Source organism: Urocitellus parryii, chromosome 1 (genome assembly GCF_045843805.1).
Source record: "Urocitellus parryii isolate mUroPar1 chromosome 1, mUroPar1.hap1, whole genome shotgun sequence".
Classification (NCBI taxonomy): Eukaryota; Metazoa; Chordata; class Mammalia; order Rodentia; family Sciuridae; genus Urocitellus; species Urocitellus parryii.
In genome coordinates this window covers 248,379,732-248,668,089 of record NC_135531.1, presented here as the reverse complement: position 1 = coordinate 248,668,089, position 288,358 = coordinate 248,379,732, and the positions used below count along the sequence as shown (strand labels likewise).

The window sequence follows — 288,358 nt, the reverse complement described above, 5'->3', positions numbered from 1 at the left end:
AGAGATTTTGCAGCAATGAAGCAGAGATCTAAGAAGAGGATGGTACATGCAGAAGTTAGTATGGATGTCATGAATGTAAACTCTAGTGACATTTCTGCTATTTTCAGGGTCAGCAAACTTTTTCTGTAAAGGATCAGATAGATAGTAAATGATTTTTGGTTTTATAGCTGACATGTGGTCTCTATCCCAGGGTCATTGTTTTATAATTATTTTTTTGTTTGTTTGCCTCCTTGTTTTGTTTTTAAACCCTTTAAAAATGTATTTAAAAAGAAAAAAAAAACTTTCTTAGCTCACAGAATATTGAAACACAGACCATTGAAACACAGACCCTGAGCTGAATTGGGCCCACTGGCTTGGTTTGCCAACCCCTTTGTAGAATCATTAATAGAGAAAATCAGGTGTAAATCATCAGTGGCTATGTGAAACTGCTGCTGATAGTGACCATACTAGCTTACGTTTGGATTCTGCTTGATACTTTAACCAGCATGTCTTTGAACATTGTTCCATTTGATTCTCAAAATAACTCTATGGCAGACATCATTATTCCTATATTGGAGGAGAGAAAACAAGCTCAGAGAGGTAGCAACTTGCCCAAAACTACGCAGATGATCAGGGGGAAAGCCAGGAATGAATGCATCTTGTGATTCAAGTTTGTTGCTCTTTCTGTGAAACTCTGATTGAGTCAGAGAGTGTTGGTGGAAAGAAAATCAGATTGAGAAAGCTGCTAGCTCATGATTAGCATGTCTGTCCTCTGGGACTCTCAAGCTTTAACTCGAATAAAAACCCAAGAACATGCATTCCTTGCTTCTTTCACAGTATAGTGGCCCTAAGGGTTTAGATAAATTACCACATCAACTTGGAGCAAACTGAGGATTTTGGCAAATCTCTAGTTAGCTCAAAATTCCCACTTCCACTGATAAAAATGACATGATTTGTGCTTTATTAATGCTTTTAAAGACTTGGGGAGGAAGTGATCATTTAGCTCCCAAGAACATACTCCAGGATACTGTAGTTGGATTGAAGAAGTAAGGAGAGCAACAACTTGTTCACTTTAGCAGTCTGCCAATGGGAGTCTGAGCAATGAAATATAACAGAATTGTTTGGAATGAAGCGTTAACTCAACTTGTGTGGCCCAGAGGCTAATCAGAGTCTCCATCATAAAGAATAGGCAAAGGTACATATGGGACTCATTCCTGCATTTTTATGGGTTAGAGACATGAACTGTGTATCCCATTACACAGCAGACTAACACTAGTATGGGAGAGATAAGGTCCAAGAAATATAGTAACTTTATGGATTATATTGTGATATCTTTTTCACTAAACATTACAGATCATAACAATTTAGTGACATGTATTTTGTATTTGGATTTTTATTCATTGTTTCCTATATTTGGAAATACATATCTTTAAGAAAGCTGTCACCCTGTTACACTTATTAAATGATTGCTACCAGAATGCTGTGACCACTGTGGCTCCTGCAGCTTGAAAATGTGGAAACATTGGAGAAGGTTCAGAAAAGACTAGGAAAATAAAAGTGCTGGAAAAATAAAGGCTGGGAGAAAGATTAAAGGGACTCATGCTTGCTAAGGTTTAAAAACACTTGAGATTGATTGATGCAGTGATGGGCCATCACATTAAAGATTTTCATATAGGGGATACAGAGCAATCGTTTCCTTCTCCTGTTTAAAACAAGAATACAAGAAGAAACCCTAGAACTTCTATTTCTAGTTTGTGAGCTTCCAATCCTGTGAGAAGAGCAGTAAGGTTGTATGCCAATAAATTATTTTAAGGGATTCTCAAATTATTGTACTTTTCCTAACACTAAATACAAAAAGTATGATAATTTCTCCTCCTCCTTCTTCGATGTGCATTGTTTGCTAGAAAAAGATGACCTTTGTTTTTAATAAAGTTGAGAAACACTGATCTTGAATACAGCATTGGGATGTGAGTGTGGTATAAAACTTAGCTTCCTACCAGTAAGAATCATTAATTGGCAAGCATTGAAATGTATTTTGAAAGACTGATTAAAATAATTGAGACCATTATAATTTCAAAGTGGTATAGGAGTTTGCTTATTCATTTATTTATTCCACAGTCATTCACTGGACACCATCTGTATGTCAATGCACTAAGCGTGATGCTGAGCCTGGGGCTACAAACCTATGGAAGCTCAGTCTCTAGATCATATCACTCACAGTCTCTCAGTGAACCATAGAATATAGTAATCCATGCCTGGTACATATGATCTCTTCCATTCTATAATTTAATTATCTTCAAGTTAACTACAAAATACCAAATTTGGGGCTGGCGTTGTGGCTCACTGGTAGAGCATTTGCTTAGCATGTCTGAGGCACTGGGTTTGATTCTTAGCACCACATATAAATAAATAAAATAAAGGTCCATCAACAACAAATATATATATATATATATATATATATATATATATATATGAAATACCACTTGTGAGACTTGTTATAGGATTTCACTTTTATCCTTAATTTTTGTGTATAACTACAATTTACTAATAAAAACACATTTTTTTAAATCCTTAATTTTATTTTCCATTTGTGGGATGGTTAAAGAATGTTCATTTTACTTGTACAAATGTTACATGAAGGTTTTCTATAGTCAAAAGGTATGTTCCACATAGGATTTGGGTTCTTAAAGTACTTTAGAGATATTATCTCCTCCCTCTTCCTCCTGTTTGTTTTTTTTTTCCCCTAGGGTAGAGGCAGAGGTGGTTGTTATCTTTTAATAATAAATTGGCTTCATTCCCTTAAAAAAATGATGATTTAATCTCCAATTATTCATTGAGTTCTCAATTCACTTGGAGGTCTTCATGATGATAAATTTACTTTAGAGAACATCATAAATTTATATCCTAATGGAGTTGCCATGTGGAGTCTATAGCTAAAAGATATTCATCTCTCTTGTTTAAGGGTTGGACCTCTGAGATATAACCTTTCTTAAAGCTAATCCTTTTTTTCTCTCTTTTGTGGAACATTTAGGATTATCTTTAATGTCACAGGCAGTACAAACAAGAGTTAAGAATTGTCACCTTTTCTCTGGAAGTATTAGGAACAATGCTTTTCTCCTGAGTAGCTGAAAATTCTTACCATATATGATTAACTCTGCAGAAACAACTAGACTTTGTTTTATCCTGTACCTTATGGTGAATGATGTTTAATGAACACTCAAAAATAAGCAAGGAACAGATTCAAATACTTCACACGTTTGATCTCATTCAATCACTGTAGCAACCTATGAGATAGGTGCAATTGTTATCTCATAACACAGGTGAGAAAACTGGGACTCAGGGAAGTTAAGTCACCTGTACCAAGTCTCACCAGTGAAGCCAAGACTGGGCTCTAAGCCACTTATCCTATATTATTTATCAAAAAATAAATGATTTGGTTTCTTTTAAGGCACTTCAACTTGGACGAATTTTAAAGATATTAATAAAAAAATTTAAAACGTGTTTGTTTCTAAAGTGCCTAATATGGTCTATTCAATAATGAAGAACTGAACAGCAATAAAACCTGAATGAACTCCTGCTAAATAATCAGAATAGGTGAATGTCACACACTTAACACAGAGGGAAAAAAGCACATACATAATTAACTCACAGAATTCAAAAGCATGCAATATATGTTTAGGAACATAAATATGTGATCTAACTTGATCTAGGAAGCAAACTGAACAACATAGAACAGGAATTAATTGAGGGGAATGTTATACACAAAATTCATCATTGGGTTGACTCTAGATAAGAGAAAAGAGAATATAATTTTCAGAGGCTGCACAGGGAACTTCAAAGTATTGGTAGTGTGTACACTGGTGTCTGTTTATTATTCAAATCTGTTATGTATTTTATACTTACTATGATAAATAATTACATATTTTAAGGAAATAGTATGATACAAATTCAAGGATATATTTTTACTACAAAGTGGATTGCAGTAAGGTTTCCATGTAGCATTTTATTAACTAACACTTCCTTAATCAGAATTTCTATATACTATAGTGAATTTTTAGTAATTATAAGAATTGTAAAAGAATATTAAATCATGTATAATATCCTATAGATGAAAGTATGCTTTCTAGTATTTACATTCTTTAAAAATTGTTCATCAATATAAAAAATATCGCTCTGTAAATGGCATTTGGTAAATTTTAATACCGTACTCAAAATTACCATTTTACCCAATGTATGGATGTGGCAAATTTTTTTATTCCCTGGAGACTTCTAGAAGAAACTGAATAATATAGGATAGGAATTAATTGGCTATAGTATGTGGGCTAACCAAGGACTCAATTATTAATCATGATGATCAATAGTGTTTAATAGGAATTAAAAAACACTTTTGTTTATAAAAATTAGAAATAATTATTATGGAAAATTAAAATCACAGAAAAAATGAAAAAAACTAAATCACTCATGATTCTATCAATTGTGTTAATATTTGAATTAAATACTTCCAGTCTTCTGTTTTTCCATTTTTATGAGTAGATGGATATAAAATGTATTCCCATCTACTTACAAGGACAAAAGAACAGAAGTAGCACAACCCTAAATAACCAGGAGTTCACTGTACATTAAATACCCACCACTTTTGGGCTTCTAGATGCCTATCAGTAACCAGGAAAAGAAAAGTTCTAAAAGCAATCAATTTTGACTGTTATTTCTTAATGAGTATGAATTCAGTAAACTAGCAACAGTAATCTAATCTGAAAATGTCACCATAAGTTCATATGAGAGACTTGGGTTCTCTACATGCAATTGAACTATATGACAGGTGACCTGAACCTAAGTTATAGGAACACAGAGTCACACAACCAGTAAGTAATTACTGTAAGTAATTGTACACTGTAAAGGCAAGTAAATAACAGAAAAGTAAAGGCAAGAAAAATAACAGAAGCCCATATTAAAGAAAGAAATAAAACTGTCTTTATTCATAGAGAAAAGTAAAAAATATATATATATATATATTATATATATAAATATATATATATATATAATGTGATCATATATACATATATTAAAAATATATAAAAATCTGATGGAATGTATGAGGAGCTGGAATAAGTGAGTTCATGAAGGTTTCTGGTATAATACAGATATAATGTTATAAAAATTCAACACCAGTCTTTATTTTAAAGATTTTTTTTTAATTCTAAAGATTCTAAGATATGTGCTCTGAACCATTCAAAAATTAATCAGGGTCCAAATTTTGTTTAAGATATTTACTATATTTTAACAAATTAACATCATTTAAAGTAACATGATTTAAAGTAACACTGTATTTTATTTTATTTTATTTTATTTTTCTTTATGTCTGACCATTTCACTTTCCAATATAAAGTACCAGATGGGCAAATGAGCCTCCACCCCAGAAGCACCCTGCCCCTACCTCCAGATGCGAACGCGGCCTCCTCCTGGTATCATGAAGGTATAAATGGTAACACTGTATTTTAAACAAAATTTTATCAAATCAGATCCAACAATACATAAAATAGATAATGTATCCTGATGGAGATAATAAAGCTTTTTGAAAAAAAAAGGATATGAGAAAAATTGAATACTCATGTCAAATAATGAACTTTTGCCTATACATGATATTCTATTTAAAAAAATAACTAAAAAATGACTTCTTTCCTAAATGTATAACAACTTCTTGAAACAAAATCTTTAGAGAAGATCTTTGGGATCTTGAACCAGTCAAAATTTTCTGAGGTTCAATATCCAAAATGTGACCCATAAAAGAAATTTTAAAACAAATAATACTTTATCTAAATTAAGGACTTCTCTTCGAATGACACTGTCAAAGAATGAAAAGACACCAAACTGGGAGAAAATATTTACAAAGTATACACCTGATAAAGGGCTTGAATCCAGAATATGTAATGAAGAACTATCTCAAAGCTTAATTTTAGGGGCTGGGGTTGGGGACAGTGGTAAAGCACTCACCTAACATGTGTGAGGGACTGGGTTTGAACCTCAGCTCCACACAAAGATAAATGAATAAAGGTATTGTGTCCATCTACAAATAAAAAACATTTTTTTTAAATCTCAATTATAAAAAGATGAATAACCCTACTGGAAAAATGGGCAAAGTAATAAATAATTACTTCACCAGGGAAAATATATGGATGGCAAATAAGCATCTGAAAAAATGTTCAAAATATTTAGCTACTAGGGAAAGGTAAATTAAAACCAGAATGAGATATCACTACATACTGATAAAGAATGTCTAAAGTGAAAAAGACTAAAAATATCAAGTGTTGGTAAGGATGAGGAGCAGTTTGAACTCTCATAGACCCCTGGAAGAAATACAAGTATAAACACCTTGGAAAGAAGATTACTGAATTCTTCAAAATGTGAACACCCATCAACCATGTTAATCAGCTCTTCCATTCCTAAGTGTTTACCCCAAAGAAAAGAAAGTCCATGTCCATGTCTACAGCAAATTTATTTGTAATAGTCAATACTTTAAAACAATCCAAAGGCCCACTTAAGTGAAATATATCTCTTAAAAGAAAAACTAGACAAATTATATTTAACAGAATTTGTTTGAGCAAGAATGATTCATGAGTCAGAGAGCATCCTGAACCAGTAGAGGCTGAAAGAGTTCTACCCAGCTTCGTGGGCAGGTAGTATTTACAGACAGAAAAAAGAAGCGATTGGTTAAGGCTCAGCGTTTGCCTTATGTGGACATGGTGTGATGAGGCATTTGCCTCTACTAGACATTGATCAGTTGGCAGCTTGTGACTGGCTCAAGGATGGCTACTGTGATTGGCTGAGACTCAGCTATTTGTTATACTCTTAGGTTAGGTTGCAGTTTATTTATATAGTAAGTTAGGTTGAAGTTCTCCACATACCAAGGCAAGTTTTAGTCAAATTTAATTTAACATTCACACAATGGAACAACACTTATAAACAAAAAGGGATAAGCTATTGATACATGTAGCAACCTGGATATACCTCAAAATAACTACATTGAATAAATTAAGCCAGAAAAAATAAGAGTATACTATGTGATTCCATTAAATAAAACTGTAGAAACTGGAAATGAATCTATAGCAATAGCTGATGAGCTGCTGCCTGAGACAAGGTTTGGAGGGGTCTTAAAAGCATTACAAAGGGAATATTAGAAAACTTTGGGGGTTATAAATGTATTCACTCTCTTGATTGTGGTGACAATTTCACTAGTTTGTGTCTGTATATCAAAACATATATATCAAAGCTTATAAAGTATACAATTTAAATATACATAATTTATTGTATATCAAATATACATAAATAAAACTATTAAAAAATTTTATAGGTCCCATGACTTTATGCCCTTTATCATTCAAGAGCTAACAAAAGTCTTTAATTATTTTTAAAATTCACATTGTTTCATTCCAAATAATACAAACCATAATTGGAAAATTAAAAATTCATCAACTGCCTTATGAATTATTTTTAAGTACAGAGTATAAAATGAACACTTATTTATTAAAATAATAAAATAATGCCCTAAAAACAACTTTGAAATGATATCCAGGCAGACTATAAAAATCTAACAGTAATAATATTCTGTGAAACTCAAATTGGAATATAAACTTTAAATTATGTACATGTCCAAGACTGTATAAAATTCTGAATGGGCTTTTCTCTTGGTGTGGTTCTAACCCTATGATGAAAAATATCTTTTCCTAAAGTGTATAATTACCCTCTGTCACTCTTAAATGTCCTCTGGTATCTCAGCTCGCTTAATAATGGTGAACAGATGAGCAGAAATTAAAAATAAAGGCCTTCTATCAATTTAGCACCCTGCACATAATGTACCTATAATGATAGTTTGATTGCCAGTGCCCATTATTTTGTTGCTGTCTTTTTTTTTCTATTACTGCACCAGAGCCCTAGGTTTCAGAAAGAATACAGCATCCTGTTCTATAAAACCAGAGCAATTTACATGAACACCAGCTTCAGCCTGTATTAGAAAGATGCATAGAATAAAATAGAAAACAAGATGTAACGCCCCGTGGATCATTTAATGTCAATGGCACTCTTCACTTAAATATCATATTACATTTTGGTTAATTCATTTTCCAAAAGAGCAAAGTGAAAAACATGAAAGAATTTTTTTTCCCCCAGCAGAATAAGGAATAAATTTGAAGTGTTTATGGTTACTAAATGAATTTTTAAAATGTACTGAAAAGAGTCTAGCAAGTCCCCTACCAGAGTTTTCACAGAAGATATGAAGCAAGTTAAAAATGATGAAAGTAAGAACAAATGATATATTATTCAGGTTTGGTATAGAGTAGAAGAGTCTAGAAAATACCATTATTATTTGAAGATTAAAAAACTCTTGCTTTAAAATTGTTACCTTTTATTACATTTACCCAGACATCTATGGCATCTTATCCATATCAAGTTTTTCCCAGGGACAGCTCACTACACAGTCATAATAACCACTAATATGTCTTTTGAGAGAAAAGTGGCCACCTACACAGATCAAAAAATGGAGTTAGATATTTTTTAATGGCTGAGATAACTTCCCACACTTGTTAAAACTAAATCCATCAGTTATTTTAATAAAAGACTGACACAGCCTTGAGCCCTCGTGCCTCAGCACCCCGTTGGGGCATTCCTCTCTGACATGCTACGCTCCATTCTGAAGTATGAGAAGAGCTTGGTGGCCATTGGGTGGGGCCATGTCTGTCAGCTAATGTGGACAAGAGAATGGGGACACTAGTAACAACTCCTGGATAAAATTCAGCTTCTCCCAAGTTGTGTGAGAAGATCTGTTAGGTAAAACCCCCTCATCACTAAACACAGAGACTTGGTGCAGGGTTGGCAGCTCAATTATCACTGCCTCTGCCTGGCAGACCTGGAGGATGTAAACAGCTTGAGGTAATGTTAGGGCCCTATCTAGCACCAGTAAAAGACCTCCCTCTTCACAGACCTGTGAAATTACCCAGGAGAATTGTGGACGGTTTTCAGTTACCTTAAAAACATCCCGTATAGGCCCTGCTTGTACGCGGACAAGCAGACTGTATGGATCATTTGTCTTTCTTTGTATGCTTATTCCCACCCTGCACCACCTGTACAAGCAACCCCAGCACTCCATGTGACTATCTTCAATCATTATAACCTTTTCCTCAGTCACTTCCTTAATTTTATGGCAACTTTTGCACCATTTTCCCCTCAGATGCTCTGGAGTTTGGATAGAAATTCGAATCAATTCTTTGGGCTATTTTCTGAGACCAGTTCTGTGTGGGGTCCTAAAGGTACTTGTGTGTGTGAGGCAATTCTGAGGACATGCAAGCCCCCTTTGCCCTTACCCTGCCTGATCTCGTGGGGAGGCGGGTATGGCAGAGAGCACTATTTTACACATAGTAAGTGCCTTTGAGCAATGAGTCCTGTGGAGAAGCAGTCTTAGACTTCCGCACAAAACAAGGGCACACAGATTGGAGCTGGTGGGGGGTTGAGGAGAGCCATTTATGCAGGGAGCCTAGGACAGGAGGGCAGCTCTGTCTCTATGGCTCTGAAGAGACCACCTTTGGACTGCTAAGTGCTACCCTGATCTCTTTAGCAAGGATTCAGTGTAGAAAGCTGGAAGCCAAGCAGAAGAAAAATAGCAAAGAGAAAGATGGTTGGGGGTGGGGGTAGGGGTGGGGGTGTGACTGGCTTAGGCAAGCCCAAGAAGCCAGACTCTCACCCAAGGCTGAGTAGCACTCAGGTGGTGAGGGGGTAGGGAAGGGGCTGCAGACACCTCAGCAAGTACTTGTAGAGCATCTGCTCTGAGGTGTGAGCAAGGCCTTACTCAAGGAAAGAAGATGAGCATGACATGCACCCCATCAAAAGGAGACTTCCCCAACCCTAAGTGTGGCCTCTGTCTCTCCAGAGCAATCAGTAATGGAGTTCCAAGGGAGGGCTGGATCTCAATCTTCTAAAACCACAACCAACAAGACCCATTTTAATAGTTGACAGTGGGCTGGGAACCAGGAGCTGCTGTTGCTGGATTACATCTTGCTCTCCTCTTCTTTCTCCTCCCTGGCAATCACAGACCCCGAAGAGATCAAGCAGGGATGAATAACCTTCTTTTCAGGTGCTGGGAGACAGGACATGCCAGGTTGTTGACGTAGCTCTGTCTCCCAGGCCCAGCCGGGAGCCAGTCTCCATAATGGACAGGATGGTCGAGCTGACCTAATAAATATTTTCCATCTCTAACCTCAGTAATTATTTTCATGTGTCACAGCTCAGCGAGGAATGATGAGAAATAAAGTTTCCCTGATTAGACGAGACCCGCAGATCCCTGGGAGTAGAATCTGAAACTGTTCTCTGTGTTTCTAAAGAAATCACTTTCTACAGCCATCAGAGAGCCAAGGTCACTTCACCTCTACTCAGATACATAAAGTAAGTGAACTCATCCTCCATTTCCTTCCTAATTACATATCTATCCTTTGTCATCTCCTGGTCCTTCTCCCATCTCACTGAGAAATCTGCTTCACTGGGGCATGTCTCTGTTCTTTCTCCCTCCAAGACTTGAAAACTTACCTATTTCAAACTGAAGATCTCAGATACAGTTCTGCTTGCAGTCACATTACTTCTCTGTGCAGTGGGGAATGTGGTCAGATGAGTGGTAGGAAAAAGCCTTTTGGAAAATTGTTTGATTTGCTACACTCTATTGAGTCCTAGTGGGGAGTCAGCATCCCTTTAGTATTTTGGAAAATTCTTGGAAATGATATGCACAAAAATTTCAGCAAACATTTTCCATCCTAATAGACTATCCCAAGGTGAGAAACCAGGGGTCAAGGGAAGGGGACCTGCTGAAATAGGGCAGGGGCAATAACATCTCTGAATGAGAACCCCAGCTTAGGGAATCTTTTGGGACAGCAAAGGACATAGCTAACATAATAAAGATATACCTCCTTTAAATTATCTGCATTTAATTTTGATTCAGACCTCCTCATCAGAATTGAGTTGGCAAGGGGCTATTGATGACTCCAGTTTATTAGGTCAGATGTAGTAGGCAATCAAAAGTCCAAATGCTGCTTTTGGCAGCTTCCAGAACATGAAAACCCTCTCATCAGCGTATTTAAAGCCATCCATGTTTTTAGGTTGATCACCTTAACTCAGATTCTTGGTTTAATCTTTTTCACTTTTATGAGGATTACAGATAAATTCCCTCTCTTAACTCTTTTTATAGAAATCTCTCCTAATGTTGTCTTCCAGCAGACTGCCCAAGAATCTTCCAAGGAAGAAATGGGCTTCAGCTTTCAATAACATCAGAAAATACAATCTGCCCCTCTTGTCCAACCTGGGAGGCCACAAGTTTGGTGGTTAAATGTGCTGGCTCTAAGGTCAGCATGCCCGAGTGAGAGCTAAGAGAAATCCAAGGGACCCTCTAGTGACATTCCCTCTTTCAGAAGAAGAAAATGAGGCCATGAGAGGAAAGATGACGCGCTCAAATGCAGGAGTGGAACCCAGTTCTCCTGTCCTCACTTCTGAAGTTCTTTCTCAGTGTCTCTCCATATTGTGGACTATTTTTTCTAGCCTTTGTATAAGAAATTGTTTTGTAAATTTTATTGAAGTATAATATAATATATAGAAGCACACACATGCACAAGCTATAATTGTACACTTAGTTGCATTTTATTAAAGGAATCATAACTATATTAGTTATGAAAAAAATGTCACCAAGCTCCGACCACCATTGTTCCCCTTCCCTAATCACTATCTACCAAGAGTAGCCACTGTTCTGACTTCCAACACCATTAATTTTGCCTGGATTTGAATTTTCGGGAGGGTGGATCATATAGTATGTGCTCTGTGATATCTGACTTTTTCTATTTAGTGTTGGGCTCATGAAATTAGTCTGTTGGGTTGTATGTAGCAATGATTTACTTTTTATTGTCATAATAGTGTTTCATTGTAGGACTGCCACAATTTATTTATCCAGTCTACCGTTAATATATGTTTCAGTTGCTTTCAGCTTTTATCAATTATGCATAATGGGAACATATTTTGCTGGGCATATGTGTCATTGCTAGTGGAGCAGAATTGCTGAGTCATAGAATATGTGTAGTTTAGCTTTAATAGAAACAGTTGAACAATTTTTCAAAGTGACTGTACCAACTTACACCTCTACCACCAGATCAGAGTATTCCAATTGCTCTATATTCTTGCCCAAACTTACCACTCGTAATGTTTTTCTTTTTTTTAGTACTTCAATAACATTTTCTTTATTTTTTATTTATATATGATAGCAGAATGCATTACAATTCTTATTACATATATAGAGCACGATTTTTCTTATCTCTGGTTGTATACAAAGTATATTCACACCAATTTGTGTCTTCATACATGTACTTTGGATAATAATGATCATCACATTTCACCATCATTTCTAACCCCATGCCCCCTCCCTTCTCCTCCAACCCCTCTGCACTATCTAGAGTTTGTCTATTCCTCCTATGCACCCTCTCCTTATCCCACTATGAATCAGCCTTCTTATATCAAAGAAAACATTTGGCATTCGGTTTTTTGGGACTGACTAACTTCACTTAGCATTATTCTCTCTAACTCCATGCATTTACCTGCAAATGGCATAATTTTATTCTCTTTTATTGCTGAGTAATATTCCATTGTGTATATATACCACACTTTTTTTATTCATTCATCTATTGAAGGGCATCTAGGTTGGTTCCACAGTTTAGCTATTGTGAATTGTGCCGCTATAAACATGGATGTGTCTCTGTCCCTGTAGTATGCTGTTTTTAAGTCCTTTGGGTATAGATTGAGGGGTGGGATAGCTGGGTTAGTGGTGGTCCATTCCCAGTTTTCCAAGGAATCTCCATACTGTTTTCCATTTTGGCTGAACCATTTTGCAGTTCCACCAGTAGTGTATGAGTGTGCCTTTTCCCCCACATCCTCGCCAACACTTAATGTTGTTTGTCTTCATAACAGCTGCCATTCTGACTGGAGTGCAATGAATTCTTAGAGTGGTTTTGATTTGCATTTCTCTAATTGCTAGTGATGATGAACATTTCTTTATGTATTTGTTGACTGATTGTATATCCTCTTCTGAGAAGTGTCTGTTCATGTCCTTGGCCCATTTATTGATTGGATTATTTGGGGTTTTTTTGGTGTTTAGTTTGTTGAGTTCTTTATATACCCTAGAGATTAGTGCTCTATCTGATGTGTGAGGGGTAAAGATTTGCTCCCAAGATGTAGGCTCTCTATTCACCTCACAGATTGTTTCTTTTGCTGAGAAGAACCTTTTTGATTCCATCCCATTTATTGCTTCTTGAACTTAATTCTTGCAGCAAAGGAGTTTTATTATGGAAGTTGGGGTCTAATCCCACATGCTATAGATTAGGGCCTACTTTTTCTTCTATTAGACACAGGGTTTCTGGTTTTATTCCTAAGTTCTTGGTCTATTTTGAGTTGAGTTTTGTGCATGGTGAGAGATAAGGATATAATTTCATTTTGTTGTATATGGATTTCCAGTTTTCCCAGCATCATTTGTTGAAGAGGCTATCTTTTCTCCAATGTGTGTTTTTGGCACCTTTGTCTAATATAAGATAATTGCAATTTTGTGGGTTAGTCTCTATGTTCTCTATTCTGTACCATTGGTCTACCAGTCTGTTTTGGAGCCAATACCATGCCGTTTCTATACTATTGCTCTGAAGCCTAGTTTAAGTTCTGGTATAGTGATGCCACCTGCTTCACTCTTCCTACTAAGGATTATTTTAGCTATTCTGGGTCTCTTATTTTTCCAGATGAATTTCATGATTATTTTTTCTTTTTCTATGAGGAATGTCATTGGAATTTTGATCGGAATTGCATTAAATCTGTATAGTGCTTTTGGAAGTATGGTCATTTTGATGATATTAATTCTGCCTATTACAAGAGAAAGATTCCATCTTCTAAGGTCTTCTTTGACTTCTTTCTTTAGAACTCTGTAATTTTCATTATATAGATCTTTCACCTCTTTTATAAGTTGATTTCCAAATATTTTATTTTATTTTATTGAGGCTATTGTAAATGGAGTAGTTTTCCTTGTTTTCCTTTCTGAGGATTTGTCACTGATATACAGAAATGCCTTTGATTTACTTTGCTGAATTCATTTAGTAGTTCTAGAAGTTTTCTGTTGGAAATTTTAGGGTAGTCTAGGTATAGAATCATCATCAGCAAATAGTCCCAATTTGAGTTCTTCTTTTCCTATGTATAACCCTTTAATTTCTTTCATCTGTCTAATTGCTCTGGTCAGTGTTTCAAGAACTATGTTAAACAGAAGTGGTGAAAGAGGGCATCCCTGTCTTGTTCTAGTTTTTAGAGGGAATGCCTTCAATTTTTCTCCATTTAGAATAATGTTGGCCAGGGGCTTAGCATACATAAGTAGCCTTTATTATGTTGAGATATTTTCCTATTATCCCTAATTTTTCTAATGTTTTGAACATAAAGGGGGACTGTATTTTATCAAATGCTTTTTCTGCATCATAATGTATTTCTTAAGAAATGGATTTGGTTACTTTCATTTGTAGATGAGTTAGAGGAAGAGGAAAGAAGGGGGTTTTGCCCTAGATTTCTTTTATGTCTTTAATCACTTTTGAAATGACTCAGACCCCAACCCATGAAGATCTTCTATTTGCCCCAGTCTTGCCAGACTTTGGTAAATGAGTGCAGTGGTATAATTTAGAGTTTTAAGAAGGCTACTTCTAGAAGTCTCCTGGCCACATGCTTAAGCTAAAGCATTGCAATTAAAGATGGCTCCTAAAATGTTTTGCTTTTTATGTGTACTTTATTGAGAAAGATTTTTCTATCAGCTACCATAAGTGCTGACTCTTCTGGAACTGTGTAATGATTGAGAGCCTGACCTCAATTCCAAAGAGGGATGGCAGAAAGGGAACAAGGAAGAACATCATCACCCACCCTTGGGTAAAGGGCCAGCCTGCAGCCTCAGCATTTTATAGCTTAGTTTTTCAGAGTGTTTCCCAGACTCACAGAGATAGAGTGAAATTACAAAGCAGGTAGAGGTTAGACTTTAATCTTGATATTGATGTTTAAAGCTCAGAATAGTTTTTTTTAAAAAACAAAATCATTAGCTTTCACTAAGTCCAAAACTAAGCTCCAATCCCAATTAATTACCAATCTTTCTAGTATTTTTTGTGCAGCATTAATAGCACAATCTGGTAGTTGCAATTCTGAGGACATCAAAATCAGTAACACTTGAGCACATACTCTATAAAAATAATTTAATTTGTACTTCCAATACCTAGAATAAAAACTCAATTAACTTATGTTTCATCATATGATATCATTTGTGGAAACTTTATACTGTGTCAGTGTCAGATATATAGTAATCTCTTTAAATACACAGCTATGTGGTACTGACAATTACCCTCGGGGAAAGTTCTGTTATCTCCATCTTATATACTGGGAAACTGAAATGCAGAAAATGTAAAGACCTTGTCCTTCTATAAATAGTAGAGCCGAGACTCAAGATCAGATCTGCTGGAGTTTAGGTCTGTGATAGGAACTGCTACCCTTTATTGGCTCCTGTGGAAAACTTACAGCGGGGCTTCAACTGGAAAGACATCCAAGTTGTGATGTTAACCCTATGCTCATTCCCACCTCCCTCCCTGTCTCTGTCACTTTTTCTCTCCCCACCTCTTTCAGCCTGTCACTCACCCACTTCTTGTCATGGAAGGTGTGCCTAGTGCGTTTGCATCTTGTGGTGGATCTCTGACAGGGAAGGCCTCAAAACACGTTTCAGTCTGAAGCAGACTTTGCTGCAGCACCATCTGCTAGCTCGATAAAGACAATCCTCCTTTAATTAGGAACGTTGAAATGTTGGAAATCGGGCCAGATTCTAGCATGATGGAGAAAACTTAGCGTATGGAATCCTCAGAGGAGGAAACAAAGAGTTGGGCCCTGTTTTTTCAGGGAAAACACATGGCTTGCCTGAGTTCAGGAGAAACGGGGCCTTGTGCACTGTCCTTGGGAGGTATCCCTGCTCCCTCCCGAGTGTCCTTTGTGGTCATGCTGCCAGGACAGATGCACTGGGAAAGGTTCCAGTTGTGTCCACGTGTTTCTAAGCTTGTGTCTTTCCTTACATATGTGTGGGACTTTTTCTTATTGAGGATTTGGCCAAAACTAAGATCCATTTTTTAAATGTGCAGTTATTAAGCAGATACTGGACATTTCTCCAGTTGTTTGAATGAACTTGAATCAAAATTGGCCATACCTGAGAATTATTACGTATGAAGTATTTATAATATTTTAATTTGTCATCCATTATGGAATTAACACAGTATCATTTTGGTTAATTAAAAGGGAATGTTTACTTGACTATATATAGAAACTATGGCCAATGAGAGGTGTTTTTTGGGGGGTGTCACTCAGAATCTTGCTAAATTCTAGAAATTTATTACTTTTGTCATATAATCTCATGTAATTTTTTAAGGTTCACATAGTTTTTAAAATTTATTTATTTTTAATAAGGTATATATGACATCAAAATGCATTTTGATTCATTGTACACATTTGCAGCACAACTTTTCATTTCTCTGGTTGTACACGATGTAGCATCGCACCATATATGCAGTCATACGTGTACCTAGGGTAATGATGTCCATCTCATTCCACCATCTTTCCTGCCCCCATACCCCTCCCCACCCCTTCCTCCCCTTTGCCCACTCAAAGTTCCTCCATTTTTCTCATGCCCCCGTCATGGATCAGCATCCACTTTGTATCAGAGAGAATATTCAGCCTTTAGTTTTGGGGGGATTGGCTTACTTCGCTTAGCATGATATTCTCCAACTCCAGCCAATGAGAATTTTTTCCATTGTGTTAAATAGATTTTAATATAATCAGTCCTTCTTAAAAAACAATTTGGTACATTAAAATGATAGATTCACCCTATGTGCATATATGATTACACAACCAGTGTGATTCTACATCATGTACAACTACAAGAGTGAGAAGTTGTACTCCATTTATGTATGAGGTGTCAAAATGGGTTCTGTTGCCATATGTAACTAATTAGAACAAATTTAAAAATGATAGATTCACTTTACTTTAACTTTAATATTCCTCAATAGTAAAGGGATTATTTTATTCCTAAATTTTAGCTATATTTTATTAATTTAGAAAGTAATATTATCATTATAACAATCCTTTGAATTTTCTTCTTTTTTTTTAGTTTTTATAACTTTTTCTGCTTCTGAGGACCCAACTCAGGACCTTGTGCATGCTAGGCCAGTGCTCTATCATTTAATTACATCCCAGGCCTATGACATGTTTTATTAATAAATGTTACTCAATTCTAAAAGCATGTGTATTTTGGAACTTAAAGTTGTAAGCAGTATTATAATAATCAGAAGAATAACTACATGGCAATTTCTGCCTTTGGGAAATTGTGTAATATTTCAACCCCTAGACAAAATCCTATAAAATAAAAGCTTACAAGAAACACAATATTTCACCATTACCAGATTCCCTTCTTGCCTCATATAAGATATAGTCATTCTTGTCTCTTTAGCTAAAGTCACTAGAAATAAGTTGAACAAACATAATTAACTTCATTTTGACTATAATATACAATGTCACAAGCATACTGTCACATACTCCCTTCTACTTGGGCTTAAATATTGGAGGGATGAAGATGTAGTTCTCAGTAAATGAAATGTAGGCAGTGTTAAGTTTAATTTGTCAGAATGCTGAGATAAAATTTTACCAATTTTTTTTTATCCCCCATGTCACAACTATAAGTACAAATACCAGGTCCTAATCCTAAAGGATTCAATATCATGCTAGAAATAAACCACAGTGAAAGAAAATCCCCATTATAGCCTATCTCCTTAAATTTAAGTCAGGCTGATATTTTTGTGTTTAGAAGAGTGCAACAGTCTACACCATGACCAACTAAGACCTTTGACCTTAAGTAATTCTTGCTAATAGCTATATTCCATTGTACCTGGTGGAATCTATAGATCACTGGTTTGGCAAAGGCAAGCTTTCATAGAAAAACATAAGGACAGTCATCAACTTGCATTGTATCTCCACATGCCAGTTCAATATCCTTATTATCAAAATCAATCTGGCTTTTTAAAAAATCATTTCACAAATAGCCAAGCTATAGAACCAATCTAGGTACCCTTCAACAGATGAATGGAGAAAGAATGTGGTATATATACACAACAGAATGTTATTTGGCCATTAAAAAGACTGAATTAATGGCATATGCTGATAAATGGATGAAATTACAGACTACCATACTAAGTAAAATAAGGCAGACCCAGAAAATCAAAGGTCAAATATTTTCTCTGATATTTAGAAGCTACCCCAAAATAAGGAAAATAAAAGGCAGGTGATTCCATCAAAATAGAAGAAAGATCAGTGGAGTTAACAAAGGGATGAGGGGAGAGAGGAGGAACAGGATAAGGCAAGAAGAGTGTAGTGAATCTGACCTAATATTCCTATATGAACATACCACAACAAATCTTACCATCATGTACATCCACAAGATACTAATAAAAAAAAACAATAAATAAATAGAAGAAATAGCAGTAGAGTAGAGGGAAAGAAATAGGAGGAGGGAGGGAGGGAGGGAAAGAGAAAGTACTGAATTAGAGCAAATTATATCCTATGATTTTATAATTAGTTTGAAATGAATCCTAATAGTATGTATAACTAAAAAGAACCAATAAAAAATCATTCCACAGCTTCAAGTGATAACAACATAAAAATCTGACATAGAAATAAATCATAAATTATAATTCACATGTCCTTCACAATAGAGAGACTGGGGGGAAACAGTTTTGTACATCTATATCACAAACGTCAAGTTTTTCATATGTGCCTCTAGCTCAAGTTATAAATTGTTTTCAAGAAGGATATTAAATTTTGCATACCCTGTCAAAACCACTCTGATGGTCATTCCTACATCTCCCCGCTTCCTCCTCCTTATCTCAGGGATCACTAAATCCTGTCAGTTCTACCACTGACATTATCTCTCTGAAATCCTCTTTTCCATCTCCATTCTGATTTATTGGGAGCCCTGAGACAGTTTTCAGACACATCTTCTCAATTCCTCCCTTGTGTATCTCCCCTGAGCATCGATTCACTGTTCCAAACCACTCATCTGATCATTCTCACCTCCTTGAAACACCCTTAATCCAGCAAGAAGTTTCACACTCTCACCTTCAATTCTCTAAAAATCAACTCTGAAGAGTTGAAAGATGGAAGAGTCAAGAGTGACAGAAAATGCAATTTAAATAGGGAAATTCTGCAGTCAAAACCTTCATTCCATTTTGCAAAATGAGGGCCTGTCCCAAAGTGAGTGGGAGATGAGAGAATGTAACTAGCAGTTTCATTGGATCTTTCAAGAGGTGGACATCTCCCCACACTGAACGGGACACAAGCGTTTAGATACGTGCATTTCTTATACAACATGACTTCAAAATGGAAGCCAGTTTTTGGTGGTGGTCGTTGTTTTTAATATGGTTCTCAGCTGGAGAAGCTGCCTTCTCCAAGGTGGACAGATGGCACATGGTACCAACATGGCGTCTGCATAAAGAGGCAAAAGCATTTTCAAAGATGATGAAACTGAGATTTTTGCTCTCTGACATTCAGCCTCAGCCACTTGGCAAGCAGAGGTTCCATCGCGATGCTTCTGAGTTCCCCCCTCCATTTTGCCACTCTTCCCTAGCGCTGCCACCATTACCATTCGTGACTACATTTAAAGCACTCCACTTGCATGCTCCTTTCACATTTCTGTTTGAGTCAGTACAAGGTCTGGCATGCAGTCGATGTTTAATCAAGATAAAGCTCTATTGCTATGTCAATAATTTTTACTGAGCATTATGATCATTATATTCATGTGCAATTGGAACTTTAAAAAAATCACTCACTTGGCACCAAAGCATGACAAATATAATTTTTGGGGAAACACCCCTCTTTGCTCCAAATACCATGTGGAGTCCTCATGGTCTTAGACACAGCTGTATGCCCAAAGAAAGAAGAATCTGTTAGGCTTACAGGAGCCCCTTTACCAGGTACAGAGATTTCTCTGGCATTATACTTTTCAGTAGAGCTTTGTGTTGCAACACAAAGGAGCATCTCTGTTTCAGAAATTCAAGTGCAAACAAACAATCTGTCTGTCTGCATAACATTCCTTTAAAATCAGATGAGTTTATTTAAAGCGTGCTAGCCCCTGGAGGGGGATGAAGACTGGCCAACCCTACCATAGAGCCTGTGGAACACAGTGGCCTGGCTAACTTTCCACCAAGGGCTGTGTCAAGGTTTGTGGGGGATGGGGTAGTGTTTCATACCAAATAACTCAGACAGAGGATTAAACACATTTCTATGCAACTGTGGCAGATTTGGGTTTTATTTTTACTCCACAGTCCTTAAATTACAATACCTCTTTTGATGTGGCAAATGCACATTGTGTATTCTTAACTGCTTATTTGGATATATTTGGGGATCTCAAGACATTTTTTTTTTTGTCCTTCACTTCAGATACCAATAAATATGTCTTTAGGGAGAAGGGAAACTACATTTTTATATTCCTGGTTTGGGGATCCTAATAAGGTTTTTAAAATTTATAACCTAATAACAAACCACATCTACCACTGCATCATACTGAAAGAATATTTATTCCTTAAAAGGAAAGATGCAAAAAAAAAAAATTTTTTTTTTTTTGGTTTAAAAATGACCTGCTATAGTTTCATCTGGAAATTCTAAGTACCTTTATCGTCTGGTTGTTTCCCTATTATAGTCTCCAAAAACTAAAACTGTGGACAAGTTCCACTGAATGAGAATAAAAGATTCCCAAAGTCCTTTCTTTTCTTTACTAACAGCTAACTGTATCCTGAGGCCACTCCATTCTTGCTCCTGACATCCTTTGACTTGCAGGTATAATATGTGTATGTGTGTGTGTGTGTGTGTGTGTGTGTGTGTGTGTGTGTGTATTTGCTTTTGTTTTTCCCTGTTTGAAATGTGCTATGGTCTGAATGTTTGTGTTCCTCTCACCCCCAAATCCACATGTTAAAACCTAACTCCTGTGGTGATGGTGTGAGGAAGTGAGCCCTTTGGGAGATGATTTGATCTTGAGAGTACAGTCCTTATGACTGGAATTAGTATCCCTAGATAAGGAGCCCCAGCTGACCTTGACCCATTTCATCTTGTGAGAAACAGTGACAAGTCCTTCTGTATGAATCAGGAACTGGGCCCTCCCCAGAACCAAATCTGCTTGAGCTTTGATCTTGGACTTGCTAACCTCCAAAAGAGGGAGAAATTAAGTTTTGGCTGTTTATAAGACCCCTCCAGTTTGTGGTCTCTATGCTGTAGCAGCCAGAATAGACTAAAGACAACATTTTAAGCATTAGTGATAAATTGTGATGTCACAATTAATTCCTGAAAATGCTTTGTAATGAGTGAACAGGAATCAAGAAGGGCTCCAAAGGAAAAGGGAGCTGCCAAGAGGCAACAAGATGTATACAGTTCCTTAGGACTGGATAGAAGATTCAGGAAGGGCAGAGCTCAGGACAGCCCAGAATCCATTAAACCTAAGCAATGGGGTCTGACCTCCTGCCTTCAGATTGGGAGTCCTATGCTCTGAAAGACTAAATTTTAATCACGTTGGCCCACATACAGGACTGTGAGAGAAAAATCAACAAAACTGTAGGTGGTAGATGCTATAGAGGAGGGGAGATGTCTTTTCCTCACCCATTAGGAGGTCCATGACTAAGTCCCCTGTAACAAAAAACAGATTAACAAGAGAAAAGCATGCAAATGTATTTAGTAAGTTTCACATGACAGAGGAGCCTTCATAATAAGAGGAAGACTCAAAAGAACCAGTAAACCCGTGTGTGTTTTTTTAATGCTGGCTTTGATGAAAAAGAGGAAAGTCATAAGGAAGTATCTAATCTCATGCTAACAAACTGGAAGAAAATTTAGCAAAGCCTGTTTGTTCAGATTCTTCTCTGTTTGTGTCTTCAGAGATAAGGACATTTCTTTCTTCCAGGTAGGGAGGGCATCTTTTCATTGAGGGTCTTATGACCTGCTTCAGTGAAGGATCAAAAAAATCCTCATTAGCTTTTATGACCTGCTTCAGGAAGAAGGGCAGGAGAAGGTCAGAGAGTGACTTTCCTTTTTCTGGGGTTTTCTCAAATGTCCAGGTGCCATGTTTTGGGGTAACATGTCCTGAAATGCCTCAATGCCTTATAATGACCAGTGACCAAGGGACTCTTTGGGACTCAAAATTCTGACCTTCAAATTTATTGCTTAGTGCTTCTTTCAGTTCTTCATTCATTTTCCTGCTGCTGAGGAAGCTGTTTAAGTTAATTTGTAATACTTTGGTGACTTGGCATATTTGGCCTCTGGAGCCTTGTGTGTGAAGACAGAGGCAAGAGATGGGGGTTGTGGTTCCATTTCACTGCCAAGCATAGCACTCTGTGTCACTCTGACCCTTTTTTGGAGTTCTCAAGGCCTTGACTGAGAAATCCTATTAGTGGTATAATTTAGGAGAAAGCACTGTAGGGGAAAAAACAAATACTGTTCCATAATCATGCAGAATAAACTTCATATTATAATAATCTACTGTCAATCATCATGCAAAAGTGATATATCTTATTGAGTTGGAAGACAAATCATTTGAAAGCTTTATTCTTTCCATTTTTGCCAATTGGAGTTTTCCGTTTCATAAAATTTAATCATCCTTTAGATTGTGTCAAATTTGAACTGCCTTCTTAAAAATTATTTTTTCTGTAATTTTATAAGAATGATAGTAGTAATGGGTAGAAGGGATCTTCTTTCAGATATCACCTGATTCAGATAATTAGTTAACTCCTAAATATGAGAGACAATTTCTGTTGATAATGGTAGGAAAACATTTTTTCTTTCTGTCCAAACCCTTTCACATTTTAAACAAGTTTTGTCTGAATCCTAAAATTTTTCAAAGAAATAAAATAGAAGAGTGTATGGATTTATGGAGGCAGGAAAAATACAATTTCTTGATTAAAATATGAATGCATCACATTCCAGGGGGGAAGTCTTCTTTGAATAATATTGTGTAGATGGAATGATTATGCAAATTGCTTAGTAGATTTCTCTGTTTATATGCATGTATGTGTATGGAATCTGTGGGTTTTTTTGTGTGGGAGGATATGTGGTCACATTATGTGGATGGGCTTGTTTGTTGGGAAATATGGGGTGTATACAGGAAATTAGGAATTAGAAGCCCTTATGGTTTTACTTTAACAGAGGTAAGGATGGATTGGAGTGGCTTTCATTTTTCATATGAAATCATTTAAACTGGCATTATTCTCATAATATACATCAAACATGAAACCAAAACAGCTTTAAGACGTGTATTCTGCAAAATTAGTGGGCATATTTTTTAAAAATGGAAAATACTTGACCCAGTTTCTAATAATTTCCTATCTATAAAACTGACTCCCAGGTCATTGAGGAAACCACTCTCCTACACCCCAAGTTCTTGAAAAACAACCTGAATAACTTAACCCATTTAAGACGAATAGTTATGGAGCCATCTGCCTAGATACGCCTAACCCTAAGCCAATGAGTGTGGTGACAGTGGAGAGCTCCAAAAAGAGTACAGCCTGCACGCAGTGTAGGACTGGAAAAGGACACCAGCATCCACAGATGGATGTGCCTACCACATTGAAATCAACATGGCAAAGATGGAAGGAAATGAAAAGTGTTTATTTCCTCAGGAAATCTCATAAATTCATTCTGATGGGAATACATCCATTCAACAAACATTTAGTGAGAGCCTACTATGTGCCAGACCCTGTGTTGGGTGCCAGAAAAGATCCGTGAGAGAGCCTCCAGGTCCTTTGGGACTGCCATGTACATGATACATGTTAGAGCAGAGTCTGGGCAGAATCCTGATTTCATCTCCTCAGGAAAGTGGACTTAGCTGGGGAAGGTGACATTTGGGCTGGGCCCTGAAGGATGAGTAGGAGTTTCCAAGTGGAAAATGAGGATGACAGCAAAACCAGTAGTGAAGAGGTGCACTAAGTACGTGGCATGTTTGGGAAACAGCAGGAAGTTGAGTGTGGGTGGAGCACAAGTCCAGGTAGATAGCAAACAGTTTCTGGCTCTTACCAAAGGGGTCACAGTCTGGTGTCCCATTCAATTCAGTTGGCAGACTTTTTTTTTTTTTTTTTTGGCTCATACAGTGTTTTAAAAATATTTTGAATTAGTTGCCAAGATTTAAAAATTGGAAGATTTCTCATAAAATTCCAGATTTCTGGCTTCTCTTGAAAAAAAAAATCAGAAGATCTGGCAACACTAGGCCCACATTCCCACATGGCAACCAATGACTGGAGCTGAATAGTAGTTCCCAGCCCCCTCCCTCTTTGAAAGGAGCATGTGCTTGCCAGTTCACCCCAGAATCCAACCTGCTCTCTTCTCTCCTTCGTGTAACATGCATAGGCACCTCCAAACCTGTTGGTCTTTGGAGTGGAATGTTGAACAACCTGCCATGTTTCTTGTTCTGAGGGAGCACAGAACGTAGAAGACTTTGGGGGTGGGGGGAGTGGGAGGAGCTCAGATTAAAGGGAAGTTGGAACCAACAAGGAAGAAGAGCCTTGTATACCTTCCTAAGGAATCTGGCCTTCATCCTGTGAACCTGTAGAGAAACAATACGTGTTCTTAAGACAAGGATGTGATGAAATCTGTCTTTAGAACTCCATCAACAGAATGGAAGATGACAAGGCAGGAGAGAGTTGAGGGCAAGGAGACAAGTGAGAATCCATCATGGTAGCCAAGCAAAACCCTGACTGGATGGCGATGTCCTGCTTATGGTCCTAGGAGAGCTAAAGATCAACTTGGAGTTCTCAAAGCATTTTCCAAAGAAAACTCATGAGACTTCAAACATAGTACTACATTAATTTTTGTATTTTAAATGTTGATCTGTAGTAAGAAAGAAAGAAACGAAGGAAGGAAGGAAAGAAACCTTTACCAAGATGCACAGTAAAGCAATGAGGACCCTTAACATTTCATACTGAGTAGCAAACACAAAACCACAGACCTTCAGCTTGGTGTCACTAGCCCATCTCTAGGTAGGTCCCACAAGTGTGCTCCTATCAATTTGCAATTCACAATAAACCATGATCTAGCCCTCCGTGAAGGAATTTATGTATTAGACCAAGTTGTGCCTACTACAAAAGAAAATGAGAGGCATATTCCTTGTCTTTGTTCCCCCAATTAGGGAATAGATAATTTTTCAATTAGCTCTTTATTTAAAGGACAGAATTCTGTTCATCTCAGAAACTCTTCAGGACATATGTAATTAAATTTAAGTCCCAGCAAAATGTCTAAAAGTCCATTCATGTTCTGTGGGTGTAAGTTTTTCTTTCTTCAGGGTTCTATGTATTTATCTTTACAGCATTGTCATGTTATAATTAGTTTATATCCCTTTTCTCAGACTTCTCTAGAGCTGGTTAGAAAAGGAGCAAAATTCACAAAGCTGGGAAAGATTATGATCTTCTACTTTGAAAATTTTACGCAAATGTACAATTGTGTGATTAAAAAGAAAAAAGACTTTACTGTGTCCTTTAATAAATAAAAATTCTTCAAATTCTTACTGTGTGTAAGGGGTTCATTATCAAATGAAGCTGCTTATAAATGCCTAAATCTTCCCTTCTGCCAACAGTGTTTGTCTTTTTCATAGCCTGTATCTTGCTTCTTGAATCCCCTGGCAAGGACTAATACTGTGATATACAGATAGATGTGTCAAGTTCTGTGGACAGGTGTCTCAGTCCACCTTGGATGTGTGAGGTGCTACACAGCTTTCCTGTGCAGAGAAGCAAAAATACCCTCCACAGTGCCTTCTGACAGTGTCAACACTGTGTGTTCTTTAAATAAGGTGGCAAAGACTTAGAGCCTTTGATGACCAACTTGGCATTAGATCAACAATCCTTGACTAACATGATGACCATCAGAATATATTGTAAATTAGTGATCAAATTCTTTTTATGTCTTGTGTGCAGAACAGTTATTTGAGATTCTTCAAAGAAGAAGCCAAAAGCATACCATTAGCAAATGCTTACTTTGTACCATGCACTGACCTAAGTAATATATGTATGTTAATTACTCAAACCTTACAACAACCTTATCAAATGATTGCTGTAATTATCAGCATCATCCCCATTGGCAGATGAGAAAACTGAGACATAAAGATATTTAAGAAATTTCCCCCAAGGTTTCATAGCTGGGAAAACTGGGATCTGATTCCATATAGTTGGGCAACAGAGTCTGAACCCATAAAACTCTATTTTATTTTGTGCTATATAATCGTATCTGTTTAAGTCAAGGATGGCGATTAGGGACAAATGTAAAATCTCATCAGGTCTCAAAATCTCTCCATTATGGTTAACCTGGAGGCCCACTGCATCTGCCATGAAAGGCAGACAAAATAACCAATTGACTTGCAATGAATATCTGCAATAATTAGCACTCATTAATGAAAAATAGTGTACTCCATGAAAGCATATTAAATTTAATTTTATAGTTTGATAAATGATAATACCCTCCAATATATATAAAATGGATATATTTTCTTCAAAGAGAAGTCTTGAATGAGGTATCATGTGTTCAGAATATCGATTCTTAATGGCAGTAAGACTATCAATGATTCAGTTGACTTTGTAGAAGCAGTAAAGCATATTCAAAAAGCAAGAGGTTAGAAGTTCAGATTTCTAATCAATTACTCATTTCTTTTCTATGACAAATGAGAATAAAAATGTCAACCTCATAAAAATGCTGTAGAACTGAAAACATTGTGATGTGCCAGGAAGTCAATAAGTAGAACTTCTTATTATCATTATTTTCCTTTTGAATAATCTGGGAAGTATTTCATCCTATTTTTAGTATGAAATCATTAGTTGTATTAAACCTTCTTTTAAAAAATGAGTTTTCTGTCTTTGGAAGTCAACTAGAATTGTCTAGGGAACTTTAAAACATATTAATGCCAGGGTCCTACCCTCAGAAATCCTGAATTATATGGTCTGGCATTTGGGACTTTAAAAATCTCCTCAAGTGATTCTAATGTGCATTCAAGAGGATTAATTCCCTAAAACAATTCAGCATTGGGTATTCTTGCTGCACCATCAAGTATTGCCAACACACCTAGTGACATTGGGACTTGGGTTTAAGGTAGCACCAATCTAAGCAGCCTCTGGTTCACTGTCTACTCATCTAAAATAGCCATGAGGGCATCTAAAATTATGCAAAATCACATTATAAAGGGAAATAATGGCAAAAGTTCATCATACGCCAGATTCTTCATGAAATTTCCACAAACAAGAGTGCTATAGGATTGAATTCACAAGAAATGGCATTCCTACCCTGCCCTACCTGATTCAGATTGACACCTATGACTGATGAATAGACAGAAGAGGGCTGTTAATCTGTGTTCAGTGATGCAGAAGCTCTGCAAATCAAAAAATGAGTCAGACACTACTTCCATATCACCAAAACCATTTCCATAAAAAGCAGAGCTAAGATTTACCTTCCTTCTTGCTTCAGTGACTATCATTCTTTATCCATTACATTGCTTTGTAAAGAAAGGAAACACACTACACCCTAAGAAGTATGTCCCCTGTGACCCTCTACCAAGGGTGGAATGGTACATGCTCGAAGACTGAACAAACCAATATGGTAGCCTCTAATCATATGTGACTATTTAGACTCATATCAATTAAAATTAAACAAAATGAAAGCTTCCATTCCTCAGTCATACTGGCAGTATTTATAGTATCCAATAGCAAGTAGCCACTGTGACAGACACTGCAGAGTATAGACCATTTCCATTATCAGAGGAAGATCCATTGGATAGTACTGCTCTAAGATCAAATATTTAGTAAATCTAAAATATGGAAATAGTGCTAATTTAATTTTTTTTCTTTTTTTATTGATTTTTTAAAAAATAAATGACAGAGGAATGCATCACAATTCTTATTACACATATACAGCACAATTTTTCATATCTCTATTTGTATATAAAGTATGTTGACACCAATTCATGTCTTTATACATGTACTTTGGATAATGACGTCTATCACATTCCACCATCCTTGCTAACCCCTTGCCCCCTCTCTTTCCCTTCCACCCCTCTGCCCTATCTAGAGTTTGTCTATTCCTCCCATGCTCCCCCTCCCTACCCAACTATGAATCAGCCTCCTTATATCAGAGAAAACATTCGTCATTTGTTTTTTGGGGATTGGCTACCTTCATTTAGCATTATCTTCTCCAACACCATCCATTTACCTGCAAATGCCATGATTTTATTCTCTTTTATTGCTGAGTAAAATTCCATTGTGTATATATGCAACATTTTTAATCCATTCATCCACTGAGGGGCATCTAGGTTGGCTCCACAGTTTAGCTATTGTGAATTGTGCCGCTATAAACACTGATGTGGCTGTGTCCCTGCAGTATGCTGGTTTTAAGTCTAATTTCATAATATTTTTAAAGCCTACAAGCAAAGGCCACCAGCAACACAATTGAAATCAATATCTGTGTAGCTTGGAAAAAGTGTTTCAGCACTGGGGCATTTGAAGAGTGGGAAATTAGTGAAGGGGCCTGATGGCATTTGGAGGGTTGGATCAGTCAGAGGATGATATGGACTCAGCAAGTAGCTGGAACTGTACATGATCTTCAACCACATTAGTTGGTGCAGTTTCCATTATATGTGTTTGTCTTGTGACCTTATTTCAGAACAAAAGGGTTGAAATGTGTTATGTTTAAAAAGTTTGAATTTAAATATTCTATGATGGTTTGGTGTGGTTCATTTGATGTGTCGTGCAGTTTTGAAAGTTAAGACTTCTGTTTCAATTCTTAGTATCTCTACCTCTTCCATGGTAGCCTATCTGCTAGAATGGTCATTTATTTACCCTCTTAAGAATAGATCTTTTCTTTTTGGAAGTATGATCAATTTAATTCCATACCTCTGTTGTAAGCATAATGCCTTAATCTACTTGGAAAGTTTGAATCTTTGTAATGGGAGTTGTTTTGATGAGTTATTTTTGTTGAATGACTGCTTGTTGCATCAGCTAGTATGACAGTGGCCATGGAGCAGCATTGAGACTCTGGAGCTTATGCCTTTGGCAACTTTAACAGAGACAAACACTGACACAGGGATTATTGTTATGGCTGAAATGTGTCTCAAATGTCTGACAAACTATTTGGATATTCATTAAATAAGCAAGTGGATTTTTTTTCTTCAATTCAGAGATAGGTTGTTTAATGTGCTAATGTCTAAAGAAGTGGTCCAGTATCTGGAATTATCCAGGATAAGAGTCTTGGTATGAATGAAGGGTAGTTCAGAAGCAAGAATGAGCAAAGAAAATAAGATGATTCCGAGATAAAGAACAAAATGTATTAAGAAGCTTAAGACTAGTGGCTTCTGGCCTCTAGTGGGGAAGGATGGGTGGGGAAGGATGGTCTTAAACCACATGTGTAATATGCAGTCATCTGCTTGTTCTAATAATATTGATGTAGTTAGCTATTCCCGTGGACCATTTGCTTCTGGAGATTCTATGGATAAGCTCAAACTAATGTTTCCATGAAGCGTAGTTTTAAAATTTTTTAAAGTGGGAGAATAGATGAGAGTATCTTGTTTGGTAAACAGGAGTCATTGAAGTATCACTGCCCCACTAGTTGTTCCAGCTCATGAAAAGTTCTTCTCAGATGAGGTGTATATAAAGTCTTCATCTGATGATCTTTCCAAATATCTCAATATATGGTCTAATGTCATATGGAAGCCGAGTTGGTGGTAGGAAAGGAAGTCTATTTGTATGTTTTGATAAGAAGAATGAACTTCTCTTGCTAGTTTATTGTATTAAACTACAATGGTAGATTGGAGGAGAGTAGAATTCTCTATTGAGGTTTCACACAGAATTAAGTTGTAATCAATGATTATCCTAGGACAAACATGTTATGGATAGTGAGGATAGCAAAAAATTTCCAAGCTTTTAATCTATCCAAAATATGTACTACCAAAGTTGCCAATTGACATTTCATATTTAAAACTGGAGACAGAAATCTTTGTGTAGACTATTAGCACATTAACATGAGTATGTTTTCTTTAACATGAAGAATGTACAATAATTGATATATATAAAATAACATGTTATTCATACATAAAATTAACATAGAAATGCTAGTTTTCTTTGAATTTGTCAGGTTTTTTTCTTAATCTTGTCCGCTACACAGGTACACAGCTGTAGTACCAGCTATACCAGAGGTAGGCCGGGGCAGGAGAATCACTTGAGTCTAGGTCTTTGAGGCCAGCAAGGGCAACACAGAAAGGTCTTGGTTCAAAAGAAAAAAAAATATATATATATCTTAACTTTGGGAAAGAAAAGAGCTCTCACAAAAGTCCTGAGTTAATCAAAATTTAGAGAATGGCAAGCACATCTATTTATTTCTATTATCCTGTCCCTGTAGAAAGTACCAGAGCAAGATCTTTATGTTAACCTGTATTCATTAATGAAATCTAAAGGTAATTTCTGTAGTTAAAAAATATTAAACAGTTTTGCTTTTTTAAATCTGATGTCTAAATTTGAGAAACAAAAATTAAGAAGATTTGTTATATGAGACAAGATGTGCTTAAGGCAAGAAACAGTTACAGGCAATACTTTTAAAGGAGCAATTAGGTTACCATTAAGAACTTAAACTTTTTCAAAAGAAAAAACCATCCTTTTAAATTTATTTAAATATATGTCAGTAACAGTCAAGAGACTAATAGTATTCCAGACACAAAATAACTTAGACATTTTTAACAGAGAAAAAAATGATTCTTTTTTTTTAAAAATTGGCAGATAAGGATCTATAAACCCTTTTCTGTCTTAAATAGGCCCATCATGTTTAAACAACTTGGTTACATTTTTGAAAAACGTTTTTTTCAATTTCTTTTTTGTAGATACTATATACTCAAGCAAATAAAGTTCACTTTGCAAGAGGGATTTTCTACATTTATAAAATATATGATATTTTGGCTTTTTATTCTAACATAGCCACTATTTTCTTTAAGACAAAATTAATCTTGTTTTTTTCATACTAAACCAAAATATATTCATTGTTCTGTAGATACATTCCCAACCATTGTGCATCAAAATAATTTTTTAAAAATGAACACATATATTCATGTAAATCAAAGATATTTACAAATCTTTTTAACCTGTTAATTGAAGGCCACTCTATAATATATCAAATAATAGCACAGATATATTAAAATGGTGTGCTCACATATTCAAAGATTATTTAACAATTAACTCAACATAATATTAAGATTTTAAACTCTGGTTCTTGAGAAATACCATGATTTTTAGCATTCAATAAATGTATCTCTTTTCATGAGGACATTACCTATTATGATACAATTTACTTGACCATATGGATTTCAATTGTATCATATTAATGCTGACTAGCAAAACTAATATGGGAAACTTATGAAATTCAAATTAGACTTTTTCATGAAAATAAAGACTAGCCTAAATTTTAAAAGTTTGTTAACATTTTTTTAACATGGTAGAAAAATTAGGGGGAAAACAGAGTTTTGAAACCAAAAATAATTAAATCCATCTAAATTATTCAAGGAATCATTTTGATATTAATATTATATGAAATTTTTAAGAATGTAATTAATAAATTTGTATATTCATAAACCGAAGTTTTAAATACTATAAATCATGTTTAAAAGCACTTGGTATTTCACTTTTTTCCGTCTTATAGCTAACAATGAAGGCCACACCATTTTTTTCCCCACAAGATTTAAATATGTGAGTGTTGTTTCTTTTTTTTCTTTTTGTGGTGCTTAAGATTGAACCCAGAGCCTTGTGCATGTGAGGCAAGCACTGTACTAACTGAGCTATATCCCCAGGCCACTGTGAGTGTTGTTTCTAAACACCAATTGGAACAAGAGCTTAATCTATTAAAACTAAATCTAAATTTTTGTATCTTTCCCTCTTAATCATAGCTGTCTATCTGAACTAGACATTGCTAGAGTGACACATAATAATTGCTTTTTATCATTAATTAATTTCTAAAGTTTGCAAAGAGATGGGGAAAAATGAAATTAGAGAATGTCAACTATAGGCAAATATGGAAGATGTCATAGACTGGATGAGTCACACCCCCACACACACCTAAGTAACTTAAAACTCTAAGGTACAAATATAGATATGTGTAAGATTCCAAGTGGTAAGGGTAGGGCCTAGATCTATTAAAATAGTTTGTTTCTGTCCTATCTTTAGAGACAATTCTGATTTGTTTAAAGGAGTCATTGGAAACTGGATACTGTGGTCTGTCCAATGCCTCCTCTCAGTTCTTTTGGTAAAGTTCAGGGAAGCCCATGATGAGTCTAAATTAAGTTTTCCAAGTGGCCACTATAATTTCAAATGGATTTTGATTAAATTATGTTGTTTTTAAATAGGCACATGACTTAAAAATATATTTTTAAAAAACCTGAAAAATCAAGTATTTGGCCCAGAAAAAGGCCAGGAACTTAGATTGAGACGGCTACCAGGGCACTTGCAAGAGTCAGTAAGAATGGGCATTCCACAAAGAAAATTTCTGGAAAATTCCAAAAGTCCTAAATGTGGGACTGATAGACCTATGGGGCTGGGGCAGATAAAACTGCACAAAACAGCCCTCAGGAGCAGAAGACACAACTGAATAAATTCATATAACCTTTTAAAGAAAGACTCGGTAATTTAAAAAAAAAAAAAAAAAGCTAATTTGATGAGAATTTCTGAACTCCTCAGTATGGATTTGGGCCTATATCTGTAGTAGCTGCTGGGCTTTTTTGATTATCCCAATTCTAATAAATCAAAGATCGCTTTTTCCTGGATAGCTATACACGATCCATTTAGGAAAAAGCAAAAACCTAGATCACATTTTGGCTCAGGCATATTGATGTTGGAGATTTGCCACATGGACTTACACTCTAAATGTCCAATATTTGACTTGCAATATGACACAGAGGAGAAATCCAGTTGACCAAGGATTGAATTATATCCATAAATAGAGATTAAAATCAGGGCTTGTTTCAAGTTTTACATTTCAAGTTATCTGAATAGTAGTTACTGTGTCCTCTTGTCTTCAATTGTAATTAAACCCTGGGTGATTCATGTGCTTGACCCTAGGAGGGGAAAAAGAAAAAAGAATTGGGGCAAATCTTAGTATTTCAACTCAAAGAATTGTAATCATTTTTGGAATCTGTATGCTGTTTGAAATGGACTCTTGAAAGAGATGTTTTCCCGTGTCTGTGATCTACTTGGACTCTGGGCCTCATAGGCTTGCCTTCAAAGCATAGTCTAAGGCCAGACACCACTGGCTTCCAAGAGCAGGAATGGAAGGTCAGCTTAACTCCCTTTCTAACAGCACACTTAGAGCACCACCCTAGGCCATTTGCATGCTGTAAGCCTGAGTTGGCAGTCTTGGAGAAAAGAGTCTTTGGCATGCTCAGCCAATCAGCTCCAGGTGGCTCAGTGGCCAGCACTACCTGTACACTACTTCATTGTGGGTCAGGATGGGGGTTTCCGCTTGTCTGTCATTTGTTCTTGATGGCCTGTGATCTTGAAGGGAATCATCATCATCAAGCCCCACTGAGTGACTACTAGTTTTTCAGGTTCTCAGCTTGGATAAGACAAATTCTTCACTTAACATTTTTAGATGTTTATTTGGTAAGAATTAAACCAGCTTGCCAAGTGGCTAGTACATTTCTGCAAAGGAAGAGATAGAGGCAATTAATTAGGAGGATTCAATTATTAGGCTATTTTCAAAAAACAAAACAAAACAAAAACTCTTAGGGACAAAGGGAGAAATAGAGATGTCAAAAATCAAAGAGCATAGCTTGTTCTGTGTCCAGTGGCTCCCCCATGTCTTATGTGCATAAAGTATGGAGATCTAGACTGGAAACTGACCATACTGCTTTCCCCTACACTGTGGAGGAAAGAACACAGTCTTGTCATGGTGGATGGATGATGGGCTTCAGACTTAGAAAGCTTTAACATGGACCCATCTTCATTCCCTTGGAATTTGGACTAGGTATGGAGTCTGAAAACCTCAATTTCTTCATCTATAAAATTGTGATAAAAATATTACCAGGGAGGGGGCAGGGAGTTAGAAATGATGGTGGAATATGATGGACATCATTATCCAAAGTACATGTATGAAGACGCTAATTGGTGTGAATATACTTTGTATACAACAACAACAAAAAAAATTTATCAAACTCATAGATTTGGTCAAAGAACTTGATGAAGCAATTTCTCTATCCATCCTTACAAAGTGTTTATCAGTTCCCAGAGTTATTATTTACCAAGTTTGGGAGTACCCAAGACCATTATCCTCACTTCTGACATTAGCTGCAAGTTTGAACATTCCCCAAACCATTTGCAGTTTCAACCATTCATTAGGCCTCACAGAGTTCAGAAAAGCTCTTATACTTAGAGATCAAGTTAATTACAACAAAAGAATACAGATCCCAGAGAAGGAGGCTTATGGACAGAATCTAGGAGAGTTCTGGGTGAATCTTCCTGTTGTCCTCTTTCAGTAGACCCACACAACAGTGCCTCTTCCTTCAGCAATTATGTATTATAATAGGGAGTATTGTCAACCAGGAATCTTTGGTGTTCCGTGTTTTTATTAGGGGTCAGTCACATATACATTGTTGACTGGCTACATCACTGACCTAGCCTCTAACCCCTCTGGAGGTCAAGCTGATAATGCATGCCTGAAGGGCTCCCACTGTGAATCACATTCTTAGCATAGACTATCTGGCATAGTTCAAAGCCCCAGGTAAAGAAAAACACTCTTATCAGGCTGGCCACTCCAAGTGCTTAGAGGTTGCCTCCCAGGACCCAAGGAAAAGGCCAAACCTCTTTTAGGATAAGGTTAGCACTTTACTGCACCATCATTGTTAATCAACATCTTTTTTCCTGTCTCCAAAAACCATTAAAATAAGATTTTAAACCCCCAATTAATTAATATTTAATTAATTGTTTTGTTAAAAATCATGTTTTGAGCACTTACCGTGCTTCATTTACCCTGCTGGGCAATGGAGATAAAAAAGAGCAATTAAACTAGCACTTCCCACAATGAATTAGTGGAAGAAGCAAAATATTTACACAAATAATTACAGTAACAACCACCAAAATATTCTGGGAGCCCAACAGAAGAAATATTTAATTTTGTTCATAATTGTGCTCACAACAGTCAATTCTTTGACATAAGGAGAATTTTTTTGATGTTATTCTAAAACTTAGAAATTTTTATCTGGAAAAATGGCACAACTGTGGGCTACATTCTTAATCTGTAAATGAGGACTGATAATAATACCCTAGTGACACATTTTTCCGAAGCTTCTCACTCTATTGTGTCACCCATTCAAAACTACCCAACTAATTAATCTCCATGCTTCATTTCTCATTACTTCATTGATTCCTTCTAAGTATTCTATACCAGTGTCCTTGGCTTCAGATGATGGACAGTGGCTCATGAACAAAAAAAAAAAAAAAAAAAAAAAAAAAAAAAGAGGAAGTATTTGTTACTTGTTTAGGAGGAAGTGATACAGAATATAAATATTTGTTCATTTTAATATATCGCTTATCTAGATCAAGGGTCAGCAAATTCTTTCTGTAAATGGATATATAGTACATATTTTAGGTCTTGCAGGCTAGATAATTTCTGTCACAATTACCCAACTCTGTCCTTGAAGTGTAAAAGCAGCCAATTGAGGCTGGGGATGTGGCTCAGGGGTAGAGCATCTGACTAGCATATGTGAGGCCCTGGGTTTGATAGCCAGCAATGGGGAAAAGAAAGTAAGCAAGCAGTCACTGCAGCATGTAAAGGAATGGGTATAGCTTTGTTCTGAGCAATTTTTAGTTACAAAATGCAGCTGGCCAGATTTTACTGTGCGCTCTAGTTTGAAGACCCCTAATCTAGGTCATTCATTCTCACATCAGTATTGTGGACTTACCTGATATAGAAACTTTGGACAATGAGGGAAAGTCTCTGATTTAATGCAGAAACATATTTAGGTCTGTGCTGTAATTTAGATCTAGAATATCCTCTAAAGTCTTGGTTCCCAACTTGTCACTATTGGGAGATGGTAGAACCTTTAAGAGGTAAGGCCTAATGAGAGGTGTTTAGATCATTGGGGTTATGCCCTTGATGGTGATAGTGAGACCCCAACCACTTCCCGTATCCCTCTTTTGCTTTCCAACTAGGAAGCAAGCAGTTTTGTTCTCTTGCCTGCTGTTTCCATGATGTACTGCCACAAGCTCAAAGCAACAGAGCCAACTAGTAGTCATGGACTGAAACTTTTAAAACTGGGAGCCAAAATAAACTTTCTCCCTTTATAAGTTGATTATCTCAGGTGTTTATTTTAGTAATAGGAAACTGACGAACAAAGACAGAAATTGGGTGCACATAGTCATCAGTTTTTCAATTTTTGTGTTAAAATGAGATGGAACTCAGGTCATATAAGTGAAAATAATAACTAAAATAAACAATTTTCTTGCACTCCATCTTTTTGGAAAACCCTTGGGAAGTCTCTGAGGCTCTGGATAGGCCTGTGGGAAAGAATGGGAATATGACAGCCAAAGTTTGTTGCTGTGATATAAAATATATTTAGATTTTCTCACCGTGAGAGCATAATTGAGTCTCCATCTACATAGCATATAGTAAAATTTAAGGCACAACAATTTATTTTTTCACCAAAATAAATCTGTTGTTAGCCAGATATGATAACTACTCCTACTAATCTACCCAATATCCCTTTTCCTTCTTTTTTCTTAACCAGTGGTGAATGGATTTTATTGGTGGGGAAACAAAATGTCCATGCAAAAAAGAATTCAGTTTCTCAGGATACCCTTTCAACTAGAGGTAGCCCGTGTTGAGAAAATTCTGGCCAATGAGATATAAACAGAAGTCTACTAGCAAGAAAGCTGTTTTTATTTTCCTTGTTAAAAAGGAATAGATCAACTTCCATACACTTTGGTCCTATGCACGTCCTCTTTCTTCTGACTAAAAGCAGAGATATGAAGCCTAGAGTTGGAGCAGCCATCTTGTGATCATGAAAATCATGGACCATGGAAGATGGCACAGAAAACTGGGAGGAACCTCAATCCCTGACAATTTTTTAAATGATTAGAATACTTCCTTCTGGACTTCTTATTTATTTGAGAAACATAAAACTTTATTGCTTAAGCTGCTGTTGGTGGGTTTTTATTAAATGAAGGCAAACACAACTCTAATTAAATTAAGTGACTTCAAAAATTTCAAAGCCATAAAAATTGAACCATTGTCAGTGTTGAAATACTATCAAGGACAAAGTATAAAATCATGACTTTGCTTTGTGCAGTGTAGACAGGGGAATTAAAAGCAAGGCAGTAGCAGATTGACCAATGTTGTGGTTTGGTCCTATTACTCTCCATCATCTCATTAGCTCAAGTTCCAGGATGCCTGAGTGACTACTGAGAAAGGGATTTATGATGGTGGAGTATGGGCCCATTAAGGAGTCTGGGTGACTGTACACAAACCCCCTTCAGGCCCTACACATTTAATATAAGCAATTTCACAAAAACTCAGCAAAATAAAGTAGAAAATACCAGCTTTTGCTAATTAGTTCATAGTCCCCAAGAGTGTTCCCACATTTTTGCTGTTATCTACGAAGTTCTTCAAGTAAACCATTTTATAGAAAAGGAAAAAGTTTTTAGAAAGTTTTAATTATCCATTCCTGGTGCCCTACTCAGTTTTATAAATAAATTCTATTGAAACCATGTTTATGATGAGTAATTCTTTAAAAATTTTCTCTTAAAAGCTTTTTTGCCATTAATATTTCAGTTAATTAAAAATGCATTATGCCTTAATCCTTTGTTAAAGGCACAACAGAATAAAACACCATATAATATTAAAGTTGGAAGTTTCTTTGGAATTGGATGGTTAGGTTTACAATTGATGGTTTATTAATGTAAACCTGGTAGGGGGTAAGCCAAAGAACATTTTATGTTCTTATGTTTGCAAAAGAGATCAAATTTACAAGGGCATTATTTTTTTCCTACTGAATTCCTAAATGTTACTATTAAAAGACATAGAATATGTGTAATACAAACATGTGTATCCCAAGGGACAGTTCAAAAAGATTTCTAAACATGGAAAGTTTATGGAAGAATCCAAAGTCAAATTAATATCCCAGAGCTTGGATACAAACTTGGATTTTGGAAATGTTTTCCCAGATTAAAAAGGGGTTTTGGTGTGGGGCCTCATATGGAAAACATGCATAATTTATTTAAAAGACCAAAGTAAAAGTGAATTCACAGTTTGAAATCTGGATAATTATGCTATAATTAAAGGACTTGTTTGTTTTGTTTTAAAAATATTGTCTTTGGAGTTTCCACCCACCCCATTACTATTCAGGGATTCAAAAATTCAGTTTACTTTTTTAAGTTTAAATTTTTCATAGTCCTGAAGGTTTTTATCATCCTTTTATAGGCAACCTAACTCAGTGAAATATTTTGTAACATCTTTTCTCTACAATACAACAATGAGAAATTTTCAATCCCTTCCCTTACTAAGACTTTCCACTTTAAAGATTATACCTAAATAAGATCACAAAACCAATGAAAATGATTGAGTAAACTGCTTCAACTGGCTACATAAATAAATGAGTCAGATCTATGACACTAAATAAATTCATTCATTCATTCAATATTTACTGAACCACATTGGTTCAATGACTATGCATTAAAGATCTAATCCCAAACCCTGGAATATTTATAGCCATAGTATTATAGAGATTCCAAAATATTTCATCAACACTGCTACACATCATAAACAGCATAGTAGGTCTTCAACAGAAACTAAATCTTCAACTCATCTTCTCCTCACATTTTAATAAATGATAAGCAAACAAAAATTGAGGCTGTTATAAAGGAAAAATAGGAATTTTTCTCAATATCTAAAAATTCTGTGTAATAGATTCCAATGAATAAATATATGTTTTAACTTCTTCCAAGACCATAAAGAAATGGAACTAATTATGTATTCAAATACAAAAGCTAGTTTTGAGGATAAAATACCCAAGATGCAAGAAAGTTTAGAATATATAAAGTTGTGGTAGCAACTAAAGTTTGGTTTCCACATTCCTTCCTCTCCTCTATGTATATGTCCATTGTATAATTATATATACTCAAATCATACACTGATTATCTCTGAGACCAGCCATTCTATTAGATTCCCACTCAAGTAAATAGTACCTTGAAGGGATAGTATACACATTCATAATTTCGACATAAATCCTGCTAAATTTCTTTTCAGAGAAATAAACCAAGAATATAAAATACACTATTCTGTGGTTACCATTAATGAAATCTATAGGGCCAAATGTACTATATAGACTAATGCCCCCCTCCAATTGTTCAGTCTGGAATATATAAGTACACTACAAAAGCAAAAACTTAGACAATTAAACATAGAATATAGTTGAGAGATGTAATCAAATACAAGTTGCAAATAATTTAGTGGAATGTACAATCATTATTGTACCACATCCTAGTTAGATTCAAATGCATAAGAAAATCATGTGAGGGATGGTAATTAGTATTGCTTTAAAAACCCAAATCTAACATTTTTTGGGGGGAGGGTGGCAGGTCAGCTGATCATAGGAGGAAGGAGACTTAAGTGGTGCTAAAAACTGTTAAGAAGTTCTGCAGACCTCCAGATTCAATCGTTAGGTGAAGTCAATATTCTCCTTCTCATGGCAGAAGGCATTCAGGGAGATGGTATTTCTGCCATTGCTAGTTAAAAGGCTTCATTGTGTCCAACAAGCTAATTGCACTGAATTTGGGCAAAGGCAATCCCATTCTCTTTATTAAATGAAAAAAAAAAAAAACACCTGAGAACTGCTCAAAGGGCTGCACTGTCATCCTGTAGCACCTCTAATGGTTTGTGTTTAGTTCATAGTGAGTACCCAATGCATGCTTGCCAAAGGCTTGAATGAATGCAATTACAGTTGCCTCTTTTCATGGAGAAGGAGATCACAACATGCACGTCTTTGTCTCAAGATCCAGACATGAGCATAAAGAGAAAAAGTGAAAGTCCCTTTTCAGCCACAAGAGAGAGGAATGGGTGCTACACCTTGGTTTCCTTCTTCATTTTCATTCTCAGCACCCATGTGAATAATGAAAAGCCCATATGCTAATTGCTTTGTCCCATAGTGCCAAAAAAGATTCTCTAATTGAGGGAACAAACCACTTTTCTTTAAATCCTAACAAGGGAAGTGTTAGGATGATGGAACTCAGTACAGTGAGATAGGAGTCCCCAGGGCTACCCTACCCGGGGGGGTTGCATTAGGGATCAGAGTTGCCAAGGTGAGAGGAAGCCAGGAGTTGGGTTAGGACTCAGCAAGTGAAAATAAGAATGACTAGAGAGGAAAGAAAGGAAAGGGAAAAGAGGGAAATGAAGAAAAGAAGAAGGAAAGCAAGAAAGTAAAGAGCAAAGTTAGACAAAGCAAGCATTGAAGAAATGTGGGAAAGCATTGAGACAAAGGTCACCCACTTTTGATGGAAGCAAGAAAAGGAAGGAGAATAGAGAGATTAGGCTGATACGATGACACACACCTGTAATCCCAGCAGCTCAGGAAGCTGATACAAGAGGATCAGAGTTCAAAGCCAGCCTAAGAAAAAGTGATGCACTAAGCAACTCAGGGAGATCCTGTCTCTAAATAAAATACAAAATAGGGCTGGGGATGTGGCTCAGGGGTCAAGTGCTCCTGAGTTCAATCCCTGATATCCCCACCTCACACAAACACTCACACACACACACACACACACACACACACAAAAAAAAAAGAATACAGAGACTAAAATATTCAAGTTCTTGATTATAAGTAGCAAGAGATATGTTCAAAATCTACATTGTATATATCTGCTTGAAATAATTATTATATATCTGTAATTATTACAGCACAACTTTATTTCTTTTATATGACTACTATTTGCTCCCATTATATAACTTTAATAATATAAATGAATAAAAAATTAAAGTATTTCTAAAGTTGATTTTTAACTTCCCTACAATGCTTTCTGAATGATGTTTCTTTTCTATCAGTTGCAGATTGGATTTTTAAAAACCATGAAAAGTAGTCTTGTAAGTACTGCCAAAATTTTTTTTAAATTAAACTAAAAAATCCAATGCAAATATTTCACACTTTATGCTGATGGATATAATTACATTTCTGGGATCAGAAATAGAAGTGTTTAATAAACACGTGTTGATTGAATGGTACAACCTTTGGCATTCATCAAGCTCTGTCTGTTTAAAAGCAACACTGGTGATATTATACAATATTGGAAAGGAATTTTACTATATCCTGAAGACATCAGGAGTCATTGGAGAGTAATTTCAAAAATAATGTGATCAGCTTTGTGTTTGGGAAGATCCTCCTGGAGAAAGACTTAAACAAGAGTCAGGAGACTGCTCAGGTGACCATTGCAGTCATGCACTGGAGATGACTCTCATCTGGACTAGGAGAGTAGCAATGGGAATGAAGGGAGGGGGCCCCCTTAGGGTTGGCCCTCAATATATGGAGATAGCAATCTGTACTGTTGTGTAATTCCCTCCAGAAAAATGCAGGGAGTGATGTGTGAGACAGAGAAGACAGAATGATTGATTCACATTAGGGAGGATGACCAGTAAACGTGCAGAATGACATTGAGACTTGGGACCCTTAAGAAAGTGATGAAAGTGTTAAACCGTGAAATCCAATCTAGACTTAAAAGGGAGAAATTCAGAAAATGATTTAAACAAAATAGAGTGAGAACAAGACACCCACCCAAGTGGCTAAAATTAAAAAGACTGGCAATTCTCAAGTGTTGGAGAGGATTTTGCAACTGAAGTCCTCATATACTGTCAGTGCAAGTAAAACCTGGTACAATCACTTTGGAAACTTGTCAGACTCTATTAAAGCTAATCAGCTACAAATCTTAGAACCTAACTATGCCTCTCCTAGATACTCTTCCAAAAAGAAAAGAATGCATTTGTCCCCAAAGACATGGACAATGTGTCTCCATAAGCAGCCCTATCAAAGTTAACAAAAACTGAGGTCAATTGCATTGTCCATCAAGAATAAATTGTGATACATTTAGACACTGACATATTATAGTGTCTCTTGCAAGAACATGGGTTAATCTCAAAAACAAACAGAATGAAAGGAGACACAGAAGAATACATACTGCATGAGTCTTTTCATTGAAATGTCAAAGACAAAGTCAATTTACAATGTGGGAAAAGAGAATAGTGGTTACCTTTAATGAGATGCAATAATGGCTTGGTAAGGGCTCAAAGGATTCTAGGAGTTGAAAATGCACCATTTCTCCATCAACGAGGTGGATAACCACCTGAGTGGATAACCACATGAGTGTTCATTGTATGAAAAATTATCAGGCCTTTCACTTATGATTGTGAAATATATTATACTTCAGTTCTTAAAAGCTTCAAATTTTAAAAAATCAATGAGAAAGGTCAGTGAAGTTTCTTTGATTGTCTTAGGGTAAATTCAAGCAGAAGCACAATTGCTTGTGCCATGGACAGGCATCTCAACTTCCCCAAACAAAGTTTCTCATACACTTGAGTGCCTCACAAGTTGTCTTATATGTTCCTTTTATTCCCTTCATTTCTCATCCTTCTTTCTCCCAGGTACCCAACTTAGTGTATTTAATGTATATCCTTTCGATTCACTATCTATTCATCTATGTAGAAATAGGTATAACTTTGAAAAAATCATGGCATTGTTTTGTGTATATGTATTCAGCACATATATATATAAATGACACTGTGCTAAAATTCTCATTATGTTTTGCCTCAGTCTGGCTGGGCACAATTCAGGAGCCACTTGTCAAAAGAAACTAACTTTATTTTTAGAACCACACATGCCAAACAAAACAGCTCCTCAGGAAAAACCCTCAGAGCCCAATTGCCACCACCGGCTTCCACCAGCCTCTCACCCACACAAACCTCCCCACCTCCCACAATCCTCCTGCTCTTGAGGCCGATTGGCTGGGTCACGTGGGCGGAGCCAAAGAAGTCCCCCAATGAGCAGCTCCGTGGTCTGAAAGGGCAGGGAAACAGCCCAATGAGCAGCTCCGTGGAGGAGCCAATCAGCTAGATGTTGCTGGGGCCGCTGTGAGCCAATCATCAGCTGGCAGTCTGAAGGGCAGGGAAACAGCCCAATGAACATCACCGCAGAGGAGCCAATCAGCTAGATGTTGCTGGGGCCACTGTGAGCCAATCATCAGCCGGCAGCTGGAAGTTTGCTGGCAGCTGGAAGTTTGCTGGGGCCCCTTTGGCTGTGGCTCTCAACAATGTTTCTTACATAACATACTTAAACACTAATTTTGAGATCATGTTATATGAAATATAACTTATTACAATCAGTACATGGCATTCCTCTATGCACACACATTTTATGCATTTTACTTATCCATTATCCTAATAACAGATATACATATTGCCTCCTACTGTTCCCTATGACATAGTATACAGATTTCCTTATGGGTTTCTGTAAGAGGTGTTTTGTTTTGGTTTGGTTTTTTTGTGGCTCTGTGGACTGAACCCAAGACCTTGGGCAGGATAATCAAGTGCTCTACCATTAAGCTACATCCCTAGCCCCAGTTAAGTACATTTTAATGTTTTTTTTTTTTTTCATCTTTTCATCAGTTTTCTTTCCAGGAAGATCAACTACATTACTATTGGGTTTTATAATTCCTTCTCATTTTTTTTCCTGTTCCAATATGTTTTAAAAAATCTCAATATAGTCTTAATTTGAATGTTTAAATAACTACTAAGATTAAACATTTTTCATAGTTTTTGGCCATTTGTATTTCTTTTTAGTCAACTCTTTGTTCATAGCTTTAGTTCATTTTTATTCTGTAATTTTTTTCCTTATTTACTTTTTAAGAGAGTCATCTGTTAACAAACCTGGTCATAGGTTGTAAATATTTTTCTCATTTCGTCATTTTTTCACTTTGTTTATTATGCTGCTGTTGGTGGTGATGGGTAGATTGTTGGGTTTGGGTTTGTTTTTGTTTGTTGTTTGGTTTGGGCCTTGTAGCTGGCCTCTTTTTGGTTTTGGAATTGGAAGTAATGCTTAAGAGGCGCAAAGAATCTTCTAATTTAATTATATGTTAATAGGTAAGGGAAGTTTAGGAGAAGGAAAGCGGGGTTCAGAGGAACATTAATCCTATCAAGATATGTCAAGAAGGAAAGTGATGAACCAATCAAAGGTAACTGTAATAGAAAAACAAATTTTTGATGTTTGAGTTTTTCCCAGAACAACTCTGAGTGCAAATGGCTTATTTAACTGACCAACCTCTAATTTATAATTTTTTTTTAAAAGAGAGAGTGAGAGAGAGAGAGAATTTTTATTTATTTTTTAGTTCTCGGCGGACACAACATCTTTGTTGGTATGTGGTGCTGAGGATCGAACCCGGGTCGCATGCATGCCAGGCATCTGCGCGCTACCGCTTGAGCCACATCCCCAGCCCTAATTTATAATTTTTATACTTAGTTTAAAATGGTATGTACTATAATCTCCCTCTCCTGCTTTCTAATCTATCTATAATAATTATTATTGATATCTCATTAAATGTATTTTTTATTACCCAAGGCATTAACATGTATAGTTTTAAATATATGTCATATTTTGCTTTTAATGGATATTTTGCTAATGTTTTATCTTAGATTTTCTCTCTTGAAATTTAGGATTTTTGCTTGTTGTTTTGTGTTGCTTTGGCAATATTTTATTTTGCAAAATATGAAAGGTAATTTCAACCACTAATGGAAATGAGTTCTCTTGTCATGTGTGTTTTCTTTCTTTGGTGCATTAATAATAAAAAAAAAAAAAGGAAAAAAAAAAAGAACAAGAAATACTCACCATACCTTATCATGGCCAACAGGGCTTTATCTCAGGATTGCAAGGCTGGCTTAGCATTCAAAAAATTCGATCAATTGATTTCACTATGTTAATAGAATAAAAGAAAAGGCCACATGATTATTTTAACAGAAAAAACTCATTTAACAAGTTCAATGCTATTTCACTTCTTAAAGTCTCAGAAAACTACAATAGGAGAGAACATCCAGCCCAACCAGTGTCCTGCTTAACCCTGAGCTCAATCCCTACTGCAATAAAAATAAAATTTTAAAAACCCCACAAATCTAGAATCTTGAGAATTATTATAAAACATACATCTATCTCTTTTAAAATGGTGATAAATAGTTACTGGATATCCCAACACCATTCTAAATAAGTCATTTTTCCCCACCCTTTATATATATTGAAGGCCAATTTTAACAATCACTTAATCCTTACATAATCTAATACTGAACCTTCCATTTCATATAGGGTCAGATTTACACAGCGTCATCAACAACCCACAAATAAATTAAAAAAAAAAAAGCAACAGCAAATATTCTCTTCCAAAGGCATTGACAAGCACTTTGGGTTTTAAGGAATACCAACAAAGACATTGCCCACTTTCTGTGCAGTGAATCTTGCTTAAAATTCTTTCTTGCCATCTTTTCCTCTTCTCAAAGTTTCACCTGAGTATCAAATTCTCTGCCCCCAAACTACAGGTCTAAATGAGTTCTCTCTCTCCTCCATCTCATTGTAGCTGCCATTGTACAGTCACTTCCTGGTCCTCTTCCTAAAAGCAGGTGTCCCTGATCAGACACTGCCAACTATTGGCAGATTGCTTAAATGTGTAGCCTGGTTCTCTTCTGTATGATGCAGCCCTCGGAAATTCAGGCTTTTGTCTGGACTTCATATTCTTCCACCCTTTGCACTATCAGTGCACCACTTGATTTATCAATAGCTTCGTGCTGCTTTAATATCTCACAAGGCATGATCTTCTTATTATTCTTCTATTTAAATATTTTCTGCTCATTTATGCTCCAGATAAAATTCTGGATCATTTTTTTCAGCCTCTATGTTGTTTGTAATTTTTAAAATTTTTTAAATTTATTTGTTCTAATCAGTTATACATGACAGCAGAATGCTCTTCGATTCATTGTACACAAATAGAGCACATTTTTTCACTTCTCTGATTGTACACAAAGTAGGGAGGGTCACATCATTTGTGCAATCATACACGTACCTAGGGCAATGATGTCCTATCCCCATTTCACCAACTTCCTATCCCTCCCACTCCCTTCCACTTGCCCAGTCCAAGTTTCTTCACTCATTCCATGCCCCACTCCTTTATAGATTAGCATTCACTTATCAGAGAAAACATTCAGCCTTCAGTTTTTTTGGGACTGGCTTACTTTGCTTAGCATGATATTCTCCAACTCCATCTATTTACCTGCTACTGTTATAGTTTTATTCTCTTTTATTGCTGAATAATATTCCATTGTGTATATATACCACAGTTTCTTTACCCATTCATCTATTGAAGGGTATCTGGGTTACTTCCACAATTTGGCTATTGTGAATTGTGCTGCTATAAACATTGATGTGGTTGCGTCACTATAGTATGCTGTTTATAAGTCCTTTGGGTATAGTGGGATAACTGGGTCAAACGGTGGTTCCATTCCAAGTTTTTTTCTTTTAAGGAATCTCCATACTACTTTCCATATTGGTTGCACCAATTTGCAGTCCCACCAGCAATGTATGAGTGTGCCTTTCCCCCCATATCCTGGTCAACACTTATTATTACTTGTATGCATAATAACTGCCATTTTCTGACTGGAGTGAGATGAAATCTTAGACAAGTTTTGATTTGCGTTTCTTAAATTGCTAGAGATGTTGAACATTTTTTCATATATATGTTGATCAATCATATATCTTCTTCTGAGCAGTGTCTGTTCAGTTACTTAACCCATTTATTGATTGGGCTGGTTTTTTTTGTTGTTGTTGTTTTGTTTTGTTTTTTTGGTGCTAAGTTTTTTGAGTTCTTTATATATCCTGGAGATTAGTGCTCTATTTGATGTGCATGTGGTAAAAATTTGCTCCCGTACTGCTGGCTCTCTCTTCACCTCATTAATCAATGTGGTGAATCAATGCTGAATCATTGCTGAAGATTTTGAGTTTGAATCTATCCCATTTATTGATTTTTAATTTTATTTCTTGCACTTCAGGAGTCTTGTTAAGGAAGCTGGGGCCTAATCCAACATGATAAAGATTTGGGCCTACTTTTTCTTCTATTAGGCATTATGTCTCTGGCCTAATTCCTAGGTCCTTGATTTGAGTTGAGTTTTGTGCATGGTGAGAGATAGGGGTTTAATTTCATTTTGCTACATAGGGATTTCCAATTTTCCCAGCACCATTTGTGGAAGAGGCTATCTTTTCTCCAATGTGTGTTTTGGGTACCTTTGCTTAATATGAGATAACTGTATTTATGTGGTTTTGTCTTGTATCTTCTATTCTGTACTATTGGCCTACATGTCTGTTTTAGTGCCAATACCATGCCATTTTTGTTACTATGGTTCTGTAGTACAGTTTAAGGTCTGGTATTGTGATGTCTCCTGCTTCACTCTTCTTGCTAAGGATTGCTTTGGCTATTCTGGGTCTCTTATTTTTCCAAGTGATGTTCATGATTGCTTTTTCTATTTCTATGAGGTATGAGTTTGGGATTTTAATGGGCATCACATTGAATATTTATAGAACTTTTGGTAGTATGGCCATTTTGACAACATTAATTCTGCCTATCCAAGATCATGGGAAATCTATCCATCTTCTAAGATATTTTTCAATTTTTTTCTTTAGTATTCTGTAGTTTTTCCTTGTAGAGGTCTTTAACTTCTTTTGTTAAATATGTAATTCATCATATCATATCAATAGACTTAAAGAAAAGAATTACATGATTATCAATAGATGCAGAAAAAGCATTTGACAAAATACAGTACCCTTTCATGTCCAAAACACTAGAAAAACTTGGGATAGTAGGAATACACCTCAACATTGTAAAAGTTATCTATGCTAAAACCCAGGTCAATATCATTCTAAATGCAGAAAAATTGGAAGAAATCCTCCAAAAAACTGGAACAAGACAGGAATGCCCTCTTTTGCCACTTTTATTTAACTTAGTCCTTGAAACTCTAGCCAGAACAATTAGACAGGCAAAGAAATTAAAGGGATAAGAATAAGAAAAGAAGAATTCAAAATATTACTATTTGCCCATGACATGATTCTATACTTAGAAGATCCAAAAAATTTCACCAAAAAACCTTCTAGATTTAATAAACGAATTCAGCAAAGTAGTGTGATATAAAATCAATACCCATAAATCAAATGCATTTCTAGACATCACTGATGAATCCTCTGAAAGAGAAATTAGAAAAACCACCCCATTCACAACAGCCTCAAAAAATAATAAAAGATTTGTGAATTATTTATAAATTTTAATTTAGATTATAACTGGCTTTGCATTAACTTTACAGATTATTTGGGGGGGGAAACCAACATTTTTATGAAAGTATCTTCCCATCTAGAAACACAATTCAAATTCCTATCAAAAGTCTTTGTGTTAGTTTTTGTTTGTTTCTATGACCCAAATACCTGATAAGAATAACTTAAAGAAAGAAAAGTTTTTTTAGGACTTATGATTTTAAAGCCCTCAATCTTTGGTCAGCCAGCTCCATTACTCTGGGCCTGAGTGAGGCAAAACATCACAGTGGAGGACTTCTCAGCTCAAGGCAGCCAAGAAGCAGAGAGAAAGAGAAAGGAGAAAGGGCCAGCATCGGATACAGTACAAGGCTACCCCCAGTTATATACTTCCACCAGTCATGCCCCACCTACCTACAATTACTACCCAATTGTCCATTCAAATTATCAGCCATCAAAAAAATCAATCCACTGATGACAATAAAATTCTCATAATCCAATCTTTTCAACTCTAAATATTGTTGCATTGCCTAACACGTGAGCTTTGGGTGTGACATTCCTAGACTCAAACCATAACAGTCTTCTTTTGTGTACCTTGGCAAAATTTTACCTTTTTCTTCATGTAGGTCTTTGTACATTGTGTTAAGTTTATTCCCTGGTATTTATATATGTGTTCCAATTTTAACTGTTTATCTCTTAAACTAATTATTGCTAGCATATAAGAAAGCTACATATTTTAGTATAATAATTTTATAATCAGATAAATTGATATAAATTGTAATCATTTTTCCATTGGTTCTTTTGGATTTCTCAGGTACACAATCTTAACCTGTAAAGAAAGATAATTTCATCTCATTCTTCTTTTCTTCTTAGGTTGGCTAGAACTTCTAAAATAACACTGAAAAGTTGAGGTTACTGTGCATATTTTTATCTTGTTCTAGACTTCAAAGGACTTTTTAATGTTTCACATTAAGTATGATGTCTGCTATTGGTTATTTTCAGTGTTTAGAAATGTTCTCTATCAATGTGTGTATGATTATTATCAGAAATGCGTATTTATTTCTATCAAATGCTTTTTTGACACCTATCAAATGTAGTATCTATGTCCTCTGATATACATATGTGATTGATCACTATTCTAACTTGAAGAAAGCAAACTGAGAAGCTGGAGCATAGAGGATCTGTGTCCCACAGACCATGCTGAAGAGCACTTGTCATATTGGGTTTTCCACTGCCATCATTAAGTCATTGATGAAATAGAGATATGGGTAAGAAGGACATTGATGTTCATATTGCATAGCTTTATTTGTAATTTAATAATTTCAATACTTATTGAACATCTTTTAGACATAAGATGGAGAGCTTCCAGGGGCAATACAAAGATCCAAGAGTCCTTTATTCTCAAACAGTTTAAAATATAGTGAGAGAAACAGATATGTACACTGATAAACATGGTATTAGGCACAATATGATTAGTATTCTTCTGACTTGTTGAAATGTCAGAAGCATCTTAAATGACTATGAAGTTTATTTTACACATGGATTACATACAATTTTCTAATGGCTTTCTAAAAATCTTGACATTCCTAAAAGCCTGAGAAATGTGCTACTCAATGAAATTGGATATCATAGAAGCCAATGGATCTGATTCAATCCCAGACATTTTAGCAAAATGTCTCACCAGTGATAGGATAATTTAGATAATGAGAGCCAAGAGGACAAGCCATGTCAAAGTGCTAACAGGACAATCAAGTTTCAAGCACAAGGGTGAGTGGATTTCATCCCCAGGTCTAGGGAGCTGGAAGAAGGAGTTAAGATCATGGGCCAATACTTTAAAATATCAAGTGGACAAGATCAAAGTGAAAGCACTTTGGGAGACTTAAGAAGCAAGACTCAGAGAGCCCCACAATTCACATCCTTTGACTAATGTTTTCAGGGCTAAGTTATGGAATGTACTTCCAGAAATCATCATCATGAGCTATGCAGAAACTTTGTTGGTACAGAAATGAACAGACTTTGACGACTGATAGGCCCTGTGGCCTACTGTTTACTTTTCCACACTGCTTACTTTTCCATAAAAGAATAACATAGGCTCCTGAGTTATGTATAAGATCAGTTCAAACATAAGGAAAGTTTATCACTTTCTCAATAAATAGCCCCCAGTGCTTCCAATCTTTGAAGAATTTAGAGGTAGAGTTAGGGGCTAGAAAGAAGCCTAATTCTACATAGTCATTCAGCAAACCAGCTCACAAAGGCTATGTCATCTATAAGATGTGGATTCTGAGATCTCCATAGGTGTTTCCTTAGACCAGGGAACAAGAAAGAGCATGGTAGATTATACATGGGATATTTTTATGAATCAAGCCTGCAAGTGAAATGCTTCACTTACACTCACACTTCATTGGGTAGAACATAGTCACATGGCCACATCTAACTGCAAGGGAGACTGGGAAGTAAAGTCTACCCTGTGTGCAGGAGAAAGAAACCATTTTCGTGGCAAGACAGTCGTTCTTGTCACAGGTCACATTGATTTTTTTATGCCCATTTAGGAAGCTTTAATATGAATTCCTTCTCAAATAGTTTTAAATGCTCCTAATTTTAACTTGCATACCCACTGAAGCAATCTTAGCCCTGTGTTTATAGGATTTGCCAAACACTATTGTATCTAACCCTATCTTCATGTTGTATTCAACATGAAGTGTGAGGCCCATGGCACAGGGGTTGAGAGCATGGACAATGGAGTTTAACATAGCTGTATTCAAGCTGGGTGGGTGGTGCATGCCTATAATCCCAGCTTCTCAGGAGGCTGAGGCAAGAGGAGTTCAAAGCCAGCGTCAGCAAAAGTGAAGCACTAAGCAACTCAGGAGAACCTATCTCTAAATAAAATACAAAATAGGGCTATGGATGTGGCTCAGTGGTAGAGTGCCCCTGAGTTCAATCCTAGGTATCAAAATAATAGTAATAATAGTAACAACAACAACACAGCTGTGTTCAGAGCCTTAGGTCCATGAATCCATCCCACGATCACAGAAAAGTTTCTTATTTGATCTGTGTTTCATATTCCTTCAACTGTAAAATGGGCATCATAATAGTATCTATCAGGATTAAAAGAGGTGTACCCACTTAGCCCTGAACCTGTCATCTCTTAAGCACCCAGGTATTAACCAAATCATCATTGATCAGGTCGCAGTGGTACAAATCAACTATCAAACTGATAATAGTAGGTATAAAAACGTTGGCCTCTTTGTATAGTTAAATAATTATAATAAATTATCTTTATCAGAACCAGCTGGGAATGTTTAGGATAAATAAAAATAAATCCAGGATATTGTTTTCACTGTATCTAACCTCTACTCATCTATAACAACACAATAAACTGTTGGGATCTGAAGCCAGTATGGGTTCCAGCCATTGTGGCTTAGGTCATGTGCCCTGTAAAATACACTTTTAAAGATAGAAGATAAAGCAACTTCTTAGCCATGTGGTCCACCAAGCAGTGGTGAGCATTGTGAACCACTAGGCTGATCTGAAATGTGTCTCATAGTGAAGAAAGCAGTAAGTTCTTCTCTGGCCAATATAAACTGCTAGAGAGATACAGTCACTTCTTTTCCTAGATATTTAATTTAGAAATTTAAACCATGCCTTATTTCAAAAGGAGATCTGAATTTGCTTGCATTCAAAAATATAGTAAGATAAAAAAAAAGTGAAGGAATTGTGGAAAATGGAAAATTCAAGTGAGACAAATAAGATAAAACCAGGAATAACATTATTACACAAAATGCATGTCAAAAAGTCAGTACAATTTGGGAAATACAGACTAGAATTTGACTAAGTTTCCTAGAATCAAAAGTGAAAAGATTGGGGTGGGGGTTTAGCTCAGTGGTAGAGCACTTGCCTGATATGTATGTGTAAGACCATAGGTTCAATGCCCTGCACTAAAAAAAAAAAAAAAAAAAAAAAAAAGAAAAGAAAAGAAAAGAAAAGAAAAATTGAAACTTTTTGTGAAAGCTGTTCATGAAAATCATAGTCATTCCAGATTCTGACTTCTGAGAGGATTTTCTTCATTGAATAACCAAAAGAGAGTAGTAAGCCATATAATGTGGTCAACAAGATCCCAGCAACATGTATACAGTGTGTATACGCTCTCCATGTGTACAGCTCAGGGGAGTCCATGATATCATTATATTCATTGTTTCTAACACAAAAAGACTAAAAATTTATTCCTTGCTTGATGAGTAAATTCTATTAGATAAGAGAAGACTTATGTCATGAATGTCCAGAGCTTGTAGTTGAAAATCCTTGTGGTGGTTTTGGTTCTTTTGAATTCCTGTGGTCAAATGCTTGATGTTTCAGGGAAGACAATTTAGATAAGAATTTTGTAGCAAAAAAAGGATTTCAAATGAACTCTATAATTCCTTGCTGGCTTTTAATTCTTATCTTATTATAAATTCTTTATACTCTTCAGGATTCTTAGTGAACAGTGTTTTACTGTAATGCTGATGTGAACTACACAGTTGATTTGCTACCCACATGATTACTTTTTCTTCTCTTTCCACTAAGACTAGTTGTGTGTGTGTGTGTGTATATGTTTGTGTGTGTTCAAATAAGTAGATTCAGCAATAAGGTAGCTTAGAAGAAAAGAGATGATAGAAACAGAGGAACAAGACAGCACATGTTTTTTTGCTCTCATTTTAGTCCTTGTGTTCTCATAGACACAGAAGTAGAGCAAATGCACACTTTGTAGAGCTCAATCAGCTCGTGCAGACTGTCCTGTATGTGGAATTCATTTTGGAAGCAGAACAGAGGTGTGTTTTTCATTATGCCACATGGATTTTCGCATTCGAGAGTATAATTACCAAACCCAGCCCTCAAACCACTGCAAAAACATCACATGTTTCTTACACACATTTTTTTTTCCCTTCAAACTGGCACTCAAGCACCCACCAAGAGCCCTGCCCACAGTAGGGTTAGCTTAAAATTCTTTTCAAACACAGTTGTAACATGGCTCTCAGCCACAAAGCAAGAATTATGAGCCTTTAATCATAGGATTCTCCTTACATTACAGATAACTAGTTTCCTTTAATGTGCAGTGGTGATTACCCGAAGACCCTGAGTTGGGGTCTCCCCATGCATGCAATGCCCTCCAGGAGTCCAGTATCTCTGTCAGGTCTATAATGAACTAGGACTCCACACTTGAAATTTAGGAGATGGATTAAGTTTGGAGTTGAGCTTCTGTTTAATTTAATACTTAGAAACAGTGCTGATCCAGGTGTGGTGGCGAAAGCCTGTAATCCCAGTGGCTCAGGAGGCTGAGATAGGAGGATCACACTTTCAAAGCCAGCCTCAGCAATGGCGAGGTACTAAGAAACTCAGTGAAACCCTGTATCTAAATAAAATACAAAATGGGGTTGGGGATGTGGCTCAGGGGTTGAGTGTCCCTGAGTTCAATCCCTGGTACCCCTCAAAAGAAAGAAAGAAAGGGCGCAGAGAAGAAATAAAGACAGAAAAGAACAGATACTTTATACTTCTTATAGATTTAAGAGCCTGGAGGCAATATCAGTGAGGAATTCAGAGTTGGCTTTTACATTCTGCCCTGTCCCGACCTGAAGGCTGAGGGCTGGCAGTTCTGACTTGCGTGGATTCCCCACACCTGAGTAGAAGCAGTTGCTTCCTGAATTGCATGCCAGCAGCTTAAAAGATTTAATACAGCTTTCTGAAGGAGGAGTGTCGTGGAGGAAAGGGAGTCATCTATTACCTAGGATATAGTGTGGTACATATATTACCAACATTATACAAGACAATTTTCAATGATTCACTAACAAACATTTGTTATTTTAACAGTTAAGTGTTTATAATATCTTCCATTTAAATAACGTTTATGACCTGCTTGACATTGTTGTAAGTGCCTTACATATATTCACTGTATTAAATCTGTATTAAATCTTTTAAGCTGCTGGCATGCAATTCAGGAAGCATATATTCACTCTCTTAATCCTCCTGACAACTCTAGGAAGACAGTGGGTAATATTTTCACTCCCTAACAGGGATGAGGAAACTGAGGCACAGAGATATCAAGTGATTTGTCTCTGGTTGTTTAGCAAGTTCTGTGCAGTTTGCTTCCAGTGTCTCTGCTCCTAACCCCTCTCCAGCCCTTCTCAATTGCAGTTCCCTGAAAGGATCTATCTTGTTGGACAGTGTGACCCGTGAGGTGGATATCTCAGGGGGGGTACCCATATTAACTCCTTAAGACCTTTTACTAGTGGCTGTTTGATTTGTTCTTTTGCTAGGAAAGGCTTATCTAAAGCTAGTAGCTATGTCTACACAGGATAAAGCATACCTATATCCTTTACTATTTGGCAAAGGGCCAATATAAGCAATATGTGGGTCCCACATGGGTTGAACAGCTTGGTTTATCTGTTCTTGCATGTGAGTCAAATTCCTAGGGCCAGAGTTATGAGCATATCAGACAGTAAACATAGCTGCCACTGAGTCACTATGTTTAAGTGGCAGTTCTCCTTGCTTAGCTATGTTCTAGCCTACCTTAGCACTTTATGTTCATTCTTTCTATGTACCCATTTGGCCAGTCTCACTGCCTAGCTCAGGGACAGGGCTTATAACTAAGTCATAGCTTTCCCAATATAGACAATTGTTCCACTTGCCATTATGCTGTCACTGTGTAAGGCCTCCCAACACTGCCCAGCTGTCAGTAAGAAAAACCAGCTTATGTAACCACCAGACACTAACTGCTCTGATTTTCTCCTGTCTCAAACCATGTAGTATCATTAGTGAGCTGTATTATAGCAGCAGTATAGATATGGAGGTTATCTGTGGTAGATCTATTTATCTACAAAGCATTTTCAGGTTTGGGGTCTACCTCCCCTTGCATTTGTAAGATCATAGATGCTAAAAGAGACCACTTGGGGTGGCAAAGTGGTTTCATAAGTATCTGGACCCAACAAGTTCTTCAGTGCAGGAGTGAATAAACTATTGGAAAGGATAATTGCAAATATGCATGCTGTTTATTCAGAGTAGGGGTCTGTACTATATCAGATGGAGGCCAGGGATACTCTACATATACTCCTTTATAGGTAGACCAGCTAGCACTGTGACCTGTAAAGTCTTGGTCCATGGCAAAAGACACAAATAATTATTTTACTTGAAAGGATGTACAAATGGAAAATAAACATATGAAGGGATATTCATCATTTTTGGCATCACGGAAATGCAAATTAAGACCATAATGAGATAACATAGCTAAATAAAAAGAATAACAATGAAAACACCAAGATCTGGTGAAAAATATGGAGAAACTGGACCACTCATATATCATTGGTGGAAATGTAAAATAGCACAGTCACTGTCCTAAAGAACATAGTGTTTACTTAAGATAAAATATGCTATCACAAGAGCCAGCAATTGCATGCTAGGATTTTGTCCCAGAGAAATTAAAACAGTTTCATTTGTAAAAATCCATATATAAATATGCCCAAACTCAAATGTTCTTCAGTACATGAATGGCCAGACAACCTGTGGTGAATTCATACCATGGAATGCCATTTCATAATACAAAAGGAGCAAATTTTTAATGCATGCAATGAAGCTATTTTTTTTTAAAGAAAGTCTTAAAAACTCAACAGAAGAGGGAGCTGGGGATACAGCTCAGTTGGTAGAGTGCTTGCTTAGCATGCACACGGCCCTGGGTTCAATCCCCAGAACCACCACCAAAACAAACAAACAAACAACAACAAAAACCCCTGCAACAGAAGGAATAGAATGAATAAATTTTAAAAGAATGTAGTACCAAAAGAAAAATTCAAAATGTAAGAGAAAAGAGAAATAAAAGAGAAATAATTATAGATTCAATCCAGGATTGATGGGGCAGCCCAGGTAACGGTTGCTAATCATTGCATGGTTTCTTTCAGGGTGATAATAATGCTCTAAACTTTGGTCGTGATGATAGTTGCACAATTCTGCAAATATACTAAAAATCATTGAATTATATACTCTAAATGGGTGGATTTATGATATGTCAAAGAGGTTTTTAAAAAAGAGAACAAGGAAAGAATCCAGGAGCTCTAACACCTAATAGAAATTCTGTAAAAATAGCATGAAAAATAGTGAGGAAGAAATTTACAACAAAAATAATTCAATAAAGTTTCCTAAGATTGAAAGACATGAATTTAATAAAATCAAAAAAGAAAGAAAGACAGACATTCATTTATAGATTGAAGACCTACATAGAGCCTAAAGCAATGTGCATACCAAAGTATAATAATATGAAATTTTAGAACAGTAGGCATACCAAGAAAATTTGGGTTTCCAAAAGTGAAGAAAGTCACATGTAATGGAGAGATACAAGAAAATTGCCAGATTTGTTTGAATTTATTTTTAACTAATATATACCAATATTTATTCTTTTGGATGTATAGTACAATGAGTTTTGACAAACGTTAAGTCATGTGACCACCATCACAAACAAGATAACAGAATAGCTATACCACCTCAAAAAATTCCCTTGTGCTTTGCCACTGTAGCCCAACCCTCTTTCACTGATGACCTCTAACAGTTGCTGAATGTCTTTTATCCGTACAGTTTTCACTTCCCAAACTGTTAAGTAAATGGAATCATGCAACATGCAGGCTTTTGAGTCTGGCTTCTTTTCCTTAGCCTAAGGCATTTGAAAGTCAACCGTCATGCTGCATGTGTTAAATGAGTCGTGTTCCATTACATAGATAGACCACAGTGGGTTGATCCATTCACCATTCGAAGGATATTTGGGTTCTTTTACAGTTTTGACAATTATGAATAAAGCTGCTACACATATCCACTTCAGTTCTAAGAACAGATGTCTTCATTTCTCTCCAGTAAATGCCTAGGAATGGGGTTAATGGGTCCTCTTGGAAAGTGATTGCTTATAAGAAACTGACAAACTCTTCCTAAGTGGTTCATGTGGTATTCCTATTAGAGTATAGGAAAGTTCCAGTTGTTTTACATTATCTTTCATCACTTGATGTTATCTCTTTGTTTTGTGTTTGTTAATTTATTCCTTCTAATAAGCACATGCTGGTATCTCATAGTTTTAATTTGCACTTTCCTAAGTACTAATAATGATGTTCATTTTTTTCATGTTCTTATTTTCCATCTGTACATCTTTTTTGATGAAGGTTGTTTTATTTTGCCCATTTTTAAACTGAGTTGTTCTTTTATATTTGAGTTTTAAGCATTCTTAGCATATTCAGGGCTCATGTTCTGTATCAGATGTGACTGGCAAAGATCTCTCCCGGTCTGAGGTGTTGTGTTTTTAGTGTAAAATAAGGTTCTAAGTTTTTGGGGTTTGGGGGGTTTTGTTTGTTTGTTTTTAAAGTAGCTTTTATTTTTAAAAAGTTAATATGTGCATTACAAGAAAAATAAAAACACAAGCAGAGGACAAAATCATCCAGTCACAAGCAGCTTAATTGGGCATGTCCCTCCAGATTGTGAGTATACATACACAATATCCCATTTTGTGTGATTGAGACTGTAGTGTGTAAGATGCTTTTCCACACATCATGAATATTCACCCATTCAAAATCCCAAAGCTACATGAGTATTTTTGATAACCAAGAATATACCACACCAACTCAATGTTATCCTTTCTTGGGGACAGATTCTAAGTTTTTGTTTGATGGTTTCAAATGTAGATTTTCAATGGTCTGCACTGTGTTTTGAAAAAAAACTATTCTTTCCCCCATTGCATTATTTTAACAACATTTTAAAAATTCAGTTCGACCATAACTATAAGGATTCATGTGTGGACTTTTTTTTTCTATTCCTTTGATCTATATGTTCATCTTTATGTTAACTATAAATTTTTCATAGATCCCTTTTACCTGTTGAGAAAATTTTCTTCTATTCCTTGTTTGCCTGTAATTGAGAGAGGGCATTCCATCTCTGTGTGGGAACCCTTCACTCTCTCTGGGATTCACCTTTTATCTGCCTGCTGATCTTACCCAAAGCAAGTCATGTGAATTGAATCTGAAATGCAAAATCCAAAGGACCAGCCACAATATTTTAGTTCTTATGCTGTGGACAACATGAGCTTCTAAAATGTACAATCTGCTCTTCTATAGCTAATATTTCGTTAATTAGAATTACCTTGTATATGGCTGATAAGTGAGATATCTGTATATTGGATGATGTTGTGTTCTTTTAAAACATATCTTTTTCGTCTAGAATTTTCACATTTAGTGTCAGCATGTAACAACAATTGAAAGAAAAGCACCTAATAAGCCAAGTGTGGTGGCACATGCCTATAATCCCAGTGGCTCGGGAAGCTGAGGCAGGAGGATCGTGAGTTCAAAGCCAGCCTCAGCAAAAGCAAAGAGCTAAGCAATTTAGTGAGACCTTGTCTCTAAATAAAATACAAAATAGGGCTGGGGATGTGGCTCAGTGGTCAAGTGCCCCTGAGTTTAATCCCCAGTTACTCCCCACCAAAAAAAGCACCTAATATTGCTGAATGCCATAAGCCATAAGCGAGTGTAGTCCCCTTTTGTCCCACAGAATTTTCCTTGACTCAATTTACCCACTTGGCTGCATCTCACTACTGTTCTGTTTTACTTTTTTCTACACAGAGTTCAGCAACCTCGATTCTCCCTTTCAACCCTGTTTCATTTATCTATTGCTACATAACAAGCCACCCCAAAGCTTAGTGGTTTAAAGCAACATAAGCATTTAATTCATTCACATATTGACAGTTTTGGCAAGGTCCTCTGCTTTGCACCATCTCCTCTAACGATGATGACCTCGAGGGATGGGACTGGAATAGCTGGAACATGACCACATTTCTCTCTTCTCACTTCTTCTCCTCCCCCACAATCTCTGTCTGTCTGTTCTCTCCCCCTTTTCCCTCCCCATCTCTCTTTCTCTCTTTCCTTCCTTCCCTGTGGGTAGCTCAGACTTCCTCACAGCATATTGATCTCAGGGTGTTTGAACTTACAGGGCTGCTGACTTCTCCCAAACCAGCTTCCCAGTCCATGGTGGAAGCTCCAAGCCTTTTTATAAACTCATCCCTAGAAATTCTAGAGCTTTTGCTGCATTCATCAGGTCAAGCAAGTTCAGACTCAAAGAGAGGGGATTGGATTCTGCCTCTCAATGGACAGAATAACAAAGAATATGTAGGGGTGGTGGGCAGGGCATGTAGTTCAGAAGTGGCAGAAGCTTGCCTAGTGTGCACTGAAAGTATATTGAGTTTGACCCCCGAAACCACACACACACACACACACACACACACACACACACACAAATCTGTGGCCATCTTTTGTCTCTCAAAGCCTTGTTCATTAAACTAAGTTGACTTTTTAAAATTTTAAATTTCAGATTTATTAATTTATTTAGTAGGAATCTAACATGTCTCTTAAAGTTATGCTACATTATTCATTTTAAATTGTACTGTCAGTAATTTAGGTAGGGCTGTAATGATCAAGTGCCACAGATTTGGGGTGGTTTGCCCCAACTATATTTCCTCTACAAACTTTGTGGTTTGGGGCACACAGTTTCACAGAACTCAACATTCTCAGGAATACATATGTCATGTATATGCCATTTCAGCAGAAACACCTGTCAACACATATATTTACAGTTCCAGGGGCTTCACTGAGCATTCCAGGTCTCTAAGACCTAGCATTTCTTAAGTCCCAATTTCTTATTTTACTCCTTGATCCCAATGCAAAAGAATATTGTTACATCAAACAACACTCATTAATCATGCAAGAGTTGCCAGAAAGAGGTAGTAATAAATTGATCTTCAATGATGAAACCAGGATTTCAGGTGATTTTTCAGATTGTCATTGTTTATGATTTTTTTATATTTAGCTTGTCGTTATATATATGGCATGACAGAGATTTGTGTATATGGTTAGTTGAAGATGTGTAAAGCATTTCAGCTGGCAGAATGCCAGAGGAGTGTGTGTGTGTGTGTGTGTGTGTGTGTGTGTGTGTGTGTGTTTGTGTGGTCTTTCATTCAGAGGCTTTGCGGAATTCTTTCCATGCCTTCTATGTCGTCACCACCCACCACCCCTTTGTTAACTACTTTTTAAAACACAGAAACACAGTAAAGAAACCAAATACTGTGTACGACTGAAGCTAGAGCACTGACTTTTCTTCCAGTTACATTCTGTGTAGAAATAAAAACACGTGCACACACACAGCTTGTCACTCAACACTTGAGCACCACTGCTAAAGGGTAGGTCCTAGCACCAAACTTCAGACTTAAAATTCATATCAAGATCAGAACATTCAGCTGGGTGCAGTGGCACAGGCCTGTAATCCCAGCCACTTGGGAGGCTGAGGCAGGAGGATTGCAAATTAAAGGGCAGGTTTAGCAACTTAGACCTTGTCTTAAAATAAAGTATCGATAAGGTCTGGGATGTAGCTCTGTGATAGGGAACCTCTGGGGTCAATCCTTAGTGAAAAAAAGAAAGAAAGAAAGGAAGGGAGGGAGGGAGGGAGGGAGGGAGGGAGGGAGAGAGAGAGAGAGAGAGAGAGAGAGAGGCCAAAACTTTCACAAAAATGCTTTATAAGACTGGACAAATTAGCATCACCATTGAAATGAAGGTCAAGAGGTCAAGAAATCTTAGAGTTACAGACCATATTTCAACAAAAATTGCTTGACAAAATGCTGTGTATTAAGCACATATGAGGAGAATATACAAAGAGGTAATTCACTTCATATCACCCAGTTGCTTGGGCCAAAAACCTAAATGGCCTTTTGACTTCTCTTTTCCATGCCCTTAGTAGTTGCTTGACCTGCTCACTCTACTTTGAACACTCTTATTTGTGCCCAGCTCAGGTTCTTTGCACTTCTCTTTCTTCTTATCCTCTCCCAACCCCACACAAGTCTCCAGATATCTACTTGATTTAAGTCTCTGCTTAAAACCAAGAGAGGCCCTCCCTAACCTAAAATATCACAGCCAAAATAGCAGACTCCCAACTTCTCCCCCTGTCCCCTTACGCACCTTCCCAAAAATTGTTGTCTCCCTGGTCCTTTTCAATAACCAACATTATATTAAATATTTATTTTCCCCCCAACTAAAAGAAACGCCAAGAAGTTTGTCCATCTTGTTGAATGCAATGATCCTAGTGCCTAGAACAGTATTTGTCTCATAGTAAATACTTAATAAATATTTGTTGAAGCAATGAAACTCCATGCTGGAAGAGCTCATGACCTACATTGAGAGGTAAACTTGGAAATTGCCATGGTCATGTGATATGATTGTGTCATGATAGATGCGTGTGCACAGAAGAAGGAGTCACTGACTCTGTTTAGCCAAGGAAGTGGTGGCATTTTCTCATCTGAATCTTAAAGAATGAGTAAGAGTTCACCAGATGGAGAAGTCTGTAGAGGACATTTCAAACAAAAGAAATAGTGGTTGCAAAGGCCTGGATATAAAAACATTAGATTGGAGGAAAGCAAGTCATTTTGTCGTCTCTGGGTGTGCTCAGTTCAGGATCAGAAACCACATTGAAGATTATTTCCTCTTCTTAAAACCCAATGGCTTTTAAGAAGAGGAAATAATCTTCAATGTTTTTGAAAGGTTTTGTGCTGACGTCCTGCACAGAACAAAGTGGGAAGGGAGAGCAGGCAATGGATGGGAAGCACATTTGAGAACAGATTGAGGTCTGGTGATCTAGGTATATGAGACAGTGGAAAGGGCTGCAGAAGTCTAAAGACTTTTTTAAACTTGCATGGCTTGATGGCATTTATTCTCTAAGAATGCAGAAGGAGGCACAAATTTGGGGTCCTGTACATCTGTTCAGTGCCTTCTCTGTGCCCCTGAGTATGTTTCCTATGGTCTCGTTGTCAGTTAACAAATTGCATGGGGCTAGGTCCACACCTGCTCCTCTTCCATCCAACAAGTCTTGGTTATTAGGCCACGTGTGGGTGCCTGCCTCTCGCCTCCTTTGGGACAAAACTCCTCCCAGATGACTGTTTGTCTCAAAAACAGATTCCTGGTGATTCCGCCCCATCAAACATGCTCTAACTTGCTAAGTCCCAAGGGGAGATAAGACTTAAGCTCATGCCTGGACCAACCTCAATTACATATGTAATTTTTTCAGGCTTTTGGTATTATTTATACATAATTTTTAAATTATATAACTAAGTTATAAGTACTTTCCCATTATAAAAAACCACGAACTATATAGAAGAATACAAAGTGGACTTGAAAAGGCTCCTTTCAACAACCTGCCCCCACCTTAAAGAAGAAAAAAGTCCACTCCTGGGAATGAGAGGCTCTCTTTTCAATCCTTTATTCTGTGCAGTTACATATGTGTATAGTATATTTTATATGATATCTATTATATATTCATATAGAAACAATATATGGCTTTATAGGTTGTTATCTTTGGGCTCAGATTATTTTGAAATGTGTTTCCATTTAAAAGTCTGTCTTCAAATGTTTTCACATGAGTAAATATAAATCTTCTTTCTTTTTAAGCTACTGAATGATATTCCATGGAAGAAATGTATATTTGACATTTAATCATTCCCCTTCTGATAGATACTTGGGTTGCCTCCAGGTTTTCAAGATTCTAAGCAATGCTACTGTGAATATCCTTGTATAGTTTTTTGGGTTGTTTTTTGGGGGGGATACTAGGGATTGAACTTGGGGGCACTCAACCACTGAGCCACATCCCCAGCCCTATTTTATATTTTATTTAGACACATGGTCTTACTGAGTTGGTAAGTGTTTTGCCATTGCGAAGGCTGGCTTTGCACTAACAATCCTCCTGACTCAGCCTCCTGAGTTGCTGGGAATACAGGTGTTTGCCATCACACCTGGCCTCCTTGTATGCTTTTTGTTGTATATGCTATAAATGTTTCTCTGCCATGGATCCCTGGATGTAGATTTGATGAGCAAAACTAAAGGCATTCCCTTTTAATTTTTCTAGGCTGTTCATTTCCTATATTTTCTGATTCTTCCAGATATCGGCGCTCAGAATTTCCTGAAATTCTAAAGTCAGTTGATTCTTGGCAAGATCCATGTTAAGGCTAATATCAAATCCATGAACAATAAGCCTTATAGATCCTCTTATAAGTGTACTATATCTCAGGAACTCTGAATACTTGGCTTGGTCATAGATACAATTCTTTGAGCAAATTTTTTTTTAGCTATTATCATACCCACATAAAAGTTTGAGATCTGAAAAATTGTTTGCTTCAGTATATGAAAGCTAGAATTCTGAAGTTAACACATTTCTTAAATACCTTTAAATTGTAGCACTGTTGTCAACTTCACTGATATTAAAAGGCGTTTTCATGAATATTTCGTTATTGAACAAACTTGAGTTCTTAATTCTTTCCATGGCCTGTTTATTTGCTGTCAAGGGGAACAGCCCCAACCATCTTTGTTTCTCTGTCCCACATTCAGAGAAGATATTCACCTAGGAAATAATTGAAAGCCTTCCTTCCTCCCTGCCTGAATCCTTCCAGGGCACCTGTACCAAGGAAATCCCTTCTGTTCTGCATCCAGGAAGGAGGCAGGTGTAACTAGGAACAGAAGTTTGGGGATACAGCTTCCTCCCCCAGGAGGGGGCAGTACTGGGGAGAGAGCACATTTGGCCAGTGGCAGACCCCTAGGGAGGAATTCCTTCCTCACTCTTCTCAGGGAGCCCACAAAAGGCAGTGGCAGTGTGGAGGGGTGCTGACCCAAACCATGGTTGGGTCAGTGGGGCAGGAGCTCCTCGTCCCAAACTCCCTGTTGTGGAAATGAAGGGGTAGGCAGTGGACGGGATCTCCTTATGGCTTCCGCTTTTATTCTGAGGGTCAAGCTCTTTCTCAATGTTCTTGTTTTCCTCGAGTGCTTAATTCCTAGCCATGACATAGCATCCTGTGATTTTTTCATCATGCAAGTATCATATTTCAGCAGCAGCATTTTAAATGAAGCAGTCCTTGTAGGATAGGCTGGGAACCTGATCAACAATACTGTTTCTGTGAGGAAATGCATTCAGGGTTTCCAACAATGGACTTACAGAGGAAGCTTGGGATCCATCCCTGACTGGGTACTCTTTCACATAGACCACATACGAGATGACCCACCAGACATCTCTGGTTTTCCAAGAAGTTTGTGATTCCTTGGAAAATGTCCCAGTCCACAGAGTTTTTGTTCCAGGTTTCTTTGTAATGAGTACTGTGTGGGATGCTTTATGGATTGACTTGACTAAATTATGTTGTGTTTTAAGATGGTGATTTTTTTTTCTTTTTTTAGTTTACAAAGTGGTCCATGGAGTTTGGCAGCTTGTAAGGATTAAAAGCCTGAGATGAATTTCTAATAATACAAAGGCCCCTTTGGCCACTTGGACCACAAAACTCTTAAGGCTTCCCTGCATGAGGATTGTTGGGCATCTTCCCTTTCTATAGCTTGGAGTTCAGCCTGGGCCTTTAAAAATAAAGTAGCCCACACTCCATTAAAATTCTACAGATTGCCTGATTACTTCCTACCCTTCTCCCCCATGAAAATTACCTAAACGTTAAAAAAAAAAAAGTCATTATAGATATGTTCAGGATCTGGTGATCTGAATCTCTCCTTTGTCAGGCAAAGGAGGTGTGGTTGTCACCCTGGAGTCTCCAACCATACAAACCCAAGAGAGCCTCAAGGTAGGAGTAGAGGTTCACCAGAGGGTTTCAGTATCTGAGAAAGCCTCCCAAATGTCATATGTTTACTTTTCCGAAATAAAACTGCATGGGAAAATGAAAACATCAAATGTCTTTTGCTTTTGGCTGAAAATGTATAAACTCACCAGTTGAGACATTGACCATAAGGAGATGAGAAAGAGATGGTCCCTATTTTCAGGGTTTTCACTGTCTAGCAGGATATGTGGTAAGTACTCAACACATGCTTGTTGAATTAAATTCAGAGCCAAGAAACACTCGAGGTGATTGCATTCACTAACTCCACCACCCTTAACTCACCCAAACCTTCCGCTGTTCCTTATGTCTGATAAGCCTGTCCCTACTCAAAAGGAGTTAGGTAGCTGCCCATTGCCTTTTATTTGAGGAATCTGGCAAGACTTTCCCATACATTCAGCACACCTGCCACTATCTCACCACAGCTGGACCTGAAATTCTCACTATTATTTAATAATACTTTTCTTTTTATTAAGTCACTGTTGTGTTCAAATATAGACACTCAAATTACTGTGGGTTTGCATCCCAATAAATGCCATTATAGGTTGAAAATACCAAAATTACAAAAAAATTCATTTAGTACAGCTGATCTACTGGACATCAGAACTTAGCAACACAGCATGCTGTAAAGTGCTGGTTATTTACCCTCATGGTGGCATGGCTGGCTGTGAGCTTCGGGTTGCTGTGGCTCAGCTGTTGCTGAGCAGTGCATGAGAGCATTCTACAGCATGTCCCTAGCCTAGGGGAAGGTCATCCTTTAAGGATGTTTTATACTGAATGCATACCACTTTTGCATCATCATAAAATAGATAAATGGTAAATCAAACCATTGTAAGTTGGGGACTGTCCGTGCATCAGATACTAAAGAAGAGGGAGGAAATGACATGTTTCTAGCATGTGTGTAAGGGTGTATACATGATGTTCAGTGGTTAACAAAGGGAGAAAAAGTATAGAGGACCTTTAATTCTCTCTTATTACCTTCTAGTCACAAGAGTTTCTATCAGGTTATCTTATTAGCACTTTGGGAACCTTGGAAACTTGGCTTTGAGGATATGGAAAGCCAAATGGCACTGGGTGAAGGAAGGCTCAGCATGGCAGTGACTCACACTAGTGTCACACAGAGGAATCCAGCAGCCACTAGCCACCTATGGCCCTTGAGCCCTTAGAATCTAGCTAGTCCAAATTGAAATGTGCTATAACTATAAAATATACAACAGTTTTCAAAGGATTACTGTGGAGAAAAAATCTCAGTAACTTTTATATCCATTACTTATTGAAAATATATGCTAGATTTAATAAAATACATTATTAAAATTCATTTGACTTATTTTTAAAAGATGGTTACTAGAACATTTAAAAAAATGTTTTTAGTGTAGATGAAAACAAACCTTTATTTTATTTATTTACTTTTATGTGGTGCTGAGGATTGAACCCAGTGCCTCACATGTGTGAGGCAAGCGCTCCACCACTGAGCCACAACCCCAGCCCTACTAGAACATTTTTAATACCATAGGTGGCATTATATTTATATCAGACAGTGCTGCTCTAGTGGCTCAGAGGACAGACCCCACCCTAGAGGGCGCTGAAGACTAGTAAATGGGCAAAAGTGCCAAAGGAAGTAGACTGCACAGGAGGAATGGGCAGCTTCAACACAGGGTCAACCACAAAAACACCCCACGAATCTGGGTACAGCCTGGCTAAACACCCAGGGGTTTCACTTTGACTTCTGTCCTATGGACTCCTGTCCTGCAGGAATGGGAGTGGGGATGAGGTGCAGATTCCCATGGCTCCAAGTAGCTTTGATTTGAGATTCACTTCTGAAGGGATCCTGACTTTTTCTGGTCTCAGGTTCTATATGCAGAACCTACATGTTAGAGTACTAGATGTTTACTATGAACTTGACATTCCTCTCAGGCTTGTAAAGGTTAATCATTGTGTTGCTTTGGTTAATATAAAAAATTTCGAACAATACATTTTATGTGGAAGAACTTGTTTTACTTTTCTATACTGACTTTGTGGATCGACACATAGACATTGATATCATGCAGGAACAAGTGGATTTTGCATAGTAGTTTACAGTTTTCAATGTCCTTTTCAGCAAATTAACACTTTTTATTGTCACAACATCTTGTGAGGCAAGCTAGGCGTGTATAGATTTTTATCCATATGTTATAGCTTAGAAACCAAAAAAAGGTTGCCTTGACCAGTATTTTGAAAACTGTTAAGTGACAGAAATCATGATGGTTCTTGGAAGAACTGATTGGTTATCTTGGTTTCTGGTCTTTGGTGGCTTCTTATTGGTGCATAGAGGGTTACTGAGGTGGAGTTGGGAGTAAGTGGTCCACAGATTCTTGAATTCAAACAATTCTGCCCCCATAAAGAGTAGGAAAGTAAATTAAGGATCTTAGATATCAAGATTTGGAAAATTGCCATTTGCAAATCTAGGGAAGGGGCCTGATTGGAGTACTGCCTTCCATTCAGCAGGAATGCCTTTGAAGTCTTTGCCTCTGTTTAATTCCTTCAGTGACCTCCCTGGGAGCCAGCTGATTCCTTTACAGGCAGAAAGAGGTTCTGAGCTGCAGACAGAGCCCAGCAGAGGGTGCTGGGAACCAACTTCAGGGTGAGATGAGGGCAAGAACTATTAGCTTTACAAGAAGGACCACTGGTAGAGGAGGAAATCTAAGAATAAGGTGGTTATAAGAGTTTCCCTGTCAGTTGAGTGATGGGTGGTGATGGTGATGATGAGGATGAGGATGGTGATGGTGATAAAAGTATGGAGCCTGTATTCACACTTACATAATGGGTATGATGTGATTTAGAAATCTGGACCAAGTTTCCTTGGTTCCCATCATTTGTTTCAGTTAAGGCAGTTAGTCCTAATCAGGAACAAGCAGGAAGGCAAAGCAGAGGAGTTAGGGAATCAGAGGGCTGGGGAAAGTGGTAGCAAAAGCAACAATCTCTAGTCAGTGCCACAAATTATCTTATTGATCTTGACTACACATTTGTGATGTATTTAGAGGTTAACATTATCATCAACATGCATGTGTTGAAAAAAATAGGTTGAGTTAGTTGTCTGGATCCCAGCATATCACTGCACAGTCTTAGAACCAGTGCCATTCAGCTGAGCGATGAAGGAGTTGAAAGAGAATATTGGCTGTGAAATCATATCTGGCTTCAAATCTGGGTTTTGGTGATTATTTGTTTGTGACTTTGGGCAAGTTTTTTAACTTTTTAAATCTCAGTCTCCTCATCTGTAAAAATTGGGATTAAAAGGGTATCTCCCTCAAAAGGTTGTGTTAATTGTGATAATTATAGTGAAGCATTTATAAGTTACCTGCTTATAGTAATACAATAAACATTCAGTAAATGACAACTGCTATTATTAAGATTCAGTTTTTCTGATTTCCAAGTGAAAATTCATTCTTTTGTTTGTTTGTTTGTTTTTGGTACTGCAGATTGAACCCAGGGGTCCTTAACCGCTGAGCCTCATCCCTAACCCTTTTTATTTTTTACTTTGAGACAGGGTCTCATTAAGTTGCTTAAGGCTTCGCTAAGTTGTTGAGGCTGACCTTGAACTTGCAATTCCCCTGTCTCAGCCTCCCGAGTTACTGGGATTACAAGCATGTGCCACCATGCCAGAGACAATTCATTCTTCACATTATGAGTCCTCCCCCATCCTACTCAAGTCTGCATGCCTATGTAGTCGCCAACTTATTAGTTATGCTGTGATATTTTCATGGAAGATTGTATGAATGAATGAATGAATATTAAGGATGTTATTTTCATAATTTATGTATATACAAAGCAGGATAAAATGTTGAGAGCTACATAAAGAGTTCTAAGTAGAATGGCTCATGCAGGATAGAAACTTGTATCATTGTTATGTAATGGTCCAGAGGTGGGTAATGTAGAACTGGTAGCAGCCTATCAACTTCAACATTTGAATTTTATCTCTGTGTTCCAATTTACATTTTCAATTTTTATATTTTCTCAAGCAGACAAATGGGATGAGAAGGTGCCTGTCTGATTCTTTAAAATAAATATCAAATGGTGGCACCCATTACTTCTCTCATTTAGCCAAAACTTGGTCGTGTTCATACGCTACTGCATCACTCTTCACTCTAAGGGGAGCTGGAAAATGTCGACCTGTGATGGGCACTTGTGATGGGATGAAGAGGAACACTATTAGATGAGAACCTGAAACTCCTTTTACTGTTCCAGCAATAAGAATTCCTGTTAATGCAAGTGCTGATATCTCTGAAGATCTAACCACTTTTAACAGAGAAGAAAAATATTAATTGCTTAGAAAAGTATCTTTTAGCAATATAGCTCTGTTCTTGACTTGTGATTCAAAAATAAGTTAAAGACAGGAAGGTTGCTGGGGATTGTAAAAAGAGGAGGAAAGAATTACTACAGCAAAATGAGTTCAAGAACCATGAAGCAACTGAGGAGAGTGACTTGTCGATGCAGAGGAATTGCTGTGGTGAATTGTGACATGCCATTGCTGTTTGGACCATTGGAGTTTACATTCCCTTTCTCAAAGGAGATGTTCATCTGGCCCTCAGCCAGCCCAGGAGCACTTCTACACTGGCTAAGGGTGAAGAAGGCTTCAGAAAGTCTGTCCAAGAGACTGAATCCATGAAAGTTTTTCTGAAAAGCTGAAAAACATTCTCCAGGATCTCTCTTACAGAAAGTGATTTCTGGAACTGGGGTGTCCTCTTGATATACTTTGGGGATACCTGATTGGGATCATACCAGTTTCTGAGATGTTAGGTAATCCCAACTCTGGAAGAAAATAATTGGAGGGGGAAAATCCAGGCAAGGATCCCTGTGCCCAGGAGCTGGGACTTCAATAGGCAGGGAGGACTCTCCCTGCTCTTCAGTTATGGGAAAGCCCGAAATCCCACCTGCCAGGACTTCCTCTGAGAGGCCTCTCAGGTCCAGCCTCTCCTCCCCATTCCCACTACTCCTGCCCTGGGTCTGGGCCTCAGGATTCTGACAAGCAGGCTCTTTCTAACCTTGTAGGTTGTCTCCTTGCCACTCACCTTTTGTTTTTTCCTGCCATCCTGCATATTGTCTGCTGTGGTTGTGACAATTCTTCCAAATCCTTTTCATTATGAACCTTCTTTTCCTCGAGCTTTACCAAATGAAGTCATTAGAGTTCTTTTCTATTGCTTTTTCCTTTGTTTTGTTGGAGCTGGGTTTGTTTTATTTATTTTTTTCTTACCCGTACCTTTTAATGCCTCTACCATAAATACATATGCTTTTTGTAATATCGAGAAGATAAGGTTGTTTTTAAAGGGCTTAGAAATTAAGAGAAGGGCATTTAAGAAACTAGTAGCTCTAGTTTCTTCTCCATCATGTCTGTATCCTCTGGGGAAAAATTTGAAGCCTCCATAAACAGTCCTACCCTAGCTACCAAATTTCTTGCTCAGTTCAGGCTCAGAAGCAAAGCCTCAGCAGTTTGCTCACAGCACCCAGTTCTTGTCAATCCCCATCTCACAGCCTACCTCAGTTTCAGCCATCTTTCCAGATCTAGCCAAAACCTCACCTCTCTGGACCATTTTAATTCTTAGGCTTATCTGTCACTTCCATGATATATTACTTATGTCTGAGCCACCTCCCTTGGAAATCGATTATGTCTTTGTTGTTGCCAACTGTTCTACCTGAGTGAATCTTGTCTCTTAAATGAATTCCCAGTTCTTTAAGGACAAGGGTGAGATCTTGTAAATTTCTTGTTTTCCTCACACCATCTGGCATAGTTCTAAACACATAATAGGTAGTCTGTTAGTGGTTATATTTTGAGAACTTTATTCACATCTTAGCTGAATGACTTAATATGTGTCAGACCAGTGTGTCATTCTTCCTACACATATTTTTAGGAGGATTTCACGGGGATGGCAATCATAAACACAAAGGAATACAGAGCTAATGGGAGAGTTTGGGTTGTGCTAGAAACAAGTTGACTATATGGTCTCCAAAAACCTATTCTGACCACTGGTCTGGTGAAATGTGCTCCTGTACATAGCAGAAAGTGGCCTTCAATGTCTACACCAGGTTTCTTCCCACACTGTTGCAGATAGTTCTCTTGGTTGGTGTACTTTCCATGAACATTAGAGGTGCCCCTCTCTCCATGGAAAAGACCCAAACACCATCAGTGGGGGGTAGAAACTAGCTCCTTTAAGACCAGGATTTCTAAATATGCAACTCTTTGGCATTTGACACTATAAAACATAAATTTGTGTGTCATTGTGCATATGGCTATAAAATCTCTGTTTCTTATGTATTTTGTTCATCCTCTGTGTGGTCTACAGTCTTATTAATAGTTGATTTTAGATTGTAAGCTCTGAGAGGGTGCAATATAATATTTTTCAATGTACCTGAGCCAGTTCCTACCTTACAATACAGCATTTTGAAATGATTATTAAGTGTGCCTTTAAACAGGGTCATGTTCATAAGATGTCAGCTTTGACTTTTCACTGTTAAGCCAATTATAGAACCTCATAGAAGAAAGTCTGATCTTAGGCAAGCCCCATTTAGCAAGGTGTGCTAATTATGGATATCTCTGAATTCACTTTTGGAAGTAAAATGTACATGGTAATAGTAACAATAGTTTCTCAGAATATTTGTTAAACTGGATTGGATCTAAGAACTGTATTTTGAGGTTTTTTGATGTCAGTGGAAGCCTGAACCTGTCATCCACTTCAGTTTGAAGATTATTATCCAGGGCCATCCCCTCTTTATTCTCCTCCCTTTCCCAAGACTGAAAATAGCTTAGCCACAGAAGCAATAAAAGCAAATGGCTTTTTTTGCAGGAGGGGAGGGTAAGTGCAGAGCCTTGCTACTTCGGGCTTCATGGTTCCACCTCAGTTTATAATAGCCCAGTTGCCCCAAGAGCCTGAGGATTTTTATCTTGGGACTAGGGTTCTCAGCCTGGCGTCTCCCCCTAAGCTGCTGAAGAACATTGATTGGTAAAGAGCAATCAATTTGTGTTTGGTTTGTGGGAGTGAACATAGTTTGCATGGTCATTGAAATTTTATTGTCCCAATGTTTCAAACTGATGTAAATATCTGGGCAGAGCTCACAAAGGACAAAACATAGAATGAAAAATAAAACCCCACTGAGCAGTGCCTTGGGTGTTTCCCTACTGGTGTCCTATTTAATAACTGCCTCTCCAGTCCAAGGCAGTGCTGGGCCCCCTGAATAAAGAGGGACTCTGAGAAAGTCAGAGAAAAGAGATCCAAAGCCGCAGGAGGAAGAAAACTGATCTTGAACTGTCCCTTCTGTCTGCTAGAGGCTGGAGAGGCAGCCCTTTTGAGGCTTCCTGCAGAGCCCCTGGTTTTGCTTTGGGTCTTGCAGGTAGGTGAAGAGATGCCTTGGCATTGCTTCTGCTGAAGACTCTGCTTTTTCACTGCCCCCCTCCTGGGGCTGCTCCTATTAGCAGTGTAGCTGGAAGAATATAGTCTGAGAAAAATCTGATCACAGTGAGAACAGCATAGCAATTTATAAACTAAATGAAGAACACTGCCCACCCCAGCCAGGTGTAGCCATTTTCCTTCAGAAAACCAGATTATTTCTTTGTTTTATTTCTTTGTCAACACCATACAATATTGGCCACTGTGCATGATTAATGCAGAAGTCAAATAAATGTTGGGCCTATGGTCTTCTCACCCCTTTTAGTATGACACCCTGTCCTGTGTTCCTGCAGCAAGAATCAGTCTCTTTTTCTCTACTTCAAACCAATATAATGTCACAGCTCTAAAGTGTACGACGGAAAGTTCTACATGCCTGAGCACAGCCTTCTATGGATGATATTGAAATGGCCTCTTAGAAGTGTCCTGGTAACATTGACCCCTGAGCCTAGCTGAAGAGTGCTGTTGTAAAGGAAGAAAGGATGCAAAAACAGGTGAGGACAAGTGAGAGATACTTAATAAAATTCACAGAAAGTTGCTATGGGTGAAATAATAGTGTAGTTTGAGTTATTTTGTCTAAAAAAATGGATCTAAGAAAACAATGGGAGCCAATATTTGACTCTTTATTCAAATTCAGTCATTTGCCCTATGAATCAATGGGGCGGGGGGCGGGGAGAGAAACTAGATAAGTAATTACCACATCTTAATAGTATACTGAACATTTTCTTAGTTTTTACTATTTTTACTATGTTCTAGGGACTGTGCAATTTATATAGAGTATTATGTTTAATTCTCAGTTTTATGTGATAGCTACCTGAACTATGCCCATTCCACAGATAAGGAATATGAGACTCAGAGAGATAAAATGACCTCCTCAAATTCATGCAACTAGTAGGTGGCAAAGACAGAATTAATGTGTAGATTTAAAATCTGGAAGCATAATTACTTCCCCCCCAACATTTACAGAAACTTTAATCATCTTTAAGTAATTTTAATTGTCTTTAAGTCATTGCAGGAAGATGGATTCTATTGTTTAAATCAATTTATCTTCTAAAAAGAGATTCATTTGTCACACACACTGGCATCCCCCCTTTAAAGAGGAAGGTCCTATTTCCCTTTCCCTCTGCATCCTACTTCCCTCATCAACATCTTCACCACCAGCCTTTCCTGGTATAGAGAAATGGGTATAGACAGTGTTAGATCCTCCTTCTTGAGTATGTATTTGGAATCCAGCATCAAGAGGGGGCCCACAAATGGAGGAAAATGAGTTGCATGCCCTGTAAATACACCCCTTTTCTAGCAGGGAGGGCTAGAGGAAGGAGGAGAATGTTCTCCCTGTGCCTTCCCCCAACTCCAGCACACACAAGAATGAATAATCAGGTGGCTTTGATGAGTAGGGATTTCCTAGATGACAGTGCTAAACTTAGAGGCAAATGTATAGAAAACTTGGAAGACAAAAATATTCAGTTTCTCTTATAATGGGGGGAAAAAGCAAGAAAACAAAGCAGTTACTATGCAGTTGTGTTTGGAATGCCTTAGAGCAAAGTTTCTCTGTTACTCAATGCAGCACAACCCTCCCTAGTTCCAAAGGAGAGGAAGTCTAGGGTTAGTTTTTATTCATATATTTGCAGCTTGGCTATAGATACTGTTGTGTGTGGTAATTCTGAGACAGATGTTACAATGTGAAATTTTTCTGAGCAGTTTAATTGGCATTTTTACTGGCACTTGAATTAAAAGTCTTTCTCCTCAAAAATTGGTTTAATGATTGAGGCTGAAAGGAACCCTGCTTTGAAATTCCCTCCTAGAAAAACCAGACAATCAGAGCAGCTTCTTTATTGCCGTGAGTCTGCTGTGAACCATCACAGGTTTAGGCTATAAGAAGATCTCACCCCCCAGGTGAGAAGTTACACCAAGCCATGGAACACTGAGATCCCTTATGAAATCTGCAGCAAGTGCCAGTTTTCTTGGATACTATTGAGCTTACAGGACCCAGAGCAGCATTTGTGGGCTTGTGTGTTTGAAAGAAACAGTGTATTAAAAAATATATATCCACTCTTTCCTGTGAGCCTCCTCTTTTCCTCCTGCTCCCATCACTGAAGACTATCTGAAAATTTGGGGTTTTTTTACTTTTAAAAGGTTGAGATTTGAAAAGGAAATAAAATGGATGGGGGGAATTCGGGTTGATCAGCTGAATGACCTCAATGTCATCCTATTATGAATTTCAGTAAGCAATACTTCTGAATTGTCAATTTTATCAGCCGAATGTAATTGTGTGTGTGTGTATGTGTGTGTGTGTGTGTGTGTGTATGTGTGTGTGTTTTAGAGTAGGTATTGGGAATCTCAGACAACCTATACTTTCCTCTTTCTCCCCAATTCCCAAAGGACTTTGAAGAAGGGAAATCAATACATCAATAGGTACCTTGCCCAATACCCATTTCAATGACATCACAGCACCATTTGCTAAATATTGGACATTAGTTACGGAAAGAGACTGAGACATTTCCATTTGATAATGTATTCCATTGCTTTTATGAACAGGAATACAAAAAAGAATAGTAAAGTGGCTCTGTAAATAATAATTTTAGTATTGACCTTATGGAAATATAAAAGAAGGTAATTATAGATAGAGTGAGAAAATGTCATTGATATTTATAGGGGTTTATAGGGGTTATTATAAAACCATGGCATTGGAGGGGGTGGTATCCTACAATATTTCATTTAGAAACTTTCTGTTGCTGAGTCAAATTTTTAGAAATTAAATTTTATTTTTCTCAATTCAAATTTTAAAAATGTATCCTTTCATTCCATTTGGTCCTTGAAAATGACACCAGAATTTTAACACTTGAGAATTTATAAAAGAGAGCTAGGTGCAGTGGTGCACACCTGTAATCCCAGCAACCTAGGAGGCCGAAGCAGCAGAATCAAAAATCTGAGTCCAGCCTCAGCAACTTAGCAAAATCCTGTTTCAAAATAAAAAACAAAAAGGACTGAGGATGTAGCTCAGTGGTAAAGTACCTCTGGGTTCAATTCCCAGTACTAAAAGTAAAATAAAGAATTCGCAAAAGGCAAAAAAAAAAAAAAAGCAAGACAAGAAAAAAATACACATAATTAAATTAAGCACTAAGTTGGTTGGGTCTGATTTTGGAGAAAAATTACTCAACTTGAAGAATACCTTTATGATACTACCAATTCCACCTTTTCTGTTTTGTTCATTCATTCAAGTGTGTATATATACTCAATATTCTTAAGCTGTATAAAACAATATTTTTAATTTTCCCCCAAATATTTCAATGTTATAGATAATTCAATTTCTAAATTTCAGCCTCCCTATGTATCTTCCAGACTTTGTTATAATTACAACACTAATAGTACCAATATCCATATTAAATAATAATAGTATTAAAGGAGCATGCCTTACTAAAAACTCTGAAATATGTGGGGATAAATAATTATCACAAGGGTAATAGTGCCTGTAGTCAAAACTGTACTAGACTGAGTCAAAAGAGGAGAGTTCCAGTCTGAGCTTAGTGTTCCCGGGCTTTCTCCTCTGCAGTGTGATTCTTTGCCTCTAAGATCAAATTCCTCACCAATAAACTATAACTCTAGGACTAGATGATCTTTAGGTTTCCTTCCAAGTCTGAAAATCTTTGCTTTTATCCTTCCCTCCAGAGAGGATTTGATGACTTGGCATTTGGAGAGTTCTTATGAGTTGCAGGTTCCCATGGATGTGTTTTAGTATAAGGAGAAGATGCAGTCTTTTATCAGGAGAATATTGATCATGAACTGACTGGTCCCTAAGTACAAGTGTACAGACACACTGAACACAGTAGAATGGTCTGTAGGTTCACAGTTAAGCTAACTGCTTTTGCCTTGACCCTAGATTAATGTTACTCTTTAAACTTGTCTCTTACTCTTACTTCTAAACACTTACTTAAGTTTATGGGATCAAAACGAGAATCTGTTGCTGATATTAGGACAAAGCCAGTGGGTCTCAACTGAGCTGGGACCACCTAAAAGCTCCTGGAAATAAATGACTTGGGAAATATAATGAGAAGAAATTAAATCACCTAAAATATTTAAAACGAGGCTCAAATTTTGTGGAACTAAAACTAGTTGCAACCATATGTACATATGCATATATATGTTTGGGCATATATGTGTGTAGACATGAGCAAACTACAAACTGCCCTATTATAATTCTCCTTTGCCCTCTTCGCTCTACAAAAACCAATTGGGAGTGGGGTGGACCCTGTTTTTCTTTCTTTTCTTTTTCTTTCTTTCTTTTTTTGCTTGTGGCGTCGTGTCTGGAGGGCAGAGGAGGAAGCCACCAGCGCTTTCCAGGTGGACCCTGGCTGCAATGCCTACCTGAGGCCCTGTATGCAAATCGTCATGGCGTCCCCGGTGGCTCCCCCTACTGGGAGTCCCAAGCAGCACTGGTGGCCTGGTCCAGAGTGACAACCGCCTCCCAGTCGCAGGGTTTCTGAGAGTGGTATCAACCAGCGGCAGCCGGAGGGGTCAGCCTGCGCAGGCGGAAGCTTTGGACTCCGGTAACCAGCACTTTCCAGCACAAGCAATTAGCTGCAAATAAACATCTGAAGCGCCGGCTGGGTAAACCAAGTGCCCACAGCACGCCTCTAAGAGGAGGGGCGCGGGGGGGGGGGGTGTCGTGGGGGTGGTGGGAAAGACGCGAGTCCTGGAAAGGATCCGGTGGTGAGGATGGGGGTACAGGAAGGTGTACCATCACGCTTTCCCCGAGTTCAAAGGCGCTGCTTAAGTTACTCACAAAGTCAGGCTGATCTCTGAAGAGGTAACCCATCGTTCCTGTTACACCGAGCTCCTTTTCCCTTCTTGGGATCTACACACGCTTTGGGTAGTCTGCACAACCAACCCCAACTCCAGTTGCCCTCCAAGACTGGACTCAGGGAGAGAGCACCTCCGCGGGCCCAATGTCTTTGCACCCACGGATCCTGATACAGCAGATAGTTAATTGAGGCCTCCAAAGTCAAGGACTCAGGTGAGCTGAGGAATGCCCCAGGCTCTGCCCTTCCCTCCTACATCTGGGTTTCCAGTTGTGCCCAAAGGGAAAGCCGTTTGGGGTGAAAGGATAGAACACAAATTAGTTTCAAAGCCAGAAGATGCTTGCAGGAATTCGGGGTTGCCAGCACGTTTAGCTAGCAGTACGCAATGCCCCCAGCAAAGGTGCGATGCGATGCGCTGGTTACTGCAATGAGCACTCGGTTGGGCTGAATGGATCATCAATTCTGCCAAAGTGGGCGCTACCGTGAGTACCCACTGAAAGGGTGGGTGCGTAAGAATACTGAAGGTATCGCCAGGAAAACCAAATATACAAAGTCTAATCTAATCAGTAGGGTATTTTCTGTGGAATAAACCGTTGGAATAGAGTAGTCACACGCCCACTAAGATGTGGGCAGGAAAAAAATGATAGAAAATAACAGCAGTGGGGGGGGGAGTTGATCCGCCCCCAGATTTCTTGATTTCCTCTGTAGGTAGGCCGAGAGCAGTTCCGGACCCAGTGCAAGGTGCAATGGGTATCACCTGACCTGTCCCACTTCAGTCGTGATTCCCGTGATACAAGCAGAAGTTCTCCGGCCTCAGCTCAGCCTGGGGCTTCTGTGCCGCACCTGGTTTTCCACAGCCGAGACAGGGCCTAATCAAAGGGTGGTTCAACTAGCAGATCAAGCTCCCAGGGGATCTGGCAAGAGGCAAACTCCTCCAGAGTCGCGGGTCACTTCCTGGGGATCAGTGGACAAGTGCTGCGACCAGTTAGTGGAAAAGTCGCTTCAGCCGCCTATCCGGTACGAGTCTGTCGTGGGGCAAGGGCGCCGCGTTAGGCTATAAAGACGGTCGCGAGCCACCCACACTTTATTGCCAGACTGGGCTGAGCCCGAGCGCGGAAAGCTGGCTTCCTCCCAACCTCATACTCTTGGTTCTCAGCCCAGGTGGCAGGCCAGGTCCTGAGGGCGAGGGAGAGCTAGGGATAATGGAAGAAGAAATTTGTCGTCTCCTCCTCCTCCTCCTCTTCCTCCTCTTCCTCCTCTTCCTCCTCCTCTTCATCCTTTTGGAATACACCAATGATTTAGCGGTTGGATTGTTACAGAAAGAGTTTCTAACTTACCCCCTCATTTTTCTTGAAGGTAATGCACAATGCCCCCCAACACAAACACATCTCTTTCTCTAACCCCCTTTCCTCTCACTTTCTCAGAAAATGAGAAATAAGAGTGAAAGGTCACAAAATCCAGTGTATGTTGCAGAGTAGCAAGTTAAATGCCTGGGGAAGGGGTTTCCTAAAAAGTGTTTCTGAAGTTGCTGATATGCCTGTTGCAAAGGAGTTCGACTTGTTGGCAAGTAAAATGCGGAGCCGGGCACTCAGGCTGTGTGCACTGCACTCGCGGGCACTGTCTGGCCTCTGGGTCTCTGGGCACCTAAGCTCTCCAAGCTCTCCCAGGCGCCAGGATAAGGCTGCTGAGAAAGCAGAAGAGTTAGACAAATGACTTTGCTCCTTTAGTCTACCCGCTCTCACCACCACTATTCTTTTATTTTCTTTTTCTTTTAGTAGACGGTTTGTAGTGGGCAGGTACTCCATAGCTGCAATGTCGGAGTGGAAAGCTGTCCCTCTCTATTGGATTTAGGATCCGCCCAAGGAAAGGGGAGGCGGAAGAAGGTCAAAGGGGGCATCCGCTTCTTTGCAACAGGACGCAGTTTACTTCCCTCAGACTGATGGGTGAAGGAGGGAAGAGCTCCGAGCAGAAGGTTCCCTGGGATGGCTCTTTGAGCTGGTAATTCTGCGACTGGATCGAGAGCTGGTGACTGACTCCCTGTGATGGCTACCAGGCCGGGCAGCGCCCTTTCCGGTTATCAAGACGATTAACCTCAGGGTGTTGCCTGGAGCGAGATCTCTCTTGCGTGTTCAGACTCCCTCTCTCCACAGATTAGGGGACGTTCCTTTTTAAAGGTGGACCCGAGGCTGGTGGACCGGACCCTTCTTTGCCTTCAAAAGGCCTTTCCTTAGGAAGATGCAAGGGAACAAGGGGCGCACGCAGATCTGTCCCTTTTCTCCGCCCACCTTGCAGAATTCAGTCCTCTGTGGTCCCCTGGGTCGCCTCCCCCCCCCCAACCACTTGTCTGAAACTTACCAGATTCCAACCTTAAGGCAGGAAAAAAAGTGTTTCATATACAAACCGATCAGGGTATTTGCAGATAATTGCGAATGTCAAATGCTTGGGCGTGATGACAAAGTGCAGAGATTGCCAGGGCCAGAGCTTGGCCTGAGGGGCGGGGGCTGCTGGCGGGGCTCCCTGGCCATCTCATGCCTGCCCAGAGGCGGGCCTGGGGAGGGGGGCAGTGGTTGGCAGCTGCCACAGTCCGTTTATCTAGGATGGCTGATTCTTTGACCCTTCCATTGTGGAGCTGACTCATTCAAGTCCACCGAGAAGCACCTCTCAGGTAGGCGGTGCCAGGGTGGACACAGTACCAGAACAGCTCCGGCAACCCACTTCCAGCCGCAAGCAAGAAGTACTCACCAGCGAGTTTCCTGGGCCTCGGCTGGATGACTAGTCCCAAAGCAAAGGCTAAAGCCGGACTGTTGTTCCCCACGCCTTGTGGCCTGACACGAGGGGGGTGGAGGGGGAATCACAGCCCACTTTGGGACAAACAGCTGCACCCTTCCAAAACTAGTGTTGTTCTTCCACAGAAATAAAAATGCATGTTAAAAAGCAAAGACAGACTCAACCCTCCTGCCCCAATCATCCTAACCCCGGTTGCGAGATTATTCAGGCGGCCCCGGAGCTGAAATAAACTCAGCTCGCCAGAGCTTACCCTACCAAGGTCTCAACGACCGCAAAGGCGACTGTTCCCTGCATATTTCGGGACAACTCCTCTGAGACACCCCCACACCCACCCCTCTGCTCAGGGCACGCTCAGAATGTTTCAAGCGCTTTGAAATAAGGAGGTTACTCTTGTTGGATACCAAATCTGCTGACAATCAATCATAGACGATACTGATGAAGCGGGTCTGTGACTTTCAGGGTGACAAGGGCTAGATCGCTGGCCAGGGATAGGGGTGGAGGTTGGAGTTAGAGGGGCCCTCAGAGAAGTCTAGGCGAGTTCACCCCATACTGATTATAACCAGAACCGCAGTCACTATGGGCTTTGGTCCCCAGGTCCTGGGTCCTAGGTCTACGTTTTGGGGAAGGAGAGCACTGAGAGAACTTGAACCGACCATTTTCTTTCTGAAGGCCAGAGAATGTGACAGCGGTATTTCCCAAAACTCAGGGTGGCCGTGGGCGGTGGGGGTGGGGGCGGGGGGGGAGGGTTGGGGGAAGGATGGACAAGTGCGCCCTCCGGAGCAATAGGGCGGCAGAGAGAGGAATGTCCAGGAGAACACACAGGGACATTCGTCGCGTGTCCCTCTTCCCCTCCCTTGGTCCCCTTGGCCTTCCATTGAGTGATTGAAGTTAGGGAGTTCCTAAAAAGCCCTTTAAGTTTTACACACCAGTCGTCTGAGGTTTGCAATGATGACAAATTAGAAAAACTCCCGGGCTGCAGCCGAGCACCTAAGAAAGTTGGGGGGAGGGGAGGCTGCTGGATGCTCAACTTGGGTAAAGACTCTCCTCCCCCTCCGCCTCCACCCAAACTGTGGGGTTGAGATGAGGGGAGGGCGCGGGGCAAAGGCCTCAGGTTGGAGACAGCTCTAGTTATGCGAAAGCCGGATCCGAAGAAGTCCAGCGCCCTGATCCTTAGCCTCCCGCTACCAAGAGCGCTCAGGGCTTCCAGCCGGTTGCGCGCTTACCAGGAAGGCCTCTGTGGCAGGAAGACCCGGCTTGACGATCCCTGGAACCGGCAGGACTCCCAGTCCTGCAGGAAATTCGCCCAGGTCCAGTGTAGGACGACTAAGCAGCGCCGCCGCACTTATAAGATGTGATTCTATTTGACTTTCCAAATCAAAGTGCATTGATTGGGGCCCAAAGAGTTCACGGCACATAACTGTCTTAATTAAACCTGCTATAAACAGACAAATCACTTCTTGCTCTTGCTCAAAGCTTTGGGAGATGGTAGAAGAGCTAGCAGAAACCAGGCTTGGGGAATGCTCTTAAGAAAAGGAAGGGGGTGGGTGGAGTGCAAATGAGGCAAAGACAGAAAAAAAATAAAATAGGGGTTTCCACATCCTCCGAAACACTGAACTGAAACCAAAATCTGGGATGGCAGGAAGGTAGTGAGGGACAACCTGGGTTCCCAGAGCAGCCGTGTGTAATCAAAGCCCAGGGGTAGGGGACCTGGAATGGAAAGGTAGGGGGCCCAGTGAGACCTCAGGTTGGCTGGGAGGCTGAGATGCTTATCCCGCCCGACACTCTTAAGTTACTCTGCTGGGCCCTGCACTTGCGTCCTTAATACTTTCATCTTTCCCCACCACTTCCTCAAACTCCAAGGACATTGGGAGGACAGCCCTTCCTTTGGCATGGCCAGCTTGGGGACAAAAGACCCGGATTGAGAGTTCACTGACCACATGTACTGTGGTGGATGCTGGGAATTAGAATATGGCAACAAGTGAGGATGATGTGTGATCATAGGAGCCAGGTAAGGAGCGGATGAAAAGGAAAGCTGTCAGTAACCCTCTGACAAAGCAGGAAACAGGAGGTATAAACCCCATTATAGCTCAAGATCTGCTCCCATAGCTAAGTATCAAGGTGAGATGAGTGGCGAACTTAAGAAGAGAGAGGAAGATCAGGCATTCTGGTGTTCCCTCAGCTGGATGATGGAAGAGGAGAGATTAGAGAGGAGACAACACTGGGAAGGGTCAGAAAGATACCTCTTTCTTCCTGAATTGTGAAAAGGGCTAGGTTTATCTCTAAATAATTCTGCTCTAAAAGTTATCTGGCAGAGGCAACCCTTAGCAGACTTTGGGTCTCACACCTAAAATGAGATTAACAAAGGAAAATTCATCAATTTCCTAGCTTTGAATGAAAGCTAGGAGATTTTCTCCAAAACATGGAAACGTGGGAGATATAAGTAAACAGGTTGGGATGTGTTCCTTATAACTTCAGAATCCAGCATTTTCCTCCCTCTTGACTTGCAAACTTGAACTACCAGTTCTTTTCATTGACCAGCATTTGACCCTAATAATAATGCGATTCAGAAATTCTCTTCTTTCGTTAGGCTGACAATAATAAGCGCTATTTCCGTTGTATTTGTAAAGAATTTAAGTTCAGGTAAATTTTAGAATAACACATTCCAACAAGTCCTCTTAATGGGCATCTTTAACTTCTGTACAACAAAATGAAATATATATATATATATATATATATATATATATATATATATATATATATGTAAAACTATGATCCCTGTGGTTGGAGAAAAACATGCTTAGATTGTTTTTAGATCTCAGAGATGTTTTGAAGAGGTGCCAACAACTCCGGGATAGTAACGAATGAGCTATTTGCAGTATTGATCATAAAAAGTATTTTATTTTTAAGTTGGGGCTAGGTTCCCAGGTGGAAAAATTCTTTACTATTAACAACATGCTTTAAAAAAGATTAGAAAATAAAAATAAATGGAGAATGTATTATAGTATAGAAGTTTTCACTGAAAACAACAGAGATCACTACAATGCATGAGTCAGAATGTAGTAAAAGTTAATTAAAATGCAAACTATTAGGAAAACACTTTCCATCACATCAAATGAGAAAATCTTTAGAACTGTGTCATAGTATATTTGTCTTGTGATACTTGAATTGTCAAATTTTTTCTTGTCTGAAATAATAACAGTTCACCTTTTAAAACTCTTCGCTCACATAGTGACAATGATGATTGTTCTCCAGGCAAAAGACTTTTGAAACAACTTTCACATTCACACTCACACACCTCACACAAACGCGTACAGTTTCCAGTTTTTGAAACTGGGTGGGGAGAAACGAGGGAGAGAGAGAGAGAGAGAGAGAGAGAGAGAGAGAGAGAGAGAGAGAGAGAGAGACTGACTCACTGGAGCTTAGGTAACCAACAAACCCAATTACTAGGCTTTATTGATACTAAAAGGAAAAGTTCCCCTCATAAAATTTCTCTGAGCTTATTAGTTATTTAAATCAGCTTTGAGGCTGGACGAGCAACGCCGTAGGCACCTTCTGTTAGCTACTGGAGGTGAGCAGCCAGTGTGGGCTCCCAGACCCACCACCCCTCGCTAGGTATTGGGCACTCGGGCGAAGGCAAAACACAGCGAGCCGAGGTGAGCCACTTGGCAGGGGTGTCGGGCCTGGTAAACTTGGAGAAAGCGCCGCATCATCTAGGGTAGGACATCGGGTATTAGACTTTAGAAATAAACCGATCACAACCAATAATAAGGGTATGGGCGAGCAGGCCAAAAGGCTGCTTAGTGTCAGAACTCAGCCCTCCCGCAGCGCTGCTTCATTGTGGGCGCTGTTGGGTACCCGCCCCTGCGACCCGGGAGCCGCTCAAGGTTCCAGGGCTTGCTCCTATTTTATGTAGGGCTGGGAGCTTTGTAATTGAGTGGGCACTAGGTGAATTTGCACCTTTCTGGGTCGTTGTCCCTTTCAGTAGCTGACAGTCCCACTGTGTGTGTGTGTGTGTGTGTGTGTGTGTGTGTGTACACGCGCGCGCGCGCGAAGGGGGTGGAGTGGGGGAAATAGGAAAACGAATTTATTTAAAATAAAAAGCCCCAACCTACCCAGTGAAGTCCTCTAAGCTCGACATGGGGGCTCCCAAGTCCTGACTTGGCTCCAGGACAGCGCGAGGTGATGCCCAGCTCCGTCGGGCTTGGCCGCAGGGCGGGGAGGGAAAGCACCGCTGGTTGGGAAGGAACTGTGTCCAGGGACATCGCGGTCACGGCCACCTGGACCTTAGCCCGGATGTCAAGCCCTGGAGGACTGAGAGGGTGTCTGAGGGGCTTCATGCGACCGAAAGAACCAAGAGCGCTCCAGCCAGTGGAAGCCCTCTAAGTTCCCCGTCACTCCCGACGACTTTGGATCGCTTGATAGACCGACTACCCTCCTCTTCCTCGGTCCCAGTAAGTGCCCGGGGACGCTGGGTCCAGCGGCAGGCTTTCTTGACCTCTCAGGAGCAGTTCAAGACCCGCGCGGGCCCAGATCTGCAATGCACTCAGAAAACTGCTCTGGTTTGGTCCTCCTCGGACCAGCTGCCGGAGCTGGCCGGCTCCTGCTAGGGGTGGGCGCGGAATTCGCGATGCAGGCCTGGTTGCTCTGAGTTTGGGGTGCGGCTGGAGTGCCGTGGCTTGGACTTTCCAGGTGTACTTTTATTAAAAGGGGTTGGGACTAGCTGAAGGTGATGATGTTTTGCAAGCGCCCTGGCGTTTTTTTTGTGTAGAATGGTGGGAAGTTGCCCAGGTCCAGGGACCGCCCATCCCCCCCGTCGCATCCTTAACTCCTGGACTGTAGGCGAAGAGGAAGGGCTAGCTCCAGGACGCAGCCTGCAGAACCAGCGCCGCAGGTTTCGGCCATAGCCCACGCGGTGGCGCTGTCGGAAGAGGACGCTTAGATTCCCGGCCGAGACCCCGACAGTGACCCGGTCTCGAAGGTGGAGGGACCTTAACAACTAGCTGAGACCTGGGGGTTCTTCGCCGCCACCTTGGGCCCAAGTCCCTCTGGTATTTCCCAGAGGAAAACGCACCGGGTAGCTAGCACTGCCCCAGCCGCTGCAGCCCCGAGGTGGGGGCGGGGAGGTAGCGGCGGCTCTTTTGGCTTTTCTCCCCCCTTTGCCTTGTTATCTCTCGGTCGTTTACTGTCGATTTCTACACATAAACTAGATTAGCAGGACAGTCATTTTCTCGCTGCGCCGCTGCAGAAGGAGCGCCTATTAAGACCCACCTATTAAGTTCTTGATCCTGGAAAACAATGAAAGGAACCGGAGCGCACCCCCCCCCCAGGGTGGGCGTTACCATGTATCACCAGGGTAGTGACCCGAGCCCAAAGGCCCTCTGCCTTCCCAGGCCTCCCAGCCAGATCGGCTGACTGGACATCCAAATCTTCCACCCAACGACTTCCCCGCGTCTATAAACTTGTCTTCTGGTTATCCTCTCTTGGGGCAGGCAGAGCCCACATCCAACGATCCTCTCCTATGCTTGAGACCCCAGAGCAGAAAACTTGTCCTCTTCTCAGACAGTTCCTGGGTGGACCAACGCGCCTTCCTTACCCTGTCAGTGGACTCTGCTCTGTCGGTTCCCCCATACCTCCAACTCTCCTCCCCTGGACCACTGGGGTGCTAGGCTCCCCACCTAACTCGGTTTAGTTGCTCACTACCCAATTAGTCCTCTTCCCGGGGTGCATCTCTGTCCAGGCCGCAGGGGCATGTTCTTTTGTGGACAGGAGGAGGACCTCCGCCACCCCAGCTTAGGCTGCCCGACGGCTTCCTCACTGCTCCGCCCCCGCCCGGGCCGCTAGAGCCGCTGGAGCAGCCAGGAGTCATTTATCTTTGCCTGGTGCGGGTTGACTTGTCCGGTCGATGCCAACGAAGAAGGCAAGCGGATAGCGAAGTAAGTGTCCCCCGCCCCTAGGCTCCGGTCAGTCCCCAGAGCAGTCTGGGAAAGGGCTGGAGCCCATCCTGGTCAACTTGCCCTTCAAGGCGCGTCCCCCTCGGTGTTCTGGCCCCCAGCCCTTGTCCTCTTGGTGCATTGGATTTCCAGTCTAAACTCTGCGCGGGTATGCTGTCCGGAAAGTGTTGGTCGCCTAACTCTCTCCACAGACAGTACGCGGCGGAAATTGGCTTTAGAGCTGGCGTGGGCTTCGTTTGAAAGAAATGATTCTCTCCCGCCCTCCTCCCGCCCCCAGAAGGACAAGCTCAGGGGAAGAGGCAGGCCCGTTTTGGTTCCTAGAAGCCGTCGAAGGCTTTCGACGCTGGCAGAATCTCTTGGAGTTGTTTCTCTAGGTGGAAGGAGAACACAGCATAACTTTCCGGTGCTTTCTAAGAGGCAGCGCACTGCTTGGATGGCCTCTTTGCCTGAGTGACCAAATTTGAAAGCTGGGGATGAATGTTGGGCCTTCAGAGGCTGGGACAGCTCAGCGGAGAGCTGAAGACCCGCACAGGGCCCTCTGCATCCTATGCTCAGCCTGTCGGGCCTAGGCGGCCAAGAGCCGGCATCTGAGAAGGAAGGTTGACCTGGGTGGAAAGCTCGAACGGTAACAACCTCCGTGTAGACAAAGAGCAATCAAATAATGTCATTAAAAGTGCAGTCCAAGAGAGAAAGGAAAAGAAAGGCTGGACGAGAGAGAGAGCAAAAGGGAGAGAAGATGGAAAGAAGAAAAACCATGCACATTTAATCCCACCATATAAAGATTCGTTGATTTCTAAAATAACACATCTCAGTGTGATTATGAAAGACTGGCGACCTTTGACAAACCAACTGACCTAAGGGGGAATTAAAAGGGCAGGGGATGACGGAGAAGTCTGAGCAGATTCCCTACAAAAATGTCAGTGAGAAGCAAACAGGGACAAAAATATCTCCCAAAGATGAACTTCATGTTTTGAATACTAAGCAACATGCAAAAGTGAGTTTTGGGTAGAGGTATTAAAAAAAAAAAAGACAAACATAATAATTCTCTCTCTTTTTTTTGAGTGTGATTTTGTTTAAAGTTTGGAAATAAAGCATTTAGAGGAATAAAACCGAAACCAAGCAAAATTTTGAATAATCATCGAATTTATTTATTGTTCTAAAAAGCAGAAAACCCTAGTGAAAAATAAAAAGTTTTATTTAAAATATGTCTTCTTGGAGAAATTAAACATGCTGGAAATAACTGCTTACTTTAGTTGAAATAAGGTCAATACAAAAATTGTGCAGAAGAAAGCATATGTAATTTGAAACAGAAAAGGCCTTTATTAGGGACAAAACTGAAGGGGAAAAAAACCTCAGACCCGGCATACATCGCAAAACTCCCTAAATTTCCTTTTTTAAAATCGAAAGAAATTTGTAAAACATGTTACTAAACATAACTCTACATTCAAAATACATTTCTGGTAATAATTTATCGAATTTCACAGTTTCCTCTATGTTAAATGCATTTTCATTTATTTTTTAAATGTAATTTTAAACAATTTTGGGTGGTTTTTTTTTGCCCAAAATGATAGATTTCTTTTTCACTATAAAAAATGGACAAGAAGAATCAATTAATTTACTAGGGTTCAGAATGTAGCCATAATGTATATTTAATTGTACTTAATTGTATAGTTTATTTAAATAACCCTTTTTGGGGGTTTAATAATTTAGAATCAATAGTTCCCTTCATAACATAATAAAATATTTACACTTTATAAAATATTAACTGATTAACAATGCGGCCGTGTTGTTTATAAGAGTGTAACTAAAGTCCCCGTAATCTTGCTGTTGACACAAGCTTGTGAGGTTAGTGAAGTGATCCTTAGCGAAATGTAAATGAAGATCTTCAGACAGTGGTGTTTATAAAATAGCTCATTAATGACTTAGGATCGAATCGTTCCAACCATTCGCATCATCAGATATAATAATAGTGACGAATCAGACAGAAAAGATCCTGGCTAAACGATTTGCATTTTTTCCCCCCAGAAGTACTCAAGTCCTAATATCATCAATTCTTCAGAGTTCCTGGACATTGATCCGGAGGTGGATTCCGCAGTTCCAACAGCAGGTAAGGAAGGAAACGGCGTCACTATCATTGTTAAGATATTAGTAAGAAATAACGCCTTTCCCCATTTTGGAAACCGGATAAGTTTGACAGTGGTAGTTAGTTTTTGCAACACCCCCTTCTCATTTCGACACGATATACGATTTTTTAAAAAGTTTGCTGATCAAACTTACAGTTTGTTTCTTTGCTGCCAAAAATCTTTTAGCTACCATCACGGGTTGATTAACTTGAACCACTTGGCTCTCACCGACTTCGAATTGTGCATTTTCTCTAACTCACTTGACTGGGGGTGGGGGTGGGGAGGATGGAGTTTGGGGAGGGGGGACAGGGAAAAGAAAAGAGATGCCTAAAACTCCCTGGGCTCAGGCTCCCCTAATGTTTGCTTCCATTCTCATCTGGGGTCGGATCGCCACTCGGGTCGCCTCTTGCTTCTTTGGAACTTGGTGGGAGGCTCCTGGGTGCAGAATTCACTGGGATTTAGCACCCAGACTCAGGCTGGGGACAGGTTTCGTTTCTGGGACCCTTTTTCTTCTAGAACCCCTCAAACATCGCCTCCTAGACTTTGAACGCACCACCCATCGTCAGTAGGGAGAGTTTGTGCCGCGACTGGACAGCGGCCTGGTCCCAGGCATAATCGGCGGACGCAGCGTTCAGCTGTCCCTTCGCAAGTCCCGAATTTCCATAATTGCCCCCGAGCGCGTTTCCCGAAACAGAATTTAGTTTGGCCCTCTGGCGCCGCCGTACAGTCAGCGCTTCTTAAGGGGGACTTGCGGCTCGAGCAGCGAGCTGTGGGAGAGTCCTTGGGGTCCTGGGGATTAGGAGGGGACAGTCAAAGTGTGAAGGAGAGACAAGAGGCGCAGCCAGCTAAGGGGGCTTTTCTGGCTTCAAGACCTCCTGAGACGTGTTCACATTTTCTCCCCCAAGGTCCCAGCGTCTAGTGTCCACCGACGCCCCAGGCGTCTCGCGGGGGCTAGGGCCCCTGCCCACGTGCTTTTTCTTAAGGAGGTCCCGCGTCCAAGCGGGACGTCAGGGACAAAAGCGCGGCCCAGAGTCCAGCCTGTTCGGCTAGTGCCCGCTCCACCTTAAATGTGCAGCACGACTGGAGCCCGGCTGCCGGCGGCCGTGGCCGCGGGAGTCGGCAAAAGTTTGTGCCTCTGTTACGCCTTCGCGGGACCAGCTAGGGAAGCTCCTGCGCGGCCTCTCTCTAGGCAGGGAGGCTGGGTTCTCACCGCACACCCCTCCTCGAGCTCGAAGCTCAGGGCCCGAACAGCTTGGGGTCTGCAAGAGCCCCAGTCCCGCAGCCCGAGGACCGGCAGCCCCACTGCAGTTGCAGTCGTCGCTTCACGGCCTCCAGGCGGCCTGAGCTGCGCGGCTCGCGGTGTCTCTGGCGCTGCGAGCGCTCCAGGGATGCCATCCAGGGATGCACCCCGCCCTGCGCCCACGATGCAACCCCCTCTTCTGTGCCACCCACGGCCCGGCAGGCGGTGGCCTTGCTCCTGCCATTCGGGACACCCGAGCTATTGTTCCGGACCCACGGCCGTGCCACCTCTGAGGGAGAAGCGGCCTTCCCTGAGCGCGCGGAGGCACGGAGCGCAGCGGGCCCGGACCGTCGGCTCTGCGCGGAGGGGGAGCTCACAGGCACCGGGAAAAGTTGCTCGGAGGGGCGGAGGCGGTGGGTGGTGGGCGGAGGCGGTGGGTGGGGGAGGCGATCGCCCTCCTATCTCCAAAGTCGAAAGTACTCCTCGCAGTTAACAGAGCCGGGAGCCGAGGCAGCTGCTGCCGCCTCTTACGCTTCGGTCTGCGCCTCTGTGCCGGGAGACTCGGCATCCAGCGTCCGCCTGGTCGCCTCCGCCTCCGCGCGGGGACCAGTGCGCCTAGGGGCTGGGCGAGGCGGCCGCGCCCTGGACCCGCCACAAGGAGGAGGACTAGACCCCGGGCCCTGGCGCCCGCCAGCACTCAGACGCACCCACCCGCCGGCTAAGGCCCTCGCCTCGCGCAGCAATCGGTCCTCTGCCTTCGTTTCTCCGCCGCCCCGCGCACGAGGTCCTTGCCACCCTGCTCCCACCGCCGACTCTCTCCTTCCTCCTCCTTTCCTCCCTGCCTTTCACCCACCCTCTCTCCTGTCCCTCTGCCTCCTCCGCAGCCCTGCCGCCGTTGGGTCGCCGTGCTCACAGCGATTGATTGATTGATGTTTAATTTCCTGCCAGGCGGGGCCCCCCTCCCCTCGCAACCTCCCCAGCCCTCCTCCCCGCCCCCCACTCCCCTCCTCCATTGCGGTGGACCAGTCTGGCTTGGGTTTAGATCCGTCCCCCCCATTCTCATCCCGAAATAACCCAGAGACTTCCCCTACCCCCACCCCAAATTATTATTTTGAAGGCGCTAGATCTGGGGACGGAAAGGGGGAGGGGGAGAAATCGGAAACCGAGGACAACCCAAAAGGACTCACTTTGCCTGATGACTCAACGCAACTAATAATCATCTCCCTCTCAGTGTGTCTCTCTCTGCGGCTTGTCAGTGAGTCCGGCTCTGGCTGCTGGCAGAGGCGGCCCAGAGGGGAGAGGCTGGAGGTGACAGCTTGGGCGGCAGCCGCATTTTCTTCTGCGTGCCGTCCCGGGTCCCTGCGCCTTCTCGGCTTTTGGTGGCACCGGCCCCACGGCTCTGGCCGCGCCTCCTCGCGAGCTAGGGGCACTGCGAACCCGCCGCCGTTGCCGCTGCCGCCTCCGGCGGCTTCCAGTTCTCAGCCCTTTCTCTCCAGAATCGGTCTACTTCCCGAAGGTGTGAAAGGCTCTTTCAGCCTCCTCTCTTCCCCCCCTCCTCAGGCGTCCCCTCCCCCGCTCGCTCGGGTGCCCCTTTGGAGGAGTCCTCCTTTCCCTCTCCTCCTCCCCCTACTCCCCCCCCCCCAATCATCATCATAACAACCATCTCCGCACCAGAAGAAGACACCCTGACCCAGGACCTTAAACGTTAGGACTCGGGGAAGAGGAAAAGGAAAGGAGTAAAGAGAAAGGAAGACTAGGAGAACACTGCAAAGAAAAGCACCAGAAACTTTCCACCCTGGATTCTCTACTTTTGCTCCATGGACAGAGCCCCAGCCAGCCAAGTTTCAGACAGACCGTGAGCAGTAAGTACGCAGTGCGAGGGCTCCCGCGCGGTGCTCGGGAGTTCGGGGAAGCCCCGGGCTGGCTAAGTTCTTTCCTTCCGTTCTCACTCCTCTGGACAGAGATGCCAGGCAGTGCCATGGAACCCTCAGCCGCAACCCTTTCTCTCCCTCTTTGCATCTCTTACATTCTTCTTTTCCTCCTTCTCTTTGCCACCCCCACCTTGTCTCCTTGACCCGCGGCGACGCGGCCTCTCCCGCGGCCAACGCGCCCGCGAGGATTCCCATCGCTCTGTGTAGTGCCGGGTTTCTGCTTCTCCCGGGTGTCAGCGACAGTGCGAGCGTTGTTTCATCAGGTGTTTCTCCTCCTTTCTTGCCCCCACCGCACCCCAATTCAGGGGTGCCGAGACCTGTGACTTCTGTAAGGAGTGCGCTGACCGCCAAAGGACCCAGAGAAAACTTTCTGAAGTGATTTTAAAATTGGAGTTGATAAAGGCTGCTCCTGCACCTAAGGATGTACATGATTTTTGTTCTGGTGTTTTATGCTGAAGAGCTTTATAAAAACATTTAGGATCAGATGAAGATAAGAACGTTCCAAAATATTAACGATTGTAGTCTCCGCTTTTGTGATGGAGGTTATTCTTATAAATACCTCCAAGTGTTTTGGGATGCGTATTAATATGGAGTTAGGGTTAATATTATGCAGAGTGTTTGTCTCTCTCTCTCTCTCTCTCTCTCTCTCTCTCTCTCTCTCTCTCTGTGAGAGAGAGAGAGAGAGAGAGAGGAGAAAAAGAAAATATGCTCCGTAAAGGTACAAAGTGAGTATTCAAGTGTCCTTTTTACCTGGCCTTTGGCCATTTATAACATATTTATCAAGGATTCATTTGGTTATGGACTTGGGTACACCCCCGCTCTGTCCAGGAGTGGGCGAACCCCTTTTTTAAAAGTTGTCTTCTTCTGCAACCCTGACCCCCAGACGGCGAGGCTGTGGTACCTCGGAACGGTTTATACCAACCCTGCCCTAATGAATGGTCCATTCCTAGGCGTCCATGGGCTCCTAGGCATCTAGGGGCGCCTAATCTAGCCGCTCCATCGAGGGCTAACTCTTAGGGAAGCCCCGACTGGGCAGGGTCGCAGCACCCCAAGCTCTGGGCTTCTTTTGGGCCGCCCAGGGTAAGGTTGGACTTGCTTCCAGCCTTGGGCCCCTCGGGCGGCGTGGGAGGAAGTTTGTGTGGCTGTGGTGCAGCGCTCTGCCACTGGCCTGAACGTCTATCACGTGTGTGAGCGGTTTTCCCTCTTTTTTTTCCCTCCCCCTTCCCTCCCCTCCGCCCCCTCCCTAGGTCCCTGCGCGTTTTATTGCGACCTGCCGGTGGGAACTTTGTCTCCGAATCGGAGCAGCATGGAGCGGCGGAGCGAGAGCCCGTGTCTGCGGGACAGCCCCGACCGGAGGAGCGGCAGCCCCGACGTCAAGGGGCCTCCCCCGGTGAAGGTGGCCCGACTGGAGCAGAACGGCAGCCCCATGGGAGCCCGCGGGAGGCCCAACGGCGCAGTGGCCAAGGCCGTGGGAGGTAACAGCCTGGAGCAGGGAGGCGCGCGCAGCCCGCGGCCCAGTGATAATGGCCCGGGTGTCAGGGTTCAGGTTGATTAGGCGCTGTTTCGGTGTAGGATTACAGGAAGTCAATTCCAGGTTGCCAAATAATGCCCTAGTCGCCTCTCTGCAACTGGTAGCTTCATCTCGAGTTAAAACAAGAAAGTGGTTTACCCAGAGGGTGGCATTTTTTGGGCACTTTGCCACTGTGTGCTGAGGTGTTGGCAGGTTTATGTCACAGCCAGCTAACTGTTTCTAGAATTTCCTAGAGAGCTTTTTAGTGATTTAATTCTTTTGCCTTGCCTCAGACTATCTGTTGGAGGGACGAAGTTTAGGTGCGATGGCTTTGATGGGATAGTTGTTAATGCTCAGGCTAGTACAGAAACAAGCTTTGGTGTTACTTTGTAGTTATGACAGTGCTTTAAGATGAATGAGTTGGCAACTGGGGCTATATCCTACCTAATTTCAAGTGAGAAATAAAGAATCACCATGGATCTATCAGGCCCTTAGAAGCTTTAATGCTACTGTAGTCTGTAAAGTTTAGACGAAGGCATTTGAAATTTTATTATGAATTAAAGAACAGAGGAAAATAGCAAGGTAACATTGTTAGCCACCTGCTATTTCCTCTCCCAATAATTTAATATTATTTAAAGAAAGTCTTTTGTTGTTTTTACTACTTAAACAGCTACTTTCTTTAAAAGTGGTTGGTAAAAGTAATCTGATAAAATAAAACCAAATTTAAACATTAAAATATTTTGGAGGGTTTATATGCCAGTTGCTTAGTTGTCTTTTATATATAAAATGCACTGTTCTACATGGTACATTTTTGTGCATTTGGGTTTGGGATAATATGCCTTTAAATATTTTACATCTAGGTTTTTCCACCTAATATTTCAACAGTATCTTATATAATTCTTGGTTATTGGGCGGCCTAAAACAATACAAAACCCTGGCAAAACTGAGTGATAAGCTGCCACCACCATGTTCTTCGTGTCCCTGTTGTGTGTTTTGAAGTAAGATACTTAGGTTGAAATGTCCATTCCCTTTTAAAGAGTTAAAAGCATACATTTTATAAAGTGACATTTTAGAAACTTATTTTGATATTTATTTGTGGTAGATGTTCAGCATGGTTTGTCTTAATTCTTTATACTAATCACGTCCCTTGAAAAGCATTCATTCTCCCAATTTTCAAAGTTTTAAAAAAATATATTAGGTTCTAGAGAGTGGCTTATAGATCTTCCCTTTTGGAGCTGTGAAAATATACTTTTAATGAAGCAGAAAAAAACTTGGTAGTTTTGTGATCCGCTTTTCAAGAGTGGAGTTTTATTATTGTGTTGTCCTGAGACTGAAGCCACAGTATTGGACTTTTCATATAAATCATTCATATGCATATAATGAACAAAAATATATAATGAATATGGTAGGACTAAATGCAAGATGATAAGTGCTGATTTTGTTTGAAAATTTTTCGGAAATTCTTGAAGGCAGTATATTCTGAAAGTGCCCTGTATGTGTAAAAAAACTTTGGACTTAAAATTTCAGTGTTTGTGAAACCTAGCAGAATTCACTAAATACAAAGAAGTCTGTCAACATTTTAAAATGTAATTATTACCAATTGTGCGTCTCTAAATTAAGGTTGCTTTTCCCCCTTTTATAACATATTTGACTGTGAAAGAAACTGCCTCTTTTTACTGAGCAGAGGTAACTTTGGTGTTAAATAGTGACTGCTTTTCAAATTTTTTGAAACTGTCATTTATATTAGACCAGATATTGTGAATCTGATACAAACTAAAATTTTTGTCTTCATGAAAAATAATAACATTTGTTTCAATAAGCTGCTTTAGTCACCTTCTCTGAGGTTTTAACATAATTTAGTAATATTGAAGGTTCCCAAACTGAAAATAAACATTTACTTATTTTGTCTTAGTTCATACAATTTATAATACTTATTAGTAAAGTGATTAGAATAGTTTACATGTGGAAGATTTTAAAGGATTTTTTAAAACAAGATTTCAAAAGAAAGCTTTTATTCTATGTAGTATTGAAAGAGATTAATTTAGATAACTTTAAAATATGATAACTTAGAATATAAAATTTTGATAGTACAAAGCTTTCTCATTGAATGTTAATAATTATTTTGTGGGTTTAAGTTTATATAGTTTCCAAATGTACATTAAGATGTTAATAATTTAATTTCTTTGTAACTTTTAATCATCTATATAGACTGGAGTAAAGCCAATCCTTTTTAAAAATGCACATTCTAAATTTTAAAAACTGTTTAAATAAATTCCTAGTTAGAGGTACTTTCTAATTGAAAGTCTTTCTTTAATGTGGGGTAAATATGAAATAGATTTAATTTCTACCACTCTATATCAGTTTGTTTAAAATTTTTAATAAGCAATATAATAAGCATAGATAACTATAAAATATTTATAACTCTTCATCATTTATTATCATTTTCATATATATTTCAGTCTTATCTATGTCATAAATGGGTATAAAATGTTTTAAGAACAGAGCTCAAAATTTGATAGCTCATATGTGTTAATCTTTAGTGTTCTTCTTTTTAAAAAACTCTCCCCAAACAAATAGGAGAAATCATTAAGTTAATTGGCTGGTAGATAAAATAGGAATTTATCTTACCATTTTTGATAAGCAGTGAGATAGATAAATGTTTTTAAATACATTGGTTGCAATGGTAAATTATGTTGCTATTATTCAAATTTATTAGGAAAAGAAAAGGGAGTTTTAAAAATTTTTAATGAGAACCAAATATTTATTATAAAAAGGGGGAACATGATTTTAGTGCTTGGATTTTACTGGTAAAGGTGGTAGACACTCTACCACAGTCACCAAGGTTGTGTTTTAAAAGGAAACTTAAAGTTAGTGCATTGTTTACAATGTGGTTAGCTTCAGAAGGCTCTACAGAAACTAGATCAGTTTTGCTTTGTCTTTCTAACACTTACTAGGATGTTTTGCTCTTATTTAAGCTTCGTGTTTTAAAGCATGTATGTAGTAAAATGTAAGTGCTCAGATGTGAATGACATTCAGCTTTTATAGAAGGTCCTCAGGAAAAAAAAAAAAAGGCTTATATCTCTTTAAAAAACATATGAAGGCTGGGAGAATGTTTAGAGCAGGCAAGAGCACCGTGGTGTTGACAGCTTTATATCCCTGCTGGGTAACATTCACTTACTAGAATTGGCGTCCCCTCTCAGCTAGTAATTCACTCCATAAGGAATTTGAAAAAGGATGATTAATGGTGGGGAAATTTATATTTGTGAAATTGTTGATTAAAACTTATAGATCTGTTTGAAGGTTGAGAAAAAGATGAGATTATTAAGGATAATGAAAGTAAGAATCAGATGATCCTTTTTTACTCCATTAGCATAAGTTATCTCCAGTGCTTTGCTGCATGGAATGCTTCAGCCATACAACCTGCAGCCCAGAATGAAAGTGAAGCCAATCAAGTTTCCAGAGGAAACCAGGCATTCTGCCTCCCTCTTGGATTGTTGGAAGGTGCTGGCCAGTTGTGCTTTAATAGCAATAAATTATTGTGCTTCATTCATTGTTAACACAAGCATTTTCGCTTTTTAATGTTTGGCTTAAAGAAGAACTTTCAGACAGCTTTATTTAAACTGAATGAACAGCGCTTGAATAGACCAGATGGTGTATTTGCTGATAGGAGGCATTAAACATCAGAAATCTTTTTGTTATTTTTCATTTTCCTATGAATTTTTATGATTTTTGGAGGTGTAAATGTTCTAGATTTTAGGGAAAATATTTAAACATTGGGAATATCTTGTAGAGATATCTGCTTTTTTTGAAAAACAATTGCTTATTTTTGAAAAATAATTTTTAAAAAAATAACAATTTAACATTATCAAAGAACTGCAGGTTGAAGTTATCTGATCACTAGACCTGATCTGCTTGCTACCAGGCAGCCCTTTCAAGAACTTAACTGTCTTGTTGCAGGGGGAAAAAATCATTATGCATTATACATTGAGGTGTTCAAATAGGGGAGCAAATGTGATCAAGATTGTCAGGCAGGGCCTCATTTAGAGCTGAACATTGTCTACAACATCAGTTAGTTTAATTGTCTACATGTGGAACATTTCCTTTTAGATTAAGAGTGAAGAAGCGTAGTTCAAGTCAGGTGTAGACACCATGTTAACAATAATAGACATTTTGCTCTTTGAAAGAACTGCAGATACGAGAGTGTAGACATTTCTATATTGAAATGTATGAAATACTTAAGGATTTATAAATATAATTGTCAACATGGGAAAGATGGAGAAAACTCCGTTTCCAAAGATGAACACCATAATGTTTGTAGGAAGGACTCATAATTGCTTCAGAAGAGAAAAGACTGTAGTTACCTCTCCTGCCCATTTTTATTATTATTATTATTTTTTTAAGGTTTAAGTTCTTTTAAATAGAGTGAACTTAGACTTTGGGGTCATCCAACAATCTAGCATTTCTTCTGTAGTTTTGCTGAGGTAGAAAAATAGCCCTTCTCTAAAGTGTTTTTAGTCCTTGGCCTGTTATTAAAATAAAGATATACTTGGTTAAAAAAATATATGCAATGGAACATACACATTAAACAGAACATAGGGTATCCGCCCCTCCAAGTCCTGAGCATAATTTGGTGTTTCAAGTAATTTTGGAAGCCTTATGTTCCATCAGCAGAAACCCACTGACCATTATATATTCAAGATCATCTGCAGTGAAATGTGTGTGTGTGTATGTGTGGTATGTGTTGGAACTACATAGATGTCCCTTAAGGCATCTGTTTTTTAACCCCTTCAGAAAATAAGCAGAATCATCTTTTTCCGGGGAGTTGTAACTAGCAGAATCAGTCTGTATAGATATCCTGTATTCATTCTTTTTTCCTTAAAATTTTTTTCCCATCTGTCTCTGTAGGGAAGGAAAGCAGACTAATTATCATTTATTAGATATCTAAGAATATGAATTTGAGTCATTTTAAGAATAAGTAAATCAGTTTTATTCCAGGTAAGACTGGTAATTATTTGGTATAGCTGGCAAGATGGCAAGCAGTGAAACTTGGCGGTTCTACTTTGATAATTTAAAACCCCTATGTTTCTTTTCTTTTGAAAAAAAGCATTAAGTATTGGAACAAATTATATGCATATATTTAAAAAGACATGTTACATTAAAGGGGTTAGATGAGTACCAAATTGTATTATACTCTTGGATTATTTTTGTTGTTGTTGTTAGTTTCTGTTGAGGTAAAATGACATAACATCTCACCATTAAAAAAGTTTCTTTCAACTAATAACCCCACATTTTATGCATAAACTATTTACATAGTTTGTTTCATTTCAGGAAGTCAAATTTCATCCTACATAACATGGGAATCAACAAAAAAATCTTTATATTTTTCACCTAATAAGTAGGCTGTTTCAAAACCCATACAACTAATGTATAGTTACATAGTAATTTTTACTATCTTCCTTACATGAATGCTGAGATACAATGGCATTTTGGAACATATTTAAAGATAGAGCATTTGACAAAAGTTGTATGTGTAACAGTTTGTCAGTGAAAAGTGACAAGTGGGAAATGACAAATGAAATGTTGGCATCATCACTCTTTATTTTGATAAAAATGTCTCAATTTGCAGTGATATAATACTGTTTCATATTATTTCATGAGTTGTGTGTGAGATGCATAAGGAGAATTTAGATTTTGTGAACGGAAAATTAGCAGCCCAAACTCTCTTTTCAGAAGCTTTGGCAGCAAGTTCCCCTTTCCCCCTACTCCCCAAGAATAAGAACAGCAGTGAAATGTTGGATCTAACCCATCAATTTTAACTCATTATTTTATGGGAAAAAAAAGGAAATAACTGAAAATGGTTTCAAGTAGGAGACCTTTATGCTTAGCTCAAAAAATGAAGAAGAGAGTTTGCCTTTTAGTTTTCTTCTTTTCTTCATAGCAATTTGAAAATGAGTGATTTCCCTCTGCTGACTTTGATTGTATAGGTCTTTTCTCACTTGGAATCACTACTGCTCTCTAGCATTAATTTCGGGTGCCAGTAAGGAGAGCTGTGAATTCCTTTTATTTTAAAGTGTAGTAGAGATTTTGAAAATGTCTCTGTGTTAAAAATGGATCTTTATGTACAAAGGATTCATCATCCTACTACTTAAAGATAATGTGATAGATATTTCAAAGTCAAAGTAGACGCCCTGAGTGGAATTGAGGTATGAGTTAAAACAACAGCCATTTGAAGACTTTCTCCCTCTCCCTCTCTCTTTCTCTCTCTCTCTCTCTCTCTCTCTCTCTCTCTCTCTCTCTCTCTCTCTCTCTCACACACACACACACACACACACACACCACACAAAAACAACCCACAGATGTAGCCTCTTTAGTATACCATTTTTCTATTTTCTGAAGTCACATTGCTTCCTTTATTGTTACTGATCAACCAAACATTTATTTTCTTTTTTAACATGGAAACAAGCCCATAGGCATGGCAGGCTATAGTGTTTCTGTAAAAATGTTTCATGATGGAGTTTTCAAAATAATAGAACTCTATATAATTTTTTCAATTAGCAGAATTGTTTTGCTGTTTAATAGCAAATGATTTAAAAATTGTGGTAAAATCAGTATAATTAAATGGCAGTGAAAGACATAGAAGTTTGCCTTCTACAACTTGTGTCTTTTGCTTTTTATTTGTAAAGTTTTACTTAATTCCAGATTTAAAGAAAACTGGATAGAAAGACATAATATGCATAAATGTGCTTTTAGGTATGTAATTATGGCAATTAGATTTATGGTATGATTTTTTCCCCTTTTTAATTGATGCTTTAACTTTAAAACTTAAAGAAAAAGTGTAGTGGATGTTATAGTTACTAGTTTGACAAATGCCTGAAGTGCAGAAAAATGCATTAATAGAAATTTTAAGAATTTGAAGCTTGCAGTAAAGTTATCAGCAAGCCATGTTAGTCTATAGCAAACATACTTGTTATCTCTGGTTATGACTCATTAGGATAGTAAGATCCTCTGGGGAAATATATTTCAGTTTAGTTTTTTCTGATATTATTTGCTAGTATAGGAGACAAATTTAGTTCTGCCCCTAACTAGTTCCCTTATTATTGAAATGGAGTTATATCCTAGCACAGTTGGTTATTAAACTGTAGCAAGACATAACAGCAAAGGTAACAAAATTAAGGAAAGCACTGTAAGCAACTATTTATAAAAATGAATGCATTTCACATCAGAGTAATGGTTTGGTGCCCACTGACGGTTGCATAGTTATGAAATGTGCACAGCAGCTTAGTGTCTTTGTTTCCTTGAAGACTTGCACAGATACGAGAAAAAAACAATTGAGACTCTAGTTAGAGCAAATGTTTTCTAAAGCACCAAGATCTGACACAGGTGATTTTCAGGCATTTATCATAGAAACAACTTGAATTTCAACATATTTCCCACAGTTATCTTTTTCTTTCTTTAAAAAATATAATTTACTTGGGTTTTGTATTTGGCTGGAAAGCAAGTGTATCAGTTCTTTTATAACTGATTATGATTGCCTTTTTTTAACATAAGAAAATATTTTCTTTGCAAAGAGAGCAAATTTGGTTGAATATTATACCCAAGATTCCTGGAAAATGACCAAAGGCATAGAGTAAAAATAACCATAGTTTTAGAACACCCGATTATGCCCCATATTAAAATAGAACATTTTTATTACATTTGTTTTAATTATTTATTCATATAAATAGGCAAAATTGACATTTTAATAGCTTATTAGAAAAATGCATTCATATTAAAAACTTCAAATTGCAGTGTTGTTGAAATATTATTTTGGGGTTAGCAGAACAAGAACTTTCTTTTGTCATAATCCAAAGATGGTAACTGAGCAGCATGATAAATGTCTCTTTAAGTGTCGTAGTAAAAGAAAATGACTTGTCTTCTGAGGCAGTGGAGAGTTTATGTTGTTTTGGACCCATTTCCCAAGCAGTGATCGAAAACAGATTACAATAACAATTATACAGTCAGAAGATGCAATATCCATTTCTGCTTTAATTGAGTGAAAGAATAATAAAAACATCATTAAGAAAAATGAGGTGGACCTGTCACACAATGTACAAATTTTTAGTCTTGGAGAAGATGCAGAATAACTGAAGTGCTTTTTTGCTTATTTTGTAGTGCTTATTAGCTAAAATCTGTTTTGGGGAGCAACAATTTGGCTCTCGTTCTTCTCTGGGAGGTTCAGAGAGGAGCCCACGGGAGGTGGTTGACCAGGAGACATTAAAAGTGCTCATTGACTTTATTTTCATATGCAGTTTGACAAGGGACACTACATTTTCTTACATTCTACCTGAGGTGTGTAACTAAGCCCTAACCCCTTTTTAACCTGTAGAGATGGAAGTCTGTTCCTTTTGTGATAGAGCCCTGCCAAAGCAAGGGCTAGGTGCTGTCTCTGGCCTGCTGCTCTTCTTCCCAAAGTCCTAACCAGGAGAGAGAGAGAGAGAAGGCTAAATAATGAGCCCCCTGTTTTCCTTCTTAGCAGGCATGGATTTGTGGGGGAACCTGCGTTTCCATGTATGTACATCACCGGATATGTACTCAGGTGACATCGACTGTCACTTGAGATGCAGAGGATCTGGCTTCAATCTGCAATCTGCAATCCTTTGAACCATTACATTGATAATCCTTAACATTGTTGGGTTTCCAGCTCTCCTTCCCCAGAGTCCCGCTCTCAGCAACTCCAAGTCGGCAGGCAGCAGCCAAGATCGGTGGCTAGTTTTCTTTGCCCTGAGCTATGTTTGCTACTACTCTTTTTATGGAAACTGTGAGCTCCTGAAAACCTGGTGATGACAGTGGAATTAGCCCAGGCATCCTGCGCCTGGAGGGGCTACTAAAACTGCAGATACTGCTGGCCACCGGAGCAGCTGGAGCCCAAGGATGGACTGAGTTGACAGACTGAGAGGGGAAATTTCTTTGATCTGTTGCTCAGAGTTTTCTTGGGTCTAATGCTTAAAAAACCTTTCTGAGGGTGGCAAAGCGAAAGGAATAAGATAGGCGGTGTACAGTCCTGGTTGGGAGTCTCGTAATCTCAGAACTGTCCTAAGCACAAAATCATCCCCTTCAGAGTGGAATTTATATCCAACAGTCCAAAAAAGCTTTTTAAAATTTTTATTCAGTCCAGAGAGTCTAGTTAATAGCGCCTTCATTAAAATACTTTTGTCAGCAAAGGGTTTTTCAGTTTTAACATTTACATAACCTAACAGTGCTGATGAATGCCACGAGCTTTAAGGGTCTATTAGTGGTTCCGTTTTTTCTGGACTTTACAATTTAAACCTGAACATTAATTCTGGGTGGAACTTGGCATAATGTCTTTTTGCCTCGGAGGGAATTTTTGTTGTACAATAATAAGAAGTGTTTTTTTTTTTCATACAATCACCTTCTCTATGATTCCCCCCCCCCCCCAAGTAAATCACAATTAAACAGTCAAGGTTTAAAGGGGCATCCTTACTTTAAAAAAAAGAGTGATTATTTTCGGTGAATTTAACAATTTTCCATTAATTCACACTGCAGACTAATGCTTTTGATAGTAGCAAGATCTGTGAAGCTGATAATGTAATGAGAATACTTTTCTTCTTTTTCTCTCCTGTATATGAGAAAGTCATATGGTGACATTTTTTATAAAATAATTTTTGATGATCCATGAACCTTATAAATCAGTGACTTATCTTCTTAATTAGAAGCCGAGAGATATAAAAAAGTATTTTATGTCACCTGCAATTTTAACATTGACTAGAAGGAAGAAAATTGGATTCTTACTATAAAGTGACTGAATTTTCCAGTATTAGCTATTTTGGAAAATATACTAAACTTCTTCCAAGTGATTTTTTTTTCTATATATTGACACTGTTGTTACAGTTGGATTATTACGGAAGTATGATTTCATGGTATTGGAAAATTAAAAACAAGTGAAGAATTCTAGTAAAGATAAATTATCGGCATTGTCTGTGACCCAGAGGTGTTCAGATTGTTCATTAAAGTCCCTCCAGGAGTGAGGCATTTGCTGGGCAGGGCAGCGCTAAGCCAGAGGACTCTGAAGTGTCGCCTAGCTTTCAGGTTACGAGACACCTTCAGATACCTTCAGACAAGATTTTGTCCTTTAGAGCTGGAGAATATGGTATTAGGAGACTGAAATGTGTTTATTATTGAAGAGCAGATAAAGCCACTTTATGAGAGTAAATAAGGTGATCCTGATATTTTTCCCCTTTTCGAATGAACCTCTAGGTAATGTACAGCAAAAGTAACTCTATTTACAGGCTCATTCATGTGGCAGCTTTGAGCCTTAAGCATATTTTTACAGCTAACTTTAAGCCCCCTATCCACCCCCCCAAAAAAAAAACAAACACAAAAAACCCAAATCTTAAGTTTGCCAGTGCTGTTGCAAATGATCATTAGTCCCCAAGAGACTTTGAGGAGAAAAAGAATTGTAGGAAATGCCGTGACTTAGTAAGAACCATTCTGTTTCATGTGTATTTTTTGCCACTATGGCAAAACTGGGGGCTGACCAGTGGCAATGTGCAGAATGTATAGAATTCCAGTTAACACAGGGTAAGGGGATAAATGTACCATTTTTCACACTGTTCCAAGTGGCTAGTGGAAAACAAGCTACAAAGTAATTCCTTCGGCCCCCCAATAAAAAGGTTTATAGCAAAATAATTCTCAGCCCCATAGTGGGACTGTTGTAGGTTTGTGTTTGATATTTGTAAGACTGAAATCCAGTCCATGTACCCAAACTAAGCATTTATTGTAAACAAGTTAACTGCCAAGAGCTTATATTCTGTCAAACATAATTACATTGAAGATTGATGTATAGCTTGGAAGTGAGGTGGAGGGAGACAGTTCTTTTTTCACCCAGGAAGGCTCTGAGATGCGGCTCTCTTCTTCCTTTGATAGAGTGACTCAGTGAAGCCGTCTTCCCCACAGCGGGCCTCTGGTATGTATAATAAACACAGGCTTGCTCTTGAAAACAGATCTGTTTGTCTATCCCTCATCTGTTAACAAAATAGAGAAATGAACTTAAATTCATGGGAGCTGTTAGGTATAGTTTCTCATATCATCCTCGTCCAGATCTGGCCGGCGATGGCGTGAAAATTAAATAGCTGCTCTTACCTTGTGGGCCACTCTGAAGTGTTCTCACAAACCTACACCCATACCTTTAAATTAAGCTCGAATGAAACCCTTCTCCCCTCAGTATGGATTTTGGAAGAGAGTGCTTGGCTTGTCTTTTTGCCATTTTGTGTTCAGCTCACAAGATTAACACTGTTTTGAAAATGTGGCCTGGGGTGAGGGTAGGGTTGACACTAAAATTCTTCTTTTTGAGACTTAGAAATTGTTTTCGAATTAAAGAATTTATAAATCCAAGGAATTTAGGGGAAGTGAAATCTTTTTGAGCTTGAGATGTTCATACCTGGAATCACTCCCGATTTAAACTACTGTAGGCAAGGCGCAGTGGCGCAAGACTATGTAGTCCCAGCAGTTTGGGAGGCTGAGGCAGGAGAATGGAGAGTTCCAGGCTAGACTGGTGAGTTTAGCAAGATTCTGTCTCAAAAAAAAAAAAAAAAAGAAAAAAAAAAGCCTGGGGATGAAACTAATGGTAGAGTGCTCCCCGGGTTTAGTACCTAGTACTGCAAACAACAAACAAACAAACAAAACCTACCCCCCAAAAACAAAACAACAAAAAAAAAAACCCAAACCCAAACCCTAAAACACAACTGTGCTAATCTTCCATGATTTTTTCATTTGAGGAAATGAAAATTTTATTTTTTATTTGATGTGACAGTTTCTTACTTTTTTGTTCAGGAAATAATCACTTTAGGCTGCTTTGATAACACTTCTCAAAGACAGTAAAAAAGTAGAATTACATTCCTTTTTTGGGCAGTAGCCTTTGGCTAATCATTTTAAAGGTGAAAATAAGAGTTTCAATGGATTTCTATGTAGTAACTTACTTGGTTTCTTTAGTTTTTTAAAAATTAAATTTAGTATTTTATTTTTGAAATTATATAAATTATACAGATTATAAAGAAAATGTCTTAGAACCATAAAATGAAAAAAAATTAATAATATACTAGTCTTCTCTGTTCTGTTTTTCTTATTTAAGTAATTGCTATAAATTACACAGGTACATGTATACTTAAAATATTTTGTCTGGGAAGTATTCCATCAGACCACAGTTTCCCTGCTCTGTAGGCTGGGTTTTATTAACTTGATCTGAGTCACAGTAATAATATCCTACGTATTGCAAACCAGAGATCTCAGTATCCCCTAAGGGATCTGGAAAATGCACTCTATGATTTTGACTTTCTGGCTCTCTCAATCCTCCTGTTCTTTTCTCTTCTTCCTTCCAATGTTAGTTCTTTCAAGAGCCTGGATGCTATTGCCTCTGAACAGGCATTTGTTGGGTACACAAATGAGGGGCTTTTAGTGGATGGGATAGGTGTTTGCCAGTCCAGTAGAGCTGAGCCGTGTGAAGTCTGCATTCATTTCTCGGTGATCATTTCTATGCTCCTATTAAACATCCATGGATGTTTTACTCTTTGAATCCTAAACATAGACAGTAGGATTTTCTTTTTGTGAGGGAGAAAGCCTTTCATTTTTTGCTATAAAAACTTTACTTTTCAGTTTTTCATTTGATAAAAATCTTTCCACTCTAGTATGATTTCCTTTGAGGATTTACACCAGTGTTTGATCTCAATTTTTAATAATTTTTGTGAGTTAAACTCCCCAAAGAAAACATGCTTGTGCTATGAAATATTCCCACTAGAAATCTGGGTAGTCTTGTCTTATTGAGAGCTGAGCGCTTGATTCCTTTATTAATTCCTTTGTAGAGAACCTTAGTACAGTTAACCTTTCCTTAACACTACACTGGAGAAATTAATCAAGGATTTTAAAAAATTGTTTGAATTAGATAAAATAACATTTAGGCAGAACTTAAAACCTGAGGTGATGAAGCAAATGTTAGTACAAGGACCATTTTTATTGACTCCTTTTTTTTGACTCATGGGATTCCAGATTGCAAATAGCTTTTCCAGAGAGGATAATGAGAATGAGGGGAGAGGCAAATAGGTCTCCATGTAAATACCATTTTAAAATTATCCCTTAGAAGCCTCCAGAATAAAATTTGACTTAACAGAGGATGGAAATCCTGATATTTGTGAATTATGATATAGTTCCTTTTAACTCACCAGTGAGTCCCAAGACTTTGTTAGGTATGCATTTCTAACCTCCTGTGAAAAGAACCTTCAAAATTTACTTTCACATTAAGGGTCCTTCAGCAGAATGCCTTACCTTTGCACTCTGTGTGATATCCAAACTTGTGCCTCTACTTTTTCTTCCGTGAAAAAACAAAAGCATTTATTCCAGGATCAGCAAACATTTTGTTTCCCTGTAGCTACTAAATTTAAAAAAGATGCCGCAGTCTCTCAGTGTGGGACAAGGGAAGAACTACTGACAAGACCCCCGCGGCCCCTGGGTATGTGCAGCCCCTGAGCACGAGGTAGCTTACTCTTTTGAGTCACATACTATACATTACGATAGTTCATGTTGATGCACCAATCATTTGTGTCCACTGTGAACATGCACAGCCCTGTGGTCTGGCGAGCTTCCCACGGACAGGACATGAGCCCCTGAATCTGCTTGTGCAGATCATTTCCTAGAAAGCTGATACTGAATGCAGTGCAGGAGGCCCATAGTGATGCGGACAAGTCTGACAGCTGGGGAGTTTTGTGAAAAAACCAGAATCAGTGCTGCCTATTAATGGTGGTGATTGATGTCTAACTGGAAATAGCATTTTGTTAAACTGAACCAGTTTATTTTGGGAGTACTATAGGTCAGGCTCAGGGTGGGCGGGGGATGGAAGAGTACAGACTTGACTAAAGGTGGACCTCTCCCTCATGCCAGTGGGAAGCTGGGTACACCTGACATCAGGGAATTCAGTTCTGTGGGTGAGGTTTGCCATGGCAGGTTCCCAGGGATAGCTCTGATTTTGTTTCTGAAGTTGTCACAACACACTCCCTGTGTGTCTGTGAGCCGTGGTTTGCAAACTACCAGGCCAGCTAGATCTAGCCACTGAATTTCCGCGTTTGAGTTGGACCTAGGGATCTGGATTTTATCCTTCAGCCTTCAGACCTGACTTCAGGTTGAATTGTGATCTCTCAGCTTGACAACAGTCCTAGAATCAGAGGTGTGGAAGGCCAGTGCTAGTCTCCCTTTCCTATCCCTTGAAGCCCACTTTGAACCTTTGGGGTGATCAGTGAGACGTTCACTCTCCCATCCCTGTCCTGACCTATGTTTGTTCGTTTTTCCAAAGTTAAGATAAGCCTGAGGGACTGCAAAGAAGTGTATGGTTTTATCAGAGAGAATTCTGAGAATAAAATATTTTCTGATAATCATTCCCTACTCCGATGTACCCTGCAAATATTGGGAGAGGTTTCAAGGATTTTTATTGTTGAAACTTTAGTTGGGGGGTCTGACCCTGAGTTGCATGTGACAGCTGCATTATGGATAAACACAAAATCGAATTTTTGCATGTATAGCTCAGTTTGTCCTTCCTCCTAATTTTAGAATTGACCATGACTATCCCCCTGTACATCCCTGAGAACTTGCTGCTGTTCAACTTCTGTCTCAGCTTCTTTACAGTAAGAGTTAAGGTCAAGCAAAACTAACAACACAAATAAGTGAATAAACCCTTTATAATGAATCTGGAGCTGACAAGCTTACGGCAGGGGGTGGGGTGGGGGGTGGGGGGGGAACTGCAGCAGTTTAGGGAAATCCTGAGGGCCTCTGGCTGACCCGAGGATCAGTATATAGCTCTCTCATAGTCAATCAGTGCACTTCCATTTTTCCCAAAATTAATGACAAAAATTTTTTTCTACTTATTTTTATTACACTATCTGAAATTTCTTTCATTATGTTTATTTGGGATAAAATGTGTTTCTTTTACAGTGAAGGTAGCATGCACTGTATAATGATGCTTTGGCCCAGGATGGACTACTTGTATGATAGTAGGCCCACAAGATTCTACACCTAGTGATGTTGTGGCCATGTTAGGTTAAATACACGATGTGAGGTTTGCTCAAGGGCCTTTACTCATGCATGTCTCAGTACATATCCATGTTAGGCGAAGCATGTCTATATATTTGAGAGATAAGGAGACCACAAAGCCATTCCCCAGCAAAGTGTAGTATCTTTTTATCTATAAATCTTAAAAATTCTGAGATCAGACCCTGGCTGGAGTAGGAGGCTGAAATGGAATGTGGAACCCATGGCTGGCCTAGCTCTGAAGGTCAGTGCCCTGGAGAGCAGGTGAAGGACAAGGGAGAGTAGGAAAGACACACTTGATTCTTTTTGAAGTTTTCCCTGGGACCCCAACACAGAAGTGAGAGAAACGTTATTCCTTTCTGTTTCTGGTTGCAGTTCTTGGCATTCACCTTTATTATTTTAGGATAGGAAGAAAAGGCTAGAGGTTACTACTGGCAGCTTATTTCCTTTCTTGTCTCTGACTCAGGATGTGTGTGTGTGTGTGTGTGTGTGTGTGTGTGTGTATGTATGTGTGAGTGCATGCTGTGTGTGAGTGCATGCTGTGTGTGTGTGTGAGAGCGTGACAGAGACAAAAAGCAAATATAAGGCTGTAGAACAAGTAAGTTATTTTATTTTTCTAGTAAATTTATATTAGGAAAAGATAGTCACTCATTCCTTTCCCTCTTTGTCCACTTTGGGTGGTAGAATTTGTTTCGGTCTTTCAAGGGCCTTTGTCTATGATCTACTTACTGCGGAGGCTGCAAAGTGTGGAGCTTTCCTCCAGTTCAGTGTATACAAAGAACAAATATCCAAGGCTCTGTCCGGAGGCCTTTGTAATCTTCAGTTAGCCCTAGAACCTTTCCAGGTCAGAACCTGCTCTGCTGGCCCCAGGGAAGGGAATAGGTCCTGTGGCTGCCTTACTTCCAGAAACAGGTGGGCTTTAGAAACCCTTATACAGGGGGGAGGAGAAAGGCTAGCCTGCTATCATCTCAGACTGGCTTTTGTCATTCAGAGGGCAGTTCCAGGAATGAGGGTGGACCAAGAAGATACAGGGTCTGGGGCGGAGGCTGGAGAGCAAACTCATCCACACCACCCCATTCACCAGAGCCTTTGTCTGCTGAGTATCTGAAAAGTAGACATGGTTGGTTTCTCCTCCACACCTAGTGCAGTGCTTAACATTGACTTACAGGCAGCACAGACCACTCATTAGCCATACCAAGTGATAAAGGGTCCTTTACTAAAAGGAGTATATTTTGGAGTATATTGTTTTGGAATATATTGTTTTCAAAGGAGTAGAGTTGGGATAACCTGCCTCACGGTGCTTCTTAGAGACATTTCACTTCTTCCATGATTTCAGCTTCTTAATTTATTAAATGAGAATAATAACAACTGTCTCACAAGGTAACTATGAGGAGAAAATAAGGGTACATATGTTTGACTAGGTAGTGCAATGGGAGAGAGAGTTTTGCTTGCTGGCCCAACTTTGGCGGATGGTGACTGAGTCCTGTCAAGGAGACCCCCGTTTATCTTTCACTGTTGAGGTGGAACAATAGGAGCATTCGGGAGTAACTGTTCCTCAGGTCACTTTCATAGCCAGTGTGATGGCATTTCCTGAGGACTGTAAATGTTCTTTAAAGTGAAGGGAAGGAGGGGAAAAAGCCTTACCTTTATTAAAGAATTTGGATCAGTATAGTTAATTAAAAAATTGCAGCCTACAGTTTGGTTGGTGATTCTGAGAAGGAAGTGCATTGGATTTTGGAGTTTAATCAAGAGGGTTTCTGTTCCTGAGTCTCCTAATATCTAGAACATAGAGAAAAGATAACCAAAGGGCCAAGAAGTGCCGACGACAATCACATAATTGTTGCAGTATCAGTTTGTGATGAATTTATAATGTGTGAGAAAAACCATTCTATGTGTTTTTTTGGCGGACTGTTTAAATTAGTACCATCTGATAGAAATATAATGTAAGCTACATGTGTAATTTTAAGTTTCCTAGTAGCTTCATTTAAAATACGTTAAAGAAACAGGTGAAATAAATTTCAATAATATATTAGTTTTAACTCTAAATCCAAAATGCTATTTCCATGTGCAATTAATTTTTTAAAATTATTCATAGTATATATTTGGTTTTATTTTTATTTTTTTGATAGTAAGCCCTTCTAATGAAGTCTATTTTACACCTATGGCATATCTCAGTTCAAGATAAGATGTATTTAAGGGCTCACTTGTCACATGTGTTTAGTGACTACTGTTTTGGATGTGCAGTTTGAGAGCATGAAGTTAGGTGCTTCTTAACACGTCACCTTTTGCTATGGGCAGGTTGAACTCTTCAAGCCATTATTATTTGCATAATAGGACATACCATGATTATTAGTATCATTTGCCTATACCATGATGAGACATTCAGTGACCATCATCATTACTTTTATTTTTTAAATGTTTTTTTTAGTATGTATCATAACATTGCATATAGATTCTGAAAAAAATTGGTTTCTTTTTTTCCCCTTGGTAAACTATACTGATAAATAAAAAAAAAAAGAAAAAGAAAAATAGGTTCCATTGTTTGAGAACTGTGTGTCAAAGAAACACATTATATAGTTGAATTCTCTTGACAACTCTGTGACATAGAGATTATTGTTTGCATTTTAGCTGGAGGAATTTGAGCCTTAGAGAGGACAGATAAAGCACCCATAGTCACTCACACAGATAAGGAGAGACACTGTCAGGATCCCACCCAAGGATCACCTACTTCCAACTTGCTGCTGTTCACCACCACATCTAACCACCTTCCCACATGTCCCAGTTCACCTGGTTGCTGTGGTGCAAAGTAGTAACAACGACCATAGCTACACATTTTTTTCAGAAATAGTATCATTATGAAATGGCAGTTTCAGCATCATTGCTAATGACAGCTGGAAAAGTGCATTTTTCCTAATGGAGAGAGGGTCCAGGTTTATTTTGCCTCTATGACAACAGAATTCACCATATATCCCAATCGCCAGAGTAAGTCTTAGCTTGGAGCAAATGGCTCGGGCCTGGGTGCCTGTCCTCCACATTGAACTACCTGCCTGCCTCCTGCAATTGTAAAAGGCTTAGCAAGGCTTAGAATCAAAAGGTCCAAAGTTCTCTACTTGATCATCTGGAAATGGGTCTGTGTTTCAATAAAAAGAAAACTAATGCTGTAAGCTCGAGATACAGGGTTAGAATAAGAGTTTTTCTGTTTTCTGCTTCTTGACCATTTCTGAATTGTGTTGTAAATGCATCTTACCTTACATTGGTTTCTTTCATCAGAACTTATCTTTTAATTCTTCCCATTTTGAATCTATTTTTTTGAAGTCTTTCTAAACACCTTCACTATCTTCCCATCTACTGTCCTTTTCTCCTCTTTCTTTTTCTTTTTTTTTTTTGCTTAGTGAGAATCTTGTGACCAAATAGATAAATATCTCTTTTTTAGAGGCATAGATTTCTACTCATCCTTTTCCCCCTTCTCTATACTCATTTTCTACTCATCCTTTTATGGCTTGTCTCCTGTAGGGATTTCCTGTTTTTGAAGGCTTTTAAACCTATGCCTGAAGCTTCTTGCCATCCTTGATTTTTGTTGTACAATTTTACTATTTTTCATTTTTCTTGTCATTCCCACGGGAAACTGCATTTATTTTTCCTGACTTCATTTTTTTCTAAAAACTGCTTTTCATTGTACAACCATAATTGTTTGGGTCGATCAAGTTCTAATAAGAAGGTACATTTTTCTGTGGGTTAAATATAACCTGTTTGTGATATTCCTGGGTGTCTCATATATATGTGCTTCAGAACGAATCCTATTATCATACATTCCTTGTTAATGTTGTTTTATTTTATAAATGACTTCAAAGTCCTTTGCTTTTACCCAAGTAGGTGATGCCTGTCGGGGATGGGCTTGCTTTTTGACTGTAAGGAGTTATTGCTATTGTGTCAGGTGACAATTACTTCCTTCAGTCACTGAACTAAAATGCTTAGAAAATCTCTCACTTACTGACAATTGTAAAACACAAGTTCCTACGTGTTATAGAGCTCTGTGTTTTTATGTTTTATTTCACATGTGACTGATTGAACTGTTAATATTATCTTCAAAAATTGATAGGATCTTAAGTTTTTTCAGTTGACTATAGACTTGAGAAAGATTTATGGTGTCTAAGTAATGGATACATGTTAGCTTATGGAGTAACTAGATTCATTTAAAGGTCTTATCTGTGATTCCCAGATGTGTGACACTCAGATGTTGACACTAGGAACTGCACATGGATTTTCATGATTGAAACTTATGTACACATAGGTATTAGTGGTTAAGTAGCTTATGGCACCACTGGCTACATGGCCCCATGTGTGCATATGCTTGAATCATTAGAAGTAGAAATCAACCTGCTTCCTTGGACAAAGATCATATACCAGTATGTAAGAGTTAAAAGGGCTAAATGGGGGCTATTCCCTGTTGGTAAGGCCTCTCTTGAATGGGTCCTATAAAATGCCATTATGCTTACTCAGGAAGATTTTACAATGCTCTCAACTATATGGAGAGCAGGAGTCATATAGACTTGTTCTCACTTATATCCCGGGAACCATAGGGGATACCTGGCACATAGTAGGTGTTCAGTGAATAAATGCTAAGCAAATGAATGGTGGCAGGGATAATTTGGAGGAAATCTAACTCATAATATTCATTACAAGTCTTGAATATGTTTGGTGATAAACTCACTATTAATAAATAAACATTTCATACACCAGAGTGGGTCACAATTAAAAACTATATTTTATGAAGCATCACATGGCCAGGCTAAATCCTTTTCTGTTTTTGAAAAATTGGTCTTCTCTATCCTTGTCTCATGTTTTTCATGAATCTGTGTAGATAGTGTAGCTGTAGACAGTAATCCTGCTTTGTTGTTCTCAGAGTGGACATTGAGTCAATAGCTGTCCCAGGTATGGTATGGTGAGACTTGTTAAGAGTGTTATGCAGTCTTAATAATAATTACCATGATCTTTAGTGATAACGATTCTTAATGAGTATTATTATTGTTAATAATGATTATATTTAATAATTACACCCAATACTTATTATCTTTAATAATAATAATTAGCACATGGGAACCAGTTGTACCATTGTATTATCTTTAGAACAAAAACCTAAATCTGTGATCCCATAGTTTGCAGAGTATCTGCTCCTACTCTCAGTTTTTCAAGATGGAAGTGAGTCAGGAGACTTGTAGGGTCAGGCAACAGGGAAGGGCTTCTGGAAACCTCCTAAGCATTCTGTTTGTCAGGGCCCTACTCTCCTACAGTCATTTCAAAGAGATCTTGTTTTCATTATGAAGTGCCTTCACTGTGACCATCCAACCCTCCACCTCCCCATCTCTGCCTGCCTACTCATCCTTCATAACTTTTGATTTTTTTCTTGCCCAAAGACCCAGAGCAGAACCCCATTTCATAACATACTAATTTGTGTGAATTAAGTGGGGCAGAGTCCGTGTTTATTACTTGTATGTTAGTAAAACTTTGATCTTCTTCAGCCTTGGCTATGTTTAGATTTAAATGCTTGTATGGCTTTTTTTTTTTTTTTTGAAAAATAAAAAACAGTTCAAAAAATGTTTGGTGAATTAAACATTTTTTAGCTTTTCACACTTTGATACAAAGCAGAGAAATATTTCGGTGACAACAGATTTCAACAGATTTTCAACTAGACTAATTTGCTTTATTCTTTGGGGTAGTTTACTTCTTTCTTCTGCAAACATAAGAAAAGATACTCTTTTTCCAGTAGTATCTGGTATTAGTATATAATAGTTTCAAAGAGGTGGAATTTTCTATTTGGATGTATATTTTTGACGTAAGTTAAATGTTTAGACTTTTCATGATCAGAGTATTTTCAGGCTAATTGATAACCAGGATTAAAAAAAAATAAAACAATAACAACAGCCCAAAAAACAGCCTACAGGAGGGACTTTTAAAATTTCTAAGCAATGTTGTGAGGCCCTAAGCAACTTAGTGAGACCCTGTCTCAAAATAAAAAATAAAAAGAGCTGGGGATGCATTTCAGAAGTTAAGCACCCTTGGGTTCAATTCCTAGAACCAACCAACCAACCAACCAACCAACCAAACATTCCTGATGACTTTCTTATACATATTCTCATAACATCTTAGGCCCTAACCAACCAACCAACCAACCAACCAAACATTCCTGATGACTTTCTTATACATATTCTCATAACATCTTAGGCCCTGAAATCAAACATGCCTTCCCACTAGGTATCTTGAGAGTAGAAGTTTTAAAATGCATTGCTAGACAAAAGCTGATCAGATCTGAAAATACTAACTCTGATTAGTAATTATGATAAAACTACTGGACATTGAGGATTCCAGCATCTGCAAGGTCACCTTGATCTAGCCTATGGGACACCTCTGAAGTGCTGGGACACCTCTGAATGGCGCACTTCACTTTTTAATGACTGGAATCTGAGGGCTTCTGCCACTGCCCCCTGGCAATTCTGCTACAGTTTGATAGTAATAATAATGGGCGGGGGCACAGCTTTCCTTAGGGCCACAGAACAAAGAGGCTTGTTTACTCTAAACCAGTGTTGATCACAGTTGGGTGACTTTTATAACTGTCTCTTCCCTTCTTGTGGTGGTAACTGAGCTACTTTGCAATATTTGTGTTTTACTCTTGAATTTTATCCCTCCAGGTTTGATGATTCCTGTCTTCTGTGTGGTGGAGCAGTTGGACAGCTCTCTCGAATATGACAACAGAGAAGAGCACGCTGAGTTTGTTTTGGTGCGAAAAGACGTACTTTTTAGCCAGCTGGTGGAGACTGCGCTCCTGGCCCTGGGATATTCCCACAGCTCTGCAGCTCAGGCCCAAGGTATTACTCCATTTCCGTCTCCCTCTCTTCCCCAGCCTTCTGTGTGTCATGATCTGAGAAAGAATCTGTTCCCTGAAATAGCTCTCCCAGGTAATTGTATCCCAGGGTTGAAGGAGAACTGTGAGGTGGTGTAGTGTCTTACCTAAACAGTGAGCAGCAGGATGTTTCTTGTAGAAAGTCTCATTTTCTTGTTGCTTGGGGAAGCTTATGAGCAGCACCTCTAGAGCTGCTCAAACTGACTGTATTTCAAGATGACCTTTATAGGATTTTTTTGTGTTCATAACCCTAGTATTTTTAAGTCAGCAAACCGATACTTTTAGGGCCAGTGCTGAGATGTTTGACACCTGATTTATCCAGGTTTTAATACATGTTTTACAAATATTCAGTTTTCTAAATTTATTTATTTATTTATAGCTTTTGGTCCCATCACTTCTGCAGTTTATGATCAGCCTTTAATTAAACAGGAAGAAATGGATGTCTCTTACCCTTTTGTGTCTTGGAAAATTGTTTTGTAGTTTTGATGTGGTCCATTCATTTAAAAAAAAAATCACAGTGTCTTTGTAATCACTTCCTTTTTTTCTATTTAATTAACTATTAAAATTGCATCATTATTTCAATGTTTATTATATAATTCTAGGGAGCCCATTGTGAGCTTCTGTTGTTTCATTCTGAAACACAGCTCATTGTTCTTTTATGCCAAAGAATTGACAAATAACAACAAAAATGCTGCCCAAACCTTGAATAATTGCAATGACTTTTTGACCTGATAGAATTACTATTGTTTTTCAGCTGAAATGATTGAATGGTATAGTTTATGATGATGATTTTTAACTAATAGAAATATAGTAACTTCCAGGTCTCATTTTGTATGTTAATTTCCTACATTACTATCTTTACTTAATATTTATGTGCCAGGGAATTTTGCTCTTTTTTTTAGTTCTTCATATCATTACTAAGAAATGTCATTCAGAGTCTCATATTTTCTGATAGAGAACCCATGGGAGATTAAGCATTTATAGTTATAAATATGGTGACCAAGGACATAGGATTTAAATTCTCAAGCTCTTGACTCTGGTTTTGTAAATAGATCATTGATTTCATTGATTTTATTAAAAATATTTTAGTTCGACCACAAAAGCAACCCATATGAAACCAGGGGTCAAGAATGCCTTCTTCCCAGGGCAGTCAGCACCCTACGAGTTCCAGCGAGTCCAGGCACAATCCAAGTCCAAGTGCTTGGCCAATCTGTGCAGTTGACACAGCTGAATCGTAGAGTCCAGTGCTTTCAAAGCAGCGTGATAAAGGATGATTCATTTCCTTTCTCTGACAACTTTCATTCTTGTGTGAGGGATTCAGGATTTGATCCTTAGCAAATTGCATACTGGGCACCTTTGCTTTTATTTCATGCTATGTGCCTGAATGAAATAAAAGAATCCTCCCTCCCTTCTCCCCATAAACTTTTCATGCCATTTTAGGGATATTTTTCTCTGAATGTAAAGGTCATTGTATCCCACTGCTTACATCCTGGTGTGCCAGCTTCCTGTTGACAGGGCTATCCATCTCAGTTAGCACGGCTGCTCAGCGCATCGTGAGCTCACATGTGGAACACAGCGCTAAGTGGCCAAGATTTGATTCTTGGCACATGCCGAGGAAAGAGGCTCTCAGGAAATTTGCACTAGGGAGCCACACTGTTCTTTCAGTGATGTGGACTGAGAGTTCTACCCACGGAGGTGAGATGTACTAGCAATAAATATGGTTAACAATGAAGGATTAAGTAGGGGATGAGTCAAAAGCTATTTCCCCCTCAAAGTTTTTTAAAGCTGAGGTTAAAAAATATGAAATGTCACACTTTCTGTAAGTTGAAAGAAGGTGCTCTAGATCAGATATTCTTCAGGTTGTAGGTGAGCAGAGGTGTATCTCTGAGTCCTGTAGTATAATTTCACAGGGGAAAAACAAATCACAATTTGTTTATTTTGTTTCAGGCTGCTGATCTCTGTTTTGGACAAATGGAAAAACTTAGAACTGTTTATTTTGAAGTGAATGTATTAGATTCTTCTTGTTATTCGGATCATTAGAAGCATACATTTTGCTGTGTGTTTATTATAAACCAGATGGCATGCATGATAAGACAGGTCGTTCATGAGCTGGACAAACAGCAGTGTGAGAATAAAATACAAGAGGAGGTAGAATAAAACATGACTCTTTGATGATTCAAAGCATGAGGTTTTAAGTGTGTAGTTTTTTTTTTTTTTTTCCCCTTTGGTTTTGTTGTTTCTTTGTTTAGTGTTTATGTGATTCACCCAAGATAGGGGAGTTGTCCAGGGTCCCCCTAGCAGCAGAGAAGCTGCAGTGCTTCTCAATCTCTTCTTCCTGTGCTGAAAAAGTTAGGCAGAAACTAAGCTGCAAGGATAGTGGTTTGCTTGATCCTGTTTTAAAAATTGAGGCTCTTAAAACATGATTTTTATTTTGATGCAATAGAAGAGATTTCAGTTATTGAATTGGAAGAATATTTCAGTTTCTGTGAAAAGAGAAAATATTTTAGCAATGCCATCATTTTGGAAAGGTGCTGGAGTCCCAGTGAGCAGGCAGTGCACCAAGTTCTCCTGAGCAGGAGATAGTCTCTTCTTCTGAGAGAATCTCTCTCCAGGTGAACTGTAAGAATTTTTAAAGAAATAATGTTTGCTTCTAAAGGATAGTAGAAATGCTACTAAAACAGTTCAGAGATCCCCTGCCCCCCGCCCTGCCCGCCTGCATGTTTGTGGTAACTTTCATTTGAAGGCCCGATATTGGGACCCAAGAGAAAAGAGGGTATAAAACACTATGGTTCTAGCTGGCCCATCCCCTTCATTTCCTAACATGCATTTGGTGACTCTGATTCTCAAGGATCCAAGATGCAGGATCATCAAGCTTGTTGTTTTACACATGCAAAAAGCTGAAAGGTGGCAGGCTTTTTGCCAGTGCTACTTGGGGGAGCATCATAGTCCCTGTTGCTCTCATTTTAAGCTTACTATTTTTTTTTTTATTCTTTCCTTTTCATACTTTCCTTTTGGCCCATGAAGCTTTTAGTAATAGCCATGAAGTTCTTCACACAGTTCTGTGATTCTCAAAGAAGGAGCTGCCGTCTTTTTCTTTCTTTCTTTCTTTCTTTCTTTCTTTCTTTCTTTCTTTCTTTCTTTCTTTCTTTCTTTTTTTTGGGTGGTATTAAGGATTGAACTCAGGGCCGCACATTTGCTAGGCAATGCTCTACCACTGAGCTACATCCCCAGCCCCCAGGAGCTGTAGTCTTTAGGAAGCCAACTAAGTAGCTATCCTACTGGCCAACGTGGATGGTGGGCCTTGGAGGTGGCTGTGATTATAAGGTGTTATTTTCTGTGCTTACCTAACTTAATTTTTAAATAGGACACTTTCTCCTCTGCTTTCTGTAAATTTTGAAGTAAATTTTAAAACATTATTATTATTGTCATTTTTTGGGTACCTGGGATTGAACTCAGGAGCACTTGACAACTGAGCCACATCCCCAGCCCTATTTTGTATTTTATTTAGAGACAGGGTCTCACTGAGTTGCTTAGCATCTCGCCATTGCTAAAACTTATTTTTGGCCAGAGAATTTTATTTAAAAATCAGCATGCAAAAAAAAAAAAAAATGAACATGCAGAGCAATAAAAAAGCAAAAATCTTTTCTGCCTGAATATTTCTGGCGTCAAAACTGTAGGTTTAAGAAGAGGTATATTAATCATTTCTTATTTATGTTGAAACAATTACCTTTATATAGTCATTTTAAATAATATTTTAAAAAGTGGCACAGGAAAATGTAGTAAATTTTAGGTAAATTAAGCAGGGTGCCGAATAGTCTCTGTTGTATAAAAATCCCACATACGTACATAGAAGAACGACCTTTGTCTTTATCAAAATTTTGTCAGCAGGATGGGTGGTAGTGTTATATGAGATTTTATTCTAATCAGAAAAACAAATATGTAGGTACAGTATGAAATTCTACTTCCTCTGTGAATTATTCTCTGAAGAAGTGGGAAGTTATATTTTTTACCTAGTCCAAATATAAGCAATTCACCTTGTTCTTAATTTATTCATAAATATGAAAACTTACACGTGATACAGATGTATTTATGTTGTTTATTCAGTGCAAGATTAAAAATGAATGAATAAATCACTAATGAACCCCTATAATAGATAAGTCAAGGGGTTTCTTAGTTTTAATAAATAGTGCCAGGTAACAACTGAGTAGTTACTATATGTCAGGTACTATTCTCAGAAATTTACATGTACTAAGTCATTAAATTCTCAAAATAGCTTCTTGAAGTAAGTTATAATATATTTTCAATTTTATAGAGAGGACACCGAAGCAAAGGAGGGGAAGGGGAGTACCTTTCTCAGGAATGCATCCTGGTTTGTAGAAGAGTCCATATCTGAAGCCTTTGATCCACCTGCAGAGCAGGGTCCTGAATCACAGAGCAGCCTTATGATTTTTATGATTCTCAGCAGTTTAGATTTGGAATAGGAGTCCCCTCTCCACCTTTTTTTTTGTACCAGGGATTGAACCCAGGGGCATTTAGTCACTGAGCCACATCCTTAGCTCTTTTAATTAAAAAAATTTTTTTTTCTTTTTAATTTTGAGACAGAGTCTTGCTAAGTTGCTTAGGAACTCACTAAATTGCTGAGGCTGGCTTTGAACTTGAGATCCCCCTGCCTCAGCCTCCCAAGCTGCTAGGATTACAGGTGTGTGCCATTGCACCCAGCTATGAGCTGCTTCTATTTAATATTTTTCTCTTTACTTTTTGACCTAAGCCCTAAATGACAGGACCTTTTGGGTAGGGTGTTTATTTAATACATAATGATTATATACATTTGGTAATGATATTACATATGTTTCCTTTCCATGATGATACTTTTTTTTAAGGTAACTAAGACAGACTTAATTAAAAAAAAAACAAAACCCCCACCACCACTGAATTATTATCTATTGAGACCAACTTCTAAAACTTAATAGGTTGATGATTTCAAATATGCAATTCTTGCTCATGAGGCCAAACTGAGTCCAGATATGAAAATCAAACATATTCCTTAGCAGTTCTGACCTTCAAATTAATTAATTCAGCAGGCTTAAATGCCTATCTTGTATCAGTCACTAGTCTAGCCTTTAGAGATAAAAAACTGGAAAAAATCTGTTTTTATGGAGTTTACATTTTATAGTATAATTAGTCATGAAAGACTTAGTATGTGAAATTTTAAGTTGATTTTTGATCCTCTGAGTTCAGAAATGTCCTATGCTGAAGTTCAGAGAATATAAGTACATATGAAATTTCTGTACAGATTTGGCACAAATTTGTAATAGTCACTTGATTCCTTAAAATGCCTAAGAATTCTCCCTCCTCTTGTTAGCTTTTGGAAACAGATAAGGCAAGAAGCATGGGTTGAGTTTTCTAGGAAATCCTCCTTTTGCTTTATTAAAGAAACCTATTTGCCAGTTCAGGACATTGTTCTCCCTGGGTTCAGAACAGCCTGTCTTTGGCTTTGGTTTTGGTTGGTGAAGCTCTTCTTATCTCAGCCTTTTCTTCAGGACACAGGCCTGTTACTTGTGCTTGATATTTAAGCAACATTGGAAGAATGGACAAATGAACCCTAATGCTATTACTTATCACCCTGGGGAAAATATACATATTCATAAAAAGTTTTAGTTTACTTCCTTCAATAATTAGATTTGAGTTCACTGGAGACTCTTTTGTTCCCTTATAAAAGAGTAATATGTAGCACAATGTAAGGTACATAAGAATTAAATATTTGTCAAATGAATGAAGACAGTTAAGTTCCATTTTTACCAAAATTTATCCATAATTTTTCCCTTGTGTGTTACTGTGAAGTTGGTTTCTATTTATGAATTAGCTGTCTTTAAAAAAAAAATGAAGAGTGAAATGTAATTTGTCTTTTTATTGATCAGCTACTATCATTTTCAGATTATTCCAGGTCATTATTCTATAGTTGATGTTTTGGCTATATTTATAGTGGCAAAATACTTCAATATTAACTTTTAGAATGATAAAGGTTGTTATTCAAAAGGCACTTACAGGATTGTTGGGATGTAAATTGTTCAAATAAAAGTTAGAGATATTTTGTCTGAATTGATCTGGACCTCCAGATTTAAAAGGCATTATTTATAGGCAGAATAACTTTGGTCTATAAACTATAAATGGTGGTAAGATTTAAAGCCAAGATAGTAAAGATAGTTTTATAAAAGAGGAATGGCTTCATTTATTCTTTATTATCATTTTACATAATATTCATTTATTTATTGTTGTGTACTTTCTAATGGACTAGTTTTTTTTTAATGATATATATCAGGAAGAAATAGAAACAACATTTAAGGTAAATTCATCAATATAACTGAATAATCTTTCACTTTAATTGATTCATTTTTGTGAAATTCCCTATTCTTAAATGAATTTCTAGTTTTTTTATGGAATCACGCAACATATCAATATTTGTGAAGCCTTGCATTAAATACTTATGATCTCCTCATCTAGGATCAACATTTAATAACTCATGGCCAGTCTGTCTCTTCTTTGTCCCTAGCTACTTTTCATCCCTTCCCTACTGAGTTATTTTAAAGTGCATTCTGAACCTCATATTGTATGCAGATATTTTATTAAATATCACAAAATGACCAAGACTTTTAAAAAACAACCTCAATACCATCATGAATACTAAAGAAAAGATAAAATTTTAATATGAAATATTATGGTTCAAATTTTCCTATTATTTTATGCTTTTTTTAAGTGTTGGTTTATTCAGATCTGCAGTCGTACATGTCTATAATTTATACTTGGTTTATGTGTGCATTAAGTTTCCTGAATCGCTGAGTTTTTCCATCCTCTTAAATTTTAAAAAAATTCGTCAAACTTATTTGCTGCTTTAATTCAGAATTATTTTTGTTCGCTAAACTTAATGAAAATCCTAACCCTATAAATTCCTTCAAATACTATGACTTCAAAGGAACACTTAGTAAGCTCAATCATAACCTTGGAAAGGAATTCAGAAATTTACACTTTTTTTTTTTTAAAGGGAGGATGGTTAAAAGACATGTGTGGTTTAGAAGCCAAAAGGTTTTTATGCTCTGAACATTTGACATTTTCCTTATTGAAAATGTTTAAAATGATCTCTCGCCTTATCTTGCTTTCTCTGCTTCTTTCTTTGGCTCGCTCTTTTTTTTTTTTTTTCCCCCACTTTTCCTTTTTTAATTAAACTCTCATGTTTGGGAGACTTTCAGCAGTTTTTTTTTTTTTTTTCTTCTTTATAAGGCAATGTTGAAGAAAGGTGCATATTTAGAAATTTTAGGCCTTGGAGCAAACTTTTAACAAACAAGCTGCTTTTTAAAAAATTCTGTGGCTCCCAAAAAAAGAGCTGAAAAAGCTACCCAAAATTGCTGTTAACCACGTCTCAGCCCTCATTAAAGCTGGATGGTCCAAAACATAAAAACACTGGTGGCACGCACGTCACAATTCCTTAACAGACCCCTGTGTTTTCCTCTCCCGTGCTACATAAATTAAATTTCCATGCATCCGTGTATGCATATGTGTGTGTCCATGTGCACACAGCAAACCCAACAAAGTGTAACGAAGTGCCAAGGGAAAAATCATGCTCATCTTATTTCCCTGCCTGATATATAGTTAAGATTGAGAATCTAACATAAATGTTTGTAGTTCTGTATTCCTTGTATCTGTTTATTTTATCATAAATATGTGTTATTTTAAATATGTAAATATGTAATTATGGGTCATATGAAAGTCAGCTGAGAGAATATTGTTTATAGGTAAATTTGTAGAAGGTCTAGCCATGAGTAGGTGGAACTTGATAAAAGTCATTGAGGGCTGTGAATTAGGGGGTAATCTCACTCGACCACTGACCCCGAAATTTCTATTTGAATGTCTATTTTAAAAATATTCCATCAGTAAAAATAATGCATTAAGAGTTTATGATTTCTTGCATGGTGAAAGAAGTGTATTTAGCAATGTTTTCAGTTATCTGTTTTATTTGGGAGGCAATTAGCTATAGTCGCAATTAGCTTTGCTGTACTTTTTAAACTGCTTAAAGTTCTTCTTGGAGGTAGAGTCATTAATGTTCATGACATGGAAAAGGCTGATCATCTGAGCTTTGTGTTTTGGCATTTATGTAAAATGATCCAGGTTAAACAGACTGACCTACAGAGATATACAGCCTTTATTTAATACCTAAGTTGTGACTCACTAATATATATGGCTTTGAGGAGTTACAAGTATGAAACCTATAACCTAATATTAGTGATCCTCTGATGTGACTTGTTTTGTTTAATTTTTTTATTTTATTCTTTTCTAAAGCATTCTTCACCTCCCACAGTCACCACTGATCTTTACCTCTGTCACACTGCAGACAGAAAAGGAGATCCCAAACAGCACAGGGTCCCACTGGTTGCCAAACTGTCAAAAGTAGGTAATACATAATTTGCCCACTTACTGATACTATACAGATTAATGAATTGCTATGAAATTGGGATCCTATAAGAACATAAAAATACAATAACATTTGATCTAAGAAAAATTGGACAAAGTCTGCCTGTAAAATGTACACTAAAATATAAAGTGGAAAATCTATGAGAGAAATTTCAAAATTCCATGAAGAATCATGTGACATTATAAGATTTTGGTGACAAAATTTCTTTTCCAAATTAGAAAGAAAAAAAATTAGGAAGGAAGGAGTGTTTTTTTTTAATTTAATATTACAAAATGCTCTCTATGGCCAAGACATTTTGCAGTCTAACACGAATGACAAAATAGACTTAGAGTTAGAATATGATGGTATAATACCAAGATTGAGAGTTGTATCAATGGACAGCTTTAAGTATAAAGGCTCTACCCAAAAGGCAATAGGACTATTGAAGCATTTATAAGTGTTTCAATAAATGTGCTTTTTTTTTTTTTAACCAAATGAGTTTCTTGATGGAATCTGTATGGCATCTTCTTCTTCTTCTTTTTTTTAATCAATGTTTTTTTTAGAGAGAGAGAGAGAGAGAGAGAAAGAGTGAGAGAGAGAGAGAGAGAGAAAGAGAGAGAGAATTTTTTAATATTTATTTTTCAGTTTTTGGTGGACACAACATCTTATTTTATTTTTATGTTGTACTGAGGATTGAACTCAGTGCCCTGCGCATGCCTGGAGAGCGCGTTACTGCTTGAGCCACATTTTCAGCCCGTGTATGGCATCTTCTTAAAGCACAAAAAATCCAAAGTACAAAGTCTTCAGCAAAAGACTCCACCTTGCATTTAAAAACTATGCATTGGATTTTCTGTCTGCAATGTGATAGAGGGAAAGCTTGGTGATGATTGTGGGAGGTGGAGAGTGAGCTCAGCTGACTGGTCACGCGTGGACACCATGTTTGGTTTCCTAGATGCCAGTAAGATTGCACATGTCTGTGGTGAGTGTTTAAAATCCAATGCTTGAAATGCGATGGTTTTTTGATAGCAGCTGAGGAGGGTCTTCACTCAAGGCTCTAGAGCATGTGCCATTTGCTTGCTCAAAAGCAGTAACTGGCAAAATTATTTTGTGTTAAGTGAGAAAACACAAAGGTTTTCCTCTGCCTCTCTTTGGTTTGAGGAAATATCACTCAGGACAGAAGAGCAAATCTGCGCTGCTATTTTACAAGCTCATTACTCAGGTTAGAAAAGATCCCTGCAGGCTGTATGCAAATCAGCCAGCACCAGGGTCCCCTCAGCCTCAGCTCACACTAGGTGGAGAAATGCTGCCGACATATTCCTTCTGTCAATTTTATAAATGGAAGAAAGGGATGCTGGAATGCTCATAGCACATTTCCAACCTCTGCCCTCAATGATTTGACCCCACAGCCAAACAACCCCCCTGATAAAAGCCTGCCATCATGGGAGCTCCGTTAAAAGAGCAATCTGTTCCTGATTCAACACTTCAACCAGTTTTGTCAACTTCTGTGGTTCTTGAGAATATATGCTTCAGAGCCACAGTAATAAATAAAATTCAAGATGTCTTATTTTATTATTATGGATACAGGGATCCTTAAGGGAGTAGGGAGACTTCAATTAAAGAAGGCCTGTTTTAGATCATGTGCAATGGAGGATATATCAGAATTATTTGGAAAGAAAGCACTTTATTAAGGTCTTTAATCTTTTGAACACTATTGGAAGATAGTTAAGAGGAAAACTACAAAGAAACTTAGAGATCACATCTTGATTCTCTGGTTTTCTAATATACTGTCATTTTAGCTCATTCATTTAATAAATATTTATTAAATTACTCTTTTGTACCAGGTATCATTCTATGTGTTGGGGACCCAGGAATGAACCAGATACAAAATGTCCCTGCCCTCAAGGTATATATTCTTGTATGTTAGAAAGATAGAGAATAAAGAATAACTCAATGTATGTTGGATAGGAGATAACATGTTAGGTAAGAGACCCTATTCATTCCATCTTGTCTAGAACTAGGGCTTTGGCAGATTTAGGGTTCAAGAGAGTAGCTGCTTAACCAGAAAAGAAATCAAAAGTTTTGAATGGATTTTGACAGTTAAAAACAAGGCAATATCAGTGTTTAAAAGGTTAAGTTTCAGTTTTCTGAAAAATTTACCCATGTGGACTAACTCATGTTCAGAATAAGGTAAATGTAACTTTGTTAGAATTAGTTTATATTAAACCAGAGCCTAGTTTTTTTTTGGGGGGGGAGGATAGAGGGAAACATACCTATATAATTAACTTGAATGTATTTTGTTATTTAGTACTTATTGAGTACTTTCTATATACTAGGTAGTAATAAACTACATTTAAGTCAATTATGTAGGTTTGTTTCTCTTCAATCATGGGAGATGTTTGTCTTCCTTTTACTTTTTTATTTTTCTATAATAAACAAGCATTATTTTATTACAAGAAAAAAAGATTTTTAAAATTTTCTATATTTTTAAAGAGCTTATATATACAAAAATGGTATGTGTGCTTATCATATAAGCTCATATGTGTTTAACATGCATTAACTCATTTTTTCCTTAAAATATCCTCACAAAGTGCGTTATATCATCCACAAATTTTACCAGTGAGGAAACAGGCTTAGAGTTGTTAATAACTTGACTGACCCAAAACTCTGCCTCCCGAGAATGTGTACCCAACCTATGTCCCATGCTATGGTATTACATTTCTAATCTGTTAGTTGATTTTAGAATCCAAACTAGCAGTAACTATACTTTATAGGCATAAACCAAAGACTGGCATTTTGGGATTGATAACTGAATGAACATATATATTTTTATATTGAGGGGGAAACCTGTTTTGAGTTTAAACTGAACTTGCTACCTTGGGATAGCATTTTGTAAGAACCTGTTTTATTAGATCCCATTTTTTTTTATATCTAAGCTCCTTAAAAATATAGTAAGTTTTAAAAATCTTTTTTTTTTTCTGGTAGTAAAGTAATGCTTGTTTTTTTATAGAAAAATAAAAATAAAAAAAAGTAGAAAGAAGATAAACATCCCCCATGAATGAAACAACTAAGTACCTGTTAGGTTATTTTCCTGTGGCTATAGTTTTGTACTACTTTTACATAGTCAGGATCATATATATGTAATATGTTTAGCTGTGATTTTCAAGTAACATTGTAATGTATAATTTCATGCTCTTTATCATTATTTCTAATATTGTATAACAATGAATCTTTTGGTTTTCAAACAAATGTGAAACATTAGTAATTTTCGTTGTTTTTATCTAGAAGGATTTAGGAGTGGTCATTAGGAAGTGATAAGTATGGAGACTGTTCCCAGCATGTGCTGGAAGATCTGTGACTCATTCCAACATGTATGTGCACATATGGCTATCTTTTGAAAATAAATTTCTTTTCCTTTGGTTCATTGATAACTGAATGAGCATATATATATTTTTATATTGAGGGGGAAACCTCAATATAAAAATATATATGCTAAAAGGTCAATTATTAATTCCCCCATCCCCCATTGACCTGTTTTCTTTCTTAGCTCTGGTAAAGAGTTAAATTTTTCTGTATTTTTTTTTCAAATGTGAAAGAAGGGTAAAAAGACATTGTGTCATTCAGGAAACTTTAGTTAATTGATTTCATATTTTGTTTTTGCAATAGCCTTGTTCTTACCCACATTTTGGTCTTTTTCCTCTTTAAAAAGCACATATACAGCATTGTGTGGGTTAGTTACTGAGTGCTTACTAGTTTCACAATGACAGTCCTGTGTTAAGATGTCCCTTGGCCCAGGAATTAATAACTGATGACAGTTTGTCTATTTGTTAGCCTCTGGTTTTTGCTGTATGTAGTAGGATGGAGATTTTAGAAAAGAGTCATTGGGGGAAACTCTGGATGGGGTTTTCCTTGTGTTTGAGTTGATTGAGGACAGCCCACTATTGAAGGTAGGGAATTTGTCAAACAAATCATGAATGCCCCCATGGTTGCTGGGGCAATGGGTTGTAATCCATTTTTGTGGTTTGTTTCTTCCAGACCTCAGGCCCTACTGGGCATGGAAAAGAGATGGACATCTATCTTGTGTGTATTTCTAAGACTGACCCAGTTTCTTCCCACTGTTCTCCCTGTGTGTTAGCAGGTGTGAGATGGGCCTAGTTAGAATTCCAGGGTACTTGGCCAGCTACCCAAACCTTTTCCCAGCAGCATCATTGGCTCTGATCACATTGTCTCCCTTCTGTGTATTTTTCTGGACTCATTAAACCTACACTGAGGCCTGTTCTTGGAGCTAGGGAACATTGTCTTCCTGAATGTGAGTACGCTGGTGATCCCCGATGGAGAGAAGTGTTTGTTTTCAAGGTAGAGTTTCTTAATAGATGTAGCAAGAATTGAACAGCACTTATGACTCAAATTATCTATTTAAATGTTTTCATATAACCAAAGATACCAATTCATGGGAAAGAAGACTTTTAATTATGAAACCAGCATTTTATCGTAAGTATGCTACCAGAGATATTTATGTAACTTACTGTTATAATTTCCTACTGTGTCCCTTTTCAAAAAATGTAACCCCTACACATCTTTAAATGCCCCTGTTTGGATACTAATATACTAATGAAGTTAAGATCAGCACTCACTTTTCTAGCTAACTGATGAAGGGAGAATTTCCTATTAAGACTAATGATATGATCGCGAAGTTGTTTGAATTTCTTGGCAGATACAATTTAACCAGGTAAATTTAAAATAATGGGACTGTGTTGTAACCAGGAGGATTAAAACAGTTGGTGGGGGTGGCATGTTCTTCCAGGGCACTGAGGGGCCCTTTAATTCGAAATAATGAGTCCTGGCTGCATTGTCTTGAGGTTCACTAAAATAACCAATTTATCATACAAACAAGTACCCACCTAGAGGGTATTTTTCTCTTCTCTCCCATTGGAAAGCCTCAGAAGTAGCTAGTAAGACATGGGCTCACTAGGTTTTCATGTCTGTTTAGTCCTTAAAAAAAGAAAAATAATGGTGTGGGTATTTTTGCTAATTATAATGCTAGCAGATACAGAGCTTACTGTGTAAACATTGTTCTAAGTGTGTCACATATCTTAATTTATTAAATGATCATAAATCTTGTGTGGCGTGAGTATAATTATCTCCATCTTATAGCTGAGTAAACTGAGACAGAAAGGTTAAATAACTTACCCTTGAGCACACAGCAAATAAATGAGGGGGATGGTATCCAAATTTTCAAACCCAGGTATTCTTTGCTGGACAGGATTTGCTATCCACACTCCTGCCTTCCTATGGCATGATCAACCACTGCTGTGATAGTGGGTTTCCATGAAGAATATAAAACAAAGATCCCACTATGGCTTGTGCTGTCATTCATTAAGATGTTAAATATTTCTTCCTCTTATCCCTTCATTTATTTATTTATTTTCTCTAGTGGGTAGATTGGGAGGAAGGAAGAGAGGAAGAGAAATTCAAAGACATTACAAATGCATTCTACTTAATCTGAAATATTTCGATGCTTCTGGAAAAGTGAGATGATTTAATTTCATATATAATTGCATGAGGAATTATAAATTATGTTTTCTAAAATACCTATGACACTAAACCACAAAATGAACAGATAAAACTGATTTGTTCTCTGACAAATCAAGATATATGGCCATGTTTTCATTACAAGTGCCGTTTGTGGGGATGAAGCAGCTGAGTCTGTTACAATATGACACAAACCGTTTCCAGGCGGCGCTGCTTTTGCATGGACATCCTGGGGTGATTTATAACCCAGGCTGAAATTTTTTAAAAAACACACTGTCAAGCAAAACCAGGTTGAACTTCTAGAGTCCTGGCATGCAGATACATCTTTCTAATTGACCTTCATTAGCATCAACCTACATCTCAGACATTGTTTTATATATCTGTGGGGTGAAAGGGCCATTTTTAGGGCTTTGAGGGTGTTGTTTGGAAAAGCATCTCTTAGTGATTTTGATCAATTTCTGGAACGTATGTGTTCGTTTTTTCTGGAGGATCATACCTTCCTAGTAAGACTGAGTAAGAATCCTTTGTCTTTCTGCTGGACTGAAAACAGCATGTGTTCCAGGTCTCTGTGGTGGTAGAAGGTGAAAACTCAAATTTTAGATCTTGCAAGTTGAAGCACTTCTCAAAGGACTTGTGTCCCCAAGCTGCCACAGTCATTTGTTTATCCTGAATTTTAAAAGGGCTTTGAGATGTGTGGAACCAAAATAGTTCTGTGTGTACTACTAATGATTCCGGGGAAACAGGAGCCCGTCTCCTGCGGGAGAGGGTTGATGCACGGGTTTCTGTCTGTGGTGCTTGATCAGGCATTGGTTTTGCTGTGCAGCAACGGCATGTTCTCTGAACCCCCAATTTGTTCATCTGGTCCCCTAGATGATCCATGACATTTGATTTGTGATGAGTAGGTGGGAGTAGGAGCCGAGACCAGATCTTTGGGTCAAAGAGTTAAAAAAGGAACTCCCCACTGCAGATCTTTGGTCTATTTTGCATCAAATTCCAGCGTAATGAATTCAGAGACAGAGGTCATCATTCAGCATGACCGGGACTTGGATTAGATGCTTCATGTCGTGTTTTCTTTTTAGATACATTTTTTTCTATTATGTGTTACAAAAAGTTGGCTGAAAGTGGCTGTCCAATTTAAATGTTAAGATTTATTAAATAACTCAGACAACCAAGTAGTGTTGTAGAAAATTGTAGAAGTAAACCAGGTTAAGATTTGAAAGTAAAGATTGCTGATGAAATTTCACCATTGTGTGTTGGTTTAAAAAGAAAAAAACCAACAACAACTAAATTTATTTTTTTTTTAACAACTAAATTTCTAATACAGTGAATATAAGTGTTTAAAAAGCAAACTGGTTTGCTAGTTGCTTTCTCCTAAGGAATTGCTAAGAGCTGTTCCTGATGAACAACTATCATGGTAGCTTAGACTGTTCAATAGTAAGATTGTCTGAAAGCAAATGCAGCATGACAGGGCTCAGGGCTCCAGTTCTATGTATTCTACCCCGGTGCTCCGATTGAGGACAGTGAGGTGGTTAGGTGTGTGGATCCTGGAGACTGATTGGTAGGATTTAAATCTTGGTGCCATCTTTTCTGGGTTCTGTGACTCTCTTCTCTGGTTTCCATCTCTAGAAAACAGGGGTAGGGATGATAGTTCCCTCCTCATAGAGTGGTCAAAGAGGGTAAATGCAGCGGTCCATGTGAAGTGCTGTACATCACCCTGGACTCAGGGAAGGACTGGATGATGTCAGCCGCTGTGGGTTACTCTTATCATTACTACTTTACAGTGCAGAGGGCAGATGTCATCTGCTAATTTCTTTTGTTTTTAGTAGCTTCCGTTCATGTGGCTCCTCATTCTGAGATATGGAGCATGAACTTTCAGTATTATTTTCTTCATCTTTTTGGTTTCCTGAAGGGATAGGAAGCATAGACCCTCTTATGTCTTTCAGTTTGACAGTATCCTATTCCGTGGCTCTGTATCAACTTCGGAGAGAGATGTTTTCTTTTTGTGGATCGAGTGTTCTATATACTGCATTTTCTCTTCTCTCTGCTTGATGTATTTTATATGGGATGACAGTGCAATGAAGCTTCCTCCCCAAATCATCTGGAAGCTGACCAGAGCAGAGCCACCTGCAATGCTTGCTCGTATTGCTTCTTCTCAAGCACTTCCACTGGTGGGACCGCCTCGAACAAATCCGGGGCTGTGTGGAGCAGAAGGCATGCCCTGAAAAAGAGCCATGTAAATGAGTTCCTCTGGGGACTTGGTGTCAGTAGGTATTTGCATCCTGGAAAATTTGAATGTAATGAGAACTGAACTTGTCACCTTTGAGTCCTGGCTCCTCCTTTTCATTCTTTCTCCTGGAGGATTTTATAGGTGTTAGTTTCATGGTAAATCTTGTTGTTGGGGGGCACTTTTTCCAGAATTAAATGATCATGGCTTAAATTTTTTTTTTTAAAGTTGAGATTTTTGGACTTAAGAACCCAACTAAATAAAGATGACTGTAGGCCATGTTAGGCTGCATTCGGTAACATTATTACATAAGCAATTAGCTTGTAAGCAGAACTGTAAGAAATTAAGTGACAATGAACTCCAAAGTAACAGTTTTAATTTAATTATGATTTATTAACTAACTTCCCTCATCTCTCTAGTCTTCTATTATCATTATTTCCCGCCCCTCCCTTAGTATTTAAACTCTATCTCCTTCTATTTTTGAGTAATATTCTATTCTAAATAAAAAATTAAACATAATTTACCTTTGGGGGAAAACAGCATTTGAAGAACTCTCTCCTGCCAACTAGTAGATGTGTGGTCCCACTGTGTTTTGCTGTGTGTTTATTTTAATATTAGAATTACCAACTGAAAGCTAATAATACTCTAAGAAAAAGTATAATTATGAAGGTAAATCTGTATCAAAAATTGCATGGTGTACCTCAAAGTCAAATATAATTATTAGTGGATAGTCTTCTATTTGATAATTATCCATTCATAGAATTGTACATAAAGCAGTGTTTTTAGAATTGTGTATTTTTAAAATGCATTCAGTTTCCCATAAAGTTTAATCCACTAGATCTTAGACAAAATAACCCACTTTGGTATAATAGAGGCACACCTATATAGAAATAACTAAAACACACTAAAATAGAATATAATGTTCCTTCTGCCAAATATTATAATGTGACTTCTGCCAAGTTGTGGTACACACCCCCTCCTGGGTCCTGTGGGTCTATTTTTACTCTCCTGAGTGCTTGCTCCTGCCCAGGCCTGTGCATTCAACAGCCTCCTCTCTGCCCTGGGGCCTTTTGCAGTGAGGGCTGTTGATGCTGCAGATCGGTAGGGGGTGTGGGGCAGGGGCAGACCTGCAGAGGAGGACAGCTTGCTGGGCCTGGAGGCTGCCCTCAGAGGGCTTGGGAAGCAGAACCAGCTTCAGGCCAGGAGGGGAAGGACACAGTGCAGGTGCCCCAGGTCCAGCTTCTAATCCTGAAGGTTGGCTGACCACAGAGGACCTGCGTGGGAGGTGCTAGAGAGGTGATGGGCTGTGGATCACCCAGCGAGCACCTCCTCGCTGGGAGAGTGGTCAAACTTCTGATGAGTGCGGCGTTTACCTTCCCATCAAATTAAATCATTTACCTACAGCATTCCAACGCAGTTTAGATGTCTGTACATGTTATTTTCATGTGTGCTCAGTTATTTTTAACCAGCATAAGGTATTGATATTAGATGCCTGTTGCAGCCATACTGTTTTAGATCATATCATACCTGGTAGCTAGTGAATTAAAACAATTATGTATAGTAGTTTAAATTATTTCTATGGCTAATGACTGCAACTTTTCTGAGAGATTTATAGTAATATATATGACTTAGTATTTTAATTGATTGTATATATCTTCACTTTGTTTCATTTACTTTTTTTCCCCCTCTGGTCCTATGGATTGAACCCAGGGCCTGTACATGCTAATGCGCATGTGCTCTACCACTGAACTGCACCCCAGCCCCTATGTTTCAGTTATTTGAAACAGTTATTTGAGACCATGGCTGTTGGGCAAATGGCAGACTCAGAACCATTCTCTTACTGAAGAGAACGCTTTCCTGCGGGGCTCACAGTCATATATAGGAGGCATGCGTTGTCCCCTGTTTTTCTTGCTTCAGCTCCTTTTTGATATGTGTGCGTCTCAGGCTTTCTTTCTGAGTGATTTTTTTTTTTCTATGTTGTTTAAATCCCTCGTCACTGTTGCTCTCCTCTGTAAATCTGTCCCCCTTTTGCCATACCCACTTTTGGAGATCTGAACTCACGGCTTCCTGAGCATGGCTGGTGATCCTGCCTTTACTTGATCGGAAGGCAGTGCTGCTTCTCCAGGCCCCTGTCTCTGTACACATGCCAGGGTTGATCCTGCAGGGACAGCGAGCATGCCCATGCCGAGGGTCTCTGTAGCCAGACCTGCTCCTGCTGCAGCCATGTGGCTTTGTTTGTGATCCAGGGAGAGGAAGGACCAGCTACAGGGCTTTCTTAGGCAGAAGACACATGGTGTTTCAAGAGGAAAGTATTTCGCAGACTGGGGCTTGTGACAAGCAGCAGAGGCTGGCGCGGAGTCTTGAGTGAGCGCTTTGACACACCGAGTCACAGCCCATTATCACTTGTGCTGGTGTCAAAACAATACGGCAGGCTGAAGTGGCTCTGCTGCCACACATGCTCCTCCTAAGTCATTAGAGCGCTGGTGTGGACGCTTTCTGGATCAGTCAGAGATGCGTTGGGAGGGGGATGTGTCTAGTAATTCAGTTTAAGAAGTGATTATTAATCACCTGTGGTTAATTGGAGTTGGGGGATGGTTCCCATGCAGTATGACAAGGTCCCTGACCTCACCGTGCCTCTGGTCCAGGAGAGCAAGTACAGTGCCTGTCATGAAGGGCCACAGGAGAGGGACCGCAGAAGTGCTTTGGGAGTTGGAGAGAGGGCGAGATCTGGTCGGGGGAGGGATCCCTTAAGACCACCGGGGAGGGAGGTGATGTGTGAGTGGGCCTTGACAAGACTGCAGGGTTTTGAGGTGAGCCAGTCGGCAGGGGGTTCTGTTTTGCTGCTGTGCAGGGGGTTTGGGAGGTATGAATCCATTGTAGGGCTGGGGTTATGGCTCCGTGGTAGAGCACTTGCCTAGCATGTGTGAGGCACTGGGTTCAAACCTAAGCACCACATAAAAATAAATAAACATAATAAAGGCATTGTGTCCATGTGCAAAAAAAAAAAAAAAAAAAAAGAATCCATTGTAAAGAATATTGGGTGCCAAGCTGAAGAGTTCATGTTTTTTTTTTTTTTTTAGTGCTCTCCTGCTTGAGACCACTACTGAAAAGTTTTGAGTCAGTGAATTGACATGTTAGGAATATGTCAGTCCTTATTAAGATATTAGCTTAGGCATTTAGCTAAGGTTTTAAGTAGCAGAAACCACAATCATGGCATAACCAAATAGTAATTTTATTTATCTCAGGCAGGTGTCCAGACTAATAGTATCTCCACAGTACCACCAGGGACCACACCCCCACCCTCCACCCTGCTTTCTTCCTCGCTTCTCTTCTTATGGTTGCAAAATGGCTGCTGTATCTCCAGACATCCAGTTCAGATTCCAAGCAGAAAGAAACTGGGGAAAGAGGGACAAAAGGCCAAATACTTCTCCTCAGAAGACTCTCCCTTTATGATTCTGGAGTGGGTATCCTTCTCTAGGACTCTGTCATTTATCTTACTGTCAGGCCTCTGGAGCCTTGGGAAATCAAGTTTTCCATTTGACATAATGCTTCTCATAAAAACAAACAAACAGAGATTCTCTAGTAGAAAGGAAGGGAAAGTAGATATTGGTTGGTAAGTAGCAGTGTTGACCACAGGTTTTTTTTTGGGTGAATCTATGGGGAAATCAGGGCAGACAACAGAGGTGCAGAAAGCTGAAGAGTGTCAGCAGAGAGTCCTGATTACATTCAGACAGAACAACCTCACGGGTCAGTTTCAATTTTAGGTTTGTTTCATGAAAGAATATTAGACAGCGAGGTAGGAAAACTGGGTTTTACATCTGCCATCATTAGTAAACATGCATGTGTTGAGAGAAACCACTTCTCTGAACCTCAGTTTTCTTATCTGTAAAGTTGAACGCTTCGAAGCCTATAAGCCGAAATCCATAATTCTAGAAAAAGCTGAATGTACATGTGCTTCTGAATACTATTTTCAAAGATTAGATACTGAGTCGATTATAAAAATAAGCATGCAGGTTATGAAAATATATCAATTTTATTAAAATGTTTTCTTCTAATTTGAAGAACCAAAGAACTTCTAAAAATGTTTCATGGATTAATTTAAAATGTGTTATTTAAATGACCCTCTAATATTCCTTGGTACCGGCGTTGTATCAACCTTACTTGCATTTATTTACTGTGAGGGCAGAAGGAGATAATCTTTTTTTTTTTTAAATATTTTTAGTTGTAGATGGACCTAATAACTTTATTTTTATTTATGACATGGTGCTGGGGATCGAACGCAGGGCCTCACGTGTGCTAGGCAAATGCTTTACCACTGAGCCACAGCGCCAGCACTGCAGATTCCTTCTTGAGCCTCTTTTCATAGGATTTTTTATAATGTGGCAGTCTACCCCACAGTCTTGGCCTGGGAGATGGCTTCATGCATTCTTCGTGTATTTTTCAGTTGCATCGGGGGCAGCTTCTCCCCTAAGAGGTGAAGACACTTGAATTCTGTTTCTCATCTGTGATGTGCCCCCAACTGGACTGGGAAGGTGTTTCTTTCTCCTTCTCCCTGATTCCTCCTCAATCCACTGGGGTAAAGGACTAGCTCACATGTGTCCATGCTGGGTTAATATGAAGGGAGACACAAAGAAATGTAAAAATTTGGCCTCCACCTTTGGAGGAGCAATGACAGAGACAAGGAACAGAGAACAGCACGGAAGACTCAAGAGTGCCCTGTTAAAGCAGCTGCTCTGTGTGCCGCGTGGGTGTACCGCCATGTGAGGGGCTCCTTCCCTGCCCAGGTGTCTTCTCCCCTTGTTCACTCAGGGACCGACTCTCTCACTCTTAGAGATCTTGCTTCATTGCTAGAGTTATCTTGTCTTTTATTTCTCTTTCTCCACTGACTCTTTTTGTTTGCACGACAGAAATGCACACTCAAGGCTGCTCCAAACCAAAATAGAAATTCTCAGTATTTATTTCCTGACTCAGGTCACCACTACATTTTCTATCTTCTTGTTGACGTTTTCAAAGTGTGCATCACTCTGTCCATCTGTCTCATTCATCTCAAGTAACTTCCTCACTCCCAGGTCAACAGTGCTTTTCTATTTACCAATTTAGAGGTCCCGCTGTCCGTTCTCCAAATAGTTTTGGTTGCTTTCTCCTGCAGCCTTCATTTCTGTACTAGTAGGTCACACAGTGGCTTATAGTGAAACTGTTCAGTTATCTCTTTACTGTGAAGACTATAGTCTAGGGACAGTGTCCTGTCCACCCTATAGCTTGCTGTGCAGTCTGTATGACCCTATAACCACTGCACAGTTCTGGTTTGGGGTCACACTGCAGGACTTCTATAAGGACCCACCACTAGTTTGTCAGGTGACATTGGATAAGTTGGTTAACCTCTGTGAACATCTTATCTGTAAATAAAAATAGTATCAACCTTTATAACATTGTGGGGGTACGATGCCATCCCAGGAGTGTTCTTAGATAGTGCCTTACACCTGGCAGATATTCATATTAAAAAACTATTTGTTGAAAAATATATTAATAAGCACAACAGTACTCATTTGTGGAAATACACCTCCCCCTTTTTCCTCTTGTTTAGTGTAAATGTAAGCAAGGAAACTTAAGGGGAATTATCACATGAGCTTCTGGGTGACACACTGCACTCTCCTCAGCAAGGTTAAGTTTTGAGTGAGGCAAGTGAAAATTTTTTAAAAAATTATTATTTTTTTTAGATATAAAGAATGACATGGAAAGAAATCTTGTCAGGGTGACCAAGGACACCTTCTTAGAGAATCAAAAAGCCATGCATGTAGCAGCAGAGAGAAGATGATTCAATATGATTTGAATTTAGTACATGGTAATATTGCCCAAATGAGATCTTTATCACAAGAAGAAAGAAACTACTCAGGATTAATATATGTCATTTATTAGCAATTACTATTTGGGCTGATTTAATTAGAAAAAAAAAAAAAACTAGTCTCCAGGCATCTAAGATCACTAATAGAGCTTTAGAAGTAAGAGGCAAAAAGGACTTTTATGGCTTTAAAAAACCTCTTTATTTTTGTATTTACAAAAGTGAATGTAAATGTTTTACCAGACCATAAGTGTATGTTTTGATCTGCTTTTGCACTTATTAACTGCATAGTTATAGTAGGAAAATTCATCATAGGTTTTAACACTTTATTTTATGATGGCCTTATGATGTCATTCCTGTGTAGTACATTGCATTAAAAAATAGTGGCCACCCTGAGCAGATGGTTAAAATAATGGAGCATTCATTCTTCTTGAACTGCAGCCTAAAATATCCCATAGTTAAAGTTACGGTACCATGCTCTGGGCAGGCAATTTTTCAGGGTTATAATCTCACCTGGGGATTGGAAATTGGTAAAGATGATAATTTCCAGCATTCTTGGTCCACTTCTTTGGGAAGAAGCAGAGCTGACAGCTGATACTGAAAAATACCGAGTCCTGATAAATGAGGCATTAATACAGTCCTGTTCTAATTGTGTGAAGTTACCTGCACTGAGGGATAGGCAGTCAGGAATATCTATCGGTTGAACTCAAAGACCACAAAAAGGCTCCACCCCAGGAACCATGACTTGTTTTACAATGTGGTCACACATTTCAGCGCAGTGGATCCTCGCTGCCTCAAGTATCATTAAAGTAATCTCTGAGCCTGGGATTAGATTTGTCTGACCAAATATCTTTTCAGGCCAGAGTTCAGGGAGTCCTGGTTAACTTTCTGGGCACGGGGGCCAGCAGGACAACTGATCATGATACTTTTTTAAACAAAGCTTTCATTCTATAGTGCCTTTTAAATCCTTCAAATAGCCTTAACTGCTGAGCTAACACACATAGAGAAAGGCGGTTTGTAATCTATGCAATAGTCTGTTTGCACCAGTTATTAATGCCTCTGGCCTATAGAGTGTGTGCAAACCCAAAGGAAAAAAACAGCCAGTAAAAGTGGAGGCAGGGTAGAGAGAGAGGGGACCCATGTCGACAAACCTCCACCCTCCCTCATTCCTGCAGACTTATAATTAAACCCAGACTTAGCAGCAGTATCATTACATTGTGAAGATGAGCTAGAAACTCTTTTGAAGCTACATTTCTTAACATTACCCCCTGCCGTAGAAAGGACATTCGCACCGTGACCAATCTTTAAAAAACAGAACAAGGCTAAGCAGTGTGTGCACATTTCCAGCAAAGATTCCTCCTTCAGAAAAACTTGACGTTCATTGCAGGTGGTGTTGTGACACCGTGGTATAGAAAAATCTTGTCTCGATTGAAAATATAAAGCAGGCAAAGTTTAGAGCACAGATTAATTTAGCCGTGATAAATGTGTTAATTCACCACTTTGTCCGTGGAAAAAAGCTGTTCCTCAGGGACATGGTATTCACTATGCAACGTCTTATAGCCAGTATTGCTCTGGAAAATGTTGGAAGTTTACACATGATCTAAATTCAGCTTCCTAACTATTGGTTTTTTTTAAAATTCCTGTTTTATACAAATTAATGGACTACAAATGCCCTTCCCTCCAGTGAAATATGGTTCACCATTAAAATAACATAGCTGGGAGTTTTATATACTGGCTGTGAAAAAAACCGGAATGGGCTATTGGGATTATGGCTGAATCATAAAACACAATTAAAGATCATCTTCTTTCCCCTGTCATATTCAGGGATCTCCTTCATTCAGGAATCTCCTCCTTAACTTTCCTGGTGGAGCTGAATCCAACCTTAGATTTGGCTACATTCAGGGATGAGGGACTCACTTCCTTGTGAATCTGAAGTTGTCATCATTTGCTCTAGTTTTACCATTTCCGGGGATGGTAAAAGGAATGGTCATTGAAATCTATTATTACTGATTCATTTTCTTCAACTTAGATATTTGGAAAGTCAGATCACATCCTCCCTTCTGTACACTGAACAGCTTCAGGGTTCTCCACATACGTGTATTCTCGTTTCTGCCCTTTCATGCTCTGTATCACCCTTGTATTGTTTGCTCCCCGTTTGTCTGTGGCTGGTCCCTTTATTACCTTAGGTGTGATCTGGGCTTCCAAAAATGCACCGATTCATTTTTTAGCACATGTTCACAATAGCAGCTCACATGAAGTCACCTGAAATGAGTCAACTTTCATTTATTTTTGTTTATTTGCTTTATTTGCATGAATTTATTCAAAGTCAAAAATTACATATGCAATGTTACAACATTCCAAACATCTTAAACTCTCCCACCTCCTTAACTTTGCTTATACTCACTGGAATGGTCTTTTACTTTCTCCACTGAACAAATCAGATTCATTCTTCCAGGGACACCTTAATTGTCACTTTCTTTTTGGTTTTCTTGATCTTCCTATCAGAAAAACAAAACAAAACAAACAAACAAAAAACAATGCTTATCTTTCTGTGTCCAGTGCTCTGAGTGTTTGGTCATTCTTTTGTATTTCATTTACATGATAGTATCACGGTTATTTGCTTATACATCTACCTCATCAACTCAAGATGTTAGGGATATTGTAACATTACATTGTGCCATATCTACTGAGAATTTAATATAGACAGTTCTCTCTCTTATACTTTATAATTTAAGTATCTTTTCATTGGTAACTGAAACAAACAAAAAAATAAAACTAAAAAATAACTTTAAGTCAGGTATTTTAAAACCCATTTTGTCAATACAGAAACCGAGGCCGAGAGCACAGTTGCCAGTTTACACAAGCAGTAAGCAGTGAAGTAGGGGTGTAAACTTGTCTTTCTCACTGTAGATATTGCTCCCAGACAGAATACTTTGTTTCTTTCCCATGCATATCAATTCCCTTAGGTCTACGTTAATTCTGAGCAGGACCTAAGCAGATCCACTTTTGCTGCCATAACCCTAACTAGGATGTTATAGGTATGTGACAGCTTTTTGTGATCTTAATGATTTCCTAGACACTTAGGTCATTGTCATCTAATCTATTAGATACAGAAGTTTTGGAGATTTCATTCCAATGCTCTTTATTTTTTCTAGCTCTTGATTTTGTTTATGATGGAGGTTTTTAAAACAGTTACATATTTTTATTGTTGCATTTTAATTATACCTAATAGTGAGATGTTATGTTCTTATATATTCACCCAGTGCAATAATATATTTTGGTCAGTTTCATTTCCTAAAAAAAAAAAAAAAAAAAAAAATTCGCATATGCATATAGATAGATGTATGCCTGCATCAAATGTTTTAGTCCAATGAGATAATTTTGAATCTAAATTATGTTATCAACTATGCTGGCTCTGTGAAAACTACTAATTTTATAAACATCTTGGAATTATTTGCAAAACATTGAAGGCAAGCCTGAGGACAAAAATGCTGGGTCATACCCTGATGACCACCCTTCAAACTGACAGTGAAGTTTGATGATAGGATTTCAGTGAGTCACAAAGTACCTAACTACACTGTCGAGACCACTAAGTTTTCATGAAAGGCACTCTCAAATATTTCTGTCTTTCCTGTAACCCTCGTAATATGACATGATTGTGGTTTGGCCTTAGACTTGTAGACTGAAATTTTTTTTTTTTTTTTTTAAATTCTGAACTTTGAATTAAAATTTGACCTGCTTGGGGATTTTTCTGTTTCTTCTTCTTATTATTTTTTAAAAGAATTTCCATCAGCCATCACTTCTATAAATTGTTCAGTACCCTGGGATGTGGATTGGTGGGCAGGGAGGCTTATCCTTGCTTATATATTTCTTCTTCTTGAACTAGCTTTCAGGGCTTCCTTAGCCATTGTTCTAGTATTTCCAATTTGAACCTTCTTTTCCTCCAGCAGATAAAAGGGAAATAGGTAGGCAATTGGGTTTGCCTCCAGTTTCTTCATCTTTTCTATCATGACCTCATCTCCCACAAGCAGTTGTCCTGCCTTTTTCTAGAGCATCATTAACCCCTGACTTCACTTGAGAACTTGGTTAGCTAGTTTCATGTGTCTCAGGCCTTCCTGGCCCGTGAGCTCTTTGGTAAGATTCTTAGAGATGCCTGTGTATCCCTCTGCTCTACTTCCCACAGTTCTTCTTAGTCTGAACAGTGTGAGCCCTTGAAAAGCTTCATAAGCAGCCACAGAAGGCTGTTAAGTGCAGTGTTCATATGCTGGCCTCACTGCCTGCTAGGTGGGCACCTGATCTTAGGGAGGTTGCCTTCCTTTTCTGTACTTATGTGAAATAGGGTGAGAACCATGCCTATTTTAGGGCTATGTAAGGATTACCTTTGTTTTAGTGACAATAAGTGACATTGTGTTCAGTAAGTGTAACCCTACCATGTCCACTCAGCTTCATTCACATAATTGTGATCTTACAGTTATTCTCCCAGCCTCATGAATTTTTAAAACCGTCTTCCCTGAAAGAAGTCCATCTGAGGAATCACACCTGGCCTCTTTCAGCTTTTTGATGTCAGTTTTCCTAGACTATAGGATACATCTCTCCTCTAAGAATATCACTGTCATAACCAGGAAAAGTTGGCTTTTTGTACTTCTATGACCCATGGCTTCATATCTCTCAAAAGTCTATTCTTCTGACTTAAGCCCAACATAGTTCACCTAAATGAAGGTATTCATCATGCCTTGCACAATGATACTGTAAGCCAGAAAACAGTGTGGGGCAGCTTCAGCTCCCGGGGTACTAAACTGCTGGAATGCTCTAGAATCCTCTGCTCACTCTCCCCCGGAGGTAGATTCTCAGCCGAAGATTTTGCTTATTTCCCTGGGTTTTCTCACGAAGGACTGTACATTTCCCACATATAGAGCTACTTCTTCTTCTTCTTATTTATGTATAGGGCTTGGAATTTAATGGCTGTAGGAAAAATTAAATGAGAATTGTGGGAACATAATCATGAGACCGTAGAATTTCATTGTGTTTACATTTTAACTTTCTACCTTGTTAGGTGTGGTTAATTGTAAAGACTCGTGGTTTTTTTAATCTGCAGTGTGCAGAAAATAATAATAGTGCTTACTTTGGACCACACCATATTCATAAAATTAGGCATTCCTAAATTTTTGGAATTTCTAAATAAGAATAGATGTGAGAGAATTTGGCCCTGAGAGCTTTTTTTTTCTTTCTTCCCTTTTCCTTTTTAAGAATATATATCCAGAAATAAGCATGTGGAGTTTGATTTCTTTACCATGAATAATTGTACTAAAATATTTCTAGGACATGTTCTAAATTTGCAGTTACATGTGTGAAGGTTCAGAGAACACTTTTGAGGAAACTGTTTTCCTTTTTCTCAAAAAACGAAGAAAGAACATAATAGTGTGGAGTACTTTCCCCATCCCCCCAATATGCGGCTCCCTTCAACACACTGCGTTTTCCTTCAGGCCTTTCTGCACTTCCCTCAGGGGGCCACTCCCTATTCTTCTATTTTCCTAGGTCACCAGCTAGGCTGTGTAGGGTGCTTCTTTAAGTCTATTCCTGATCCACAGGGATTTGGTGAATTGGGTGTTACATGCAGACCCTGCAGTCTCCACTTTCACAGGTTTCTTGTATGAGGGGAAGGAGGTCACCTCCCCAAGGTGGAGAACTACTGCTGCAGTCCACTGCCCTTGGCTTCTGTTACGTCTGATAAAACTGATATTATGCAGTCCTCCTGCTGAAGTGTTTTGTTGTTGAAGAACCGGCTGCCTGCCTGCCGGTGGGCCAGAACAGATTGTCACCATGTAAATGCGGAGTCAAGGGACATAATTTTACGGGCTCACACCTATCTCTCAGCCAAAGACATTTCAGGTTAGTTGTTTGCCTGCATTGGTAAAGGAATATAGTCTCATTTGAACTGGGACAACCCTAGTTCTGGGTACATTCTGTGGTATTATATTTGCCAACTCACATTCAGCCCATGCATTTGTAATTACTCAACTGTTTCCATGCATTGAGTCATGGCAGAAAAGCCTCTTCTTTGTAGAACCTCATTAAGATTTCAGCTGCTAACAGATTTTATTTTACAGTTCCAGCTTTCATGATATTAAGATATGGAGATTTGGGCTTCTGGGAGGGGTTATTTACAAGTTTAGAGCTCTCCGCTGTGGGAACATCACAGTTTTTCTAAGGGCATAACCAGAAAGGAGAGAGGGAAAAAAGGGTAGTTCAATAATGTAATCGATGTGATATCATATTTTAAAGGGAAAATAAAGAATGCCAAATTAGTTTAAAAAAATTATTACTTGTTTGGGATTTGTGTGATTTTATTTAAAACAGTAGTTAAAGTGATGTTTTTATAAATGTTATTTTGGGTGGTTAAAAAGACACATAGCATTAAAGCAGTATGCACAGTGCTCATACTTTTAAAATGAATATACTTTCTTTATGCTAAGTATATATTGTAAATGAATAATCTCTGATTTAAATGATATATTTTCCTTTAGTGGTTGCACCCCAAATTATACTGTGTCGTTTTATATCTTGTATTGCTCTCTTCCCTGTGGTATTTTAAAACTTTTTTCTAAATAATGTATATTATTTTAATTAAGGTAAGTAACCATTAACTGAGAGTTATTGGTTCTGTCAATTCGAGGTGCCACTTACATTTTGTCTTCTCACTGTTAACATAATAATTGTTTCTTGGGTAGTCTACCAAGGGAACCTGATTGGGCCACACCAAGGCCACCAGGTCTGTGTCAGGAGCCAGGGTTGCAAGCCTGCGTGCAAGGTGATCCTTTCTTATTTCCTCCTTTGCCTTGGTTTTGCCCTGGTTCTTTCACCTGGGTCCCTGGCTGCCTTCCCCTTTGCAGTCATCTCGTGTGCTTGGGCCGGCAATGCCTTCCTCCCCTGGCACAGCTTGAGTGTGCAGTGTTCAGAGGCATCTCATTCTCACACCTTCCTCCACATCCTGGAGGGTCCTTGGACCTTTACTTGTTCTTTTGTTCCTCCTGCCTTTGCCTTTCCTGCTTTCCGTCCAGCTATGTGGTAATGAGCCCCTTGTTGACAGAGTGTCTTCTGATTCTGTGTCCCTCTGACATTTGGGATCCTGCCCTGAGCACAGGAGCCACCATGTAGATAGATGTTTGCTGAATACATGGTGATTAATAAGAAGACTTAATTTCTACTAACGTGAGATCCAGTTAATTTAATTTGTCGGTATTCCTATTCAGTCACTTTGAATATCAAGTCTTTCTTGTTATCCTGTTAGGCAGCATTATAACTATTCATATTTCTAGTTAAAGGTTTCTAAATTGGAGGGGTTCTCATCTGAAAATAGAGAATTTATAAAAGAACTGAGATTTCTGAATGTAAAGAGTTTTCTTTTTGTGTGTAGGTTGCTTTGCTTTATTTGCAAGGGAAGTATAGCAGTTTGACAGTAATACACACGCACCCATTGTAAAAAATTTCTACATTGCAAAACGGTGTGAAGGATAGCATAAAGTTTCCCCTTGGTCCAAGAAATTTTTCATCTTAAAATTTTTGATAAAATTAAAATCTTCTCTGTAATGCTCAGTCTCTTTTTCCTTCCCTCTTCATAGGTAATAGACTATCGGTATATCTCATTTTTTCACTTAATATGATAAGCAATTTTCACAGCATATATTTATTTTTGGAGGGGTTACCAGGAATTGAACCCAGGGGCCTTTGACCACTCAGCCATATCCTCAGCCCTATTTCGTACTTTATTTAGAGACAGAGTCTCACTGAGTTCCTTAGTGCCTCACTTTTACCAAGGCTGGCTTTGGACTCCTCCTGCCTCAGCCTCCTGAGCCACTGGTGTTACAGGTGTGTACCACTGTGCCTGACATTTTTAATAACTTCTTAATGGTTGATGGTGTGAGTCTGCCATGATTGACTTAACTATCACATTTGTTTTAGACATTTAGATTATTTAGACTTTTTAATTTTTACTAATAAGTCTTTAATAAACATTTTTTTTTATATTTGGGTGCCATTCTGTTTTTGATTAATTAACTAGGTAATGGACAACAATTTAAAACATCTGGATTCTTTTCCAAGCTGACACTCATGATTGATTTTCATTGACATTTAAGGGATGTCACATTGTCAAGTTTCAGATTTTAAGTATAATTTATAGTTTTCTTGTAATTACAGTTAACCCGGAGTTAGAAAATACCTGTTTCATTAGAATTTGAGCTGGTGAAGACCTTTATTGTCCTGGTTGAAAGGTCAAACTAAGGAATCTATAAAGTATCCTTGAAATCCCAAGACTTTATATCTTATATCTGAAATATAATTGTCGTTTAAAATTCATACTGTTAATTGATGTCCTTAAATATGCTAGAGTTTGTCATGCTTGCAAAAGAATGTAAGTAATACATATGTTTAATGTTACAGAACAGATAATAAAACAAGCATTCTCATACATACTATTCTGCTTAGGAAATGGACATTCCCAGTTTCTTTGAAACTCCTTCATGTTAATTGATGTAATTGATTTTTATCGATATAATTAATTTTCTAAGCCAAAGAGTCAGTGATCAGGGGTCAGATTTGGATGTGTCTGATTTTTTTCTATCTCCACTGCATCTTCCCGTTCCGGTCTCCAGTCCCTTCTCACCCTACTGCAGTGGCCTCCTAACTGGCATCTCTGTCTTCAGGCCCATCCACTTCAGTCCCAACTCCACCAGCAGCCTGAGCCATGGCTTGAGCACAGAGTCTGAATAATGCCATTTGAGCCGCCTGAAACCCTCTTCGGGTGTTCTGTTTAATTCAGAGTAAAATCCACATACTTGCCCTGACCTGCAAAGCTCTTTCTGCTCTGTTCTGGTCTCTGTCTCACCCCTTCCTCCCCCATTCCTGCTCCCAGCCTCTGGCTGCTCTCCTCCCAGGCCTGACCTGTCTCTCAGCCTTCCCACCAGAGATTCTTTTCTGTACCTTGCCCAGCATCCTCTTTTCACCACTCTTTGCAAGGCAGGCTCCTTTTTATCCCTTGGGCTATTTTCCCTGATTATCTGATTATTCTTTCTCATAGCATCCTATTATTTTTGTTCTTGGCACTTGCTAAATTTTTAATTATGTATTTGCTTGTTAGTTAGCCCTAGTAGACTCTGAGTTTTACAAGTGTAGGTACCTTGTCTATCTCGTTCACCATCCTGTCCTTCTAGTACCTGAGTAAACACTTTATAAATGTTAAAATACTTGAATGAGAAAGTTTAGTGGTGCATTTGGAAGAAAATATTTACTAATATTGATCAGATTTTTACGTTCAAGAGAATATTTTGTATTTTGGCCCAACAACATACAGTGAATCAGGACTATATCCCTGGACCTCCTTTTGCCTCCCATTACATATAGCTTTTAACTATTACTGACCCATTTATTAAATCTAACTGATTTGGTTAAAATACTCATTTAGAGACTTATCTTCATCCCAGGTGCTTTTCTCAGATATTTACGGTAGAAAGAATTAGGCAAAATAATATAGTGAAAGGGATCTTGATGTAGTGGAAAGAATGTGGGCTTAGAGTCATAAAAACCTGAGTTTAAATAGTAGTTGTGGTGCTTATTAGCTGTGTGATCTTGAGAAATTGCTTTATGGTTTTTGTCCCCTGAAGTTCTCATCTGCAAAATATGATAAAACCTATCTCATTGACTTGTTGTAAAGGTTAAGGAAGAAAGTATATGCCAAATTCTAGCAGGGTACTTGCCACAAATAATCACTTTCATATTATTATTCTTACTACGAGCTACATTCCTATAGAAATTTGCTCCACCTTTTTCTCCTGTTTCTTCCTTTGTACTATGAAGATAGCTCGCTCTTTACAGGAATAATTTGAGGATTAAATGGCATATTATGAAAGTGTATCAATGCCCAGCACTCAGAGCAACTATACCTGCCTCATAGTTGACCCTTAATAAGTGAATGAAAGTGGTCTAAAAACAATAGCTTAAAAGAATTGGGACCCATTTACTTGGGGGATAGTTTCAAGTCTTTGAGTTACATTTATTAATTCACTGGCTATTTATTGGATGTATGTTTTACGGAAGTGTTTAGCTCATTATGAAACTACAAGACGGACGGTTTAGTGGGATAAGAAGATTTCACATGAATTGTATAGTAATTTTCCTCATGAATAAATCTAAAGTGTAGTGAGATTAACCCTCCTGGGGGCAATAGAAAAAGTGCTATTCCCTAGGCAGGCATTGTGAAAGTTGGCTCTTAAAATCTGGGCATGTATGTATGTCCTGTAAGGTGCCTTCTTGGGGAAGGCATAGGGTTCTGGAGTAAGGAAAACCTGGGTTTCACGGTCTTCCCTTTAATAACTTCATAAACTAAGGCAAGATATGTATCCTAACCTAAAATGCTGTTACTCATATCTAAGTCATAGGATTTTTGTGAACATTAATACAATGAGAAAGTGGCACATAACAAGAACATATGAATGCAGGGCTTTCATAATCATTTGGAATTTTGTCCTTTTCTATATACCAGGAAATTATAAAATGAGCTCCACTCACAAGAACCCAAATGTATGTGTCTTTACCTGGTCACATATGAATTTTTTAAAAAAATTATTTTACTTTCTTAAATCTTTTTTTTATTAAAAATTTTTATTTGTTCTAATTAGTTATACATGCCAGCAGAATGCATTTAGACATATTGTACACAAATGAAACATAATTTCTCATTCCTTTGGCTATATATGATGCAGAATCACACCAGTCATGTAATCATGCATGTACATAGGGTAATAATGTCCGACTCATTCCACCTTCCTTCCCACTCCTACACCCCTCTCTTAAAAGTTCAGAGATGGGCAATTCATCACCACCTCAATTCAGTTTAATGGGATTTTTACTTGGTTCTTTAAGAATTCTTCTTACTCTTTGTCAGATAAAATAATGTGCTCCTTCCTGTAGGAATTTAATCATTTTAACTCTTTATTATTGTGCTTCCTCATCATAATGTCCACAGTCATAGAAGCTCACGTTTGGCTAGCTGCTCAGAATTGACAAAGAACCTGAATTCATGTGATCTCAGTTAAGGCCTTCAGCAGCCCTTAGGGATGGGCCCATGGGGTCGTGCTTATGGATGAGGCGACTGAGCACCTGTGAGTTGGGTGAGTGGGTCTTCTGATCTCAGCCAACTAGTCTCTCATTATATTGTGGGAAGGAGAAACTTAACTGATTGCTCTGCACTCCCATGTCTGGGCCCTTGCCAGGTAGACTAATGAAAGATGGATTAACAAGAAAAAACAAGCAGTGCATCTGTATCTGCCTCTTGTCTGTTGCCTTTAGCCCTAAATAATAGCAAAGTGGCAGGTTTTGGGTTAACATATTTTTCTACCTTTTTTGTTTTGACTGTCTTCAGATTCCATTGTTTCTAACCAAGGTTCCTGGTTTTCGTATTATTTCTCTCTCCCTCCCCCGCCTCTCTCTCACCATTTAATCTCTACTACTACAAGCTTGTTCCCAGGCTTAGGTTGTATAGCAGTGTCCTATGGCCCAGGCTCCAAAACTCTAGAAACCTATCCTTTTGTTGATATCTCTAAATTGGTGTTTCTCAGTCACTTCTCAGTACTCTATACTGGATTCTCATTGCCCTCTGCAGCCACATCAAGATCCTTTTGTGCTCTTCAAAGCCACCAGGCATTCTGTTTCATTTCACCATCCTGTCCAGGTAGGGAAAGTACTGTGCAGCTTCTCACTATTTTACTTGTGACATCCTTGTGCTCTGTAGCACAGTGCTGAGCACTCTCTTTCTAAAGCAACAGAACCAAAATTCTTCCATGATGGTACTATCTGGGGACTTCATGTCTATGGGAATGCCATTTAAAAAATCTATCTGATACACTTACCTTCACGTGTTGATTCTTTTCTAGATCTTTCATGGCTTGTAGTAGTCATGTTTGTTTTTGTCGAGCTGTTTTCCTGATTCACCCATGCTTGAACTGAATGATTTTGATGATAAATTCCTAGGATATAAAGAAAACTGCCACTTTAAATTGTTCTATGAGCAACAAAAGCCAGAGTTGAGATGATAATGGTGACACTTACTGTTTTTCTCTGTTAGATCATAGGTTTACAATTAATTACTAATCTTGGAATCTCTGGTAGATGCAGCTGTTTCCCAAATTTAGGGTATATTTCCATTTAGCATGTCTTCACAAAATATGAAAACACTAAATTAAAATTAAAATATACGACAGAGGATTGTGAAGATCTGTTACAAGATACAAGGCTTTTTTTTTTTTTTTTTTAAACATTGGTGATCACTTCCTACTCTTTTTTTCTAGCACCTTTTATTTTGTTATCTTTGTTTTGGTAAATAGCCATTCAGGAAAATGGTTTGTGCAAAGAGAATGAAAATAAAGGCATGAAGGAAAATATATGCACTACCATCTCCTGTCTCTTCCTCTGAGATTTTATGTATGCTCTGCTTCAAAAACCAGTTTAAAAATAAAAAAGTTGAGGGCGGTAGCAATCTGCTCCATTTATGCAGATTAGGTATGGCCCTCAGGCACCTGCCAAATTGCTAATATGGCCTTCGGTTGGGCCTGATTAGTGGGAACCCAAATCTTTTTCTTTAAAACAAAAATGTATTTGCTGGTGATAAGTTAGCAACAGAGGTGATATTTTTACTGAAGACTATGGGTCAGGTCACTGTAAAGCAGTCTCTCAGTGTGTGGATCAGTCACATTAGCCTCAGCACTTACGATTTCCTCCAGTCTTATGTGACTTCTCCCAAGGACATTGGGGTTTCCAGAGACCAATGGGACTGTGACACCCCACTTTGTGCTGTGGCTACTTTGAGAAGTCATTTGCACTACATTTCAAATGAAAATGTCAATTTTGTAAAACACATCTGTAGGCCTTATGTTTGCAAGAACAAATATCTTAAATAATCCAGAATTAATGTTTGTAGAAGTATACTCATTCTGAACAGTTGAATTTTTGGATTATGGTAGCAGCCATTTTAAATACCCTTGAGTGAAACATTAATTATCTTCCAGAAAGATAATAGAGACAGCAAATATGGAAATCACAAGCATTTTTATGACTCTATTAGAGCAGGAATTATGGAAATATTTTGATACTAATGATGGCACTTTGTGGGAAAAGAGTGAAAGGCTTTTATGAATGAAGCCTGGATTGGAAATTCAAACAGATAAAATTAGCGCCCTATCTCTAGGTTTGGGTGCATAAAGAGTTAAATAAAGTAGTTCTTTGTCAGTTGTTGAAATCCACCCCATGTTGAAAATTGTTAGATATTTAACATGAGTTGTATCTCCTGTGAAATTGTGCCCCAGATTACTTTTGTCCAGAGATGAACAAGAAGCATTTAAACAGTTGACATTTTACATCATCATAGATTGTCAGAGACAGAAGTAGCTGTGCCCCAAATCCAGTATAAAATCCTTCACATAGTTTTGCTTTACATGGAATGGTTTATGGATGGACAAAAGATCTGTTTTTTGGGGGGTGGGGTGGAGGAGGCTGAGGCAGGAGGATTGCAGGCTCCAGGCCAACCTCAGCAACTTAACAAGGCTCTGAACAACCTAGTGAGACCCTGTGTCTGAATATAAAAAAGTGGGGGGGGGGCCTGAGGATGTGACTCAGTGGTTAAGTGCCCTTGCGTTCAATCCCTGTTACCAAAAAATAAATGAATAAATAACAAAAAATTCTGTTTTTCTGAGGGCCTCATTCTTTTTGTTAAAAACATTATCACACAAACCGTCCTAATCCAACATTTTGTGTCATCCAGTAATTTGGTAGCAGGGGCAAAAATTGCAAAGCTTTTTCTATTTCTTTATTTTATTTGGCAAACTACAAATTAAATGCTAAAATTATATGTCACATAGATGAGATTGGGAAGGAAATCTGCAATCATTTTTGAACTCATATCGTTCCTAGAACATATTTATGTTTCAATATTATTATACAAGCATTTTTTTTTTCTTTTGAGCCTCTACTGTGTGTCAGGCAAAAGGCTAGGGCTTTCAGATGAATGAAGTAGTCTGGTTGATTTTGACCAGTTTTGAGATGTATCCAAGAGTGTAAGAACCACAAATTGATAAACTTCCATAGGCAATTTAACTTACATAAGTTTAGCTTACTTTGAGTCTTAGTGAAAAGTGTTATATCAGAACTTAAAAACGAATGACTGGCTTTTTGTTTCTGGTGCCAATTATTTTAAAAATTGCGATAGTGGATAACTTGGCTAACTATTTTCTTCTTGTGTAGCAACATGGCAGTGCCATGATGAGCTTAAAATAAATGCCCCATTTCTTGGTGTATCATTATGAAGTGATTATGATAAAATACTTTTGAACAACTAGAAATGAGTGGAGGCTGCCTTGGGCCCACTGAAGTTTCATCATCATACAAATGGTTAGATGTGAAAAAAATTCAGGATTCTTTTTCCTTTTCATGAATTAGAGAAGTATATGTTAAAACAGGAACAAAAGCAAAAAAATATATATATATAATATTTATATATAATGTATATATATGTATATAACACACACACACACATATATATATATATATATATATATATATATATATATCACATATATAAAACAGTTGCACAAAGTGAGATTACATGGATCCTTTTATTTTTCTTTTTGGACTTAGGGATTTGTGACTTTCGTTTCTTTTAGTGGTAGGATGTCAGTGGTGGTTTGCTGTTAGAATCAATGTGAAACACCATGCAAGTTATTTTGAGGATGGTTGAATTTTAAAAATATGACTCCACGTGACACATTAGTTCTTAGTCCTCTTTGCAGACCTTTTCCCATATAGAACAGAGTAGAAATCCACAGCATCAGGTCTCATCTAATTCCTTCTCATTTTCCTTGCCAATTTTTATTTTTTAAAGTCTGAATAAAAGTGAGATTTTTTTGGGGGGAGGGACCTGAAACTGAGGAAAATATGCCATGTCCCCCTCAGTGTGGAGAGGGTGAGATCCCTGTGGTCAGCACCTTCAGCAGTACTTGGTGAGCTCCTGGCCACCCTGGGGTGGGCACAGTGGGCCCTACTCTGGGAATACTCTGGGTACAGGGCAGTACCAAGCATCTGAGTATCTGAGAAAAAATTCAGAAAACAAAAGGTAAGTCTTGACTAACTACGTTTTGAGAGCTTTTGTGTATCAATGGTTTCTGGGGAATTTATTAATATTTATAATTAGATAATATTCAGATTTTGGTTCTTTGTTCCCAATTTTCAGCATCACACTGCTCCCAGAATGAATGAGACTTATTTATGTATGTGGGTTATGTGGGGGGCTTTGTCTACATACCAACTTCTCTAAGGAGAGCAAATTACTTATGTGTGGAGGCCTATACACAATTTATTCCATTTAGTGCTATGCAAATACAAAATAATCTGAGAATATCTTACTTGTCCTAACAATTGTGTTATTGCCACAGCATAATGGATCCCCTGGGAATGTCACTCTGGGCTAATAATTTTAAGCTAAAGATCCAGTGCACACAATCATATTTATTTAGGTACTAGTCTATTAGCAGTCTCTAGGCAGCAACTTTTGTTATTTTAGTAAGAAGTACAGTTGGTAGAATGATATGCAGTTAAAAAAAAAAAACAGAAAACCCTGATTGAGCCACGTTCCCTTTTTTGGTTGATATGAAAACCATTGTTTTGCTCACCAACTGGCAGACCTTCAGTTATCCTGAATTTAGAAGTTGTTTACTATACTTTCATAGTTAAAAAAGAAAAGAAAAAAAAAAAAGCCCTCCCTGAGAAACAAAAAGCTGGGTGTTTGCCATTTTTTTTTTTTTTTAGAAAAGTGGAATTTTAATGAAAGAAAAATCAAATCAATCCACCACTTTAATGTTGAGTTCATTTAAAACAGTTTTGAAGGCTTAATATGTCGTTTTAGATGACAGTGATTGAAGTTGCCATTATTGGACCACATTTTGATCTAGGATGTCAGGGCTGCAAGAGGCCCTGGAGATAGATCCTTGATAAGTCTTTGGGAATGGAGTAGATTTCATAAGAAGATCTGGTTTGAAGGCTTCATGCTCCAAGGCCTATCCCCACGCCTTCCTCACCTGTGGAACATTTCTTGTGCTGAACTTCCTGGATGTCCAGGGGACCTAAAAAATGTGGGAGCTCAATTTTCTTCTTGTTGGGGTTGGCTGGGGTAGAGTCTGGGTAGGGAGCTCAAGGTAAACCTGCATGGCAGGGAGTTCTCCTTTCTTCCTTCCTTCCCTCCTTTTCTTCTCTCTGAGCCTCTGCTATCTGCAGGTATTTTTCTATGTGTGGAACCTAGAATCCATTAAGTCATATGCACACCAAGTGTTTGGGGTGCAGAAGCTCCCTGGGATCATTGTAGCAGAGAGCAGGGCATGAAATTCATTTCCTGATGCCTCCTCTCAGACTTGTGGCCACTCCTAAAGATGACTGAATGAAGCTCAGAGATGATAAGTGAAAAGCCATTGTTACTCAGATATGACACATTTCCACGCTCAGGGTCTTTGTACTACATCAGATGAATGTTGTGATAGTCAGTGACATTTTAGGAGATTCAAGTTTTTGCTTAAGTAAAGGTAACTTTCCCTTAAAAACATTTCAAAAAATGCAATGCTTACCTCATTTTCATGTTAATTTAAAATTTACATATTTATACAGAACTTCATTATTTTCAGTGCACTTTAACTTGTTTTATTTTATTGTGATTACTGTCTTTTGAGTTGGGCAGGTATTTGTTTGTTTTATTTCATTTTTGCTTTCAGAGTCTCATTTTATAGAAGAGAAAATCAGATCCCAGAAAGGTTGAGTAGCCTACCCAACAGAACTGTAGACAAGATCAAAACCTGGATCTCTGATTTTCCACCTACTCTTTGTCAAACAAAATGGTTTTCTTGTTATGTGACCCAGTGAATTTTAGGCATCCTCATGTTTATGGGGCTTATCTATAGATAGGATTGTTAAAATGAGTTAAATTAAAATGAGTCCTGCTTTCTGGTGGTTTATACTGAGAGAGTACCTCTTATGTATTGGGCCCTTGGCTTCTTTCATAACTTTTATAATAGTGGCATATTTCAGAGTTTGGTTTGCAACCTTTAAATATGATATTTCCAGAAATGCAATTCAAAAAACTGTCAGAACTGTAAAATACATAAAATATATAAATTATGTGCATTATTAGGTTTAATAGTACAGTATATGTGAAAATGTGCCTGGTTTATATGTATATGAACATTGACAATAAAAATTAAAAAAATATATTCTAAAGGAACAAAAACAAAAGCGAATCTCTAAATCAAAAGCAGTTGCCACTTGTAAAGATTACATCCATATTTGCTTGTATGCCTTGTAGTTTCTTAACAAATTACTGTAAAATCAGGTTAGTTGGTACATGAGTAAAAATGTACACCATAAATGAGTATACTTCTTTGCCTTCATATTATATGGCAACATTTTCTTTGATAATCTACAAGCCATCATGATATTGCCTTTGAGATCAGGTATTATATAGCCCTAAATTATAGGAAACAGAACATGCCTGAAGGATGATTCTGGAATATATAATTGGGAATAGGCAATTCATAGAGTTTCCGAGTATTAAGCCCAGTGATGGATCACCTGGAATACCATTTTAGCTCCCATTGAAAAAAATACATGTAATTAATTAGGAGTGAAGTGTGTGACTTAAATGTGTTTTAGTTCTTTGGTGGAGACTTCCTACTCCAGAGCATACAGCAATGGGGCATGAACAGCTTCTGCTAGAACAGAGAGAAGAAAGTTTGAACCTGTACTTTTTCTTTGATTATTGAAGATACTGTAGGGGTACAAATGCTGGAGGGAAATCTCTTTATACAAATATATCTCTGAATAGAAAGGAGGCAGGGAGGGGGGAGAGGGAGGGGATGGGGAAGGGGAGAGGGAAGGAGGGAGGGAGGGAAGGAGGGAGGGAGGGAGGGAGGGAGGGAGGAGAGAGAGAGAGAGAGAGAGAGAGAGAGAGAGAGAGAGAGAGAGAGAGAAGCTTGAAGCTTGTTTGTGTTACCTGACAAAATTAGTCCTTTAATTTGAACCTCTTTAGATAATGATTAAACTTGGAGCAATAATAAGAAAATGCATACCAGATGAAATAGTTTTTAACCAGTGGCAGAATTTTAGGACTGATCTCAAGATTAATTTCTCGCAACACTTTTCTTTCTCATTTGTCCTATTCCTCCATGTAATAGTTTTAAATGGCACTCTTATGAAATAAATAGCTAAATACCAGCCATATTTTTTTCATATCCTGACCAATATTTTGGCTGCTTTTCAGAAGAATTGGAATTTTGAAAATTAAATAAAGGTTTCTAAAATACCAACTTCAGAAAGTTTTATTTAATTTGTGCAATAATTTTGTTCTCTCTCCCTCTCTTTCTCTCTTTTTCTCTCTTGCTCTCTCTCTTTTTTGCAATAGGGTCTTTATTAATTTAGTCTAGTTACTTAGTGCTTATATTAAATAATCTAATAAAAGTCAGAATTCTAACATAACGTTTCCCAAATGTGAAGCAGCATCTATTACATGAGACAAAATCTTCATGCTGCAAAATGTAAAAGCCATGTATACAATTACAAGGCACCAAATGGTACTGTATATATTTTTTAAGTAGAATGTTTCTGTAGTATAAGGGGGTGGTCAGCTCAAAAAAAGTTGGCAGATTACTGTATATCATTATAGTTTATTCAGAGATGACTCTAAAGTTGATTTTAGTTTTTAAATATTAACATCCATCCTGATGATTATTTCCCCTAAAACATGCAGATATGATTTAAAAATAAAAGGCAGAGTTCTTAGTTAAAAATTCTATTGTGTTTGTCAATAATACCTGAATTTTTGAAGTAGAGCAGCTATCTGCAGAGTTGGAAATAACTGTGTTCAGTGTATGTGTTGATTTTTAGATAAATTTATCTAACACTATAGCCTCAACATTTATTCTGAATTGTTGAATTATTTATCCTTGTCTGGTGTTTTCTTTTGTGTTATTGTAAATACAGGATTAAGTGCACTGTAGGCTCCCAGACAAGTGTTTTGTGAGGTTTCATTAATTTGTGTAAATTATAAAAGCACTTGAATAATGTAAATGCCCAAAGAATGCTATTTCATTTTCCATTTACTTTACTCCAATGCAAGTGTGTGTGTGTGTGTGTGTGTGTGTGTGTGTGTGTGTGTATAGAGAGTGTATATATAGAGAGTAGGAGAGTAGGGGGAGTCTTTAAAATCAAGATGGATGGTATCGAGCGAGGAGTTTGGTTTATTCCAATAAGTTGTATTGGGGTATTGCTAATCTGGGCATTATAGAAGAAAATATGTGTACTTCAAAAATCATTTTTACTTTGCCTTTTTTCTCTCTCCTCATTGAAAAATCATTCCCACCACAGGTTTAGCAATGATAACTACAATTTATGCCATTTCGCTGCTACAGTTTGATGATATACCACAGTCAGGCCACAGGTTAGAAACACAGGCTGAGTTATTATATACTGCTGGGTAGTGATTTCCTGTGAACTGATTTATGGATAAATAATTCTATGTTCTTATTATATAGGACAGACAGTTTTTAATTTCTTTAACAAAGCATGGCCTAACAACAGAAAATTATATGCTATAGAATAGGGACACAGCCACTCTGAGGAGGATAAACAGATGCAATCAATGTCATGAGTTCTCCTGTTTTTACAAGGGCCCTCATCAGCAGTTGGAGCATTGTGGAAATAATACAAAGAACCAGAAGCCCCAAGGCTTAGTTATTCTGAGACTGGGGTTTTTATTGACGCTTTTGCTGAGATCTTTTCCAGGGAGTTATGAGATATATAAACCCCAGCCTTTGGATATTAAAGCTAATGTCTCATTTTTCCCAGGCTGGGTTTTCACTTTGCTTTTAAAATTAATGTCAAAATGCACCTGGAATAAAAGAAAATTATCCAGCCAGCTGCATTATAAGGATACTGCTAATATCTTGTGTGGTTGCATGTATCTGTCTTACAGATGGATTTGTGGGCTTTAATCTGCAATATTCCCACTATATGTCTGTTTTATCAGTGTCTGTCTCCATGCCACTGAAAACTCTAAGAATTGTTCTCATGTACTTTACAGGTGATCTGTTGCAGGCCTTCATGTAGTCAATATTTCTGACATTTGTACAGGGTAAAAGCTATTGTCTTGCTTTATTTTAGGGGTAGTTTCAACTGGCTATGTGTTTAGCAGTAGTAAACCTTTCTGTTCAACTGTGACCTCCATAATTAGAGGGACAGTGTACATTGGGTTATCTTTGCATATTACTGATTCATGCTAGAGACAGAAAAAATTTCTCAAATGAATCAGTAACTACTGTTTAATACAAACCCTTCTCATATTCCATTGATTATCCTGTATTATCACAATTTATTTTATTTTCACAAGTGATTATTGACTTTCTAAATCCTTCAATCAAATATCAATCATTTATACTATGTAGTATCATAGTCCTTGTGTTTTTACATTTAAGAAGAAAATAATAATGAAGATATGCATTCTACATTTACTTAGAAGTGTCTTTGGTTTCTTTGAGGAAGATTAAAACTGATAAAAAAATACCCCAAACACATGAATGCAAGCAATTATTGATATTTCTATTTTTGAAAAATGTCAACTCTTGACTCTGGCAGAATACTGCACTGAGAGGGTAAAAAAAACTGGTTTCCATTATTGTATCTTTTTAATTCTGGACAAAAATTGCTTCCATTCCCAACTTAATTTTATGTCACTAATGGGAAATTTACCTACAATTTCATTTTGTTATTTGGTCTGAATACATTACACAAAGAGTGGATTGGCACTCTGTGTTTTAGAATGAACAGATTTGTCTGGATATAAACAGTTTTATTTATATTGTGCTCAATTCAATCATGTTAACATTTGTATGAATTTCAACTCCAAAATAAAGGCCCATAATTTGTGACTCAAAGACCTTGAAACTACATCTGTAATAGTCTTCAACACCAGGCATTTTCTAAATGTTTGCAGATGATAAATTCCTCAGAAATAATAAAGATGATTTGGGAAACAATGTTTATGTCTGAAATGGCACTCTGTGGGGGACTATTTTTCTTGAGAAGTCCCAAGCATAGCTGGTTGTTCAGTCTTTTGGGCTTATCACCTGTTGGCTCATTGGTCTCATTTGTTCCTTGGTTTAATGCTGAATGCCAAGACCCTGCCTGATGTGTGACTGTAGATGAGTTGTGGTCCTGCTCTCCAGGGTCACATCCTGTGCACACTGGTACACTGGAAGGCAGCAGTGGCAAAATGAGAAGAAAGGATCTTGGTCTAGCAGGCCCAAAACTTGCAGAATGAAGCTCAGGTCCTCGTCTGGCTGTCACCCACTGATGCTCTTAAAAAGCTACTCTTCTTGGAGCTTTAGATTACTTGCAAGCAGAATGTTGACTCCCTGTGATCTGCATGGGATGAACTTATGGTCCTAGAAAGCACTTGGTAAACTGTAAAGTAACCATAAAGGGACCTTGTGACAAAGTAAGTTCCTTATAAGATACATAAACCAAATAAGAAAATTTATGGTTCAGCTTCAGGTGGGTTGATCAGAATTGGAATTATTCCCAGGGCAGAATTTGAAGAATGTATAAAATTTCTGAGTACTGAGTACTGATCTGAGTACTGACCTCCAATATTCACTTCTGGAAAGCTTATACATAGTTTTGGAAGACCTCGAATGCCTGGCTCGGGAGCATTCTGTATGAGTTAGGGATGAGGAGCAAGTCAGAGGTGAGTTTGTGTTTAGTCTCCTCTGCATATCAGCTGTGAGATTTGGGGCAAGTTAATTAGTCTGTCCATGTGTCAGTTCTCATATCGGCAGTGTTATCCCCATAATAATGCCTACCCTTTAGGGCTAACATAAGGCTTTAAGTGAAATTAAGAGTTTAGGACAGGATTGCCCCATATAAGTGCTTGGTAAAAATCAAGGGGAAGCAGAACCCAGTGTGAACATAACACCATCAAAGCTGATCTTTAGGAGATTAAATTGTACTGGAACGCAGCCAGTGAAAAGAGGGAAGCTTTCTGAGGGCAGGAAAAAAGAACTGAAGCAATGCAGGTGGTTATGTCTACATACAACCCCAATAGGACTTTAAGGTGGGATGCAAATCTCACCAAATCTACAGTGTAGTGAAGGAGGACAAAAAAGAAAGAATTGTTATATGTCCATTGGGGATAATGTCTAACTCACAGCATTAGAGAAATCTCAGATAGCAGAGTGACAATGAGTATACAGATTTATTTTCAGTGCTTTCACCCTGTAAGTAATTTTTGTAACCCTAATCTGAGGGTTACAAAATAAGAAAAATAAGAAGAATCTAAAGATTAAATTAGGTAGTATTTCACACACACACACACACACACACACACACACACACACACACACACAGTCTAGCCAGCCAGGTAGTAGATTCTCATAAAAAATTCTGAATCAATTATTATTTTTTGAAACGAATTAGCTGTATCTGCCTTTAAAAAGGCATTGAAAAGTTCTGAATAATGACTAAACAATTATTGAGGTATATTATGTCCAGGTTCTGCACTAAGGGCTTTATGTTTAATATGCACAATATTCCTATAAGATCAGTATGTTTATCATTCCATTTTAAAGCTGAGAGGATTGAGGTAGGGAGAAATATAAGTAGCTTTCTTGAGTCATGTAATTAGGAGATGGGGAGCCAGGATGTGATCAGAGACAATTTGATTTGGAAACCTGCATTCTTATTCATAGTCACTTGTGGCATACTGCTTCCCAGTTTGATTTCCTTAGTTAACATTTGACTACTATTCTAAGTAATATTTTTGTCTATTTTTTATCAGGGAAGTAGCACTGTTCTAAGGAATGTATTTTAAAGAGGATGAATATATTAGAGACCCTGCTTGTAGAAAAGTCTTATTGACAAGAGCTCCTGCAGCCCCCTGCCTGGCTAAAGGAGAGCAGACTCCTGAGCAGAGCCCTCCTATAGAAAACTGTACACCTGCAGACCCTGGTAGATAGTCAAGCATAGAACATGACTTCTAGGACTGTGCAGGTTAATTAATCACAGTAATGCAATGAAGAAAAAGCACACACTACCTCCCTTGCCTGAGAAAATAGCATGCATCAACAGCTCTCTTCCAAGATGTAGAAACCAACCTGGAGCAGCTGCTCTATGTGGAGGTATTAAGTGTTGTGAAAACACCTGTGTGTGTCTAATTCCAGCCCAAACAAGTCTCCTTCTGGCTCATCAAGGTGGAGAGAGAATTTACCTAAATGGAGATGACTATCTCCAGTAGACCAATTTGTCTGTTATTTCCTATACAGATTTCTCCCCCTCCATTTGAAAAAAAAATTGTGGTATAATTTACATACAATAAATGTGCACATATTAAGTGCTTGGTTTGATGAATTTTGACAATTTTTATACCCATGCAACCACCAGCCCAAACAAGAAAATCCCTGTATGTCCCTTTCTAGTAAATTCCCTCTCCTGTTCCTCTGACTTCTGTCCCCATAGATTAGTCTTGCCTGTTGTTGGATTTGATATAAATAAAATCATACAGATATATTCTCTTGTGTGTGGCTGCATTGTGGAATGTTCTCCATAAATAAAGAGGCGAAGACTGACACACGCATCAGGGACGAATGTTCTGTAGAGTTGTGCATGGAAGTTTGCAAGGTTCATTTTCTTCATATTACTTCCATATTCTTAGTAATCAAAATGACCCACAGAGTCTGCTTTTTCTCCATGCCTGTCATAGTGTATGATTGCTGACTTCATTTTCCCTCTCTATTCTTTTATGATTAAAAAAAAAAATATCCGACCTTTAGAACACGGTCAGTTTAGATTCCTCTCAGGGGGTGATCACAATCATGGTTCTGGAAAGGAAGTTAACATTGTGGAAGGATCTTTTGAAAACAGAAGTTTGTCAGATACGTTACCCGCTATCTTTTTAGTATTTGCAAATGCCAGAAGGAAAAGCCAGGAAGCACACCAGCCCTGGTGGGTGGTGTCCGGCAGGCCCTGGCTGTTCATTTCATGGCGACCACACGCTGCGTGCTGTGCACTTCTCATTGTCATGAGGGAGAATGTTAGGAAAACTATCCCCACAAGAAAACAGCTTTTCTTGGCAAGTGAAATATGACTTCAGGAGCCAGAACTGGAGACATACGGTACTATGAATGAGAGCTGTGTTACTTTATTGGATCTGAGTCCAGGCACTATTTATACTGCAGCATATTCAGCACCAGATTGTTAAATCTTAATACTGAAACAGTGCATCATTTTAATATTTTTGTTCTGTTTATTCCCTGTTTTCAAGCATTATGTCAAGCATTGCGCATTCATTTATTTCATCTTGGACAGGACGTGCCCTGACCAGAAAGTTCATTTCCGATTGTGGGGATTTTGCCCCATAGCTATAAAGCATCATTTTGTGAATCTTTTAAAAATACACTTGGATATACAGGTGTTCTCTCTCTTTCTTTGGTGATTATATATATATATATATTTATTTATTTATTTTAAAGAACCATGTAGTTAGACTCACCTGTATTTTCAAAAACAATAAAAAATGCAGTTTTTCTTTTATCTCTTAAACATAACTTTTTTATGTGTGACGATTTTTGACATCCTGGGGACCATCAGATTATTTTTTTCCATAGTCTAGAAATAAAATTTTTGTTACCCTCTGCCATTTGTGAAATGAGTTTCTCTATTTTTCTTCATCAGTGTTCTGTGTGCCCTACGCACCAGATAAGCTGGGCCCATCTGATGAATAAGTTAGCATTTTCACCATATGTTGCTGAAGCCATCCCATGAATCTGCCTGGAACAAGGGTGTTCCTAAAATTGCTGCTCGCTGTAGACCAAGGGTGACCAGGATTCTTACTCTTTTCTCCTGTGGTGTGTTTGCCCTGTGCAGCAGGAAACCCACAGGGAAAGGGTACTATTGTCATTCTAAAAAGAGCCAAGGTATTAAAAAAAAGCAAAGGAGCTGAAGGCACCTCGGCTATTTCTGATCTGGGGTCAAAGTGTGTGCCATTGCATTTGGCGCAGGAAGGCAGCCCCTCTCTCTGGTGGAATTCGGGATGTGGACCTGGAGGATCACTCTGCTTCATCTATTGCACATTCGCTTTGGGAATAACACCACAGTCAGAATGTGACTGCGTGCTGAGCCCACACACAGGAATTTTCTTGTTCAATTCAAAACCGAATCTTGTATTTACTTAAAGCTTGCTTTTTTTTTTTTTTTTTTTGTCTATGAAATCAGCAGTCCTGTATATTTAGCATCAGTCTTAAGTTAGACTGTGAATCAAGACTTTGGGGGAAGGAAGTATCCGTATGGTTTTCTAAGTAATTTAAGAAACAGGAAAACATAAAAGAACTGATTGTCCATGATTAAATCTCATCCTTTTCATTCCCATCTTCCTGTATAGTTAACTAACTCAATTGTCAGCCAGAAAGAAATAGCTTACTGCACTGGGTTGTAAAATATCTGAGTGGGCCTTGAGTGTTGACTGTTGAATGACCTTCTTAACATTGAGCAAACAATGGGGAAGGTTTAATAAATAGCAGATATGTGTTTATTATGTTTTTCTTCCCTGTGCAGGAATAATCAAGCTGGGGAGGTGGAACCCTCTCCCCCTCAGTTATGTGACAGATGCACCCGACGCGACGGTGGCCGACATGCTGCAAGATGTCTATCATGTTGTGACTCTGAAAATCCAATTACAAAGGTGGGTGTTTCTGAACATCTGCCTTTCCTTCCTTTTGGAGTTGGTCTGTCGATCATAGATGTACTGCAGAGAGCAGCATGTCCTGTCTTCATTAATATCTAGACATTGGATGAAATGAAAAGGAGGAGAGAGAGAGAAAGAGGAGGGAAGGAGGGGGCGCTGTACCAGGCATCTTTATAGTCCACATTCCAACTGTTTTATGTTTTGTTTTCAGAAGCAGTGAAGTGGTAACCCAGGGGCAGCTTGATAAATCATTACAAAGCTGCAGGGAACCCGACGGGGAACTTTCCACAGCCCCTTATTCAGTGGGTCCTCTAGGCATGGTTCAAAGCTTAGCATGTGGCATTTGAAGAATAAACCCCTGTGCTGTCTTTTTGTGTTATGAAGGGTGAGTTTGGGTCCTGTGGCAGGTTTACCAAGCGTGCACTGGCCCTGGAAGTCTTTTTTTCTCTCCTTCTGATGACCACCCCAATAAAATGCACTCTGTGGCCTTCAGAGACACTTGGAATGTTCCCTCAATTTCTCCCTCCCTTCCTTCTTCCAGATAGGCTATTCAAAGCAAGGTATGCCTCTAAAGGTTCTTTGCAGTTTTAGTTGTAAAGTGCCTGGTAGTTGTGACTTCAGGAATGCTGTGTTTCAGTTTTCTCCTTTTGGAGCATTTATTCTTTAATAGGGACCCAACATCCCTCTCCTTATCTGGGAATGCTTGAGTGTCTTATCTTAGAAGTTATCTTTTGACAGAAGAGTAACATCTCTGTTTCTGTGAGAGTGGAGGCTGGGCCTTCAGACTTCAAATCTGCTGTAACATTTGCCAACATTTGACCTTAGGAATGCCTAGTAGTTGAATATGTGTTGGGAAAGTTTATCATCACACTGCCTTGCCATTTTCATTAGCACTTTGGGGAAAAAAAAATCGCTATTTTTTAAAAAATAGGTGTTTCTTCATTTTCAAAGTGACTGCTTTTGTTAGGAAGTGGGATCACTAACTTAGAGACCCTCTCACAGTCTGTTGAGGTTCAAGTTCCTGGAGAGGCAGTTTTGCTTCCTTTCCCTCCCTTCGGGCCCAGCTTAGACACCATTGCTCGGCAGCTCTCCTAGTGCTGGTACAAGGTGGTGGAGCCACCACTGCACTCCTGTCTTCTGCTGTCACAGCCCTCCCTTGAGGTTCTTGGGTTGTTCATTGTCCCTCTGTTTTGCAGTTGTTCGAAGTTGGAAGACTTGCCTGCGGAGCAGTGGAACCATGCCACAGTCCGCAATGCCTTAAAGGAACTGCTCAAAGAGATGAACCAGAGCACATTAGCCAAAGAATGCCCTCTCTCCCAGGTCAGTATCTGCAGGGGGATCTGGGAAATGGAAAGCCGTCGGTGGACTGTCTAGCAGGAGGCTACTTCTGCTTAGGCAGCTGTCGTCTCTGTCCTTTATTTATGCAGTCACACTGCATTTGTGGTGGAAAAAAACAGAGATTATGGTGCTTTTGGTTATAGAGTAGAAGTTATCACTTACTGAGAACTTTGATGCAGTAGGAACATGTAAAAACATTCTTACCTACATAACCATCAGCTTTTCATGTATATTTAGTGTCAGTCTTAAGTTAGAATGGGGCATTGCTTCTTAGAAGTTACAGACCTGTTGGGGGTGATGAAGTAGGGATTATTGGAAGTAGGGTTCAATGTCTCTGTTTTACAGATCAGGAAACTGGGGCTTGGATTAAAACTTAAATGCCCACTTAAGGGCCAGGCACTGTGGTACTTGACTGTAGGAGGCTGAGGCAGGAGGATAGCAAGCTTGAGGCCAGCCTCAGCAACTTAGCAAGGCCCTAAACAAATTATTGAGAACCTGTCTCAAAATAAAAAAAATAAAAAGGGCTGGGGAAGTAAGGCAGTTGTAAAGTGTCCCTGTGTTCAGTGCCCAATATGGAAAAAAAGAAATCCTGCCTAAAGTACTCAAGCTGGTTAAGTGGCCACTTGAAATCTGGCTCCAGACTTTCCCTTCCAAAGCCTGTGCTCCAGAACATTGCTTTGCTTGGTCAATGGAATGAGTCAGTCGTTCCTTAACCCATCTCTGCAAGACAAATCAAGCCTCTTTCCTTTTGGTGGAGAGAGATGATCTTTACATCCATTACACTTGTAGAGGTTTTTGAGCAAGTTCAACATGTAAAACTGCACCATGAGAAAAAGTAATAGTCCACTTTTAGTGAACCAGCTAAATAAGCTAAAACCATGAAAATAAAAGATTGAAAGGATCAAAGGAATGAACCAAAGCCAACTCATATTAGGTATTTCCTCATTCATCTTGGCAGTTCCATAAAGGAACAATTCAGTGGATAGTTCATATTTTCTTGAACATCCCAGTGGTCTATAATTCAAAAGAGCAGCCTTGAAGGCAGAATAAAAGAGTGGAGAAGCCCTTAAAAGGGCAGCAATTGTAGTCTGAAGCATGTATATTTAAAGGGGGGAAGTCATGATTTAGCCATTCTGTCTGGCCAGATGCTGGAAAGTGTAGGTTGTCTTGTGTCTCTGTGTATTTATTTTTGATTTCACCTTTCAAAATGTGTTTAAGTGGTGACAGCCTCTTCCATGTCCCCTGATGTCTCTGAGTCATCACTTCCAGTGCCTTTTTCAACCTTATAGGCTGTTCCAAGCAGCCTTATTTACCACACCTTACACCCCTTATTAGGTGGTCATCTCTCTGCCGCAGTTTGAAAGCATCATGAACACTGTTTCCTGTGACTTATTTATTCTTACATGAGGAAGAGTTAAAAACTGAGGACTGTTTTTGACTGCGAAACCTCAGGCCCTCAGGATTTTGATCCATTTAAATAAGCAGAGCTACCAGTACCTACCTTGTCCACCTTGGAGATTCTCCAGATGCCAAATGGCATGACTACAGAGAAAACAGTCTTGTAACTGAAAATCGCAATGAAGAACAAATAACTTGCAAATGCACGCCCCTTGCAATATGCTCCTATACCACACATTATCTCTGACTTTAGATAATTGATTTTTGTGGTTAACCATATATAACATGAAGTTTATGATTTTAACCATTTTTTAAGTCTGTGAGTAGCATTAATTACCTTTATAGTGTCATGCAACTATCATTCCTCTTTCCAAAAATTTTATCACCTCAAACAGGTCTGTAACCTCTAAGCAGTGATGTCCCATTCTCCTGTCCCTCTAGCCTCTGGTGGTTTCTACTTTCAGTTCTATGAATTTGCTTACTTTAGATACCTCACTTAATTGGGATCATAAGATATTTGTCCATTCATGCAGGCTTATTTCCCTTAGCATATCCATAGGTCTTTGAAACAGCTCTGTCCTGTGCCTTCAGCTGAGGTTTTGTTGTCAAATATTTGAGGAAAGAAAGGACTGACTAAAGTTATTGAACTGTGAAGATGTTACTGGATTTCCAGTGTGACGGTGCTACAGCATTTATACAGTCTGCCTATACAAATAGACTGTGGGGGGAATTATTTCTGACATCCTCAGCAAGCCTTGTCCAATTGGGGATCATTAAAGCACCTAACTTATGTGTAAAATATGCCAAAATAACTGGGCAGTGAAATCAAGCAGCCAGTTGGGTTATTAGAAAAAACCAAATTGAGCATGTGTTCGCCTGTAGACAAGTGGCGATGGACTGTGTGGACCAGTCATGTGTTAACCGATTGCCAACTTTCCGTTTCATTTAGTCTTAAGTGCATGTACATAGGGATGTATCCTATCTTGTGTTAAGCAGTTGCCAACTGTCCCTTTCAGTTATTTTCAAGAGAGGTTGTTTTAGTTTGTGGCCCAATCTCACATACTCATGTTGAAGGAGATTCACAGATGACAGCTTGACAGTCTAGCTGAGACATTGCAGTGACCATAAGAAATGATGGCATGATGAAGGGCCACCAGCTCTCAGGAGTAGTCTTTTCATGCTCCAAAGTCTGGAGGTAGTGTGTCTTTCAATTAGAATGGCAAAAGTTTTCATTTCTCATTTTACCCCTTTACTAAATTGAAGGGTAGATTATAATCTCATGTTTAATATGTTGTTGAGCATATCACAAAGCAGCTTGAAAATGAGCAAAGGATGCACATATTACTCATTGCCTGTCTCATGCAAAAGGAGGCAGGAGATGTCCCCCACCCTGGGGCGTTCTCACTCACAGAACCTGTAATCATTCACTCTGGTTTTGAAATGTTCTCTTTTACAGCAGATGTATTATGTATCTGCAGTTTAGCGACTCTTAGTGTCACATTGCTATTCAAACAAATGAATCTCAGCTCACCAATAGGAATGTGGTGAAGGTTATTCAATTATTTCTTATATCCAGTGATTCAGTTAATTGAATAATTATGCAGTTTTTTCATTTTTGTATGTTTCTTTTTGCAGGAAAAGGGGATGCTCAGATCTCTGTCTTTCCAAGTGTATTGTGCAAATCATCTTAACCTGTGTTTAACAAAGTTGTGCTTTTTCCTAATAAGTTCTAAATTGCCTTTAGGTTCCTTAGTGTTCTCTGGTTCTAAACTTGTTAATTAACACATAGAATGGACCTGAAGTCATCGCTTTGGTTTTACTTATTTATTTGTCACCTTATTTCTTGTTTGGTCTGAAGAAGTGGTTGCAGCATGAGCTTGTGCCAGCTGACGGACGTGGTGGTGACTATTTCCTTCCTTCCATTAATTCGTTTCTCTTCTTAAGAGACCATGAAATGCTGCAGTCCAGTAGTGGGGCCTCTTTGTGTTGCTTCCCACTTGCTGTTTGACTTTGGACAAAAAAAAAAAAAAAAAAAAAAAATTCATTCTGAGCTTCTGAGCCCTCAGTTTGAAAATAGAACCATACTTACAATCACATGAGGTATCTATTCTCTGGGCTAGTTAAAAAACAAGTGAGTTTAAAATTTTATCTCAGCAACCTAAAAGAAAATTTATTTTTAGATAAGGCAATTGAGCTAAAATAAGTATAGTCGTGTGACACTTAACAACAGAGATTCATTCTGAGAAATGTGTTCTTACATGATTTCCTCATCGTGTGAACATCATAGAGTGTTCTCGCACAGACCTTACTGGCATAGGTCAATCATTCAGTCTGGCCTCTTGGTGCACTCAAGAGATTCAGTTCCAACTTGAGATGTAAAGTGGCGTACTGTTTCACAGAAACTTTTTTTTTCTTTTTAAGTGAGAGGAGTACACTCTAAAATAAGGATAAGAAATGCAGTATAGTAAGTACATAAACTAATAATAATAATTTGTTATCAAATGCTAGGTTCTATACATTATTGTACAAGCTATACTTTTATATGACTGACAGAGCAGTAGGTTTGTGTATACCAGCATTATCTCAAACACACCAGAAATGTGTTGTGTGTTACATTGCCATGTCACTAGGCATGTAAATAGAAAATTTCCAGCTTCTTTATTATCTCATTGTTGTGTATGCAGTTCATTGTTGATCAAAGCATCATTAATGCAGCATGTGACTGTATTAATAACTATTATAATATTCTCTTACAGTTTAGCTTAAAGAAAAGTCAAATCAGCTGGTTACCTTGGAGTAATTGAACTATGTGTCAGATTGACTATAAATAAGGACACTTAGATTTTGTTCCCCATCCCAAGTCCGTGTGTGTGTGTGTGTGTGTGTGTGTGTGTGTGTTTTACTGGAGATTAAAACCAGTGGCACTCTACCATTGAGCTATATCCCCAGCCCTCTATTAATGTTTGAGACAGTTTCTTGCTAAGTTTCCCAGTCTGTCCTCGAATTTGTGGTACTTCTGCCTCAGCATCCTGACTAGCTGGTATTGTAGGTATGGCCTAAACAACTGGCTCCCATCTAAAATCTTTATATTTAAAATTTTAAAGTCAGTTACAAAGACATCTGAAATTTTCCAAAAGTTTCTGTAGTTGGAAAAATACCTTAAGCCTTTTTAAAAATTTATTTTAATTCATGTTATTCACAAAATATCCTTGTCTCCAATGACTTTTTATGCAGAATTTATGGCTGTATCTAGGCCTGAATGGGGGCTCCTTTGATTGTCCATTATAAGTGCTCCTTCATCCTTTCTTTGTCATAGTCCTTGCCAAACAAAGTGATGTTTGTTTAGTTTATGCAAAGTCATTTTGATTTTAGCTTAAGTCAGTAAAATAGTTCCTTATTTAATAGTTAAAAATAGTGATACACCTATCTTCTGGATTATTTGTATCAATAATGCTTTCTATGACGTGGATATAGATTTCATTGCATTCTTGATCAAAAAAGTAGTTGCAGATTTTGTTCATTTATCAAAAATATGTGGGGACCCTAAAAGCCCAGCTGTGTGGTTGTTCACCAACGCCTCCTTTTTAAGTGAATTGTGTAAAATATAGGCCCGGCTGGACAGAGACAGTAGAGCCCAGATTTTCATTTCTTTGCCACATAGGTTAACAATGGCCTTGTGAAATATCAGTGAAGATGCCACTGGAGCAAGGTCAACATAAGGAAGTCAGAGAGTGAGGCGAATATGAATTATCAGAGGCCAGAATGATGTGAGCCTGCAGCTTTACCTTATAGGCCAGGAAGAGTTGAGGAATAGCTCCAGGTAGTAGTGAAACACTTTCATTTTAGTCTGTTTTCCAGACTACTTTACAATAGAAACTTTAGCCCCGACTCCTGCCATGCTATATATACAATCTTTCCCAAGGATAACATTCATATAAACAGGATAGAGAGATGACAAGCACATTCACAACTATTCCCATACACCAGTGTGGCTGGTGCATCTATTATTAGGGTGCTCTCATGCTAAAATTTTTATTATTATGACATTTCACTTTGGTATTTTAAAATTTCATCTCTGTCCCTTTTCATGTGTTAAATTTCAGTGACTCAGATATCCCACATCAGAACTATGTGAGACACGAGGGAGAAAAAAAGTAAAACAGACACAGCTACTGTCCTCAAAGGTCCCACAGTCTAGGGACAGAGAGAAAATCCCAGTCCAGACAGGGAGCTAACTGAGGCAATCAGGAAACAGCTTTACTCTGCTAATAACACACAAAGTAGAACCCTGTCTCAGGTTGATGAGGATCTGATTTCCTAAGAGAGTAGGCAGTGCTCTGTAAGTTTTATGAGAAACTCAGGTGATGTTGGCTCTTCGAGTGCTTCGAGTGCTGTGTTTAGACCCTGGGATTAAAAGAGTCCTTCTCACTGTCTCCCTTTAGAGAAAAGAGTTGTCATTTAGAGATCAGCAACTGGGGGAGGCCGGCCATCTGCTATGTAGAAAGGGCCAAAGAGGTTTCTGTGAAATGAATTAGGAGCCCCCACCTCTACTGGTGCTGCATAGTGATTATGAAAGAAAGTAAGTTTGATGTTTTAAATGGGAGTCTATGTCGGTCTGTTGTTTGAACCTCCTGGTAAATAACTTGCCATGGACTTGATTTATTGTTATCCTTTTTATCTCTACTACTTTGTAGAAATGTCATTAGAAGTTCTAAGATTCCTCTGAACTGCTGCATGTCTGGGGATAACATTTTCCAGACAGATGAGATTTCAAGGCAAAATATTAAATCTCATGCAGGTCATTTGGGTCTCTTGAGTTGTTCACACTCTTTTGTTTTCAGACGAAAATTTACAAAAATAAAATCTATATCTAAAGCATACACATATGATATCACAGTTGTTCAGGTATAAGTTGACACCCACCACCAATGTTGGCCCAGACGTGCCATATTGTTGGCAAGTATGTCTCTGTAGGACATTGAGTTCAAGGTATACAATTATAATATTAGTTTTTCTATGCTAAATCAGGTTATTCTCCCGTTTGCTTTCCTTCTAACTCCAGTTAAACACACATCAACTGAGGAGTTGATCTGAGGAGGGAGACAAGGATGAAGAGCAAGGAGGAATCATATACGTAAGCAACTCAGGAAGTTTAGCTTTGATTCCTTTTTGGTTGAAACACAGAACAAGTGTTAGGTTTAGTTTCCCCTGCTCTAAAATAGGACTGTTAATTTTTTCATTTGGTGAATTTTCACACGAGTGCTAATCACACGTTTCTATAAATTATATTAATTTAACTTATTTCCCTAAATGTTGTTCTGCAGTGTGTAGCACGGATGTTCTCAGATTCTTGGCTGTGTAAGCTTGTTGCAGTTGGAAGCGGAACAGAAACATCTGAAAGGCATTATTTGGATTACGGATGCAGGAGCATCTGATCTCACCTTTTGCTCTGGTTCCTCAATCACAACTGTTCTTCCCCTTTGCATTTAATCTGCGTGTCCTGCCCTCTTCATCTTTTGATACTGGCCCAGGGTTGGCTTTTGGAAAAAGCACTGTCATTGTATAAATATAAGCTTAAGGAATAGTGAATCCAGGTCATCATATTTGAGGTTAAATGGTTTAGTTTGCAGAATAAATGATTCAAGGTAAAAAGACAAAGAAGATCCGTGTGGGCTCCAATCTCTGGTTCTTAAAAAGGAGTATTTGTATATTTGAAAAAAATTACTATTATTTTCCTTCTTTTCAGAGTATGATTTCATCCATTGTAAATAGCACATATTATGCCAATGTGTCAGCAACCAAGTGCCAGGAGTTTGGGAGATGGTATAAAAAATATAAGAAGATTAAAGGTAAGCTGAAATTTTTGTTTTTAAAGCCTATTTTTAGATTCTTAGGTCAATGAGTTGTTGTTGGAATATATGCTAATTTCAGATTTTGTGTACATGTACACACACACATACATACTATATAGTTTTTATAAAGGCAAGATTCCTAATATTTCTGTCATGAGATCTATATTGGCTCTCTGAAAACTAAGATGGTATTAAAACTAAAAATAAAATTCTTAGCATAATGTACTAAGTTGGTAGCTTTTATCAGTGAAAATTGCAAAGGCCAAAATCCTTTAGAATGGAAATATAAAAGCAGTTATTTTAGGTTAAATCAGCACTTATGGTTTGATTATTGTTTATCAAACTGGAACAACTGTCACAGCATCAGGAGATCTTTGGTCAGAAATGTAGTTTTGACAATGCGTTCTTTCAGAGACCATTCTGAGCAGTGACTAAAACAAGGGCTATATACTTTAACAGATTTGTGTTCAGATCTCTTACACTTACCAACTATATGAACTTGAGCCAATTATTTAACTTCATCAAGACTCTCTTCATCTTCAAATTCAAAATAATGAAAAATTTCAAGTTACTGGTAGTTGTGAGGACAAAATAAGATAATATTGGCACAATCACTTAATAATTAGTAGCTATAATACTATAATAATAATTAATAGTACTAGTAGTAGGACAAGAAATAATGTATTGTATATGGAATTATGTTTGGTCCTGAAAAATGCAGCAATAGCATGCTATTTGGATCACCCATTGTTCTTTAAACATATCAGGGATATTTTACCTTTGCAAATATATTAATGTTAGAAAGATTCTATTACTCTCACTCCACTTAAGATGAGTGTGACCAGTTTCTGAGGGAATTGGGGGTATTTTTGCAGCATTGATGTTTGAGGGTCCGTCCAATCCATAGTTTGCATGACAATGACTGTGTCTGTCATGTTGTATTGTTGGTATTCATAGCTGATTGAGAGCTCACTGCCCCATCTTAGTGCCACAGGACAATTTGTGGTGAGCAGGTAAAAGTAAATGATGAATTTATTTGTTTGACCACCTGCAGGCATCCTCAGAGGGGTCAGCCTACTAAAATAATGCTGTTGGCTATTGAGTGTTTGGAAGCTTGTTCACACAGTTATCTTTTGAGGAACTGAGCTTCATATACATTGGCACATTGCTGATGATAAAGGAAAGCATTTTATGCTAAATATATAATTTAAAAGAAAAGTCAAAATGTTGAGCTACCCAGGAGAAATTAAGTGCCCTGAAAATTGAATTAAGATCCATTCCTTTTCAGTGTATTCTAAAATTCTTAAAGCCCTTTAGAGTCTGGTTTGGGAACATGCTTTAGAATATTAACACTTGACCCTTGTGTAGGAGAAGATGAATAACTCCTCGTTATAAGACATAATTGAGTGGTTCAGAAGGGTTTCTTTTTCTGTAAGTGTTGCCTCCCAATTTTTCTTTTAAAATTGGATTGTTAAAGTGCTTGAACATATCCTCTTTGACTAAAACTCAAAAGAATCACACAGCTTCAAGGTCATTTGTTAGATCCCATTAACTTTTGTGATAAGCGAAAAGAAGAGTCCTCTTTTAATATGCTAGAGTATAATTCCATATTCGGAAAGACTGAAAACTCTTCACTGTTTTCAGAATTACCACCACGGTGTGTGTGTATGTGTGTGTGTGTGTGTGTGTGTGTACATTAACACTCATGTCTCTTCTTTTTTAGAGATTGAATTCTTCAAGCTTTATATTTTTCAAGATAGTAAATGCACAGTTAAATCTTTAAGTGCCATAAAAGCAGACTGAGACCTTGATTTCATTCAGTAGGTCAAGGATCCACGCCTGAAGAGGCTGTCAGACACTGTGTACACATGCTATTCAAAGAGATGGAGCTAGTCATTACTGTTGAGAAGTGTGTGTGTCTGTGTGTGTGTCAGTAGGAGGAGAAAAGGGAAGGTTAAGGTATGTGTGAAGTAAACACAAGCTGCCATAAAACAGTTCAAGTGGTGTTGATTCATCAACCAAGGGAGTGGGAGGAAAAACAAAGAATTCATGACAGGTATAATGGTGTACAGAGAATAAACACCCATAGAAGTGTGTTTTATTAACTTTCGACCCTCAGAAAAAAGGAAGTATTGGACCAAGATGGGAATATTTCATTTGCTAGATGCTTCTTGCAGGGAATAGATGTCACAGTGGGAGTTCCTACCTCGTGGGACCCATTTCTCGTGTGGAAGTAATGGTTTGGTTTGAACAGCTAGTTTGCTCCCATCCATTTTTGAAATAAAAGAAGTAATGAATTCCAGGTCTGGAAATGAGTAGTGAAAAAACTAGAATTCTACTTTGGGGCTCCTCCTTAGAACCCAGAAGTCAGAGTTCCAAGTACCTCCTTGGCTCCCCCTTTACATTTCTACCCCAGAGTTATCCGCTTGCATCTTCCATGCCTGATATTCAGTGTAGGAGAAAACCTCAAGCCAGCTTACTGATGTTCCAAAGTAAATGCAGACTACATTGTTAAATATGTTTCCTATTATCTGCTAATGTCTGTTTTAATAAAACAGTGGGAACTAAATGGTTTGCTTCTTAATCAAAACCATGATTTCCTAAACATAAGCTATGTGATTCTGTTACAAATTGCCACATATAGATCTCCTAGGTCAATTTTTTTCTTTTTTCATAGAAATAAATAAACAGTAAAATAATTATATACTCTGAAAGATCAAAGTAAATATGACTAAAACCTGGCAAAAATAAAAGTCTACTGGAAGGATTAAAAAAAAAAGATCAGATTGCAAATTCTATAGTTAATGCTTAAATAAATATGAGAAAAATGAACAATCAATAATTTGATATCATTAAAAACAGATGTAAAAACTATATACAAATGGAATTGTCTAAATTTTGAAGTAAACATTTTAATGTGCATTTTTTGAATTTGTTGTTATTACAGCTAAACTATTTACACTTATTCTTTAAAAAGTCCTAAATTGGTTTGGCTTAGAATGTTAACTTTATTTTCCCCAGTGATCACAGAAAAGCACATTCTGTTTACCCTTTTTCTTTAATTTCAAAGACAATCAAAGTTGACACAGACATTTGAGTTAACATTAATGATACTTTAGGAGAGATGGGGAGACAGAATTTGTATACTCTGAGTTCAGGATCTGAGACCATGAACCTGCTTTCCGGTAGTTTTCCATGTTGAAGGAAATGGAGGGATGGATGGGATGATTGGCTGGTATAGACAACATTTTCTAAAAATTACTACCCATCATTGGGTGTGGTATCATACCCCTGAAATCCCAGCAACTCCGGAGGCTAACACTGGAGGATAGCAAGTTTGAGGCTAGCCTTATCAATTTAGCAATTCCCTAAGCAACTTAGACAGGTCCCAAAATAAAAAGTAAAAGGATTGGAGATTTAGTTCAGTGGTAAAGTGCCCTTGGGTTCAGTCTCCAGTACCTAGCTAACTAACTAACTAACTAAATTTGCCACTCATTTTATCCTAGCATTGCTTCTGGTCTAGATTTTATCATGTAGAATTTATAAACTCCCAAGTATAAGGGAAAATATATTTTGTCTAGAAGCAAAAAACAAAAGTTGCTTAATATTGAGGAGATTTAGTGTTGGACACGCAGATAATCCTAGACGTCTAGAAACATTCATGGTATTATAAAATTATTTTGAGGTCTTGGTATTGTGAAGGATTTACCCCATTGATTTTTACCCACTGTTCTTTTGTATGAGCTCTAGATGTGAATTTGTCCCATCATTTTTATGAAACTAAGAGGTATTTATATATGCCATACCACCAAAGTCATATTCTTATGGCAATCTACTTTTGCAGGGGAAATAAGAAAAGTATTTTAACAATGATGATATATGTTTTAAATGTAGCCTAATAATAAGTTAAAAGAAATAATTTTATATTTAAAATATTTTTCATCAAAAATGTTTTATTTCTGAAAGCAAAATGAATTATCATCTTTGGTGGGGTGGGGTCAACCTGAAGTATTTAATATGTATCAAGAATTAAAGGGTCATTCAAAGTTCACATAAATACTGGTGGCTATCATAAAATTATTTGTGTCATAAAATAATATCATCAGAATGAATAGACCTAACCAAATCCTGTATTTTGTCCAAGGTGAAAAATTATTCCCATCACGTTTTTTCTCTGTCATTTCTCAAGAACCCTTGATTGTGTTTTCTTAAATCTTATTTGTTTATTTGAGCTTATTTTACGCAAAAAAAAAAAAATTAAAAATATAGGACAGAAGCGGGTTTTAAAAGCCAGTGTTACTTTCCTGAGCCTGGTTTATTCTAGTAATCAGTATTTTATCTGACCCTGTCTGATCTAGTCTTGCAAGATCAAACGTCCAGGCCAGCAAGCAGACGGTAAACAAAGCCCATGAAGGGTTTCAGTAAACACAAAGATTAGATGTTGAATGAAAATTAAACTCCTTGAACTAGTCTTCTGTACTAAAGTGGTTAAGTGGGTTGTGATTAAAAGAAATAAGTAATTATGATCATTATAGCTGAAATGATATAATGTTACCACATTTAAAGCACCTCTTGTACCCAAAAATGATTGTGTCATTTACAAAGTGGTGCCTCAGAGTTGAATAGAGAAATCAATGTCCCCTGACCTGGTTCCATAAGGCAGCCCTTGCTTAGCCATGGTGGGATGGGCGGTCAGGACAATGCCTTTAATCAGCTCTCGGTACTTCTGCCTCTGCTGTTGTTTAGCTCTGATGAGGTAAAAGTAACTTACTTTTGTCTACCTAATTCTTGAGTCATGAAAGAAATTTGCTTTCACCTTCAGATCTAAATGAAGGTATCCTGCTAGGAACTTTGTCTGCTCTCGGCCTGTATTGTTCCTTGCAGAAACTAATACCAACATCCAGTCCTTTGAGTTTTGTATAAATATTGGATTCACAACAATAGAAACATTACTTCCACAACCAGCCATTTTCCATCTTGCTGGCTTTCCACCATTTAGAAGAGCCTTGTTCATTTGCCCTGTGACAATCCCTGGTATATATTCATTATCCACGTAAACTGTGTGGTCCTCCAGTGAGAAGCTTATCGGTGGTGTCAGCAAGTAGGAAAATGGTGTGCAAGGAATGCCTTGCACATTCAGTTCACATGTGGACCCCCTTCCTGGCTTGGATCTTAAAAAGTTCCTTTTAGCTTGGTAGCTGCTTCTTCGGCCTTAATGTATTTATTTATAAATGTTCAAAGAAGTGTGAGTTTGTTAATGATGTGTTGGTTGATTAAAAGAAACAAACATTTTATATATATATATATATATATATATATATATATATATATATACACATATCTTTATATTACCATTTTAAATGCATGTTGAAATAGGATGGGAAAATTATCTGTTTTCATCCCTTTTTTCTACCTCCCATCCATCCATTACACATGCTTATTATTTGAAAGAAGTAGAAGTTCTTGGTTTCTAAAAGCCTATATCCTCTATGAAATCATTTATCATACGACACATTTTTATCATTTAAAAGTAAGTTTGGGCATTCTTTTATATGCCTGGCAGGATTCTAAGGGTGGGATTATAGTAGGGAACATTACTTGGGACTTCCTTAAAAAAAATTATAGTCATGATAAACAACTTTAATTAAACAGACCTTCAACGAGTTCTTCCGCAGGCAACCTAAAAGCAGTGAGAGACAGCCAGAAACATGTAAGACATGGTTCCTCCTTCTAACTGTGTTGCTTATTCTAGCCAGAAAAGCAGCCCCATAAATATATAGCAGTGGTATAAACTAGTGCAGTGAAAGTTGGGTGTTAGGTTTGCAGGGGGCCCAGATAGTTGGGGCGAGGTAGCACATGAGTTATACCTGAAGAATGAGTAGTAGAGTTTTACAGGGAGGAAAAAGAGCACAGCATGTTTAGAGGTTGCCCATTTATCATGATTCTGTAATCTTTTCCATCACTGTAACAAATGCCTGAGATAATCAACTTAAAAGAGAAAATGTTTATTTTAGCTCACAGCTTTGGATGTTTCAATCTATGGTTAGTTGGCCATGTAGCTTTTGTGCCTGTGATGAGAAAGCCCATTATGTCAGAAGTACTGGTGAAGCAAAACTGCTCACCTTATGGCCAGCGACCAAAAGAGAGAGAAAGAGGAAAGTTCTGGGGTTCCATTATCCCTTTCAAGGGCACCCCCCACCCCACCCACACACCTGAAGACCTTCCACTTCTTAAAAGCTCCACCACTTTTCAGTAGCAGTACTCTGGAGAACCCAAGCCTCCAACACATGGGCCTTTGGGAGACATTTATATCCAAACTACAGCAGTTGGTAAAAATCAACAGTAGAGCATAGCTGGGTGTGGGGGTGGTGACGGCTATGAGATGAAAAAGCCCATGAACTGAGTCAAGAGAGAGTGAGATGCTGTGGAAGCCAAGGGTCCATGGTTCACCAGTGAGAAAGTGTTGGTGAACCTGCCAACAGGAGGGAGCTGGAGAGAAGATGTGGGCATGCTGGTGGGAATGGTCTTGGGGGAAGCTGCTTCCCTGCTGAGAATAGGGAAGTGGTGCTTCAAAGAAGGGCAGAAGTGGAAGAAAGTGAAGTCACTAGATGCTGACTCAGCAAGGGAGGAATCTAAAGGTTAGGTGTAGCTGATTCTTAGCAAAAAGGGATTGGAGTCAATCCTCTCCTTTTGAAGAGGAGGCAAGAGTACATGGGATCTGGGATCAGAGGCACAGATGTACTTTGCTTTGGGGGTTGGGAGGGTCATGATGATTTTGCAGTGAAGGAGAGGTAGTTGGGTTGGGGCTTGGTGAGGAAGACACCTGAAATAGACACTGGACAGAGCCTGTGTGGGAAGCAATGGGGAAGCACCAGAGAGGTGAACTCAGGGGACCTGGGTAAGGATTTATAGTGGGCCAGGTCTCTTTAATTCAATTTCTCTCTTGTAGTATTCATTGGATTTCTCCTACTTTTATGTTTCCATTTGTCCTACTCAGAAACAAAACCAGAAACTCAAAAACAAAGATATGGTGTTGCCTGACCAAGAATCAACAAAGATGTGGAATGAGAGGTTTTGTACATAGAACAGGAAATGCCCAGTTTAATTTAAAATCTGGCATGGTTATAGAGATATCCTCTTTTGGGGGAGAACCAGGAAGATAAATCAGAGACATCTCTTGGTTTCTTGATCTATTGCATAAAAATTGTTATCTTTCATTCTTCAGTTGATTTGCAAAGTTAAAAGCTAGGAGGTGGTGTAAGCTCCTTAAGGTACTTGAAGCTCTTACCCAAAGGGTTCTCATATGCAAGCACTGAGATCACATTGCCTCATGGAGACAGTTGTTTAGCTATTTCCCCAACTGATACAGGCCTTCATTTTGCCCTTTGCAAGAATTTATCTGACCTTGGAGTCCTAAACCCCCAGGGAAATGGCCTTGACTCTTGAATCATTTGTAGGACAAAATCAGACTGAGTTCTAATTGGGCCTCTCAAGCTGTAACCTTTCTAAGCTCCATTTACTGTAGTAATTTTTATTCTTGGCTTATCCTCCTTCTGGGCCAGAAGCTCCTTGAAAGAACATGGAATTGAGGGTGCATTCATTTTATGCCCTCCAAGTTCCTTGTGAACCTGGGACCTTGAATATTGTAGGTATTTATTAAATATGAATAGAATGGAATTTAAGTAGATGGAATTATTTGAGTGTGTTTTTGTATACCTTATATTGTATTTAATCTTATTTGTTATCTGATTTTTCAATTGAGAGGAAAAAAGAAAAAGTAAATATTTGCTTGTTTAATTTTGGCAGCTGTCCTTAGCAAATTGTAAGTCAGAATCATTTTTCCTTTTCTATTAATTAGTTATTGGGCTAAGATTTAATATTAGTCAATTCCACCTAAAGGGACAGTAATGCCTTATTAAGTACAAATTAGGTACATCCCTTTGAGTGTTTTTTCCAGCTAATATGCTGTTTTTTTTTTTTTTCTAAAAATAATCACCTAAAATCTTTAAGTCCTATAAAATGAGAGAGATTGATCTATGGAAAAGAATGAATCATAGGTTGATTGTCCTGATTAATTTTGCTCAATAGGTTGAATTAAAGAATTAATATGCATAGAGTGCCGAGTAGTAATGGCAGAATACTTTTTAACGATAATGTTAAGTTTCTGCAACATCATGTACTAAATGCACCTTAGGAATCATAGCTTCAGATTAAAATGAAGAGAAAAAAATAAAGATTTCATTAGATGTAAGTAGCTTTCACCTATACAGTTAAAGGAATACTTGAAATGATCAAGGCTATCAGACTGTGATCGAATATTATTTGCAACCAGAAGGGACAATACTGTTGCATGCAGAAGGTGGAGATTGCAGCAGGATAAAAGTGAACAATGCTCACTTTTTCCATGCAACATAATGGACCCTATGAGTTTTCATTGCCAAAGAAACAGAGGTGTCCCGGTTCCAGTTGCTTTACAGTGGCTATATATGTTTGCGTAGAGTTTAATATGATGGAAAAAGGAAGTTGATAATAAGGGGAAAATACACCTAAGAAAACCAGTCATATGGTATGTCACAATGCTGGCTGATATACCTCACTTACGGGGCTGTTTTATTAGGAGTTAACAAGTTGGCTCTGAATATCTCGCTCTAGGCAGAGACTTTGCAGGCAAGTTCTCAACCCAGAGACAGATTCTCTTTAACAAATTTAGGGAAAAAAAGATGTTTAGATTTGGTAGTCCTGAGAGACTTAGTGTCCCTTACGCCTTTTGCCCTTCAGCTCTTTTAGACTCCTAAATATTTTCTTTAATTATATTTAGTGAACTCTTCTGGTAATAGGATTTTTCAGTCATTTGTTTTAATGGTGTAGATTTATATTTGAAAGATACAGCATGTTAGATCTGGCTTCTGCAATCATGTCTGTCCATATTTGTATTAACAGAAAATGGTTTTCATATGATTAATTGATTTCTTACCTAACAGTTATTGAGTAGAAGAGAATAAATCACAAGTATTTATTGTAACTGGGTATACTTAATATACAAAGATGATATGTTGTTATATTTTACCAGGGAAATTAGTGTTATATTTACATTTAAAAAATTAATAATAAGAATAATTTGAAAGACTTTGGAGGGTGGAACAATAAGTTTGTTTAGTGTTAATAGGTAGCCCAGCTCAGAGATAGGAGTCAAAATAAACACCGGGTTGAATCATACAGAATTGCCATTTTTATGGGTCAAACTTGTAGATTGTCACTTTAATATAGTTCAATCATATGTGAGTTTGTTGGGATTGCCTGAGATTCTCAAGCTATTGCCATGTTCTATGAGTGTGTTTACCATAGTTTATTTATTGTTGGCTACTTGTTTCAAAGAAACACTCTTTACTTATAGAAACACTCTTTACTTTGTAAAGCACTTGCCAAAGCTCTTGGTTGTGTGATTTGTGTATTTCATCAGTTGGTTGGCATTTTGTGCTGCTGACACTCATTGTGGGAGAAAGCTTTCTTGACTGATGGAAAAAAAAATGTGTGTGGGGAGAATATGTAAAAATAAAAACAATTAGTGTATATTTGTGTTGTAGATAAGTAGAATGGATTGCTAGTAAACTGACAAGATAGGTATTTTATTATCAAATAGAAATTTACTTTAAATCATAGGCAGATGGTATAGGCTCAGAAACATGTTCCAAATAGTTAACTTATCTGAAACAAAAATATAGATGGAGGGTTTTTTTTTTTTAAATCTGATATTATCCAGTACTGTATCTTTTGGGGCTGCCATCACTCTTAGCATATAGTAATTGATTAATAAATATTTTTCACATGAATTAAACAAAAATGTGAATAATCTTATTTGTGATTAGATGATTCAATTATTGAGAAAACATTGGTTTCACCATGTTTTAGGATTGACCAGCCTTCTCACTCTATGTCACATCAGAATGATTCACAAGTGGGTTACTTAGATAAATAACTTAAATTTTGTGTGTGTGTGTGTGTGTGTATGTGTGTGTGTGTAGCTCTTACCATTCAGATAACTCATCCATTTATCATGTCACACATGCATGTACATATCACATACTTGTGTGCATGCACACATACGAACAGAAAGCAGAATTGGTCTGAAAGGAAGTCATTTGGTCCTGACCCAAACCCTAAAACCATTAATGGTCTTGCGCCCCAACTTGGTAAGCTTAGCTTAAGCAATAGGAGACAGGCTTTAGTGCCTTAAAGACACAAGTTTGAATTTTTTCTTTTAATTCTGTCTTTACCTTTAAGGTTTGTGACACCAGTTTTTCTGAACTTCTACTTCTTCAATTAGGTGGGGATGTTAACAGCTGGGTTATATAGTTGTTGAAGGAATTAAATAACAACAATATATAGAAGGGTTAAGTTCCCTGCCTCAGCTATTATGTAAATGGTAGGACTTGATGATACCCAAAATGCCAGTGCAGTTTGAAAGAGGCGTATTAGGTTTATAGATATGAAAATTCCTGCATTTAAAGAAAGCCTTTTTTTTTTCCCTAAAGGAGATCCATTAATAAATACTTGTGAAACATTCAGTCCCTGAGAACTTGACTTTGAATTATGTAGAAAAAGGCAAAACAAACAAATAAACAAACAATTCCCCCAAACTAGTTCACTGGCCATGTGATTTGTTTATTCTATTTATAAGGCTATAGCTAGCAGCCCTATTCATTTTAAATATCCATAAATATTTCTCTACATTTGACAGATTTTTTTTTAACTTCTCTGGTATTGGACAGTATAATTTTCTTTAAAATTGGTTTCCAAGGTGTTGGGGCTTGGAGGGGAAGAGCAGGGAACAAGGGGTAAAGATTTGGAAATACAGGCAATCATATGCTCAAGATTGTCTGCTTTTTATGCTCAAAGGTTTGGATACCAATTCAAAATTACTGATTTGATTGGCAGGTTTCCTACCAAGAGTGCCACATGCAAACCTGTTGTCTGTCTTACCTCAGTAACCACTTGCAGATGACTTTCTGGGGTTGAAGTAGTTACAGAGAACTTCTGCTGTTTTTGTTTTTGGGTTTATTTTTTTTTGGGGGGGGGTGTTGGCTATATTCTTTTAGCCAGGGTTTCTAAGAGAGGTTCTGGGGAATACTAGAGTGTTATCTTATTAAGGAATCCATTAGCACTCATTCATGCTAATCTGTTTACATTTGCATAAGCGTCTTAATGGCTTAAAGAAAAATCCATAGGCCAGAGATTCTGTAAATTTCTCATGCCTTTTACCCAATTCATTACTTTCCACACATTATAACTATGGACAAATTCCAGGGGCTATTTCACAAAAGCAGCTGTGTTAAGGTTTGCATCAAAACACTAGGATCATAGTTTTGGAAACATTAGCTATCTTTTTAGCACTATTTGATAAACTTGCAAGACCATTAACACTACTACAGCTACTACTTTTATTACCAGCACACTAGCTAGTGTTGTATTTGTTGTAATGGGGAGTTTCTCAGAGAGATGTCTTAGGAAAAGTCTTAAACTCTTGCTTAAGAATCAAGAAGCATATATTCTGTGGAAGAATTGTTTTGAAAACACTAGCAGTAATGCTCTTTAATATGATATTAGATAAGTAACCTAGAAGGTGACTATAAAACCAATTTACAGGTAATCCCCAGAATCACCCAATTAGAATCCAGATGGCAGAAAGCTCTGTTTGCTCTTCTTTCCACCTATCCTGTGCTGTCTTGCTGCGATTGACATGCATTTGTGCCAATTAGATTCTGTTCCTTTTGCTCATAAATTCTCCTCAGAAACCATACTTTGAGGCACTTAAGTCACTGGAGTATATTTCGAACATTGAAATTTTTTTATGTCTACTTTGCATAGCGTTGATAGTAAATAGATGTTATAAAAATAATGAAATTTAGCTGAGGGAAGCACTAAATTGAAGAGGAAAAATTGTGTGTCTGTGTGTACATATACAGTTAGGACATTTTTAATGCCTCCACATTCTCTGGAAAATCAAAAGCAAGCCATTACACATTTGCCTTCACAAGTACAACAAATGCTTTCTGTCTCTCTTTGGATTGATATAAATGTAGTATACATACATTTAAAACATCCTCATTTTTTTTTCAATTTTTAATTCATATTAAGTGTTGAAACTGAAAACTATGTATTTCTATAAGATTAATTTCAAAAAAGTTGTGAGATATGTCATTTCAGCTCTCATCTATTCTATCTCCTATTTCAAAGGTCCGAATACGAACTTCTAAGCTTTATTTGGAGAAAATGAATAGCAACTTATTCTTGCATATATCATGGGGCCTAGGATTCCATTTTGATAATGAGAGAAAGTATAGGGATTTATTTTCAAAAGTGATATAACATGGCCTAGTTACTTAAACCAAAAGAAAAGTTTGCAGTTCTTTAGATGATATTTTGGAAGAAAGTAGACATTGGCCAGAATGTCCTAATAAAAATTTTTGGAGTGTGATGCTTTATCTGTTAATCATAATTACACAAATATTTCTGAAATTTATAATATCATTTTAACAAAGATTTTTCGCAAAATACTACAGATCATCTAAACTTTTCCCTTAGAATTCTGAGTTAAGATTTTTCCTAAGGCAAGGAGTTTGGAAGACATGTTTCCTACCAAGAGTGAAGTTTGAAAGAGGTGTATTAGGTACTGAGGTAAGAAAGACAACAGGTTTGCATTTGGCACTCTTGGTAGGAAACCTGCCTTAGGAAGGTTTACTGCCCAGGGAAGCTCATACTGTCTCAGATCCCACACCTCTGAAAGTAGGATTTGGTCTTGAATAGCCATTTAACACCAGGTCCAATCAGTGCTTCTTCTGAAGTTATAGAGAAATTTTAAAATATGCTTAGCTACATTTTTAACATAGTTAAAATTCAGTAAGATTAAATCTTTAGTATATTTAGGGATGAGAGAAAAATGGAATATGTCAATTGTGTCTGATATAATCTCAAAAGACAGCAACATTAAAGCAAAGATAATACCGTGTAATGAGTCTCAAACTTTAGCACACATAAAAGTCATTTGACAGTTAAAAGCATCTGGAATAATCTGAAAGGACAATATAAAAGCAAAGGCAATATACCTCATTGATTCTCAAACTCTAGTGTACCTACGAATAACTTGGAATCTTAGCACACATAAGAACCCTAAGAGATTTGGATTTGTACCCCATGAATTAGTATTTCTACTTGCCTTCCAGATGTTACTCATACTGAAGGATCACACTTTGAGCCTCTGTGACGTAGCAAAGACCTGAACTGTGTATGTTGTGTGTTTTAAGTATTGACATACATTAACTCATTTAATCTGTGTAACTTTCCTTTATGGTGTAACAATTATTGACCCACACTTTGTATATGAAGAGACTAAGGCACAGGGAAGTTAAGTAACCTGCCAAGGCTTCACGTCTCCCAAATTACAGTGGTGGGATTCGAACCCTGGCAGTTTAGCCATGAAGTCTCTGTTTGTAGCCATACATCTTTCCTGACAGCTGAAAAGATATTTACCCAGAACTGCAATAAAGAATTTGCAATAAAATGAGTTAAGTGCCAGAATATTTAGAATATTGGCATATAATACTGTGTGTGTGTGTGTGTGTGTGTGTTGAAAATGTTTTTGCAATAACTTAAAATATGTAACTATGTATTGGGATTTGCGATATTTAAAATAAATAGTTGGTTTGATTTCCTGGATAGTAACATTGCTTGAAATTTAAAAAAAAAGAGAGAGATTTTTGGATCAAATGTCTTTTTTAATTGTAATGCATATAAATCCCTGAGGAGGTGTGTAACTTTCTGTGAATGGCCATGAATCATGTGTATCTGAATAGCCAATGGTGCTTGGGTACTCTTGGTTAGAACATCAATTTCTAACTTAGAACTAGGTGGGGTTTTAGGAGCCCTCCTACCCCTCAATCTAATAACCAGCTACAAAGGCCCCACCTACTTTGAAGTTAAATGGCACAGTCCTTGGTGTGTGGTGGTGGGGGGTGGTGTTTAGAGAATGGTGGCCCATTCTCTTTAGTTTTCACGAAGTCACAGACAGCTTAAAGCAATCTGGAAGTGCCTTTTGGAACTCTTGAGTTTTGCAGAAGGCTGAACAGTCTCCAGATCTAACCATTTGCCTACAAGGCTGCTGGGCTGGGAGCCTTTCTCAGAGGCTGGAAGTCACTACAAAAAGCCTTGCAGCTACTAGGCCTAGAAGCATTTGGGGGGCCCCCTTTCCTGGACAGTTCCCCAAGCTGTGTCCTGTCTGGGGACTTTCCAGCACTTTGTGCTCCAACAGTCTCCTGCACGAGTTGGCCACAGCTGAATCAAGCTCACTGTGAATGAAAATGCAGCTCGGATTTAAAAGCCCTGGAAGCGGTTGTGTTTCTTTCAGTCTGTTGACTTTATTTGGGGTGCTTCCCCTTGTGAAAGGGAACAGAGCTTTTTATCCTTCATTGTTTTTTACCACTTCTGATCTATGGCTGAACATTGCAGGGACTCAGTGAGCCTCAGAGCCACGTTGCTCTTGTTTTGGTTTCAGACAGACTTAACATGGGGTTTTCCATGAGAGTGAAAAAGGAGAAAGAAAACCAGGTGCTGCAGTTGGTTCTGTGCTCCAGCCCTGGTTATGACTTTCTAATTATTTAGAGAGAAGGAAGGGAAAGCAGAAAGGAGACAGAAAAAGAGAGTGGGGAAAGAGAGGAAGAAGAAAGAAAAGCAGGAATGGAGGAAGGGAGGAAAGAAAAGAGGAAAAGAAGTAGTGATGTTCTCACTTCATTTTCAGTGGGGGATGGGGAATCTGGCACATTCTGATGCTTTCTTTCTTCCTTTTTATTTTTTAAGAGCACTTGTATTTCACCTGCTGTAACTTAAGAGGCTAAAAATATTGTTCTGATGTTATTTTTATAAGAGTGCCAGCTAGAAGTAAATGAGAAGGTTTCTCAGATTAGGCAAAATCTGTGCAACCCATTACTGAAATCATATGCTGCCTTGGTCAGTGGAGGTGCAGTGCAGCCTGTTGATGAGCATTTGATCTTTAAGCATTCTTAACGTCGAGATGATGTTTTTTTTTTTTTTTTTCTTCCTCCTATATATTTTAGAAGCAAAAAGACCTGACTTTGATTGGTAGAGTTGTCAGGGACTGAAAATCATAAGGTGTGTTGTTAGTCTGTTAGGTGGAATTTTAAAAACTGATAGCTCTTGAACTGGATTTAACAATCAGAAATGTTTGGTTTGAGTTGTATTTTGAAAGTGAACTTAGTTGCCAAAACATAAAAATTAGGAGAGATCATGTTTAAATTCAAAAATTTTATAAAAATTTGGAAGTAATGACAGTACAAGAAAAGCAAAGCTGGCCAAGCTTAAGGAAGCAGTTGATGCCTTGCACTGGTCAGGTTTTCTTTCACTCCCCCAGTTCCTCTGTAGGGCACTTCTCTGACTGGATGGGTAGCGGGTAGCACCTGAATGCGTACTTCTTCGTTTAGGTTTATGAAGTAGTTAATACTTAATGGTGTTACTACCTGTCTCTAAGTATACTTCCACATTCACAGTTCTTAACTATATTAAGTTAAAAGAATCTAGGAACTTATAAGGATAGGAGTAATTCTTACTCATAAGCTTAATACATTATTATTCTGAATCTTACTGCACCCATTCAAATAGGTTTTATGGAACTCTAACATTTACATTTAATTGCATGCACAATTATGACTAGATTTTTTTAGTCATAATAATGTATGAATGGAGGTTTTTGTTGTGATGTTATTTTAAATATATCTCAAGAAAGTAAACTCCTTCAAATGTAATCAAATTTTTGAAAATAATGCATTCTATAAGAGAGGGCAGTTTATGCTTTTTAAGTAGCTATTAAACTATGTTATGAAGACATAACAATTTAATATTAAATTTATCTTTACTTTGAATTAAAAAAACAAGCAAACAAACACAAATGAATCAAGTGTTTACCTGAAGCCAGGTGTTTCTGTCTATAAAGTATGACTTTACTCTGGAAGTAGTTCATGGTTTCTTTACATCTTCTTTCAATAAGGAAATTATAATAGTAATTCCTTTCAATGAGACTGTATTAGATTACCTTATCTGAAGGCTCCTAACCATTTGCTGGGTTTGGTTTTAAGACTATGTACTTTAAAGTTTAATTAATACAATGATTGGGAAATATATGCTTTTGGAGACGATTAAAACAATTTGTTTACCTTGAACTTTATGAAGGAAAGGTGATATGTAAACTAAAATGAATTACATTGAAAAGATTAAGTTAGAAATTGAACCCTTAAAGGAATGTGAGGTAAACTTTTGACTTATTTGGGAGTTCATTGAAAAGTTACCCCCCAAATCATTTTTTTAAAGGAGTAAAAAATACTATTTAAATATAATATATTATAATTCCAAGATATGGGAATTTACCTCTTTCTTCAATGAGAAATTTTAAATATATAAGCTTTTCTACCTAAATTTTTAACATATTAATTTACTTCCCTATACATATTTTAAAATCCTGTTATATAAGATACTAATTTTAAAATACTATTTTTTTCCATTTATTGATTTTATTGATTGATTGATTTTACTCAAATTCTTCACTTGTGATTTGGCAACAGTGATTTGTCATTACTAAATCTCCTGTTTTGAGCCATCTCATCCATTTTTGCAGTGCACATAATTTCTACCCTAATTTTTTGAACCTCAGTATTTTTTTTTTTTTGGTAAAAATACTACTATTCTTTCACTAGAAATTCTGTGCCAAACTGCAAATGTCATTTGTGTAATAGACAGTTATTATTATTTTTTTACTTTTTAAAATTTGTTTTAATTAGTTACACATGAGAGTACAATGATCTTGACATATCATTTGAATCAGATGGTATATAAACTTTTTAAAAAGCATGTCCTGCAGGTGAATCCTTTTGATCCCTAACATGTAACCACCCCAAACATTGCCTCTTAATGTTATCTTTGATAGACTTTCGTATAATCATATCGAACATTTGGAATTTTAAGAAATAATTACTATTGAAATTTTGCTCTCAAAAACAGATATGGATAGATTATACCTATAAGCTCTTAAAACCAATGATAATGGAGTTGTTATAACTCAACATATTTTCTCCAAACAAAACTTTATATTAGATAATAAAATAGTAATATAGTGCTTAGATAAGGATTTGACTAGGAGGTAACCCCTGTTTTCCTAAACTTGGGGAATAAGTAAAATTGCCTTATATTTGTACATCTATGATACATAATTTTTATTCTCTCTTTCAAGATTAATCTTTAAATCTTTAGTAAAGTATGATAACATTTAATAGATAACCAGGAAAATGAGGAGAAACTTATTGATTTATTTTTTACTGTAAGGCCCTTTATTTATTTATTTTTGTTAGAGCTTTATAGTTATACATGATAGTTGGGTTCATCCTTACAAACTCATATAATCATGGAAATTGATTTCAGTTCATGACTCCCCCATTTTCCTTCCCTGTTTATCCTCCCATCCTCCTTCCCCTCTCCCAATCTTCTTCCTCTACTCTACTAGATTTCCTTTTCCTTGTCTATTAATTTATATTTGATTGGTTCTTTATGTTATCCTAGCTTCCCTCTCCCTTTTTGTTATTTTACTTTAGCTTCTGCATATGAGAGAAAACATTCAACCCTTGAATTTTTGAATTTGGCTTATTTCTCTTGGCATGGTATTGGGTTAACTTTAATCAATGACAATTCAAGGTGCTATTATGAATTTTATGAAATTTCTTTTTTATCTCAATGCATATCACAATCACTGAAAAATTCATTTCTTAAATATTCCTATAAATGCAATTGCAAATGAGGTAAATGGGTATATTATACAGTAGACATTTTCTATGAAAATATCCATAGTGATATAATAGTATTTATATGAGATTTTTATTACAAGGTAGCAGTTAATTGAGAAGGAATTATTGTTCTGGTCATTTCCTGGGGACCATGTGCTATACATGAATTACACTGATGATGAATTACAAAAGATAAGAATAACTAGTTCTTTTATGTTTCTCAGGATTGTGAATGAGGAGAGATGATAGAGCGTGGGAATATGAGTGAATTTAGAATTTGAAATGGTGTGGTTTCTGTCTTGGATACTTTACTTTTAAAGCTTCAAGAAAGTTGAAAGTTTTTACTTTCATATCTTCTATGAAAAAAAAAATCAGCTATTGTAACATTTTCCCAGAAAAAAATAACACTTTTATTCTGGGGCTTCCAGCTTTGTTTGAAAAAAGTTTGTATCATGAATTTACAAAAAATGTGATACTTCAGAACTCTTTATATTAACAATAAATTTAACAATGAAAGTAATACGAATTATCACTTTTATCTCTTAACAGTGGAAAGAGTGGAACGAGAAAACCTTTCAGACTATTGTGTTCTGGGCCAGCGTCCAATGCATTTACCAAATATGAACCAGCTGGCATCCCTGGGGAAAACCAACGAACAGTCTCCTCATAGCCAAATCCACCACAGTACTCCAATCCGAAATCAAGTGCCCGCGTTACAGCCCATCATGAGCCCTGGTCTTCTTTCCCCACAGCTCAGTCCACAACTTGTCAGGCAACAAATTGCCATGGCCCATCTGATAAACCAACAGATTGCCGTTAGTCGGCTGCTGGCTCACCAGCATCCTCAAGCCATCAACCAGCAGTTCCTGAACCATCCACCAATTCCTAGAGCAGTTAAGCCAGAGCCAACCAACTCTTCTGTGGAAGTCTCTCCAGATATCTACCAGCAAGTTAGAGATGAGCTGAAGAGGGCCAGTGTATCCCAAGCTGTCTTTGCAAGAGTGGCATTCAACCGTACACAGGTACAGTTAACATTCATCATAATCAGTGGTTAAGAAAGATATTAGGGATACAACTGTGACATGTCTTAATTCTTATTTATCTCTTTAAAATTTTTAGGCATATCAGAGTGCATATAATTATGTTAATATTTCTTTGATCTTGAAATATTTCACCATTTGATCAATGCATGACCTGAATTAATTAATAAACTAATTAATTTTAGTAGTGTAATGACCATCTGTGAACCTACTATGAATCTACTACCCAGTTCAGGACCCAGAATAGTACTAATAGCTTGGGTCTGTGTTTATGTTCCTCCTTACCTCTTCATCTACTTGTCCCTGGACTTAACCTTATCTTGAATTCTGTGATTATTATTATTTTTTTAAGAGAGAGAGAGAGAGAATTTTAATATTTATTTTTTAGTTTTTGGCGGACACAACCTCTTTGTTTGTATGTGGTGCTGAGGATCGAACCCGGGCCACACGCATGCCAGGCGAGCGCGCTACCGCTTGAGCCACATCCCCAGCCCCAAATTCTGTGATTATTATTCCCTTGTTTTTTGTTGTTAGATAAATTGTAAAACTATTTATGCATGCCTAATCTATTGTTTATCTTGTTTTGAACTTTTATATTATGTCACAGTTTCTCTAATCCCTTCAAAATGTGCAAGTTAGATTTGAGATATTGATAACAGATCACTTGCTCGTATTTTTAATGTTTTAGAAGAATATATGACAATATAACATTGAATGATAAAAGGTAAACAGTTTACTCATATGTTTATTTGAAAGGTTCTTTGCCATCTGTGGTTCTTAATTATTCTTTACCTCTTCAAAACTTGTATGCATTTCAGAACACATAAATTAGATAAATTATCCTTTGGTCATGAAATACTATCACAGTTGTTCTATACATTAAAATTACCTGGAGGGCTGTTAAAACACAGATTTACGGGCCCACCCCAGAGTTTCTGATTCAGTTAGTTCTGAGTTAGGACCCCCCCACCATCCCAAATTTTATTTCCAATAAGGTCCAAGGTGATACTGATGCTACTGGCTTGGGAGCCTCACTTTGAAAACTATCAATCAAACCTGTCTGTATGAGTAATGAAAAAGTAAAGGTGCTTAGCCTCTGAGATCTAATCTGATTTAATATGACAAAATATAACCAAATAGTTATATAAAATATAATGTATGTTAAACAACACAGGATAGTGTATGTTAAACAACACAGGATAGTGTAAGCAAATACCACAATGGGGGTTTATGGTGAGTTTGGGTTGGGGAATACTTCCAGGATTCCAGAATATATGTGATAAGTCTTCAAGAACACAGTAGGCTGGAGTTAGCCACCCTACTAAATGTGAGGCAGCAAGCTTCTCTCTGTGCAGATGAAAAGATGAAAAACATCATGGTTGAACACATGTAAACAACTAACTAGAGTATTAGGTTGGGGTGTTAGATCTTGAAAATTAAATGAAATTCAATAGGCAAAGATGGAGAAGAAGAGCATTTTAGCTAAGGAGATTCACGAGAAAATGTTGCATCAAAAATGTGGGAATAGTTGGTAGTTTATAATAAAGATAGATCATAAAACTTAAAGATGGTGATGGGAACAGGGTCATGCTAAGAACTTTGATCTTTAGGTACTTGAGACTCTTGAAGGTCTTATGTAGGAATATTCTGTGATCCAATAACCAAAACTAGATCTTGGGAAGGTTTTTCCCCCTTTTCTTACGAGAGTAAGAGAAGATCATTTCAAAGGCTGCCATAAGTATCCAGCTGAAAAGTGGGGAAGTTTTAAACTAGGTTGGTGGCAATGGAGTAGAGTTGTGAGTCAATAAATATTGTGGGAATAAAATTCACAGAAAGTATATGAGTGGGTAAAGAGGGAAATCGAGATAATGCCAAGGTTTGTGACTGAGAATAAGAGTGTAGTATTAAAAGAATTAAGAAGGACATTGAAAGATTGGTTGGAATAAGGTTACAGTGATTGTTTTGGAATGATTTATTTTGACTTTAAAATGTTAGCAGACTTCTTCTGAAGATTTACAACAGTCCTTGAAAATAAGAGTTTAGTACTGAGAAGAGTTGTCAGGGGTAGAGAAAGAAATTAGAAGAATTTTCACAGAGCCCAGAATTTAAAGAATTAGGAAATGGAAGTGGAAGAACTATCACCAACCCACAACACCAAGAAGAGAGACAGAAGAAATGCCAGAAGAGCTGGGGCAGGTGGAGATGGAGTGGAGGAATAGTGGTGAGAGGAGAGAATGCATAAGTAGTTTCCAGAAGGACTCTTCATGTGTGTAAAGTCCATAAAGGAGAAGCTTGAAACTGCTCTATAAGATTTGATGATTGGTTGGGAGAAGTCTTTGGCAAATTTTACAGTATAGTTTCATTTCAGTAGTAGAGGGAGGAGCCAGGCCTTAGGAGTCAAGAATAACTACTTGTTGAGGATACAGAAGCAAACCACATTTTCTCAAATTTTTTGTTGCTTGAGCAACTAATTAAAAATAAATAAATAAAAAAATTTGGGGTTGCAAAGAAGACTAAAAGCAGGTGGACAACTTAAAAGCAGTCAATTTGAGATTAAAGTATTTGTGAGGTAGTTTGGGTCCTTGCTGAAGTTAGCACAAACTAGTGATGGACCCCAAAATGTAATTATAGGTAATAATTTTCAGCAATGATGGAACTGCTGAACTGGGAACAGGGAAGAAAACAGAGTGGGCTAGCTTGAGGTTTGGTACTGACATGTTAGGTATGAGGGGGGACAAAGAGTGGTGAAATCTCTTGCTTCTTTGACTCTTAGCTAATTTATGCATTCTGTCAGTGACAGATAGTTCACATCACTTGAAAATGAGTTCAGAGGTTTGGGAGAGCCAAGAATGCTCCAAACATTGCTCTATCACTTTACTCTTGTGAGTTGAAGTGCTTAGGCTATAGCATTTGTGTGTCTACAGTTATCTCTGGACTGGGTTTATGAAAAGCTGTGGTCCTTTTGAGCAAATCTGTTGCAAACTACTGCAAAATGCAAATTGGAAGGATGCATCTTTTGACTGTTTTTGCGGTTCTCTCTGTGTGTGTGTTCTTTCATCTATCATTCATGTGCATGAATAGGCATTTCATGCCTAGCCAACATTTTATTGCCTGGTTATGTATACAGCTCCTTTGGCTAAAGATAAAATTGAAAGCATAGTTGTATTACTTTAGATTTTAGAAGCAAATACAGTATATATTTTTATCCAAATAGCATGAAGTATGAGAGGCAAGACCAAAGATAGACAGTCTTGGTGAGAGGGTGTGCTTGGCCAAAGCACTGGACTCCTACAGGTCTGTCTTCTACACAGTCCATTTTGTCTCTTTTTATGGATTAATGATTTTTCTTTGGCATTCCATCTTTGAAGTGTCAAGTTATAAAATGTCTAATTGAAGCATGGAACACATTTTATTATTTTCCTCCTTCCATTAAATTTGCAAGATGGCTACACCCAGAAAGAAACATTCACTTTCAATCAACATGAGCTTGAGTTCCTGGGCCAGCCTTGAGGATATCAAATGGAAACTGCATAGGAATGTATGAGTATTTCCTTTTAAAATTCTGCTTTTAATTTGGGAAAGCTTTTCATCCCACTGGGATCATAACCTGTTGTGTATAAAGCCCAACCTAATCAAGGTAGATGGTATTGACAGAATGACATAGTTTGAACTTGAGCAGGAGGTCAGCAGGCAGATTGTTTTTGCTATGTGTACTGTAGTCACTAACAGCAAGACTGGGCAGCTGGTTTTACCAGCAGCATTGTTAAATGGAAAATATGGTCTACTATGCTCCCACGAAACCCACCATGGATTTTCCAAATGGATGGGCGGTTTTGAGTGGACTCAGACATTTATGAGTGACATAATAATTTCTCAGCTATAATAAAAAAAACTAATGTTACAGATAATATAAATGAATTGTTAGTCTTTGGATAGAAAAGAATTGTAACCTTTTTTTTTTTTTTTTTTTTACTCAGAGCAACACATTCAGATCATTCATTTGATGGGCACCTAAAGCTGATATCAGACTTAATTACTAATATGTAGATATCCTCATATGCTTGAATATTTTCTAGAAAAAAATATTTTCATGATCTTTAGTACTCATTTATTATCAAATTCAATAAGAAAGCAAATAAATACATTTTTATCACCCTACAATTAGTGTTCCTGAATATGTACTTGGTGATTTTACCAAGAAGAAATCTAGCTTGTGTATGTGTATATAAACTGAAATCATATATAAATATTTAAAATACAGCTAGAATTGGAAATAAAATACCTTATCTGCTTCATTTCTCATGCTTCAGACTTTTTGATGAAAAATTAAAATTCATAATAAATAGCATTTGAAAATGCCAGCTCTTTACAGAGAAACTAGTTGCTATGTATGGCAGAATCATTGCCATAGTACCATTTGATGAAATAACACTGAGGACTATATTTCCAAAAGCTTGTTTTTAATGCATTTTATTTTAATAAATATGCCTTTAAGAAGCATAAAGTGAATTTGTTTGATGAAATGGTGCCCCACCCATGATTCATGACAAGGTCATGGCCATTGCTGGAGTCAGAGAGAGACAACCTGATTCTTTTATTATTGTGGGTTCTTTTTCTTACTTTTCTCTGTGTGTTAACAAAAACATTTACTGTCTCTTCTAAGAACATAAAAATTGTGTCACTTGTTCTGAGCAAGAGATACAGCTTCATGACTTTATTTGAAGTCTTGAAATGCCATTGTGGGCTCTAGTGGGACCATGAGACTAACATAGTTCTGATTTCTGGTGCAGAATGCTGCCAAGCACCATGTCTTTACCAGTCTTTTAAAAGAAATGGTTAGACTGGCTTTTCATGCCATGGCAAATGGGATTCCAGGAGAACAGTAAGGTGAAAGTGATAAGGTATTTTCTGACCTGGTCCTTAATATTCAGGTAATCCTATGATTCATTTCTGAGCACTTTCACTGTAGTCACTAAGCAAGATGCTATGGTCAGTACATCAGTGGAAGTTGAGGCACACAACATCCCTGCTCTGTTTTTGATGCCCCACCCCAGGCTTTCATTTCTAAAAGCTTCTATCTGTTGTTGGGCATTTCATTTAAGGGCTCTCCTTGGGTGACTGGATTTTGCTTTGCTCACACTGGCAGAGAGCTGGAAATGCTTAGTTAGACAATGGTCTGATGGTACAGGAAGATGACAGCCCAGCTCCCTTGTCTACTGTGGTAGGGACTGCTCTTCCTCTCCAGAACTTTCTGCAGAATCAGGCCATGCCTGGGACTTTGCTTGCATTTCTTCCCCTCCTTATATCTCACCAGTTTCCTGTGAAGCCCTGACTTAACAAATCACTTGCATGGGAGTATTTAATCTCAGGATTTTTTTTTTAAATTCCAGATTATAGGTCCATGTCATTGCTAGCCTACTTGACATTTGGTCATATCATGCCAGTAGTAGTTTGAATAAAGTATATCTTCATTAAATTGGGTGCATTGGCACACACCTGTTATTTCGGCAATACAGGAGAGGAGAATTGCAAGTTTAAGGTCAGACTCAATTTAGCAAGCTCCATCTCAAAATAATCAAGGACTAAAGGACTGGGGATGTAGCTCAGTAATAGAATGAGTGTCCCTGAGTTCAATCCCGAGCAGAAACAAACAAACAAACAAAAAACCCTAAAACTTCAGTTTTGTCAGTTTTATGCTCATTCTTTTCACAAAACAAAAGCCATATACTATTATGGGACTAATAGAAAGAGTTTCACTTTGAAACTATTATCACTACTATTATATTAAACCTGTAACTCTACAAGTCATTGGATTGCTATTGATATTATCCAGATGACTACTGACTTAGGGATATTGAGAGAGAGAGGGAGAGAGAGAGGGAGGGAGGGAGGGAGGGAGAGAGAGAGAGAGAGAGAGAGAGAGAGAGAGAGAGAGAGAGAGAGAATTGAATATGAATGAGATTGGGAAGAAACAGATATGAGGTATGAGGCCTTAAAAGTTCTATCAAAGTAGACTTGAATGAAAACCATCCTTACTAAGTTTGAAAGGTGACTGATGTTATCATGTGAGTTTCAGAGTAGTTTTGCTCCTTGGCCCTACTTAATCTTCAGTGCTTTGTCAGGGATGTAGAGGTGTAGATGGTGTCTCTGAAGTAATAATTTCAGAAAATTAAACCTGCTCTGTCAGGTTTAATTTTTCCCATACTCTTTCTTTTTTGTCTATATCCTGAATTTGTCTTAGTGTTGACATACTTTCACTTAATAGGTCTATGGACATGAAATAAGTTTCTTATTTGTGTTTCTGTCTTTGCATTTTGACAGTTATGAATCCTAATCTTAGGCATTATTTTGCCTTGTTACAATATGGACTTAAAAAATCAATTGTAGGATTATGCAAGTATGAAAAATCTTTTGACGATCTTTTAAAAGACTTAATATTACTGATGTCCACTGACCTATAATGAGCAAGTTTCATAAAATATGTACAGTGAATCTTCCTTAATAGATAAACTATTCTCTAATTTATTTAAAAATCCAATGACCTACATATTCATATGTTCAGAAATCCCCACTTACTAACATTGTTTTTCCTCTGAGACCTTCCATCTGAACAAATCTGTTAAATGAAGTAGAGGAAGCTTTGATCCAAACTAGGCTAAATCCAGTGGAATGGATGTGCTGCCACGTGTGAATGGGAGCATTAGAATGCCAGAAAAGGGAAATTAGGTGTGATCCTCATGCCCTGTCTGCACTGCTTGCCCTTTTCCTTGGTGACAGAGCTTAGGAAATGTCCTTACCCAAGGAGCCAGCAAGGAGAAGTTTGCATCATTTGAAAACAAGACTTCTGCCAGGATTGTTATTAATGGAGTATATCATTCCCCCTGCCCCCCAGCAGGGCATGCCATAACTCAGAAAATTTTAGGTTCATCTTGTGTCTCAGGTAGTTCTGCTGAGCCAACTAGAAACATGTTTTCTGTGAAAGCACAGATGTGTTTTGCAAAATGTGCTACTCTTTTATAACATTTGGTCTCTAATTTGGTATCTTGCTCCTTCTTCAGTTTAATAATAATAAAAAAAGTCAGAGTTACCCCATTTCCAGATTTTTATCAAAGTCCATGCTTGAGAAAGCTGTGCACCCTGGTCTTATCTGATAGAGAACAGGATACTGAAAATCCCTCAGGAACTCATTTGGTTGACCTGTCCTCGTTTGACTACTTTTTATTTTTTATGAGACTTTGCAGAAATTTTGCAGTTTACTCATCAAAGCCACATCATTTGAAGAAACTTAAGACCAGGGTCATAAATACAATTTATGAAGTCACTCAGCAACTGGAGAATGTTTTCAGCGGATTGGAAAATTAGATTGAATGATGTATCAGAAACATTGGCAGTAAGGTCAGCTGCTAGAAGTGTAAACGTCTTTGTGTGAGATGACATGAATTTTGCTTTTATGCTTTATTGACACAATGTTTATAGTACATGCACATCCCAAATTATTAAAGTTGAAATGTCTAAGGAGTGGCTAAATATGTTTTGAAGTAGCACAGAGATGTGTAGCAACAAAATAAAAATTCTGGCAATCCAAATATTTGTACATCTGAGTGTTAGTGTGTTACGATTCAGTTTTGAGGGTGGCAAGATTTGTTTTTCAATTTCTTTGTTTGATTTATACATATTGTTAACCAAAGATATGCATAATTTAATTACACATACAGTTTGTGTTTGTAGATAACTTGACCTCCAAGATATTCAGAATTCTTTGTCAGCCAGCATCTGGTCCCAGCCATCATTATTTCTCAATGTCCAACAGAGATACAGGCATTCCACAAGTCATAGAGTAATGGGACACAATGTAAATCTAGGGGTCTTCACTCCATGGTTCAGTGAGCTGGTTATAAAATGGCAAGGAAATCTGTGTGAAAAAGGAAGTCCACCCACTGAAAGATGGGCTGTAAATATGAAATGCTGCAGATCAGGCATGAACATGTTATTGAGTTTCAAAGCAAATAATATACCCTCTTTTGACTTCAGAACATTAAATTAATAAAGTAGGAAGAGATGTCCCTGCTTGCTTCATAAAATAAACAATCTTTCATTTCAGAATCACTGGCTTGAATTCATAGATGTAAAGATTGTAATAATATTAATATCTCCCATGATAGCAGTGTCTCAAAAGTTATTTGGTAGCTTGAGGATAGCCTTCTAGATAGCAGGTTCACTTTGGTTCCTCCTGTACATATATAAAGACTAATATTAATTAGCACCTTTGGCTAATCTCAGCCAAAAAACAACATAGATTGGCTAGGTCAAAGAGCTAATGTATTCAGACTTGGGGAAGCAGACTTTGTGCTTTGTGGGTAAAGGAAAGGTTGATTTGCTACCTATCAAACTGTACAACTCAACTCCTACTTGTAAATCTACCTGAGATAGAAACTTTGTGTAACAGGAAATGGAACTTTTCTTTCTTTTTTTCCTCCCTCCTTCACAAAATTCATGCCAAAGAATCAGAGGAAGCAAATATGGTGACCTCCTATTCTATGTATTCCTTCTGCCCCTGAACAATGTGCAGAGTCCTTAAAAGTTAACGAGTCACTGGACTCATTATAGAAAATTCAGGTGTCTCCATTTTTACAGGAAAAACAACAACAACAACAACAAAACACTCCCTTTTGCTGATAGTTTTCTAAGTTTTTTTTTCCCCCATGATTTTCCAACAAGGAATGATTGACTCATTTCATGCAGGTGGGGGGCTCTGTCCTCAGTAAAGTCTTTCTTTCACCTCTAGTGAGTATGTCTTAATAGAAACCTGGGCTTTCAGCATGCAGCTCTATCCCAGATCCTGGATGATGTTTTGTAATTAAAGTAGAATTTTCATAAAGGAATATAAGGAAACATTAGCTTTAGGTCTCATTACTTATATACTTTTCTCCATTGCTTATTGAAAGCAATAGAATAATATATATATAGTTTCCTTTCATGGAAATTGATTGAAATGTTGACTGTTTGGCTTGGGGCTAAGTGCATGTTTATTCAAATAAAGAAAATTAAGTTTAAAGGCCAGAAATACTGTGAAAAAAATATGTATGTATATAACCACATTGAATTGAAATCAATTGGAAGTTACTAGATTGTTTCAATTTTACCTACAAGTTTTGTGACTAAAATTACCAATCCAGACTTTTATCATTTACTTTCAGACTTCTCTTACTATGATTACCCCCCCCCCCAAAAAAAATGCTTTACACATTATGGCTGGCACACACACAGATGTGTGCACATGTGCAACTGGGTTAACCTCCAGCTCTATCTGTATATCTATTTCTAAAGCAAAGATTCCATGAAAGAAAAAAACAAAAAATATACCTTCATGAAACAATATTCACACCATGTTTGAAGCACTCTGATACTTTCTAGTTTTCTTAATCCTAATTCATTATAAAAAGTTTGTTTTGACCTGCTAAATTAACTTCATGATTCACTAATCATTATGACCCATATTTAAATTATCCAGATTAAGGCTTATTTTAAATTATTTCAGTTACTTAGAGAAGGAAAGTTTTTTTACTTTTCTGAAATATAAAATTAATATTTTAGTGCTATCTGAAATATACATATGGTCATTTCACATTATATAATTTATTAGCTTTTCCTTTGGAGGAGACTTGAGCCAAATAATTTTAATTATTCTACATTCTAAAAGTTATTTATAATTTTTGCCTTCTATATAAGTAGACATTTAGCAAAATATAACTGAATTGACTTGAATATTTAAAATTGAATGTTTAAAATAAGAATATATATTTTCTTGCTCATTTAACAAATGTTAAGTATTTAGAGACTATGTTAGTCATCATAATGATGGCTAGCACTTTTTGAACTTTTAATATATATCATGAACTCACATAACCTCTATAGGGAGCCCATGAGGAAAGTAGAATTATCTCAGATTAATGGGCAAGGAAACTGTGCCTTCGGGTGAATAATTGATTGCTGTCTGATTAGAGTCCAACTTTTAACCAAGTAAGCCTGAATTCCAAGCTCAGACTCAACCTCTTTTTTCTCAATCATTGCTGCTATCATAGAGTGGCAGAAGAAAGACACAGTCCCTTTTTCAAGGCAGTACGACCAATAAACAGACTTTTGAACCAGAGAACCTTTTGTGGTACAGTAAGGACTGTGATGTGTTCCATGTGCTATGTCAGAACAGGTGCTTTTGACCCTGGAAGCGATTGAAGTTAACGCAGAAATATTTCAGCAGGAAAGAATAATGTTTTATAACTATTTCATAATAATAAGCTCGTGTTAATACAATGCTTTACTTATATCTAAAGGCATCTGATACATTTGAGATATAAATATATTCAATAAATGTATTTTTTGATTTGTTTTGTTTTTGGGAAATGCTATTTTTGCCAATGTTTTGACAAAGTAGCCAAAGCTAGTAAATTTTTTGGGCAGAGTGCCAACAGTTGTTTCACAGAATACTCATGGAAACTAGGAATAACCAGGGCCCAGAACTTTGTGAATGAAACAGCCCTGGTGCCAGGTACTTGAGGTGTGAGTAGAAACCATGTACGTGCCCAGAGCTGAGAGCACCACGGGTAAAACGTTTTCCAAAGGGAACCTGTTCATTTCTCTGTTTGCTTTCACTTTTTGGTGCTAATGTGTTTAGAAAATTTTGACTTGGATTGTGCATAGCCCCCATTCTACTACCTAACACTTTTTAAAAAGACAACAAGGAGGCAGTGATAAGGAGGAAAATGAGATGAGACTGTTTACCTAATAATGTCTACTGTTGCATAGATTAGATTAAAAATAGTAAACTTGCCAGAAATTGGGTTTTGGCCAAGGTCCTCCATTGTATGAGCTCAAGTCTGATTTGTATAAGGTATTGCCTTGAATAGAGCACAGAATGCTTTGGCTTTAAGAATATTCTGCTGTAGTCATTCACTTTGTGTTGCATGCTTACTGTGTTCTGATGTGTCAGGTGCCACATGTGAAGTTTTATTTCATGCTCTGGGAAGAAAACTGTCTATGAGATAAGTGTTTTGTTTAATAAATTGCAGATTTGGGGTATATGGAATATTTGTTTTAAAGAGGAGTTTGCATGACTCAAAATTTCAGTTTCAATTATGGTTCAATAGACTGAATGAAAAGCTCTTGGGTATAATGTGATTCAGGCTTTCAATATGTAGCCTGCCAGGCAGGGCATGTCGCTGGCTGTTTAGCCAAGATAGGACACTCTGTCCCAGAAATGTAAAAATAAGCATTCAGTGCTTTCTTAGATCCCTATATTCCCATATATCAACAACTAGTCACTAAGTGCGAAGTGTGTAGATCTCCTGCCAGAGTTGTATAATATGACTATAGGAGGAAGGCTTTTATGGTGGCATAATATAAAAGATGGTAAGTCTCATAATTGAGAAAGAATCAGTGCTTTTGTGCATTCTCTGTCCAAAGAAGGGAGAAAGAATACCCAACTGCAGCGGATATACATGTACACATATGTGCCTAGTCTTTTAGTGCTTTGAAAAATTTATATCTACAGTAACATTTGTCTGCAAGTGTTACTTTTGTATATGCATTTATATTTGCAAAGTACACTAATTCCCTGTAGATACTCAATTCTATCTACCCTATCCTACAAAAATGCCACATGCATAGGCTGTCTTTCCTAATAAAGAAATATTGTAATAAAAGAGAGGTTTTATTAAACTAATTCAATAACAACATTTTCTTTGAGGATTTAACACATCATTTTTAATAATAAAAATCAAATTGTCATTGTTGTGCCCTGTATACCTTTTATTCAAATCAGACGAAGTACTCAGGCTTCATGGCTAAGCAGTGCTCTGGGGGGTGGGGGTGGGGTGGGAATTTTTAGCATTACACAAATGAATTTCCACAGCCAGATTCATAGTGGGGTTGTAGATTATGAATATGGGACCCAGGGAAACCTGTTTATATTCACAAGCAGAGGGGAAAATGCCTCAGGAGCATCTAGAAGGAAATGAGACTAGAAATTAGGAGGGAAGCGATTTCGTTAGGTCAGCCTTCAGATGGTGGATGCCAGTAGACTCTACAGCTATGCTACTGATCTCACTGCTTCCACTAACTCTGAATTAACCACCAAAATGTGAGAGTTCACTTTGTGTGATTAGGCTGGGAATTTGGCATTACCTGGCTTCTTAAGAGGATACTAGTTTTTTTTTTTTTTTTTTTTTTTTTTTTTTTTTTGCTGTTGTATCATCTGGACAAATTCCAGAAGTTCATGAAATCAAGGCTAACAAGTAATCATGAAAAGGGAGAGTGAAATATGAGGAATGTGGAGGGATGTTGTCTTTCTTTTTCCTTTCCTTCCTTTCTCCCTTCCTCCCTCCCTTCTTTTATTCTTTTTTTTTTTTTTTTTTTTTTTTTTTTTTTTGCACTCCAAGGGAAGTTATGTGTTAGACAGGTTATACTTAGGGGCAGGATGGAGAGTTGGCCCAAGTTAGTGCCCAAATCTGCAAAATGGGATTATATGTGGTTGTCCCAGAGTTAATAATTAAAATATAGATGGATAGGACTTATTTTCTCTACCATTATCAGTTGAAGTGTTTCTAGAGAAGTGCTAAGTGTATGATTTTATTTTTAGCATAGCCATCGGCAGTATATATAAATTCTCTTGGGGGTTTACGTGCTCTTTTAATGTTTACCTTTATTCAGATTAGAATCTCAACAATTTTAGACTATTTGCTTTATATGATAAGTATTTTTTTGATTGAGTTACCTCAAAGGTACATGTTATAATAAGTGAACATTGCAAGTTACCCTTTTTATCTCCCACTTCAACAGCCACAAACAGAAACATAATTTATAGAAATGAAAACAGTCTCCAGCTAGTTTGATTCTTTTTCCAAAGAGAAGCACTGGGGCTTGGCTGGGCCACTTTCCTCTGTACACACCTGGTGTATATCACTTTAAAAAATAAATTATGCCTCATTAAATTACAATTAAGTGGAATCATGATCATTTGTTTTTCTGGAAGGAAGATGTTTTGCATATTGAAAGCCTAATTTGTTGCAGGTGACAAAAAGGCTGAGCAGATTATCTAATATCACTTCATTTTGGGGGGTAATGTTTGCTGGTTAGCTTGTATATACTCCAGTAGTTCAGAATTACATTAATGGGGACTGTATTATTTTCACTTCAGAATGTTTTCTATCACTTTATCAGTTTTTATACTTTCTTTTTTTAAAAAAAAAAAAAACCTTAAGGAAACAGAAACTTCTCTTGATATTCTGGAGAAGACTTGCTCTTTTTTTTCCCCCTCAAATATTTGGTTGTTTCCTGTCTCTTCCCTTCCCCTTTGTGTGGTTTCACCATTATCTCTTTACCCAGGTACTACTTGCATTTTAAAGTCCCAACTAAGTTATGTCTCACTCTCTTCCAAAAAGTTTTCCCTGAGCCCTGCAGTTTGCCTTGCTTTCTTCCTTCTTTGAACCGAGTTGGCCCTGGCTGTATCTCATGGTTATGGCACTTATCATTATTTCCATGGTACCACCATAAAATCTTCTTCTCCCCACCATATACTCAACTCTTTGGGGGCAGAACCCACCTCTTTTTAATCTTCTCATTCCTCTCAGAGTTTTGTACCAAGTCATAAGTAAGAAATGAATTAATGGAGGGATCTATCATTCTTTGAGATTAATTGTATTGAATTTAGGGGTACCCTAGATAATCAGTGGTAGATATTAGGTTTAGGGTCCTCCTAGGTTTTCTGTGAGAAATATATCTCAGTCCTAGAGAAGCAGCAAAAATTTGAGAGCCATGAAAAAATGCTAAAATTTAGTCAGTAATGACTTTAACTTTTGCTGCCAGCCTTGGAGAGGACTGGGGGCCTCTGAGGGGTACAGGCTCAGAATTCCTAGAACCTGCTCTGGGTTTGTATGTGTTATCTTACAGGATTAGAGGCTCATCAAAGATATTTTATCAGCCATCCCAGAGAAGGTAACAAGGGCTTGTACAGAAACTTGGAAGTAAATTTTATAGAAACAGTCATGGTAATGTTTCCCAAACTTTTCTGAGTCTTAGCATGTATCAGGCACACTGACAATTTGAGACCAGCTATGTAAATTACTGAAGATGTGAGGAAATGAAAAGCTCATCAGCAGAAAGATAGATTTAGAAAATGTAAGGTCATTCATTTAATCTGTTACAAAGATATTTTAGAATACCGGAAAAATTAAGGACGTGAATTTTTCATTTTAAAAATTAACTCAAATTCTTTGTGTATGAAGATGGCCTATGTTAGCAAGCAAGCTGGATTGCCTTTTATTGTTCTGTTGCATTCTGTGCTTCACATTTTTTACTTATAATGATTTTTCTGCCCAACTTGTATGTTCTTTGCTGGTGCTAGAAATGATATGAAGGTTGCAAAATACTCCATTAATAGACCAAGGAAATGGCCAATTTGAGATTCTCTTTGCCTGATTCCTTTCTTTTTCCATTGACTTGTATCCCAAGAACTCTTTTGGAGGGGGTCTCCCCTTATGCCAATCTTGTTTCCATTCCTTGCATTTCACTATGTTTCATGGTCTTACATAACCCCAGCTAACACCGAGGAGGAAATTGTTATGACTCCCTGGAGAAGGCTCTGTTGCCTATGAGGAGGAAAATACTTAATGGCCACTTTACTCAATACTTTCAATATGTTTTAATATGATTACTGATATGAAAGTTTAATAAGCAATATCCTGGTTAATTTATTAATTTCCCTCCATTTGCACATTCTCAATATTCATGACCTTTCTATTCATAAAAGTACATCTTTTTTTTTCGGTGCCCAGGTGCCATACCACATTTTCTGTGTCTCAGGCTGCATAATGGCCATGTCCAAGTGACACCTCCTGGCTGGCTGGCTGATAATTAAAATGCCAGATGACATAGTGGCAAGGGCTTTAGAAATATTTATGTGAGATAAATTATTAATTTATGTTCTATTTGAGACAGTTTCAATATGATAAACATTTACTTTTTTTTTTTTTGAAAATTAGGTGGGGTGATTTGTGGTGTAAGTTAGGCTTCAGACTTTCTTGTGATCCTCCCACCCCCACCCCAAGGATGATTTTCAACTAACTAAATTCATTTCAATAAGTTCTGAGCCTGCAGAGTTTAGACTACATTTTTTAAAATCACAGTTTAAGATAGTTAAAAGCACATAAATAACCAAAGTGAAAAAGACTGAACAAAACCACAAGAGCACTTCTTGTGCTCACTAGTAAGCCACTTATTTGAAAATGTCTGAGGTAAAAAGAATCCACTCGGGGACCATGACTACTCAAATGAAAGTTTAAGTGAATAATTTGGTACAGTTTTCTAATTCTCTGGAGATGATATAAGGAGGTGGCACTTGCCACCTTGTTGGTTTGTGTCTTTATCTGTAATTAGGCAAATGAATCAGAGGCAGCAGAATATTCCACCAGCCCCTTAAAAAACAAATATTGTGTCTCTTTCACTTTGGAAAGGAGAGCTGATGAGCAATCATTCTCAGGGTGCTTTGTCTGCATTTTCCTTAGAGATGGGTTAATTTTCCCATAAGGTGGCCCATCCTGTAAAAAAGGTAAAGGAAGGATCTAAACAGTTTAAAAGTGAAAAGAAAAATTCAAACAAACAAAAAACACTCTGTGCTTTCAAATAATCTTTTTATTGATGAGGATTAAACGTAACCTTGAGGGTTCATTAGAATGATAATTTTTGTTTTGTCATTATTTTGTATGCAACTTTTTTTTTTTACTGTAGTATACTTCATAACTTGTGAAATAATTTCATGGTGGAAGAATAAGTTAAAATTTGCCTTCGAGATATTTTAAATTATAATCATAATAGTTATCATAAAGAATATATCCATGTTGATACTCAAACTCCTTCAAATTTTAGTATTTTAAAATTTATTAAAATACTAAAGTTAGTACCAAAGGTAGCAGGGTGAGGAGAAGGGAGAAGAAGACCTACTCATTCTTTTTACGCATGGTTCATCATTAAAGAAAGCTCAGAAAATATCAATCTTATTATCTTACTGATATTGAAAATTGGCATTGGTTTCAAATCCACTTCCCTTTTGCCTCTCTGCATATATTAATTTAGAGGGGTTTTTTTTTGTATCTTGAAGCAAATCCATTATGAATATTTCAGGTTGCTCAGTGCAAGTAGAAAGTAGGATAATGTAAGGCAGACTGACTTAATTTCAGAAAGAATCAATTCATAGATTGCATAACATTTTCTGGAAGACAAATGTCTTACTTGTTGCTTCTAAAAGCATGAAAAGAAATCTGTTTTTTTCTTAGAATCATTTTACCAGTAGTTTTTTTTTTAATGTACATATCCCTTTTTGTTCTTTCCTTAAGCATACGTGAGCATGCACACACACATGCACACATATGTACACACAGACAATAGCATTTCTTCTAGCTTCATTGTGTGATATATTTTATTCTTATTCCTATTCTGACCTCACTGTGTGTAATACATGCGTTTATGCATACACTCCCTCTCCTACATATACAGAGTGCTCTCTAACCATCTTTGTGTACTCATTTCTCTCGAGTATTAACAAGAAATTGTCCTCTAATCAAAGTACCACAACATCCAAGTTGTAGAACTATCAGCTGGCATGCCGTACTATAGTAGGTTCCTTATAGTATAAATTGTCTTATGTGATGTTTTGAGGAGTGATTACTTCCTCGAAGTGCTGATAGCTGCTTGATGGACAGTCCTATAAATGGCATTTGCTTCACTCTATTATAATGTATTACTTTATTTTAAAATGTGTATCTTACCCTGTAGATTTCTGGCCAACTAGAGATTGTGTATTCCCCTTGCATCTGATGCCCTTTATGTTTAAGCCATGTGCTAGAAATCTGATAGTGTTGCCTTGACATTAATTTACCTCAGGAGACATGTCTTCAGCATCAGTACCATTTTACCACAGTTCATAGAAGTGATTTTCCATGATTTGGGGTTGTCCCATCTCAGCTCTTCCTGAGGTAGTCCCAAACCTGGATCTCATACTACCTTATGGAGGGATATTAGCTGGGAATATAAAATGATGCCTCTGTATGGTAATCCAACAAGTGTGCAGAATGGAAGTAGATCTGCATCTTCCCAGAGTGCTACAATGTTCTGACGTAGGTCCCCTCTCCAGTCCATGTTACTTTAGTCTTGGCAACATTTTACTTTTCTTTGTGACTTCTCTATCATTAGAGTACACAAAAACACTAATTTCCTATTTAAAGCTTGCTATTTGGATGAGTCACATACTCAAAGTATCTGAGCCCACCATGGTATTCTGTATACACTGCAATTAAAGTGTGCTCTGTCTCCTCACTGGATGTGACCACATTTTCATTGCTTTAATCAGGATTAGGTCTTCCCCCATGAGGGTATCCCATAAAAAGGTTTAGGTGCCCTTTGGTACATATGCAAGGATAACTATTGTGTGTGTGTGAACTGGGAAGTTATCAGAGGGTTAACACAAGGTATAGCCTCTTACTTTGTTTCTCTCCACCCCCCCCCTTCTTTTGCCATAAGAAACATCTATATTGAAAACAGTGGCCGGTCACACATAAATTCAGCCAAACTTTTTTTTTTTTTTTAAATCGATGTAAATCTCCCATGCTGTTTAAATGTCGGAACTAAATTTACCAAACTTGGCAGATTTGTAAAGCTGAGCAGGACTGCCAAGTGTTCCCAGTTTCAAGCAGAGAGAGTTCTAACAGTTCCTGAAATACTTGTAGGAGGCACCTGGTGGTAATTGCAGTTTCACAATTCATCCCAAGCGCCTACCTTGCTAGGTGGCATCTCTGTGCATCGATGATTATTACAGTGAGGATGAAGTGTCGGAATAGAATGGTCCTAAAATAAGGTACAGCCCCCGGAAGCCAAGCGCATTCCCACCAAATCTTTGTGCTAGAGAACCCTAAGGAATTAGACTGCGATTCCTGACATCACAGCCAGCTGGCCACACCAAACAAAGGGGAGCAGGGCGGAAGATGGAAACCACACACACACACCTGCAGATATAACTCAACCTTTTCTCCCCCCCCCCACTCATTCAGGGATTGTTGTCCGAGATTCTACGTAAGGAAGAAGACCCTAGGACAGCCTCTCAGTCTCTCTTAGTAAATCTGAGGGCCATGCAGAATTTCCTCAATCTTCCGGAAGTGGAGCGAGATCGAATTTACCAGGACGAGCGGGAGCGGAGCATGAACCCCAACGTGAGCATGGTCTCATCGGCCTCTAGCAGTCCCAGCTCCTCCCGAACCCCTCAGGTGAGATACTTGCTGCACTCACTTTTTACTTGGAAACATCTTGCTGGGTTGATACTGTGTTTTTCTTTCAGAACTAAGAGACACAATTCAAGGATTTCTTAATCTGTTAAATATGTTGGTCAAAGGATATGACCTCAGGCCATGTACTAGTGGTAATCTTGCACTATATGGTGTGCCATTTCCATCCCTTTAGGAATGTCTCATTCTTCCAAACATGGTGGGTGGGTGGTATAGGCAGGTACAGGTAGGGGGTTGGACTCTACATTGTCCACAGCTGCTTAGTTTTAGATGAAAGGGGCAGGGGCTTTGTTTGTATGGCAAGACCATTGTTTTCCTTAAATTACATGATTATTTAGATGGGATGGGGGGTGATTAAGGACAGAGAATTCAAGTTCTTCCTTAGGCAAAAAGTATGCAATTATAAAACACCTGTGTGTAAGGAAGACTAGATCAGAATGGTGCAAGTATCACTCAAGGGTCCCATCTGAACTGATAGGGGAAAGGTAGGCCTTAATTATTTTCCTTTTTGGGATGATCTCATAGGATTTGGTGACTTTCGTCCTTTCTCTTTCATAATTTCAAAGTACTCTGCGCTTAGGCCTTTCAGGAGATGTAGACATCTCCTAATATAATGCATTTTAGAGCTCCTACCCCAAGGCAGCCAGGGATCATTGCCAACACAGATCTGAGCCCACTCATCTTTAGTCTGGTCCCTGTTTCCCTTAACCTTTTACCAAGTTGATTTATGATAGACCCATCCCATTCACTATTGCTAAGATGGGTTGCAAGTCCATGGTGGTTTTGGGGACCAATATTTAACAGGTGCACATTTGTACAAAACTGAAAATTGGGTTCTTCAAAACTGAAGATTGATTTGCTTGGATACTATAGTGTTTTTTTTTTTTTTTAATGAGTCTTTTTTTTTTTTTTTTTGATAAATTCCCAGGAGCTGGTTAACAGAATCAGAATTTTATTCTAGTAGAAATATTTGAACTTTTTCAAGGACATCAATTTTTTCAAACAATTTGACTATTTATATTTTTCACTGTGCAATAGATTTTTAATTGAAGCCCATTTTATATCATGCACTGCCCAGTTGTGTTATTTACACTTAAGTCCTTAGTGAATATTTCAAAATAAGTCCCTTGACTGCTTAATTTGGATATATGTAACTAAATCTTCTTATTTATTTATTTTTTTCAGTTTGGGACTTAAATATTGAGCTATAAAGTTGGGCAAGTTGTTAATTTGCACTAATATTTACTTCAGGAGTCTGCTCTTGGAAATCACTTCTACTCGTTAAAAAATAGCACAGATTCGGGTTTTGTTTTCAGCTATTTTACAATATTTTTTAAAACAAAATTGTCTCTTAGGCATCTTTCTAAAGACTTGATAGCTTTCGGAACCTGACCAAACTTATAAGGCCACACAATTATTGACAGTATTTTGCTATTTTTCAACAGGATCCCACCGTGAAAATTCCTAGATAAAGGTGCTCTTTAGGGATCAGTGTAGAAACTGATCATTCAGTTTCACAGTTTTTAGATTTCAGAAAATAAATACAAACTATCCCAACATATTTTTGAAAGTGTATTCATGGCACTGCATTTGTATTTCTTTGAAATCTCCTTTCTGTTGGTTAAAGATCAAGAAAGGGGAAGTTATTAAAGTCTTTAAAAATATTTAATGAATACCTCCTTGCTTAAAATTCTTCACTGACATATCTGAATAAGATCCATGGTATGGTAATTCTTTTAGTTTGAGAACAGCATAGGAGAGTAGCCACCGACAGCCTTTGGTTGGAGTCAGCAGCTCATACTCTTAGATAGCCTTATGCAGATTATTTTCCATTATTTTATTTTGGTAAATTAGTAGTTTACCAAAAAAATTGAAGAAACTTCAAATTTGAAATAAAGTCTCCTAAGTTTCTCCTTATAATTCTTCAAACTATTGCTCAGTATACTTAATAACAAAACATCCATATAAGAATAAGAATGATCATTTGTTAAGTACCCATGTATCAGGTATTGTAAACATGTTACAAGAATTCTGTCATCACTCTTTTGTGCTATTGATCCCATTTTACAGATGAGGAAACAGGCTTATGTGGTGAAATAATTTGCATAAGGTCACATGACTGAGTGGTAAAGCTAGCATTTGAACTCTAGTTAGTCTGATTCTAGAACCTGGACTCTTAAATGTATATTGTAGCAACTTAAGGGATTTTGTTTTAGTCCTGGGAGTTCTAGAGAAGATTCTGTCAGTCTAGTAGGAGATAATTGGTGAAGCTAATGAAAAGAGTTGAGAAACTCAGAAATTATTTGCTAACACATTCACTTAAAAGGGATTCTACATCATGTACAATCAGAAAAATTAGAAATTATACTCCATTTATGTATGATTTATCAGTGCATTCTACTGTCATGCATCACTAATTAAAACTATTTTTTTTTAAAAAAAGAGAAAGCACTGTAGGTTAACTAGAAAATTTGGAAAGAAAAAGGAATTCTTGAAAAACTTAACAGAGAATTGGATTTTTATGAGGTGGTCCCATACCTGCAGGTAAAAGGACCCCTGTAAACCCAGCACCCCATGTGAACTGGGGATTTGGATAGCAGTGTTGCACAGTGGTCCCAGCCTATGCTTTGAAAGGCTGTTTCAGGATATGGTTCCTTCATTGTCTGCTGCATGTCCTTTGGCAAGTTAAACATCCTCGTTTATTTCAATTTCTTCATCTGCAAAATGAAAATGATGATGCCTAACTCATTGGATTCTTACAAGAATTAAATGAGATAACAAAAGCTAAAAACACTTTATAGAATGCCTGGCACATAAAGAGAATCCCATAAATTATACTTACTATTACTTGGCAGTAACTAGAAAATAGAATGAGACAGGGAGACCAAAGGAGAATGACAGAAGTCCCTGAGCACTCTTGGGAAGCAAAACCTTCAGGGAAACTTAGGGCATTGAGTGTGGCCTCAAGACTTTCTTGGCAAATGATTGCATGTCCGGACTGCATGCTCCATCTTCCTCCCAACCAGCATGCTGCTCAGCCTAGTCGGGGGCAGCATGGCCATTCACAGAGGGAAAGTTGTGATTTGGAGGCACTTCCATTGGTTTGGAGTGAAGGGTGAAGGGGTTCCAAAAGAAAGAAAAGTTTAGATTCATTTAGATCCATTCATGTGTCTGATGGGGTCCAACTTGTCCTGGAGTCCTGCTGCCATGGGTTCTAAGAAGATGACTCAGGTATCTCATTAGCCACCCGCAAAGCATTTTAGGGCCCAGACTAAGCAAATCCTCTCACAGTCTTTTGGACCGAGGAGATTCCAATGTTTTAGGATTTTCCTTACCCCAAGAAGTACAGATACCTTCTGCATTGTCCTTCATTTGTCTCTGAAGCTGATGGGAAATCATTCAATTAAAACGAACACGGCAGAATACATAAAACTGCAATATGAGTTTAAGAAAATGAAAACGGCACATCAAAGGCATTCTGAAGCCTAGTTTTATGAAATGAAATTTTGTTTCATTTCCACTGATTTCCTAGGTGAAATTAGGTGACTGTCTGGGTAGCATAATGATGATAATGATGGGAAACCATACATACTCAAATGACATACGTAAAGCTTTAATAAAGAATGAGAGAGACTCAAGGGAGTGCATTAAATTGAGTAATAATTTATTATTTAGAGACCTCTACCCATTTACTCATTTTTTCTGGAAGAATTGGCTCTTCCTGCAAGGTGTGCCATTTTTAGAAAGAAAAAGGTGTGTGTGTTCTGCATATTCGTTTTGCAGTAGATGATTGCATATAGTTTGATGCCCAGGGTAGCCATCCTACCTGGGAACTATCTAGGATACTGTAAGGGAGAGAACAGGGTTGACAGGATTCTGCATGTCCTATAGGAATGCACTGCAATTATTTCCAATCACAATTAACCTGATTAGAATAATGGACAGGAAGTGTCCCTCTGTAGCTAATGCAGTTTGGCATCAGCTGACTGAAATCCTTTGATAATTTCTGCACAGATGGCTGGGCTGAATGCAGCACTTTTTAAATTATTATTTTCATGGTCTCTTGGTAGGCCAAAACCTCGACACCGACAACAGACCTCCCTATTAAGGTGGACGGCGCCAACGTCAACATCACAGCTGCCATTTATGACGAGATCCAACAGGAGATGAAAAGGGCCAAGGTGTCCCAAGCCCTGTTCGCCAAAGTGGCTGCAAATAAAAGTCAGGTGAGTGGTTTTTAAAAGAGCAAAACTGAGGGCTGGAATTAGACCTTTCTCCTCCTCCCACCAATAAAAATACATCTGTTCCTATAATAATAATAACAATAATAATCCCCAGGGAACCTGTCATGTTCTGCCTCTTACTCTTCGTTTTGCTTCTACTCCCGCTGGAATTCAAAATAGAGATTAAGCCAAAACCCAGCCTTTTTATTTTAAAGGATTTTTTTTAAAGACTCAGTTTTGAATGATTTGTCCCCTTATTATAAGCCCTGCTATGTACCTTTTGTTTTGTTTTGTTTGTTTGTTTTCTTTCTTTGTTCTATCTTCCTGTTTGGGGGGTTTTAGCAATTTTCTTTTTCTTTCTTTCTTTCTTTCTTTTTTTTTTTTTTTAAAAAAACAAAACCTGAAATGAACATAACAGTACCTTCCTAGAGACCAAGTTTAGCCAGGTCTCATCACCTTTCTTATTCCCATGGGGAAGGGGCTGACTTGGCTATAATAACCACTTTCCCCAGCCCCAGAGACACCTTGTGATTGTCAGGTGTTTCTTTTATGTACAGAATACAGTTGTTTTTCCAGGAGAAAACACACGTGGAAGGATCCAGAGTAAGTGCTAAAATCTTTTAACAGAAAAACATAGAAGCTTATCCAGTAAAATTTTTCAGAGTGTCGCGATTGTGGGGAATGTAATGCTCAGGGGAAATGAGCAGACAGATGCTTAGGTTTTTCATTTCTGAAAGCAGCAACAGTTGACGGGATCTACTATCTGCTTCAATTTGCTTAAAGGGGCAACTACTGCCTGTTCCTAGAATCCTAGGTTAGTTTGAGGTGCTCACTTTTTAATCCTTAAGATAAACCATTAATACATGGTGGAGGAAACAAAAGAGAGATAAGGCATACTTTTGAGAGTCCTTTGATTTTGAACTTGATTTCCTCTGTGGCTTTACATGACAAATGTTTTCATCCCTACATATGTAAATGGTAAAATTGTTCATCATCTCCCTAACAGATCTTTTGGTGTGTGCTATAGTGAAAGTCACTGAATATTATATTTCTATTAAGCAAGAAGGTTTTCAATAAATACTAAGTTCTATGAGTGACAAATATTATATTTAGACTAATTATATTGTTTCGGGGTTAGGCTTTTTTGCTTGCATTTTTTGCAGAAACCTGATTTATTTTCAGATGTTAATGAATGGAGAGAAGACTATCAAGGAAATTTGAAGATGATTGCAATATTTGTGTCCCTTTTCAGCTTCAATATAGTCATTTTTCCAGATTTCTCTCTCTCCATCAATGAAATCGGTGAAATACAGTTGGCTAAGATGTGATGTCCAACCATAGTATGAAATAACATGAAAAGAAAACACCGTAGAGCCTTCTTAAACTGTTAAATGCATAAAATCCCATGTACCACATGGCAAAATATAATGAGAGTTGGAGCTGTTAAATGAATAAAGCTGTTAAATGCATAATGCCACTTGGCAAAACTACTGTGCATTTAATGGTTTTCCACTGTGTAATAAAGGACATATGTGGTAAATGTGCACTGAGTATAAAAGCTGCACAATTGATTTTGCAAACCTGCCTCTTGGTTGTGACTTGATGTAAATATCAAAGTTTCACTCAGTCCTTCTTTCAGAAGCATCTCTCAAAAAAAAAAAAAACAAACAAAAAAAAAAAACCTGAAGACTGCATTCTGCAAACTTGATTCAGAATTCCTGTAATCTTCCTGTTGACTTGGCACCATGGTTTTTTGGAATTAATGATGCCTCCAGACTTCCAAAAATAATTCAGGTGGCTGATTGAAAGCTGTGTTTGCCAATTGGCAGAAGCACATTTTTGATGCCTCCTGAAGAAATTGGTAGCCCTGGTTTTGTAGAACCTGGAGGAAATCATAGTTCTGGTGATTCATATGCTGAAAGGTGAGGTAGAGCCTTAGTGAGGATAAGACACCCAGAAGTTTTTCTTTTTGCATGAGAGCAGTGGTCTTATTTATGAATGGGGAGCCTTACTGTAAATAGCTAACTAGATCAGCAAATGGGATGTTATTTATTTTTTTTTTTAAATAGTACCATCAGACAAAGAGAACTTAACTGATGGTTACAAAGGCAGTTTAGCACAAGATAGTCACTCCATTTTATAAGCAGCAGTAGCAGCATTCACTTGATAGTGTATTTAGTAAAATCAATTGCATTATTTGGTGCCTTGCATGTACATTTGGTGCATATCATATATGTATATGTGTACATACATATGTACACACACACACACACACACACATATGTATGACTCACAATGGGACTTGACCTCTCCCAGCCGCATTGATCAAGGGGTAACACCTGTTTCATTGGATTGTGAGAACTGAGAGAGCAAAGATTTTCTCTCCTCTTCATTCCTTTTCCTCCATTGCTTTCCTTTGGAGGGATCCAGAAGTTCTTGGAGTGACTGAGGAGGCAAATGCATCTCAAGGGCTTTCATTCTCCTGGAGGTCAAATTAGTGAAACCTTTAATTAGGAACTCTTGTGAACTGGAGGAGGCTTGGAGCCCTGAAGGCCCAGTTCAAATATGCATAGCAACTCTCCCCTTCCATTAGAAATTGTTTTAAAAATAGAAATAAACCCTCCAATAAACCTTATTCATTCCTTGGTGTGAATTGCTGTAATCAGCTATTAAAAATAATACTGAACACTGCCCTGAGCATTAGGGAAGCTTTGAATGAGGAGTAGGAAAAAGGGAGGAAAATTTTAGAAAGATTGAGGGTGGTCTGCCAAGATGGTCCTTGGGGCTGTAAGTGTGTAGAGTACAGGCACAATGGAGGGGAGGTTTTCAGAAAAGGAGTTGAAAGGGTGACAAATGAGTTGGTTGTGAAAACCCATTACTGGGAAGTGTGTGTGTGTGTTTCCTGAGTACATGAGTTAGTCAGGATGCATTTGTAGGGTTGCAGACCACCACCTGCAGGTCAGAGCCCGCTTCTTTGTCACAGACAGGCCAGTCCATCATCTCATTTTGTTAGGTATATCCTCTCTGACCTTTGCCTCTTTATTCATGAGAAAGAGGTCAAAGAAGAGTAAAATTAGAGGCAAAACTTGCTTCAGCACATTTCACTTTGTGCTTTTCCTTCATTTTCAATTTAGGATCAGTTTAGTTGCTTAGAATATTTGTGTGTGTTTGTGTGTAAATTCTGAGGATTATCCATCTTTTCTTTCTGTAGAATATTCAGATCATTGGTCTTTATGGGATAGAATTGCATTGTGCCAGTGACTATTCTCTGTGAAATAGGAGTGAGGGGTTCTTAGGAGGAGTCATAATGTAAATGGGTCCAGGACATTTTCTGAATCATTTCAGTCTGACCCTTATGTACAAAGGGCCACCAGGGAATGAATGCCCAAGATGCAGTGTGAAGGCACAGGAATTCTTTGTCCTCAGTAGATTCCAGCAATTTCCCTGTCCCCCATACTAAAATTTAGAAGGGCTTCTTTCTCCCTGCCTTCCCAGTTGTATCTTATCACCTGTGATCTAGGAAGTAGAAACACAAAAGGGAGAAAACAGTAAACTGAGGGCTCTCCCACTGCAGTCCTCCAGGGATACGCAGATATTTTGTGATTGCATCTTCAGTCACATTTGTATTGAATCAGTTTCCCTCTTCCCAGACATTCATTCATTTTTCTTCTCATGATCTGCCTTTTGTCATCTTTGATCGTCTACAGTTGTTTAGCTCATAGAATGTTGAGAATCATTTGAAGTTGATTTTCAAAAGGAGCCTGAATCTGCATTATTTGTACACCCAAAGACCCAGCTTTACCACTAAATTTGGGTAAAAATAGAGTAGGGAGAGAAATGGAAAGGGGCTTATTTTAGTTCCCATTTCCTGTCCCCACCATTGGAAAAAAAAAAAAAAGCCAATGAACAAAATGTTCAGGAGGGCACTATGCTTACTTTCTGTGTCAGGAAGATAGAGGGAAACAGACACTGTTCTGTTCTGTGTGGACAAGGGGAAAGAAATAGCCCAGTGGTAAGCCCCAGGAGCTAGTAATGAAAGGTACAGTCCCAAAGCTGCTAAAATAAAAGGAAGGGAGTGATCTGGGAACAACAGGGATGCAGTAGGGTGTCTGCTGAGATTATACTGGTAGGGGATCCTCATCTCCACCTAGGTTTAAAGACTTCTGCCAATCTGAAGGTTCCCTCTCTGCCACTCACACCTTTCCAGGTTCACAAACTGCAGAAGCAACAACAAAGTCAGAGATGGAAGACTCCATCTTCCTACTACAAAAACCAGAATAGGAGGCACAATTGTGATTCACACTGTAGCTAGAGAGGTGGATTTCTGGCCTCCAGTACAGTTTCGATATGATTTTCCCTGTAGAAACTGTGTTCTGCATGGCAATTGGATTTCAGTATGTTCTATGCTTCATGTATATTAGGATTAAGTAGACTTGCGTATTGGCCATTATGTCTTATCACTACATTTCTTAAAAAAGAAAATTGTATTCTGCGTTCTCAACTCCTGACATAATGAATTGTATTCCAAAATGGGGGGGCTACAGATGTTTTAGATGTAATTTATAGGCTCAGATTTTGTGAACATTCTTTTTTTCCCCCCTAAAATCTTCTTATTGATGGCCTAATTTACTTGGCAGGCTAAATGATTTAAAATGTTTCTCTGGTAGGTTCTTTTTAAATAAAGCAAAAATAAAGGAAAGAAAGAGAATTTTACATAAGGAAAATGATGGATATATTACTTGGTTTGTTTCTTTTTTCTATTGTTCTTTGCTATTGGAGTTTATGTCACATTCAATTTATGTGCTAACATTTTCTTCAGTCATGGGTACTGTACTAATTTTTATTTTTGTGTCTCTTCTTAAAAATTTCCCAGGTTCAACCTAGTTGTGCCTATTTCTATTTAAATGAATATTCTATTTTATAATTACATGAGTAATAATATCCTCATTTTAGAGAATTCAGATGGTGAAGAAAAATACAAAGGCGAAAACATGGATCAACCATAATTTCACATTTGAGAGATAGTTACTATTGGCATTTTAGAGTCTTTCAGTGTGTATGAGTACATGGGAGTCTACATGTGTGTTTATATTATAATTAAGATGAGACCTTATAGTACATAATTATAAGACATTTTAAAATTTCAAGTGTTATTTTATAAGGAACTCCTTTAATTTTATTTCTATTTTTTAAATAATTTTTTATTATATTTGAGGTTTACAACATGATGTTATGCGAAACCTAAGCAATAAAATGGTTCTGATAGTGAAAGAGATGAACATTTCTATTATCTCACACTGTTACTTTTTTGTGACAGAAATAGCTAAAATATACTTACTAACCAGAAATCCCTAATACATTGCTATGTTATTAACTGTAGTCCTCATGTTGTACATTAGCTCTCCATATTGTTCTTCTACTGAGATTTTGTATTCTTTGACCTACATTCCAGAAGAGGAATTGCTGGGTCACATAGTAAGTAGTTCTGTTTTTAATTTCTTAGGAACCTCCTTATTGTTTTCCATGATGGTTAGATCAAGACTCACTCTCATCAACAGTGTCCTAGTGTTTCTTTTGCTTTACACCATTGCCAACAATTTGTTAGCCCTTGTTGATAATAGCTATCTTAACAAGTACGTGGTGATACTTCATGGTGGTTTTAATTTGCATTTCTCTGATGATTAGTGATGTTGAGCACTTTTTCATACATCTGTTGACCATTTTTATGTCTTTTTGGGAGAAATGCCTGTTAAGATCCTCTGTCCATTTTTTAATGAAGTTATTTATCATTCTGCTACTGAGTTGTAAGAGTTACTTATACATTTTGCATATTAACTTCTTATCACATATGTGGTTGGAAAACATTTTTTTTCCCACCCTGTAGGTTGCCTTTTTCACTCTCTTGATTATTTGCTGTGCAGAAGCTTTTTAGTTTGATTAGTCCCAGTCACTTTTGCTTTTGGAGCTTGAGCTTTTGTTATGATATCTAAAAAAAATCATTGCTAAGGCCAATGGCAAGGAGCTTTTCCCCTACGTTCTCTTCTTGTAGTGTGATAGTTTCTGGTTTTATGCATAGGTCTTTATCTGTTACGAGTTTTTATTTGTGTATAGTATAATAAGGGTCCAATCTCATTAATCTGTGTGTGGAAACCCAGTTTTCCCAGCACCATTATTTGAAGAGTCTATTCTTTTTTTGTAATTGGTACATTTTAATCATACATAGTAGTGAGATTTGTCATTACATACTCATGCATGCACATAACATAATTTAGTCAGAATACTTTCCCCATTGTGTCCTATTAGTGCTGTGGTCAAAAATTATTTGATCATTTATGTTTGGATTTATTTCTGGACTCTTGATTCTCTTCCATCAGTCTATTTTTATGCTAGTGCCATGTTGTTTTGATTACTACAGATCTGAAATATAATTTTAAATCAGGAAGAATGATACCTCCAACTTTTTTTTTCTTTCTCAGTATTGTTCTGGATATTTGGGGTTCCATAAGAATTTTAGGATTTTTTTTTCTATTCCTCTGAAGAATGCCATTAGAATTGTTTTCTTTTGTCCTTTATTATTTATTTTTTGGTGCTGAGGATTGAACTCAGAATCTTACATATGTTAAGCATGCGCTAACCCAAGCCCCAACCTCTGGAATTTTCATAGGGATTATTACATTAAATATATAATGATTTGAGACTCTGGACAGATTTTAGGATTGTTTTTCCTATCTCTATGTAGAATATCATTGGAATTTTGTTAAAAAATTGCATTAAATCTATTTCTTGCTTTGGGTAGTGAGACATTTTAACAATATTATAATTTTATAAATTTTTTTTTTAGTGGCAAGCTTTTTACATAGAAGAATAAATTTATATAGTGTGGCTGCCCTAATCTCTGTAATATAGAGACAGGAAGTACAGCCATAGGATGCCTTGTGTAAAAATGAGTTGGTGGTGTCATTCTCACTCCAGATGAGTTCATTTTGCCATTTGTCTTCAGTAAGGCAGACAGCCTTGCCTGAGTAGCTGCCCCTTCCTGTTGGGCAAGCTTTTTTGGAACACAACCCTCTGACAGCCTATCAGGGAGTCTCTACTCTTTGGGGCATGTATATAACAATTCAAGGCTGTTTGCCAAATTTAAATTAAAAAATGAGTATATTGACATGAAAATTGCTATTCATGGTAATAGCAATTTCTTAAAATTCCAAATGTTACACCAAGGGAGTGGCTAATGCAATGATGCCTAAACATCAAGTTAGGACCTTCAGTTTCCTCTCCCTTAAAACTCTCTGCATAATTTTAAGGGATTTGGATCTATTGAGGTATGATCAGAAATTCACATAGAATTTCAGCTTCGATATCAGCCTTATTATGAAGAATAGGGTTTTTTTTAACCACCCTAACTTTAATTGTGTTACTGTTTCATTTCCTAAAACTAGTTTTTATGGGATTGCTTGGCTAGGTATCAATGAAGATTATAATCACAGAATTCATATGAAATTTTTTTTTAAAGCACTGGTAAAGGAAACCAGGGTGCTCTACCACTGAGATACATTTCCAATGCTTTCTATTTTTTCATTTTGAGACCAGTTGTCACTAAGCCATCCAGGCTGGCTTCTTAGTGACAACTGGTCTCAAAATGAAATGTATTTTGATACATTAATGAATCCCCCTTCCTTAGCCCCTTGAGTCATTGGGATTACACACCTACACTCCTATCTCAGGTTCGTATGCAGTTCTTAAAATGTAAAATATCTTTAACCCATTGTTACTGTCTTTTTCCTGGTTTTAAGCTCATTTTTACTGCAGAAATCTTTAGTTGGCATTTTTGCCTATTACCGGCACCTTTGAAGCAAATTCAGCAAATATTAAAGGCACCTCTCCGAACTCTTACCAGCCCTCTTGGGAAGAAGACATTGACTTAAACTGTAGTTCTTATGATGGAGAAACTTGTGCTTATGAGTAGTTCCTCCCATTTTGCTGAAGAGACTGCTTAATCATGTTATTTTTATAAAACTAGATTAGGATGCTCAATGATAGGGCCAAACCCTCGCAGAGCCAATCCTCAAGTATCGTGTCCTAGTTGCTTGATTGTCTCTCTCTGTTCCTCACTGATTTTTCAGAAGAGTCATACTCATGGTCTTCTACTCTATGCCTCACCTCGTTCTTTCCCCACCTAGGGCTCTGATAAGTTCTTAAGTAAGTTCACCCAGCATATTCTACTGTGTGACAGGTGTGCTGGAATCTGGCCCCAAACTGAGAAGGAATGGAAATATTTTAAGTGTTTTATGCATGATATTTTAGCCTAACATATCTTGCTGTTAATGTATGCATAGTAATTAAATGGTGGAGTACAAGATTGCCCATTCGTTCTTTTTTTAATTGTAAATGGACACAATACATTTATTTATTTATTTTTATGTGGTGCTGAGATCAAACCCAGTGCCTCACCCACATCAGGCAAGCGCTGTACCACAGAGCCATGACCAGGCCCCTCATTCTTCTTTTTGACAGATATGAATGGCTTTTTCAGGTGTGTGCACCCATATATGCATGTATGCATATGTGAACATATTTATATATGTAAAGCATGCTGAGTCTCTATAATATTGTATAGTTGTGTACATACCATATGTCTATGACAAGGAAAGCAACAGAATTCTAGGTCATCCCCTTTTAATTTGAGCACCTACAATAGAGTTAAAGAGTTGTTCTGAAATAAAATTTTCATTAGTCTCAATTTCAGACTCAATCTTTGCAAACACGTTCATAGAAATGTGAGAGACATGCTTAAGGTAGCCCAGAAATAGCTGAAAATTTGTCCCCATGAAAATACAGTTCAGCTTCTAGTACACAATTTTGGAAAATAAAAAAGAAAGAAGCAGATCATTTTTACTTACCATATTCAAGGAATAACATAATTAACCTTGAACTATAACCAAATGCTCAGCACATATCTTTTTTCAGATTTCAGTGACCTCCTTGTTGGAGATTCACTGAAGCCCTTGACAAGTCTCTCCCTTGTACTTAGCCTCTTATCTATTTCAGTCTTCTTGATTAGGTTATCTTGAATCATTAGAGGGTTTATTTGTTTTAATAGACACTTATTGGATTCATGAAAAGAGAATTCAGTGACTAAGAAACAAGAGCTGAATATTATCTGGCTCATTTCACACTTCAGAAGAGTCTCAACCAGCTGAAGAGAAATCCTTTCACAGTTACAAAAGTTTGTTTGGGGACTTTATGTGCTTCCATTTAGAAAGCGAACTGTCTGTGGTTAATAATATGAATTTTCTTTTAAGACACCCAGAAAACATTTCCTTTTGGTTACATATGCTGACATTTTCTGTATTGAAGATGTGGGTGAGGAAATGGCCTTTTCCTTTTCTGCTGAGAGAAGCCTGAGTCAATTTCTGAGGAATTGTTCATTTGCTGACTTATTCATTCACTGGAGTTCCTCGAGGGGCAGAGGGTGGGTTGCTTACTATTAACTAGAATCCACTCTTCAGCAATGCATTAGGCACATCCAGGGGAACAGTTGTCACTGTGACAAGGTCCCACATTTGAGGAACATACAGCCTTCCTTATTCAACAGAGATAGTTACTTGTTGGAAATCAAAGAAAGCTGTGAACTTGTGTTTAATGCTGCTTTGTATTTATTTGAAATATTAAAACTAGAAAATTAGTTACGAATATATATATATATATAAAAGGAAAAGACACAATTTAGAATAGTCAACCGTGTCCTGGAAAAATAAGTTTTGTTCAGTGACATTTCAGCACCATGGACAGGAACCTCGCTCTTCTCATTTGCTGTCCCCCACCCCCACACTCCATATCATGTAAACATAAGGCTTAGAACTAGGATTCAAACTCATATCTGATAGTTCCAAACTCAAATTAGGCTGTTATTGTTTGTAAATGATCTCCTTGGTCATTTGAACATTCTCAGCCTTTGGTATATTGTTTGGAACACTTAAAACCTTTAAAATTTTATAAGTAAAATAGATACTGCCATTCCCGCATTTATTTTCCATGCAGGAGAGCTTTAAAAATTCCTACATGCAACAACAACAGCAAGACACACACACACACACACACACACACACACGAAAATGACTAAGGTGAAAACAGATTTCTTAAAAAAATGGTCAATATAGTTTCATGCTTATGATTTCTGCCATTTCTTTTTAGAAGGAAAACTTCTAGAGGATGAGATTTATGAAGTATGTACTTTATTACTACCAGGCCATTATGGGTCATGGTTAATATCCAGCAACACTATTTGATTATGAAAATAAAAAGGAGGTATCTAGATTAGGATTAGTGGTATTCTTGACTTTAGCGTGGTCTTTTTCCCAAGGACTTTTTGTTATAAGGAAAGAAAGCAGGGGAGGGAAAGAAAGAAGATTTAATTCTTGTTCATGTCAGTTAGAATACCTTTAGGGACTCCTCGGGCCTGTTGGATTAAGAAGAAATTTCTTTGCATGGTATTCTTTACAGTTGGCCTCTACTTTGATTTCTAGTCTGTGCTTTGGCCCCTCAGACTTGCTGCTGATTCCTCAGGTATGATAATTTTTCGTGTTTTTGCATTACCTGATGGCTTTATCTCTGTTATGTGTTCTCAGTCACTCCCTTTCCCCACATGATGAAATTCGTCTTTATCTCCCAAGGTTCACTTTTGATGCCATATTCTCAATGGGCACTAATTGAGAATTTCCTCAGTCAAGAGTTATTCACTTTCTTGTCAGTGATCTCCATTAACCTTTTAGGTAAAACATAGTGATAACAGTTAAATCATATATATATCATCTACCAGACATGTTGCATGGCACATAGACAGTGAATGCTCAGCAGATTATAAACTGTTTGTATTTCTACAAGGGGTAAAGTTGGATCACCCCATTTTTTTAATCATGTTCATGCATTAGAGATGGAGAAATAGACCTTAGAACATTAGCAGGGTTGCTTCTGAAAATTAGTGAGCTTTTTAACAATAACTCTGAATTTGAGGCCACAAAACATTCTTTTAGACTAGTTTCTTTGTGTTCTGATAATTTTAGTTCAGTCTAATGATCATGTGTAGGGCATCCACTATGTACAAGGAACCATGCATGATCTGAAAATGCTTTGAAACCAGCCTTTGTACCCCATTCTTGTCCAGAAGCTGACACCTCTGATGGGGATGCAGACAGGCCTACTCCTACCAGTAATAATCATCAAATTGTGAGAGTATACACGAATGCCTTAGGGTCATGTAGGATTGAGCAACCAATTCTCAAAGGAGATCAGGTGAATTCATGTTAGCTGGGTCTTGAAGTACATCTCATGGGATCAGAGTTTTGGGTATGAGACATTCCAGCCAAGGCAGTAACATGGCAAAAGCGTGGCAATGGGAATATTCCAAGCATCTCTAGGGAGTATAATTTGCAGTCGCTGAGTCAACAGGGAAATTGACGGGAATGAGGTCATGAAAAAAAAAAAAAAACAGGAGCAAACTGTGATTCTTATTGTGGTTCCTATATGTTCTAATTCTCCTGGACTGTGAACTACAGGTGGTCTCTTTTATGTAACTTGTTAATGATGACCAGTTTACTAGAAGATAAACTATGGAGTTATTATGATTCACCTTCCAAAAGGAATTAATGGCACATTTCTTCAAGTAGTAAGGAGACCTAATACATTTACAACATGATTTGCTTTGTAAATTTAGATTGGCATTCAACTTTTCAGGAACACGTGGGTTGTAAACAAACCATATCTTGATTGGTAGAGTGTTGCCTCACCTGCACAGTTGGAAAAGGAGGTCAGGGTTGTTTTTTCTACTGAGGGAAATATATTTGTTTAAGAGGCTGATGAGATGGCTAAAATGAGATGTTAATAAATGTTATTTGCTTATGCACGGAACGTTCAGGAACTCTTTAACCATCAATGGCAAAGAAGCAGTCTTTTATGTTCCTTCTCGGTTCCGATATTGAAGGTAAAAGAAAGTTTTAATCTTGAATTTCGTGGCAAAATTTTACTTAGGCTCCATGCATGGTTTTGTGTATACTTTCTTGGTTGTAGCTGTATTTTTGGTTTGTTTGTTTATTTTGAACTAATTTCAGACTCTCAGAAATGTTGCAAAAGTAGCACAGAAAGGATAATTGCCCTGTACTCTACATCCTCACCTAGCTTCTATCAGCGTTGACACCTTCCATCACAATAGTATAATCATTGATAATAATGCAGTTATCAAAACTAAGGGATGTTAACATGGTTAACATGGTTTCAATACTGTTAACTAACTAGTTTTTCTGCTAACAAATATCCAGGAACCTATCCACATTGCATTTAATTGTTGATTCTCCTTATTTTTCTTCAATCTGCAGCCATTCCTAAGTCTTTCCTTTTATGACTACATCACTTTTGAAGAGTACTGATTATTTTGTCAAACATCTCTCATTTGGGTTTTTCTGATGTTTTCTCACAATGACTGAGGTCATGCATTTGAGGCCAGACTGCCTTGAATACCATATTGTGTCCTTTGCAGTAGATTGTATCCTGAATGCATTGTATCATGGTATCAATGTATCATCATCAGTGACACTTATGACCAATTGGCCAAAGTGGTTTCTTCTTTGTACTTTTATCCCTGATTACTAATCACTGTCAGCTACTTATTTCATATAGCAAGGCAACAGATTATGGAAAGCAGAACAGGAGAACAACTTAGACCATGATTTGTGAGTCCCTGCTTTTATAGTTGAGCACTAGAAGCTCCAACACGGTAACCACTAACTTGAAGGTTATCCAGTTGTTTAATGACAGAGAAGGAACTTATTTATCATGGCTCCAAGTTTAATGCTGTCTGCATTTCCTAGCCGTGCTCAAAAACTTGTATCTCACTTTATTCCTAGTTTCACCAAACTGTAAAAACTAAACTGACCATATGAATACTCAACTAACCTCAGGTCAAAACTTATAAGCAAACTAAGGGAGAAACCGCAGAGACACATAGTTCACAGTGCCACTCATAGAGCTGGCCACGGCTGGAAATCAGATGAACTTCTGCATCAGCATTTCTGAAATGAAAATAATTCTCCTGGAATGCTCCACATAACACACAGGGAACAACAACAAAAAACCTACTTGAGAGTTTTAACAGAAAAAGGAGATTTGTTTATTAATAATTCATGAGTTCCCATTGAACATGCACGACAGAAACAGTGCTATTCAATAGAGAATACTGTCATCTGTCACTGTTTTATTTGACATTTACACTTTTTTTTTTGCCTGATACTGCAAAACTTTCTTGGATGGCATGCAAAAATTATATAAATGAAAAAAATCCCAAAGTGGGGACCCTTTATCTCTTCTGTGATGGGTTCACTCACAATTTACACATGGGTATTCATGCAACAGCATGACGTTTCCTCACACGTTCATTAGCCACCAAACAAGCTAATAAGACACCCTATTGAGAAAACAGAGATAAGCATCCCAAATGGGCTGGTGGAAGGATCATGTGAATAGGAAGACGGTGGGTGAGAGGGGAAGTGAGGTAGAATAGATTTCCTGAAGATACGTACTCAGATACATGGAGTGGGCAAGGGAGCCAGTGAAATCAAATCATGGCTGCTGTGAAGAAAACTGACAAAAAAATATAACGCCATCTCAGATACGAAATAAATATTCATAGATGGCGTCACAGGGGCTCTGCTGGTGGGGAATACAGCATTCAGTAGAAGAGCAAGTTAGAGTTAGGAGTACCTTGTGATTTTGTGCTACTGTAAGGCTCTCGACAGTCTTTCTGCTCCGTAGGTTAGTTATTATTTATAAAAATCACAGAACCAGCTGATACATTCATAAGCTAATTATTGAAGCAGCTGGGTACACATGGTGCAATATGTCCAAGGCTGTGAAGTAGCACAGATTTCTTAGGGCCTGCTGTGGTGGGGGTGTGCCGTTGAAGCCTCCATCCCTTAATCTGATCAGCCAAGCAAACACTTTGTGGGGAAACTAGATTAATAACCCTCTAAATACCATGAATGTGCTTCATCTTCAAAACCGGGTTCCCTTAAACATGCTATTAGCTCAGCTCCATCAGGGATTTGAGAAGTTCTCTGGTGCCCTAAGAACAGGGTCTTGTTGGCTACTTCCCTATGCCAGAAATTAATTTGGTTTGCTTATGTCTGCACACATGATCACACTTGTGTCTAATCCGCTCCCTAATAGCTTCAAGGTCAAGACCTTGCATGTCAGTGGGCAAATTGAGCACTACACTTCTTAAAGACTGATGGCAGACAGCACACAGTCCATAACGAGGCCCGGAGTGTTGTTCTAAGTGATTGTAATGAGTGCAGATTATAACAGTGCATATAAATCAAACGTGGCAATGAATGTTGTGTGAGACATTCCAAGTGTCATAAGTGGAGATACCACTCAGCTGTCACCTGTCTCCTTTTCAAGCTGTGGCTTCCCACAATGCAATTCATCCCTCCAGGGGAACAGCAGGTGCTGTCTTCCTTAAGGTCTGGCTATCTCAGAACTTCATCTTTTAACAGATGTAGGTTTTTGTTTTTATTTTCCGTTCAATGATTGGTCTCTATGCTATCGCTTCCCCTGGGAGATGTTAAACATACCTGTTTGAAACATTTGAAAGAGTTCAGTTGGAGACTTATTCAGATCTGTGAAAAGACAGAGAAATAGGAGCTTATTTTTTTTCCTACAGATGGTTTATTTTTCATTTCAAGAATTCTTTCCTTTGTATGAAGAAACCCTTGAGGAAATACTTTGGGACCAGGAGATTTTTTATTTAAATATAATTTATTTTCTGGTAGGAATAAAAATTTGTCTTCATTTTTTTTTCATACACATGGCACCTTGAAAATTTAACCATTACCTATCTCTTAACTGAATTGGAAAAAAAGGAAGTATGAAAATGCTTGGAAAAATATTTCCAAGCAAATGATAAGATATCTTGTTTTCATTCTTCCTAACCCTCTAACTCTCCCAAGCTCCCAGTTTATTGCAAGAAAAGATCAGGTCTGCGCAAATGTGGCCTCTCACTTGTAAAAACAAGGCAGTGTTGTGTTACAGATTAGTTTATAAATCCCCAGTGGCTTCACAGTTCAGTGCCTACAGCTGCTGCAGATGGGCCTGGGTTTTTGTCTCTTCGCGGTGCTGCAGCCGGCAGTTGAAGGAGAAAATGGAATGATCAGGTTATTAACATGGAGGCCGCGAGGAAGAGGCTGCACAATGAGAACAGCTGGTGTTGCTGTCTTGGCTGATGCAGCGGAGATAATCAAATCTTGCCTTTTTTTGGGTAAAGGCAGAAGACACAGTGGAGAGTTAGACAAACAACGGCTTATGATATTATATGGGGTTTTTATGATGCGTGTCAGGAACTTTCATTGGCTTACAAGTTATGATATAGAATTTGTTGAGGTTTGGGATTTATTTTTCACAGAATCAGTAGTGTTTATTTATGTACCTTTTTGGAAAAATTTTTACTCTTGCAGGATGCGTGATATGGGATAGTTCTTATTTTTAAAATTAGCAATGTAGCTTAGAAATGATGGGTTAGAAAGCTACTGGGTAAAATATTTTGACATGAGTCAGTGAGCGATGTTGACAGCATCCTCTGTATTATTTTCATATAATCCATCAGTATTTGCATTACATTTTCTTTCTCATGCAGTTGCAAGAGAGAGAACATCCGGATGCCAGAGTGGGGAGATAGACATTTGCAGGTGTGACCTGACCAACTGCCTACCTTCCTGCAGGTGTGGCTGTGGTAGGAAGATGATAGTTAAGAGGTCCTAGAGCCCAAGGCATCCAGAGAATGAGCAAATGGCAAATGTACATTTGTTTTATTCATTCTAACTAGGGCTATTGTTTCTTATGCAGAATTGCTAATGGTTGTAAGAATATTTCTTCCCTAAAAATTCTGTGCTATTTACACGTAGACATTTTTTTCTTCTTTAGAATTTGTCCTCTTATGATACATATTCATCCTCACTCTTTTCTTAGATTGGAACGCTAGTAAATTTGGTAATTTGCAAAAGTTATAGCTAACCAATACAAGTTACCTTTTTTGAGAATTGGATAACTGTAATCTGACTCGAGGATCTAGAAAGTTCTTTCTATTTGAAACTGTAATCAAGGATATATTCTAGAGGAAACCTGATAAGCTCCAGGAGTGAAGACTCTTAGGCATTGGCATAAGTACCTATGTGGGCACTGGTTGGTTTTTGGAATCACACTTTTTCAGTATCTCCCCAGGTTGGTGGGAACAATTTTGATGGAAAAACATGATGAGGTGGGATGGTGCTTACCTCAAGTCCAGGCCCACTCAGCTGCTCTCCACTCTGCAGGCTAACTCAGGTGGCCTCCTCTCTCTAGGGCTGGCTCTGCGAACTGCTCCGCTGGAAGGAGAACCCAAGCCCAGAAAACCGCACCCTCTGGGAGAACCTGTGTACTATCCGTCGTTTCCTGAACCTTCCCCAGCATGAGAGGGATGTGATCTACGAAGAGGAGTCACGGCATCATCACAGTGAGCGCATGCAGCACGTGGTCCAGCTCCCACCTGAGCCAGTGCAGGTCAGCATCTCGCCCCCTTCCTCCAACACACAGGACTTCCTGTGCCTGCCCCAGCTGCCAGTGGTCAGAGAGGCACACCACACCATTTCCTGTGGGTTGGTGGCATATGCCACATGCCCATTGACAGAGGACCCTATTTTCACAATGAGCGCTGCATGAGTGTACATGTGTGTGTGTGAGTGTGTGTGCACATGCACAGAGAAAAATGACTAAGAAGTCTTCTTCCCCCAGAGCATGTTACTTGTGAGGTTATGAAGCCCTAGCACTTATGGAAAATTAAATCTCCCAATCAGAAAACATATTCTCCATTAGTTTTTTTTCCTTTAAAAAGAAAGAAAGAGTTTAATCCAAAATTTCCCATGGAACATTTGGTAAAAGTGAGATCATAGCCATGTGACCTGAGGATTACCTTTGAACTCATCTGAACCTTTTTTGAGAAAAATTGTGACAGATTCTTAGAATTTTAAGTTGAGTTTTTGCTGTCTTTAGTTTCCTCTTTTAGAAATCTGCCTCCTTTTGGGTAGCATGTTCTGTTGGCTTAGTTTTTGCTCTCATTGAAACAAATACTATTTTTTTTCCTGAAATTAACTGAGTTTACTGACTCTGTATTCTAATATAAGTTACTTTCAAGAAGTATTAGCTAGGGTTTCTGTGGTGAGACTCCCTAGAATTTTGCTCATGAATGGATTCTGTTCTGCTGCCCAGTAGCATCAGTCCCTGCTGCTACTGCAGAGGACCATTTATGGCCTCTGAATTTCCTGTGTACAAAGGAAAAGTTGAGGCAAGAGTGCAAGCATGTGGGCCCAGTGAACTGGCACACACCTTTAATCCCATCAACTCAGGAGGCCAAGGCAAGAGGATGGCAAGTTCAAAGTCAGCCTCAGCAACTCTGTCAGGCCCTAAGCAACTTAACAAGACCCTATCTCAAAATGATAAGTAAAAAAGAAAGAAAGGAAGGAAGGTTGGGGAAAATGTGGTATGTATACACAATGGAACATTACTCAGCCATAATGAATGAAATTATGGCATTTGCTGGTAAGTGGATGGAACTGGAGTATATCATGATAAGTTAAATAAGCCAATCCCACAAAACCAAAGGCGGAATATTCTCTTTGATATGTGGATGCTAACACACAATAAGGGGGAGAGGGAAGAATAGAAGTTCATTGGATTAGATAAAGAGCAATGAAGGAAAGGAGAGAGGTTGGGAATAGGACAATCAGTAGGATGAATTGGACATAACTTTGCTATTCATTTATGAGTACATGACCAGTGTAACTCCACATCATGTACAACCCCAAGAATGGGATCCTAATTAGAATAAGTTATACTCCATATATATATATATAATATGTCAAAATACACTTTCCTGTCCCATATATCTAAAAAGAACAACAACAACAAAAGATTGGGGATGTGGCTCAGTGGTTAAATGCCCCTGGGTTCATTTCTTGGCACCAAAAAAAAAAAAAAAAAAAAAAAGGGAGTAAAAGTGAAGAATGGAAGATGAGAAAGAGTGTGCTATGTTTTCTTGATAAAGATGTAATAGGAGAGAGGCATTGAAGAATGTGGTGAAATACACCCCAAGGTGTCTGTGTCCCTTCCCTTTGCTCCATCTTCACATGCCTGGGGGAGAAGCCAGAAGTTAACGGTCCATCAGGTCACTTTTCATCCAAATATTGACATCTCAGTCAATGCTTTCATGCCATCATTGGTCAGTTTCCAAGGCTGAGTTCGTAGAGTGAGTTGCCCATAAGTGAATTGTTAGGCTGACGGATTCATCTAGGAAGTCTCTTGCAGTGTCTGCAGTGAACCCAGGATGGGTGGAGGATCAGGGTGCATAGTTAGTGGGTGGCAGAGTCACTCATTCCCAGGAGGCTGAACCACAGGCTTACTCTTCAGGACCCAGCCTCCCCCTTTCCAGTGTTAGTCCTTTCCTGGCTGGGGCCTCATCCAAACACTAGGGCACCTCCCTGCAGATAATTAGACCAGCATACTGAGTCACATAGAGCAGTGGTTTTCTGGCTTTGAAATTTTAACTTCTTAGAATTAAAAAGGGACCTCTATAAGTTGTCTTTTATTTTAGGAAATAAATTTATTTGAAAAAGTCAAGGGAAGTTTCCATTTATTATCAGTATCATTTCATAAAATTTAATAATTTAAATATCACAGAAATTAAATGTATAGCTTTAGACTAAAGACCATACAAACAGTATGAATTCAGTCAGAGAAACTTGCTATTGCCCCCTCCTTTTTTTTTTTTTTTTTTTTTCCCTCATTGCGATGTAAACTGGTCCGGACTTCTGTCCTAAACTAGCACGAGGCCATAGGTTGCCTTTGGAACCACTGACATTGACTTTGCATGGTCCATCCTATGTCCAAGGGAGAAAAACTGACTTCTTCTAGAGCTTAGTGAAAGGCCCATTTCAATAGTACAATAATGATCTAAGTTGAAAGCTTAGAAATTTTTGAGATAAGAACATGAAAACCCAGTCTCTATTATGATTGAATATTACCTAATTTGAATGATAGGCTCCCATACCATTGGTCTTAAATCCTTGTCCAGAAATTGTCTGTGTGAGCCTCGTGTGTATATAGCTAAAAGGATGTCCAGCTTACGGTTAATTGCTTTACAATTGACTAGTTTGAATGAAGTATCTTAGAAGCAGACAGCCAATTGATTTATGAGTTTTATTATCTTTTATGTTAGTATGTCAGAATTAGATACTGTGCTGACAACATTTAATGGGTAAGCAAGAATCAGTCTATAATTTTCCATTTCAGTTTTCAGTACTTTGTGGCTATTAACATTAAATTCTGATATTACTTAGATAAATTAATTTATTTTGGGAAAGTTTATACTTATCCCTCAGATATTAGCTAAAGAGTTTACAAACAAGGTAATTTCCTGCACATTGAAAATATCCTATCCATTGACCTTGATCTCATCAATTTTTGGTACATCACTTTTTTTTTTAGTTTTATACATATTGTGCCTGTCTCTGACAACTGCTTTGCTGAATTTATGTTTGTCAGCAAAATGCAAAGCTGTGGATTAATTATTTATTGCAGTTATAATGTGAAAAAATGAAGAAAATAACCAAAACTAGTCATCAGAATTCCTAAGACTGAAGAATTTAGCTGGCATAACCTCTGTGAGTTGGGGAGGACTGTATTGAAAAAGATACCAAGTCCTTAAAAAATGTCTGTAATTGTCCAAAAGCCGTCACTGGACTCATTGGAATTCAGTTGTGCTCTTGTATCAGCTAGGATTTTAGGGAGATATATTTGTTTATGTTTTCAGAGATTTTAAAATTCATACGTAGGATGATATTAGTTTGGCAATGCTGCATTTCATAATTAGATGGAAAATGTGCCATTACTAAATTGTGAAGAATGAGTTGAACTGCTGATGATCAAGAGCTTCTCACATATGCAGCCCAATAAAATGCAGAGCTGTCCTCCCCACTGGTCATGGAAAAGTGCCACTTACATTTCTCTAGGTAATTTGAGTACACTAGTCCCTGATTTTTCCTAAGGGGAGAAGATACGAGGTAGTGATGTTTGTGCATAAGGACTTGATGGTTTAATCTGTTGTGTTAGGGCCCCACAGATGTACTAGATCAAATAAGGAGCTTCCTGTCACCCTCCACATTGGTGTGTTCTGTGATGCTGACAAGTCCTTTGGAGTCACAGCCTCTCTCCTTACAAATAAGAGGAAGGTTTTCTTGCCAATGGTGGACAGATAGAGTCTACAGATGGGCAGTCTGCTAATTGCCTGCACATATTTCTCTTTTAAGCCCTTTAAAGTTTTAAAATTGTAAACCCATGTTTAAAAGTCAGGAGATTTAACATAAAATCTGGAAAATTTAAAGATCTGACCCATAGACTGACTCAGAGTGCCCCATGGTTGGAGCTCTACTCTTCCTATAGGGAACCCACTCACATCCTGCTGCCCAGCTCCCCATCACCTGCTCTCTATGCTTGTGCTCATACAGCCTGTCCACTCCATTCATTTAGGCTTCACATCTGTAGTGTCATTTTGCCCCCATGAGGCCATCTGGCCTCTGTGGTTCCATCCCTATATCTGAAGTTACTATACCAAAGCTACAAATGCCTTTGCCTGGGCCTCTGACTTTTTGATGGTGGACAGTACATATCATTTATTTTTATAATCTTAACACTGGACACAATCCTTCACATACTTACCAATAAATACATGTTTGATGGAATTTCACTTCAGAAATGAGGCAGGATTGCAGCTGAGACCATGCTGAATTTGGTACCAACAAGGAGTATTGTGAGCCCCAGAAACTTGACTATTGTTGAAGAGTAAGATGGTTCCTCCTTGGGAATCCAGTCTCTTTAGGGACGCTTTCTGTCATATTGAATTATCTGGCTTCTCTTAAGTTTCTTTTTGGAATTTCAAATTTCCAGAAGCCCTATTTAAATATTTCTGAGAACAAGCTGGCCTTCTGGCCTCTGAACACACTTTGTTAACTGAATCCATTCATGCTTTTGGATCCACAGTGAGAGCAACCTTGCCCCTAGTGGGTAAAAAGTGGTTCTTAGGAAGCATAAAAATCTTAGATTTACATGGTTTGTGGTCCTCCAAAGGGATTCAATACATAAAGAGATATTTAGCATTATCTCTGGCATTAAAGTTTTATGAAATGGGGAAATGATTAGGAAAAAAATATTTTAAAAAGCCTCCATGGGGTGTTGATAATGGGAAAGAAAGTTGAAAAATACTAACCTACATTATGTCTGAAGTTCAATGTGGCCAGCACAAAGATCAACAGAGGTGAGACATGGTGAAGCAAACCAAGCCAAACCAAAACATTCCATGAAAAAAAAGATGAAATAAATTCTATTTTCTGCTATAAAAGGTTGGGGACAAAATTATTTCTTGTGGTTGTAATGATTTCCCACCTCGTGGTTATTATGACCTGAGGCCCTATAGTGAATGGATATCCTCTCCTAGAATCAAAAAGTAGTTAGGTCTGGGTATTCATTATTACCAACTCCATTTTACAATTGGAAAAACCAGAGCAGTCGTTGAACCTTGCCTGAAGCCAGGATCCCCAGCTGAATGAAACACAGGCATTTCTGGCACCCAGTTTTTCCTCTGACCACACTTCTCTCAGAATGCATTAGAGAAGAAAGGACATCTCTCATACTGTGACTAGGTCTCTGAGTGGGGTTGATTAGGGAGCTTTTGCCAAATTGTTCAGGTCTGTGTAGTTCGTGCTTTTATTGCTTTATTGTATTTCCACCACAGGGTTTCCATCAGTTATTTTGTAAGTTCAGGAATTCTGAGCTTGCTGCTATGTGGTTTCCTGACAAGTACTTGTTTTAAAATTCCATGCTCTACATTGAGTAAGAATGTGAGACCTGGCCGGTGACAGCCAGACACCAGCATTTTGCTTTTACGCATTTGGATTGCCAACCGCTCAGGGAATTTTCTGCATTTTCTGAGACACAGACTTCCTGTCATTGGTGTCCACTAATGGTTTTCACCTAGAAGTGATTTTGTCTACCATGGGATATTTGGGAGTTATTATAATTTGAAAGGGCTACTGGGATCTACTGGATGAAGGCCAGGGATGTTGCCAAATATTCCACAATGTGCAGGACAATCACCCAAGCAGGCTTCCCCAGCCTACAGTGCCCATGGTGCTTTAGTTGTGAAGCCCCAGGAACAGCATAAGATGAAGAATCATGATATCTCTGAGGCTGATTCTGGAGGTTCTCCTGCACAAAATCTAGTAGTAATAATAACAGTGACACCTCTCCTTTTTCTCCTTCTCCTCCTCCTCCTCTTCTTCCCTGGCAGCAACTAGCCTTTTGGAAACCAAACTCTCCAAAAAGTGAGATTTTTTAACATCTTCTCTTCTTCAGTCATTATGAAAAACTAAGAGAGTGGTTGTTTTTTTCATCTACTTTCACAGATGAGAAACCGAAGGTTGAAGAAATTTAGTTACTTGCCCAAAGTGAGAACTTAAATTCACGTCTGTTCACCTTTGGAGGGGTGTGTGTGTGTGTGTGTGTGTGTGCGCGCTCGAGTGTGCGTGCTGGAAAAAAGTTCTAAATGGTAACAGCCAGCATTCCCCAAGCACTTACTATTAGCTGCCTGATATTATACAAAACTGTTAACATACATCATTTTATTTTTAATCATTCAACTGAATAGTAGCTTTGTGAACTTTCTTTTTTGAAGGACACTTACTGTAGTGAAAATTATATAACTCATCAGTGTGATGCCAAAACCAAAAGGAGTAAAATTTCCACATTTCATCAAACTGCTTTTGCAGTTTTAAGATAACTTTAGAATGTGACTGTCCTTCCTAACACTTGAGGGTACTGCCTTCCAGCAACAAGCATTCAGTCCTGCTCTCCTACTCTTACTTGTACAGACTAGATCTTGATTTATGAATTTGCTTCCAAAAGAACAGTTTCCAGGAAAATAAATAAGCTAATTAATTGATTAAGGATGTTTGCAAATTCTATAATCAGGTTATTAGAATTTTTTTTTCACCTTGGATTTATTCCAAACTCCTGTTCAAAGCCTGCTGTTTGAATGTGGCTCCAGAGTTTTGAAACCCAACTCAAGTCCTGAGGAGAGATGCAAAAGAACCCTTGCCACTTCTAGTGAAATATTGCATCAGTTGGGTACAAAGAAGTTGGTTCTCACTTGGGAAAACTTTAGAGGCAACGCTAACTTTTTTTCATACTAATACTATGTTATCCATCATGCATTTATTCAACTTGAAAGTATTCTTGGTTTGTTTTTTACCAGTTCTTCAATATGTCTAATTTTTAAAATTTGTTATTCAGGAATATAGAGAGTTGAAAGTCATTTGTAATCAGTTCTTTTTATTCTAGGAGATGGACATTTCCATCTTGGGTTCACCTTCTTCCACAGTGTTATGGAATAGGTTTCCCTGACTGAAAACATCAGAAAGTTGAAGCAGATCATCAATTTGCTAGTCAGTAGATCAGGCTTAGCTGTGTCTTTTCTGGATATTTAGGGAAAGTAGGCCTGCCTATTTTTTTTTTTTACATTTAAAGTTTCATTAAGGTGTTTTTCTTTTTAATTTTCCTTTTATAAGACACAGAAATATCAAATAAACTGAAGATGATAGAATTTCATTAAAATCCAGGACTCGGAGGATGGTCAGATTTCTCAAGCCTGGAACTAGGGATTCAGCAGCTGCTGTTCATGGCTTGCCTTCTCCTTGGCCATCTTTAACATTACAGCCTCTTCCCCAAGTCAGCTTCTTCCCACTATGAAGATTTTTTCCAACCATCACCTCACTTGCCATTTATTGTATATTTATCTATCATGTAACTTCTGAATAATATTCATGGTTTCTCTAAATTGTGATTTGGCCTCCTCAAAACCTTGGCCTGCCCTTGATTCCTGCTCAATCTCATGATCTTTCTCCTGACCTTTATCAAGCCCGGCTTCTGTTGCCTACTCCCTGTTTACCACTTTAAACTCATTTGAGAAGGAAATTGACTGGTCCATCTTATCGCCACGAAGGCAGGCTTTCTTAATATTGATTTTCCAACAAGTAGTCTGAATGCTTAATTTGGAAGGTCCTGCATTTTAAAGGGAGAGCTTTCTTAGGCAAAATCCCAGAACAATCTTAAGAAGAATGGGAAGTAGAAATCCAACTGGCTCTAGACCACTTACAGATAACTTATAGATGGGCAACCTAGGGCCAGAAAGTTAGGGCCCCTTCAGGAAAGTATGGCCACTGGGAACCTGCCTTTTGGTCATGGTAGTTTGTTGCAAATAAGATTAACAAGTCTAGTATAAATTCACTTCAAGGGAGAGTCATATGACCTTTTTTCAAAAATGTGAAGTGCCATGGATACATAAATAGCAGGAAATCAGTGCCCAAGGGTATTTTTAAGTTCTGTGTGTTTGTAGAGCATTATAACTTTTTATTTCATTGCAATTTTTCTAATGTCCATCGTGTATTTCTACATATTTAGTCACTGTGCTATAGATACTGACAAAAACTTTAAATTTTTATGGTAGTCATTTTTTAGTCTACTTAATTTTTTTTTCCTTTGGAGTGGTTTCAACTTTTTATTAGCTTCTCATTTTTTTAGCTTCTCATTTTAATAATTGGAATTAGCTTTTTACTTTTCATTCTTCATGGGATCATTTTAGTGTCTTTGCCAAGCAGAGCTCCCCTTGAGTGGCTGAAACTTCAGAATACATCACCTTCCCAAATTAAACATCCAGGATCAGCCCCTGGTTGGAAGTAAAATGTCAAACAGCTGGGTTCCACTTTTCCCAGTCTTCCTCCCCTTAAGGGAACAGAGGAACCTTGGTTTCTTAAGTTACCTGTGCTCCCATATTTGCTGTGTCTCTTTAAATAGTAGTCTAATTTTGATATTTTACATTTTGAGAAGCAGTATATTTGCTGCTACTCTCTCTTTGGGTTTATACACTCCCTGTTCTTTAGATTCCCACATTTAAACAGAAGGCTTTTGGCCTAACACTGCCTCATAGGTAAAGGGAAGAATCAGAATTAGCTTATTATTTACATCAGTACCAATAGATCAAGTTCCACATTGTCTAATGCTCAGAAACCACAAAATCACTAATATACATTATTTTTTTTGTTTTAAATTTATTTGTTTTTTTTTTTAGTTGTACATGACAGTAGAATGTATTTTGGCATAGTATACATATATGGGGTATAACTTATTCTAATTAGGAATATTGTCTTTCTGTATTAATAAAATATTGCCTATTTTTTAAAGTTTTGGGACAGCAGGGTACTTCTTAGACACGTTTTCATATTCTTTTCCTCTTGATGATATTAAATAAAACTACATATAATACAAAAACTACATATAATACAAAACCTTTGGCATTTCAATCTCTTTTTGATGATCTGATAGGAAAATAAGACTAAACAGCATACCAGAAGCACAAAGCACGGTTGTCTTTAAAAAAAAAAAAAATGCCATGGGATTTGCTAGGGGACATTCTTACTATTATTCTTTTGGTCGACTCCACGTTTCTGTGCCTGCCTGCCTGCCTTTTTCTCCTTCCCTTCCCTCTTTTGAATATTCTAAAACATTCTTTTTTTTTTTTTAACCTGAAAAACCAAAGGGCGATGGCTAATACATTTTGTGAAGGGACAAACATTAAATGTGAGCTTCATGAGGCAATGAGAAAGAGCAAATAAGGAGACCAAGGTAGGAAGTATGTTTTAATATAGACTGCCATTTCTCTCCACCTAGGAAAAGCAACAGTGGGGAGCCTAAGCCAAAATGAGAACCCTTGCAGATAGACATGTGTCATCCTGGTCAAGGGCCTCCTCACGTTTTATCTGAGAGAAGGAAAATGCATTCCTTGATGCTTCCCTAGATTCCTACCAAGTGTGGCTTTAGGAAAAGAGTATTAAAATTCATCAATAAACCTGTTCTCAGGCTTCAAGGTACAGACATGATTGAGATGACTGGTCGTTTTTATTTTCACATTTTTACTTGTTCATTCAACAAGTATTTGTCGAGCTCCTTTTTTGTGCCAGGTATTATTCTAGGCACCACTTGTATAACAGTGAATGAAACAGAATTTCACATGGATATTAAGTAATTTTCTCCTTTATTCAAAGTGCATTTTTAAACAGATTTCTGGGTTTTTTTCCCCTTGCTCCCTTGAATTAATGCAAAATTCAGACTATAACTTAGTGGAATTCATAGGTTCTATTTCTTCTCCTTGTCCTGACCTTGGGCTGCATCTCTTGGCTGCAGTTTTTTTCTAGCTGTTTAGAATGAACTGGGTAATATCTCTAAAATGTGTTGAACTTCTCAGAAGCAATATTACCTTTAAAAAATGGCTATTTGAAATTACCAAAGAAAACCAACCTTCTGAACCTATCATATGGAGTCTACAGTGATTTTTATAACACTGCAAGGAATTATATGTATTGATTAGTGATCAAGTGGCATTTAAAAACGTAGTTCTGATGGAAAACAACTGGATAAGTAAGAGTGTCCACTCCATCTATAATTTTGCCTGACCACGTGGACATTTCTTTTTCTTTTTTCTTTCTTTTTTTGTCTTGTTCATATTTATCCTCTCTACCTAGAGTGATTTCTGCAAGTAGCAACCTTATTACTTAGCACTGGGTAAAGGCCAATTCATTTTTGGTCCACCAACCAAACCATTTAGCTCATTGGGATGCATTGATTAGAGCTTTGGCCCTTAGCAGATGAGTTGTGTAAACTAGCCTCTCCTAATAGTGAGATGTTTGGCAGAAAACCGCATACTGTTCTAGGATAATAGGAGTCTGCTTCACATTTCTACCTTAAATTTTCTATCAGAGTGTCTCCTGCATAGGTCATTATTGATGTGAAAGGTATTCATGGTCTTTGCAAAAGAAACAGAAATGCACATCTACAGAGAAGGGAAGTGGGCGATGTGTGGATGAAGTTCCCATCGTTGGGCTGTTTGGTCAGTGCTGGACCTTTATTTCACATACTCTGACTTGGGTGTGATTACACAAATCCATAAAACTGGGAGATGATTGCACTGGTAATAGAGCTGGAATGTAGCTTGGGAACTCTGCCCCAGCTACCTTTCTGGGACTTGTGAAGCTACCTATGGGGAACCTGATAAAACTGAAATAACTTGATCCACAAATACCTGCTAATTCAGCCTGGATAAAACATTTTGAATTGCTCGATTTTAAAATGTCTCAATAAAAATTGAAGGTCCAAATGAAAATTACATTTCTTTTAACATTTATTCCTTTCTTTTAAAATTTAAGTGATATAAATTGTCAAAGATCTCATCCAAGTAGACTGAAACTATAGCTTTGCCAGAACCAAGATGAAAAAGAGGGAAGTCCACTCTAGCTTCAGAAGACTTGGGTTTAAATTCTAGGGCTACCACTGGAATTGGAGCTCTGATATTGCAGAGGCCACTTAAAATTTCTGGAAATAGTCATAACAACCCTCAAATTTATGGGAATTATAAATGAGAAATGTCAATAGAATCTGAGCATTAGTAAGATTAATCCTGAGGATAAAAGGAATAATATTTATTCAAAAGAACCCAGAGTTAACAAGGGTGGTCTCCCCACATTTTACAACAGCAAGATCTGAGCGCATGCCTGAACTCTGTTGTTTCCATGTTATACAATTGTTTGAGACAGATTGAGAGACTCAGAGCTGTTTTGCTTCATTATGTCCTTTCTACATTTAAAAATCTTTTAAAAGCCATTATAAGTTATTTCAAAGTGAGAACTTTTCTTCTTAGTTCTGAATAAAATTCCTCTGTATGGCACAATAAAGTGCCACTGAGTATATAAAAAAAGTTGGTTACTATTCTTTTTTCCTTAATGTATTTAAACTTAAAAAGCAAAAAAGACCACTGAGCTTCTGTGCAATCTCTGGGACTTCTGCTGAAGTTGAAGCAGATTGGAATCCATGAATTTCTGAAGCTGCCTTGCGGCAACTATGTTTGAGTCCCTTTGCTCTAGCATTAAAGAAGCATCTATAACTACAGCTCTGTGTTCACCTATAATGGACTCAAAGGAACAGGAATATTATCTGGTCTTGAGTTGCTTGTGGGCTAGCAAGGAAATGAGAGTACAGACTTTTAAGGATTTTATTTATGGTGACAGGGAAAGCAAAGATGCAGAATTTGTTAAGATCTTGGGACACTCTTGGCTGGGTTTTCTATGCTGAGAATAACATGGGTTAACTTCTTGTGAGTGACTTTATTCCTGGTGTCATCACCTGGAATTCTACCTCTTTCCCTTCGACATATGTAAAGAAACCAGAGTGGACGGACATTATGAATAGAAAGTGTAGCATCATTGTAGAAAGAATATAGAGTCAGAGCTAATTAAAAGAAAAAAAAAAGAAAGTAAGACAAATGTAAACTTTATGATTTTAACTATTGATGGAAACATATCACTTGAAGGACTATTCACAGCAAATTATAAAACAAGTTATAGTTCACAATTGAAAGCCACAGGGTTAGATTCTGATGGTAAATATAACAGTTGTTTTTAATTTTGAAAAATTTTGATGTCTTACTTATGTAATGGTGGAAACAAATATAATTGCTTCTTTTCAGATCAAGGTTTTATGGTCTAAACTTTTAAAAGTACATTTAAAATAGGTGGCTGGGATTTGCTTAAGCCTAAGTGTAGTATGACTTTTAAGTAAAGAGTTCCTGTATTAGTTAGCTTTGTGTCACTCTGATGAAATTGACTTATAAAGCAATTGACTTATAAAGAAATTGACTTTAAAGAAAAAAGATTTATTTTGGCTCATGGTTCTGGAGGTTTCAGTCCAAGATCAAGTGGCCCCATTGGTTCAAAGCAATTGGTTAGGGTAGCTCATCATGGTTGGAGCACATGGTATAGCAAAATGCTTACCTCTTGAGCCAGGACACAGAAGAGAGAAAAGAATAGAGGAGTCCCACAATACCTTTGGAGGACATGCCCTCAGTGACCTGAGGACTTCTTATAAGGCACCATCTCCTAAATGTTCTACCACCTTCCAGTAGCATCACCCAGGGGACCAGCTCTATAACACATGGACCCTTGTGGGATACTCATCTAAACCATAGCATTTTCCAAATATTTAAACTTTTTCCATGTGTTTGTTGCTCTCTAAAGCTCTTATGCATTGTTTCAGAAACCAGAGCATCTTATAAAGAATAAAAGTTATTCTCTATCTCTCTGTCAATGAACCTATGACCCAATGAGAAGGGAAAAATGATGCTTTAAAGAAAAGAGTCCAGTAAGTGACATGGCTCCAGTCCAGGGCTGAGTGCGTGACTTTGGAGAAGGCATTTCTCTGTGTTTCCATCTACTGTTCTGTAAATGGTTATAGCATGAATTAAATGATCTCAGAGACACTTTTTATCTGAAGCATTCATTCTGTGGGTTGGTTCATCCGTTTCTGATTCCCATTTCAGTATTTTAATGAGTGTATAAATAACAACAACAACAACAACAACAACCACATTGCTCCTAGGAGTTTCAAATGCATTTGGAATAGCAAACTAGCAATAACATCGCAGATTATGAACACTTTATATTACTGGACGCAGAGATCCAGTTGGTTTTCTTATGACTGATAGTTATGACAGTTGCAAGAGAAAGTCAGCCACCGAGTTTTAAACTATTGCAGCCAAACCTACCTACTGTGGCCTTTCAGCTGTTTCTGTTTAGTGTGGAAATCTAATGTAGCTGAAAACTACTGCTGATTTTTATTAAGTTGAAGTCTGGAACTTCCCCTTGTAATGATAGAAAAGCACATTTTCAATTAAAGGAAAACTGCCAAAGTTCTGAAATTCATTTATTTTATTATTACTCGGTTTGACCCTAAAAATGGGAGATCAAGCAAACTGGATAGGTTTGACAGCTCTAAGGTCACAAGTTCAATTTCTTCACAAGTTGTTTCTAGATCTAATTCACTGTAAATCATATAACCCTTCACCTTCTCATGTAGAATCTCTTGTGGAATTGAACATCCCGTGGGGGTCATCCTGATTACTTTGGGGCTGGGAAAATGACAGGTAATTCAGATCAGGCAAAGGGATTCCAGTGAGCAGGTCTGAGAAGCAGCAGATGGCTTGTTGGAGGAGGGACGTGTTATCTCTTTCTACAGTAGGTTCAGGGTGCACTGGAGTGGACTTGTACCAGCCCACAGGAACTGGTGGTTAAATTTTTAGGAATTTTGAAAACTGATTGTTACACCATTGATAGTATGAAACTGATGGTGGTGGGATTATTCACAGAAATTGGCAAATGATCCAACTGGGGTCTTTCATTCCAGAGAGCCAGTTGTTAAACATTTACCAGCACAGCACTGAATAGACCAGTTTTTTTCCGTTTTAAGCTCTGTGGCCATTCATGTCTTCATTTTTTTATAAACAAAATATGCTGAAAACTATTGTGTGAAACAATGGTCAGATGTTTTAAGAACTGAATGACTGTATTACTACAGTTCACTATACCACTATACACACACATACACACACACACACACATACATATATGTATGTATAAAAAACAATTGTTCTACTCTTTCCCTTTTGTACTATCCTTTCAATTTATTTCTTCATTTCAAGATTGGTCTTTATATTGTTCTGTATAAATATACAAGGTTCACCTGAGCATCTGGTTGGATACATTTTTCAGAATTGTATAGCATAATGAGTCCATACTCTGTGATTTTTAGCATCAATCATTCAGATTTGAGGACTCTAAGTTGAAAACTAAGGGACAAATTATTGTGAGAGTTAAATATTTTGATATGACAAACTGAACTGAAGATTCAGTTTTTTAAAAAACACTTTCAACTTTTGGAGATAAAAATCTATGATGCAGATACTTAAGATAAATATATGTGGATATGGAAAGGTCTCCCTATTTCTGTTATGAATTAAGTGAATGGCATGCTAAGGTGAGCACTTGCTATATAAGTGCAAAGTCCACACACAAGGGATTTTTAAAAATGTAGTTTTTCTCAACTCATTTTTTGGGAATTCATGTCAGCAGTATACTCAAAGTACAGCCACAGAAAAGTGGGAGGAACTGTGGTGGACCAATCTTCAATATTTCCAGATAGGTGTAATTTGGGAGTATACTTATGGGAGGAATTCTTATTTGAGTAAAAATTGATTTTTACTCAAATCCTTATTTGAGTAAAAAATCCTTATTTGAGTAAAGATGTAAAATGAAAACCTCCCAGAGAGAGAGAGAGAGGCTAGAACCAACAGTACACATGGTAAGTTAACAATTACTTTCTTAGTAATCAAAAGAGAAGCAAAGTGACTGATTCTTTGGCTTGTAAAACATAATCTGGATCAAATGTATCAGTGTGTTCTATCAGTTGACAATTCCTTGATATATCTTCACATTGGAACCATGAATGTACCAGGAGAGTTTTCTTGTCACTTTATATGCAAGAAATCAACCCATATATTTTGAGTTGCTACAACAGAGAGATTGGAGCTGTTATGCTGTGTACTTCAGTGATCTCCATGTATTTGCATGTGTGAAGCAGAGTAGTACATTATGCTACATGAACATGTAATGTCATCTGTGTTCTGTGTTGCCATTCCTCATATATAGAATGTCTATGTAATCAGTTCCTATTTTATGTCATTATTCATCTGCATTTGCAGCATTTCAAAGACTAGTCTGAAACATCTTGGCACAGATGGGAAAAGCAAAGTTACTTTTATAAGTTCCAGAACTACAAAGACACAGATCAGACATGTGATATTAATAAATATCATGGGTGGGGGAGGATTAAAAATTAGATTATTTGCTTAGAAAGTTGAGAGTCTCCACTTGTGACCATTATTATGTTCTTGAAAGGAAATAGGTGCTGGGTTTTATGTTTTCTTTTTTTTTTTCTCTCTCTCTCCTATCCTCACGTTTCCCTTCTGCCCCTTTCTCATGTTTTGAATTAAAATCTAAAGACAGACTGGAAGGGTGTATATATAACTGCACGAAGGATGTGGTAAATCACTACCGGGGTTTATGATCTCTCAGACACGGTGGTGTCAGAGACCAAAGACCAAAGGCGAATCCTCAGTTTCCAGTGGAGTTCCTTGAGAGCCCTCATCCTTGTAGCCTATCATGGATAATAGCGTATCATGGATAATTACATTTTTACAAACAGTAGAGAAAATCATTTTGACACACACACAGTATTTTTCCAGCCAGACCAGCTTTTCAATCTTTTACAGCTTTCATGCATTAAAGCTCATGTTTTCTTTGTTTATTTTTAAAATTCTATCATTAATAATAGGTTTGTTCTGTGGTCAGCCTCCAGATAGAAGATACTGAGGAAGACCCCTTTTTTTTCCTGTTGCCCCAAGTCAAACATTTGATACCTTTTACTTTGTAGAATTTATGCTATTCATGTTTCTGATTAAGAAAGTTATGGCAACCAAATTTTCATGGAGATTTTTAAGAGCTTTGGTCATTTTTCAGCTTATTACTATATATAATAGAATGAATTATGTTTAGTGGCAAGTCACTGAAAATGAAGTGTGTGTGTTGGGAGAGGGGAGTCAGGAGAAATACTGTCATTGATTTCTTTGTCACTACCATTCAATGAAACGAATCTGGACTGGCTGAACCTAAAAATGGCCGTCTCTACTAACCACTCACCTGCATCAAAGTTCTAGGCAACAGAAGAAAACCAAGGGACAGTACTTGCCTTTCTTAACCCTTTCTGATCAAATGCAGTGTTTCATTTTGAAAATGAAACTGACTCCCTTGAGGCCTTTGAAACTTTAATAATACACAATAAATAAAATCATATCTAATAACTCAATGGTTTCATGTGGCACCATCATCTTCTAGATGTACTGCAACTGCGGAAACATAAATATTTGCAGCCTTCGAAAGCTCAGTTTCTATTTGCTAAATAAACTTGGCTGGCTTTAAATTCCTCTGTGTATGGTCATTAATACAATCCACTTTGACAGCATTTAATTAAAGTGCTTTTCTCTATTAAATTCATTAAAAGTTCTCCCCCCACTCCACATTGTATGACTGCTGCCCAGATGCCGAGCAGCAGGGACCTATAAGCCTTTCTCTAAAGGACTTCTCATTTCTCTTTGTAAAGTGTTTATTATACTCCATTTAGAAACTGTTAAATGTGACTTAGAAAGAAAGTCCGGTTCCAGGACACGTTCTCTATCCCTTCTTCAATCCCTGAAAAAGCAAATGTTAGTTTAACTTGTCTGAATAAGCATTTCTTATGTGCATATTTTTCTCCTACTCTGTCAACACTATCCGGCATTTAAACTGAAGGGTAATGAAGATATGATTTCCATGTCAGGATTGGGGAATTTGCATTAGTTCTAAACAGGTACTTGGCTTGAATACATTTGCCTGCAGATTGAGGGAGAGTGAGCGCAACGGTCGAGTATTAATAGATTATTGACAGTTTAATGTCTTGGCACCTACTTAGCCCATGAAGTATAATAACCAGGAAGCTGTCTGATATGAAAGCAGTCAATAGCATTTTCAATCAAAACCTTTCAGTTAATTGCTGGTTGACCTTAGAGATTTCCTTTAGGCAATACCATTCTTAGTTTAGACCGATAGGACCCTATTGATTTGTAAAGAGTTTATTCAGAGATGATTATTTAATGCCCATTGCTCCAGTACATGTGGTAAATTTTGCCTTTTCTGTGTCTGTCATATGAATTGCCTTTTTGGCGGTGCTTGTCGCAAATATTCTCTTTACCAGCTCTACTTTAAAAATATTTCATTAAATCTGTTCTCTTCTCAGAAATAGAAAGTTGGGATTCTTGAAGGCACACATGATCAAGTGTTTTAATATGATAATAGAGTTTTGATAGAATTCTCTGCTCAGTCTGGAATTATAATTCCAACAGAGGACCTGACAAAGCTAGAAACTATGCTCTCCAGAATGGTAATTATATAATACCTTAGAAGCACTGTACCTTAAAACAAAAATGTTCTTTAATGCCCAAATGTTTTTTGATCTAAGTATAAGCGAGATGGCTTATATTTGGTTTCTAGAGTTTCTGTGCTTAACATCCATGATTTATTTAGTTTTAGTTGAATATTTTTAAAAAACAGATTTTGATAAAATATAAATAAGCTACAAAGGCAGGCAAGATGCAGTAGAAATAGTTTATGGCTCGAAATCTAAACCATTTGCTTCGCTTACTTTGAAATGTGTCATGTTAGAGCAATAGAGGTTGAATCAAAGTAAGAGCAACAAATATATACTTTGAATTAATTTTGTTACTTTCTTTGTTGGTTCTTCACATAGGTTAACTTTATTCATTCTACTCCAAAGAAAATAATTTTGGCATTTAATATTTGTTTTGGACAAGACACTCAGGGTTTTGTACATAGACAACATCCTTTCATATTTTACTCAGTCAAGAGCCAGTACCATCTTGAGATTTTATTGTGATCCATATAATCCAGTTTTAAAAGTACTTCTAGCTCCTATAAATTCTGTTTCAGTTTAATTCTTTGTCTTATGTGGATTCTCCAATTTTTATTTGTTGTTTTGCTTCCAGCAACTTTTCTTGTCATAGAAAGTATCTGCTGCAGACCTTTGGAGTTCTGTTGATAGTAGAAATAGTCGGGGAGAGAGAAAATGAAGCAAAGGGATAGATATGTCAATTTTCATCTTTCAGAGCAATAATGCCATATATGTTTATCTTTTCAGTATAAGTAATTTTTAATTAGGTAATTTTTTTGAAATTAGAGAACTGCATGAATCACTGTATGAGATTATTAGCCTATGCAAAGTGTACAAGTGCCTGTAATAAATAACTATAAACTAAGTGTAATTCCATTTTTCCCAGGAATAAGTATATTTTTTTAATGAGTGCCAGTGTGGACTTGCTACCTTCCCCCCTTAAAGCTATTTAGATGAGTTCTAAATTTTCTAAATCAGAAAACTTTCAGTTTGCCTAATATGACTATTTCCAGTACAAAAGAATTATGGACATTTAAGAAGTTTTGAGTTTCAGTTGTTTATTTGAAGCATGGTGCCTTGACACTGTGGAGAGAGGAACGAGAATGGATGACCATGATACAACATATAAGGACAGAAAATCTCAAAGGGTAATGCAGATCCCCAACCTGGCCAGTTGGACGACCCAGGAGACTGCCAAGAAATAGTGCTATTAAGGATCACTTACCGAATTTGCCATTGGAGGAACTTTCCAGAAAGGGGGACAGCAGAACAGTGGCGCAAAGGTGGGGATGTGAACCACGTGAATGTGGTTGGTGCACAACCTGCAAGGCTAGGGATAAGGAGCAAAATGGGACAGAAGCACAAGCTGCTGCCAGGTTCAGAGTTTCCTAGGACACCCAAGAAACCCTGTCCGGTCTGAAGGCCACGTTAGGCTTTAGCAAGATACTCTGTTGGCTATGGCAGGGAGGACTTCTGGGAGAAGTCATGGTAATTCAGGTGAGAGATTATGGGGGTCTGAATTATAGCAGTACAGAGAGGGGAATATTTATTCAAAAACTGTCTAAAAAGAATCATCATCAGTACATAGGATTGACTAGAAGTGGAGTTTAAGAAGCAGCCGTCGGTGAGATCTCTATGATCTTGGTTGGGGCAACCTGAAGGGGTTAGTCTGGAACACCAGTTGAGAGCATTAACGATTAATTCCCTGCTAATGTCATTTCTAAGTATGTTTGTTTTGTACTGAGTTCTCAGCTATTAAATTAAATCTACCCCTAAGCAAATTCACATTTGAAAGTATAATGACTTGACAGTTCCAGCTTCTGAGGACGACCTACCCAGAGTGAGCAAATATGCTCCGAAAAGCCAAGGCAATGTGGCGTGGAGACAAAATTGGACTTGCTCTGTGGATCTGAGGAGATAAGGATGCTGAGTAACTGACCTTCTGGGAATATCTTGGTCCTCTGCAGCGTCAATACTGGAATCTTTCTTGTGGGAAAAGGAATTGCCAGTCTAGTTACTTTGCCCCGGGGAATCAAGAACTGAGGTTTCTCCTCCTAGTGATTAGCCATCGATCGCACCCTGAGAGAAGAAAACTCATTTTCTTGAGGGATTCATGTGTTTGGCTATTTCAACTTTCCATGTCTCTCCAGGTGTGCCTGACACAAAATGTAGAATCAAAAAACCTCCTCTTACCCTGTTTTAGGAAGATCATTAATGTGGAAAATGTAAAATCAGCATCCCTGTAACTAATGACAAGTGGTTTAGAATTGAAAAGAATACTCTAGAATTGAGAGCCTGTTAGTTTTTGGTAACTAATATATCATTTCATTTTTCCATTTCTGTTTTTTTGGGGAGGGGTGTACCCGGGATGGAACTAAGGGACACTCGATCACTAAGCCACATCCCAGCCCTATTCTGTATTTTATTTAGAGACAGAGTTTCACTGAGTTGCTTAGGGCCTCACTTTTGCTGAGGCTGGCTTTGAACTTGTGACCATCCTGTCTCAGCTTCTGGAGTTTTTGGGATTCCAGGCATGGGCCACTGTGCCCAGCTCCATTTCTTTTTCTCTTGAACGAAAACAATACCAAGGAGGCCAGTCTCTGATAAAATTAAATGATGTGGAAAATTAAAGAGTATGTTTGATAAAGCCTCATTTGACACCTTTTAAGCATTAAGCCACAAGGAATCTCTGCTGTCATTCCCTGGAGCCCAATGACCACTGCCTTATGGGCTGAGGAAAAACTCTTCTTTGATCATTTGACTTTGTTTACCCGGTTCAGACTTCAGGGTATAATAAACTGTAATCTGTCAGTGGTGTGGTAATGCCAGATATTTTGTCTTTTACCAGAGTATCTGATTATAAAATACTGCTTAAGATTTGCTTTCTATAAAAGGAATATTTGTACTTTTATGTGTTTGATTCACACAGTGCAGTTTTCTGAAGTCCTGTTATTAAGTGGTTACACCCAGAAAGCAAAAACTATGCTGAGGTAGTATTTTATTGGTGAGCATCTAATATTTTTTGTTCTGACTTCTGAGTTCCCGAACTGTTAAAAATATCCAGGAAATGTGGCCGATCATGGGATTCTAAAGAGACTGATGTGAGGCCTCAGACACATGGGTTACCTTTTTTCCCCCCCACTTTTTTATTAAAATAAAGAATCTAATCTAAACACCCTTTCTCCTTAAATAATTCAAAGTCTTCTCCTTTAAGAAGCTGGAAAACAACATCATTGTGATGTCACTGGTGCCATCACTGTTTTCTTGACTTAAAAAAAATCAGATTTCAGAGCTCACAAATCATGTATCACTAGCATTGATTGGGTTCACATTTTTATTTCAAGTGAGAATTATTCAGCCAACAAAATTAACTGTTCAAGAATTTTAATGAGTCATTCTTATCATGAACCTTTTGCAAATCTTTCATGCTTGGTCTTTTGCCATTGATGAGCTATTATGAATCTCCAGGTTAGTTCTTTTAATACCATTTTGAATTCCTAGGACCCAAGTCATTTTAAACTTTTGTGCTCCTCATTTAGTTACCCTGTTTATCTTTAACTATTTAAGAGCCTCTTCTCTCATTCAGGCTAGTGCCAAAGCCACTCTTTTCCTCCATTATTCCAATACACCAAGTCCTGTATTCATTTAAAAGTCAGACTCACAGAGGTAATCATCAGCCCTGTCATTTCCATTCTACTCTTTGCTCATTTTAACACAAATATAAAATCTTTAGAAGACACTTCAGTATTACCTGTGTTTCGAATATGACCTTCAAACAACAGGCCTTGTCTGTGAATATTTAGGTTAAGTTTTGTGTTCTGGGAAGACAGTGGTATAGTCTGGAGGAGGTATGTGGGAACAGGGAGAATGTGAAAGCTCGTGGATGGCAGGCAAGGGAGAATGGAGAGGGTGGAACAGGGAGCGGTTTCTCCCAGGCATAAGGATGCATGCGTGCTTATGAGACACTCTGTCTGAAACCTCTCGTGGATTCTGTTTTTCATGTGTGTGAAATGGTTTTGGTTGCATTTGCCCTAAATGAGCAGTAACCCTGCTTTTTTAATAGCAAGGGTAAAATTGTTATTAGGTTCAGTATGCACCCATGCTCCATGGAAAGAGGAATGTTGTCTGTGCCCTCTTGGTGGCTGTTTGATTAAGGTTTGGATACTCATCCCAGCCCTGCTAATTATCAGTTCACCTCGTTATAGCTGAGAAGTAGCCAACTCACCCCCCCCCTCGTTAGTGTCGAAGGATTTTGACCCTCACAACAATCAGGTTAATGACTGCAGCACTTTTTGTTTTTTATCCCAGAGTATACCAAAGTGGTTGGTATAGTTGTTCTCAATTTATTACTGAAGAGGAAATGATATATGCCAAAGGCTGTTTCAAGATCCATGCTTCCTCCAACACCCAAGTTCATTTTAACAGATCATTGTGTCACAGTGTTGTTATGCTTTTATCTTTGACCAGAGTGTTTATTTTGAGAAGCAATTATTAAACTGCATTAAAAACATACACAGTCTTGCAGTAGTATCTTGGTTACAGTATTAAAGGAAACACAGACTAAGGCTGGATGAAATTGAACACATATTTCCATGTTAGACTTCCTACCATTTTGCTTGTTTGTATTGATTTCTTTTGACATGGTCTTCTTTTATTGAGCACCACTTTTTCCCCCTTTATCCTTTCTTTCTCTTTTAAAATCCCCTTCCTATAGTGATATGTGCTAAAAGCAATTGTAAAAGGAAACCAACTTATATTAAACCTGCCTGGAGTCAAAATGTAATCTAACACCTGTAGTCTGCAATTTGTCATCACTTCATGGATACCTTTTTTTTTTTTTTAATAACAGATTTCCTGAGTTTTGACCTTAGGATACTGTACAATCCCAAAAAAGCAACAAGACTAAACCATAGTTTTTAATAAGTCTTATAATGTTAGGATGTGAAATTACAACCATAAAAACCAACTCAAGTAACATCATTTGAAGTTAGAAATAGTGCTGAGTTGTATGCCTGGGAGAATATGTTTTGCCTGTGAAAATGAATGATAAAGTTAAGAGGCAAATCATAATGCATGTGTAATTTCCCCTACTCCTGTTCTCTAAGGGGTTTCTGGGTAATTTGGCTCAAGGAAGGGTGTTTCTGAATTTTACAGTAAAGTGCCTGGTTATCTTTAGGAGGAGGCAGGGCTATGTGTGATTCACATAGTAATGAGAGTTTTCAACTGTTCTGATCTCAAGACCACTTTATACTGTTACTGTTGACCATCCCAAGACTTTGTTTTATATGTATATATGTATCACTATTACCATGTTAGAAATTCTTAGAAATTTAAAAACTGTTTACTAATTTAAAAATAATTATAGATAATATGCATACATGTGAGTGATATATTTTTCTGAAAATATAACTATAATTCTAAAACAAATGGAAGAGTACCAGTATTTTATATGTTTTTTTGCAAATATTGTACTGTATTTTAATGAGAGGCAACTGAATCCTCATAATTGCTTCTGCATTTAATTTAATATGTGGTTTTGGTTGAAGTCAATGAAGAAAATCAAGCCTCAGACAAACATGTAATTAGAAAAGGAAGAAATATTTTAATAGCCTTTCTAGATAATTACAAAATTCTTCTTTGATAACTATAGAAAAACTTTACAAGTGGCAATTCCTTGAAGGTTAGTTGCAAAGTGGAATTAAATCTGCAACTGTATTGAACATTTCATACTTTCCTACTCTGTTAGTGTATTCATTGGTCTATCTTATACTTTGAATGGATCTTTTACTGATTCATGACTTTGCAACGTCATGCATTGATCACTTGGAAAATGTTAGTTTGCTCTTTTATTCAGGTCTTACAAATGTTGATACATTTCATTGTATAACATCTTTAAAAAGAAAATTAAAAACATTTTGTTAAATCACCACCAGTATCCTCAGAGAAATCTTGATATATTGGGAAACTATTAGGCTTATGGTGAAAGTTATAAGTTTTCCAAGTTTCTAATTTTTTCTTGAAAGGTCAAATTTTATCACTGGCAAACAATACTATAAGATATTTTTTTTTTCTTGAAGTGACAGGCTTACTTTACATTTTAAGAAAAAGTCTGCTAAATACCCAAGTCTGAATACCATTGCTTGTTAGTTGTTCTTTTAGATAAAAATGGTATTCCATGATAAAGGTGGCTGCTCATCCTGCCACTCAAACAACTGCAACCCAGACATTCTTCTTCAAGAATGAGTGCTTTGTCAAGATAATCATATTGCTTGGGTATGGTTCAAAGTGCTTTATGTGAATGTCTCATTTCCTCACACTGAGTATTAAATAGGTATATACTCCAGGATTGAGATTTAATATACTTAATACAATTTTACTGCTGTATTAGGGATATTCTTTCATGAAAGTAGCATCATTGTTGCCATGAACTTGCAGGAATGAACACAACAGCTACTGGTACCATTTGATGCCACTACCTTGATTGCTGCTGGCCAGTTTTCCACCATTATTTTGTACCATGAGTGCAAATTTCAGCACCATCAAAAAGGTGAATAATATCTTAGTTCTACTATGAAAATATGAGGTATAGGGATTCTCCCAGGGGTCTGCAGACCATGTTTTGAGAACTGCTGATAATGAATGTCTTCCCACAGGGATGCCATACTGTATATACAGAAGGCGTCACCTTGAGTGGGAGTATGACCTTGAGGTTCAATTCCATGTTATACATGCTTCAGTGGTAACTTCCATGTGCTAGGTGCCATGTTAAGAACAAAGATATTTATAGTATATAAGTGAGAGAAATAAGAAAAATCTAGTATATGAGTAAGAGAAATAAGAAAAATCATTACTAGACATGCCTAATTGTAGACCTGTAGATCTTTTAGGTTAAATTTGTTGCTGATTTTTATTATAAGTATATTAATAGAAAAATGCATTAATTTTGTCCCCTAATTACTGCTGGTTCTTAAACCTCCTCACATTTTTAAAATGACAACTACTACTTATTGAAACTTTACTTATGACAGAAATTCTACTAAGTACTTAGCATATATTATCTCACCTAATCCTCTTAATGCTACAGGGAAGATTTTATAGATGAAGAAACACTGGCTCAGAGTAACTTGCTGAGAGACACAAGTCTACTAAGCAGTTGTGGTTGGGGAATTCAAAACCATAAGTTTGTAACCCTAAAACTTGTGCTTACCACTTCTATATACTGTTATTATGGGTTATGTAATGCCATAACATTTTTTATTTTAACATACAAATGAAAAAAAGTATATCCCCACCCTTAATATACACTAGAGTTATCACTATAGCTAGTGATAACTATTTTTACCTATCAGATGTAGTTTTACTAAAAAGGAATAATATCAAGCAAAATAATAAATAATTGTGTTGAACAGGCATAGTAGCTGGTCAGAAAGTAAAGAAAAAAGAACGTGGAATGAGTTTAGTGCTACAGAACAAGACATACAGAGCCCTCACTGGGTACCAGCACATAACTCATAACCTAATTGGTGAGACACATACATCATCATTACATTAATATTTGTTAGTTATTAATCATTAATATTAGGTTTTCCCTGCTGAAGTCAGGGCCAAAATTAATGGTCTCTAATGCTGATTTTGGAAAAAATAATATTTATAAGGTAGAGCTAAACTGTTGAAACTTGAATTATATTTTATATCTATTAAACTGTTTAAGTAACAGCATATACTTATCTATTTAGCAAGTTCTAATTGAGTTATGCACAAGAACTCTCAACCAATTGTTCTCATTACTGTCAAATGTATTTTTTCTTGGAACTTTTAGTAGAAGAATGCTTTTCTTTGAACCAATTATTTTATATTTTGTTGTCATAGATGAGGTGAAATGAAACAAATCAAAGTCATTCTGATATCAATGCAAAATAAATGTAGACAAAAATCATCTTGTCTGTGTTCTCCTCTGCTATTGCTATGCCTTATCCTTCAGGCCCAGACACTGTGAGTGAAATTTTCTCCTGTGGGTGAATCTTGTCATGGAGAGGCATGTGTGGTTACCTGGGAAACAGTTTTAACCTGTTCCAGCATTGGATCCACCACCCTATACAGTCACCTCCTTAATAATTTCTCATTTTCTCTATATAAAAAAGACCACAAAGTCTTGGCTTATTATAAGTAATCCCGTTCACCCCATAATGATACAGTGAATTATATACTTTCCTAAACTTAATCATTCAAGATCTTACTTCCTTCCCTGCAGGCAAGAACCATTATATTTTACACATGGCTCCCAGCTGGTTTTCATTGAGGCCTTCAAAATCTATTTGAACGCTGAGAGCTTTAAGAAGAGCTGCTTTATCTTTCTTAGTCAGCTTTTGTCATGGTACCGTGAGGTCCTTTTGTTTTCAAAATTTTCAGTTTTGAAGGCAGAGAAACAACATGTGTCTATATTATAATTGTGCTTTGTGACTGGTCAGAGGGAGCTTTCTGGGTTTTATTTTGAAGTTGATGTCCCCTGAATATATTTATAGCTTCTTTTCCTGCATTGCTATTTTCATGTCCATTTATGTACATATGTGTCATATTTCAGCCCAAAGAGATTGCAGTAAATAAATAAAAAGGAACTTACTAGGCTTTAAACTTTCTATTTGTTTGTGTCCCATAACTTATTTGTCAACCCTTCACTGTTGGGTACATTAATAGTTTCCATTATTGTAGATATTCCATGAAGACTTGATAAGTAGATACATTGCTTTTTTTTTTTTACTCTGTTAAGTCTGATTGTTTTCAACATAACTCCCTTTCAATATGATAAGCAGCACAGATGAAGAAGGCATCCATCAGTTAAATGTAAATTAGCCATTCCTTTGAGAATAGTAGAATCAGTGCACACTTCTGGTTGTGATAATGTTGCTATTTGTGATACATTGGTGAAAATCTGGTAATGTATTACCAGCTGGGTTTTTCTTACTTCGAATGTGGATGTATGAATATTCCCCTTCTCTCTAATAATAGTAGCAGTTTCCAACTCCCAATCTTTTTGGCTAGGTTACAGTTCGTTGTGAGTCTTTGCATCACCCTGATGGTAGCTTGCCAATGCCCCACGTACTACGCCCTGGCTGCCTATCAGTTGTCATTTCTCTCTAGCACAGGTTATCCAACAGTGCTTGTGATCATGGAAATACCCTGTTTCTGTGCCATTCTGCATGGTAGTGCAGAAGTGACACCACAGAATTCTAGAAATGTGGCTGATATGACTGAGGAGCTGAGGTTTTTCTTTTTTAGCTTTAATTAATTTAAATAAAAATAGTTGTGTGTGGCCAGTGGCCACTGTCTTGGGCAGCACAGATCCTATAAGCTGACTTTTTATTGCTTTTCAAATGTATCACATATATTCTTGTCTCTCAGCCTTTAATCTAGAGCGTTCTTCTTGGCTTGTCCCTCACTTCCTCCAGGCCTCTGCTCCAATGCTGCCTCCTTGGGGAGCCCTCCTGGAATCACCTGATTTAAAATACCTTTCCTTTCCCACAGTGGTCCTCCTATACATTGCTGTATTATTGCTCAGGTAGTATTTATTACTAGAGTATCAGGTAGTAATAATACTTTGTGGTCTGTCTACTCTGGAGACTTTTTTCAACTTTTCTTTTTCTAATCATTCTCATAGAAGGCAGGAGAACATACTGTTTAAAGCATGGACTTTAAAATCAGCTGCTTTAAAAACCCAATTCTGCTACTTATAAGCTATGTATCTCAAACAAATTTGGAACTCCAGTTTTCCCATTATAAATTGAAGATAAAAATATCTACCTCCAGGATTACTGTGAAATAAAATAACATAAAATCGAAATAGCAATTTAGGCCAGTGTTAGACTCACAGTAAGATTTCACTACTATTATTGTTGTTTTGGAAGCTCCTTAGATAGTTCACTGCTGTGAACCCTAATTGTCATATTGAAAATGAAACAGAAGCTATGAAAAGGGAAGAGGTTTTTAAATAAAGCTTCCAGGATTCATTTTACAGGCATTATCAGAAATGAGTTTGTGGACTAGATTAATTTGAGTTCAACTATTATAGAGAAAAATTCAAACCAAAATAAACCTGGGATGAATTGATGGTCTTTGGCATGTACAAAGATCAAGAGTAAAAAGGAATGGATAGCTATCTACAAAATGATACCTTTCATTATTTGGGAAAATCACAGGAGGAGAGGTGTTATACCTTAGAAACAGGTAAGGGTCAACTACTAGGTCTATTAAGCAATTTTTATTGATATGGTATAATTTACATACAGGAAAATGCATAGATATTAAGCTCAATAATCTTTTAGACACATGTACATCCTTTCAGTCAACATCCAAGTCAATATAGAGAATGTTTTCTGCGTCCCTGCAGTCTATCTCCCACCTCTTCACTCAGTAGAATTCATAGGTAAACATTATACTAACATTTGTCATTTTAGGTTTTTCAGATTTTTTTTCCTGTCCTTGCGTATTTTCTAGGTTTTTTACTCATTCTTGACTTTCACATAAGTGGAATAATATAGTCTTCCTCCTCTTATCTAACTTCTTTCACTCAACAATAAAGCTGTGATAGTTACCCACATTGGTGCATATAGCAGTATATTTCACACTGCTCTGTTTGTGAGTTTGCCACAATTTATCCAATCTATTGGTAGATATTTCTGTTGCTTCCAGTTTGGGAATTTTGTGACTAAAACTGTTATAAACATATTTTTAGGAGGACAAAGCACTCATTTCTGTTTTTACACAGTGTATGTGCATTTAGCTTTAGTGGGTGCTACCAATAGGCCATTTTCCCCTCTCCACTGGGCCTGTTTTGAAAAAGGGGAACAGGATGAAACTGGAAAGTCTATAGATTTGGACAGTTTTATATAAGGAGTTGGGATGATGTTCAGCTAAATCCCAGAATTACTACAACCTGAGTGTGTGCAGAAATAGTTGTAGAAGAGGATGTCTCTTCTCAAGTCAGCAGGGCATTCTCTATCTTGGTTGAAGTAATTGTGAGTTCAGTGACTTAAACAATTAACTCCAGACATATATCTCTGCACTGTCAAATGAGCTTAGGAACAGGACAGTTAATATGTCCATTCACGAGGAATCAATGACACAACCCTCCAAGCACTTGCTAGGAACACAGACCAGACTTGATTCATTCAAATTAACTAAGTGGGAATTGGGAACATGCTCTGGGAAATTCAGACAGAAAAACTAGGATTCAGTTAAGCAGGAGTTCAGAAACCTATCTTGTGAAGAAGAGCTAAAAGAATTGATATTATTTAGTCAAAAAGATGTGTGAAAAAGAAGAAAAGTTGGCTGGATTTTGCCCTTTTCCTGGGAGTTTAGGAGAGTGGCTGGAGCCATTTCCTCCCCAGGGAAGACGTCTTATAGGCATTAAGCTCGACTCCTGGACTCCATTTTGGCACAAAGTACTTAACTCCACTCAAAGAAAGCACTACATGATGTTAAGAAGATTCTTAGCAATTGACTAGAGAGGACATTACACAGTGCTTTTGTTAGGAATTATTGTCTAAAGACAATCATTCTCTGCCTGGGGTAATTAGAACATTTTGGAGGAATGAAGATAGTCAGGACAGATAACTTTGGGAATCATTTCATCTTGGATATTATGTATATTGTGGTTAAAAGGAAGTTATAGCCAAAGAAAAGTGGCAGCATAAGAGAAAAAGCTCCACTCTGGCTTTTTGGTGACTCACAAGGCAGTTTCACTTCAGAGATGCCCATTTTGTCATTTTATATTTTGACTGCTTTTCCCTTTTCTGTTAGAAGATGCTAGAATTATCACGTAATCACCTTCACGTAGAAATTGTCATGTCGCCCAAATCACTATTCTAGGCTGCCTGACCAGAAACTACATTTTTACTTCTTAGAGAATCTCTCTTGATGTCATTTCTCTTAAAAAACATCTTCCTAGTCCTCCAGTGTCCCCTCAAAACCCACTTTCTCAGGCTGACATCTCCCGATGCTTATGATTTCCAAATCAGAGGATTCTCCGGAGATGATGTATGTTTCCAGCTCATCCAAATAACACCTTCATGAAGAACTGTAGGATTAAATTCTGATTAATCCATGTAAAGTTTTTAGAATTGCATGGCCCAGAATAGGAATTCAGCAAGTGGTAGCTATTATACTTGTTCTTTCTTTATTTCATATTTCACTTTTTCTGTGCATATGTATTTCTATGCTCAGTTCTAAGAAGTCAGGAGGAGGAGGAGGAGTGCAATTGATTGGGTCTAAGGAGAAGAACAAATGCTATCATGCAGAAAGATTATAGTAACTTCAAAGTATAGTTTTGGAAAATCTCTTTAAATCTAACCAATGCACAACGGAAAACCCCTAAAGAACCAATCTAATTATTCAATTAAATGGAACCGTTATGCTGACTTTTACTACAGAAGGCAAGCATAATTTAGAAAATGGGGCATTTTAATTCTCTTTTGTTTTCCAATTAACGCAATTGCTCTAATAGGGAGTACTCGTGCTAGAATATATGTTTTTCGAGCATGTATTCTGTACCTAATGCCAGTTTCTCTTTGTTTCTCATCAAAAATGACAATCCTCACCTGCAGCCATAGAGGTTATTTAGTGCATTGCTCATGTCGCCCACATCACGGCTTCAGAGCAAATACCTTCCTGCTGTCAAAGCCAGCATGAGCAGGGCAGGCCCACACGCAGCTCCACTTTCCCTGGCGGGGATAATTAGGATGTTGAAGTAACGGGTCTCACTTTTTTGCTGATGCCAGCTTACCACAACAGACCACATGAGTTTACTCTTAGTTGAAAGTGGTAAAGAAAATGCTAAGAACACTGATTTTAATTGGTCAACATTATTTGGACGTTAGTGCCACCATTTTACAGCCCTGTGTTTCAGACTTATTTCTGCCACCAGCCATCAGCTTTCATTAGGACAGATATTCTCATTCTGCTTTTGATTATTATTTGAAGAAGATTATTTGAACCAATTGAAACCTTTTCTCTGGTTACTTTTTCTCTTGTTATTTCATCTAATATTTACTAAATCTTCTGTAAAAGGCTAACATTTTCACTTGATGGGGAAGTAATTTTTCATCATAGACCTCTGAGACTGGGATAAATGTCAGAGGTTCCCCCACCCCCCCTCATTGCTTGCTTTGATGTTGGTGCTTCTTAGGAAAAGAAAAAAAAGTTGGGTCACATGAGTAGTGCCTGATGGTGGGTAGGGATGTTGGTGGATGATGCTATAATTGAATTTTTAACTAGACATGTTTTCTTCACTGATTGGACTGATTTGACCTGAACTCTGGAAAATGTTTAATTGTGGGTGTAGTATGAAAAAAGATTGCATAAAATATGAGAGTCTGGTAAAAGAAGAAATGTGTTTTTCAAAGGTTAGACTCACTATTCTAAAAGGTCTGAGCATAGAGAGTGTGGCAGTTGCCTCTGGAGGTGACCTCACAGTTTACTAGGTACTGTCATAGTAGCCTTCTACTTATATGATGTGCTGGAGTTGTTAAGGTGTGTGCAATGCTGAGGTTCCTCGCCTGATGTTCCCTCTCCACGAAGTCCCTGTCACAGACCTGTGGTGAGAGGTCTGATGGTCTCTCCATATCCCTCTCTTTCTTTAGTCAGACTGAAGGAGTTAATAAATTAATATTAGAATGGGAAATTTTTTCACATAGAGAAACCTTTCACATAGAGAAACAGTGGTGAAGCAGTAATGGTGAAGATCAAGAGTAAACTTACCTGGGTAGAATCTTTTTACATGAATGAGGAATAGGTAGAAATAAAAGATAAATTATTTAAATTGTGAAAACTAGAAAAGTGACTTTGAAATTGTGTGTATATTGTTTAAGGATCAAAGTCAAGACTAAAAGAAAATAGTTATTCCTGATTGTACAAAGGATTCATTTCTCTAGTTCCAGTCCCAACTATTTCTAACACTTGAAGAATAATTATGAGTCTGTTGGTGCTTGTGATTATGATCTACTGGTAAACTATGACCATAGGCCAAATTCAGCCTTATTGGAACACACCCATGCTTGCTTGCTTAGATTGGAAAGAGTTGATGAATGGTATAAGATATTATGTAATCCTGCAAAGTCAACAATATTTACTCTCTGGCCCTTCACTGAAAAAAATTTGCCTATCTCTAATTTAAGAACATGGTTGCTTATATCCATTGTGCCATTCAATACAAAAAATCAATACTTACAACATCCCTGGGAGTCAATTTCTTATCCTTCCTTTATAAATGATGCAATTGAGGTCCACAGATGTAACTTACCCAAGGACACCCAGCTAAGTAGAAGAGTCTAGACTTGAGCCTCTGGGGTCTTATTGTAGAGCACAGTTTTCCTCAATGTCCAGGCTTGGTTATTAGCTTCCAGAGAGGTGGCATCTCTTGGTGTGGTTAATGGTAGGGAAGACTCTGAAGCCAGGTTGCTTGAATTTAGATGACCTTGGGCAGCAAATGACTTAGCTTCTTTGTGCCTCAGAATTTAAATGCTGGCAGACATGACTAGAGTTGAGCCCTTGTCCTATAGATGAGATCCTACCCATCTCCAGAAGTTGTTTAGGTGTTCCAAAATTTGACTTTACAAATGACTGCAGCCTAAGTAGATTTCTAGATTGCACAGTTTTTGCAGGAGGGCTGGTGAATTTTGAAAGGTAAAATCATGAATCAAATGTTCGTTTATTTCCCCCCTTTTATTTATCAGGTCCTTCACAGACAGCAGTCACAGCCGACCAAGGAGAGTTCCCCTCCCCGAGAAGAAGCGCCTCCCCCACCTCCTCCCACCGAAGACAGCTGTGCCAAAAAGCCCAGATCTCGCACAAAGATCTCCTTAGAAGCCCTGGGGATCCTCCAAAGCTTTATTCATGATGTCGGCCTGTACCCTGACCAGGAAGCCATCCACACCCTCTCGGCCCAGCTCGATCTCCCCAAACACACCATCATCAAGTTCTTCCAGAACCAGAGGTACCACGTGAAACACCACGGGAAGCTGAAGGAGCACCTGGGCTCTGCGGTGGACGTGGCCGAGTATAAGGACGAGGAGCTGCTGACCGAGTCGGAGGAGAACGACAGCGAGGAGGGCTCCGAGGAGATGTACAAAGTGGAGGCCGAGGAGGAAGGCGCCGAGAAAAGCAAGGCTGCGCCCGCTGAGATAGACCAGAGATAATGTGAACTCCTACCAGGCAAAGCAATACCCCGGTCCAAGGATTTTCTGTTTTAGTTTCTTTTTAAAAAAAAAAAAAAATTTTTTTTTGGCTTTATTTTATTTTTGTCTTTTTATGTCTGTTTTATTTTTCTTACTCTTTATGACATTTCTTTGTTGCACAGGATACACCGATAGACTGAATAAGTTCAGTATTTCTGAATCAGACATCGCCTTGGCAAAGACACTAAAGTGTTACACTTTTACAGTTGACTGGACCATAGTAATTGTAATCACAGGAGACTCTGCCTTCGTTATCCTTGCACTTACGGAAGAGACATCAGGCAAGTTCTAGGATGAGAAGACCTACGAAACAAATGAAGGAAGCTACAAGTGTGTGTGTATATGTATATGTATATATCTCTATATTTACATATATATATTAAAATTGCATGGGACAGAGAACTTTACAATCTGAAAGAATAGACTGTGAAATGAGTTCTTAAAAGAAAAGACTTGTTTATGTATTAAAAAAACCACTTCACAGTGAGTCGCTTTGGCTTTTTGATAAACTGCGGCCTGCTCTCAGGGTGGGGTGACTATTTTTGAATTCCTATTTATTTTTTTGTGTTTGTCCCTGATTTTTCTTTTTTTTATTCTATGGCTTCCTATCTGGCAGCTTAATGGGTAAAATTTTTGAGGTATGTATTTAACAAAATAAATCAACACTGCCAAAAAAGAAAAAAAAAAGAAGAAGAAAGTAAAGTGAAAAAAATCAGGGCACATTCAAACAATATAAGTCAAATTACTCAGAAAGACACAATGAACATATACAATAACTCAATAAAATGACTCGCTACGTTCCGTTATTCAGTTTGTCATCACTGTAGTAAACAGATGCATTTCTGCAGAATTCCAGATAAGTAAAGCTGAAATTAAGTGCAGAGGAAACTTGTCCATTTAGTGCAGTCTTGATAGATGACATTTTTGACATTGGACAGATGGAATTCATTCTATGAGCCACATTTTGTTGTGAAATTTATTTACCTGCTTGTGGCTTCAGATCTTAAAATTATTAAGCCTGCTCATTTAAAAGTTGTTCGTTGTTGCTGTTTTTGTTTTTTTTTTTTAATAGAAAAATAGTTCAATGTAATGTTAAGTTAGGAAAGAAATTGCTGCCCGGTTAAAGGGGCTCCCTCTCAAATCGATCTTTGTCCTCCCTTTCCCCAAATCATTTCTTATTTCTATTTCACTTTGAACTTCCTCTTTGTACACATTCCATCCACTTAAGCCAAACATTTTTCAGTCCCTGATCTTCCAAGCCTCTGTCCCTTTCCCTGGTATTGCAGCCCTAACAAGAACCTGTTTTTGAATCATTGTGCAGCTCCAGGCCATAGAGTAAGTGAAGCGATTTCAGTAGAATCACCTACTCATCATGAACGGAAACACTGTCCCAGTTACCCACATAGCAATTACCTGACGTAAAGCAGAACTAATGCCAACTGGCTGTTTAGTGGAATGAGCATTAAAGCTGCAATCTGCTATAGTTCTCCAGCTCTTTTTCAGCTTCCATTGGAAGCACCAGTAGCATTACTTCCCACATACAGTAATTGCAAGAGGAGATTTCCCTTCAGGACTGGCCTAGTGAACCTGCTCCGTGCTTTCCAATGGCCACTCAACAGTCCCACGTGATTTAATTTTTTTTTTTTTTGAGTTGTGCTCTCATGCAACCTTGTCAAAGACCTCATGCAATATCACTTTGAAAGTTATTTTCTGTTTACTACACAAACATTGTAATATAACTGTTAATACTATTTATATATTTGAAAGGTATAAAAGGTAGGAGTTAAAAAAAAACCTCTATGTGTAGATATTAACTCAGAACTTACAATATACAGGGAGAAGACATGTTGCAATACAAGCTAATTCTAGCTGCTCAGTAACCTCTGGAGTTTTTAAAGGGACATTTTCCTGTACTTTTTCAAATAATGATGTTTAAAAAAATTATCTTGACATGAGTGTCATGTATCTTTGCAAAAGGATGGCTGTTTGCAGTTAAGCCCTGGGCCTATCCTTTCTTTTTCTGTAGTATGCTGCAGCTTTAATCAGAAAGTCCATGGTTGCTGCTTCCTGATCTCCGAGTTACTCTTTCCAAATTGTCTTCTTACACTGTTGCTGAAGGTCACTCTGTACACATCATTGAAACCGATTTTGCCAAGCTCTTACGAGGTGGTTCATCTATTGATGGCATCCGCATTTGGTATCTTTTACACTTCAACCAAAAATTTATTAGGTATTTTTCAATGCTAAGTCTTGCCTTTTATTTTTTAATTTCACTGCCAAGTTTGCAGTGGTTCTAAGTGAATCTGTGGGCATTTTAGCCTGTGGTCTTGCCAGATCTTTGCGAATTACAATGCATATATGTCTATTTATTCAATATCTGTCATATAATATCTATTTGGAAGAAGAAACTTTCTCTTGTAGTGCCTCTTGACAAAGCACAATTTCCCGCCTTTTTTTTTGTGAAATGAAAAAAAAAAAAAAACAAATTGTGTTTTATTGCAGTATCAACAATGTGAATAAGGATTAACATATTGTAAATGTTCTTTTTTCCATGTAAATCAACTATCTTTGTTATCACTAAGTGATAATTAATTTTTAACTTATGTGCATTGTTAGGCTGTTAGAATTTTTTGGTTGTTAAAATAAAACGCATTCAATAAATCTGACTTTGTTTGTCAAGTATTTTACTGGGCGTTGCCTTCTTTCCCATTTAGTTTTTCATGTAGAGCAAGACCTGGTGAGCCTAAGGAAAATCTGAACCCTTATTTTAGAAATGAGACAGCAGCACCCTCAATTACAGATGTTCAAGTTCTGTGCGATGCATGGATTCAATTGCACATGAATGTGTGTGTGTCTCTGTGTGTATATAAACACATACAGGCTCACATCCTGGAGCTGGCAACTGAGAGTCATTTACCCAATCATTTTGTCATATACAAACAAAACTCAAATGTATAAAGATATATTTATGGACTTGCTTCTTTATTTTTCTAGTGAATATTTTCTGTTTATAATTAAAAAACCACAAATGACTGCGTGTCAGGAAACTTTTGGAGCACATATGTCCATGGTTAATGGACATAATAAAAGTCTTTTATATTTAGAGCTGGGGTACCATAATGTGTGCATAGAAGAATGCCGGAAGGATTGATGTATCTAAGAAATGTGCGAAAATGATTTTTTAGAAAGTGCTTACAATGGAAAAAATTGCTCCAAAGACTAAAGTTAATAAGGAAAGAGCAAGTGCTTAGTTTCAGAACTGGCAAAGAGAAAGTAAATTAAAAAGTGATTTTTGTTTTCTTTTGACATTGTAAATATTTTTCCTTATTTCATTTTTCTGCATTTGGTGGATGTACAAATGTACCTTTCCTTTCTTCCTTAACCTCACTTTCCTTTTTTCCCATAATGGTCAATCACCCACAGTTCATGTAGATCTGGTAAGAATACCTGCAGTTGGTAAACTGCAGTGTTCGCAGAGAGGCCTTTAGCTGGGGGTCAGAGAAATCAGGGACTGAGTATATAGCTCAGTGGTGATGAGTTTCCCTGCCACGCCCTGGGAAACTCATCAAAAAAAATAAACAAAAGAGCCACAAAAAATAAACAAAAGAGCAAGCAACCAAGGGCCCAACACAGGCTGTCATTTGTGCGAATGTAAATGGATTCTGCATTTGGAATAGAGAACAGGAAGGAAAGCATTTGGAAGCTAGCTTGACTTTCAATACAACATGAGATGGTGTTTTTAGGGGTCAGACATCATCAGAGAAAACAGAAAGTGAGGGCTTGTCCTTGTGCTGGAGACTTCTGTTTTCAAGAAAGCAGTAGAAGAAATTTCTCATCTATACTGAAAGTCATTTAGTGGCATCTTGGAGTAATCACTTTGTGGGGCAATTTGAATTTTATCTTTTTTTTCTCCTCTGAGAGGACAGTTATTTGCTTTTCTGGATAGTTCTAAATAAAGATTAAAAATTCCTACTTTATTTCTAAAGGGCAATCATGCTGTAATCAGGCAGTGAACGTTTACTAAACATTTATTCTGTGCCAGAAAATTTATTCAGTTGTAGTGACAAAGAAAAATGTATTACTTGGTGTTCTCCCCTCAGGGAGCTTATAACCAGATAAAGCAAATCCAGGAAAAGTGAATGCTCAGACCGAGATTTTCTTTAGACAGAGATTTGTTTGTGTAGTGGGTAGTTCCAATACATGCTATGAATTGTGAGAATAAAATAATTGTGATCTGGAATGCTCTTTAAAGGTAGATCAGTTATTATTAGGTTTAGTTTTATATAATCAAGGGAGAAAGCACAAGTTAAGCATGACCCAAACAAAGACTTTATCTGCTTCTTAAAAAAAAAAAAAGAGCTGAGACATGCCATCTTCAAGTGTCAGAGATACACTCTCACTCTTTAAGCTCATAGCATTTCTTTCTCCTGTGCTTATTCCTATGTTTCCTATTCATGGGCCAAGATGATTGCTAGAGCTCTTCCCCTCACATCCACATTCCACATGCCAGGATGGAAAAAGAAGTAACCTCTTTTTCTTTTATGGACACTTTAACACAAGCCCAAGGAAAGGGGATTTGGGGAGGCAGCTAACAGCCTGCCACAGAGGGTATAAATAAGGATGTTGAAAGTAAAAGGAAAGTGAAGAGGCGCATCGGCCCTTCTGCTCTTCCCTGTCTGGACACTCCTCCTCCTTCCCACCCTGAGTTCATTCCTTGCTAACTTTAGGGATCAGTCTAAACATCACTTCTTCCAGGAAACCTTTCCTGATCTGCTCTGCCAAACCTTCTATGTGCAAATGGCTGCCAGGGTGTTCCACTGCACAAAATGCTACTGCACTTGGTTCCTGTGTTAGGTGTCTGCTCCTCATGAGCCTTGAGGCCAGCAGCACATCCCAGTCACTGGTCACCCAACACCAGGACATCTGCACTTGTAGTCAGCATTCACAGTATACTTTTAGGTTGAGTGATTATTAAATACGTACAAAAGCAAAATATTCAAATACATAACGCTGGAGAATTAGGAGGCATGCTGCAGGCAGTGAACAGGGTGGAGGTGAGTCTGGAGGAGCAGGAGAAAGGAACCTCACCAGGAGGGGGCCCCTCCCAGCTTTCTCTTCCTGTAGGTCCTCACAACCCCTGTGAGCATTATCATCCTCAGCTAACAGGGAGAAGCAAACTGCCTGACTTTAGATCCCAAAGTGGTTCTGTGTTATTTTTCACCAGTTTAGCCCATTATCCAAGACACACACTTTAGGGTTCACTTAATCTTTTAGGTTTTTTAGATCTTTCCAAGTAGTAAAAATTGGGAAACTAATGAAAACCCACGGATGTTGCCTTCATTCCTCAGAGTGATGAACTTAAGTTGAAGTTAAGGATGTTCATCCTTTTTTTTTTTTTTTCCAAATTTTCATCTTGTTCTTAATATACTTGGAAAATAAAGTGCAAAAAAGCCAAACCTGCTCCTAAAATGATCCACCTTCCAAGATCATTCCAGCTCATGGATAACTGTTTTTTTTCCTCCTTCTAATTCATAGTGCCTGTCTGAACACCCATTGGACACATAGGGGAGTGATTGGACATAGTCTGGTGTGGCTATGTCTTATCTCCTTGTTTAGGTTGTGGGCTTTGGTGACTTAACATGGCAGAAAATGTTCATAAAGAAAAACCTTGAACTTTGAAGGGAGTTTGGAGCCACTACTTGAGTTCTGGTGGTGCCCCTATTTCTTGGTTGTGTAATTTGTGGCAAGTTACATATTTGAGCCTAATGTTTCTCATCTAAAAATTGGGAAAATAAATACCTGCCTGGGACTCTTTCAGGGTATGAAGGAAAATCCAGTGGTTTGAAGATGCTTTGAAAACTCTAAAGCTAACAGAAATGTTGTATGGCTGTCATCAGAAAATTGCCAAGTACTGACCTAGCATTCATTTTAATTAATTTTATTTATTAACTTTCAGAAATGCTGATGAAATTAAGTCACATTTAAGCTTTTATAGAGTTTTTGCAGACTTATTTAATAAGGCATGCAGTAGGAATGCTGTGATTGACTCAATTGATCAACTGATGTATTTATTGAGCATAAACAGTGGCCTCAATTTTTAATGCAGAATAAAAATTGTTCTGAATACATTTAAATTAATTATTACATAAAATTTCTGTTTTCTATAACTTTAGAGGATTTCGGTTCAAGGAACCCTGATAGTGAAGCTAAATTCATTAAGTTGTGTCTGCAAAGTTTGTCATTGTAAAGTGAATATATGTGAAGTGGACACATTTTGTTTCATTTCTAGGTTCTACTCATTGTTCTGAAGTGAGAGGAAGAAGATAAATGCTAGCACACACATCAGAGGTAATCGAGAAAGATTTGGGCTACAGCTCTGCAAGTGTGGGGAGGTGGAGACTCTTTAAGAAGCCAGGGGCGATTGGGGGTCTTTGCTCTTGGCCATGCAGAGGATGGGATGGGCTTTGAGGTAATACAGGGATGTTTCCACTGAATGATGCCCAGGACTGGTAAACTGAGTCAGTGACTGAACCAAAGACTAAAGATGCAATGAGGGAAGGTGATTTGAATTCCTGAAGTTCAACCTTGCTATAGAGTGAGGGTCTAAAGTCAGTTCTGTGTGACTCCAAAGTGTGCATTTCCTTCCTTACATCATACCACCTCTCTTTTTGTGTCCTAGAATGTCCTAGAAAGGCTATGTGAAGAAAGCATCAATGTATTGGCCAACATTTTTCATATGGGTTGAATATCTAACTTTACACACTTTTTTCATAATCTTGTCCAAATAGGACATTTCTGATGGAGTTTGATTTTTCCTTCAAAAACACCATGGTACTTTTTTTTTTTTAAACACCATACTCTGCTAATATAAATGCCCCCAGAAGAATATAGAAGTAGTTCTTTGGTGACATTTTAAAAGCAGAAGTGGAGAAATAATTCCATATGGAGAAATATTTACAAAAATATTCCATTAGCACTGTAATAAGTAGTGCAGAGCAATGATTAATTAAAGAGAACTATAACTTATTCACTATCCATTAACGAGTACAGTCCTGGGGCTAGGGATATATCTCAGTGGTATACTCCTTGCTTAGGGTACATGAGGCACTGGGTTCAATCCCCAACACCGCAAAACCGAAACAAAAAACACAAATACAATCCCATTTCAACACAAAACATCACAAACTAAGACAATTTTGAGACTTTGTAGCAACTTTGGACTGAAAAGTCCTAGACTCTGCCCTAAAAGTAAAGGAAAGGGAAAAATCTTTCAAAATTTTAATCTGTCTCAAATTGAATGTGGGAAGATGCAGTGAGCTTGCCCTAGTATCTATTTCTTACTAATTTTGTGGCAAGTTATTTTTTGGATTTCTAGTTTCCTCATCCATAAAATAGAGCTATAATTTATATGTCTTAAAGCTGTCAAGATCAAGTAAAATAACATAGAAGCATCTAGAATAATTCCTCTCTTCTGTTCTTTCCTCCTTTCTCAGGGAGAAAGAAAGCAGGATATAATCAAGTGTTATAGATGACTTAAAAATAATTCTGATGAGTTTTGGAGTAGGATTAAAATTTGATGTTTAAAAAAAATTTTTAACATGATTTAAAACATTTGTCCCCAACTTCAGCCAAGATTAAGGATTTAAATTGCCTTACGGAGATGAACCTCATCTATATTTTCTGCTTTTGTCTCTCCTCTCTCTTTCTTTCATTCTTTCCTTTATTATAGTTCCTTTCTCTTCCTCTCTTCCTCTTTCTATTTTCCTGTCAGGAGCTATAGTCTGATTTTGTTTCTGAATTAGAAACAAAACAATTGAGGTGATAGAGTGGCCTTCTGACACCTTCAACATTAAACATTTCAACAGGGAAACACCACATTCTCCTGGTGACACATGCTTGTTTTCAATGTATTTTGCTGATTATTATATCTTCTGTCCAACCCTATAATATTCTGGATGACCCGGGGTTCTTCCTTGGTTCCACTTTTCCAAAATCTTCACTCCCTTCTCACCCAGTGTCATGACACTAGATGCACGCATATCCTGAGGATGCTCTGGGTTCTATCTCCACAGAGACCTTTTCTAGCTTCCAAGCCAGAAGGCCCTACTACCTCCTCAGCACCTCCATTTGGCAAACTGAACAGGTCCCCAGATGACCGCCTTATCTTCTCCCCAAATATGCTCTACCCAACTGTTGACAACTACAACTTTCCAGTTGCTAAGTTTTAAAGCATTGGGTTTACCTTTTATTGATTCTTTACACACTGCATTCAATTGGACAGAAAAGTCCCATTGACTTTACCTTTAAAATATATTCACTTTTTATATTTTCTCACAACTAGCATTGCTAGCAGCATTCAGACCCACTATCATGTCTGACCTGGAATATGACAATAGCCCTGTAATGTGTCTCCTGCTTTACCCTGACACTGGACCAGCACTGGACCAAATTCTTTACAATGAATTTCCTGGCCCTTGAGCATCTGACCCTTCTCTGACTTCCTTTCCTGGTCTCTTTCCCTGGTTGTAGGCTCCAGCTATACTGGCCTCCTTCCTGACCCCTGTACACACTGGACTCACTCTTGCCTTCAGGCCCCTATTCCTCCAAATCTTCTCTCTGCCATAAAAGCTACCCAGGCAGCCACATAGCTAGCTCCCTCAATCCCTAGTCTGCCCAGCAGTCACCTTTTCAATGAGAAGCTCTCTGATCACCATAGGTGAGCTCCACTTCTTCCTTTTGGGACCCTTTTATCCTCTACTTTTTAATTTTTTTTCAGAATCAGCTTCTAATATTCTCTATGAGTGAGTTATTTGTCATGTTTTCATTTTTTACCAGCCCTCGTAAAAACATTAGGAGAATATCCTTGTGCCTCCCCCTTTTTAACCAGTAAATATTTGTTGCATGGGGTACATTTCATAGCAATTTCCATCTAGTTGGATTTTGAAACTTCTCACAACTTCAGCCTAGATTAAAGATTTAAATTGCTTTATAGAAATGAACCTCATCTGAACACCTCTCCAATGCATAACCAAAGTAGTGGAGGTGTAAATCCCTTGGCCTCAAGACCCTTCATGGCTGACGTGTAAGCCCCACATTTGGCTAATTCTTAGTCTGAGACTTTATTCTATTTTAGAAGATAGAATCGCTGAGCCATGGATTTTGTCCTCTATCACATACCCTTATTCAAAGCAGAAACTTTTTCAGGGATTCTTGGCTGGAGGTTCTGCAGTCCTTATTCCTCCATGACTAGGAGCTTATGAGTTTAAAACTTAGTCCCATCCATTTTTGGTCAGTTCTGCTTTCCTGAACCATTACTGATGCCATCTAATGAACCTCACATATTTACACTCAAATTTATCTTCTACCACTGAATCCCATAGCTTCTTGGGTTTGTTTTATTCATCATGTCACTTAAGCCGGGACAAATAGAGATACACAGCTTAAATCAAGGAAGGTAGTCATCCTATACTTTTCAATATTATTCACACCATATTGAAATGATGTTTTTAGCTCTGGATGACAAGTTCTGGAAGAATTTTGTTAAACTGAAGTACACTTAAAAGGGAGGGGGTATCTTAGTCCATTCTCTGTTGCTCTAACAGCAGAAATGTATTTGGCTTATTATTCTGGAGGCTGGAAAATACAAGATCCAGGGACTGCATCTGGTGAGGGCCTTCTTGCTGCATTGTAACATGGTGGAAGGTATTACATGACGAGAGAGGGTGAAAGAGAGAGAGAAAAGAAAAAAGAAGGAGGAGGAGGAGGACAAGGAAGAGGAAGAGGAGAAGAAGAGGGGAGCTGTATTCCTACCTTTTATAGCTAACTTACTACTTTTATACTGGTTTTAAACCATTGATAAGGGTGATGCCTTGTGACCTAATCATCTTATGAAGGTTCATTTATTAATACTATCACAATGGCAAATTTAAATGTGCATTTTAGAGGGGATATTCATTTTTTTTCTTTTTTAATTTTAGTTTTTGGTTTAGTTTTTAATTTTGGTTCTTCTTAGTTATACATGACAGTAGAATCCATTTTATTAAAATTATACAAGCATAGGATATATCTTCTAATTAGGACCCCATTCTGGTGGGTGGGCACAATGGAGGGTTCACTTAGGTAATTTCATATGTGTACATAGAAAATTATGTCAGAATTATGTCTTTCTCATTCCTATCCCTGCTTCCTTTCATTCCCTTTTTCTAATCTACTGAACTTCTCTTCTTCCCATGCCCCCCTTATAGTGGCTTAGCTTCCACATATCAGCCAAAATATTTAACCTTTAGTTTTGGGGATTGGTTTATTTTACCTGGCATGATGTTCTCCAGATCCAGCCATTTACTGGTAAGTGGCTTTATCATAAAGTCATTCTTTTTTATGGCGGAGTAATATTTCATTGTGTATTATGGTATATATACCACAATATCTTTATTCATTCATCTATTGATGATGCCCATCAAGGTTGGTTCCATAGCTTAGCTATTGTGAATTGTGCTGCTATAAACATGGATGTGGTTGTGTCACTGTAGTGTGTTGATTTAAAATCTTTTGAACACATGCATTTATGATTTACTGAAGGAGGCTAAGGGATAGGGTATCTTAGTCCATTCTCTGTTGCTCTAAAAACAGAAATTTATTTGGCTTATTATTCTGGAGGCTGGAAAATACAAGATTGAAGGACTGCATCTGGTGAGGGCCTTCTTGCTGCATTGTAACAGGGTGGAAGGTATTACATGATGAGAGAGGGAGGTTGGGAAAGTGAATGTAATTTCTGCATTCTGCCTTAGGGAAACACGGACTTAAAGGTGGAAAGTTCTCCAAATACAGGAAAAATAGTCAGAGGTGCTCAGGGACCAAAACATGCCCAACGCACTAGGCTGTGAACTCTTAGAGGAAAGATGCTATGTCTTATTTAATCAACATAGTGTTTGATTTGAAATCGGGATGATCTGATATCTGTACAGCAGTAAATCAACCCAACTTCCTAGCTACTTTTGATTTTGCCTGGGTCTAGGTTTCTACATCTTTAAAGAGCGGAATAATATCTATCTTGAGTGTGTGTGTATTTGTCTGTGTGTACACATGGACGTTTGAATTAGGATTAGAGCACATAAAGCACAGAGCCTGCCCATAAAAGACAGTTTTCATGCAGGATGTAAGGATGGGGACTGGTAAAAGTGTTCATTTTTTTTTTTAATGTGGAAATGTTTATTGAAACTATTTAATTTCCTTCAAAAGCATAAGTCAGTGATTTGGTAATATATATAAACTAAAAGATCCAGCATAGATGGACAGGTAAGAGTCCTTTAAGGTACTGATGCCTGTTTTTATTAACAGAAATGACAAATAGCTTCAAATAATACTGGGTGCTGACATCTTACTTCTATAAGAGAGACTCAGTGTGAACTTGATTGAAGGTAAATATCCTCCATCAATCATTCTTCTGTATTCAGTTGTACACTACTAAATATTTCCAGATGACAGACCAACTCAGTAGCTTATCTAGGAGAGTACATTTGGTACCTAATTCCAGTGAACAAGTATTAAGTCAGGCCACTGAACATCAGAAATTATCATCAAAACACAAGGGGACTTAGTCTATATTAGTAAGAGCTTACGGGGGCACTGCTTTGAAAATGGACACACTCATATAATAGAACAATAAGATTTTAATCAATTACATATATTGGTTTTCACATATCCACAGTTGCTCTGTGGGTAGCCTTGAGGCCCAGTTCTGGTAGCTGTGAGGAGACCTACTGTAGTGGGTATTGGGGATTCTTTGAGATCTTCAGCACCATCAGAGAACAAGGACACTCTGGTCAAGCCCCAACATCAAATATGATGCTCCACTCTCTGCTTCTTTGGGAAATATATTTTTTAAAAATTGACTGTGGTAGTTGTGGCCAGATCTTGGGACTTCAGAAACCAGTAGTAACCATCCCTCAGGCTTAGAAGCTGACAAAGAGTTGACAGGTTCAAACTGACAAATATAGATACTCAAAAAACAGTACAAAATGTAAACTTATCATGGGCTCCATTATTATTACATCAAAAGAAGAACTTTGAATTCTTGTCATTTGGAAGGAAACAATGAAGTATCATTGCCCTGTGAAAAGTCAACCAGTTGGCTACAAAATACATATGTCTTGCTCTTATTTTTTTTCCTTTCTCTATGGAGCAGTGAAAACTTTGTCACTGCCCATAAGTTGACTGTAGATGACACCTAGGGACAGCTATTCTAAGATCTTGGCTATGTTTTTCTTTCTAAGAACTTATGTTCTTTGCGTCAAGAACTTTTAGAAGATCTACACTTAAAAGAATATTAGCTTAGATTTCTCAAAATTAATCCCACTGGGCTTTGCTATTTTCAAACTTTTTGTTACAAGAAAGCACTGTCATTTGGTCCTTGCCATTGCATTTATCATTGAACACTGATGCTGCCAGTGACTGTAATGTCACTCTGTGGCTTCCAAGTGAAATTCCATGCAAGAATTTTTTTCTTTTCAAAGTTGAAAGATATATATATATACACACACATACATACACATGCACACACACATACACACATATACACATCAGAAGTATCATCAAAACAAATATATATATATATATATATATATATATATATATATATATATATATATTCTGGGATGGGGATGTTATTTTCTTTTTCCAACAATGAGAACAATTTAACATCTTGAGTGGCTTTTTTTCTCCCCCTGATTACTAGGAAGCTCAGGGTCAACTCTGACGTTTACTTATCACTACTGAATTGAAAGAGGTAATGAAAGAGGATAACTTACATTACTCAAAAGCTGTTTGGTGAATACATATATTAGCAAGTCATTAAATTAAATCTAATAAAATTTCTTCACAGAGACAAATACATCTTTCTGGAAAGATTAAAGAACTCTCCAGATTTATATCCAGGGCCACCTCATATGATTACACAGGTTGTGCAAATCACAGGTATTCTGATACAGAGGCAAGTGGAGGGTCATGGAATCATGTGCTGTGCTGTGGGATCTGCTTCTGTTCAGAGGAAGAGGCCTCCCCCTTTGTTCCCAAATTATAGGTGCTTCTTGACTAATGATGTGGTTATGTCCCAATAAACTCATCATAAGTTGAAAATATAGTAAATCAAGAATGCACTTAATACACCTAAAAAAACAGGACATCATACCTTAGTAACAACTGTAGGGATCGGTTGTTAAGTCAGTCTTCATGATCATGAGATGGACTAGTGGGCAAAGCTTTCTCCTACTGCCTAGCATCATGAGAAAGGATTTTGCTCACCCAGAAAAAGATCAAAATTCAAAATACAGTTTATACTGAATATGTATTGCTTTTACACCATCATAATATCAAAAATAATCTGGACTATTGTTAAGTTGGGGGCAGTCCAAAGTCCCAGGGTATAGAGTGGGCCAGGAGTGATTCTGCCCTCAATTTAGCACAACTCCATTTGCATTTCAAGGAACCATCTCGACATTGGTTCCTCTGATGTCGCAGTGCTCCCCCTGAGGGTCTCGTGATTTGTAAATGTGCACAGGGATGTGCTCCACTTTGGTGAACTTTGGGTAAACAATGGGGCTTTGCCTGAGAAAAATCTCCAACTTTCCCCTCATCTCGGTTTTAGTAGAGAGGCCAAGACAAGAAACAAGAGAACTACCAGAAGCAATGAAATTGTTAGTCAGAACTTTTGACTGATTGGTGCCTCCAATTTCCCCCAACATGCCAGATGTACAGCTTTTTACTGTACATAGTTACATATGTGTCCTTTGCATAAAGCCGCTCTGGCTAAACCTCAATCCCTAACTATTATATATTCTGAATAAAAGCGAAACATCTCAGCATTTGCAAAAATTCAAGATTTATCAACATATTGAGCTTTTACTAAGTCATGAATTCTTGATTTGTATTCACAGTGCTTTTACATATTCATAGCCCTCTTTAGCCAAAGATCTTCAATATTCATTTACTATGGAGTGGTAAGTATATATTATTCAACTCCATTTACCAATGGGTAAACTGATGCCCAATGAAAGGCCTCATCAGAGGAGCAGAATAAAGAGCAAGATGCTCTTAGCCCCTCAAAGAGAGTTTGCTCCAGCTGTCTCCCTCCAGAAATAAAGGCCGATCGCCTGCTTGTGATTCTCACTTCTCAAGCATTAGGAGAATCAGGATTTTTCCTTCTGGATTTGTTGGAGTGTCTTGGATAGAATTTCCTCTTAGAGTACATGGGACAAAAGAATAGCCTGGGGAAATAAAAAATAGCCTTCTTCCAAATTGCATCAAATCCATGATGCCAGAGGTTAATTGACCAGATTAGTTCCTCCTCAGCTTGGAGGACGACAGGTAGAGAGAATCATTCATTTGCTCCAATAACCAATTAATGGCATTGATTAGGCTGAAAGGGACTTTTCTCTCCCACTTTTATTAGAGAAACAGAGGTCAATTTTCTTAATACCTACCTTTAATACAATCTACTACAAAATAATGCACTGAGGATCCTAGCTACATATTTACCAGGTGCTGAATGAGGGGGAGTATAAAACATAAGAAAAAATATTTCTGTCAGACCTAGAAAATTATAAGGGATGAAATCTGAATTTTCCCAAGAGAGAAGAGAGAAACCAGCCTCTAACAGGTATCACAAAGGAATGTCAAGCCTTAGGAACATTTGGAACTATGAAAATGTATATTAAACTCATTTCTAAATGAAGATCGTATTTTGCTATAAAAATGTTTAAGAGAATGTCATTATGAAATACGGAAAGAAAAACTATCCTGAAGGGTTAATTATTGGAAAAGTATCTATGCAGTTCTCTAAAATTAACATCAGAAGACTCAGTCTGTGTTTTGTCACCAAAACAAACTAAATGTAATTTTGCAGAATTTCAACAACACAAATGTCTGTTTGGTCAAAATGTGCTGCTTTTTAGATAGTGAGCTAATGATGCAAAGCATTATTTTGATTTTTTTTAACAATAAGTACAATATGCAAACTGAGTTAATAATATATAATAGGGTTTCCCCATTAGAATATTTTGCCATGATGGAAAACTTCTCCATCTATACTATCCAAAATAGTAGCCATTCACGTATGTTTAGGATTGCCAAATTTAGCAAAACCAGAACAAACAGAAACTTAAAAAGCAGAACACCTAGTTAAGTTTGAATTTCAGACAAACACATAATTTTAGTATACCTGTGCTCATGTAATATTTGGCTCAATACTTGTTAGCTGTGATAGTTATTGAACATTATTAATTGATTTCATTAGTGTTTAGAAAGGGATCTATAGATAAAATGTGCAAAGGGCAACAGAATAGAGTTCTTTGAGGTGATAACAGAAAACTGTGAAACCAGAGTCATACAGCATCAAATAAAATTGACCTTATTTTCTTTTGGACTCTACTGTCTTTCAATGTTTAAAAGCCAAAACCATGGTCAGAAACCAAGACATGACTAAATATTTTTTTTTCTTCAACATCAATCTGCATTTCCAGGATTCCTCAATCTTTGCAAATGTATGTTGCCTAAAAGTTGCTGTAAGTCAGTTTTATTTTAATCAAATAATTTTGGATTTATTCTCTTTTTCAAGGAATATTGAGAGAGGGAAAACACACACACATATACACACATATAAATGACAAGCTGTCATGTAAAGCAAATAATATATACTAACATTTTTTTTCAATATCCATTTTTAATTTCTTTGACACATAGTGTTGCAGTGAACATCTTTGCAGGAAACAGATGCACACATAACAAAATGTTTGACCAAAGTGAGTTTGACAAAGGGCCTGTTGTATGGAGGTGTAGTTAGCATTGATGCAATCAGCTAGGCATATTGGGTACTCAGAAGACCAGCAACAGTAGGAAGCCAATGCCATAGGTCTAGAAGGGCCCTGTAGGGAAGGGCAAGACAGGCTGCACAACAGGATTTGTGACCTCACAATATTGTCAGGCATGTACCACCCTCATTCCATAGATTCTCCATGTTCTAATCTCCCGTCAATTCTTCCCATTGGCCCAAACCTACCTGAGGCCAGAGGCAACTGGGCCTGAATGATGAAACAAAGTAGGATGGCCTCCTGGACACAGAGCAGGGTGTTGGGAGGCAAGGAAGAAATTTGAGGGAATAACCAGCGCATAGGGTATCCATGCTTTATCTTTCTTCAAAAACTCAAATCACATGTTCATACACATTATGGAAATTGACAGAGGAACTCTCCATTTTCCTTGTGTGTAGGGTTTTCATCATTGAATTAGTTTGGAAAATTTTATGCAAAATTAAGTCAGTCTTAGACTGTCTAGTCAGTTTGTACGTATAAGGAAAGTTGAACGTTGGAGTCAAATTATTTATATGGCACACAGACAAGAATTTTGCCCTAAAGTTGTATTGTGTGTGATATGAGTATTAACCACACTAAAAGCAATTATTTTCACATGTTGCAATATATCAAGATAACAACAGTTCTCTGTCTTGTGTCTCAGGCTCATATGTATACACTCTCTCCATTCAGAAGAACCAGATGGTTAAAATGAAACTAATTCTCACAGTAATTGGTGGTTTCTTATAAGATTTTATTGGGGGGTAAAGGAATATCTAATTTGTTTATGGAAGTTTGTGTTACTGAATGATGCCATCTTTCTCATTTTATGGTAAAGGAGTATTTTTTAAAAATTAATAAGAAATGTTTCCTTTTTCAGTAAATAATATAGATACTAGGTTCAAAAAAACGAATGGGTCATGCATCATGGTAACAAGCCTTTCAAATCTGAACAATTTAAAAAAATTTACCCTGGAAATGTGAACTTCTTTTTCTTCTCTGCTCTCAGGTACACACTTACTGTTTGCCAGGTTTTTCCTTTATAAATCATAACCCCAAATTGTCCTAAAATGTTCCCTCAATCAGAAATACATGGTTTTGTTTATTTAGAATTCAGTGATTAAGTGCACAGAGGCCAGGGTGTAAGACCTTCAGCAATTCATTAAACCTCTCTGTGCATTCTATTTATTCATCTTAGAAATGGTCATAATCATAGCATCAATCTTACTGAGTTGTGTGGATTTAATAAAATATTCCTGGCACATAATACATACTCAATAAATGTTTGCTGTTATCGTCATTCAAAATTGTTAGTTAATTCATTTGCATTTGAGTAGAAAGGAATATGTAAGGGAAAAGGGCCACAGAACAGAGTTCTTTGAGTTGGGAATCTTAGACTGTGAAGTCACAGAATCCTACAAGTTGATTAGAATGGATCAGAAAAGATTAATCATTAAAGCCAGAGATCAGAGTAGGCCACCTACAGTATCTTTAGCTAAAACCTAGGGCCTTTCTTACTGTAATGCTTATTCCACTTCTCCAACATTCTGCCAGACCCACTCAAAGTAGCTTACAGATGGGTAAGTTTTTAGGAATGTGTGACTAATGGCTAAATACAGCCAGTATTAAAAATTAAATGATATAAATTTCCAATTAATGAATTTCCAACTCTTATGTTTGTTGATGTCATATTGGTAACTTAAAACTGGCCATGGTAGCAGTATTTATACTACAGAAATATCATGCTCCTCTTGCCTTTTTGGGGGTGGGAGACAGCCAGTTGTTAAACATTTGTACTATACCATTGGTTGGACATTGATTCTTTTTTGTTAGTGCAAAAGGGAGATATTAGACATTAAATTGAAACAAAATTGTTAGAAAGCTATGCTGGGCAGATGATTTCAGAGCAGTAAAATGCAAAGAATGCGAAATTGATTTTAGCCACTAATGAATTCTAATGAACAGCAATGCTAGAATACTGATCTTCTGATGTAAATTGATCCTTCATAAAGGGCTATTTAGATCAATGGATGAGGTACTGATGGGAAATCAAGTTTTTTGTTTTGTTTTGTTTTGGGGCAAGGGTCTTGCTTTGTCAAAAAAGAAGGCAAAAGAGGGAAATGATGAGGAATGGTTAAGATGACAACAAATTCCCCAATTCTATTCACTACTCCATGGCTTTTCTGTGGTTCTCAATTATGATTGAGAAAATAATTCACCGAAAGCATGGACCACTCACAAGGAGAGAATCAAGGAAAAGCCATTTTTGCTGGGGCTGTTAGGTCTGCAACCCCAGAGTGACTGTCTCAGGAGGGACCTTGCCAGTGGCTCAAGCTTCTGGATGCTTCTTCCTGGATGTGAATGCCTTCCTCTTCCTCACAGAGAACAGATCAGGCTTAAATAGGGATGATAAGACCTTTAATTCCACATCAACTTAATTAACTTGCTTTCTTTATTCACCTTCTATAATTTCAAGGAAAGCTGTGGCTAAACAGTCTCTTAAAATCTCTGACAATCACCCTTGACACCCTTGAGCTGACTTCACAGACTAATTCTCTGTGTGTGTGCACGTGAGTGTCCATTAACATTCATTTTGTTGTTGTTGTTAATCCTCAATCTTTTAAATGCTTTTCTTCATATTTTCTGGGTAATCTGAATGAGATCAGGATGGGAACTTCGAAGCAACAATCACGGAATGAGACAGACCTGGGAACAGAAGTACCTCTGTGAATGTGAATCCAGAAAGACTAGTGACTCAAACTAATTGAGCAGCTCCAGAGCCATCCACTGATGAGATGCACAGAGTTGGGGAGACCAGGTGTGATAATGTGCTTTTCGTCATGAGAAGGGAGCAGAGGTAAGATCCTAATCCCTGAGGGAACTGGGAAGGCAGGCTATGATGAGGTGGGATGGAACTGGGGGATAGATTTGCTAGGCCGTTTCTGAAGCCTATCGGCTTGGAATCCTCTATTAGGCAGAAAAGCTCTCTGAGTCTCAATCCATATGTTTAAAATGGGAATATTAATTTTTTGTCTACAGGATAGGGGTTTTGTGAGAATTAGCTGATGTGTGTAAAATACTTGTGAAAGCGATCGACTATTATAATTTTTATGACTTGCTATTTGATAGGCACCATATGAGTTTTTTATACATTATAGCATCTAGTTTTCTCAACAGCCTTATTAAGAAATGTGTTCAGCTCCAAGATGTAAAAAGCTTGAAAGTCATCAGACCAATCCTCACAGTAAGGGAGGAAGGAAAAAAAAAACTAAATAAACTAGAAATTAGTGACTTTTCTTAGCCCCATCAAAGAACTGAGATCACAGGGCAAATTGCACCCCACTCCCATCCCACTCTACCAAGATCTGGAAACAGAGAAGAATACAGAGAATCACAGCCCAGAGGAGTATACCAGGTACAGAAGCCACTGGAGCCAATAACTAGGAGGAACGTATTGATGGTAATTGACAAATTGCTGAAGGCTGAGGATGGACTAGCTTGAGAGTTTAAAATATCCTGGAAGCCTAACCTCACCTGGGAATGGAGGGAGGGTGCAGGGGGTGCACTTTTGTTTTCCTTTAAGAACTCCTCCAGGTTCTCATGGCAAAAATGAGGAGAAAAAAATCCCCTCATGGTTCCAGCCAGAGGAAGGAAAAAGTAACCATCTTGGAATATTCTTAGAGCTTTCTTCATAACAAGGGTCTGACCCTCATTCTTAGGCAACCAAGATGCCCTTTAATAGATGAATAGATAAATAAACTGTGGTACATCTCTACAACAGAACCTCATTAAAATTACTGAAACCTTATCAGACCTGGGGTAGAAGAATTAGATAACTCCAACCCACTTGAGCCTTTCAGTCTTTTATAATTTCAGGAAAAAGTAAAGAGAGAAATGCTTCTAAATAGCATAGCTCAGGGACTCAGGCCCACTGAACTTGGTGGAGATTTAATCATAGAATTATAAAATATTTCCCTTCTTCAACAATATTTCCCTTCTTCACTGTATCAGTGGGGCACTGGTGTAGTTAACACTTTACAGATGAGAGGGTTATACAACCCAGACTCTATTTAAGAAGGAATTCCTATGGAAAACCAAGAGACAAAAGGGGAAAGGAGAAAAAACCAATAACGAAACTAGAGGAATTTAAAACCTCTGGCATCTATAATTATTGGCATCAGCCACTAATAAAATCTCACATTAAAAACCTGATTGTCTTGACTCCTTTTATCAGATACATCATGTTCTGCTTTCAACAACAACAACAACAACAAAATTATGATGATGCCAAAGCAAGGGAAAAAAATAATTCTAAAGAGAAAAAAATATTGAAAAAACAGATTTTGGCGTGACACAGATTTTAGAATTATCAGATAGAAAACTTAAAATGCCCATCATTGATACATTAGAAGTTCTTATTGAAAAGTAAATGGCATTTTGAAGTAGAAAGGTTATATAAGCAAAGAGATGGAAACTCAAGAAAGAATCTAAAGAAATGCTAGAAGCCAAATGTAACAGAAATCAAGAGTGCTTTTGCTGGATTTATCAATAGACTATCCATTTCCTAAGGGAAGAAATAATCAGTGATCTTGAGGATGTATCAATAGGAACTTTGTAAATAATATGCAAAAGGAAAGAGAACGAGAGGAAGAAGGAATGTCCAAGGTGAGGTAATTATAAAAAGTGTAATATGTGCACGATGAGAAAACCAAAAGGAAAAGAAAGAGGAAGAGGAACAAAAGAAATATTTGAAATAAAAATGACTGAAAATATTTCGAAATTATTGACAGAGACCAAACCACAGATCTGGGCAATCAGATAATACCAATCAGGATAAATACCCAAAATTCTACAACTAGACTTACCATAATCAAACTGCAGAAACCAAGAACAACAACAAAAAAAGATGGTCTCAAAAGAAACCAGAGAATGAATGAATGAATGAATAAGTTATCTTTAGAGGAATAACAAGAATTATATCAGACTTCTCATCAGAAACTTGAAAGCACAAAGAGAATGGAGTGAAATATTTAAAGTATTAGGAGAATAAATAAAATAACCCACCAACCTAGAATTTGGTACCTGATGAAATTATCCTTCAAAAATGAAGAGAAAAAAAAAAACTAAGACAAAAGTGAAAAAATTTTCACCAGTATAACCATATTGCAGAAAGAAAAAATGCTGGAAAATGTCTTCAGAGAGAAGCAAAATGGTGCATGGTACATGATGCAGAGCAGAAATGACTTGGATTACTCAGATCTACAAAAAGATAAGCATAATATCAGAAATGAAATAAGTGAAGGTAAATTTTTTATTCTTAATTTCTCTAGTAGATATTTTTAAATTAAAAGTAATAATAGCAACAATTTATTGAGTGATTATAGCTTACAGATAAGAGAAATAATTGACAAAGTAGTTACAAAGGATGGGAAGAATGATTGGGAATGCTCTGATATTATGTGCCTGTACTAACTGTGTAGCTAGATACCATTACTATAAATTACTAGAAAGTTTACTTGGATTAATTGTAAATTATATTGCCACTGCCTTCTTTTATTTTAAAGGAAGTATAATTTATAATCTAAGAGAGAAAGTGAAATCATCTAAAATGCTTTATTAAAAACAAAGAAGACAAGGGAAGATTATTTTGTTTTTTGAAGAGTAATTTTTAATATATTGTTCCTTTAAATCATTTAGGAAATAAAATGTGTAATTACACATCAGTCTTACAATAATGCAAATTCTTATAATTGCCTATTTGCTTATCTTTACTAAGGGAAACAAATAGAAAACAGTTACAAATGTGATGGCTAGTAACCCAATAATCTTTTTGGACATAAATGGTCTAAATACATCAATTAAAAGACAGACTATTAAAGTATATAGAAAAGTAAGACCCAAGTATATACTGTCCACAAGAAACCCATTTAAATGGACAGATTCAAAGTCAAGGGATACTGACAGACTGAAAGTCAAGGAATGGAAAAAGCCTTACCACACCAACAACAATCAGAAGAAAGCTGGAGAAGTTTTAAATTTTAGACAAAGAAGACTTCAGAAGAAGAGTACCCAGGATGGAGGGGAGCAAAGATAAAAGAGGCAATTTTTCAAGAAGATATAACAATCCTTAATGTACATGACATTATGCACTTTTTGAAACAAGAACTGTTCAACACAAAGATTGGGCTTTAGTGTAAAAGTAGTATATCTAGAAGACAAATACCAAAAAGACTTTCATCCAAAATATTAAAGTGACTCTCAAAACTCACAATAAGAAAACAAATGACACACTTTGTAATAAGTAAAGGAGTTGAACAGACATCTCATCAAAAACAGATGGAAAATAAGCCTGTGAAAATAGATATCATGTATGATTAAGAACGTGCAAACATATACCCATTAGAATGGCTAAAATCCAAAACACTGACAATACTAAATGTTGGTGAGTATGAGTAGCAAAAGGAACACTTATAAATTGTTAATGGGAGTGAAAATAGTAAAGCCACTCTGGAAGACAGTTTGGCAGTTTCTTATAAAGGTAAATGTAATTTTACTATATGTCTGCTCCCAGGTATTTACCCAATTGAATTGAAAACTTATGTCTATACCAAACCTGCACATCAATATTTATAGCTGTTTTATTCATAATTGCCCAAACCTGGGGGCAACCAAGATGTCCTTTAATAGATGAATAGATAAACAAACTGTGGTACATCTCTACAATAGAACCTCATTCAATGATAAAAAGAAATCAGCTATTGAGTCACAAAAAAAAAAAAAGACATGGAGGAACTTGAAATGCACATTGTTGAATGAAAGAAATCAGTCTGAAAGGTTACATCCTATGTAATTCCAATTGATGACATTGTGAAAAAGACAAAGACTGTAAGAGAAAGAGAGACTGGGAAGAATGGGGGCAGACATGTTGGTTTTAGCATGTACAATTATTCTGTATGATGCTGTAATGACGGGAAACATGACACACACATTTTTAACTGTGCATTATAAAGATTGTATTTTAATGTAAAATAATGCAAAGATTGAATCTGAATGTAAACTCTGGATGTTAGCTCATAATATAACAACATAATCTAACATTTGTTTATTCATTGCAACAAATGTGCCATGTTAATCCAAGATGTTAATAATAGGAGACTCAGGGCACAGGGGACTGGTTATGGGAACACTGCATTATATGTTCAATTTTTCTCTAAATCTAAAATTATTCTAAGAAATAAAGTTTATTAATTTTTTAAAGCAATATATCCATTTCGTAGATGAGAAATAGGAGGCCTGCGGCTCAAAAAGATTAAGTAACTTGATGAAAGCCACTCAGCACAATTGCAGTGGAAGTGAGACTTCAGGACAGAAACTCAAAATGGGAACTAGTTTTCTTAACCTAGGTGCGCACTTAGGGCTTAAAGGAACCAAGCCTAGGTCTCTTACTAAACAAGTGTATTCGCTTACGGTGGGAATGAAGGGCCTGTAATGGTTTCCCATGCCCTCCATGTGATTCTGATGTGCACCAAAGCCTGAGGACCAATAGCGATCAGGAATAGGGGGAGATGGAGTCATGCTGAGCTTAGACGGGTGCTGGCAGAACAACCTGGGGAGCTTTATGGAAGCCTGTCTGCTCCAGAGACCTCTCTGCATATTACAGAAGAGTTTGCCCGGGGTTGGGAAGATTTCTGAAGAAGGTATTCACAGAATCTCATGTTTTCCCTTGCACATGAAAAATCTTATTTATGGAGTTTAAGAGAAAAAGACCATTTCAGTGAAAGTGAAAAGAAAATGCAGTATACTTTATCTTCAGATTATGTATTTAAGGTAGGAATCCTTCATTTGTTTGACAAATATGTATCAAGTATTTACTATCTGCTGGGAATTGACTAGGCTCATGAGATACAGCTGGAACAGAATACACTGAATTTTATAGAGCCTTCATTTTCAGTGAGACAGACAGCCAATAATAAACAGGGTTTTTTTTTTTAAAGGTATTTATTAGGTTCCTTGTGTCTAATAAAGCTGAATCATTCGATGGGAGGAACCCCACAGAATCTCCTCAGTTTCTTCATGTTAATGTGCCCTGTTGTTCTGTAGATCCTGGGTGAGCAGATGTCCAGCATCTCTTTCGTGCAGAGAAGAATTATATGCTTGAATTGTTGCTGAATTCATTCTCCATGTGAAGAAGAAGGTATGTTTCATGTTGTTCTGAATATCGAATGACAAAAAGGAAAAGAAAATCAACCAGACAAAAATAACTGCATGACATTAGGGCTAAGGACTTAAAATCCAAAAAAGAAGGAGAAAAAAAAAAAAGAAAGGAAATTCCAAATTAAGTCAAATATTCAGGACCACACTGGCTTTTCAGCCAGACTGAAGTGAACTGTTACCAACCAGAATTCTTTCCTCACCTGATGTTTCCTTGGCTTGTCATTTTAACACCCAGCACTCACTACTCAGGGAGAAATGGCACCCTGTCATTCAGATGGTCCTCTCTATGTTCATTGCTGGTAGGTAGAAGAAATTTTATTATGAAACTTCAAAAAGAAAGGTTCATTTCAACTCTGTTTGATAGTTGTTCTTCTTTATTAAAAGGCATGGCATAGCAAAAGGAAGATTAGAATGGATTTCAACAATGTTTTAAAAAATATCTGTACTCTAAAAGAAAGGAAGTTGCTAGGGAAATTGTAGGGGGAATTTAATCCCTTGAATTTTACACCATTGTGAACTGGAGTATATCAGGAATTTCCAGTGGCAAGTCACTGAGAAACTAATGTAACTTCATCTCTATTGATTTGATTTTCTTCTCTGAGTTTTAAAATCTACTCAAATCTAGCTTTCCCAAAGCTTGAAATCAGTGGCTCTCAAACTTCACTGCATGTTAGAATCCTGTTGGGGAACTTTTTTTTTTTTAATTGATTTTATTTTTTAAAAATACTTAACAGGGATGCATTATAATTCTTATTACACATATAGAGCACAATTTTTCATATCTCTGTTTGTATATAAAGTATGTTGACACCCAATTCATGTCTTCATACATGTACTTTGGATAATGATGTCCATCACATTCCACCATCCTTGCTAACCCCCTGCCTCCTCTCTTTCCCTCCCACCCCTCTTCCCTATCTAGAATTCATCTATTCCTCCCATGATCCTCCTCCCTACCTAACTATAAGTCAACCTCCTTATATCACAGAAAACATTCGGCATTTGTTTTTTGGGGATTGACTAACTTCACTTAGCATTATCTTCTCCAGTGCCATCCATTTACCTGCAAATGTCATGATTTTATTCCACATCAATAATATCAGAAGTTCCAGGTTGATGGAGTCTATGATTTTTTTTGTTCTGGTCCAGGGGATTGAATTCAGGGGTGCTTAACCACTGAGTTACAACCTCAGCCATTTTTAAAAATTTTGTTTTGAGACAGGCCTTGAACTTGTGATCCTTCTACATTTGCCTCCCAAGTAGCTGAGAATATAAGTGTGAGCCACTGTGCCTGACTAGTTATCAGGATGTTTAAAGCTCCTCAAGTAATGCCAATAGACAGTGAAATTTGAGATCTAGTGTCCTAAATAATACTCATAGTAGGCAGCCATTGCCAATACCAAAGTAATTTGTCAGAGGAGGATGAGTGAGTGGATGTAACTAATGTATCTTTTTGTGCCCTTTCATCAGGTGAGGGAGAAATTTGACACTATCATTTAATAGACAACTTTTAGTATACATAATAAACATAAAGCAGAACAATTACTTTTTTCTTCTTGGTAGGAACATAAGTTGGTTGTACTAAATGGAAGAAATTGAAGGGCTGTGGAGATGGAGAATTACAATGTAACATAATTTAGCATGCCAGGAATGGCTGTGATGGAACATACCATGCATCTGTTGCAGGCTTGATTTTTTTTACCAGGTAGACAAGGTGGGGGATGGGCAGGAGAAGTATATTGCTAGTGGGTGACTGTGTTGGCTGCTAACAAGTCATTTTGGATGAATGTACAAAATGTCAAAAAAAAAAGGAAAAATAAAAATAAAACAATTGCTGAGATCTTTTAATTGCAGTGTGAATAGAAGTGGAGAAATATTTGACAAATAGTAACTTTCTTAGTGTTTGGTTGTGAATACAGGGTATTTGTTATCATTACTAATAATAACAAGAAAAAGATGTAGTGGTAGTGTTAAAGCTTGAATTTGTGTTGTACTGGGTATTCATGACAAGAATATACTATTTTCATGATCTTGCCTATTGGTAAACTGAGGCACAGAGAATTTTAGGGTCTTTTCCAAGGTGATATGACCAGCAGAGGGAACCCTGAGTCTGACTGAGTTCAGTTGTATTCATAAAATAACTGGAGAGCACTTAATATGATTCATTTTAGAGTGGTCATTCTTTTGACTAATAAAAGGGTGACTTTTGACACCCTTCTATAAGAGATGGGCACCATCATCTCCCTCATAGTGACATTTCTCTTTTGCTTATGGAAATGAGGAATGAGGAGAATTGAGTCATCTTGGGATTTTTCTGGGTAATCTTGATTTAAAATGCATAGATTCT

General features: G+C 37.8%; 1 protein-coding gene across 1 annotated transcript; it reads left to right on the top strand.

Annotated features, from left to right (window-relative positions):
- The first annotated feature begins 91,139 nt into the window (after positions 1–91,139).
- Positions 91,140–261,916, top strand: Satb2 (SATB homeobox 2). Its single transcript, XM_026399328.2, has 11 exons — positions 91,140–91,255; positions 92,572–92,799; positions 114,587–114,763; positions 162,517–162,643; positions 163,843–163,966; positions 171,129–171,231; positions 189,621–190,093; positions 208,207–208,419; positions 212,508–212,663; positions 229,047–229,244; positions 261,455–261,916. Exons 2-11 carry the CDS (start codon positions 92,631–92,633, stop codon positions 261,914–261,916), a joined length of 2,202 nt encoding a protein of 733 aa, XP_026255113.1. The 5' UTR covers positions 91,140–91,255; positions 92,572–92,630.
- Positions 261,917–288,358: the final 26,442 nt, after the last annotated feature.

Excerpts from the sequence above, each read along its gene's own strand:
- Satb2 (XM_026399328.2), top strand. The coding sequence starts at position 92,631 with ATGGAGCGGCGGAGCGAGAGCCCGTGTCTGCGGGACAGCCCCGACCGG. Across the intron at positions 190,094-208,206 it reads TGGCATTCAACCGTACACAG|GGATTGTTGTCCGAGATTCT; the intron begins GTACAGTTAACA and ends CCACTCATTCAG. Across the intron at positions 212,664-229,046 it reads TGGCTGCAAATAAAAGTCAG|GGCTGGCTCTGCGAACTGCT; the intron begins GTGAGTGGTTTT and ends TCCTCTCTCTAG.